General features: G+C 46.4%; 1 protein-coding gene and 2 pseudogenes across 1 annotated transcript; all 3 read right to left on the reverse strand.

The window, feature by feature from the left end:
- Nucleotides 1–5487: 5487 nt before the first annotated feature.
- On the reverse strand, nt 5488–7516 carry LOC127485597 (serine/threonine-protein kinase LMTK3-like; annotated as a pseudogene).
- LOC127489584 (potassium/sodium hyperpolarization-activated cyclic nucleotide-gated channel 2 pseudogene) lies at nt 7466–8454 on the reverse strand (annotated as a pseudogene).
- Nucleotides 8455–15019: 6565 nt separating this feature from the next.
- On the reverse strand, nt 15020–240786 carry LOC103347041 (trafficking protein particle complex subunit 9). Its single transcript, XM_070063804.1, has 21 exons — nt 240687–240786; nt 230116–230241; nt 223046–223131; nt 220418–220544; nt 218006–218138; nt 212815–212978; nt 192912–193064; nt 160734–160827; nt 152452–152634; nt 123074–123360; nt 119359–119490; nt 103334–103545; nt 98583–98894; nt 92315–92447; nt 81857–81989; nt 78058–78184; nt 67182–67429; nt 42515–43057; nt 40630–40739; nt 37429–37657; nt 15020–17041 (listed from the first exon to the last, which is right to left on the reverse strand). Exons 2-9 carry the CDS (start codon nt 230183–230185, stop codon nt 152496–152498), a joined length of 966 nt encoding a protein of 321 aa, XP_069919905.1. The 5' UTR covers nt 230186–230241; nt 240687–240786; the 3' UTR covers nt 15020–17041; nt 37429–37657; nt 40630–40739; nt 42515–43057; nt 67182–67429; nt 78058–78184; nt 81857–81989; nt 92315–92447; nt 98583–98894; nt 103334–103545; nt 119359–119490; nt 123074–123360; nt 152452–152495.
- Between the last annotated feature and the right edge of the window lie 19615 nt (nt 240787–260401).

Raw genomic sequence — 260401 nt, forward strand, 5'->3', positions numbered from 1 at the left:
TTTCATTTCTCTTCAATCTTACAGGAAAAGTTTCCCTGTCATGTATGGATTTAACTCATGAATTGGTTTCCCACATCATCACTCTCCTGAATTCCTTTTCAGGCATTTCATCAATCTCTTTGTCTTCACATTTTTATTTGAAGTGTTGTTGTGTTCTTTTGGGAAAGTCATACTGTCTTCCTTATTCTTGCTTCTTGTATTTCTGCATTATTTTCAGATTTATCAATATACTTGTTGTTTTTCTCCTCTGATGGACTTTATACTTGAACTATGTCTCTGTGACTAAGTTGAGTGTCTGTTCTTTAAGTGAATACCAGAGGCATCTGCTAGGTGTGGCCAGTGAACTCTGGTGAGAGCTCAAGGTATGGTGAGAATCCAGGATGACACCCAAGATGGGCATGTCAGCAGGGGAGATGGTGATCATGCCTGTTGGTGTAATCTCAGTCTCACCTCCTCTATTATTCCAAGGTGATCAATGACTTGGGTGATCCCACAATGGGTACAACACCCATCCATGCTGGCACATGAACTGCATAACGGATCTGTGTGGTACTCAGTGTAAGCAAGGAACCTTTGGCAGTGACCCAGCCCACGCCATCTGGGACCTCTGAGCCTCTGATGCCAGACACAGTGTTTGCCCAGAGACCCAGATACACCCTGTGCCCTATCATGCAGTCACAGTATTCCCGCAGTCACAGCTACGGGGTGCTGACCTGCATGTCTGTCCTGTCCAAAGAGAGAGCAAAGAGGTTCTCAGAGACAGCTGCTCATGGGTGCTCTGCCTTGGGATTCTGAGTCTTGGAACCTGTGATATGTGGACAGGAAGGGGACACCTCACAGTCCTATGTGGTTGCCTGGTCTCTAGTTTAACCCTTCAAGTGAAAGTCAGTGGGCAATGTGGCTTTTTCCCTAACAAAATCCCCTGCAAAAAAGCAAGCACCACCTCTACTGGTGTCAAGAGGGCACCTTCTGCCCACCAGTGCCAGGCACCTTTGTCAGGAGCTTGAAGAAATAAATGCCTTTTCTTTCACTGGATTAGGTGGATAAGATGCCCTCTGTTAGGGCTCCATTCCAGACTCAGTGTGGTCTGCAAAGCTCTTCCCCATACAAAATCACCAATGGCCTAGGCTGCGCAGTCTCTTCACACTGCGATTTCCGAAGCTGGCACCTCCTCCAGTCCCTGGCTGCGGGAGTCATGGGAGGTGTCCTCACTCATTGCTACAGGTCTGCACCTTCCCCACTACCTCTGTATCCCTCTTCCTTCTGTAGAGTTTTCACCGCAACTAGTCCCTGGGGATGCACTGCCTCTGCTTTTCTTCTGCTATTTTCCTGTAGTCAAAAGCAGCCATCTTTTCCCCATTCAGACATCTTGGAGTCTGCAATTATTTTCATTATGGAATTGGGCTTGTGTGCCATCACACATTTTATAAACACATATATGTGCTTTATTTAAATATAAAGAAATGAAAAAATGATAGTAGTAGGGATAATCAAATAAAACATGACTGGTATTCATCAAACAACTCCAATTATTTTCATTATTTTTATTACTGAGGAATTTGAACACTGGATTCATGAACAGTTTTTCATGTTTAATGACTATTTGTATTTTTTATAATATTCCAGTCCTATGTCTTCTCCTTCTCCTTCTTCTTTTTCAACAGGCAGAGTTAGACAGAGAGAGATAGAGACAGAGAAAGGTCTTCCTTCCATTGGTTCAGCCCCCCAAATGGCTGCAACAGCCGGCGCACTGCACCGATCTGAAGCCAGGAGCCAGGTGCTTCCTCCTGGTCTCCCATGCGGGTGCAGGGCCCAAGCACTTGGGCCATCCTCCATTGCCTTCCTGGGCTACAGCAGAAAGCTGGACTGGAAGAGGAGCAACCGGGACAGAACCAGTGCCCCAACCGGGACTAGAAACTGGAGTGCCGGCGCCGCAGGCAGAGGATTACCCTAGTGAGCCACGGCACCAGCCCTGCCTTTTTATTCTACCAAACTGTTTTTTTCTCATCAGTTATTAAGAAAATAACTTTCATTATTTTGCCATGGTTTTAACTGCCAATCCCTGTTATCCTAGAAGTATTTGAGGGGCTGGCACCATGGCTCACTTGGTTAATCCTCCACCTGCAGCACCAGCATCCCATATGAGCACCAGCTTCTAGTCCCAGCTGCTCCTTTTCCAGTCCAGCACTCTGCTGTGGCCTGGGAGGGCAGTGGAGGATGGCCCAAGTGCTTGGGCCCCTGCACCTGCATGGGAGACCAGGAGGAAGCACCTGGCTCCTGGCTTCAGATCAGCGCAGCGCCAGCCATCGTGGCCATTTGGGGAGTGAACCAATGGAAGGAAGACCTATCTCTTTGTCTCTCTCTCTCTCTCTCTCTCTGTCTATAGCTCTACCTGTAAAATAAATTTTTTTTAAAAAAAGTAGTATTTGAAAGCAAGTATGACATACTATATCATTTATTTTGTAGATGTTTCAGTATTTACTGCTAAAGGATGAAAAAAGTACAATAACCTCACTTGAAATTCAATCCCCTGCTTTCCAGGTTCCCCACCTGGTGGAAGAGGCAGAAGGTCAGGTCCCCATGGAAGGAGACCATCTTGCACTTCCCCACCAGAGCCCTGTCCTCGGGCTCATTGGCTGCACGCAGAGACTTGAGCAGCCCCTGCATTGGCAGGCCCTGTCCACAATGGCACTGCTCACCACCACAGGCACCAGGGCTGCCCACGATGTCCCAGGGCCATGCGGCCCTGCACCACACCCACTGTCACTGCCACTGTGTCCCCCTCCTAGTCCTTGTCCTCATCCTCCCTGTCCTCTGCTGGCCCTGAGGACCCCACCCCGCTGGCATCCCCGCAAGCTGCCCTGGCATTTGTGACCTGCCATGGGGGCTACCGCAGCCCAGGCCTGGGAACTGCATGAGCACAAGCGGTGGCAGTGCCAGTGAGAGCCGCAAGAGCTTGGCTGCTAGGGGACAGATACAGTGAGCCCTTTGAACCACAGAGACTGAGGCAGGCCCCCAGGTCTGGCTGTGTTCCAGTAAGCCCCCAGCCCCCACTCCCTAGCTACAGCTCCCAGCAGCAGCCAGCGCTCTGTCCAGGGGCCCTCAGTCTCTGTGTCCTGTACCTCTCTTTGGCCACAGGCGTCATCCCCCCATTCCTCTCACCTCTGAACCCATGCACCTGCCAGGAACTTGCTTTCCTAGGGCAAGCCCTGCTTCTCCACCAGCTGGGGGCTTTTGAAGCCCCCAGACCCTCTCATGGTGGCAGGGAGACAGAGATAGAGCTGAACTCCTGGGAGGGCTCAGTCAGTGCCTGTGAAGTTAATGGATGAGTGGTGCCCACAGTGACACTGGCTCTCAGATGCCAAAACTGGGCTGTCCAACGGTCTGTAGGCCCCTCCCCTGTCCTAGCAGCCCCTGGTCTCAGGTCCCCACAGGAGGAAACCCGGCTTCAAATCCCAAGCCCGCCCTACTCACTTGCCAAGTGTCCCTGGCCAATCAGATCCACCTGTGTCCTAACTGCCAATGAACAGGGCTACTCAGTCCTCCATCAGTGCATAAATGAACTGCGGGCCTGTGGGGGCAAGATGGGGACAAGATGAGGTTCCAGGTTGGGGGGGGAGCATGGATGCAGAGCAGGTCACTGTCCCCTCACTCCTGACCTTCTGCTCCTTGGCAGATGCACCTTGTTGGTGCCCAACTCAGTGCCCTTGACCCGACACCTGGACGCCCTCCCCTGGGTTGTGTATGGCTTCTGTCCACCTTTCCTGATGACCACCTCAGGGTGTTGGGGTCCTGGGGGTGCCATACAGGAGGAGCAACAGGGGCTTGGGGGACCCCAGAGAAAAGTTGGGGTGACGGCCCTTAGAAATCAGGAAGGCCTCCCAGGGAATGGAACTGTGGGTAAGGTCTCGGAGAATGCATAGGAGTTCACCCAGTAGGAAAAAATAGGCCAGCACCAGCCTCTGCCCACCCAGGTCTGCAGCTGCTCCAGCTTTTGACAACACAGCTGGCCCCATGCTGCCCACTGCGGCCTGGTGAAGGTGCAGAGGAGACGGAGGCCTGTGCCCAGCCCCTTCCTGGCTCTCACCCTCCAGCCACAGGCTCACCTGGAGAGGAGAGCCCAGGCGTCCCCAGGACAGACAGGAGCTGCCATCGCCTTCCAGGGATTCTGGGGGCCACCTCCCCCATGTTCACCTCTAGATGGGGGCCTCTGTCTCCTCTGACACAGTCCCCCAGGGGCGAAACACTCCTGCGTCCTTAGCACAACTGCCTTTCCAGGGAAGGCACTGCTGTGCCCCAGCTCACCAGGGCCGATGCAGCTGGCAGCTCGGTGCCTGGCACACTCCCCACTCCCACCTCGAGGCTGGCACAGTGGGCAGACACCTGAGCCCCCTACAGTTTCCCCCAGAGGCCCACAAGGCCCAGGATGTGCTGCCTCTGAGTTGGCTGCAGCCATGGGGAAAACAAACAGCACTCTGGCTTAAAAGGGGGAAAGAGCGGAGGTGGGCTTCCTGAGAAGGAGCAGCCCCTAGGGACTGGGTGGTTTCTCTGGAGCCGAGCTGGCCCCGTCCTTGTCCCTACGCTGTCTGGCCCCTGTGGGCAGCTGAGCTGCAGCCCCTGACATGTGGGAGTGGCAGTGGCTGAAGCAGGTGGGCTTTGCATGCTCTAGTTCATCTCCTTTAACCACAGCCCTGGGAGAGAGGCACTGTCCTGGCCATCTGTCCCAGCAGATGGAGAAACTGAGGCATGCAACAGGAAGAACATGGGCCCCAGGCGGCAGAGCTAGAGCAGGACTGAGCCAGGGTAGTTGTGGCTTTTGGGTCTGCCATGCCCGGCCTGCCCGGCCTCCAGGCTCTGCTCCCCCCCACCCACCCAAAACGAGGGCCACCACCTGAACTCCTCCAGGCCTCCTCATCTTTGATCTGCTGGCTGTTCCGCTGTGGGGGTCCCAAGTCCAAGTATCCATGCTTCCCCCTGCCGGACCATGGCATCCCGGGGCCCTTCCTCTGAGGCTTGGGAGGGGTCCCGTCTCCACTGGGTGCACTGTCCAGGCCTTGCTGTCTGGGATCCGGGCTCTCCCTCTGACACCACCTCTGGCCTGGCCTAGGGGGCGCTGGCTCCGGCCTCCTCAGCTGTGCTTCTGGGGACCGCGGCTGCTGCCGCTGCGGAGGCCTCCTGCTCTCTACCTACTCATCCGACCTTTGCGTCCACACCGTCCCCGTGCCCACTGGGGCCCGGCTCCCACTCTCGAGGTCCAGTCTCCCGGCCCCGGGAGCTCTCGGCGCCCCTCCCCCCAGTCTCGTGGGCTCTCCTCTAGGTCCCGGCTTCAGCGTCCCATTCCTGGTGGCTGGGCCAAGGGGGCCAGGGCCGTCCCCGCGCTGCTCTGGGGTGAAGCCGCCATGCCTGCTGTGGGGGCTCTCTCCAGCGAGTGCTCCGAATCTGGTCCCTATTCTCCATCTTCTCCCAGGTCCTGGGGCTCCCCGCGCCCTAGTCTCTGGTGGCTTCTTCGTTCCTGGGCAGTCTCGGGCCCCCATTCTCTGACGCGTTCTCCTCCCTCCTTGGGGGCGTCAGCTCCCTATTCTCCAGTGTTTTCTGTCTAGGGGAACCCTGGGTCCCCATTCGCCGCCGCCTCCTTCCCCTCGTCGGGGACTCTCTGTGCCCCGCTCTGCAGCGCTGTCGCCCCGTTCACGGGAAGCCTCAGGCTTGGGGCTCTCTTCCCGCTGCCCAGGGCTGGCAGGTCCATGTTCAGGCCCCGGGGCTTTCTCTCTGTTCCCGGGGCCTCTCCCAGCCTTCCTGGGTCCTGCCTCCCGTGGTGTCCGCCCCTTGTCCCCTAGCAGGTTCCTTGTCAAGTCCTCCCGCAAGGACATCAGCAGCTGCTCTGTGCTCACTTGAACTACGAAGGTCAGCTTCTTCTGGGACCCCACGAGCGGGAAGGGACCCGGGTCTGCGGGCGGCCGGGACGCTCCTGGGTCGGGTGGCTCGGGGGAGCCCATGGCAGAGGGGCCCCTTCCTCCTCCTCGGCCGCCCCTCACCTAGGAAGACTCCCCTCAGGGGGAGAAAAGGGTCTTGGTCTCGTAGCCTCTGTCCCCTGGCTTGGGAACCCGAGAGAACGGGCCTGAGCTGGGACTGGCCATGGGGGGGGGGGGGGGTTCGGGGGACGCAGCCAGGTCCACGGGTGCCTGGGAAGGTGGTAGCGGTGGCGGCGGGGGTGAGGGGTGGCCGAGGAGTGGGAGGTGGCCCCCGCTCGGGGTACTGGGGGCTGCTGCTTTCATGAGGAGGTCCAGAAACACAGAAGGGCTGGGGGAGGTCGGCCAGGGAGCGCTGTTCTGCCCGCAGGGAGGAGTCGTCCTCGGTAGGGGGTGGGGACAGCCAACTGCAGGGTGTCCCCTCCAACTGCCAACCGCCAAATGCCCACAACTTAATGAGGCTCCAGCGGCTGGCAGGAGCAGGCCCCGTTGCGGCTGCACAGGGTGCACGGCACCGGCCCTCGAGGCTGCGGGTGGTTGGCCAGGGAGCCCTGTTCTGCCCGCAGGGAGGAGTCGTCCTCGGTAGGGGGTGGGGACAGCCAACAGCAGGGTGTCCCCTCCAACTGCCAATGGCCAACCGCCCACAACTTAATGAGGCTCCAGCGGCAGGCAGGAGCAGGAGGCCCCCTTGTGGCTGCACAGGGGCACGGCAGGGGCCCTCGCGGCTGAGGCTTCCCCCCAAGGGTGCTGCTGTCCTCGCGGGAGAGCTGCCCTCCTCCTCCTCACTCCCCCAGCACTTCGGCAAGGTCTCCCGCCAGCGTCTCCCCCGCGCCCCAGCCCCTGGGAACTCAGCTGCTCAGCAGGAAGCTGCCTGATGCAGAGGACTGGGCCAGGAAGGGCCGAGGCACCGGAAGAAGGGGGAGGCCAAGTCTTGGACACTAGCTGGGGGACCACGGGAGAGGCCTGAGGGGCAGGCACGCCTGGGTCCAGAGGGTCCCAATCATTGGGGAAGAGGGACTCTGGGTGGGAGCCGCGCTCCTACAGGCGAATGTAGTACTCGCTGCTCACTGAGGGGCTGCGGGCACTGATGAAGGGCAGCACGCTGGGTGTGGACAGCGCCTTGTAGACGGGATCGGAAGGGTTGGCATGGGGGCCCGGGGGCGTGGACGCGGGCTGCCAGGTGGTGCTGCGCCGCCCCGCCCCAGCCCGCCCCCCGCCGGGCCATCTCCCACAGCACTGGAGGTTCAGGCCGCGGCTGCTCTCAGCGATCCTGAGCACCTCATTGGGATCAGTCCCGGGGAAGCCATCATCCCGAAGCAGGAAGTGGACGAGAGGTGCCGGGGCGCTGCAGGCCTCACATGCGGTCCCGCCCCGCCACCTCCCAGGCCACCCTGGTGCCCTTGACTCCCAGCCCTGCGAGGCATGGTGCGAGTGGGGTCCCTTTGGATCCAGGGCTGGAGGCGGGACTACAGGACGAGGGGACTGTCCCTGGTTCCCCTTCTAACCTCAGCTTCCCCAACACCCTGGCCCTGCCTCACCCTGGTCCTCATCAAGGTCAAGACCCTGGCTGGGGGCCCTCATGGCTCCATTCCTACAGCCAGAAGCCTGCCTCTGCAGCTGGGGCCACCACTGCCTCCTTCCCACCCCTGCCAGTGTGCCCCTCATAGCCCCTGCCTGATCAGAGCCCCACCCTCACCTCCTCCCACTGGTGTGTGCACAGGCCCCGCCCCCACCTCCCACTAGTGCGTGCATAGGCCCCGCCCCTCACCTCCTCACCTGGTGAGGGCACAGGCCCCGCCTTCACGAGGCTCCACCCAAGGCCCCTCCCCACACCTCCCACTGGTGCTGCACAGACCCTGCCGCAAACCTCTTTCCACTGGTTTGAGTACACGCCCCACCACCACGAGGCCCCGCCCAGCCCCTCCTCCCACTGGTGCTGCAAGGCCACGCCCCGAGGCCCCGCCCCGCACCTCCTCCCACTGGTGGATGTAGCCATGACAGCCACAGTAGGTGCAGCAGGCTGAGGATCTTGGTGAAGCTCATGATGCGCAGGGCGCACGCCATCTTGTAGACCTCAGAGTCGGTGCCCTTCTCCACGATGAGGAAGATGTAGTCCACGGGGATGGAGGACATGAAGACCATCAAGAACCACGTGCGCAGGTACCTGCGCTTGATCTTTTCAGGGTCCAGGATGATCTCCGTGTTGTCCTCCACCACGATGCCCATGCGGAAGTTGAGCACCAGGTCCAGTAGGAAGAAGGTGTCAGAGACCACACTGAAGATGATCCAGGGGGCAGTGGTCTCCTCCTGAAGAAGGTGATGCCCTGGGGATGTTGATCAGGTTGCCCACCATGAGCAGCAGCATGGTGAAGTCCCGTAGAACCTGCGGAGGAAGGCCCGGGCCTGCGTGCCTGGACAACCAAGGATGGGGAGTCCCCCGCCCCCGCAGTGCTGACCACGTCTGGACCTCACCAAGGCGGGGCCTCTGCTCCCCTGCCAGTGCTGACCACCCCAGCACAACATCAAGGGTGGGAGCTGAACCCCCCCCCCACCACCACCACCACAGCGCTAACCACCTCTGGACCTCACCAAGGCCAAGGGCACTCAGTGCACACAGAATATCACAAGGTCTGAAGGAGAGCTGCCCCCAGGAGTGGGGGTGGGGAGGGCCCTGGGCGCTGGCTCAGATGGCGCTGGTGCAGATGGACCCAGCCCGTCTGGAGCCAGGGCCAAGGGTGCCAGTCCTAGGTGTGGAGAGAGGTGAGAGGCTGAGGCCCATGGGACTTGGCAAGGTCTGGCATTGGCTCCGGCAGCCGCAGGGACAGGAACGATGGGCAGTGTTCCGACAGCCCAAGGTCAACCCCAGGACTCCACCTGGGGGCAGAAGAGGCCCCACCTCCCCGGGCAGATGGCAGGCTGGGAGAAAGCACCTGGCAGGGATGAGCACAGGCCTGTTGGCGAAGGGGAAAATACCATCAGTCCCCCAGGGAGGACACCAAGTGTCCTCCCAGAGCCGGGGCGGTCACTCTGCTGACAGCATCCTGGAGCACTGGGCACGGGGCCAGGACAGAAGCCTGCGTACCAGGGACGTGCTCACAAGGGACAGCACATGACAGGCTGCCTGGCTGGGAGAAGCTTCCCTCCGGCTGGTGGCTTGGGGTTCAGGGTTCAACCCCAGGGGCCCCAGTGTCTGCCAACAATACAGTGGACAGTGAGCATGGGAGGAGTGTGTGCCTGGCAGCCAGCCAGCCCCTCCTGGGTCCTGCCCCCCAGCATCATCTGCCTAAACTCCTCCTGGGGCTCCACCTCCACAGCTTTGGGTTTTCAGTTTCTGCACAGGTTCACGGGCCAGGTTCTGTTCACACGAGTGTCCTGCCCAGGTCAAGGAACCCACGGCTGTGTCACAGCCCCCATGTCTGCCATCCTGCTCTGCTCCAGTGCCTCACTGCACCCTGACCACGTCCTTCCCACTGGGGCCCCGAGTAATCAAGACAGGCCATGAAGGGGCTGGTGCTGTGGCATAGTGGGTAAAGCCACCGTCTGCAGTGCCAACATCCCATATGGACACCGGTTCGAATCCTGGCTGCTCCACTTCTGATCCAGCTCTCTGCTATGGCCTGGGATAGCAGTAGAAGATGGCCCAAGTCCTTGGGTCCCGGCACCCACATGGGAGACCTTGAAGAAGCTTCAGGTTCCTGGCTTTGGATTGAGACAGCTCTGGCCACTGTGGTCAACTGGGGAGTGAACCAGTGGATGGAAGACCTCTCTCTCTCTCTCTCTCTGCCTCTCTTTCTCTCTGTGTGTAACTTTCAAATAAATAAATCTTTAAAAAAAAAAATCCACGGGGCGGGCGTGTGGCACGGGGCTGGCTGTTGGGGGCATTTCAGGAGTGAACCAAGGGATGAGGTGGTCTCCCTTTCTCTGCCTTTCAAGTAAAGTGAAAATAGGTAAAACTTTTTAAAAAACAAAGCCTGAGAAATTAAAAAGAAAAAAGCTACCCGCTTCCAAACAGCAAGGAGACAGCGCTGCAAGAGGAGGAGGAGCACCATGGGTCTGAGCTCCACCTGCAGCCCAGGCTGCTCCTCTCCCACGCCTCTTGCTGGGGAGGCCATACGCTGAACACCCGCTGTCGGAGGCCAGCACACCTGGGCCTGCGGGAGCCCTTGCACGAAAGGCTTCACTTGCACAGGGAGACGTCTCCAGAGAACCATCTTGGCCCAGCGCCGGCCAGGCTGCCAGCCCTCTGTGCCGGCCCCCGCTCCCCCGCTGCAGCCTGCTGGCCTGGCCGCCTGGCCCCCTGCAAGCTCCCATGTCCGGCACCAAGGGACCCTCGCCTCCATCGCAACCGCCCCCTCCCGCCCAGCCCGTCTCAGTGTAGTTACAGCCCCACGGCTCTGGGCCAGTGTGCAGTGTCAGTCTTTCCCACATAAAAAGACGCCCACCGGGCACCCAGGAGGGCAGAAGGCTCCCAGCGTTCGAGGTCCAAGTCCTGCCGGTCTGGCTTCCCCCACTGGGCCCGAACGCCAGGAAGCCAAGGGACACACTCAGGTTAGGCCCCGCCCCAGCCCCACCCCAGCCCCACCCCTCCAAAGCCCGCCCCAGTGGCCCCACCTACTTCCAGGGCCCGCTCCCAGCGGCCCTGCCTTCCATGCCCTGCCCCAAACTGCTGGTCCTGTTGCGAGGAGCCTGGGACGCCCGCATCCTCCCTCTCTGCAGGTCCCAGCCTCTGGGGAACACCTGTCAGCCTCCCCGTTTAGGTCAAATAGTTTTTAAGTAAAGCAGACTAAGTTGGCAACCGAGTCGTTTTCAAACCACGCAGCGGTTTGCGGGCCTAGAACCGAGAGACAGAGGGTGTGAAGCTTCATGGGAACACTGGTGGTGGCGGATCAGGGACTCTCCGGGAGCACTGGTGGGGGGTCTGGGACTCTCCGGGAGCACTGGTGGTGGGGGTCAGGAACTCTCCGGGAGCACTGGTGGGGGGGTCAGGGACTCTCCGGGGGGGTGGAGAGGGTCAGGGGCTCCACACAGGATTTGGGGTTGGGGGAAGAAGGTCGGGGGCTTCATGGTAGCACTGATGGGGAGGCTGAGGAGCTTCATAGGAGCTTGGGGGTGGAGCAGAGTCCGCCCAGGTCAGCGGTCCCGTGGCTGAGCAGGCAACCATGAGAAGGGCTGGGCCTGAACCCACCGCCCTAGCTCAATGCAGGCAGAGGAAGCCCGGATGTTGTCCCGGGCAAGAGCTCCCGCAGGCCCCGCCCCTCCCCAACACGGCCCAAGTGGTGCCTGGCATCTACCTCGGGGTCGGATCCTGAGGAAATCATCCAAAAGAAAGAGAAAAACATTAAAAAGCAATTTACACCCAGGCATGCATAGCAGCTCTGTCCGCGAGAGCCAGAGGCTGGCCAGGGCCCAACTCAGGCTGGCCCGGGCTGGCCCACCAGTGACCTGGGCACTGTGGGGGTGGGGGCAGAGGCTTCTGGTCCCAGAGATAGGGCCATGGGGAAGCACCTGCGATGTTGGGAAGACCCAGCCCTCACTTCCACCCCCAATGTGCAGCCTGGACCAGCCACTTTCCTGCTCAGACCCCTGGGTCACCGTCTGGCCTTGGGAGCTCCCTGACCCCAAAGGTCATCTGGCCCCATGGCAGCTGGCTGATCAGACACCAGCTCGGGTGACGGAGGGGAAACTGAGGCGCATCAGGCCGTGAGGGGTCAGCTCGCAGCTCTGCTGCTCAGCCCCAGGGGTCCTCAGCTCCTGCTGAGACCCCAGCATGGAGACCAGGTCCACCCCGTGGGGTGTGAGGTTGGAATGGAGCAGGAGGCAGCCAGGAATCAGGGAGTAAATCCTGGAGGGATTAGAGGGATTAGGCTCTAAACTGGGGCTGCACAGCAGGTGTCACAGATTAAGAGACAGAGATGCCAGCTCCCCTGCCAGGGACGCTCACTGGCCAGAGAAGCCTAGGGCAGCAGCAGCGATGAGACCATCCTGGGGCACCACAGGCAGGGGTGGGGGGGCGCAGGGCTGCGGCTCAGGTGCCCTGGGATGGCTGGATGTGGGGTGAGGGTCAGAGGCTGGGCAGCAGGAAGCTGAGCAGGGACCCCTAGGTCAAAGTAGGGCAAGTTTCCCAAGCAGGGAGTTGGGGAAGAAACAGGGGAGGAGGGCCCCCAGCCACCCTGATCCCTCCTCCCACACTCCCTAGGAGAGGCTGGTGACTGACCCCTGCCATGGCCACCCAGCAGCCACCGTGGGGGACTGGAGGATGTGGCCCCCGCCCCCTGTCTTTCAGCAGCATGGCACATATGTGCTGTGGACTGGAAGAGGCCCACGCAGAGCTGCAGGGTGGGCAGAGCTGGGGCCAGGACCTTCCCCTACCCAGAAGGAGGCCCGCCAGAGGCCAGCAGGACCCTCAGAGTCAGCGCAGCTGCCACCATACCATCTAGCCCAAGCTCCCTTCTCCTCGAGTGTCCTCTGCCTGGGACCCCTCCTTCCACCTGCCCAACTCTGCCCGGGACCTCCTGCCCCTGGAACCAGAACAGCAGCATCCCCAGCTTGGCAAGCAGGGGTCCTCAAGGGTCCTAGGTGGGCTCAGGCCAGTTTATTGAAGAGGAATCGGGGGCAGGAAGCAAACTTCATGCTCGAGGAGGGGACAGCACCGGCCTGGGATGGGCCCCATGAGGAAGAAAGAACAACGTGAAGGGGACATGGAGAGGACCCTGGCCAGCACCCCACACAGACGGACACACAGACACAGAGGGACACATGAGACACAGACACATGCATGAGCACACACAGGTACTTGTCCAAGTCCATAGGAGAATGAACTTCAGTGTTTGCTTTGGTCCCACTCAGGTCCAGCAGCCCCTGGCACTCATGCTGTCCACTGCCTGTCCCTGGGTCTGTCCCATTCCCCACAGGCCTGGAGAGGGCCCCTGCCCTGCCGTGCACCTACCACACCACGGCAGAAGTCAATGTTCTGAATTAAGCCGGGTGCCCGCAGTGTGGCTGTGTCTCTCTGGGATCCCAGAGTCTGGGGGCACATGGTGACCACAGCAGGGCCTGAGGCCCCAGCGACTTTGCTGGGAAACTTTTAGGTCCCTTTTTAAAATGTGGCTAATCAGAGCCAGCGCCCCACATGAGCACTGGTTTGAGTCGCAGCTGCTCCACTTCTGATACAGCTCCCTGCTATGGCCTGGGAAAGCAGTGGAGGGTAGCCCAAGTGCTTGGGTCCCTGCATCCACATGGAGACCTGGAAGCAGCTCTTGTCTTCAACCTGATCCAGCCCCAGCTTTGGCCAACTAGGGAGTGAACCAGCAGATGGAAGACCTCTATCTCTGTAACTCTGCCTTTCAAATTAATTAATTGGTTAATCTTAAAAAAAATAATAAAATAATGTGGCCACTGGGTCTCATGTTGCCCCCCCCCCAGCCCCCAGGGACGATTCATTTGTCTGGCTGGCCCCTCACTTGGTCACAGCAGTTGAAGAGCCCTCGCCGCCCACAGCATCTCCCACCCACCCTGGGGACAGCTGCCCCCAGCAGCAGAAAGTCCAAGACCTCTTACTGCCCAAGGAAGGGACGACTGACTCAGTGCCCAGCCTCAGCCCTGTACCCACTCCCCGCCCATAGGCGTCCTGCTGGTGGTGGGGCGGTCATGCTGGAGGCAACTGGGCTGGAGGGGAGACGCAGCCCTGTGACCAGATGGCACTGGGCCTGGGCCAAGAGCAGGAAGCCCATGGCTCCTGACCGTCCTGCATCAAACACGGGACCACTGAGCCGACCCACCTGAGCTTTCCCAAGCTAGACAGGGGTTGGCAAGTTCAGGCTGCTGGCGGGGTCTGACTGCACCGCTGGGAACCGGACTTTGTTCCATGGCCCTGGACCCCAGAGTCTGCAGTTCTCAAGCACTGAGGGTGGGGATGGGTCAGGAACCAGAAGTTCTCAGACCCTGTTCTGCAGGCCTGGGTAGGGGGCCTCCGGGAGCAGGAGAATCTGGGCTCTGTGGGCCCAGGCTCGGGCAAGGACTGCCAGGGCAGAGGGCGCGGCGGGCCTGGGCGCTGTCCACGGTGCTTTAGTCTCCCACTCCCTGAGCGCAGGCCAGGAGGGCCCCAGAGGCGCCCCACTCACCCCGCCCGCGCACGCAGCCGGGACACACCCGGTGCATGCCTCCTGCACCACTGGGCCCGCGTTCCCCGGAGCCCCGCGCCCGAGGCCCAGCTCATGTTCATCTCGCTCCGGCGCCCGGGGAGAGAGGAGTCCACTCACAGCGGCCCGGCCCTGGACCCTGCCCAGTGCCTGGGCGCGCACGACCCGCTCACGCCTCGGTGGCTACATGCCCACCTTCACCCTGCACAGCTCCCGTGGCTCGCGGAGACGCCGAGCCCCGCCCCCTCTCAGGCTCGCGGGCCCCACTTAACCCCATCCCCGCCCGCCTGCCCTTCCTCCTCCTCGAAGGCCGGGTTGCCCTCCACTCCTCCTCAGCGCACAGCCCCGGGCTCTGCCGCCGTGTCCTGTGACAGGGGGAGAGGGTGCCCCCCGAGGACGGCCGGCGCGCTAGCTGAAGTCGCCGGGCTGGTGGATGATCCAGGCCCCCGCGGACTTCATGCGCTCTTGCTCGCACTCCACCGCCATCTGGCTGCTGAACATGCGCAGCGAGAACTTGTTGACGCCCGGCTGCAGGAGCGCGCCCAGTTGGCGCTACATGAAGCTGGCCAGGCTGCCGCGTGGTTCCCCGGCCGGCCCGCCTCCTCGCTGCCCGCCTCCGCCGCTGGCCCCGCGCCCGCGGTCGCCCCGCTGCACGAGAACACCACCTTGGGGCCGCGCGCCGGGCCCTAGGGCCCCGCGGGGCTGTACTGCGGGTCGCCGCGCCCGCACTAGCCTTGCGGGCTGCCCTTGGCCGCGCTAGCCACGCCGGGGGTGCCCGAGCCGTCGCACCAGCTGTCCCGGCTACAGAGCCGGGCGGGTGAGCCGCCTTCGTGCGCTGCCCTGGGGGCCGTGGTCCCGGGCCGGGCGGGCTCCGCTGGGGGTGCGGGGTCAAGCGGGCGGCGCGGGCAGCTGCTGCTTGGTGGGGGGGGGGGCGCTGGAGGCGGTGCAGGGGTCTCGCCCAGACTCTGGACTCTCCCCGGGCTGCCCGCCGCCCCCGCGCGCGTCCTTAGCGAGGCGGCGCAGGCAGGGAGCGGAGCAGCCGCCGTCACCGCTGGCCCGGGCCCGAGCCCGAGGGAGGGGCGCGGAGTCTCCATGGCGGGGCCGAGGTTGGGGGGGTCGCCCCGCCTCTGCCTGCACCCCCTGCCCGCTCCCTATGCTCTGGCGGAGGAAACTGAGGCTGCGGGGTCGGACGCCCAAGGTTACGCAGCCTTGGGCCCGCGGAGGCAGCCGAGGGGAAATTGAGGACCAGCACTGTGGCACAGCAGATTATTACCCTGGCCCGAAGTGCCGGCATCCCATATGGGCGCCGGTTCTAGTCCCAGCTGCTCCACTTCCAATCCAGCTCTCTGCTATGGCCTAGGAAAGCAGTAGAATATGGCCCAAGTCCTTGGGCCCCTGCACCAGTGTGGGAGACCTGGAGGAGACTCCTGGCTCCTGGCTTCAGATTGGCACAGTTCTGGCCATTGTGGCCAATTGGGGAGTGACCCAGCGGATGGAAGACACCCCCCCCCCCCGCCTACCCTATGTGTAACTCTCTCAAGTAAAAAATAAAAAAATCTTTTAAAAAAAGAGGATGATAGGGAACTTATGTGATCTTTCTTCTAGTAAGAACTTTTTAAAATTTATTTGAAATGCAGTTTGAGAGAGAGAGAGAGAAGGAGAGGGGGAGAGAGAGACAGATATTCAATGTACTCCCCAAATGGCTGCAATACCCAGGACTAGGCCAGGCCCCACTCGGGAGCCAGAAGCATCCTCTGGATGTCCCAAGGGGGTGCAGTGGAACAAGAACTTGTGCCATCTCCCACTGCTTTCCCAGGCCTTCAGCAGGGAGCTGGATCAGAAACAGTACAGTTGGGACTCAAACCAGAGCCCATATAGGGTTGCAGGCACTGCAGACAGCAGCTTAGCTCACTGTGCTACAGTGGCAGACCCCCCTTTCTACTGCTACACCACTGAACATTTTAGCAAAGGACAAATCCCTTTGTCTTATCCTTACAGAGAAGGCTCCATGTAAAATGACATGATCTTCAAACTCATGAAGGTCCTCAACTACAGATAATGCCTGATATTTGATATTTGGGAAAGCCAACTTAAGTCAGCATTAAGTCTATGATTCTGTAGGTTCTTTACATGAGAAAGCACCAACTCCAAGGATAAAAAGGATTAGGAAAAATATTAAGGACTCTATTGACAGGCTACTGTATCTGCATTATTTTAGTTTGGACGCTGTCTGTTTCCAAAAAAAATAATTGTCTTTCTTTTGGAATTGGGCTGCAGCCCACCAGTGGCCTCCAGTTACTAAACTTGTACACTTGATATGACTGACTTTTGTGCAGTGAAAATAGGTGCAGGGCAGGAGAACTGCTTCCCTTTCTAAAATCTCTTGCCTACTGAAAAGATAAGAGTATCCATGAATGTCTGTGCCTGGATTCTAGAAGATTCTGAGAGTTACAAAGTGTTCAGGGAGAAGAGAAGATATAAATATATGATCTGAGGTGGTTTTTCCCCTGCCCTTGAAGAGCAATGAGGCCCTAGGCAGGGAGAATTAAAGGATGCACTCAGAAAGTAACACACATGTATGTAACTCCATCATTCTATACCCACTCTGTAAGCCAAGCACTAGAAGGAGAATGAGTAAAAAGCCTCAGAATGCGATTCATTTCTGAGGTGGACACCATTTATACTTTACCTGTGTGTTTGCAGTAAAGCTAAGGTACAGAGGAGCCTGAGGATAAGTCCACACATATACTCTCCTTCTGAGATCTCGTCATGTCTCACTGGCCACTGCTGTCTTGCTAGCCAGGCACCAGGATTCATTTCCAATCTATGGTGCCTCTGGAGGACACACAATGTGCAGGGCTGGTGTAGTGGGAAGACTTGCTTCCAAACAGCTGCTTGGCAATCTAGCTATGAGGGCACGAGGGACAGTGCTGTTACCTGCACAGAAACAGAAGAGAAACAGGGCAGGATCAGCACAATGTGTGTAATTCCTAAGAACTGAGACTGGGGATGGGTGGGATGTCAGAGATCCCGCTCCAATGCAGGATTCTCGTTAGATGAAGACTCATAACCTAGACCCTATAACTGTCACACTTTATATTTCCTCACATGAGTAACCACAGAGCAGCAGAGTTATCAAGTACACAAAGGAAAAATGCAGTGACCTATTCCTTCTCCTACTGTAACTGTTCATGGGACAGACCATGTACAGTCCAGAAAGGACTGCCAAACATTGGGGTCAAGTGTGTGATGGGATACAATACTGAACACAGGGAGAGCATCCTGTGGATAGGGTGTCAAAAAATAGAGGTACATTTTCAACCCAGAACAGACAATTACTGTTAACTGACTTGCAGATGTAGCAAAATTCACCAAGCAAACAAGATGTTGTGGAGTAAGCAACTGACAAGGGGAAATGAAAACACACAGAAGAAAGGAGGAAGGTAACTTTGTAACTTAGGGGAGTCCAGGAGGACCCACAGAAATGAGCCAATAAGAAACCAGGGGAGGGACCTGTGTGCTGAGATATAAATCCTTGCTTTAACTGCTGGGGTATGCCTGTTCATCAGACACCTAATCTTGCATGACTGATCATAATGTCTTGCTTTCACTGCACATCCTGAGTGCAAGATCACCTCTTGAATGGACCAGTGAGGATTATTTCCCACAAGGGTTACTTACTTGTCTACAACTACTTGTCTTCTCCAGAAGCCAACCAGCCAAACTTTCCCTTTCCTCCTTGGGGTTTCAGAGGGGGAAACATGACATGAAGACCCCAGTTCCCCCACTGAAGAACTCTTTGCTGAGGCTGCAGAAGGTCCTATTTCAGAAAACTCAAGATCTGCATCCTATCCAATGTGAGTCATGAACTTCCAAATGTCATCACTCCAATACAAAGAATCACTGAATGCTGCCCTCAGGAGGGAGGGGGAGCTCTTCATTGAAAACCCTGATGCTTTCTTCCATCCTTCGAGTAGTAGAGTTTTCCTCTGACCCTACCATCTTGGTTTCTATGTAAAAATAATGCCAGTATAAGGGAGATAGTTAGGCCGGACCATAAATAGCAGGTCCTAGTGGTGTGGAACAGCAGTTTTATTGCAGAATACTTGTTGGTCATGGTACTTGATCACAGACACTCTTGTGTGAAATGAAGGCATTCCAAGCTGTGGCTTAACTGACTGCACAACAGTCACCCAGACAGCTTACATTTTAACCAAGAGTAGAGAAGGTTTCATGTTCATCAGCAACAATACTTAGCATTTCCATGTTTCAGTCTACACAGAGCACTAGCCTTCCCCAAGGCAAAGTAATCAAGCAATGGACTTACTGTGTGGCGTTGGCTGTAGACACGTTGAGCTGCTCAGAGCAGGCACAGAGACTGAACTATGACTTTTGTTTAAGTTGGGTTTTGTCAATGAGGAAGTGGAAGATGAAAATGACAATGGAATGGACATATCGCATGAGAGGAATTGTAATGACAAATCACAAAATCTGCTGAGAAACTAACAGAAGTAAAAAGGATGACTGAAAAATAATGCTAAGTCACTGAATGAGAATTCTTTAGGGCATCAAAGAAAATGAATGGAACAGACTGGAGATATGAATGGGCCACTCCAAATTAAATTTTCAGGGAGGGCGATTTATGTTCAAGTCTTTTGTAATAAAGACAGGGGAGAGAGGCATTACCAAATCTTGGTAATTTCACTTCCTAAGTATCTCTTTAATCCACCCATTGGCGTCTCTCAATACAAACCTGCTATATTGGAACATGTACAGAAATATCTGGTAGTTAACTACATCATTCATCATTTTAATATACAGTTGCAATAATTTTACTTCACAATTACTTGTACAGGACGGTTTTTCTACAATGTAGGAAACAATACAATGTAAATATGTCCTGAAGAAGCAAGAGATCCCAAAAGGAGAAGAAATTGAAAAAAGCTTTGAGAACCTACTAAATGAAATAATTATTGGCAATTACACAGGTCTTTCATGAGACGTGGACATCCTGATAGAAGAAGCTCAAGGAATCCCAAGCTGACTCATTCAAAAGAAGATCTTACCCAAGGCATCTTGTAGTCAAACTGTCAAAAGTAAAGGATAAGAAGAGAATGCTAAAAACAGTAAGAGAACAGCAACAGTTACACATAAGGGAAAATCAATTAGATTAACTTCAGACCTCCCTGCAGACATCCCACAGGTAGGAACAGAGTGAGACGATATATTCAAGATTATAAGGGAAAAAAAATACCAACCAAGATTATATCAGCCAAATTTTGTCCTTTAAAAGTGAAGGACAAAAATTGGTATTTTTCAGGTAAGCAAAAACTGCAAATCAGACCAGTCTTACAGGGAATTCTGCAGGAGGCCATACATTAGAAGTAAGCATCACGAAAGCACATGACACTGCCAACTTCAGGAAGTATAATCAGTATTCAGTATTACACAGAAGGAATAATCAGTATTCAATCCACCAAATGACAGGGTTAGCTCTCATCAGTCAGTAATAATTTTGAATATAAACAGATTAAATTCTCTAGCCAACGACTTAGGTAGGCTGTCCCAAAAGGAGAAACACCATATATGCTCACTGAGCTGTGGTTACTAATAGGGCACCTAATAGGCAATCCAGATAAAAGATTTTAAGATGGCAGAATAGAGAGGGAGCTCATTGCTCTAGTCTAGAAGATAGTTTTAAGAGGGGAAAAAAGTGGAGATTGCAATCTCAAGAAAGGGGAAAAACTTCAGAGGACACTCCATGCAAAGTAGAGGACACTGGATCTGTGTGGAGGGTGTGGACACACAGAACTCAGTAACCAAGTGGCCAAGAGCATCAACACCAGCTTTGGAGAGTGAGCTGAGATCACTGAAGTAGCCCAAGCCACTGGCGATAAAGCTGAGGGAACAGCCTGGAAGGAGTTTGGCTTGAAGCCCTGTGGGAGACAGTGTACCTGCCACCTAGAAGAAAAAAGGGGGGGCATATGTTTCTATCTCCCTGAGCCACCCTGCATCAGTATCCTGTAACTAGCTGAAGTATGGCGGGAACCATTTTGGACATACTTATCAGCTGTTCCAGCTTCTGTCCATGTACCCAGCAACCAGCTGAGATGAGACGCCTGAGTCTGGCTGGGAGAACTGACAGGGGTCTGGGCGGTTTTGACTGCGGGAGCCTTGTGTGCTGGGATTGTGAAAACACTGTGGCTGCATGGAAGGGTGCAGGGTGTGGCCGGGTCCCTGAGCAGTCATTCTGGGCTGCTCCACATGCTCAGGTTGCCCTGATTCTCTGGTGAGAGTCATTGCTGCAGGATCCAGGCTCACACTGTGAACTGCACTGATGCTTTGTGTGTTCTTGTGGCAGTGTGGACGAATACAACACTCACTGGGGCTAGAGCTCTGCAACTGGTCTCCTTGGAGCAGAGAAGGTGAGCATGAGAGTATGACAACAGAACTGATAAAACTCTCTCCTCTTACAAAAAAATAAGAGAGATTGGCCAGTGCCACGGCTCACTTGGTTAATCCTCCACCTGCGGCACCGGCACCTCAGGTTCTAGTCCCAGTTGGGGTGCCAGATTCTGTCCCGGTTGCTCCTCTTCCAGTCCAGCTCTCTGCTGTGGCCTGGGAAGGCAGTGGAGGATGGCCCAGGTCCTTGGGCCCTGCACCTTCATGGGACACCAGGAAGAAGCTCCTGGCTCCTCACTTTGGATCGGTGCAGCGCACCAGCCGTAGTGGCCATTTGGAGGGTGAACCAACAGAAAGGAAGACCTTCCTCTCTGTCTCTCTCTTATTGTCTAACTCTGCCTGTCCAAAAAAAAAAGAGATACCACCACCACCATGTTGATTGCAATACGGTTCACAGCAGCCACAAGGAATAAACATGGATTAAACCAAGATTTCCATCATCAGATGAATTACTAAGGAAAACATGGTATAGATTGACGATCAAATGTTATTCAGGACTTAAAAATAATGAAATTTTATCAAGTGCATCAAAATGGAGCTACTGGAGGACTTCATCTTAGAGAAATCAGCCAGAAAAAGAAAAATACCACATGTATTACCTTACATGTGAAAGTTAACTTTTTGAAAAATTCAAAACACAAAAACAAACAAAAAAAAATGCCAATGTGTATCACTATTGCTGCAAATATACTCCTAGAAAACACTGTTTGATAACCTGGGCAAACCAGTGGTTAAGAACGGAACACTGGGGCCGGAACTGTGGCATAGTGGGTTAAGCATCCATTGTGTTGCCGGCATCCCATATGGGCACCAGTTTAAGTCCAGCTGCTCCACTTCCAATCCTCTTCCTTGCTGATGGCCTGAGAAAGCAATGGAAGATGGCCCAAAGGCTTGGGCCCCTGCAACATAGTGGGAAAGATGGAAGAAACTCTTGGTTCCTGGCTTTGCACTGGGCCACCTCCAGACATTGTGGCCATCTGTGGAATGAACCCATATTTATGGGAGACCTCTAACTCTATGCCTCCCTCTCTCTGTAACAATACATCTCAAGAAAACTAATTTTTTTTTAATTTAATGTCCTAAAATAAAAGATCATCATACTTCTCTGGTGGAACTTTATTCTTTCTACCTTTTACCTATGAATATTATGGTTACCCTGAATATTACATGGATTATAATCATATCATGAAAAATAGATGAAAAGAGGAAAGGAAGGAGGGGAAAGGGGGAGAGAGGAAATTCTGGGTTTATTCTTAGAACTGTACTTACACAATGCATGAAATATGTTCTCTTTTCATTCATTTTAAAAATAATTGAAGGGGCAGGGGCTGCGTGGCAGTGTGTTAAAGCCCAGGCTTGAAAGGTGGGCATCCCACATGGGCACAGGATCTAGACTCCACTGCTCCTCTTCTGATCTAGCTCTCTGCTATGGACTGGGAAAGCAGTAGAAAATGGCCCAAGTCCTTGGGCCCCTGCACCCATGTGGGAGACCTGGAAGAGGCTCCTCGTTCATAACTTGCGACTCGCTCATTTCTAGCCATGTGGCAATTTGGGAAATGAACCAGCAGAGTGAAGACTTCTCCCTCTATCTCTACACCTCTTTCAGTAATTTTGTCTTTTAAGTAAGTAGAAGTAAATTTTAAAATTTAAATTTTAAAAAGAAAAAAGAATGTTACATTAGTATAGTTTTAATGATCTGTGATTACTTTAAATTTAGGGTGTATAAATAAAATGGTCATTTTTCCATTCAACTGATTATACTTGTTACTTATATTCCCTATAAACGAGGGTTTCTAATCTTTCCTTATTTTTAGAAGATCTATTTTGTTTTTTACAAAGACATTGTTACATACAGAGAGTGAGAAAGAAGGAGAGATCTTCCATCTGCTGGTTCACATTTCCAGATCCCCCACATGGGTGCAAAGTCACAAGCACTTGGGCTGCTCTCTCCTGCTTTGGTGCATTAGCATGGAGTTGGATCAGAAATGGAGTATAAACTGGTGCTGTGGCATCACGAGTAAGGGTGCCTTCTGCAGTGCCGGCATCCATATGGGTGCCGGTTTCAAGTCCCAGCTGGTCGACTTCTGATCCAGCTCTCTGCTATGGCCTGGGAAAGCAGTGGAAGATGGCCCAAGTCCTTGGGCCCCTACACCTGCACTAGAAGACCCTGAGGAAGCTCCTGGCTCCTGGCTTCGGATCAGTGCACCTCTGGCCATTTGGACCTTCCAGGGAGTTAACCAGTGGATTGAAACCTCTCACTCACTCTCTCTGCCTCTCTACAACACTGTCTTTCAAATAAATGAATACGTCTTGAAAAAAAAAAGAAGTGGATTAAATGGGACTTGAATAAGCACCCATAGGGGGATGCCAAACATTGCCCCCACCCCCATTTTTTAGTATCTGAACTTCTTACTTGGTAAAGAATTTAGCTTTTTTTACTAAAATGCAAATATAGAAACTGTCCAAAATGGATGAAAGTAAGGAAGGGAGGAACAAATGCAGAAAGAAAGGAAGAGACAGCGTTGGAAGGAGAGCAGAAAGAAGGGAATGTTGATTCATAATTGTTCTATAGAACATATTGAAGAATTTTGTTAACCAAAAAACAAATACATCTACTAGGATGTATTAATCCTTGATGGAGATTTACATAAAATAGGTAAGCACTCAAATTGCAGTAAAATTAAAAATGTAAAATGTGCATGTTCACAAAATTCTGTACAAGGAAAACATGACTTATAAAAATGTAAGTTTGGGGGCGGACCCAAGATGGCGGAATAGTGAGGGTGCGCACCGATAGTCCGGGAAAATTTAGTTTAATAAAAGGGGAGTTACAGTAGCCGCAGAAAAAAGAACCAGGAAAATATTGCAGGGGAAACCCTTCTGGATGAATCGGAGGACCTACTGGGAGAACAAGGTCGCCCACCGCGCGGAAGCCAAGTCGTGGGACCGAGCCATGGAAGCCCCAGGGTCTGCGCGCCAGTGCTCGAAGGGGAGTGCATGCCACACAGACAACAGCGGGGAGACTTGGGACGCTCAGGGCACCGAGTCCACACATCGGCGCTGGAAGGGGAGGTGAGCTCAATAACCCGAGACATTGGTGGGGAAACGGGGGTCAGAATCTAGAGGGGGGCCGGAAAGTGCAGCAAACTCACTACCGGAAAGAAGGAAAAAAAAAGCTTCGGGGTTTCTCTTCCCCCTAACCTTGCAAAGGTTACAAGGCTGCAAGGCTTGAAGAATTCCCAAGAGACAAAGAGCAGGCCTCCTCTCTGGATTTACATATCAATGGGGGAGAGCTAAGGAACTGAGTCACTACAATTCAGTAGCCTAGGCAACCCAGTGGGAGTCCAGAGGAGCCAAAGACTGGAAGCCAAATACCATCAATTCTGCCCTGCAGTGTTACTTACCCCCTGAATAAATAAAATACATAAATAAATAAAAAGAGAGAGATTTACCATGCATAACCTGAGGGTGTCACCTTTGCACACCCTTAACCAGGAAGAACCAGGCAGAGCTCTCAGGCCACACCCATCTCAAGCCTCCAAGGCTCCTCCAACAGCAGGCAGTCCACTTAACACGGACACAGTATAAAAAAAAAAAAAAGAAAAAAAAAACGCACAGTGACACAAGAAGAATTAACTATGCCGAGTAACAAACACAGAAATAGAGGGAGCAAGATCAACGATGACACTATGATGCCTCCAAATAAACAAAACACCCAAAGCCAAGATTATGAAGATGATGAGATAGAAGAAATGCAAGATACGGATTTCAAAAAATTTATGATAAGAACATTTAGAAGTTTTCAAAAGCAAATCCTTGAACTACAGAAATCCTTAATGGACAAGATTGAAAATCTCTCTCGTGAAAATGAAATTTTAAGGAAGAGTCAAAATGAAACTCAGAAACTAGTAGAACAGGAAAGTGTTATAGTGAAGAGAAATCAAAATGAAATGAAGAGCTCAATAGATCAAATGACAAACACATTAGAAAGCCTTAAAAACAGAATGGGTGAAGCAGAAGAGAGAATATCGGACTTAGAAGATAGAGCACAGGAAAACATACAGTCAAACCAAAGAAAAGAAGAGGAAATTAGAAATCTAAAAAATATTGTTGGGAACCTACAGGATACTATTAAAAAAACCAACATTCGAGTTCTAGGAGTTCCTGAAGGCATGGAGAGAGAGAAAGGATTGGAAGGCCTTTTTAGTGAGATACTAGCAGAGAACTTTCCAGGTTTGGAGAAGGACAGAGATATCCTAGTACAGGAAGCTCATAGAACCCCCAATAAACATGACCAAAAGAGATCCTCACCACGACACGTGGTAATTAAACTTACCACAGTGAAACATAAAGAAAAGATCCTAAAATGTGCAAGAGAGAAACGTCAGATTACTCTCAGAGGATCTCCAATCAGACTCACAGCTGACTTCTCATCAGAAACACTACAGGCTAGGAGGGAATGGCGAGACATAGCACAGGTGCTAAGAGAGAAAAATTGCCAGCCCAGAATATTATATCCTGCCAAGCTCTCATTTGTGAATGAAGGTGAAATAAAGACCTTTCATAGCAAACAGAAATTGAAAGACTTTGTGGCCACTCGTCCGGCCCTGCAAAAGATACTTAAAGATGTGTTACACTCAGAAACACAGAAACACAGCCATCAATATGAAAGAAGGGAAAGGAAGAACACCTACCAGTAAAAGAGCATGGGAAGCTCAAAGCATACACTAGAAAATATTTCCGGGAAAATGGCAGGGCAAAGTCACTACGTATCAACAGTCACATTGAACATGAATGGTCTGAATTCTTCAGTTAAAAGACACTGTTTGGCTGACTGGCTCACAGAACACAACCCAACTATTTGTTGCCTACAAGAAACACATCTCTCTAACAAAGAGGCATGCAGACTGAAAGTGAAAGGTTGGAAAAATATACTCCATGCCAACAGAAACCAAAAAAAAGCAGGTGTAGCCATATTAATATCAGACAAAATAAACTTTAATACAAAAACTGTTAAGAGAGACAAAGAGGGACACTATATAATGATTAAGGGTTCAATTCAACAGGAAGATGTAACTATTATAAATGTATATGCACCTAATTACAGGGCACCGGTCTATTTAAAAGATATGTTAAGGGACTTAAAGGGAGATTTAGATTCCAATACAATAGTACTGGGGGACTTCAATACTCCACTCTCAGAAATAGACAGATCATCCGGACAGAAGATCAACAAGGAAACAGCAGATTTAATTGACACTATTGCCCAAATGGATCTAACAGATATCTACAGAACTTTCAACCCTACATCTACAGACTTCACATTCTTCTCAGCAGTGCATGGAACATTCTCTAGGATTGATCACATACTAGGCCATAAAGCAAGTCTCAGCAAATTTAAAAGAATTAGAATCATACCATGCAGCTTCTCAGACCACAGTGGAATGAAGCTGGAAATTAGCAACTCAGGAAACCCCAGAAAGTATGCAAACACATGGAGACTGAACAACATGCTCCTGAATGAACACTGGGTCATTCAAGAAATCAAAAGAGAAATCAAAAACTTTCTGGAAGTAAATGAAGACAACAACACAACATATCAAAACTTATGGGATACAGCAAAAGCAGTATTGAGAGGCAAATTTATAGCAATAGGTGCCTATATCAAGAAATTGGAAAGGCACCAAATAAATGAGCTTTCAGCGCACCTCAAGGTCCTAGAAAAACTGCAGCAAACCAAACCCAAATCTAGTAGGAGAAGAGAAATAATTAAAACCAGAGAAGAAATTAACAGGATTGAATCCAAAAAAACATTACAAAAAAATCAGCCAAGCGAGAAGCTGGTTTTTTGAAAAAATAAACAAAATTGACACCCCATTGGCCCAACTAACTAAAAAAAGAAGAGAAAAGACCCAAATCAATAAAATCAGAGATGAAAAAGGAAACGTAACAACAGACACCACAGAAATAAAAAGAATCATCAGAAATTACTACAAGGACCTGTTTGCCAGCAAACAGGAAAACCTATCAGAAATGGATAGATTCCTGGACACATGCAATCTACCAAAATTGAACCATGAAGACATAGAAAACCTAAATAGACCCATAACTGAAACAGAAATTGAAACAGTAATAAAGGCCCTCCCAACAAAGAAAAGCCCAGGACCAGATGGATTCACTGCTGAATTCTACCAGACATTTAAAGAAGAACTAACTCCAATTCTTCTCAAACTATTCAGAACAATCGAAAAAGAGGGAATCCTCCCAAATTCTTTCTAGGAAGCCAGCATCACCTTAATCCCTAAGCCAGAGAAAGATGCAGCACTGAAAGAAAATTACAGACCAATATCCCTGATGAACATAGACGCAAAAATCCTCAATAAAATTCTGGCCAATAGAGTACAACAACACATCAGGAAAATCATCCACCCAGACCAAGTGGGATTCATCCCTGGTATGCAGGGATGGTTCAACATTCGCAAATCAATCAATGTGATTCACCACATTAACAGACTGCAAAAGAAAAACCATATGATTATCTCAATTGATGCAGAGAAAGCATTTGATAAAATTCAACACCCTTTCATGATGAAAACTCTAAGCAAATTGGGTATAGAAGGAACATTCCTCAATATAATCAAAGCAATTTATAAAAATCCCACAGCCAGCATCCTATTGAATGGGGAAAAGTTGGAAGCATTTCCACTGAAATCTGGCACCAGGCAGGGATGCCCACTCTCACCACTGCTATTTAACATAGTTCTGGAAGTTTTAGCCAGAGCCATCAGACAAGAAAAAGAAATCAAAGGAATACAAATCAAGAAGGAAGAAGTCAAACTATCCCTCTTTGCAGACGATATGATTCTGTACTTAGAGGATCCAAAGAACTCTACTAAGAGACTATTGGAACTCATAGAGGAGTTTGGCAAAGTGGCAGGATATAAAATCAATGCACAAAAATCAACAGCCTTTGTATACACAAGCAATGCCATGACTGAGAAAGAACTGCTAAGATCAATCCCATTCACAATAGCTACAAAAGCAATCAAATACCTTGGAATAAACTTAACCAAGGACGTTAAAGATCTCTACGATGAAAATTACAAAACCTTAAAGAAAGAAATAGAAGGGGATACCAAGAAATGGAAAAATCTTCCATGCTCATGGATTGGAAGAATCAACATCATTAAAATGTCCATTCTCCCAAAAGCAATTTATAGATTCAATGCAATCCCAATCAAGATACCAAAGACCTTCTTCTCAGATCTAGAAAAAATGATGCTGAAATTCATATGGAGGCACAAGAGACCTCGAATAGCTAAAGCAATCTTGTACAACAAAAACAAAGCTGGAGGCATCACAATACCAGATTTCAGGACATACTACAGGGCAGTTGTAATCAAAACAGCATGTTACTGATACAGAAACAGATGGATAGACCAATGGAACAGAATTGAAACACCAGAAATCAACCCAAACATCTACAGCCAACTTATATTTGATCAAGGATCTAAAACTAATTCCTGGAGCAAGGACAGTCTATTCAATAAATGGTGCTGGGAAAACTGGATTTCCACGTGCAGAAGCATGAAGCAAGACCCCTACCTTACACCTTACACAAAAATTCACTCAACGTGGATTAAAGACCTAAATCTACGTCCTGACACCATTAAGTTATTAGAGAACATTGGAGAAACCCTTCAAGATATTGGCACAGGCAAAGAATTTCTGGAAAAGACCCAGGAGGCACAGGCAGTCAAAGCCAAAATCAACTATTGGGATTGCATCAAATTGAGAAGTTTCTGTACTGCAAAAGTAACAGGAGAGTGAGGAGACAACCAGCAGCTGAACTTCAGTGTCAACTCAGTGTCCAGTTTCATATCCATGAAAATGTCTACAATAAAAATTAATAAACATTAAAGAAATGGAAGAAGACACACAAAAATGGAAAAATCTGCCATGTTCATTCATTGGTAAAATCGACAAAATGAAAATTTCCATTCTACCATAAGCAATTTAGAGACACAATGGGATCCCAACCAAAGGACAAATAACATTTTGCCCAGATGGAAAGAAAACAATGCTAAAATTCATATGAAAACATAGAACATCTGAATACTGAAAGCAACCTTATACAACATTGACAAAACTCAAAGTGTCACAATAACAGATTGTAAGACACAGAACAGGGCAGTTACGATCAAAACAGCTTGGTAGAGGCACAAAAAAAAATGACATATGGAAAAATGGAACAGAAAAGAAACACCTGAAATAACGCACACATCTACAACTACTCTGTCTACAACTAGCTCTGATCTGAGCTAAAGATCAATCCCAGGTGCAAAGGACAGTTTCTTCAAAAAATGGTCCTGAGAAAACTGGACCTCCACATGCAGAACGCTGAAAGAAGCCCGATACCTTACACCTTATACAAAAAGCAACTAAAAACACTTCAAGGAACAAAATCTAAAACTGAGTATCATCAAATTACTAGAGAACACTAGTCCACTATGGGTACAGGTTCACATCCGTGTGCTCCGTGGGATGAAGGGAGGCTGACACCAGCGTCTCGGCTTCCTCACAGTTGAGCTCCCAGCCACCCCCACTGCCTCCAAACCTGTGGATTTGGGGGAGAACACCACTGGGAAGCCCCGAATCCCGCATCCTTTGAGGCAGGCCCTGAGCATTTCACTGTCCATAAGCTCAAAAGCAGCAAATCCCTCCCGCACTCTCCAAGCCTCCCGTGCCACTGCCGCCAGTAACACCACCAGCCTACCACGACGCCACTCCCGCAGACATCTACTTCTTCCCCAGGCCTACTGCGCAAGTGCCATCCAACTAACACCTGCCCCTTCCTCCCAGAATACACAGCGTCAGTGGAAGAGGCCACACTGCCTTGATTAACCAGGGGCAGTGACCTGAGCCCCAGCCTGACATGCCCACCCTGTGCTCACCATGACCAAATGCCCTCCAAGGGCATCATTGCTCCCAATCCAGCCCATCAGAAGCTCAGGGCAGTGTGGAGCTCTCTAGACCTCCAGGCTGACACCCAGACACTCCTGCATGGTGCAGCGCTTTGCCAAACTGCCCGTGGTCAGGGTACTGAACGGCAGATACACGCCCAGCATCCTTGCCCTTGTCTGTCCCGGGGCTGCTGCCAGGAGTCAGACAACCAAGTTTACGATGTGTTGCGCTCCGGACAGAGAGGTAGGGTGGGGACAATCACTGTGTACCTAAATTGCATTTATGAATTGGATCTCTTAAATACAAAACATATCTTATGAGAACACCTGCACTGTCTTCACTTGGTCATTTCCTCGCCCCTCCCCTTATGTCACAATTGTAGGTGACTCAGTCGCTCATCACTGTGTCCCTGGGAACAGACTGCCTTGCTGGAAGTCCTAACTCAGAACATTTCATCCCACACTTGCAGAATGCACATTCTTCTCCTCAGTCCCTGGAACTTTCTCTAGGACACAACATATGATAGGCCATAAAACAAGCTTAGTAAACTCAGTAACTGAAATCATTTCACGCATCTTCTATGACCAAAATTCAAGGAAATGGGAAATCAACAACTCAAGAAACTCCAGAACATATGCAAACACATGGAGACCGAACGACATGCTCCTGAATGAATGGTGGGTCGTAGGAGAAATCAAAATGGAAATCAAGAAATTTCTGGAAATGATTGAAGATAACAGCACAACACAGCAAAACGTATGGGACACAGCAAATACAATGTTAAGAGGACACTTTATAACAACTTGTGCCTACCACAAGATATTGGAAAGGCATCAAACTCCAAATTAGTAGGATGAAAGAAATCATGGAAATTTGAGAAGAAATAAACAAAGTTGAAGCAAAAACATTACAAAAGATCACTGAAATGAAAATCTGATTAAAAAAATTTTTTTACAAACTTGTTGAAAATCTCCAAAACAAACAAACAAACAAAAAAACAGGAGTAAGACCCCAATGAGTAAAATCATAAACAAAAAACAAACTGTAATAACAGAAACCCAATAAATAAAAAAGACATCGGGAATTACTACAATGTACTGTTTGCCAATGAATTGGTCACTCAATAAGTCTGCCTTTCATTTAAATAAATATTAAAAACATATGATTATTTCAAATAGATGAAAACAGCTGGAAAAATGCAACATCCTTTCAGAAAGAAAACCTTAGGCAAACTGACTGTAGAAGAACATTCCTCAACACAATCAAGGCAATTTATGTCAAACAGCCTGATAGAATCTTACGAATGGGGACAAGCTGCAAGCATTCCCAACTACGATCTGGAATCAGACAAGGATGCACCCTCATTATTGCTATTCAAGATAGTTCTGGAAGTTTTAGACAGAGCCATTAGGCAAGAAAAAGAAATCAAATGGACACAAATTGGGAAGGAGGAAGTCAAAGTATCCCTCCTTCAGAATGACATGATTTTTTAAATGGGGGAACCAAGAAACTCCACTACGAGATTATTAGAACTCAGAGTTTGGAAAAGTGGCAGGATATAAAATCAACACACAAAAATCAACAGAATTTGTATACACACAATGTCATGGCTGAGAGTCTACTTCAAAAATCCATTCCATTCACAATAGCTACTAAAATTTAAATACCTTTGAGTAAAGGTAACCAAGGAGCTTGAAGATTTAAAAAGCAACTCCAATACTTTCCCAGCTATTTCAAAATATTGAGCTGGATGGAATAGGATTCAACTCTAACAAACACTTTTTGTGAGGCCAGAATTACTCTGACCACAAAAGATAGCTAAACACTGAATGTAAATAAAACTGCTGGGCTAGATCCTAAATGAAAGAGATGTAAACATTCTCAACAAAATTCTAGCCAAACAAAACCAAAATCACACGCAAAAGCTCATGTATAACCTTCAATTGGAATTCATCCCAAAAATGCCATGATGTTCCACATTTTCAAATTAATACACATGATAAATTATATCAAAATAATTGAAGAACAAAACCACATTGTCAGCCAGTGTCGCGGCTCACTAGGCTAATCCTCCATCTGTGGCACTGGCACATCGGGTTCTAGTCCTGGTCAGGGCGCCGGATTCTGTCTCGGTTGCCCCTCTTCCAGGCCAGCTCTCTGCTATGGCCCGGGAGTGCAGTGGAGGATGGCCCAAGTGCTTGGGCCCTGCACCCCCTGGGAGACCAGGAGAAGCACTTGGCTCCTGCCATCGGATCAGTGGGTGCGCCGGCCACAGCACGCCGGCCGTGGCGGTCATTGGAGGGTGAACCAACAGCAAAAGGAAGACCTTTCTCTCTCTCTCTCTCTCTCACTGTCCACTCTGCCTGTAAAAAAAAAAAAAGAAAAAAAAAAACAGATTGTCAGGGCCAGCACTGTATTGCAGTGGGTTAAGGCCACAACACACAATGCCTCCATTCATATGTATGCCATTTCGCGTCCAGGCTGCTCCTCTTCCAATCTAGCTCCCTTCTAATGTGCCTGGGAAAGTGGCAGAGGATGTCCCAATTAGTTGGGCCCTTTCAGCCACATGGGAGACTTGGAAGAAGGTTCTGGATCCTGACTTCATACTGGCTCAATCTGGCCATCGAGGTCATTTAGGGAATAAACTAGCAAATAGAAGACCCCTCTCCCTCTTTTCCTCCCTCCCTTTCTTTTGCTCTTGCTCTACCTCTATCAATCTATATCATTCTTGCAAACAGATGAAATAAATCTTTTGAAAAACCACATTATCATCTAATTAGATACAGAGATATCAATAGAATAAAAAAGGATTAAAAAACTACACAAAATAGATACAGAGGGAATACATATCGAAATCATAACGGCTATGTATGACATGCCAACAGCCAATGTCATGCTGGATGGGGAAAATTTGAAAGCATTTTTGTCAAACATGTAACAACACAAGGATGTCCCTTTTTACCACTCTTTCTGAATGTAGTACTGTAAATTTTCACAAAAACAATGAGGAAGAAGAAAGAAAGAATCAGTAAATAGGTGTGAAAATTGAACATCAAATTCTAAGGGCTTGTTGGTGACATGATATTGTAACAGAAATACTAACACAATAAACCCAAAACACTGCTAGGACTGGTGAAACAATTAAGTGAAGTTACAGGTTACAAATAAACATACTGTAGAAACAGCAGTGTTTAATACATTAAAGATGTATTAAAGCTCTATAATCAAAATTACCATATCTTGATAAAAGAAATCACCAAGAACAGAAATAATGAAATGATATTTCTTTTGATGGATTCGAAGAATGAGTATCATTAAAATGTCTACCTTGGCCGGCGCCACAGCTCAATAGGCTAATCCTCCGCCTGCAGAGCTGGCACACCGGGTTCTAGTCCCAGTCGGAGTGCCAGATTCTGTGGCGGTAGCTCCTCTTCCTGTCCAGCTCTCTGCTGTGGCCCGGGAAGTGCAGTGGAGGATGGCCCAAGTCCTTGGGCCCTGCACCCGCATGGAGACCAGAAAAAGCACCTGGCTCCTGGCTTTGGATCAGCATGGTGCACCGGTCACAGCATGCCGGCCGCAGCGGCCATTGGGGGTTGAACCAACGGTAAAAGGAAGACCTTTCTCTCTCTGTCTCTCTCTCTCTCACTGTCCACTCTGCCTGTCAAAAAAAATGTCGACCTTACCTAACGCAATCTAAAAATTCAATTAAATTGTTATCAAAATATCAGTAGCATTCTTTGTGGAAAAAACAAACAAAAAAAAAGCCTAAAATTCATACAAATCACAGAAGATCCAGAACAGCTCGGGGGTTCCTTACCAAAAAACAAAACAAAACAAAAGTACCTGATGCCTCACAACACCTGATTCAAAGCATACTACAAATCAACACTAATTAAAACATCACAGCAGTGGCATAAAATGTGACAGATTGACTAATGGAAAAAAACAATGCAAGTCCCAAAATCAATACCAATATGTAGAGACATCTGATTTTTGATAAAAGGTCTCAGACCATTGACTGCTCTAAGGAAAATCTCCTCAAAAACTGGTGTTGGCAAAACTGCATTTATGTACGAGATTGAAATTAGATCCATTACTCACAGAAAAGAAGAAAATCAACTCAAAATGGATCAAGGACTTAAATGTAAGACCAGGGACTATGAAGCTTTTGGAAACAAATGTAGAGTAAGTACTACAAGACACTTAAGTACAGATTGACTCTTAGAAAAGACCTTCAGGGCAAAGCAACAAAATCAAAACTAATCAAATGGGATTATATGAAAGTCAACAGCTTATGGACAGCAGGAAATCATCAATAAAGAGTCCTCCAACAGAATGAGCAAAAATATATGTGAGCTACCTACCTATCTGAAAAAGGATTAATGTCCAGAATACATCCGCAACTTAAAAAAAAATAAAATAAAACAATGAATCCAGATATGAAATGGCCAAAGGAGCTGAACAGAGTTCTCCAGAGAAATACAAATGGCCGCTGGTGCCGCGGCTCACTAGGCTAATCCTCCACCTGCGGCACCAGACACCAGGTTCTAGTCCTGGTCAGGGTGCCAGATTCTGTGGCAGTTGCTCCTCTTCCAGTCCAGCTCTCTGCTTTGGCCCGGGAGTGCAGTGGAGGATGGCCCAGGTCCTTGGGCCCTGCACCCGCATGGGAGACCAGGAGAAGCACTTGGCTCCTGGCATCGGATCAGCTCGGTGTGCCAACCACAGTGCACCGGCCACAGCAGCCATTGAGGGTGAACCAACGGCAAAGGAAAACCTTTCTCCCTCTCTCTCTCTCTCACTGTCCACTCTGTCAAAAAAAATTTAAAAAAAAAATACAAATGGCCAACAATTCTATGAAAAAAAATGCTCAATATCACAAGCCATCATGGAAATGCCATCCAAACCACAATGATATGAGCTAACCCTTTCAAAATGGTTAAGCTCCAAAGGACAGAGTCACAATGATAAGGTGGAAGTGGGAAAAGGGGAACACCTACACACTGCTGTTAAATATGTAAATTAGTGCAGCTGCTATGGAAAACTGTAGGAAGACGACGCCCTGGGGGCAGGAGGAACCTGAGAGAATGGCCTTTGGGGCCGGTGCGCCTGAGGCACCTGAAGCACCTGTGGAAGGGGCAGGTGGAGAGGGGAGGGAAGAAAGGTGGGGGACAGGGGAGGGTAGCATGGTGTGTGCAGGCTGGGCTGCAGACTCCCACTGGAAGGCAGGGCCTGGGGGAGGTCCTGGTCTCAATCTAGGTCCATGAGGACCCCAGGTCTTCATTTATAAACCTGCCAGCCATGCCTAACTCCACCACTCAGCCTGCACCTCTATCTCTACAGCTCCCTTCTGGGTCCTGCTCAGAAGAGGGGCACCCTCACCCATCTCCCACAGAGCTGCAAGTGACAGGGTGAGTGGCAGATGCCACCATGGGGGCCAGAACTCCCTTCCTACATCCCCCAACAGGCAATCCCTGGAGACCACTAGGAGGTGGCTGGTCAGGTACCCACCAGTGGGAGCTGCCACCCTGAAAACTAGAGCCAGACACAAAGCAGGCCTGGCTCGACACCTCCTCCTGTCAGTGGCCATGTGACCAGAGAGGCCCACACTGTTGCCCTCTCCTGTCCACTGAGCTGAACTCAGGTTGGGAAGGTGAGGTGAGGGATCAGTGCTGGCTGTGGTGGGTGGAGTGGCATCATCATAGGCACTTGTTCTAGTCCTGGCTGCCCCGTGAACACACCTGGGAAGGCAGGGGTCAGAGGATGCAAAAGCCCCACCCCTAAACCACTCTTCAGGGAATGTGGCCATGGCTGAGCCATGGTGGCCACAAAAGCAACAGACAGCAGCCATGTGGAAGCCAACGGTAAGAGCAGCTTCAGACCCCATGTTAAGGACCCAGAATCACCTGAGAGGCCCTAGAGATGCCAGGGACCAAGGACACAGCATTACTGGTGCTGACGAGGGGCAAGGGGGAGGTCCAGACGTGGACAGACCTGGGGCAGCCAGGAATCCCAAGTACCTGCACCACTCCACAGCCTCTCTCCCGGCTCACAAGCACCCAAGACAGGAGCTGGGAACAGCTGGGACTCAAGCTGGCACCCAAAGGCCATGCCAGTGTTGGCTGTAGGCCCAGCTGTGCCACCTCGCTGTCCCTGATTCCACCAAACATCAAGTGCCTGAGCTCCTAGAGCTCTGAAGGCGTCCCCAGTGCTGAAAATAGTGGGGTTTTAGGGTTTTAAGATTTTTTTAATTTAAGATGCAGATTTGCAGAGAGAGAGAGATCTTCCACCTGCTGGTTCATTCCCCAAATGGCTACAGCAACAAGAGCTGGGCCAGGATGAAGCCATTAACTATGTGCACACCACACAACTTGCACAGTACACATACACATGTGAACCTACATGCACACAGAACACACACATACACACACACACTAACATCACCGTCACGGTCCACACAGGTGATCTTACTCCAGGAAGGGGGTGGCCTGCCTGCTGTGGTCCACAGGGAAAACAGAAGCAGTAACCGCACCCAGGAGCCACCAGGGTGGGCATAACTCTGACGCTGGGGCTCTGAGCAGAGTCCAGGGGCAGCAATGTGCTCTGCCCCTCCCCGCCTTCAGGACATGGAGTCCTGGGGCCCTAAGGGGCAGCTGCGAGGACTGGGTTTCACATTGGTTTTTGTAGGAATGTGTGGAACCCCTTGGCACTGAGAACGTTCCTGGTCCCAGGTGGGTCTGGGCCAGGAGGAAGACTCCCTGACCAGGCCAGCTCTGACTCTTGCTCAGGACCTACATGGCTGCTTCTCCTCCAGTGCAAGACACAAACACATCCAGAGAGAGGGAACAAGAGGCCAGGGCCAGCGCACTGAGGACAGGCCTCTGCCTGGGACCATGGCCCGGCCCTTCAGGGTCTCCGACACTCACCAGGATGAAAGCAGCCATGGGGTGTGGGTGGAGACTTAGGGTCCTGGGTTCTCCAGTGCCGGTACCAGCATGGCCCTGCATCCTCTCCAAGGTGAGCATCACAAGGAGATTGGCGGGGGGAGGCAGCCCCTTAACCTGGGCCCTTTTGGACATCTGCAGTCACATGTGTCCACGACAGGTGCTGGTGTCCTTTGCGCTTTGCTGGGTCCCTTCTCAGGGTGCATTTCTGAGTGGAGACCATGGACCCCCGAGCCCACTGCCCCCTCCTCAGCATCCCTCCACTAGGGCCAGCGACCCGCCTGCTGCTCAGACTCACTGAGGGGGTCTGTCCCACACACCCCCCAGCCCATGCCAGTTGAAGCATGTGCAGGAAGGGCCTGTGGGCTGAAGTATGCATCCGGGCACAGCCCATTCAGAGTTCACTTCTGGACTGAGTGTGTGTGCGCTGCATATGTGTGACTGCAGAGCTCAGAGCCAGGCTACAACTGGCTGCATGTAAAACAAACTCAGGAGCTCCAGAGGGGACAGTGTTCCAGAAGCCGCATTCAAAACTCCATAGGGAATAGGAGGGACCTGGGCTCCTCTTCCTTTAAGCGTACTTCAGGGCACCCACGCTCAGCAGCTGCCCCCAGTGTCCACCAGCTCCTGAGGCCACCGCCTGTCCTCTGGCAGCTCCCAGCCTCTAGCGCCCAGCAGGTTCCTAAGGGTGGGGCCCACATGCTTGCAGGGTACATACCTATCAGCGAAGGAGCCAGTGATCTGAGGCCACAAATGCCAAACCAACTGTGAAACACTGTGGGCGAGGACAGGTTAGGGAGGCCCATGGCTACCTTAGCTGGCTCCTGGACACCAGTGACCACCTCTCTCCCTGCAGGGTTCTCACCCCCAACTCCACACCCCTGGACCCCCTCAGCCAAGGCTTCGACCAGCGTTCTTCATAGAAATGGTCCAGGCGGCTGTAGACACTTCACTGACCTTGCTGAGGATGGCCCACAGAAGTGCAAGTCCTGGGACACGGGGTGGTTTCTTCCCACTTGAAAAGCTGGAAATGCGGCCAGGGGTATGGCGGCCCATGGTCTGCAGGAGGCCAGGGTCAGCAGGATCGTCGGGCCACACAGAGCCTGGCTCTGAGTCCCACAGCTTCGTCGAGGATGAGGCCCCGCCATGAAAAAACTCCCCCAGCAGAGAACGGGAACAAACATTCCTGGGGAGAAACCAGGTTTTGCAGGGGCCAGCCAGGTCAGGGCAGGTGGGGCAGAGATACAGAGGCTACAGGGGTTGGGGCACAGTGTCAGCTTCTGTGGCTTCTGTCTCCCTCTAACTGTGCCCCTTCCCCCACTGTGGTTGTGGAAGCTCCCCAGGAGGGCCTGGCCTCGTTGACAGATGCACCAGGGACCCCAGCAGCCCAGATCCTGGAAGGCAACTTCCCACACCACAACACAGTCCCAGTTGCTGACTCTGGAGGTTTCAACGGGTGGGTGTGGGTGGCAGAACCTGCTGTCCCTCTTGGCACTGGGTCCGTGTATATGAGCCCCTCACCCAAAGTCACTGAGGGGCAGAGACCTTGGTGGGACCCCTTGGGGTGGGGAGGGAGAAATGGTTCCAAGAGGGTGGGGGTGTGTGGCCTGGCAGCTGGAGGTACTCTAGTGGCCGGGCACGGTGACTCTTGGGCAGGTGCCTGTCCATGGGCAGTTTGCTCCACTGCCCACTGCTCCAATTGTTCTAGGCCCTTCCCTTGGCACTGGGCCAGTGTGGAGCCGAGGCCAGCATTGATGTTCAATCTGCCTAGACTCTATAATTTGAAGATTTCATTTTCTAAGAATTTTTTCTTTATTTATTTAAGAAGGAGGGAGCGAGAGCGCATGCTCCTCCTAGGTGTCTGAAGTTGCTGGAGCCCCAGGATGAAGCTGGAAACCAGAGTGGAGCCTGGATGGAAACCCCAGGTCTCATCCTGGTGCTCTCACTGCTGGGCCCAAAGATTGCCCAAGCAGTTTACACACACTGCATCATGGGTCTACTCATGTGTATAAAAATAGGGAAGTAGAGTTTAGAATACCTTGGCAACTGAAACATCATACTGTCCTTAGCTAAGATCTTAGATAACATAAAAGATTTGGGCAAGGTTCATCTGCCAGTGTCCTTGTCCCACTGTGGTATGTTCAATTTGTCATCGTTTTCTGGTGACTGTCAATTGAGGGTAAAGCCCACAGCACTGACCTCTTACGCAGCCTGAGGAAGACCTGCGAGCAGAGAAGGGGCAGCTCTGTTGTGACTGATTTGAAGGAATGTTGTACACTTACTCATCCCTGCTCTGGGGTTAGTTTAAAACTAGGTTCCATTGGTCATGAGCCCTGTAAGAGCCCGTCTACACCTGCCACCCCGTGATGGGCTGGGAAGTGGACCGATGTGGAGAGAGTGGCCAGTGCACAAGAGCGAGTGTGCTCCACACGTGGCTCACAGTCCCACTGAGGGCAATGACCTCACCTGCACAGAATGTTGGCACAGGCCAGACTTCTGTGATGTCATCCTCCGTGGCAGTTATTAGGCCTTGCTGCCAGCACAGTGGCACAGGGACAGGCGCCGAGGGCAGGGACAGAGCAGGGAGAGCAGGTCTGTGGGGAGAGGGCCTGGGGAGCAAGGGAGTGGTGGACATGGGTGAGGGAAGGGAGAAGGCAGGATGGGGGTATGGGCACGGGAAGGGTAATGGAGGATGGGGACAAACAGAGTGGTTCAGGGGTGGGCCAGGGTGGGCCGAGGGAGGGCGAGGGAGGGCCGAGGGTGGGTGAGGGTGGGCCGAGGGAGGGCGAGGGTGGGCGAGGGTGGGCCGAGGGAGGGCGAGGGTGGGCCAGGGAGGGCCGAGGGTGGGCGAGGGTGGGCCGAGGGAGGGCGAGGGTGGGCCGAGGGTGGGCCGAGGGAGGGCGAGGGTGGGCCGAGGGAGGGCCGAGGGAGGGCCGAGGGAGGGCGAGGGTGGGCCGAGGGTGGGCCGAGGGAGGGCGAGGGAGGGCGAGGGTGGGCCGAGGGAGGGCGAGGGAGGGCCGAGGGTGGGCCGAGGGTGGGCCGAGGGAGGGCGAGGGAGGGCGAGGGTGGGCGAGGGTGGGCCGAGGGTGGGCCGAGGGAGGGCGAGGGTGGGCCGAGGGTGGGCCGAGGGAGGGCGAGGGAGGGCGAGGGTGGGCCGAGGGAGGGTGAGGGAGGGCCGAGGGTGGGCCGAGGGAGGGCGAGGGAGGGCGAGGGTGGGCGAGGGTGGGCCGAGGGTGGGCCGAGGGAGGGCGAGGGTGGGCCGAGGGTGGGCCGAGGGAGGGCGAGGGTGGGCCGAGGGTGGGCCGAGGGAGGCTGAGCATGGGCTTCTTGTGGAATTGGGAGGGAGAAGGGGAACACGGGGTGATGGTGGTGGCAGGCATGGAATGGGGCACTGGATCCAGGACAATGGGGAGAGCAGTGGAAGAGGAGACTGGGGGGGCAATGGGGGGCTCTCTGTAGCATTCATGCTGCACCATGGGTACGTGGGGAGAGTGTTGGGTATTTCTCAACCCAACCTGGCCTTCCCTCCCTTGTGAAATGGCAAGGGTTTGAATCCCTGGAACCAGATCCAACTCATTGCCTGTGTTTATAAATAAAGGTTCCACATTGATCTGAAAACTACCATGTGGTGTGTAATTTTTCCACAAAGATTTATGCATTGGAAACAGAAATGAGCAAAAGAGGTGGTGACAGAGAGGTCTTCCTTCCTCTGGTTCACTTCCCACAGGACCCCAACAGTCAGGTAGGGGCCAGGATGGAGCCTGGAGCAGGGAACTCCTACTACTCTCCTAAATGGGTGGTAGGGCCAAAGTACTTGGGCCTGGATCTGCTGTATTCCTAGGCACACAAGCAGAAGACTGGATGGGAAGTGGAGCAGCTGAGACTTGAAATAGTGCTCCAACGTGGGAGCTTAGCTGAGCAGAAGCTCCAAAAAGGTTGGCTCCCTTGTGAAGTGTCATTGAGTGTAAGAGTTTGCACACCCTAGGGATGGAAGGTGGTGTTCCATCTGCTAGTTCACATGCACACCACACTGGGTACTACTGCCTGAGACAGTGTTGGGACCCCCACAGGCATACATAAAATCTTTGGCACCTCCCCTTGCCAGCTGAGGGAGGCCTGGTTTTGAGTGGAGAGCTTCACTGAAGAGGGCCGACTCACCTCGTGGGACTAGAGATGGGAGGGGAGGTCCTGAGCCCAGCAGGATCCTAGGCTGTGTCCGGTGCTGAAGGAGGCTCATGTCTGGCTTTCCCCAGCAATGTGTCCGACAGCTATGAAACACGACAAAACCAACAACTTTTTAGGTCTCTGGGAATCCACCAAAAAAACCCCAAACCAACCAACCACAAAACAGACAGCACTGATTGATGGAGAATTGCTGACTGCCCAGGAAAGAAGAGTGGGAGAAGGTGGTGTGCTGGCCTGGAGCTGTGTCCCTTTCCTCCCCACCCTGAGCTTGTGGTGCTACCAGGGTGGGTAAAGGTGTCTGTCAAAACCAGCAGTTTGGTTTGTTGGACATGGTGCTGAGGGGACAGCAATGAACCCGTGCTCAAGTCCTCGCCAGTAAAAAGAGCAAACTTCACAGGACAGAATGCAGGAAAGCGGCAGTCCTGCTGGCCTGAGGTTGGACGCCCTTTGGGACAGGGGAAGACCAGTGTGCCAAACAATTTTTTATTTTTTTATGCTTAGGTATTTATTTGAAAGCCCAAGATACAGAGACTGTGACATAGAGAGATCTTCCATCCAACTGGTTTACTCCCCAGGTGGTTGCATCAACCACTGTGGGACCAGGCCAAAGCCAGGAGTCAGGAGTCAGGAGTCAAGACTTCCCGGTCTCCCGTGAGGGTGGCAGGGCCCCAAGCACTTGTTCCATCTGCCACTGCTTTCCCCAGGATATTCGGGAGAATCCTGATCAGAAGTGGAACAGCCTGGATACAAACCAGTGCCCATATGGGATGCTAGCATTACAGAAGGTGACTGAACCTACTATGCTACAACACTGGCCCCAAATTTTTTTATTGATTGGAAAGGCAGGGACACACAAAAGAGAAAAAGACAGACGTCCGTCCTTGTTTAGCCCTCCAAGTATACACAACATCCATGGATGGGCCAGGCAGAAGCCAGGACCCAGGCATTCAACCTGGGTCCATGTGAGTGGCAAGGACCCAACAACTTGAGCCACTACCTGTTGTCTCCCAGGGTGGGTATTACAGGAAACTGGAACTGCAAGTAGAGCTGGGACTTGAACTCAGGCCCTCTGTTATGGGATGGGAGCATCCCAACAGGTGGTGTCATCGCTGTGCCACACACCCTCCCCCAAAGAGAAGTTTACCAGGAGAATCCTGGATGCCATGGTTGGGCTAGACTGAACTCAGCAACCAGGAGCTTCATTCACATCTCCCACGTGGGAAAGCAGAGAAGATGGCCCATGTCTTTGGGCCTCTGAATCCAACTGGGATACCTGGGGGAACCTCTCTGAGCCATGGCGTGCAGAAGATCTGCTCCACCCATCCATGGAGAGAGAGCCATTTTCCCAGAACCAGCTCTCTGTGGCTGCTCCACCTTGGGTTTTGAGCCCCTGAGCCTCTGACATGTTGAGTGCCTGGGAGTACCTCACAGCCCTACCTGGGTGCACAGCCCCCATCAATCCTCCCAGCCAGACTCAAGGTCAGTGGGGAACAGGGACTTTGCTCTCTGGCAATATCCCTGGATCCCACATGTGCACCAAGAGTCACTCGCCACAGCCCCTCCTTGTTTCACAATGGCACCTTCTCCCCACCATCCTCCAGCTGAACTGCCAGCTGCTGGGCACATGCCCGAGACCTGCTCAGCTGCTACTTACACCCAAAATTCCACCTGCCCTCTCTCAGCCACCTGTTGGTGGGGAAACGGGGAGAGGGAAATGTGCCCCTTTGTCCCACTGGGTAAGTGGGTGCCCTGTTGCACTCAGGACTCTAGGCCGCATTCACAGACAGCGCAGTCGACCAGGCTCTCCCTCCAGCTAGATCACCAGTGTCACAGGTTTCTGCACTCTGATCTCACTCACTCTCCAAAGCTGATGCAGCTCCTGGGGTCATGTGCTGTGTCTGTGCTTGCTGCTTTGCGTCCACGTGGGCCTTCCACCATGATCCACGGTGTCCTTCTTCCTTCCTCAGCACTTCCTGTAGTTTGCTCTCCAAGTCTCCCCTAAGAATATACTTCATCCACTTTTTTTTTTTTTTGCTGTTTTCCCCTAGCCTAAAGCAGTACACCCCTTCCCCATTCTGCTCTTTTGGAATCTCCAAGATGCTTTACTTTAAAATGGCTATGCCTCATGAACGGGCATAGCAACACAGCAGAACACAATTTATTGTTTAGAGGTCTGGCATAAGCAAATTCAGTTCAGAATACTAATGTTAGATTTCGTGGCATTTATTCTCACTAGTTAATTTTCAGAAGTCTTACTAACAGTAAGGAATTCCTTTGGGAAATTTAGCAGTTTCCTTGCTGAAAACCACTGGGTTACATTGTTTTGGGAGTGGAACATTGTGCCCTCCTTAGAACATTAGTGAAGGCCTTGATAGTCACTCTTTGGCAAACAACTCTGCTGCTGAAAATACAAAGGGAGAGACAGGAGTGACATTTGCATTTTGATTTAGATAGTACTTTGTTCTCAACTATTTATGGTCTCCTTTGCTCTTCAGAGTGCACTTGTACACACACACACACACACACACACATTCCTCTGATATAAAGTATTCTGTACAGAGAATCGAGCCAATTAACTGAGACATGAGCAATGTAGAGAGTAGAGTATAAGGAGAGAAAAATTCACTGCTCTACAATTATATCAAACACGATGAAGATTCACTGCCGGTCTGATGTCTGTTTTAGGGGATCATATGATAACAGCTTTTCCCCTTCTGGTTTTTCATTTAGCTGTGCTTTCAGATTTTTTTTTTCATGTTTTTGGTAATCTTCCTTTAAATATCTGTACAAGAGTTAACATTGCAATGTGGCATTGCTACCAGTACTCTGCTATGTGATACTTATTTTAACACCTTTGATAGTCTGAGAAAATTTGATGGGTTAGTTTTTTCTGGAGCGATTCCTTTACTTCACTTATTTTAACCCACTGCTTTTGGTAATGCCGTTTATGAGGAGTTGCCTTCACTTCTTGCTCCTGGAATCACGACTATCATGAATATTCTGCTTTCTGACTCCTGGCAGCTCAGGTGAGATGACTCAGCCTTTTGAAAGCCTTACTCAGCAGTTGCACTCCCTAGAATATTTTCTGACTTCTTTCAAAATATTTTAACCAAAAAAGATTTTGAAGGCAAAATGAGAAAAGGTTGAAATTAAGTTATATACATATATTGCATATCTTATCTCTGTTTTTCAAATTTATTTCTGTAGTGGAATATAAGCACTCTAAGGGCTAAGCCATGCATATACTACAATAAACATTTATGGAATGTGGTATTTATTTTCAAAAGCCTCAACAAAAAGCAGCAGTAAAGCTGAAATATCATATGTTTGAGAATAATATAATAATACCAATATCCAAAATGTTAGAATGATGCAATTATTTGTTTCTGACTACAGATTTCCTGATATGATCATGGTATATAGTTTAGCATTAGACCAAGATTTATTGCCTCATAAAAACAACATTAAAATAATTTATTTTGTGTGAATTAGAATTCTAAGACATAAAAAATGAGAATTAAACCTTGATTCAAGAAATTTTTGAAAAGTGCACTGAAGGATCATAGGCAGCATACAAAAGAACCCCTGAAGAAGATAGTGAAGCACAACCAGGAGCAAGACACAAATAGAGTCCTCTGTGTGGCTGAGATTCTAAACTACAACTTGTCCCCAGATCTTGATCTTTCTGATTTGCTTACCGAAGGCTCCCACTGTCACTGATGCAGGCTTTTGGTGTCACTATCGTACCAGTGCAGGCACTGCTGCCTGTGAAAGCTCAGTGACCTTACAACTGCTGAAGTCACTGCCAGAAATGACAACTTAGCAGCTTCTTTCCAGCTGAGGGCAGCTGTCTGTGTTTGGCTACATTGACAGCATATGTCTACCCTAGGGGTAATACACACCAGGAAATCATGTATTTGGCATATTCTACTTCTTCTTGGCAACAATTCCAAAACTGGAAAACAACGTTGCACCCAATATAAAAGATGTTACACCCTCTGCACATTCACCCAGCATTCTGTAATATCATTTGTAAAAGTCTTTATTTTTTTGAAAGGCAGAGAAAGAGTGAGGGGGGGGGTCCCCTATCCACTGGTTCACTCCCCAGATGGCTGCAATGGTAGGAGCTGCGCTGATCCAAAGCCAAGAACAAGGAGCTTCCTCCAGGTCTCCCACGCTAGGGCAGAGGCTCAAGCACTTTGGCCATCTTCTGCTGCCTTCCCAGGCCATAGCAGAGGGCTGGATCAGAAGTGGAGCAGCCAGGACTCAAACCTGTGCCCATATGGGATGCTGGTACTCCAGGTGGCAGCTATACCTGTACATCACAGCGCCTGCCCCCAATATCTTCTGAACTCTAGTTGGCCCCATAATATATTCTTGACCAGTAAGGTGCACCTGGGAAATGAGCTGAACATGGTCCAAATACTTAAGTGCTACCACTCACATTATAAACTTGGATGGAGTTCCAGGCTCCTGACTCCATCAGGGATTACAGCCATTCTGTTAGTGAACCAGAGAAAGATCTCTTTTCCCACTATGTCTCTTTGTCTCCCCCTCTTTCTCTGTCACTCTGCCTTTTAAATAATAATAATAAAATGGCCAACAAACACTTGAAAAAATACTTGGGATCACTAATCATTAGGGAAATGAAAATCAAAACCACAATGAGGTTTCATGTCACTCCACACAGAATGGCACTCACACAGAAATCAACAAATAACAGAGGCTGGCGAGCATGCGATGAAAAAGGTACTCTGGTCCACTGTTGGTGGGAATGTAAACAGGGGCAGCCACTGTGGAAGACAGTATGGAGATACCTCTATAGACCTACCCTATGATTCAGCCACCCCACTGCTGCAAATTATCTTCAAACAGTACTTTATACGTTTTGTGTCTGTGTGGGTGCTTCGTGTCTGTATGGGTGCAAACTGTTGAAATCTTTACTTAGTATAGACTTGGTATTCTATCTAAAAATAATTAAAAATGAATCCTAATGAAGAATGGGATGGGAGGAGTATGATGTGGGACAGGAGTTGGGGTGGGAGGGTGGCTATGGGGGGGAAGAACCACTATATTCCTAAAGCTGTACCTATGAAATTTGTATTAATTAAATAAAAGCTAAAAAATTAAGAGTGGGAATGGAATAGGAAGAAGGGTTAGAGCATGGGTGGGAGGGAGGATAGGGTAGCAAGTATCACTGTGTTCCTAAATCTGTATATATGAAATACATGAAACTTGTATAGCTTAAATAAAATTAAAAAATAAGTGATCCCAAGATCTGCAAAAAGAAAAATTAAACAAATACAAGAAAGCAGAACACATTATAATCTTAGTGTCCCATTAACAGACAGTGTCAACTACCAGTCTTCTGAGTGAGCCCAAACACCAGTAGTCTCAACTGACATCATCATAACCCCCTGAAGGGTCACAGACAGGAACTGATCAACGGAGTCCAGAAAGCTCACTAAATCCACTAAGACATGAGAGTGCAAAACAAACTATTCCTGGAGACAACATTATGGCATTTCAGGTAAAGCTACCACCTGCAGGGCTGGCATCCCATACAAGCATCAGTTCAAGTCCCAGCTGCTCCCTGCTAATGTGCCTGGGAGAGCAGCAGATGAGCCAAGTCCTTGGGACCTTGCTACCTATGGTAAAGATCAGGATGAAGTTACAGGCTCCTGGCTTCAGAGTGGCCCAGCTCGAGCTCTTGTGACCATTTGGGGTATAAACCAGAGGGTATAAAATGTCTCTCTGGGGTCCAGTGCTGTGGGGTAGTGGGTAAAGCCACCACCTGCAGTGCAAGTGCCCAAGGTGCCAGTTTGTACCCTGGCTACCCCACTTCCAATCCGGCTTTCTGCTGTGGCCTGGGAAAGCAGTAAAAAAATGGCCCAGGTACTTCTACCCCTGCACCCGTGTGTAAGAACCAGAAGAACATCTTGGCTCCTGGCTTCAGATATGCCCAGCTCTGACCATTGAGGCCATTTGAGGAGTGAACCAGCAGCCAGAAGACCTTTCTACACCCCTCCCCTCTCCCTCTCTGATTCTCTGTAACTGTCAAATAAATCCAAAAGAAAGAAAAGTGGCCCTGATGAGGGATGCAAACATTTCTTAAAAAAATAAAGAAAATGTCTATCTTTCCCTCTCTCTGTAGCTTTGCCTTGCAAATAAATAAATAACCCTTTTAAAAGAATATTATTCAGGACGGTGCTGTGGCACAGCAGGTTAAGGCCCTACCCTGAAGTGCCAGCATCCCATATGGGCGCCAGTTCTAGCTCCACTTCCAATCCAGCTCTCTGCTATGGTCTGGGAAAGCAGAAGATGGCCCAAGTCTTTGAGCCCCTTGCACCCACATGGGAGACCCAGAAGAGGCTCCTAGCTCCTGATTTTGCATCAGCACAGCTCTGGCTGTTGCAGCCATTTGGGGAGTTAAGCAATGGATAGAAGGCCTCTCTCTCTCTGTCTCTACCTCTCTAGTCCAAATAAATAAAGATAAATCTGTAAGAAAATAATATATTATTAAGTCATCACATTTTGAAATAATGTTACATTAGATATAAGAAAAGAAAGTAATTTTGCAAATGCAGAAGTAGTGTGCCTATCTCCACAGAAAGAAGGTAGAGGAGGAGGAAGAGAAGAAAAAGGAGCCAAAATAAAAGATACAGGGTAACTACAGATTTAGGAATCAGAGGTAGACATTTGGCCTAGAGGTTAAATTGTTGGTTGGGTTGCCCATGTACCATACCTGAGTACTTGGTCTCAACTTCCATCTTTGCCCTAGATTCTAGTTTCCTGCCAATGCAGAACCTAGGAAGCAGTGGTAATGACTCAAATAATTTGGTCCTTGACATGCACTTTGGACAAAGAATAAACAGAAACAATTCTGCAAATTATAACTGGCCCTGTTTCCTTCAAACCACCAAAAGCAGACAAGATAGTAACTGAAAAATAGTACCATTTCTTGAGTGATAGGGACTCTGCTAGATGCCTCCTGTAAGAGTCTTTATTTTTCTTTACTGTTAATAAATCATTGATCACAATTTTAAGATATGCCACTTCTTGTTAGAAGGTTAAAAAAAAACACACAAGCTCAGAGAGGATAAGTAATTTTCCCATCATTACACAGCTTAGGGCTGCCACAGACCGGTTGTAGAGGTAAGTCTTTCTAAACCCAAAGGCAAATTTTAACTGGCAACACTTGGCAGTTTTTTTCCTGTTATTCAATAGCCTGAAGCTGGCTCGGCAGAAGCTGCGTGCTTATTTCAAAGGGAAAGATACAACATCAATCAGTTCAAAGCTGAGTGTTTAGAATCACCAGGTGATTTTGAGAAGACAATACTAACTCCTGGTGAGGTGTATTTCCACCTGTGTGTCTAGATTCATGAGCAACGCTAGAGCTGGAGCTCTCTACACCAAATTACTACCACTGTAATACAATTGACTCCTATCAATATATGCCTTCAGAACCATTCTGAAGACTTACAAACTACCCATTTGTCCATAGGGTATGTCTAACCACTCAAAGATAAAGGATAGCAGTTATTGGTGGAATAAATGTAGCAATGGGTAAAATTGCTCAAAAATCACTATTTATTTATAAAAAACAGAAGTAGTGTATGATCGTGGGGTCACCCACTGAGATTCTTACTAAACTAAGTTGGCTTTGTAATGAATACTTGCCCTGGCATCACTGCTAGCCAGTTGTAACAGGCAGCTGTAACAATGAATATATTCTGTGAAAGGATGATTGCAGATTGTGGGCTCAATGTGCAATGTCTACCAAGGCAAAAATTTTCTCTCCTTGTTGATTCAAAATTATGTAGTGCTGCTCTCAGTCAGTTCATCTCATGGATATTATTACCTCTATTCTACCACCTTGTATGGCACTCACAATGAAACCAATTCTATTGGAAGGCCCCTGGAGGCAGAGCTGTTTTTTCAACTTGGTGAAACGCATTCAGGTCCTCCTAGTTCTGTAAGACCAATCAAATCAAGTAGTTCTTTTTCCTATTTGGCATGGACAACCATCACAACAGGAGGGGCCTCCGTTGCTGAATGCTGAGGTATCTTGCACTGAATTAAACTTCATTCCATCTATGTGCAGTATTACGTAAAATTTCACTTTCTGAGCAGACCCCCAGTGATTTCTTTTTAAGTCATGCGCTACCCAGGCAGTACAACTGTTTACTTGTCTATCCCCATACTACAGGGGGCACTCAAGTACTGTGCAGGAGAATCTTTAGACCTTTCTGGTCCTCAATTTTTGGGAGGATGAGCGGCATCCATGACAGACAACAGCATTCATTACCATCTTCCTGTTATGCGACAAGAGCCTATGCATTTTTACTACTGGTATTCTCACCCACAGATAACCCAGGCTAAACTAGAGAAAGGGACACTAAGATATTTTTGACAGGACTGCTGTGTGATACCCCTATCTCCCCATAGCCCCATTAACTGGCACCATGTGTGACCCTCAGTTTGCTCAGGAAATAGCTGAGATGGGCCTGATTCATTTAGAATTCAGGTTTTTTCAACAGGCAGTGAGGGACAGGTTACAGAACTGGATTGGAAAAGCAGATAAACAACACAGAGGTCATTTCTTTTCTTTCTAAGCATAAAAACCATGATGGAATGACCTTCAACCCCAGATTCTGCTACATGGACCTCACTATCAACTTTGGAGTTACTTTACTTCTACTTACATAAATTATAATTTGATGATAAAATACTGAATTATAAAATTTTCATAAGATGGCTGATATACACTTTTTTTTTATATTGAGAGACAATCTTGAGGGCTGGATTCTACTTAACTTATAAAGGAGACAACAAATCCTATTTCATCAGTATGAAAAAGATGTCCTTCGATTTTTAATATTATCTTCATATTTCCCTGGCTGGCCAGGACATAATAGTTACAATTAACATTAGTTTCCTGGGCAATCTTGGCAGCATAAATTTCTGTGTGTCGAGAGAGTCAAAGTGATGGCAATACCCTGAGAGACTGACTCCTGCCCTAAGGCCCTGTCAAGTGTACAGTGCTCTCAGCACAGAGGCAGAAAACCCACTTCATTAAGGAGGACCCTGCACCATCCAAGGAAGGACAGTGAAATAGAATGTCACAGGGGCTGGCGCCTTGGCTGACTTGGTTAATCCTCTGCCTGCGGTGCCGGCATCCCATATGGGTGTGACGTTCTAGTCACGGTTGCTCCTCTTCCAGTCCAGCTCTCTGCTGTGGCCTGGGAAAACAGTGGAGGATGGCTCAAGTGCTTGGGCCCCTGCACCCACATGGGAGACCAGCAGGAAACACGTGGCTCCTGGCTTTGGACCAGAATAGCTCGGGCCGTGGCAGCCATTTGTGAGGTGAACCAACGAAAGGAAGACCTTTCTCTCTCTCTCTCCCTCCTCTCACTGTCTAACTCTGTCAAATAAAAAAATACAATGGCACAGAGGTTTCCTCTCCTCATCTTACTATCATGACCGCCAACATGCTTGTCTTACCCTGCCAGGCTCCAGTGTATCAGAAACATCACATTGTTAGCAAAACAACCTGTGATCTACCATTCATGGGCTTGAGTTTCTGAAGCGACACATTGACAGCTGAATCCCAAATATTTCTCACAGCTAAAAAGTACTGTGTGTAAAGTCTTTCTCAACTCAAAGCCTATTCTTAGTACCAACACGTCAGAGGAAGGGTCCCATTACCCTGATATACCTGACTTTAGGGAAGAACTATTCAATGTAAGAACAGACATACCCATCCCTTCCTCAAGTTCCACCTGCTCTCTCTAAGTCAACTCTCCTTGGAGGGCATCACCTGCAAGGACAGCCACAGAACTGAGGCTCCTGTGTCTGGTCAGAGCCTTAGGCTCACAGCCTCATCCTACAGGAGGCAGTGCATCCACTCCCTGTAAACCTAATCTGGGTCCATCAGAGCAGCTCCCTGGACAGGTACACACATCACTGTGGAATAAGTTCCTCTCCCAGTCCTTACTGCTCAACTCAGGATGCCCCTGGAGGAGTTGGATGGTGGATCAGGCATATGTGAGAGTCCCCTGAAGTTTCTGACTCGGCTTATCCCTATCCACACCCTCTTTGGGTGCCACTTGCTCTAATGTCACCTGGTGTTGCTTGGGCTAACTCCTGTCCCCCAAACATGCTTTCTCTGATGCACTCCCTCAGCTCTTGAGCTCAGAATGTAGACTAAGCCCAGGCTGCTGCAGCAGACACAGAGTAAAGACAAACATCAGGTCTCATCTTCAGTTCCCCAGGCGTGTTTTACGCACATCCCTGGTCCCCAGGAACTCAGAGAAATCTCGGAAGAAGGGACCCCAAAGAGGTACAAAGATCTTATCCTATTTCTTGACAAACTGAGGAAAATGATTGCCGTGAGAATTTTGCAAATTCCTGTGGCAACTGATTGGCAGCAGAATTCACACACAAGCCTTGCCCTCAAGGCTCCCTGTCCCAAGAATGTAACTCATCACCCAGAAACCACTATCTGTATTTCATCTTACTTTATTTAGATCAAACATAGCTACTTCCACTGTTCAAATATATGAGATGGGACTACTCTTTTATCAGAGCTCAGAAAGTCCTATTATTAATACTCAGCTGATTTTCAACCACTCTCTGACAGGCTGAGACTAAGGAACACACTAAATACTACTTAAGAAAACACATTCACTATGACTTTACTCCACCATTCTCCTTTAGGTTTTTCCGTTCTGCTCTATTAGATGGCTTGTTTCCTTAAATTATTCCCAATAGATATAATGAGATCTCTCCTCTGTTTATCTCAAAAGTAGGAAAAAGATCGATTGGATGAAGGCATAATCTAATAAAATTCAAATTTAATGATTCAAATTTGATGATACCTGTTTTCCAGATTTTTGATCTTTTCAACTGCAGCCATGGTGATCAATGAATGGGAAATGAATGACTACAAAGAGGATTCCCTGGTCTTTGGAAGGCATTAAAAATTTTCACAACAGAATGCTAGTGATGGTTGCACAATTACATGAATCTACTAACACCAAGGTGTTATACATCTGTAATTGGTGATTTTTCTTTTAAGTAATTTCAAAGGAAATTTTAAATTTCTGCTCCAAAATGTAAATAATGGAATAGTCACTTGTAAAGACAAGAAAATAGTACAACATACTTAACACCAATTCTCTTCTTCGATTAGCCCAAGAATTGAGGTCATAAGGAAAACAGCGTCCCTGAACATGAGAAATATAGGCCACTACAAGAAATACCAGCTTACCAGGAAGAGAGAAGCTGCTGAATGCAGCAAGTGGTAAGGATACTTCCATGGTAACTGTCCAACTGCTGGAGGCCTTGACAGTTAAAAACATTTTTGTGTGTGGGCATTTTGCCTTGTAGTTGGAACACCCATTGGACACCCACAATGCAGTGCCTCAGTTTGAATCCAGCTTTCTGCCAACGAAGACCCTGGGAGTCAGCAGATGACGACTCACAGAAATCTATCACTGCCATGCAAGTGGGAGACCTGGATTTAGTTCCCAGCTTCCATTTCTGGCATAGTTGGAATCACCCAGTGGATCACAGTTCAGTGGAAGTGAACAGTTATTAATCATTCTCTGTGAGTCTGCTTCTTAAATTGGGGTCAAGGTGGAGTTTTGGAAATAGTTTTGGAAATTTTACCACAAGAAACACAAACAGGTTCTCTTTAAGAGTAGAAAAATTGGCCGGCGCCACGGCTCAATAGGCTTATCCTCCACCTGCGGTGCTGGCACACTGGGTTCTAGTCCCGGTCAGGGCACCAGATTCTGTCCCGGTTGCCCCTCTTCCAGGCCAGCTCTCTGCTATGGCCCGGGAAGTGCAGTGGAGGATGGCCCAAGTGCTTGGGCCCTGCACCCGTATGGGAGACCAGGAGAAGCACCTGACTCCTGGCTTCGGATCAGCGCGATGCACCGGCCACAGCGTGCTGGCCGCGGCGGCCATTGGAGGGTGAACCAACTGCAAAAGGAAGATCTTTCTCTCTCTCTCTCTCTCACTGTCCACTCTGCCTGTAAATAAATAAATAAATAAAAGAGTAGAAAAATCATCCGTGCCCAGCGCCAGCACTACTCCTGTCACTTCTGCCCCTCTGGAGGTCCTGTGGCCTGCAAATCTCAGCCCCAAATACAATACAGCAGCTCCAGCCCCACCCTCTGGCAGTGACTAGGGGTCTGCTTGCCCCGTCTAATGGGCTTCACTGTGACTCCTGGGGCTCTGGCCCATCAGGCAATGGTCTCTAGCACTTCTTGTATCACATTTGGGTGATGGGTGGTGAGCCGTCACTGGGCCCACTCACAGAGCCAGCCACGTGTGCTTCCAGAAAGAATGTCATTTCTGCAACTCTGTTCCCTCACTCTAGTGGTGGCTGAGAGATTCCATACCATGGGGCCAAGCAACTCCAATGGACCCCACACCCTTGATGCTGCTGTAGTGAACTACAGCAAAATAAGCTATACGGAGAGGCCGCTATGGTATTTAACTTGAAATGGAGACAAAAACATGCTACATAGTCAATACCTAAAGACAGACATTCAGGAAAAATCCTTCAATCCTGGAAAACCATCCCTTAAAAATGATACAAAAAAACTGATCTATCAGATGTACAACAATCAACATAGGGACAGAAGAGTGAAAAGTAAAACAATATGCTACCCAAAAAGAATATAACCACACTACAGTACAAGAACACAAAGAAAAGGTGATGAGTAAAATGCCAGATAAAGAATTCAAGACAGGCTATAAGGATCTTCAGAGAGACACAAGAGAATATGGACAGTTAGCTGAATGTTATGCAAGTGATGCATGATATCAATGAATGAAAACTTCAACAGAGACAGAGACCTTGAAAAAGAACTAAAGTGAAATCTTAGAAAGCATGAAGTGATTCAGTCAAAAAAGTGAATCTCAAACACATCTCAACAACAGAGACTAGACTGAGCAAAAGAAAGAATACCTGAACTCAAAGACGAGTCTTTTTAAATATACCAGTCAGACAAAAGGAACAAAAGAGAAGATGGCCTCCTGAGACCAGTGGAACACAACATAAACAAGTATTCAAATTTCCGCAGTCACTAGGGAGAGAAGAAGAACCAGTGCAGTGAGGTAACAGCTGAAAACTTCCCCAGGCTGGAGAAATATATGGACAGTGATGTACAGGAGGCTTCAAAAGTCCTTGAGAGAAGTGACCAGGAAAAGTTCTGTCACCTTATGCTTGTACTCAAAAGAACACCACAAAAAAAGAAACAGAATTGAATCAGAAATGCACATGGTCCCTTTTAAGGGAAACCCCAATTAGATTATTAGCACATTTTCCCCACAAAGCTTAAAGGATTCATAAAATAGAAAATCCATTCATGATTAAAATCATGAACACATGCATATGGAAAAAAATTTCTCAACTTAATAAACCCATACATAACAAACCCACAGCCAATATCATATGAAATGGGGAATTCAAAAACATTCCTCTAGCCGGCGCCGCAGCTCACTAGGCTAATCCTCCGCCTTGCGGCGCCGGCACACCGGGTTCTAGTCCCGGTCAGGGCGCCGGATTCTCTCCCGGTTGCCCCTCTTCCAGGCCAGCTCTCTGCTGTGGCCAGGGAGTGCAGTGGAGGATGGCCCAAGTGCTTGGGCCCTGCACCCCAAGGGAGACCAGGAGAAGCACCTGGCTCCTGCCATCGGATCAGTGCGGCGCGCCGGCCACGGCGGCCATTGGAGGGTGAACCAACGGCAAAAGGAAGACCTTTCTCTCTCTCTCTCTCTCTCTCACTGTCCACTCTGCCTGGCAAAAAAAAAAAAAAAAAACATTCCTCTAACATCTTTGACAAGATAAGAATTAACAGTGGGCAGAAGGTACTCTTACTGGTCTGATTCAATATGAAACTAGATAGCTTGGCCGGTGCTGTGGCTCACTTGACTAATCCTCCGCCTGTGGTGCCAGCACCCTGGGTTCTAGTCCTGGTTGGGGCACCAGCTACTAGTCCTGCTTGCTCCTCTTCCAGTCCAGCTCTCTGTTGTGTCCCAGGATGGCAGCAGAGGATGGCCCAAGTGCTTGGGTCCCTGCACACGCATGGGGCGGGGGGGGTCTGGGAAGAAGCATCTGGCTCCTGGCTTCAGATTGCTGCAGCGCCAGCCATAGCAGCCGTTATATATATATATATATATAAAATCTGAGATGGTTTTTCTGCATTGAATTAATGCCATTTTCTGTGACCTTTCTGAGACTCCCTTGCATTAAATTGTTATAGAATTCAGATGTGAATGAGAAAAACCTGGGGCCAAAGTGATAACAAATGGAAAGCACAAAACAAAATGTGGACCCAACCTCCTAGGGCATTCAGAGTGTAAGATGCTCCTATGTCACCTGCCAGCCTGAGGACAAGCAAACTGGATTGGTCCATAGAGGATGAGGGTGGGGGCTCGCCAAACAACTGAGTTGTGCTGTGGCAGAAAAGCATATAATGCATAATAAATATTACTAATATAGCATTGTAAAAATCAGAGTGGCATTTAGTACATCCACAGTGTCACACAACTGTCATATCTGATCCTGGGACTTCTCCACCTCTGCCAAAGGAAACCCCATACCACTAACCAACATGCCTGGGGCCGGCACTGTGGTTTAGTGGGTAAAGCCACTGCCTGCAGTGCTGGCATCCCATATGGGCACTGGTTCGAGTCCCGGCTGCTCCACTCCCCATCCTGCTCTCTGCTATGGTCTGGGAAAGCAGTAGAAGATGGCCCAAGTCCTTGGGCCCCTACATCCATGTGGGAGAACTGGAAGAAGCTCCTGGGTTCAGATTGACACAGCTCCAGCTGTTGGGACCAATTTGGGAATGAACCAGCAGGTGGAAGTCCTCTCTCTCTCTCTCCTCTCTCTGTGTAACTCTTACTTTCAAGTAAATAAATAAATCTTAAAAAATGCCTTTGTTCAGAATGTTTTTCAGAATTCTGAATACAGGATGTTTATGAGATCATCGGCATTCCTGGCTAATGCTGATGTACTAAGTAACAAGCAATAAACACTCTCAAGTGCGGGTGGCATGTAAAACATCCTCAAGTATATTTTAATTATTTTACTGAGATGAAGTATGCTATTTTGCATGCATAATATTATCAATATTACATTAAATCTCTTCATTAATTAGCACTAATGCTACTTAGAAGAGCTGTTAATAAAATAATTCATTCTCATAACATAACCTGGATCAGGAGTACATGCTGGCTCCTATCTATTATGCTGAGCTAAGACAGGGCTTCTGTTATAACATCAATTTATGTTCTAAAAATGGCTCTGTGAACAAGTGCTTTCATGTGCTAGAGTTCCATCTCAATCACAGTATTTGAAGACAAGTGGGGATGGTAGATAACTGTTAAACAACCCCTTTGTGCTAATGCCCGTGACCTCATCCAAACACACCATTATCTGTGCAAATGCAGTACACATTTACATGCTGTGTATTAAATTTTTCATGAGATTTAAAGTGTTAGCTAAATACCATAACATACATTGACCACAAGGCCTTCTTCATAACTAGGTGATGAGGACACAGCCTGCAACTCCCTGTTAGAAGTCTGCTGTCTGGGGCGGGCATTTGGTGCAGCAGTTAGGACACCACGTAGGACACCAGCATCCCTCATCCCAGTGTCTGGGTGTGAGTCCCCACTCCACTCCTGAAGCTTCCTGCTCACGCACATCCTGGGAGGCAGTGGTGATGGCTCCAGTACTTGGGTCCCTGACACGCATGTGGGAGGAGATCCAGATTGGACTGTAAGCTCCTGGCTCAGCCCCAGCTGCTGTAGGCAATTGGGAAATCAATCAGCTGATGAGAAATTCTCTCTTTCTCTCTCTCCTCCCCACCACTACTAGACTCTCTGTCCTTCAAATACAAAAATAATTAAGTAAAGAATTGAATAAAATATAAAAAGAAAGCAAAAGTGTGTTGTCTTTGGCTATATGTAGTTTTTTCTTTTAAAGATTTTTTAATTTATTTGACCATTAAAGTTACACAAAGAGAGAAGGAGAGGCAGAGAGAGAGAGAGAGAGGTCTTCCATCTGTTGGTTCATTCCCCAGATGGTCCCAATGGCTGCTCCATTTCAGATTCAGCTCCCTGCTGATGGTCTGGGAAAACAGTAGATGATGGCCCAAATGCTTGGGCCCCTGGACCGGTGTAGGAGACCTGGAAGAAGCTCCTGGTATCAGCTCAGCTCCAGCCATTGCAGCCATTTTGGGGTGAGTGAACCAGCGGATGGAAGACCTCTCTCTCTGTCTCTCTCTCCATCTGTCTGTAACTCCATCTCTGAAATAAATAAAATCTTAAATAAATAAGATTTTCTCTTGGTCATAATCTCTGTAACTCTGACATAAATAAATAAATAAATAAATAAGGCCGGCGCTATGGCACAGTGGGTTAAAGCCCTGGGCTGAAGCACCATCATCCTGTATGGGTGCCAGTTCTAATCCCAGATGCTCCTCTTATGATCCAGCTCTCTGCTATGGCCTGGGAAAGCAGTAGAAGATAGCCAAAGTCCTTGGGGCCCTGCACCCACATGGGAGACCTGGAAGAAGCTGGAAGGCTGATCAAGGCTCATTTATTCTAAAGTCTCAGCAGCATTTATACATATCCAGCTGCAGAACAAAGAATCACAAAGAACCACAAAAAATAATAACATATGTAAGCAAGATTTTGGGGCCTGTGGCAGCAAAGATAATTTTTTTTAACTTTTATTTAATGAATATAAATTTCCAAAGTACGATTTATGGATTACAATGGCTTCCCCCACATACCGTCCCTCCCACCCACTACCCTCCCCTTTCCCACTCCCTCTCCCCTTCCATTCACATCAAGATTCATTTTCAATTATCTTAATATACAGAAGATCAGCTTAGTATACATTAAGTGAGGATTTCAACAGTTTGCTCACACAAAAACAAAAAGTGAAAAATAAGCCGGCGCCGTGGCTCAATAGGCTAATCCTCCACCTTGCGGCGCCGGCACACCGGGTTCTAGTCCCGGTTGGGGCGCCGGATTCTGTCCCGGTTGCCCCTCTTCCAGGCCAGCTCTCTGCTATGGCCAGGGAGTGCAGTGGAGGATGGCCCAGGTGCTTGGGCCCTGCACCCCATGGGAGACCAGGAAAAGCACCTGGCTCCTGGCTCCTGCCAGGATCAGCGCGGTGCGCCGGCTGCAGCGGCGGCCATTGGAGGGTGAACCAACGGCAAAGGAAGACCTTTCTCTCTCTGTCTCTCTCTCTCTCACTGTCACTCTGCCTGCCAAAAAAAAAAAAAAAAAAAAAAGTGAAAAATAATAGATGATTTTTTTAAAATGATGATGAAATCAGATCAGACCTATTGTCATGTTTAATCCCAGTGAGAGTCAAGTTGGGAGTTGACAATTTTTTTTTTTTTTTACAGAGGATCAGTTTAGTATACATTAGGTAAAGATTTCAACAGTTTGCACCCCCATAAAAACACAAAGTGAAATATATTGTTTGAGTACTCATTATAGCATTAAATCTCAATACACAGCACATTAAGGACAGAGATCCTACATGAGGAGTAAGTGCACAGTGACTCCTGTTGTTGACTTTACCAATTGACACTCCTGTCTATGGCATCAGTAGTCTCCCTATGCTCCGGTCATGAGTTTCCAAGGCTATGGAAGCCCTCTGAGTTCTCCAATTCTTATCTTGTTTAGACAAGCTCATAGTCAAAGTGGAGGTTCTCTCCTCCCTTCAGAGAAAGGTACCTCCTTCAGCAAAGATAATTTTAACAGGTGTTCTTTTTTTAATTTTTAATTTATTTATTTTTTTTTATTTTTTGACAGGCAGAGTGGACAGTGAGAGAGAGAGACAGAGAGAAAGGTCTTCCTTTGCCGTTGGTTCACCCTCCAATGGCCGCCGTGGCCAGCGCGCTGCGACCGGCGCACCGTGCTGATCCTATGGCAGGAGCCAGGAGCCAGGTGCTTTTCCTGGTCTCCCATGGGGTGCAGGGCCCAAGCACCTGGGCCATCCTCCACTGCACTCCCTGGCCACAGCAGAGAGCTGGCCTGGAAGAGGGGCAACCAGGACAGAATCCGGCGCCCCGACTGGGACTAGAACCTGGTGTGCCGGCGCCGCTAGGCGGAGGATTAGCCTAGTGAGCCGCGGCATTTATCCATATCCAGCTGCAGAACAAAGAATCACAAAAAATAGTAACATACGTAAGCAAGTTATTGGGGCATCCGGCAGCAAAGATAATTTTAACAGGGTGTTCTTGATTATCATCCTCCTTCAGGATGGGAGTATGTGACTTTCTTATCCTAGGAATTCCACAAGCCAAGATTGGCCCTGATTTGTCCAAAGGCTGCCTACATCTTCCCCTTTTTTATTTTATTGAGAATGGCCTCTGTCTTAGGTTGCCCTCAGTCATCTCTGCCCTTACCCGTCATTGGTAACTCTGGCAGCTTGGCCTAGAGCTCTTAGATTGGTACAGGATGCTGAGTGTCTTACCCATCTCTGAGGACTATTCCCACATCTCTGTCAAATGATGACTAGGTAAAGAAATTATGGGGGCAGGCACCATGGCAAAGTGGGATAAGTCTCAGTCTACTGCACCAGCACCCCATAGTGGCGCCGGTTTTAAGCCTGAATGTTCCCTGATGATGGCCTAGGAAATCAGTGGAAGATGGCCCAAGTCCTTGCACCCGTGTGGGAGACCCAGAAGAAGCTCCTGGCCCCTGGCTTCGGAACAGCCCAGTTCTTTTGTTTTGTTTTGTTTTTTTTTTTCTTTTGTTTTGGCAGGCAGAGTTAGGCAGTGAGAGAGAGAGACAGACAGAGAAAGGTCTTCCTTCCATTGGTTCACCCCAAAATGGCCGCTATGGCTGGTGCACTGTGCTGATCCGAAGCCAGGAGCCAGGTGCTTCTTCCTGGCCTCCCACATGGGTGCAGGGCCCAAGCACTTGGGCCATCCTCCACTGCATTCCTGGGCCACAGCAGAGAGCTGGACTGGAAGAGGAGCCACAGGGACACAACCAGCACTCCAACCAAGACTAGAACCTGGAGTGCCATTGCCAAAAGATAGAGGATTAGCACGGTGAGCCGGAGGGCCGGCCACAACAGCCCAGTTCTAGCCATTGCAGCCATTTAGGGAGTAACCAGATGGAAGACCTCTCATTCTCAGATAGAAGACCTCTCATTCTCTGTCTCTCCCTCTCTCTTACTCTGCCTCTAAAATAAATAACTCTTGAAAAGAAGTAATTGTGGTATACACACAATATGGGATACTATTTAGCAGGAAAAATGCAGTGCTGTCTCTTGCAACAAAATGGATGCAACTGGAAACCATTATACTTAGTGAAATAACCTAGTCGCAAAAAGAAAAATACCATATGTTGTCCCTGATCTGTGGTAACTAACAGAGTACTTAACACGTGTGTAGGAGTGAAATGGGCATTTTGAGATATGGTGCTTTTTTACAAGCCTTGTCTCACTTTGAGGAACAATTTATTTTCTTCAGACTATTTGTTGAACTTTTACTTAGTGTATAGTTAATATTATGAGTATAAAGTTAACTGAAAAATAGATTTCTGTAAGAATTAACAGTGCAAATTGGAGAGGGATGAGGAAGACGTATGGAAGCATGGGATATAGGAAATATTGGATGCGAAGAATCAATATGTTCCTGAATATGTATATAGCAAGTACATGAACTTTGTTTACTTTACATAACATTTTTAAAAAATAGATAATCTGCTAACAAGACTGACAAAGAAAAAAAGAGGAAAAACCCTCAAAACTTCAAGTAAATAAGATTAGATGAAAAAGTGGACATTATAACAAACACTACTGAAATACAAGGCTTCAAAAGGCATTTCCATTCAATACTATATGCTAATAAACTGGAAAACCTTGGAGAAGTGGAGAAGTTTGTAAATACAAATAACTTACCAAATTAAATCCAGAAGATAAACACAATCTGACAGACTCATAAAAAGTAATGGGATTGTAGCAGTAATCAAAATTCTTCCATCAATGAAAAGCCCAAGACTTGGTGGTTTTACTATCAAATTCCACAAAACATTTAAAGACAAACTCCAACACTTTTCAAAGTATTTGAAAACACTGAACAGGATGAAACGCTGCCAAACTCCTTTTAGGAGGCCAACATCACTTAGACACTAAAAACAAAGACACAAAAGGGAAAGAAGACTACAAGCCTATATCCTTGAAGGACACAGATGCAAAGATTCTCAACAAAGTGCTAGCCAAAAAATTCAAAACATCAAAAAGCTCATACATAACTATCAACTGGAATTTATCCAGAAAAAGCCACGGTGGTTCCACATTTGCAAACCAATCAACATCATAAATTAATCAATATAATGGAAGAATAAAAACCATACTCTCATTAGATGCAGAGAAAGCACTGGGTATGATTCATTACCTTTTGATGGTAGATATAGAAGGAATATGCCTCGGGGCCAGCGCCGTGGCTCACCTGATTAATCCGCCCCCTCCGGCGCCAACATCCCATATGGGTGTTGGGTTCTAGTCCCAGTTGCTCCTCTTCCAGACCAGCTCTCTGCTGTGGCCTGGGAGGGTGGTGGGGGATGGCCCAGGTGCTTGGGCCCCTACAACCACAAGGTAAACCTGGGGGAGGCTCCTAGCTCCTGGCTTTGGCTTGCACAGTTCAGGCCATGTCGGCCATTCGGGGAATGAACCGATGGAAGGAAGACCTTTCTCTCTCTCTCTTCCTCTCTCTCTCTCTCTCTCTCTCTCTCTCTCTCTCTCTGTAACTCTGCCTGTCAAATGAATAAAGAAAAGAAGGATTACTCCTGAAAATCATAAAGGTTATATTTGACAAACCAACAGCCAATTTTATGCTGAATGAGGAAAAGATGAAAGCATTTCATCAAAATCTGTAAAAACACATGGGTGTCCACTTTCACCACTCTGACTGAATATAGTATTGTAAATTTTGACAAGAGCAATTGGAGAGCAGAACAAAATAACACGCACTAAAATTAGAAAAGAACAAGTCAAATAATCAATGTTTGCAGAAAACATGATGTTAGGCCGGCGCCGTGGCTCACTAGGCTAATCCTCCGCCTAGCGGCGCCGGCACACCGGGTTCTAGTCCCAGTCGGGGTGCCGGATTCTGTCCCAGTTGCCCCTCTTCCAGGCCAGCTCTCTGCTGTGGCCAGGGAGTGCAGTGGAGGATGGCCCAGGTGCTTGGGCCCTGCACCCCATGGGAGACCAGGAAAAGCACCTGGCTCCTGGCTCCTGCCATCGGATCAGCACGGTGTGCCGGTCGCAGCGCGCTGGCCATGGCGGCCATTGGAGGGTGAACCAACGGCAAAGGAAGACCTTTCTCTCTGTCTCTCTCTCTCACTGTCCACTCTGCCTGTCAAAAAAAACAAAAACAAAAACAAAAACAACAACAACAAAAAAAACCATGATGTTGTTCCTGGAAGAACACAAACATTCCACCAAAATGCTGCTTCAACTGATAATCCAATTCAGTAAAGGTTACATACAAATAAATAGACAAAAATAGCTGCCTTTTTACATATTAATGATGGCCTCACTGACAAAGAGAGCAACAAAAATCCAATTCACAATAACCACAAAAATTAGCATATTTAGGAATAAATTTAATCAAATGAATGAAAGATCTTTATAATGAAAATTATAAAACACTGACCAAAGAATCATCAAGGACACAAAACTGGAAAGGTATTCCTTTTTTTGTGGATTGGAAGAATCTAAATCATTAAAATGTCTATCTCATAAAGAAATCTACAGAATACCAATGACATTCTTTACAGAATTAGAAAAAAAAACCTGAAATTCATACAGAACCACAGAAGATCCAGAATTGCTAAGGTGATCCTGAGTAAATAAAAATCAAGCTGGAGACATCACAATGCCTGACTTCACAGCATACTAAAAAGCTACACTAATTAAAACATCATGTGACTGGCAATAAAAAAAAATGAGACATAGACCCATGGAGCGAAACAGAGAATCCCAAAGTTAATGTAAATACATATGGCCACCTGATTTTTGACAAAAGGGTTCAGACCATTCATTGGTATAAGGATAATCTCTTCAACAAATGGTGCTGGCAAAGCTCGATATATTTGTGTAGAAGAATGGAATTAGATCCATATCTCTCATCATTTATAAAAATCAACTGAGATGGGGCAGCCGTGCACTTCTCAGAAGACTGTTCTTACAAGTATGGTCAAAAACAGTAAGGCCAGATACCAGTGCTGTGGTGTAGTGGGTAGGGCCACCAGTGGCGCAGGCATCCATTGATCAGACCAATTCCTGCCCTGGCTGCTCCACTTCTGATCCAGCACCCTTTTAGAGGCCTGGGGAACAGCTGTTGAGGATGGGTCGATTGTTTGGGCCTCTGTCACCCTTGTGGGGAGACAACATGGGGCCCCCGGCTCCTGGCTTCTTATAACCAGTGGATGAAAGATCTCTGTCTCTTAATACTATAATGAGTACTCAAACAGTATATTTCGCTTTGTGTTTCTATGGGGGTGCAAACTGTTGAAATCTTTACTTAATGTATACTAAACTGATCTTCTGTAAAAAAAAAAAAAAAAGAAGAAGAAATTATCAATTCCCAACTTGACTCTCACTGGGATTAAACATGACAATAGGTCTGATCTGATTTCATCATCATTTAAAAAATCATCTATTATTTTTCACTTTATGTTTGTGTGGGAGCAAACTGTTGAAATCTTTACTTAATGTATGCTAAACTGATCTTCTGTATATAAAGAGAATCGAAAATGAATCCTCATGTGAATGGAAGGGAAGAGGGAGTGGGAAAGGGGAGGGATGCGGGTGGGAGAGACGATATGGGGGGGGGAAGCCATTGTAATCCATAAGCCGTACTTTGGAAATTTATATTCATTAAATAAAAGTTAAAAAAAAAAATCTCTGTCTCTCCCTCCCACTCTGTAACTCTGACTTTGAAATAAACGAACAAATCCCCCAAACAAACCAAAAACTCTGTAGTGGTTTCTCATTAAGGGCAGTCCACCTGAGGCAGACAAACCATTCAATCAGATCTGTGTGAGACTCCCCATTCCGCAGTGTGTGAGACTCCTCATTCCCCAGTCTGCAATGAACATTTTCTCTTGGACTGCTGCTGAGCTGCCTTAGGTTTGCCAGGGCAAGGCAGGCAGACTATTTCCTTGGGAAGTCTGCAGTATTGTTATCTTGTTATCTTTCCTCCTACCTTGGTCATTTTCTTGAGGGAATTCACATCTAATTTTTTGCATGGAGAGCGGAAGTCTGACATTCAAATTCTTAAAATCTCAAATATATTATTTTGGCTGCAGCGTATTTTACCCACTAGTGTTGTAGACAATGAAACTGAATGGGTGGTTACATGGATGTATGAAATATATTTGCTTGAAAGAGACTGAAATCTAACGTTTCTGCTATAAATTGAATCTGGTCTTAATGCCTGTCTATTTCAGGTATTTCTATTTAGGAAACATGATCTACTAATAAAATTTAAGAAACAAAATATTTGGAAGTTCAACTAGTAAAACAAAATAAGAGGAATGTAAATTGGAAAGTTCTCTTGGCAGAAGTCATGTACTCTGATAACTATGTGTCTCCCTCTAAAATACATTAAATGCATGAAGTAGAGATTTTGAACATGCAATGAATTTTTGTAAAACTCCTTTATTCTTTACCAAAGTCACATTGCCTTTAGCAATGATAAAGTAACATCACAAGGGATTTTGTTATGGATGCATTTCCTACATGGTTGATGAAAATTATGTACAGCAATAAAACCAATTTTTATGAAATAGCAAAGTAGAATGATCTTGTATATATTTATTTGATGCATTCATCAAGCCACTTTCCTCTAAAAAATGTGCTGATGAGCATTAATTGATCAAGGGAAAGAATCTATTTATTTAATAAACAGAACAAAGATAGGTCAGAGACCAAAATTTAAGAACTGAGACTATGAAGCTTTTGGAAGCAACTGCAGAAGAAATGCTCCAAGACACTGGAGAGGGGATGACTTCTTAGACAAGACCCTCAAAGCACAGGCAACAAAATCAACACTAAACAAATGGCATTATATGCAAGTCAAAAGCTTCTGCACAGCAAAGGAAATCATCAACAGAATGAGGAAAAATATTTGTAAGCTAACTATCTGATAAAGAATTAATCATCAGAGTACATCAGCAACTTAAAAAAGAGAACAAGAACAACAAAAAAACCAACAACCAGTTAAAAATGGCCAAAGGAACTCAACAAACGGTTCTCTAAGGAAATACAAATGTCTAACAAATCTTGGAAAAAATGCTCTACACTGCTAGCCAACAGGGAAATACAAATCAAAACTGCAATGATAAATAACCGCCTTTTCTTAATTGTTAAAATCCATGATATAGAATAACAAATGATGAGAGGATATGAAAAAAGGGGAACTCTGGTACACCATCTGTGGGAATGTAATTCGTTCAAAGACCGTGGAAAATAGTACGGAGATTTCTTAAGAAACCAGAAGGAATTTGTCATATGATCCTGAAATCCCACTGGGTTTATACATATAAGGTATTAGCATCATGTATCAAAGAGATACCTCCACCACCATGTTTTTTGCAGCACTGTTCACAACAGACACAGCAAGATAATGCATAAGAAAAATATGGTATATATCTATAATGGAAGTTTTATTCAGGTATAAAACATAGCAACACTTGGTCGGTGCCAAGGCTCACTTGGCTAATCCTCCGCCTGTGGCGCCGGCACCCCATGTTCTAGTCCCAGTTGGGGCACCGGGTACTAGTGCCGGTTTCTTCTCTTCCATTCCAGCTCTCTGCTGAGGCCCAGGAGGGCAGCGGAGGATGGCCTAAGTGCTTGGGTCCCTGCACCCGCATGGAAGACAGGGAGGAAGCACGCAGGTTCCTGGCTTCAGATCGGCACAGCGCCGGCCGTAGCGGCCCTTAAGGGAGTGAACCAATGGAAGGAAGACCTTTCTCTCTCTCGCTCTCACTGTCTATAACTCTTTCTCTGTCTCTCTCTCTGTCTGACTCTGCCTTTCGAAAAAAAAAAATAACACACTGGATGCAACTGAGGACATCAGTTAGTGAAATCAGCCAGAGAAATACAAATATCACATGTCTTCTCTTATATGTGGAAGCTAACATTTTTAAAATCAAAACACAAAATCATAAAGAATGCTTTTGTATATCACTATTGCTCAAAACTTTGTTTTATAACCTTGTCAAACCTATGGTTAAGACAATTATACTACTCTTGTGGAACTGTGGTCTTCCTACCTTTCCTTGTTGAATACTATGGTTAGTGGTGAATTAAGACTGTGAATAATAAAGTGGATTAAAACTATACCTCATAAAAAATAATGAAAAGAAGAGAGACAAGGGAGGGAGAGGATGGGGGAGAGAAAAATGTGGCTGTCTTCCTGGAACAGCACCTATGAAATTCATGAGAATTTATTTCAAAAATAATTTAAAAATAAAGAACATTACACTAGTATAGTTTTAATGATCTGTGATTACTTTAAAATTTATGCTATATGGGTAAATGGTCATTTTCCATTGAGCTGTTCATACCTGTTGCTTATTTCCCACTAAACTAGGGTTTCTGTTTCTTTTACCCTTTTTTTAAAAAAAAAAGATTTACTTTATTTACTGTATTTACTTGAATGGAATAGTTACATACAGAGAGGGAGAGACAGAGGAAAAGAGATCTTCCATCTGCTCACTTCACTCCACAAATGGCCACAACAGCCAGGGTTCAGCCAGGGTTCAGCCAGGATGAAGCCAGGAGCCCCTTCCCCCTTCCCCCTTCCCCCTTCCCCCTTCCCCCTTCCCCCTTCCCCCTTCCCCCTCTCTCTCTCCCAAGCACTTGAGCTATCCTCTGCTACTATCCCACGTGCATTAGCAGGGAGATGGATCAGAGGTAGAACAGCCAGGATTCAAACCACAGCTTGTACGTGATACCACAGTGCCAGCCCCATATTTTACTTTTTAAACTTCTTACTTGATGAAGCATTTACCAAAGTCATGTCATCAACGATGTTTTTCATAAGGTTTATGTGTTCATTTGCCAGGCAGAGTGACAGAGCCACAAAGAGAGAGCCTCTACCTCATGACTGACTTACTCCACAAATGCCCCCAAAAGCCAGGACTGGGCCAGGCAGAAGCCAGGAGCCAGGAACTACATCTCAGTCTCCAATGTCGGTGGCAGGAACTATGCACTTGGGCCATTGTTTGTTGCCTCCCGAGGAATTACCAGGAAACTGAATTGGAAATGGAGGAGCTGGGACTCACAACAGGCAGGTTGATGTAGGATGCTGACAACCCAAATGCCAGTTTAACCTGCTGTGCCTCAATGCCCACCCATTTCTAAACTTTTCAGATTATTACTCCATCTTAGTCCATTTTGGATGCTGTAAGAAAACACATTACACTGGGAAGTTTATAAACAACAGGGATTTATTACTCACTCTTTCGGAGGCTGGTAAGTCCAAGGTCACAGTGTTAGGGGACTCCGTGTCTGGTGAAGCTTCGGTGGCTAATGTCCGTGCACCGTCATATGGCAGAATTGCAAAGGTATAAACAAGCTGCTCCATCAATCCATTCTTCAAATGGTGCTGTGGCATAGTGGGTAAGGCCACCTTCAGGCCTGGCATCCCACAATGGCACGGGTTTGAGTACCAGCTGCTCCACTTCTGATCCAACTCTCTGCTCTGGCCTAGGAAACCAGTCAAAGTTGACCCAAGTCCTTGGGCCCCTGCACCCACCTGGGAGACCTGGAATAAACTCCTGGCTCCTGGCTTCAGACTGATTCAGCTCTGGCCATTGTGGCCATTTGGGGAGTAAACCAGCAGAAGGAACACTTTCTCTCTGTTTCTCCCTCTCTCTCTCTGTAACTCTGCCTCTCAAATAAGGAAATAAAACCTTTTTAAAAAAATAAGGGCAGTGACAGCATTCTCAGATTTGCCCTCATGATCTAGTCAGCTCCCAGCATCTCTGCTCCTAAAAAACAACACACAGAGTATTACATTTCAACACATGCTCAAAAATTGGCTTTTTGAGAAGGTAAACAAAACATAATTCTCGGAGGGGGTTCCATACAGAGGAATAGGGAAAAGGAGGACTGCTATAGGCTAGGATAAAATAGGAAAAAAGGCAGAGAAAGTGCATTCCCAGGGGAGAGTGCAGATTCTGTAAGAGGAGGAGAGATGCTGTGGATCTGTGTGGAAGCTGCAACAAGCACTGATACAACACAAGACCCAGCAGCTGAGAGCTGGAGAAAGTGCCAGCTCTGAAGAACAAGGTGAGATCAGGCTGCAGTGGCCCATGCCAATGCTGAAATAGCTGCAGAGACAGCCTAGCAGACTGTCTTGTATGTGTCATGGACCCTGTGAGTAACAGGATATCCTCTACCCCAGCAGAAGAGACAATTCTCCCCATCCCCTCACAACAGACCCTGACTAGCAGCTCAGAGAGGGCAGGCACCATGTTGGATGTAAGTAGCTAGTAGCTGCAGCAGCTCTTGTGCAGGCTCCCAGCAACAGTCAGGGAAAAGGTGCCATCTTGTCTCAAGTAGCAACAGCCCAGGGGCACACACCCAGCAACAGGCAGGGAGAAGGAGCCATTCTGATATCATCACTAGCTCCAGAGACTCTTCTAAGTGTCCATAAACTGGCGGGGAGAAGGTATGATTGTGAAACAAGCAGTGCTGTGGCCAGTAGCTCTTGTGGACATGTATGACCAGGGACTTCACCACAGGGAAAAATCTGTCTTCCCCACTGACTTTCAGTCTGCCTGGAAAGACTGACAGGGGGCTGCAAATGCACCTATGACTATCACGAGCCCTTAGCCTCTCAACATAATGCAGGCTCTGGAGCTCAAACTGCCTAAGTGGAGCACCCCTAGGCAACTGGTTCTCAGCTTCTCCGTGGACAGAACAGGTTAGTGTGGTGGGGTGGGTCTTCTGCACCCTGTGTCTATGGGAGCTCTGGTACTGAGACTGTGGGAACCCAGGCATACAGGAGAGGGTGCAAGGTGTAGCTGCGTTTCTGGGAGATTACTGTGTGTAGCTCCACAAGCTCAGCACCCTGGCTGCCTGGGGTGGGTCACTGCAGCAGGATCTGTGCTCACACTGAAGACTGCACAGATCCTTTGTGCCATTCATGCAGAACCACAGAACAGAATAGTACCCACTGAGGGCTAACACCTGGGTTATTCTCACCTTGGAAAAGAGGAGTGAGGGTGTGATTATGCCAACAGCAGTGACCATATCCTCTTTTCTATTAACAAGAGGACAAGAGGAGATCTAACATGCCCAATATGGGTGTTACCCTGGACACTGGTCCCACCCTGGAGCAGTGACCAGAGCTGCCTAGTCACAAGCAGCACACACCTCTGGGTATTCATTGAAACAGCAGACACTCCACTAATTCACAGAGACACAGTCCAATGATAAAAGCCATCAGAGGGGAAAAAATTAAGTGTCTCCACAAATGCATAAATATAAAATGCAGAAATTCAAGAAACAAGAATAAAGAAAATAACATGATGCCCCTGGAAAAAAAAAAAACACAACACTGCAATATTGGAAGGTGAAGAAATTCATAAAATTCAGGGAATATATTTCAAAAAATTAACTGTAGGCTTACTCAGAAGTAATCAGAAGCAAAACTACAAATTAAATAAATCCGTAACTGATATGCATGAAAATTTTCCCATGAAATTGAGATTTGAAATAAAAATCAAAATTAAATATTAGAAATGAAGAGTACAATAGATCAAATTTAAAAAATGCGATGGAAAGCCTTAACAACAGACTCCATAAGACAAATCTCTGTAAAATTAACAGTCAAACACAAAGAAGAAGAAATTAGAAAAATGTAAAATAGGGTTGGAGATTTATGGGATACTATCAAATGACCAATATATAGAGTCTTAGGGGTTACTGAAGGCATGGAGAGGGAGAATGGATTAGAAGGCCTTTTAGTGAAATAATTACAGAAAACTTCCCGAATTTGAAGAAAGTGATGTCCAAGTACAGGAAACACAGAGCACTCTTTTTTTTTTTTTTTTTGGGTCAGGCAGAGTGGACAGTGAGAGAGAGAAAGACAGAGAGAAAGGTCTTCCTTCTTCCATTGGTTCACCCAATAATGGCCACTGCAGCCAGCGTGCTGCAGATGAGGCACCATGCTGATCTGAATCCAGGAGCCAGGTGTTTCCTCCTGCTCTCCCATGTGGGTGCAGGGCCCAAGCACTTGGGCCATCCTCCACTGCACTTCCGGGCCACAGCAGAGAGCTGGACTGGAAGAAGAGCAAATGGCACAGAATCCGGAGCACTGACCAGGACTAGAACACAGGGTGCCGGTGCCACAGGCGGAGGATTAGCCTACTGAGCCATGGCGCCAGCCATACAGCACTCCTAATACACATGACCAGAAAAGACCTTCTCCACAACATATTGTAGTCAAATGCTCCACAGTAAAGCATAAAGATTCTAAAATGTGCAAAAGAAAATTATCAGATTACTATTAGAGTGTCTCCAATTAGACTCACAGCTGACTTCTCATCAGGAATTACTACAAAGAGCTATAGCCCAACAAATCAGGAAACCTAGAAGTAAAACATTCCTGGACACACACAACCCACCAAAATTGACCCAGGAACACACAAAAAAGCAAACATACCAATAAACAAAAAAGAAATTGAATCAGTAATGAAGATACTCCCAACAAAGAAAAACCTAGGATTGGACAGTTCCACTGCTGAATTCTATTAGACATTCAAAGAAGAACTAAAACCAATTCTTCTCAAGCTATTCAAAACAACTGAAAGAGAGGGAAGCCTTCCAAACTCCTTCCATGAAGACAGCATCACCTTAATTCCAATCAGAAAAGGATACAAGAGAGAAATTACACACAAATGTCCCTGATAAGCACACAAAAAAACCATCATTAAAATACTAGCCAATTGAATACAATAACATGTAAGAAATGATCATTCATCTGGACAAAGGGGGTATTATCCCTGGTACACAGCGATTATAAACATTCACAAATCAATGTGATACACCACATTAACAAACTGAAGAACAAAAACCATATGATTATCTCATCATTAGCACGGAAAGCATTTGATAAAATACAACACCCTTTCATGATGAAAACCTGAAGCAAATCAGGTATAGAACGAGCTTTCCTCAACACAAGCAAGACAATTTATAACAAACCAATGGCCAGCATCTTACTGAATGGGAAAAGTTGTAACCATTCCCACTAAGATCTGGAACCAGAAAACGGTTGCTTCCCTCTCACATCACTGCTATTCAATACAGTCCTGTATGTTTGAGCAAGCGTCATTATGCAATAAAAGAAATCAAAGGGATAGAAATCAGGAAGAAGGAAGTCAAACTATCCCTATTTGCAGATGCCATGATTATGTATATAGAGGATCCAAAGACTCCACTCAGAGACTATTAGAACCCATAGGTGGTCCCAATATGGCAGAGCAGGGAGGAGTTTACTGCTGTAGCCCAGGAGATTATAGTTTAAAAAATGTGGAGAGGGTAATCTCAGGGAAGAGTTAGGGAGAAAACGGCAGAGAGACAGGGTGGACCTATGTGGCAGGCATGGACGCCCATGGCTCAGGACTCCAGCCTACTCAGCCAAGAGCCTATGGACAAGCACTGGCAAGTGAAGTGAGACCAGAACACAGCAGACCAGCCAATTGTGAAAAAGCTGCAGGAAGAGTCTAGAGGGAACCAAGCTTGGAGCCACATGGGAGATACTGTACTAGCCAAACTACAGGAAAAAAAGAAAAAGAATGGGATGGACACGTTTCTCTCTCCCCAATAACTTTACAACAGCGTCCTGTAACATGTCAGTAGAGGGGTGTGATTTTGGATATACATCACAGGTGTGCCAGCTCATGTCTTTACCCATCAATCAGCCAAGTGGAGACTCTTCATTCTGCTGGGGAGAACTAACAGCGGGCCGACAGCTTGTGACTGTGTGAGGCTTCTGTACTTGGACAGGGAAAAAAACTCAGGGTGTGTGGGAGGACTCACAGTGTGGCTAGGACTTTGAGCAGTTACAATGGGAGACTCCATATGCTCAGGGTTTCCTGGTTACCTGTTAGAGATACTGTTAGGGAAACTGATCTTACACTGAGGAATGCACAGATCCTTTGTGTGACCCTTGGGACAGAGCGAATAAATGTAACACAAACTTGCGCATGCCCTTATCCCTGGAGAACTGAACAGAGCTCTTTGGCCAAACCCACTATAAGCCTCTAGATTTTCACTGAAAAGTAGACTTTCCACTATCTTCACAGTCATAGTCCAAAGATAAAAGTTGCCACACCCCCCCCCCAAAAAAAAACCCAGAAAGTGGAAACCAACAAGTATCTCCACAAATGCCAAACAATATATGCACCAATTCTAGAAACAAGAATAGGAAGACAACATAATGTCACCAAAAGAATGTGACACTTTGGGGCCAGCACTGTGATACAGTGGGTAAAGCTGCATTTGCAGTACCAACATCCCATATGGGCACTGGTTCGAGTCCTGACTGTGCCGCTTCCAATCCAGCTCTCTGCTCTGGCCTGGAAAAGCAGTGCAATATGGTCAAAGTCCTTGGGCCCCTGCAGCCACATGGGAGATCCCCAGAAGAAGCTCCTGGCTCCAGGCTCCTGGCTCCTGGCTGCAGATCGGTGTAGCTCCGGCCATTGCAGACAACATGGTAGTGAGCAGCTGATAGAAGACCTCTCTCTCTCTCTGCCTCTCCTTCTCTCTTAGTAGTGCTGACTTTCAAATAAATAATAATCAAAGCTTAAAACAAAGAACATGACACTTCAATACTAGATTGTGAAGATGATGAGATAGAAGGATTGAAAGAAATGGAATTCAAAAAATTGATCATAACATTACAAAGAAGTAGTCTGGCACCGTGGCTCACTTGGCTAATCCTCCACCTGCAGCGCCGGCACCCTGGGTTCTAGTCCCAGTTGGGGTGCCGGGTACTAGTCCCGGTTGCTCCTCTTCCAGTCCAGCTCTCTACTGTGGCCCGAGAGGGCAGTGGAGGATGGCCCAAGTGCTTGGGAGACCGGGAGAAAAAAAACAGCTCCTGGGCCCAGTGCAGCCTTGGCTATTTCAGGTATCTCAGAATTCAATCAGTGGATGAGATTCTTTCTCTAATTCTCATCCTCTCAAATAAATGAATAAAAAATTTTAAAAATTTCAAATTTTCAAAAAATGTTGACTTTATCCCCAGCCCATACTTTGCTTTGCCTAAGTGTTGATGGCACGTATAAATATAAAGCTTTACTATTTCAGTTTACACTGGAAGAAGACACTACACAAAAGGAAAGGAGGGGCTGGCACTGTGGATAGCAGCCTAAACCTTCACCTGCAGCACAAGCACCCCACATATTCATCGGTTCAAGTCTCAACTGCCCCACTTCCAATTCAGCTCCCTGCTGATGGCCTGCATAAAGGAGTGGAGGATGGTCCAAGAGCTTGGACATCTGCATGCCCATGCAGAACCGTGGGTACATGGGTAGGGACTCCTGGCTCCCAAGTTTGGCCTGGCGCAGCTTGGGCCACTACAGCCATTTCAAGTGTGAACCAGCTGATGAAGGACCTTTCTATCTGTCTCTCCCTCTGTCTGTAACTCTGCCTCTCTAATAAACAGATCTTTAAAAAAACAGAAACAAACCAGCCATATGCTTCAGCAATCCCACCACTGGGTCTACACCAAAAAGAAATGAACATTATTCTATCAAAGAGATACCTCCACCACCATGTTGATTGCAATATGGTTCACAGCAATCACAAGGAATAAACATGGATTTATTTATAAAGATTAAACAAAGATTTCTATCATCAGATGAATGCATAAGGAAAACATGGTATAGATCTACAATGAAATGTATTTCAGGATTTAAAAATAATGAAATTTTATCAAGTGCATCAAAATGGAGTTACTGGAGGACTTCATCTTAGAGAAATCAGCCAGAAAAAAAAATACCCACATGTATTACCTTACATGTGAAAGTTAACTTTTTGAAAAAAATCAAAACACAAAAAAAGAAATATAAATGTGAATGTGTATCACTACTGCCGCAAATATACTCCTATAAAACTTTGTTTGAAAACTGGAAAAAACAATGGTTAAGAACAGAATACTGGGGCTGGAATTATGGCATAGTAGGTTAAGCATCCATTGTAGTGCCGGCATCCCATATGGGCACCAGTTCAAGTCCAGCTGCTCCACTTCCAATATACTTCCTTGCTGATGACCTGAGAAAACAGTGGAAGATGGCCCAAAGGCTTGGGTCCCTGCACCCTAGTGGGAAAGATGCAAAAAACTCTTGGTTGCTGCCTTTGGACTGGCCCACCTCCAGACATTGTGGCCATTTGTAGAATGAGCACATATGGATGGAAGACCTCTAACTCTATGTCTTCCTCTCTCTGTAACAATGCCTCTCAAGAAAACTGTTTTTTTTTTTTTAATTTAATGTCCTAAAATAAAAGATCATACTGCTCCAGTAGAACTTTATTCTTTGTACCTTTTTCCTATGAATATTATTGTTATCCTGAATATTACATGGATTATAATCATATCATGAAAAATAGATGAAAAGAGGAAAGGAAGGAGGGGAAAGGGGAAGAGAGGAAATTCTGGGTTTATTCTTAGAACTGTACCTACACAATTCATGAAATATGTTCTCTTTTCATTCACTTTAAAAACAATTGAAGGGGTAGGGGCTGTGTGGCAGTGTGTTAAATCCCAGGCTTGAAAGGTGAGCATCCCACATGGGCACAGGTTCTAGACCCCAATGCTCCTCTTCTGATCTAGCTCTCTGTTATGGCCTGGGAAAGCGGTAGAAGATGGCCCAAGTCCTGGGGCCCTGAACCCATGTGGGAGACCCGGAAGAAGCTCCTGGTTCATAACTTTGGATTGGCTCATTTATAGCCATTGTGGCCATTTGGGGAATGAACCAGCAGAGGGAAGACCACTCTCTCTACCTCTACACCTCTTTCAGTAATTCTGTCTTTTAAGTAAGTAAAAGTAAATCTTAAAAAAATTTTGAAAAGAAAAAAGAATGTAGCATTAGTATAGTTGTAATGATCTGTGATTACTTTAAATTTAGGGTATACGGGAAAAATGGTCATTTTTCCATTCCACTGATTATACTTGTTGCTTATATTCCCTATAAACTAGGGTTTCTGTTCTTCCCTTAATTTTATGAGATTTACTTTGTTTATTACAAAGACACTGTTACATACAGAGAGAGAGAAAGAGGGAGAGATCTTCCATCTGCTGGTTCACTTCTCAAATGGCCAAGACAGCCAGGACTGTACCACGATGATGACAGGAGCCAGGAGCTTTTTCCAGGTGTCCCACATGGCTCCTAAGTCACAAGCACTTGGGCTGTCCTCTGATGCTTTGGTGCTTTAGCATGGAGCTGGATCAGAAATGCAGTAGAGACCAGTGCTGTGGCATAATGAGTAAGGTCACCTCCTGCAGTGCCGGCATCCCATATGGGTGCCAGTTCAAGTCCAAGCTTTTCAACTTCTGATCCATCTCTCTGCTATAGCCTGGGAAAACAGTAGAAGATGGCCCAAGTCCTTGGGCCCCTACAACTGTGTAGGAAGACCCTGAGCAAGCTCCTGGCCCCTGACTTTGGATCAGTGCACCTCCGGTAGCTGTGGCCTTCCAGGGAGTGACCCAGAGGATGGAAGACCTCTTACTCGCTCTCTCTACCTCTGCCTCTCTGTAACACTGTCTTTGAAATAAATAAATAGATCTTGAAAAAAAAAGAAGTGGAGTAAATGAGATTTGAACCAGCACCTGTATGGGATGCCAAATATTGCCTCAACCCTACTTTTTGGTTACTGAACTTCTTATTTGGTAAAGCACTTAGCCTTTTACTAAAATGCAAATATAAAAACCATCCAAAAAATGGATGAAAGAAAGGAAGTAAGGAAGGGAGGAACAAAGGGAGAAAGAAAGGAAGAGGTACACTGGGAAAGACAGTGTTGAAAGGAGAGCAGAAAAGGGAATGTCAGCCGGCCTCGTGGTTCAACAGGCTAATCCTCCGCCTAGGGGAACCCGCACACTGGGTTCTAGTCCTGGTCGGGGTGCTGGATTCTGTCCCAGTTGCCCCTCTTCCAGGCCAGCTCTCTGCTATGGCCCAGGAGTGCAGTGGAGGATGGCCCAAGTGCTTGGACCTTGCAACCCATGGGAGACCAGGAGAAGCACCTGGCTCCTACCTTCGGATCAGTGCAATGTGCCAGCCGCAATGCACTGGATGTGGCGGCCACTAGAGGGTGAACCAGGCAAAGGAAGACCTTTCTCTCTGTCTCTGTCTCTGTCTCTGTCTCTCTCTCTCTCACTGTCCACTCTGTCAAAAAAAAAAAAAAGAATGTCGTTTATTCTTAGAATTGTTCTATAAAATATACCCAAGAATTATTTTAGCCTAAAAAACAAATACAGGCCAGCGCCGCGGCTCACTAGGCTAATCCTCCGCCTAGCGGGGCCGGCACACCGGGTTCTAGTTCTGGTTGGGGCGCCGGATTCTGTCCCGGTTGCCCCTCTTCCAGGCCAGCTCTCTGCTGTGGCCAGGGAGTGAAGTGGAGGATGGCCCAGGTGCTTGGGCCCTGCACCCCATGGGAGACCAGGAAAAGTACCTGGCTCCTGCCATCGGATCAGCGCGGTGCACCGGCCGGTTGCACCAGCTGTGGCGGCCATTGGAGGGTGAACCAACGGCAAAGGAAGACCTTTCTCTCTGTCTCTCTCTCTCACTGTCCACTCTGCCTGTCAAAAAATTAAAAAAAATTTAAAAAAAACAAAAAAAAACAAACAAAAAAAACAAATACAAGCCGTCGCCGTGATTCAATCGGCTAATCCTCCACCTTGAGGTGCCAGCACACCGGGTTCTTGTATTGGTTGGGTCGTCAGATTCTGTCCCAGCTGCCCCTGTTCCAGGCCAGTTCTCTGCTATGGCCCAGGAGTGAGTGGAGGATGGCCCAAGTCCTTGGGCCCTGCACCTCATGGGAGACCAGGAGAAGCACCTGGCTCCTGCCTTCGGAGCAGTGTCACGCCGGCCTCAGCACGCCAGCCACAGCGGCCATTGGAGGGTGAACCAACAGCAAAAGAAAGACCTTTCTCTCTGTCTCTCTCTCTCACTGTCCACTCTGCCTGTCAAAAATAAAAAAAATAAAAAAACCAAATACATCCACTGGAGACAACATCAATCTTTAATAGAAATTTATATAAAATAGGTAAGCACTCACATTTCAGGAAAATTAAATATATAAAATTTGCACATTCATAAAATTCTGTACATGGAAAATCCTGACTTTCATAAAAATGTAAGCTTGCAAATCTTTCTGTAGAAATAACCTAAAAAGTAAGAGTATAAAGGCTATATAATTCAGAATAAGTGTGACCCAAAAATAACACTGCATTGTAAAGAATGACACATCCTATAAAGTAAAACATAAGGAAGAGTTTGCATTCCTAAACAATGTGACAGTGTAAAACAAAAAGACATGGTTTGACAGATCATAAAAGCAAAGGAAATATCAGAGATGGAAAAAATCAAATGAGGAATAGGAAGTACTACAAAGCATACATTCCAACATAAGGGGAAGATATTTCAAGAACTCCTACCTGGTAAAGTCCAGGTAAACTCCACCAGTTCTACTAGTAGACCTACCAGCTCCTCCCTATTACAACTCTACTGAAAGTCACCTGACCTCCTCCATACAATCCTTCCATTTCCCTATCTATATCCAGGATGGTGATATACAGAAATTACCTGATTTCAGATCCCAACACCTTGCTTTGCCCCAGGTTCTTCCATGGCATCTAACAATCCAATCATACCACACAATTTACTTCCAATCCCATCATTCTTAGGCCCGGAATCTAAAACCCAAACTTTTATTAACACGTCTCTCCAAACCAGACTTCTTGGGTTTTGTACTCTGACTCAACAGCACACACTTGTCCTCCAGGTCTCCCTCCCATTTCCTGCATACCCAAGTATTCCCCTATTACCATGTTTTTTGGACCCTAATGCTCTGCAGAGCCCCGGGGAACTCATTCTCCAACATACTACCCACTCCTGTTTCCATGCTCTCACACTCTGCTGAAGCCCACCAGGCCCCTGCATTTCTCCCCATGCCTGTGGGGCTACCCCACATGACCCTCCCTGCCACAGGGTGGAAGTCTACATCGTGTCAGCCTGGGCCGCCCAACCCCTGGGAACAGGCTATCCCTTCCCTTCCCCTTGTGCACTCAGGACATGGACACAACTAAGGGGGCCACATATGCTCACCAGTTGATTCTCTCCCGGAAGAAGGTCCAGCTGGCATTGAGCAGGAAGCTGTGCAGTCTCCAGAACTGGAAGAACACCCGGCAGTTGCGCTTCACCGTCCGCTCTGGGTGAGTTTCACATCCGTGCCCTGTGGGAGGGAGCAGGGGAGGCAGACATCCACTTCTTGGCTTCCTCACAATAGATCTTCTGCACCCCCCGTGCCTCCAAACCTGCAGATTTGTGGGGAGAATGCTGCTGAGTAGATGCCCTGGGCATCTCTATCCCATAAGCTTAAATGCAGCAAATCCCTCCTGCACTCTCCAAGCCTACCATACTGCTGCAGCCTATAACACCTCTCTCTCTCTCACTCTCTCTCTTGCTCACCTGTTCTCACTATGTTTCTCTCTCTGTAATTCTTGCAAAAATGCAATAAAGCTTTTTTTTAAAAAAACACATTATCATCTCATTAGATACAGAAAAATAACCTGAAAAGATTCAATCCCATTCATTATTAAGAAAAAAAAAACACCACAAAGTAGGTATAAAAGGAATAGGTATCAAAATCATAAAGGCTATGTATCACAACTCAACAGCCAATGCCATGCTGGATGGGCAAAAAGTGAAAGCATTTTTGTCAAACATGTAACAACACAAGGATATCCCCTTTTAAAATTCCTACTGAATGCAGTACTGTAAATTTTCACAAGAGAAAGAAAGGAGAAGAAAGAAAGAAATAGCAGCTAGATTATAAAAGAGAAATTGAAATTCTAAATGCTTGCAGGTGACATGCTATGGTACGAGAAAAAACTAAAACAATCCACCAAACACGCTGCTAGAACTGGTGAAACAATTAAGTGAAGTCACAGGTTACAAATAAGCATACTGTGTAAGCTGCAGTGTTTATACATTAATGATGAACTCACTGACACAGCAATCAAAAAAATCCCAAAGATAATAACAACAGAAATCAAATGTTTAAGACTAAATGTAACCAAAGAAGCCAAAGAGCTCTATCATGAAAATCGCCATACACTGATGAAAGAAATCACCAAGGACACAAAAAATGGAAAGATATCCCTTTTGGTGGATTTGAAGAATCAGTATAATTAAAATCTCTACCCCACCTAAAGCTACCTAAAGATTCAATTAAATTTGTATCCAAACACCGATGACATTCTTTACAGAATTACATAAAACAAACCGAAAATTCATACAAAATCACACAAGATCCAGAATAGATAAGGTGTTCCTGAGAAAAAAGACAAAACAAAATTAGCCTAGATGCCTCACAACATCTGATTCAAAGTATTCTACAAATCTACACTAAACCAAATATCAAAGCACTTGCAGAAAAAGTGACACACAGACCAATGGAAGAAAACAAGGTGAGCTCCAATATTAATCCAAATATGTACAACACCAGATTTTTAGGATTCAGACCTATCCACTGGAGTAAGGAAAAACTCTTCAACAAATGCTGCTGGCAAAAATGGATGTATCTGTGTAGAACATCGAAATTAGATTCATAACTCCCATAAAATAGGAAAATCAACTCAAAACGTATCAGAGCCCTAAATCTATAACCCGAGACTATGAAGCTTTTTGAAGGTAATACAAATAAAAGCTCAAAGGCACTGGAATAGGCGATGACCCTTGCAAAAGACCCTCAAAGACCAGCAGCAAAATCAAAACTAAACAAATGGGATTAAATGAAATTAAAAGCTCTGCATAGCAAAGGAAGTCATCACAGATAGAAGAGACATACAACAGAATGAGCAGAAGATATCTGTCAGCTACCTATCTGACAAAGGATTAATATCAAGAATACATCTGCAACTTAGAAAAAATAGCAGCAAGAAAAAACACAACCAATCCAGATATGAAATGGCCAAAGGAACTCAACAGAAAGTTCCCCATAGATATACAGATGGCCAACAAATACAGGAAGAAATGCTCAACATCATAACCTATGAGGGAAATGCAAATCCAAACCACAATGGGATATCAGCTCACACGTACATACTGGCTAAAACCCAAAGGACGGAGAGTCACAATGAGGAGGAAGATGTGGGACAAGAAGAACACTTACACACTGGTGGTGGAAATGTAAATTGGTGCAGCTGCTGTGGAAAACGGTATGGAGATTCTTAAGAAACCAGAAATAGACTTGCCATATGATGGAGCAACCCATCAATTGGCTATAACCCAAAACACATGAACATACTGTATCAGAGAGATACGTCCACCACAATATTTATTGCAGTATGCTTCACGGCAGCGAAAAAAAAGAAATTTTCATCAGCTGAATGCGTAAGCATAATACTCTACATACACACACACACACACACACGCGTGCGCACTCTCACACAGTGAAACAACCTTACAAATCCCTCTTTACACAAACTTTTTCAAAAACCCTCATGATGCTCTCTGCATTACCATAAATAACTAGAACAAATGTGGGTACATCACAGAAACTCCTTTGAAAGCAAAAAAACAAACAAAAAAAACACATTTACCAAGAAAAAGTCCTCTGCTATAATTCTGACTTCTATAAGCTGACTACAAGCCACAAACTTCATTCCCAGGCGAAATCAGGTTCTCCATGTACCCAAGACCCCTATTAACCCTTATTTTATTTCAGATAAGATCTTCTCCAACTCTTGGTACTCTGTAGACTTTGGTTGAATTTCCTGATTAAATCAGCACACATTCCCCAGTCCCTCCTGCAAGTTCCCTCTACCCGCCTCCTGATACCCTTTCCCTCACTTTTCCTAAGGTTGCTCCCCAGGCCCTGTCCTGGGTCTAACATTCTGATGCTCCACTAGTTTTTTTTTTCTTTTTTTTGACAGGAAGAGTGGACAGTAAGAGAGACAGACAGAGAGAAATGTCTTCCTTTTCCTGTTGGTTAACCCTCCAATGGCCACTGTGGCTGGTGTGCTGTGGCCGGCGCACCGTGCTCATCCGAGGCAGGAGCCAGGTGCTTCTCCTGGTCTCCCATGAGGTGCAGGGCCCAAGCACTTGGGCCATCCTCCACTGCACTCCCAGGCCACAGCAGAGAGCTGGCCTGGAAGAGGGGCAACCAGGACAGAATCCGGCACCCCGACTAGGACTAGAACCCGGTGTGCCGGAGCCGCAAGGCGGAGGATTAGCATAGTGAGCCTCGGCGCCGGCCTTTACTAGACCTACCAGCTCCTCCCTATTACAATTCTCCTAAAAGTCGCCTGCCTTTCTCCATACAATCCTTCCATATTCCCTATCATAGGATAGTGACATACAGAAATAACCTGTTTTCAGCTCCCAAAACCTTGCATGCCCCAGGTTCTTCCATTTGCATCTAACCCTCTACTGCCACTGCATGAAGTACTTACAATCCCATCGTCCTTAGCTTGAAACTCTAAAACCCAAACAACTACTACCATGTCTCCCAAAACCATACATCTTATGTTTTGTACTCTGAGTCAACACATGCAGTTCTCCTTCCAGGTCTCCCTCCCACGGCTGGACAACCAGTCTTCCCTTCTTAGCATGTTCTATGGCCCTTAATAAACTACAAAGAACCAGGGAACTCATTCACCAACATCTTATTCACCTCTGTCTCTGTGGCCCCCACTCAATTCTAGGAATGCTAGGCCCCCACATTTCTGTCTCCACATGTATATAGGGGTCCCCGACTTGACCCTCCATCCCAAAGGTTGGAAGTCCACCTTGTTCTCAGCCTGGCCAGCCCAACTGCAGGGAACAGGGTTCCCTTCCCTTCCCTCCGCTCCCCTTTGGGCCCAAGGGCTGCCATCAACAGGACACAGCCACATGTACTAACCAGTTGCTCCTGTCCAGGGTGAAGGCACAGCTGGGTTTTACCAGGAAGCCAAGGAGGTTCCAGAAATGGAAGATTACCCAGCAGCTGAAATTCAGTGCCAACTCAGTGTCCAGTTTCATATCCATGAAAATGTCTGCAAAAAAGTTATAAAACATTAAAGAAATGGAAGATGACACACAAAAATGGAAAAATCTTCCATACTGATTCACTGGCAAAATCAACATAATGCAAATATCCATTCTACCATAAGCAACTTGCAGACACAATGGGATCCTAAGCAAAGGTCTAATAGCATTTTGCCCAGATGGAGAGAAAACAATGCTAAAATTCATATGAAAACGCAGAACATCTGAATAGAGAGAGCAACCTTATACAACATTGAAAAAACTCGAAACATCGCAATAACAGATTGCAAGACACAGAACAGGACAGTTACAATCAAAACAGCTTGGTATAGTAAAAAAAAAAACTGACATACAGAACAAAGGAACAGAAAAGAAACATCTGAAATAACACACACATATCTACAACTAATCTATCTTTCAAGAAGGAGCTGAAGATCAATCCCAGGTGCAAGGGACAGTTTCTTCAAAAAATGGTCCTGAGAAATCTGCACAGATATGCAGAACTCTGAAAGAAGACCCATACCTTACACCTATACAAAAAGCAACTAAATGGCTAGCGCTGTGGTTCAATAGGCTAATCCTCTACCTGCGGCACAGCACACCGGTTTCTAATCCTGGTCGGGGCACCGGATTCTGTCCCGGTTGCCCCTCTTCCAGGCCAGCTCTCTGCTGTGGCCAGGGAGTGCAGTGGAGGATGGCCCAGGTCCTTGGGCCATGCACTCGCATGGGAGACCAGGAGAAGCACCTGGCTCCTGGCTCCTGGTTTCAGATCAGTGCAGTGCGCTGGCCACAATGCGCCGACTGCAGTGGCCATTGGAGGGTGAACCAACGGAAAAGGAAGACCTTTCTATCTCTCTCATTGTCCACTCTGCCTGTCAAAAAAATAAAAGCAACTAAAAACACTTCAAGGAACGAAATCTAAAACTCAGTATCATCAAATTACTAGAGAACACTAGTCTACTCTGGGTTAATTTCACATGCGTGTCCTCTGGGAGGCAGGAGGGGAGGCAGGCATCTGCTTCTCGGTTTCCTCATGGCTGAGCCACCGCCCACCCCCACTGCCTCTGAACCTGCGGATTTGGGAGGAGAATGCCACTGGGAAGCCCCGTATCCCACATCCTTTGAGGCAGGCCCTGGGCATCTCTCTGTCCGTAAGCTTAAACACAGCAAATCCCTCATGCACTCTCCAAGCCTACCGTAACACTACCGCCAATGCCACTGCCAGCCGGCCTCAACCTCGACACCACTCCCGCAGACATCTACTTCTTCCCCAGGCCTACTGCGCAAGTGCCATCCAACTAACACCTGCCCCTTCCTCCAAGGATACACAGTGTCAGTGGAAGAGGCCACACTGCCTTGAAGAACCAGGGGCTGCAGCCTGAGCCCCAGCCTGACATGCCTTTCCTGTGCTCACCATCATCAGGAGCACTCCAAGGGCATCGTTGCTCCCAATCCAGCCCACCAGAAGCTCAGGGCAGTGTGGAGCTCTCTACACCTCCCAGGCTGACACCCAGCCACTCCCACATGGTGCACAGCTCTGCCAAACTGCCCGTGGTAAGGGCTACTGAATGGCAGATACCCACCCAGCATCCTGGCCTGGTCAGTTCCGGGGCTGCTGCCTGGAGTCAGACAACCAAGTGTACAATGTGTTGTGCCACAGACAGGGAGGGAGGGTTGGGACTATCACTGTGTACCTAAATTGCATTTATGAAATACATGGAATTTGGACCTCTTAACTAAAAAATGGTATCTTACAAGTTAATCTAAATACATATGGCCACCTGATTTTTGACAAAAGGGTTCAGACCTTTCATTGGTGTAAGGATAATCTCTTCAACAAATGGTGCTGGCAAAGCTCGATGTATTCATGTAGAAGAATGGAATTAGATGCATATCTCTCATCATTTATAAAAATCAACTGAGATGGGGCAGCCATGCACTTCTCAGAAGACTGTTCTTATAAGTATGGTCAAAAACAGTGAGGCCAGGTGCCAGTGCTGTGGTGTAGTGGGTAGGGCTGCCAGCGGCGCTGGAATCCATTGTGGGGAACAGTGCCTGCCCTGGCTGCTCCACTTCTGATCCAGCACCCTTTTAGAGGCCTGAGGAATGGCTGTTGTGGGTGGGTCGATTGTTTGGGCCTCTGTCACCCTTGTGGGGAGACAACGTGTTGCCCCTGGCTCCTGGCTTCTTATAGCCAGTGGATGAAAGATCTCTGTCTCTCCCTCCCTCTCTGTTACTCTTTCAAATAAACAAATAAATCCCCCAAACAAACCAAAAAATCTGTAGTGGTTTCTCATTAAGGGCTTGAAGTCTTGTGGAGGAAAGTTCATTATGCTAACTAGAGGAGAGAGGAAAAAAAAGGGGGGACCAGTATGGACACAAGTCTCTCTCCCCGCTCACCTCTAAAAAGTGAGCAAGACAAAGAGCAGGCGTCATTTTGGACACACTTAAAGCAGTGCCCGCCATCAGCCAACCAGAAAAACCTGACTCTGGGGGGGGGTTGAAATAACAGGAGGTTAGGACCTAGTGAATGCATGGAGCTAATGAACTGAGATTATGAAAAAAGAGATGGTGGGTGAGAGAACTCACAGAGTTCATGTGAGTACTTGCCAGAGACGCTACAATTTGGTAACCTTGGCAACCTGGTGGGAGACTGCAAGGGAATTTGAGCCCACAGTTGGGGCACCACAGAGTCTTGGTGTCTTCCTTGGGAAAGAGCAGATGAATGTTAAACCCACAGGAGCCAGAGATCAGAAGCTGACTGCCTAATATTCTGCTCAGCTGTGCGGAATTTCTTCCCTTCTGAACAAAAAAAAAAAAAAAGAAAGATAGAGAGAGACAGAGAGCAGAGAGAGAGAGAGATGTACCATGCCTAACCTGGGTGTGTCACCTTTGGCAGACCCTTAACCCTGAAGAACCAAACAGAGCACTCTGGCCACACCCATCTCAAGCCTCTAAGGCTCCATCAAAAGCAGACAGTCCACTTAATACAGTCATAGTATATAACAAGAAAAAACACCATAGCGAGGGAAGAAGAATCCAAAGAATATCTCCACAATGCCAAGCAACAAACACAGATACCGAGGAAACAAGAACAAGGAAGACATTGTGATGCCCCCAAATGAACAAGATACCCTAAGCCAAGATTATGAAGATGATGAGATAGAAGAAATGCAGGATACAGATTTCAAAAAAATTTATGATAAAAACATTTAGAATTTTTCAAAAACAAATTCTTGAACTACAGAAATCCTTACTGGACAGGATAGAAAATCTCTCTCGTGAAAATGAAATCTTAAGGAGGAATCAAAATGAAATGCAGAAATTAGTTGAACAGGAAAGTGTGATAGTGAAGAGAAATCTAATCTCCAATTAGACTCACAGCACCTACAGGCTAGGAGGGAATGGTGAGACATTGCCCAGATACTAAGAGAGAAAAAATGACAGCCCAGAATATTATATCCTGCAAAGTTCTCATTTGTGGATCAAGGTGAAGTAAAGACCTTTCAGAGCAAACAGAAAATGAAAGAATATGTCGCCACTCATCCAGCCCTGCAAAAGATGTTTAAAGATGTGTTAAACACAAAGATATAAACACGGGCATCAATATGAAAGAAAGTAAAGTAAGGAAACCTCACAGTAAAAAATCAGAGGAAGTTCAAAGCACATATTAGAAAATATCTTTGGGAAAATGGCAGGGCAAAGTTACTACTTATCAATAGTCACATTGAACGTTAATGGCCTCAACTCTAGATTTAAAAGACACAGATTGGCTGAATGGGTTAAGGAACAAAACCCATCTATTTGCTGCTTCCAAGAAACACACCTTTCCAACAAAGATGCATGCAGACGAAGTGAAAGGCTGGAAAAAGATATATCATGCCAACAGAGATGCAAAAAGAGTGGGTGTAGCCATCTTAATATCAGACAACATAAACTTTAACACAAAAACTGTGAAGAGAGACAAAGAGGGCCACTATATAATGATTAAGGGATCAATTCAACAGGAAGATATAACGATTATCAATATACATGCACCTAAATACAGGGCACTGGTTTAATTAAAAGATATGTTAAGGGACTTAAGGGGAGAGTTAGATTCCAATACAATAGTACTGGGGGACTTCAATACTCCATCTCAGAAATAGACAGATCAACCGGACAGAAGATCAAAAAGGAAACAGTAGATTTAAATGACACTATAGCCCCAATAGATATAACAGATATCTACAGAACTTTTCATTCTACATTTAAATAATTTACATTCTTCTCAGCAGTGCATGGAACCTACTCCAGGACTGACCACATACTAGGCCATAAGGCAAGTCTTAGCAAATTCAAAAGAACTAGAATCATACCATGCAGCTTCTCAGACTATAGGGGAATGAAGTTGGAAATTAGCAACTCAGGAATCCCTAGAGCATATGCAAACACATGGAGATTGAACAACATGCTCCTGAATGAACACTGGGTCATTCAAGAAATCAAAAGAGAAATCAAAAACTTTCTGGAAGTAAATGAGGATAACAGCACAACATATCAAAACTTATGCGACAAAGCCAAAGCTGTGTTAAGAGGAAAGTTTATATCAATAGGTGCCTACATCAAGAAATTGGAAAGGCACCAAATAAATGAGCTTTCAATTCATCTCAAGGACCTAGAAAAACTGCAGCAAACCAAACCCAAATCTAGCAGGAGAAGAGAAATAATTAAAATCAGAGAAGAAATCAATAGGATTGAATCCAAAACAACATTACAAAAAATCAGCCAAATGAAGAGCTGGTTTTTTGAAAAAATAAACAAAATTGACACCCCATTGGCCCAACTAACTAAAAAAAGATGACCCAAATCAATACAATCAGAGATGAAAAAGGAAATGTAACAAGACACAGCACAGAAATAAAAAGAATCATCAGAAATTACTACAAGGGCCTGTATGCCAGCGAACGCGGAAGTCTATCAGAAATGCACAGATTCCTGGACACATGCAATCTACCAAAATTGAACCATGAAGACATACAATACCTAAAAAGACCAATAACTGAGACAGAAATTGGAACAATAATAAAGGCCCTCCCAACAAGAAAAGCCCAGGACCAGATGGATTCACTGCTGAATACTCCCAGACATTTAAAGAAGAACTAACTCCAATTGTTCACAAACTATTCAGAACAATCAAAAAATTGGGAATCCTCCCAAATTCTTCCTAGGAAGCCAGCATCACCTGAATTCCTAAGCCGGAAAATGATGCAGCATTGAAAGAAAATTACAGACCAATATCCCTGATGAACATAGATGCAAAAATCCTCAATAAAATTCTCGCCAATAGAATGCAACAACACATGAGAAAGATCATCCACCCAGACCAAGTGGGATTTATCCCTGGTATGCAGGGATGGTTCAATGTCCACAAAACAATCAATGTGATATACCACATTAACAGACTGCAGAAGAAAAACCATATGATTATCTCAATATACGCCGAGAAAGCATTTGATAAAATACAACACCCTTTCATGATGAAAACTCTAAGCAAACCGGGTATAGAAGGAACATTCATCAATATAATCAAAGCAATTTACGAAAAACCCACAGCCAGCATCCTATTGAATGGGGAAAAGTTGGAAGCACTTCCACTGAGATCTGGGACCAGACAGGGATGCCCACTCTCACCACTGCTATTCAATATAGTTCTGGAAGTTCTAGCCAGAGGTATTAGGCACGAAAAAGAAATTAAAGGGATACGAATGGGGAAGGAAGAACTCAAACTATCCCTCTTTGCAGATGATATGATTCTTTATTTAGGGGATCCAAAGAACTCCACTAAGAGACTATTGGTTCTCATAGAAGAATTTGGCAAAGTAGCAGGATATAAAATCAATGCACAAAAATCAACAGCCTTTGTATGCACAGGCAATGCCACAGCTGAGAAAGAACTGCTAAGATCAATCCCGTTCACAATAGCCACAAAAACAATCAAATACCTTGGAATAAACTTAACCAAGGATGTTAAAGATCTCTACGATGAAAATTACAAAACCTTAAAGAAAGAAATAGAAGAGGATACCACAAAATGGAAAAATCTTCCATGCCCATGGATGGGAAGCATCAATATCTTCAAAATGTCCATTCTCCCAAAAGCAATTTATAGATTAAATGCAATACCAAACAAAATACCACTGACATTCTTCTCAGATCTGGAAAAAAAGGATGCTGAAATTCATATGGAGACACAGGAGACCTTGAATAGCTAAAGGCATCTTGTACAACAAAAACAAAGGAAGCAACACAATACCAGATTTCAGGACATACTACAGGGCAGTTGTTATCAAAACAGCATGGTACAAGGACAGAAATCAATGGATAGACCAACAGAACAGAGCAGAAACACCAGAAATCAACCCAAACATCTATAGCCAACTCATATTTGATCAAGGATCCAAAACCAATCCCTGGAGTAAGGACAGTCTATTCAATAGATGGTGCTGGGAAAATTGGATTTCCACATGCAGAATCATGAAGCAAGACCCCTACCTTTCACCTTAAACAAAAATTCAATCAACATGGATTAAAGAATTAAATCTATGACCTGACACCATCAAGTTATTAGAGAACATTGGAGAAACCCTGCAAGATATAAGTACCAGCAAAGACTTCTTGGAAAAGACCCCGGAAGCACAGGCAGTCAAAGCCAAAATCAACTATTGTGATTGCATCAAATTGAGAAGTTTCTGTACTGCAAAAGAAACAGTAAGGAAAGTGAAGAGGCAATGGACAGAATGGGAAAATATTTGCAAACTATGCAACAGATAAAGGGTTGATAACCAGAATCTACAAAGGAATCAAGAAACTACAAAACATCAAAACAAACAACCCACTTAAGAGATGGGCCAAGGACCTCAACAGACATTTTTCAAAAGAGGAAATCCAAATGGCCAACAGACACATGAAAAAATATTCAAGATCACAAGCAGTTTCACCTCACCCCAGTTAGAATGGCTCACATTCAGAAATCTACCAACAACAGATGCTGGTGAGGATGCGGGGAAAAGGGACACTAACCCACTGTTGGTGAGAATGTAGACTGGTAAAGCCACTATGGAAGTCAGTCTGGAGATTCAACAGAAACCTGAACATAACCCTACCATACAACCCAGCCATCCCACTCCTTGGAATTTACCCAAAGGAAATGAAATTGGCAAACAAACAAGCTGTCTGCACATTAATGTTTATTTCAGCTCAATTCACAATAGCTAAGACCTGGAATCACTCAAATGCCCATCAACAGTAGACTGGATAAAGAAATCATGGTAAATGCACTCTATAGAATACTATACAGCAGTCAAAAATAATGAAATCAGGTCATTTGCAACAAAGTGGAGGAATCTGGAAAACACCATGCTGAGTGAATTAATCCAGTCCCAAAGGGACAAATATATGTTCTCCCTGATCAGTGACAACTAACTGAGCACCAAAGGGGAAACTTGTTGAAGTGAAATGGACACTATGAGAAACAGTGACTTGATCAGCCCTTGTCATCACTGTTGATGTACAATTTAATACTTTATCCCTTTTAGTACTTTTTGTTCTAGTACTATTGGGTTGAACTCTGTAATTAACACACAGTTATTCTTAGGTGTTTAAATTTTAACTGAAAAGTGCTCCCTGTTAAATATAAGAGTGGGAATAAGAGAGGGAGTAGATGTACATTTTGAAATATGCTCATTTGAACTTGCCCCAAATGGTGGAGTTAGAAACCTGCCAGAGGATTCCAATTCAATCCCATCAAGACTGCATGTACCAATGCCATCTCACTAGTCCAAGTGATCAATTTCAGTTCACAACTGATCACACTGATAGGTCCAAGAATCACAGGGATCACAAAAACAAGATTAGTGTCTGCTAATACTAACTGATAGAATAAAAAAGGGAGAGAACGATCCAACATGGGAAGCGGGATACACAGCAGACTCATAAAATGGCAGATGTCCTAAATGGCACTCTGGCGTCAGAATCAGCTCTTAAGGCAGTCAGATCTGGCTGAAGACCCCATGAGAGTATTTTAGGCATGGAAGGCCAAGACACTCTGGGGAAAGAAAAAAAAAAAAAAAGAAGACCTAAGTGGAAGATCTCTGCGAGTGAGATCCCAGTGGAAGGAACGGGGCCATGAAAGAAGGAGGTACCTTTCTCTGAAGGGAGGAGAGAACTTCCACTTTGACTATGACCCTGTCGGAATAAGATCGAAGTTGGCGAACACAAAAGGCTTCCACAGCCTCGGCAACTCATGACTAGAGCCTAGGCAGATTATTGATGCCATAAACAAGAGTGCCAAATTGTTAAGTCAACAACAGGAGTCACTGTGTCCTTACTATTCATGTGGGATCTGTCCTTAAGGTGTTGTCCTATGTGAAGTAATGCTATAACTAGTACTGAAACAGTATTTTACACTTTGTGTTTCTGTGCAGGTGCAAACTGATGAAATATTTACTCAATATATACTAAATTGATCTTCTGTATATAAAGATAATTGAAAATAAATCTTGATGTGAATGGAATGGGAGAGGGAGCTGGAGATGGGAGAGGTGCGAGTGAGAGGGAAGTTATGGGGGGGAAGCCATTGTAATCCATAAACTGTACTTTGGAAATTTATATTTACTAAATAAAAGTTTAAAAAAAAGAAAGAAAGAAAGAAAAGAATATATTTGCAACTTAAAAAAAAAACAGCAAAAAAACCACCAATCAGGTTATGAAATGGCCAAAGGAACGCAACAGACAGTTCCCCATAGATACACAGATGGCCAACAAATATAGGAAAAAATGCTCAACATCACAAGCTATCAGGGAAATGCAAGTCCAAACCACAATGAGATATCAGCTCACACGTATATACTGGCTAAAACCGAAAGGACAGAGAGTCACAATGAGGAGGAGGATGTGGGAAAAGGGGAACACTTACACACTGGTGGTAAAAATTTAAATTAGTGCAACTACTGTGGAAAACGATATAAAGATTTCTTAAGAAAATAAAAACAGACTTGTCATATGATGGAACAATTCCTCTACTGATATAACCCAAAATACATGAACGTATTATATCAGAGAGATACGTTCACCACAATATTTATTGCAGTATGCTTCACGGCAGGGAAAACAAGAAATTCTCAAGGACTTCAAACATCATCAGTTGAATTGATAAGAATAATTCTCTATCTCTCTCTCTGTACACACACACACACAATGAAACAAACTTACAAATTCCTCTTTCCACAGACTTTTTCATGAACCCTCATGATGCTCTCTGCAGTACCTTAAATAACTAGAGCAAATGTGGGCACACAGCAGACACTCCTTTGAAAGCCAAGAAAAATATATTTACCTAGAGAAACTCCTCTGCCCATATTCTGACTTCCACAAGCCACAAACTTCATTCATAGGCTAAAACAGGTTCTCCCTGTTCCCAAGACACCTATCAACCCAGTTTTCTTTCAGATAACATCTTCTCCATCTCTTGGTAGTCTGCACACTCTGGTCAAATTTCCTGATTAACTCAGCACCCATTCCCCAGTCCCTCCTGAAAGTTCCCTCTGCCTGCCTCCTGATATCCGTTCCCTCACTTTTCGTAAGATTTCTCCCCAGGGCCTGTCCTGGATCTCACACTCTGATACTCCACTAGTTCTTACAGGCAGACCTATTACAGCTCCTCCCTATTACAACTCTCCTCAAAGTTGCCTGCCTTCCTCCCCACAATCCTTCCATTTTCCTTTTCTATCATAGGATGGTGACATACAGACACAAACTGTTTTCAGCTCCCAAAACCTTGCACGCCCCAGGTTCTTCCATGGCATCTAACCCTCCACTCCCACTGCATGAAGTACTTGCAATCCCATCATCCTTAATCTGAAAATCTAAAACCCAAACAACTATTACCACATCTCTCCAAACCCGACTCTTATGTTTTTCCTCTGATTAAACATTTGACAGTTTTCCTCCCAGATTCCCCTCCCACTGCCTGGACAACCATTCTTCCCTTCTTAGCATGTTCTTTGCCCCTCAATTCTCGGCAAAGCCCCAGGGAAATCATTCCCCAATATCTTATTCAACTCTGTCTCTGTGGTTCCTCTATTCTAGGAACGCTAGGTCCCCACATTTCTGTCTCCACATGTATATAGGGCTCCCACCACTTGACCTTCCTTCACAAAGGTTGGAAGTCCACTTTGCTGTCATCCTGGCAGCCCAACCCCAGGGCACAGGGTTGCCATCCCTTCCCTTCCCCTCTCTCCTCTTTGCGCCCAAGGGCTGCCATCAACAGGACACAGCCACATGTACTACTAACCAGTTGCTCCTGTCCAGGGTGAAGGCACAGCTGGGTTTTACCAGGAAGCAAAGCAGTCCCCAGAAATGGAAGATTACCCAGCAGCTGAACTTCCATGTCAACTCGGTGTCCAATTTCATATCCATGAAAATGTCTACAAATAAAGTTACAAAACATTAAGAAATGGAAGACGACACACAAAAATGGAAAAATCTTCCACGTTGACTCATTGGCAAAATCAACATAATGCAAATATCCACTCTACCATAAGCAATTTACAGACACAATGGGATCCTTAGCAAAGGTCAAATAGCATTTTGCCCAGATGGAGAGATAACAATGATAAAATTCATATGAAAACACAGAACATCTGAATAGAGAAGGAAACCTTATACAACATTGACAAAGCTTGAAGCATCACAATAACAGATTGCAAGACACAGCACAGGACAGTTACAATCAAAACAGCTTGCTATAGGCAAAAAAAAAATGACAACAATGGAACAGAAAAGAATAGAACAGAAAATATAACAATGGAACAGAAAAGAAACACCTGAAATAACGCACACATCTACAACTAATCTATCTTTCAAGAAGGAGCTAAAGATCAATCCCAGGTTCAAAGGACCATTTCTTTATAAAAAGGTCCTGAGAAAATTGGACCTCCACATGCAGAAGTATGAGAGAAGACCCATACTTTACACCTTATACAAAAAGCAACTAAACACGTCAAGGAACAAAATCTAAAACTCCATATCATCACATTATTAGAGAACATTGGGGAATACTGGAAAACATTGGCTTAAAGAAAGATTTCTGGGAAAAAATGCCAGTAGCACAATAAAAGCTGAAACAAACAAATGTGATTCCATCAAGCTGAGAAGCTTCTGCACTACAAAAGGAACACTCAGCACAGTAAAGAGGCAACCAAATGGACGGGAGAAACTATTTGCTAACTATGAAACTGATAAAAGATTAATATCCAGGCCAGCGCTGCCGCTCAATAGGCTAATCCTCCACCTGCAACGCTAGCAGTCTGGGTTCTAGTCCCGGTCAGGGCGCCAGATTCTGTCCCTGTTGCTCCTATTCCAGTTCAGCCCTCTGCTGTGGCCAGGAGTGCAACGGAGGATGACCCAAGTCCTTGAGCCCTGCACCCGCATGGGAGACCAGGAGAAGCACCTGGCTCCTGGCTTTGGAGCAGCGCGGTGTGTCAGCCGCAGCAGCCAATTGGGGGTGAACCAATGGAAAAAGGAAGACATTTCTCTCTGTTTCCCGCTCTCTCACTGTCTAACTCTGCCTGTCAAAAAATAAAGATTAATATCCAGAATCTTAAAGAGCAAAGTCAAGAGGCAACCAAATGAATAAGAGAAAATAATCTGCCAACTATAAAACTTATAAAAGATTAATAGCCACAAAGAGTTCAAGGAACTCAACAACAACAAAACAAAAATTCCATTTAAAAATAGGCAAAGGACTTGAACAGGCATGTTTCAAGAGAGGAACTTCATATGGCCAACAGACACATGCAAAAAGGCTCAGGATTGCTAGCCATCAGGTTTCACCACACCACAGTCAGAATGGCTCTCATACTAAAATCAACAAACTATAAATGCTGCTGAGGATCTGGCACTATGCTACCCTAATACACTGTTGGTAGAAATGTAACCTGGGGAAGCCACTGCCTAACACAGTATGGAGATACCTCAGAAAGCTGAAAATAAATCTACCATATGACTCAGCAATCCTTCTCCTAGTGATTTACCCCTAGGAAATGAAATCAGCAGATTTTAAAAGGTTATCTGTACCTCCAGGTTTACTGCAGCTCAGTTCACAATAGCTGAGATACGGAATAAAAACTGATGTCCATGAACTGATGACAGGAAGTGGAGAGTCTCCAGAAGAGCAAGATTGCCTGGCAGCTGAGGGTCAGTGTCCACTCTGTGTTAGTTTCACATCGGAGTCCTTCTTAGGGGGGGAGGCGAGGCAGACAGCTGCATCATGGCTTCTTCACACCTGAGCTCCTGCCCAGCCCCGCTGCCTCTGAACCAGTGGATTTGCAGGGAAAATACTGCTGGGAAGCACTGGGATCCCCCATCCTTTGAGGCAGGCCCTGGGCATCTCTATGTTCATAAACTTAAACACAACAAGTCCATCCTGCACTCTACAAGCCTACTGAACCGCTACAGCCAATGCCAGCCAGCAACGACACTGCCTTGGATACAGCCTACTTCTCCCCTAGGCCTACTGTGCAAGTATCACCCAACTAACACCCATCCCTTCCTCCCAGAAACAAAGCGTCAGCAGAACAGGACGCACTGCCTTGAAGAAACAGGGGCCACGGCCTGAGCCCCAGCCTGACATGCCTTTCATGTGCTCACCATGATCAGGAGCACTCCAAGGGCATCGTTGCTCCCAATCCAGCCCACCAGAAGCTCAGGGCAGTGTGGAGCTCTCTACACCTCCCGGGCTAACACCCAGCCACTCCCACATGGTGCACAGCTCTGCCAAACTGCCCATAGTCAGGGCTACTGAACAGCAGGTACCTGCCCAGCATCCTTGGCCTGGTCGGTGCCAGGGCTGCTGCCTGGAGTCAGACAACCAAGTGCACGACGTGTTGTGCTCCTGACAGGGAGGTAGGGTCGGGACTATCACTGTGTACCTGAATTGCATTTATGAAATGCATGGAGTTTGGATCTCTTAACTAAAAAAAAAGCATCTTACAAGAACACCTGAACTGTCTTCTCTTGGTCGTTTCCTAGCCCCTCCCCTATGTCAAAATTGTAGGTGACATAGTCACTCATCACTGTGTCCCTGGGAATAGACTGCCTTGCTGGAAGTCCTAACTCAGAACATTTCATCCCACAACTTGCAGAATACACATTCTTCTCATCAGTCCCTGGAACTTTCTCTAGGACACAACTTATGATAGGACATAAAGCAAGCCTAGAAAACTCAGTAACTGAAATCAGTTCATGCATCTTCTATGATCAAAATGAAAGGAAACGGGAAATCAACAACTCAGGAAACTCCAGAACATACGCAAACACATGGATTCCAAGCAACATGCTCCTGAATGAATGGCTGGTCTTAGGAGAAATCAAAATGAAAATCCAGAAATTTCTGGAAATGATTGAAGATAACAACAGTACAACATAGCAAAATGTATGGGACACAGCAAATGCAATGTTAACAGGAAACTTTATAACAACTTGTAACTACAACAAGATATTGGAAAGGAATCAAATAAATGAGCTTTTCATTGCATCACAAAATATAGAAAAACAACGTATCAAACTCCAAATTAGTAGGATGACAGAAATCATGGAAATTTGAGAAGAAATGAACAAAGCTGAAGAAAAACATTATAAAAGATCATTGAGGCCAGCACCATGGCTCAATAGGCTAATCCTCCACTTGCGGCACCGGCACACTGGATTCTAGTCATGGTCGGGGTGCCAGATTCTGTCCCGGTTGCACCTCTTCCTGTCCAGCTCTTTCCTGTGGCCCGGGAGTGCAGTGTAGGATGGCCCAAGTGCTTGGGCCCTACACCTTCATGGGTGATCTGGAGGAAGCACCTGGCTCCTGGCTTCAGATCGGCGCAGTGTACCAGTCATAGCAGACATTTAGAGAGTGAACCAATGAAAAGAAAGACTTTCTGTCTCTCTCTCTCACTGTCTAAATTTGCCTGTCCAAAAAAAAAGATCACTGATATGAAAATCTGGTTAAAAAATATTTTTTTAGAAAATTGCTGAAAATCTCCAAAACAACAACAATAGGAATAAGACCCCAATCTGTAAAACCAGAAATGAAAAACAATCTGTAATAATAGCAACCCAATAAATAAAAACAACCATCTGGAATTGCTACAATGTACTGTTTGCCAATGAATTGGACATTCTTGGGAAATCTCTCTCCCTCACTCCATAAATCTGCCTTTCAATTAAATAAATATTTTAAAAACATAATTATTTCAATAGATGAAAACAGCTGGAAAATATGCAAAAACCTTTCAGAAAGAAAACCTCAGGGAAACTGATGACAGAAAGAACATTCCTCTACACAATCAAGGCAATTTATGTCAAACCGACTGATAGCATGTTATGAATGGGGACAAGTTGGAAGCATTCCCAACTATGATCTGGATCAGACAAGGATGCACTCTCATTACTGCTATTCAATATAGTTCTGGAAGTTTTAGAGCCATTAGGCAAGAAAAAGAAATCAAATGGATACAAATTGGGAAGGAGGAAGTCAAACTATCCCTCTTTCAAAAGGACATGATTTTATAAATGGGGGAACCCAGAGACTCCACCACGAGACCATTAGAACTCATAACAGAGTTTGGAAAAGTGGCAGGATAGAAAATTAACACACAAAAATCAATAGAATTTGTATACACACAATATCAGGGCTGAGAAACAACTTTGAAGATCCATTCCATTCACAATAGCTACTAAAATTTAAATACCTTTGAATAAAGGTAACCAAGGAGCTTGAAGATTTAAAAAGCAACTCCAATACTTTTCCAACTATTTCAAAATAATAAACTGGAAGGAGTAGGATTCGACTCTAACAAACACTTTTTGAGAGGCCGGCATTACTTTAACCACAAAAGATAACAAAACATGAAATACAAAGAAAACTGAAGGCCTATATACATAATGAAAAAGATGAAAAGATTCTCAACAAAATTCTAGCCTAACAAAACCAAAACCACATGCTGAAGCTCACACAAAACCTTCAATTGGAATTTATATCAGAAATGCCATGATGTTCCACATTCGCAAATTAATACACATGATGAATTTTATCAAAATAATGGAAGAATAAAACCACATTGTCTGGGCTGGTGCTGTGTTACAGTGGGTTAAAACCACAACACACAACGCCGGCATCTCATATGGGTGCTATTTAGCATCCAGGCTGCTCCACTTTCAATCCTGCTCCCTCCTAACATGCCTGGGAAAATGTCACAGGATGTCCCAATTAGTTGGGGCCATGCAGCCACATGGGAGACTTGGAACAAGGTTCTGGATCCTGATGGCTCAGTTTGGCCTTCAAGGTCTTTTGGGGAATGAACTAGCAAACAGAAGACCTCTCTCCCTCCCTCCCTCTCTTTTGCTCTTGCTCTACCTCTATCTCTCTGTATAAATCTTGCAAACAAATGAAATAAATCTTTTGAAAACCACATCTTCTAATTACATACAGATATCAGAAGAATAAAAAATGATTAAAAAACTACACAAAATATACACAAAAGGAATACATATCACAATCATAAAGGCTATGTATGACAAACCAACCACCAATGTCATGCTGGATGGGGAGAATGTGAAATCATTTTGTCAAACATATAACAACACAAGGATGCCTCTTTTACCACTCTTACCAAATGCAGTCTCCAAATGGGAGACCTGGAAGAAGCTCCTGACTCCTAGCTTTGCATCAGCCCAGGAATGGGCCCTGTGGCCATTTCAGGAGCAAACCAGCAGATGGAAGACCTCTATCTCTGTGTTTCCCTATCTCTGCATCTCTGCCACTTAAGAATATATATTTTTTTGAAAAAAGATCACTACGCAGCTCACGTGGAACTTGCCCACCCTACCATTAACTGATGAAGAATTAAGAGTGGGAACAAGAGAAGGAGGAAGAAGAAGGATGGGAGTGTAGGCTTGAGAGATGGTAGCATGGGAAGAGGTATCAGTATGTTTTGAATTTGCATATATGAAATACATGAAATTTGCATACATGATATAAAATTTTAAAAAGCAGATAATCTTCTAACCAGACTAACAAAAATGATAAAAACTCCAGTAAATAAAATTACAGAAAAAAAGCAGAGATTATAATCAACATCACTGAAACACAAGGTTTCAGAGAAATTGCTATTCAGTACTATATGCTAATAAACTGGAAAACTAGAAGAAATGGAGAAATCCCTGGATAACAAATACATGTAACTGATAAGATTAAATCCAGAAGATAGAGACATCCTAAAAACAATCATAAAAATCAATGAAAACTAAAACACCCACGAAAAACACTGCTAGGACTGATGAAATAAGTAAGTTACAGGTTACAAATAAACATACCTTGTAACCCGCAGTCCTGTCCTCCAGCGCGAGCCCAGCCACCCGCTTCTCCACTTCCCACAGCTGAGCTGCCGCCCGCCCCCACGGCCACCCAGCCTGCGGACATGAGTGTCTACACTGCTTCGAGGAGCCACGACCCCCCCACACACACACACACGAGGTCCCAGGCCTCTCATTGTTTCATAAGAAAAACTCACCTTCACTCCCACACTCTCCGGGCCAGTACCGCTGCCAAAAACGCCGCCATCAGCAAACAATTCCAGCAGCCGACGACATGCCGCCACCACCAGATAATCTCGTCTTGCTCTCCACCAGGCTGATTGCGCAAGAGCCAGCATCTAGGACCCGCCTCTTCCTCCCAGTAAGCACAGCAGCACCGGAAGCGGCCAGGCAGCGTCAAAAACATGGGTGACAGCTGTCTTGGCTCCGGGCTAGGATAGCGGGGCTGTGTTGATCTCCGGTGTGCTCCAGGTAAGAAATGTTTTCCGGTACAAAAAAAAGAAAAAAACCTGTCATTTGCAAAAAGAAAAAAAATGGATGCAACTGTAAAACCTTACACTTTGTAAAATAAGCCTTTCCAAAAAAAGACAAATACCGTATATTCTCCCTGATCTGTGATAATGTGGTAACAGAGTACCTAAAAGGTGATCTATATTAGTGATATTGATACTTTGACATACAATGATTTAGACAACTTTTGTCTTGCAGATAGAATGATTTTAAACAAACCATGTCTTGCCTGTTCAGGAACAGATTTTTTTTAATTCTTTCAAACTGTTGAATACTTAGTGTAGGCTTTATATTATGAGTATAAAATAATTGAAAATAGATTTTTGTATAAAATAAGAATGGCAATAGTGGATAGAGGATGAAGAGGGATGGGAGATGGGGCCGGTGCTGTGGCAAAGTGGGTTAACACCCTGGCCTGGAGCACCAGCATTAAATATGTGCGCCAGTTTGAGACCGGCTTCTTCACTTGCGATCCAGCTATCTGCTATGGCCTGGGAAAGCAGTGGAGGATGGCCCAGGTCCTTGGGCCCCTGCACCCATGTGGGAGACGCAGAAGAAGCTCCTGGCTCCTGGCTCAGATCAGCACAGCTCTGACCATTGTGGCCAACTGAGGAGTGAACCATCGGATGGGAGACCTCTCTATGCCTTTCCTCTCTCTGTGTAACTCTGACTTTCAAATAAATACATAAATAAATCTTTAAAAAATGAAGAGGGATGGGAGCATGTTCAGGTGGGTGGGTAGGAGTGAGCGAGGGTATAGTGGGAATAATTAATGTTTCTAAATTTGTATATATGAAATACATCAAGTTTGAATACTTTAAATCAAGCTTCTAGGTAAAAAGAGAGGTAAAATTTTTAATAATTCATGATGAGTGAGATAGCAAGAGACAATTCTCGTCTACTGAGTCACTCCCCAAATGCCCTCAAGATGGGACTAAAGCTGAGAAGTGGGATCTTCATCCACGTCTCCCACATGGTTTGACAGGAACTAAGGCCTTGAGCCACCCTCCAGGATATACAATAAGGTAGGCCATAAGTCTCAGCTAATTCAAAAAATATGTAAATCATACCATGCATCTTCCATGACCACATGGAATGAAGGGGCAAATGACCACACCAAGAACCTCAAGAACATATACAACCACATGGAGACTGAACATGCTCCTGAAGGAACTGTGAGTCATAGAAAAAATTTAAAAAAGATGAAAACAAACAAAGATGACAGTATAACATATCAAAACTTATCAGATACTGGAAAGTTTAGAGAAATTGGTGCCTATATCAAGAAATTGGAAAAGCATCAAATAAGTGAGCCACCAATGTAGCACCCTTGGAAAAAAAATGAAATCAAATGCAAAATTATCAAGAGGAAAGAGATAATTAAAATTAGAGAAGAAATAAACAAAATTGAAATCAAAAAAAGAATATAAAAATGAGTGAAATGAAGAACTTGCTTAAAAAATTTATACACTCTTGGCCCAACTATCCTTAAAAAAAAGAAGACCCCAATCAGTAAAGTCAGAGATGAAAAATGAAAGGTAACAACAGATACCACAGATGATTAAAAGATTTACCCATCAGGAGCTAATACAAAGGACTGTATGCCAACCAATTAAAAAGTCTGTCTTTCCTACTCTGCCTATAATTCTGCCTCACAAATAAATAAATAAAACTTTCAAATAAACCATAGGCTTATTTCAATAGATGCAGAGAAAGCATTTGATGAAATACAACATCCTTTCATAATGAAAACCTTAAGGAAACTGAGTATAGTAAGAACATTGCTCAACATAATCAAGGCAATTTATGACAAACCTATAGACAGCAGCTTATGAATGGGGAAATGTTGGAAGCATCCCCGTGAAGAGCTGGAATCAGACAAGGATGACAACTTGTGCCCTTGCTATTCAATATAGACCTGGAAGTTTTAGCCAGACCTATTAGGCAAGAAAAAGAAATCAAAAGATACAAACTGGGAAGGAGGGAGTCAAATTACCCCTACTTGCGGGTGACAGGATTCTATATATAGGGGAAATAAAAGTCTCCACTAAGAGATACTGGAATTCATAAGACTTTGGTAAAGTTCCAGGGTATAAAATTAACACAAAAAATCAATAGTCTATGTGTAAAAAGCCATGGCTGGGAAAGAACTTCTAAGATTAATCCCATTCACAATTGCTACAAAAAATTAAATACCATGGAATAAATTTAATCAAGAATGCCAAAGATGTCTGCTATGAAAATTAGCAAACATTAGTGAAATAAACAAAAGCCACAGAAAATAGAAAAAGCTTTAATATTCAAGGACTAAAATAATCAATATAATCAAAATGTCCATAGTACCAAAAGCAATTTACAAATTCATGTGATCCCAATTAAAATGCCAATTACATTCTTTACAGATCTAGGGGAAAAAGATGCTAAAATTCAAATGGAAACACAAGAGACCAGAATAGCTAATGGAATCTTATATGTGAAAAACAAAGCCAGAAGCATCACAATACCAGAATTCAAGACATACTGCAGGACAGTTACAAACAAAACAGCCTGATACTGGTAAAGAATACACATGTGGACCAATGGAGCACAACAGAAACTCCAAAACTCAATCCACACATCTACAAATAATTTATCTTGGACAAGGGATCTAAAATCCAACCATGTGACAAAGTCAGTCTCTTCAAAAAATGTGCATAAAAGGTGGATCTCCCATGCAGAAGTATGAAAATAAAAACCTACCTTATTCTTACAAAAAAACCAACTCAAAAAAGGATCAAAGACCTAAATGTACAACCTAATACCATCAAATTCTTAGAGAACATGGTGGAAATGATGCAAGACATTGCCATGTGCAGACTTCTTGGAACCCAGAAGTACAGGCACTAAAAGCAAAAACACACTAATGGGATTACATCAAGCTGAGAAGCTTTTGTACTGTAAATGAAAACTCAGCAAACTGAAGGGCAACTGAGAGAATGAGAGAAAATATATGCAAACTATGACCTGATAAAGTGTTAATATCCAGAATGTATAAAGGGCTCAAGAAACTCAACAACAACAAAACAAACAATGCAGTTAAGAATGGGAAACAGACTTGAACAGGCATTCTTCAAGGAAGGAAATGCAAATGACCAACAGACACATGTGCTCAGGATCACTAGCCATTAGGGAAATGCAAAACGAAACCACAATGAAGTTTCACCTCACCACAGTTAGAATGGTTTGCATACAGAAATCAACAAACAACAAATGTTGGAAAGCATGTGGCGAAACAGTACACTAGTGGCCAGTGCCATGGTGCATGAGGTGAATCCTCCTCCTGCGGTGCTGGCATCCCATATGGGCACCGGGTCTAATCCCAGTTGCTCCTCTTCCAGTCCAGTTCTCTGCTGTGGCCCGGGAGTGCAGTGGAGGCTGGCCCAAGTCCTTGGGCCCTGCAACCACATAGGAGACCAGGAGGAAGCACCTGGCTCCTGGTTTCAGATTGGTGCAGCACGCTGGCCACAACACACAGGCTGTAGCGGCCACTTTGGTGGTGAACCAATGGAAAAGGAAGACCTTTCTCTCTCTCTCTCTCTCTCTCTCTCTCTCTCTATCTAACTCTGCCTGTCAAAAAAAAAAAAAAAAAAGATGGCCCAGGTCCTTAGTATTCCCGAGACCTTTGTCAAAGTTTCCTAATTAACCGTGCACCCATACCACAGTCCCTAAGAAAGACCACACTATACCCCTCACCATTTTCTTACCCTCACTTTTCCTACGGTTGTTGCTCAGGCCCTGTCCCAGGTCTAACACTTGGAGACTCCACCAGTTCTACTAGTAGACCTACAAGCTCCTCCCTATTACAACTCTACTGAAAGTCACCTGACCTCCTCCATACACTCCTTCCATTTCCCTGTCTATATCACAGAGTGGCAATATACAGAAATTACCAGATTTCAGCTCCCAACACCTTGCATGCCCCAGGCATCTAACAATCCAATCACCACCACGCTAAATACCTCCATCCCATCATTCTTAGGCCTGGAATCTAAACCCAAACTTTTATTAGCACATCTCTCCAAACCAGACTTCCTGGGTTTTGTACTCTGACTCAACAGCACACACTTGTCCTCCAGGTCTCCCTCCCATTTCCTGCATACCCAAGTATTCCCCTATTACCATGTTCTTTGGTCCCTAATGCTCTGCAGAGCCTGGGGGAACTCATTCCCCAACATCCTACCCACCCCTCTTTCCATGCTCTCACACTCTATTGAAGCCCACCAGGCCCCTACATTTCTCCCCATGCCTGTGGGGCTACCCACATGACCCTCCCTGCCATGGGAATGAAGTCCACATCTCTGTCTGCATGGGCCACCCAACTCCAGGGAACAGGCTGTCCCTTCCCTTCCCCTTGGGCACCCAGGCTACAGTCACCACTGGGGCAGCCACATCTGCTCACCTGTTGCTCCTCTCCAGGATGAAGCCCCACCTGGCATTGAGCAGGAAGCTGTGCAGTCTCTCCGGGAATGGGAGATTACTTGGCAGCTGAGCTTCAGCGTCCACTCTGGGTTAGTTTCACATCCAGGTCCTCTGGGAGGGAGGAGGGGAGGCAGACATCCGCTTCTCGGCTTCCTCATGGCTGAGACGCTGCCCACCCCCGCTGCTCTGAACCTGCGGATTTCGGGGGAGAACGCTGCTGGGAAGTCACGGGATCGCATCTCCTTTGAGGCAGCCCCTGGGCATCTCTGTCCTGTTAGCTTAAATGTGCAAGTGCCATCCAACTATCACCTCCCCCTTCTTCCCAGGAAACACAGTGTCAGTGGAGGCCGAGCTACCTTGATGAACCAGGGGAAGCAGCCTTAGCTCTAAAATGGCACTGCGGCCCTGTGCTCATAATGATCAGGAAAGCTCCAGGAACATCATCAATCCAGATCCAGCCGATCAGAAGAGCTCAGGGCAGTGGGGAGCTCTCTAGACCTCCGAGATAACACAGAGCCACTCCTGTTGGTGCAGCACTCTGCCAAACTACCCATGGTCAGGGTACTGAATGGAGGATATCTGCCCAGCATCCTTGGCCTGGTCAGTGGCCGGGGCTGCTGCCCGGAGTCAGACAAGCAGGGCTGGTGCTGTGTTACACCGCGTTAAAGCCACGGCATTCAGTGCTGTCTTTCCATGTCGGTGCCAGTGTGTGTTCTGGCTGCTCCACTTCTAATCCTAACATGCCTGGGGAAGTGGTGGAGGATGTCCCAATTCCTTGGGCCCCTGAAGCCACATGGGAGACCCAGAAGAAGGTCCTGGATCCTGACTTCATATTGGCTCAGTTTGGCCATCATGGTCATTCCGGAAGTGTACTGGCAAATGCAAGACCTCTCTCGCTCTCATACTCTCTCACTCTCTCAATCTCATTCACCTGCACTTGCTCTTTTTCTCTCTCTTTAATTCTTTTTTTATTTTATTGATTTTTTTTTGACAGGCAGAGTTAGACAGTGAGAGGGAGAGACAGAGACAAAGGTTTTCCTTCTGTTGGTTCACCTCCCAAATGGCCACTATGGCCAGCACTACACTGATGCAAAGCCAGGAGCCAGGTGCTGTCTCCTGGTCTCCCATGCAGGTGCAGGCGTCCAAGCACTTGCACCATCCTCCAGTGCCCTCCAGGGCCATGGCAGAGAGCTGGACTGGAAGAGGAGCAGCTGGGACTAGAACATGGTGCCCATATGGGATTCTGGCCCTGCAGGCGGAGGATTGGCAAGTGAGCCACAGCGCTGGCCTTCTCTCTCTTTAATTCTTAGAAACAAATGAAATAAATATTTTTATTAAAAAAGCCCCATTATCATCTCATTAGATAGAGAAATAACCTGAAAAGATTCAATCCCATTCATGATAAAAAAAAAAAAACTCCACAAAGTAGGTATAAAAGGAACAGGCATCAAAATCTTGAAGGCTATGTATCACAAATCAACAGCCAATGTCATGCTGGATGGGTAAAATGTGAAAGCATTTTTGTCAAACATGTAACAACACAAGTATGTCAAAACTCTTATTGAATGCAATACTGTAAATTTTCACAGGTGAAAGAAAAGAGAAGAAAGAATGAAATGCACCAACATTATAAAAGAGAAAGTGAAATTGTAAATCCTTACAGGTAACATGATACAGTACCAGAAAAAAACTAAAATACTCCACCAAAAACACTGCTAGAACTAGTGAAACAATTCAGCGAACTTTCAGGTTACAAATAAACATAGTGTGTAAGGAGCAGTTTTTATACATTTTTATACATTAATGATGAACTCACTGACAAAGAAATCAACAAATATCCCAGGGACAATAACCACATAAATAAAAAGTTTAGGAAAAAATTTAACCAAAGAAGTCAAAGAGCTCTAAATGAAAATCACCATACACTGATGAAAGAAATCACCAAGGACACAAAAGTGGAAAGATGTCTCTTTTGGTGGATTTGAAGAATCAATATAATTAAAATCTCTACGTAACACTACCTAAAGATTCAATTAAATTTTCATCTAAATGCCAATGATGTTCTTTACAGAATTACAGAAATAAACCTAAAATTCATACAAAATCAGACACGATCCAGAATAGATAAGGTGTTCCTGAGCAAAAAATGGAACAAAGTTAGCCCGGATGCCTCACAATACCGGATTCAAAGTATTCTACAAATCTACACTAAACAAAATATCAAAGCACTTGCATAAAAAGTGACACACTGACCAATGGAAGAAAACAAGGTGAGCTCCAATATTAATGCAAATATGTACAACACCCGATTTTTACAAAATTACTCAGACCATCCATTAGGGTAAGGAAAAACTCTTCAACAAATGCTGTTGGCAAAAAATGGATGTATTTGTAGAGAAGATTGGAATTAGATTCATGACTACCACAAAATATGAAAATCAACTCAAAATGGATGAGAGACCTAAATCTATAACCTGGGGCTATGAAGCTTTTTGAAGGAAATAGAAAGAAAAGCTCCAAGACACTGGAATAGGGGATGACTCTTAGACAAGACCTTCAAAGCCAAGGCAGCAAAATCAAAACCTAACAAATGGGATCAAATGAAATTAAAAGCTTTGCAAAGCAAAGAAAATCATCACAGAGTGAAGAGACATCCAAGAGAATGAGCAAAAGATACTTGTCAGCTACCTATACAAAAAGGATTAATAACATGAATACACCTGCAACTCAAAAAGAAACCTATAAAAACACAACCAATCCAGTTATGAAATGGCCAAAGGAACTCAACAGACAGTTCCCCGTAGATACACAGATGGCCAACAAATATAGGAAAAAATGCTCAACATCACAAGCTATCAGGGAAATGCAAATCCAAACCACAATGAGATATCAGCTCACACGTACATACTGGCTAAAACGCAAAGGACAGAGAATCACAATGAGGAGGAGGATGTGGGAAAAGGAGAACACTTACACAGTGGTGGTGGGAATGCAAATTAGTGCAGTCGCTGTGGAAAACAGTATGGAGATTTCTTAAAAAACCAGAAACAGACTTTCCATATGATTGAGCAAGCCCTCTACTGGCTATAACCCAGAATACATAAACATATTGTATCAGAGAGATATGCCCACAATATTTATTGTAGTATGGTTCATGGAAGCCACAACAAAAAATCGTCAAAGACTTCAAACAGCAGTTGAATGGATGATAATAATAATAATATACACACACAAAGAAACAAACTTACAAATCTCTCTTTCTACAAGATTTTTAAAGGACCCACATGATGCTCTCTGCATTACTTTAAAAAACCAGAACAAATGTGGGCACATAACAGACACTGCTTTGAAAGCCAAGAAAAACACATTTACCAAGAGAAATTCCTCTGCTCTAATTCTAACTTCAACAAGCTGACTTCAGCCACAAACATCATTCCCAGGCTAAATCAGGTTCTCCAGGTTCCTAAGCCCCCTATCAACCCACTTTTCTTTCAGATAACATCTTCCCCATCTCATGGTAGTCTGGAGACTTTGGTCGAATTTCCTGATTAACTCAGCACCCATTCCCCAGTCCCTCCTGAAAGGACCCTCTGCCTGCCTCCTGATATCTTTTCCCTCACTTTAATTAAGGTTGCTCCCCAGGCCCTGTCCCGAATCTCACACTCTGATGCTCCATTAGTTCTTTTTTTTTTTTGACAGGCAGAATGGACAGTGAGAGAGAGAGACAGAGAGAAAGGTCTTCCTTTGCCGTTGGTTCACCCTCCAATGGCCCCTGTGGCCTGCGCACTGTGGCCGGCACACTGCACTGATCCGATGGCAGGAGCCAGGTACTTCTCCTGGTCTCCCATGGGGTGCAGGGCCCAAGTACTTGGGCCATCCTCCACTGCACTCCCTGGCCACAGCAGAGAGATGGCCTGGAAGAGGGGCAACCGGGACCGAATCCAGCGCCCCGACCAGGACTAGAACCCGGTGTGCTAGAGCCGCAAGGCGGAGGATTAGCCTAGTGAGCCGCGGCGCCGGCCCGCTCCACTAGTTCTTACAAGTAGACACTAGTTCTTACAAGTTCTCTCTCTCTCTCTCTCTCTCTCCACACACACACACACACACATACACACACACACAAATGAAAATACCTTAAAATTCCTTTTTCCACAAACTTTTTCAAGGACTCTCTTGATGCTCTCTGCTTTATCTTAAAAAACCAGAACAAATGTGGGCACATCACAGACACTCCTTTGAAAGCCAAGAAAAGCATGTTTACAAAAAGAAAAGTCCTCTGCCAGAATTCTGACTTCTACAAACTGACTACAAGCCACAAACTTCATTCCCAGACAAAGACAGGGTCTCCATGTTCCCAAGCCCCCTACCAACCCACTTTTCTTTCAGATAACATCTTCTCCATCTCTTGGTAGTCTGTAGACTTTGGTCGAATTTCCTGATTAACTCAGCACACATTCTTCCAGTCCCTCCTGGAAGTTCTCTCTGCCCACCTCCTGATATCCGTTCCCTCACTTTTCCTAAGGTTGCTCCCCAGGCCCTGTCCTGGATCTCACACTCTGATACTCCACTAGTTCTTACAAGCAGATCTACCAGCTCCTCCCTATTACAACTCTCCTCATAGTGGCCTGCCTTCCTCCCCACAATCCTTCTATTTTCCCTTTCTATCATAGGATGGTGACATACAGAAATAACCTGTTTTCAGCTCCCAAAGCATTGCATGCCCCAGGTTCTTCCATTTGCATCTAACCCTCTACTGCCGCTGCATGAAGTACTTGCAATCCCATCGTCCTTAGCCTGAAATTCTAAAACATAACAACTACTACCACGTCTCCCCAAAGCAGACTTCTTACGTTTTGTACTCTGAGTCCATACATGCAGTTTTCCTCCCAGGTCTCCCTCCCACTGCCTGGAGACACAGTCTTCCCATATTAACATGTTCTTTGGCCCCTAATTCTCGGCAGAGCCCAAGAGAACTCATTCACCAATATCTTGTTCACCTCTGTCTCTGTGGCCAACACTCTATTCTAGGAACACTAGACCCCCACATTTCTGTCTCCATATGTCTATAGGGATCCCCAACTTGACCCTCCTTCCAAAAGCTTGGAAGTTCACCTTGCTCTCAGCCTGGCCAGCCCAACCGCAGGGAACAGGGTTCCCTTCCCTTCCCTTCCCTTCCCTTCCCTTCCCTTCCCTTCCCTTCCCTTCCCCTTGGGCCCAAGGGCTGCCATCAACAGGACACAGCCACATGTACTACTAATCAGTAGCTCCTGTCCAGGGTGAAGGCCCAGCTAGGTTTTACCAGGAAGCCAAGCAGGATCCACAAATGGAAGACTACCCAGCAGCTGAACTTCTGTGTCAACTTGGTGTCCAGTTTCGTATCCATGAAAATGTCTACAATGAAATTTATAAAACATTAAAGAAATGGAAAAAGACAAAATAATGGAAAAATCTTCCACGTTGACTCATTGGCAAAATCAACATAATAAAAAATATCCATTCTACCATAAGCAATTTACAGACACAATGGTATCCCAATCAAAGGTCAAATAACATTTTGCCTAGGTGGAGAGAAAACAATGAGAAATTTTACATGAAAACACAGAACATCTGAATAGTGAAAGCAATCTCAGACAACATAAAAAAAACTCGAAGGGCAGTTACAATCAAAACAGCTTGGTATATGCAAAAAATTAACTGAAATGTGATCCCTGTTGAACATGGGAGTGGGAATGGGAGAGGGAAGAGATGTATAATTTGGGACATGCTCAGGCTGACTTGCCCCAAGTGGTGGAGTTGGAAGCATACCAGGGGATTCCAATTCAATACCATCGAGGTGGCATGTACCAATGCCATCTCACTGTTCCAGGTGATCAATTTCAGTTCACAGTTGGTCATGGTGGAGGAACTGGGAGTCAAAGGGAGCACATAGACAAGTCTAGTACCTGCTAACGCTAACCGATGGAGTAAATAAAGGGGAGAGTGATCCAACATGGGAAGTGAGATACTCAGCAGACTCACAGAATGGCAGATGTCCTAAATAGCACTCTGGCCTCAGAATCAGCCCTAAAGGCATTCGGAGCTGGCTGAAAAGCTCATGAGAGTATTTCAGGCATGGAAAGCCAAAACACTCTGGCAAAAGATCTCTGTGAGTGAGATCCCAGTGGAAAGAACAGGTCTTCAAAGAAGGAGGTACCTTTCTCTGAAGGGAGGAGAGAACCTCCACTTTGACTATGACCTTGTCTAAACAAGATAAGAGTCAGAGAACTCAGAGGGCTTCCATAGCCTTGGAAACTCATGACTGGAGCATAGGGAGATTACTGATGCCATAGACAGGAGTGTCAATTGGTAAAGTCAACAACAGGAGTCACTGTGCACTTACTCCTCATGTGGGATCTCTATCCTTAATGTGCTGTACATTGAGATTTAATGCTATAACGAGTACTCAAACAATATATTTCACTTTGTGTTTCTATGGGGGTGCAAACTGTTGAAATCCTTACTTAATGCATACTAAACTGATCCTCTGTAAAAAAAAAAAAAAGAAATTATCAATTCCCAACTTGACTCTCACTGGGATTAAACATGACAATAGGTCTGATCTGATTTCATCATCATTTAAAAAAAATCATCTATTATTTTTCACTTTATGTTTCTGTGTGGGAGCAAACTGTTGAAATCCATACTTAATGTATACTAAGCTGATCTTCTGTATATTAAGATAATCGAAAATGAATCTTGATGTGAATGGAAGGGGAGAGGGAGTGGGAAAAGGGAGGGTTGTGGGTGGGAAGGACTGTATGGGGGGGAAGCCATTGTAATCCATAAGTCGTACTTTGGAAATTTATATTCATTAAATAAAAGTTTAAAAAAAAATAGAGAGAGAGAGAAAAATGGAAGAGAAAAGAATCACCTGAAATAATATACACATCTCAACTAATCTATCTTTGAAGAAGGAGCTAAAGATCAATCCCAGGTGCAAAGGACAGCTTTTTCAAAAAATGATCCTGAGAAAATTCTACATGCAGAACTATGAAAGAAGAACCATACCTTAATTATATACACGCCAAAGAACAAAATATAAAACTCAATATCAAACTACTAGAGAACATTGGGGAAAACTGAAAGACATTGGCATAGGCAAAGATTTCTGAGGAAAGATGCAAGTAGCACAAGTAATGAAAGCAGAAACAGACAAACGTGATTCCATGAAGCTGAGAAGCTTCTGTGCTGAAAAAGCAACACTCAGCCATGTGAAGAGGCAACAGAAAGAATGGGAGAAAATGGTCTGGACACTATGAAACTGATAAAAGATTCATATCCAGAATCTACAAAAAGCTCAAGGAACTCAACAACAAGAAAACAAAAAATCCAGTTAAGAATGGGCAAAGGACATGAACAGGCATGTTTCAAGAAAGGAAATTCATATGGCCACAGACACATGAAAAAAGGCTCAGGATCACTAGCCATCAAGGAAACACAAATCAAAACGACAATGAGGTTTCACCATACCACAGTCAGAATGGCTCTCATACTAAAATCAACAAACGATAAATGCTGCTGAGGATCTGGCACTATGCTACCCTAATACACTGTTGGTAGAAATGTAACCTGGGGAAGCCACTGCCTACCACAGTATGGGGATACCTCAGAAAGCTGAAAATAAATCTACCGTATGACCCAGAAATCTATCTCCTGGTGATTTAACCCTAGGAAATTGAAATTCGCAGATCTGAAAGGGTTATCTGTACCCCCACGTTTACTGCAGCATAGTTCACAACAGCTAAGATATGGAACCAAACCTGATGTCCATGAAATGAAGACAGGAAGCTATGGGTCTCCAGAACAGCAAGATTATCCAGCAGTTGAGGTTCAGCGTCCACTCTGGGTACAGGGTCACATCCGTGTCCTCCGTGGGGGGGAGGAGAGGCAGACACCTGCATCTAGGCTTCCTCACAGCTGAGCCCATGCCTATGCCCGCTGCCTACAAACCTACGGATTTGGGGGAAGAACACAGCTGGGAAGAGCCGGGATTCTGGCTCCTTTGAGGCAGGTCCTGGGCATTTCTCTGTCCATAAGCTTAAAAGCAGCAAATTCCTCCCACACTCGCCAAGCCTACCGTACTGCTGCCACCAATGCCACTGGCAGCAGACAATGACACCACTGCCGCAGACATATCCGACTTCTCCCCGAGGCCTACTGCACAAGCGCCACCCAATTAACACCCGCCCCTTCCTCCCAGCATACACAGTGGCAATGGAAGACGTCACGCTGCCTTGAAGAACCGAGGCCAGCTGCCTGAGCCACAGCCTGGCATGCTGAATGGCGCATACCCGCCCAGCATCCTTGGCCTGATTGGGGCTTGTGGCTACTGCCTGGATCAGACAAGCAAATGCAGTGTAGGGGTTGTTCCACGGAAAGGGAGGGCAGTAGTGTGGGGACAATCACTGTGTACTTTAATTTGCATTTATGAAATGCATGGATTTTTTGGATATCTTAAATAAAAAACAGTATCTTATGAGAACACCTGCTCTGTGTTCTCTTGGTCATTTCCTAGCCCCTCCCCTTATGTCACAATGGTAGGTGACTCTGTCATTCATCACTTTGTCCCTGGGAACAGGCTGCCTTGCTTAAAGTCCTAACACAGAACTATTCATCCCACACTTCCAGAATACACATTCTTCTCATCAGTCCCAGGAACTTCCTCTAGGATACACCATATGCTAGGCCATAAAGCAAGCCAAGCAAACTCAATAACTGAAATCATTTCATGCATCTTCTATGACAAAAATGCAAGGAAACTGGAAATCAACAATTCAAGAAACTCCAGAACATACGCAAACACGTGGAGACCGAACAACATGCTCCTGAATGAATGGTGGGTCGTAGGAGAAACCAAAATGGAAATCAAGAAATCTCTGGAAATGATCAAAGATAACAGTACAACATAGCAAATCGTATGGGACACAGCAAATACAATGTTCAGAGGGAACTTTATAACAATTTGTACCTACAACAAGATATTGGAAATGAATCAAATAAATGAGCTTTTCAAAGCATCACAAAACCTAGAAAACCAACATATCAAATTCCAAATTAGTAGGATGAAAGAAATCATGGAAATTTGAGAAGAAATAAACAAACTTGAAGCAAAAACATTACAAAAGATCATTGATATGAAAATCTGGTTACTGAATATTTTTTACAAAATTGCTGAAAATCTCCAAAACAAACAAACAAACAAAAAAAAAAACAGGAATAAGACCCCAATCACTAAAATCAGAAACAAAAAACAAACTGTAATAATAGAAACCCACCATAAGGAATTGCTACAATGTACTGCTTGCCAATGAATTGGACATTCTTGGAAAATCTCTCTCCCTCACTTCGTAACTCTGCCTTTCAATTAAATAAATATTTAAAAACATGTAATTATTTCAATAGATGAAAACAGCTGGAAAATATGCAAAAACCTTTCAGAAAGAAAACCTTAGGCAAACTGACAGTAGAAGAACATTCCTCTACACCATCAAGGCAATTTATGTCAAACCGACTGATAGCATCTTATGAATGGGGACAAGTTGCAAGCATTCCCAACTACGATCTGGAATCATACAAGGATGCACCCTCATTATTGCTATTCAAGATAGTTCTGGAAGTTTTAGAGCCATTAGGCAAGAAAAAGAAATCAAATGGATACAAATTGGGAAGGAGGAAGTCAAACTATCCCTCTTTCAAAAGGACATGATTTTATCAATGGGGGAACCAAGAGACTATTAGAACTCATAATAGAGTTTGGAAAAGTGGCAGGAAATAAAATCAACACAGAAAAATCAATAGAATTTGTATACACACAATGTCATGGCTAAGAAACAACTTTGAAAATCCATTCCATTCACAATAGCTACTAAAATTTAAATACCTTTGAATAAAGGTAACCAAGGAGCTTGAAGATTTAAAAAGCAACTCCAATACTTTTCCAACTATTTCAAAATAATGAACTGAATCAAATAAGATTCAACTCTAACAGACACTTTTTGTGAGGCCAGAATTACTCTGACCACACAAGATAGCTAAACACTGAATGCTAACAAAACTGCTGGCCTAGATCCTAAATGAAAAAGATGCAAACATTCTCAACAAAAATCTAGCCAAACAAAACCAAAACCACATGTCAAAGCTCATGCATAACCTTCAATTGGAATTTATCCCAGAAATGCAATGATGTTCCACATTTGCAAATTAATATACATGATAAATTATATCAAAAATGGAAGAATAAGACCACATTGTCAGCGCCAGCACTTTGTTACAGTGGGTTAAAGCTACAACACACAATGCCTCCATTCATATGGGTGCCGTTCCACATTCAGGCTGCTGCACTTCCAATTCTGCTCCCTCCTAACGTGCCTGAGAAAGCGGCGGAGGATGTCTCAGTTAGTTGGGCCCTTGCAGCCACATAGGAGACCTGGAAGAAGGTTCTGGATCCTGACTTAATATTGGCTCAGTTTGGCCATCGAGGTCATTTAGGGAGTGTACTAGCAAAGAGAAAATCTATCTCCCTCCCTACTTCCCTCCTTATATCACTTTTGCTCTTGCTCTACCTCTATCCCTCTACATAAATTCTTGCAAACAAGTGAAACAAATCTTTTGAAAAAACACATCATCATCTAATTAGATACAGAGATATCAATAGAATAAAAATGATTTAAAATACACAGAATAGATATAGAAGGAATAGATATCAAAATCATAAAGACTGTGTATGACATACAAACAATCAATATTATGCTGGATGGGGAAAATGTGAAAGCATTTGTCTCAAACATGTAACAACACAAGGATGTCCCTTATTACCACTCTTCCTGAATGTAGTACTGTAAATTTTCCCAAGAACAATGAGGGAGAATAAAGAAATAAGCAGCAAATAGGTTTGAAAATTGAACATCAAATTCTAAGGGCTTGCTGGTGACACGATATTGTAACAGAAATACTGAAACAATGAACCCAAAACACTGCTTGAACCCAAAACACTGCTAGAACTGGTGAAACAATTAAGTGAAGTTACAGCTTACAAATAAATATACAGTAGAAACAGCAGTTTTTAACATTAATGATGTATTAAAGCTATAATCACAATTAGCATATCTTGATAAAAGAAATCACCAAGGACACAAATAATGAAAAGATATTTCCTTTCATGGATTGGAAGAATCAGTATCATTAAAATGTCTACCTTATCTAATGCAATCTAAAGATTCAATTAAATTTTCATCAAAATATCAATGACATTCTTTGTGGAAAAACCAAAAAAAAATGCCTAAAATTCATACAAATCACAGAAGATCCAGAACAGTTCGGGGGTTCCTTACCAAAAAAACAAAACAAAACAAAAGTACCTGGATGCCTCACAACACCTGATTCAAAGCACACTACAAATAAACACTAATTAAAACATCACAGCACTGGCATAAAATATGACACACTGACCAATGGAAGAAAACAATGCAAGTCCCAAAATTAATAGCAATATGTACAGACATCTGATTTTTGATAAAAGGTCTCAGATCATTCACTGCTCTAAGGAAAATCTCTTCAACCAATAGTGTTGGCAAAACTGCATGTATTTATGTACGAGATTGAAATTAGATCCATTACTCTAAGAAAAGAAGAAAATCAACTCAAAATGGATCAGAGACTTAAATGTAAGACCAGGGACTAGGAAGCTGTTGGAAGCAAATGTAGAGTAAGTGCTGCTGGAAGACACTGAAGTACAGTATGACTCTTAGAAAAGACCTTCAAGGCAAAGGCAATAAAATCAAAACTAATCAAATGGGATTATATGAAAGTCAACAGCTTATGGACAGCAGGAAATCCTCAATAGAGTAAAGAGTCCTCCAACAGAATGAGCAAAAATATCTGTGAGCCACCTATCTGAAAAAGGATTACTCTCCAGAATACATCCGCAACTGAAAAAAAAATGAAACAATGAATGCAGATACAAAATGGCCAAAGGAGCTGAACAGACAGTTCTCCATAGAAATACAAATGGCCAACAATTCTATGAAAGAAATGCTTAATATCACAAGCCATCTGGGAAATGCAACTCAAACCACAATGAGATATCAGCTCACCTTCTCAAAACAGTTAAGCTCCAAAGGACAGAGAGTCACAATGACTAGGTGGAAGTGGGAAATGGGGAACACTTACATGATGGTGGTAAATGTGTAAATTAGTGCAGCTGCTGTGGAAAGTGGTATGGAGATTTCTTAAGAAACCAGAAACAGACTTGCCATATGATGGAGCAATCCCACGACTGGCTATAACCCAAAATACATGAACGTACCATATCAAAGAGATACCATCACCACAGTATTTCTAACAAAGAATCCACAAAGATTTTTAAACAAAAGTTGAATGGATGAGGAAAAAGAATAAATATACCAAAGGCATCAAATTGAATGCAACTGCAGGACATCATGTTTGAGAAATCAGCCAGAAAAAAAGTACCAAAGATAATACCTTATATGTGGAAGCTAATATATTTTATAAAATCAAAACACCAAAACAAGAAAATAAATGCCACTAGGTTTTCCCACTGCTGCAAATATATTCCTAAAACACTTTGCTTGACAGACCAATGGTTAAGAATATAATACTGGGCCTGGAGCTTAAGTTTAGTAGATTAAGCCACCACCTGTGGTGCTGGCATATCCTTTAGGTGCCAGTTTGAGTACAGCTGCCCCAGTTCCAATTCATGTCCCTGCTGATGTTCTGAGTAAGTAGTGGAAGATGACCCAAGCACTTGGACCCCTGCACCCATGTGGGAGACCTGGAAGAAACTCCTGGCTCTTAAGATTTGGATCAGCCCAGCGCTGGGCCCTGTGGCCATTTCAGGAGTAAACCAGTAGATGGAAGACCTCTCTCTCTGTGTCTCCCAATCTCTGGAACTCTGCCACTTAAGAAAATATATCTTTTGGCCGGTGCCGCGGCTCAATAGGCTAATCCTCCGCCTAGCGGCGCCGGCACACCGGGTTCTAGTCCCGGTCGGGGCGCCGGATTCTGTCCCGGTTGCCCCTCTTCCAGGCCAGCCCTCTGCTGTGGCCAGGGAGTGCAGTGGAGGATGGCCCAGGTGCTTGGGCCCTGCACCCCATGGGAGACCAGGAAAAGCACCTGGCTCCTGGCTCCTGCCATCGGATCAGCGCGGTGCGCCGGCCGCAGCGCGCCGGCCGCGGCAGCCATTGGAGGGTGAACCAACGGCAAAGGAAGACCTTTCTCTCTGTCTCTCTCTCTCACTATCCACTCTGCCTGTCAAAAAAAATAAATAAAAAAAAATAAAAAAAAAGAAAATATATCTTTTTGATAAAAGAACACTACACAGCACATGTGGAACTCTGTCCACTCTACCTTTTACCTGATGAATACTATGGTTAGTGGTTAAGTAAGCTTGTGAATATAACATGGACTAACATTATGCCTTGCAGAAATTGATGAAAAGAAGAGAAAACAGGGAGAGAGGTGGATGGGGAGGGAGAGAAAGAAAGAGAGATCTTCCATTTCCTGGTTCACCCCACAAATGGGCACAACAACCTGGGCTGGGCCAAGCAGAAGCCAGGAACCAGGAGCTTCTTCTGGGTATCACACATGAATGCAGAGAACCAAACATTTAGCCATTCTCTGCTGCTTTCCCAGGCATATCAACATGGAGCTGAATGAGAGGTGGAGTAGATGGGACTTGAACCAACCCCCCTGTGGGATGCCACAGCACCGGCACACCTGTTCTTATTTCTTAACTTCTTATTAGCCCTATTACTGTAATATAAATTGAAAATATATTATCTAAAAATAGAAGGAACAAAAAGGAAGGAAATGAGGAAAGAAACAAAGAGAGAAGGATAGAAGGTGGACTCTGGAAGAGACAGTGTTGGAAGGAAAGCAGAAAAAAGGGAATATGGATTTATTCTTAAATCAGTCTATAAATTATACTGAAGAATTTATTACCCCTAAACATATGCACATATCCACTGCACACAATATCAATGTTTAATGGAAACTTATAGAAAAAATAAGCACTTACACTACAGAGAAAACGAAAGACACAATGTGCACGTTAGTAAAACTGTGTACGTGGAAAATTCTAGGACTTTTATAAAAATGATATAAGAAAATGTTTCTGTAGAAATAATCTAAAAGTAAGAGTAAGCAATAGAGGTCGGCACTGTGGCACAGCAGGTTAAAGCCATGGCCTGAAGCACTGGCATCACGTATGTGCACTGTTTCTAGTCCCAGCTGCTCTTCTTCCGATCCAGCTCTCTACTATGGCCTGGGAAACAGTAGAAGATGGCCCAACTCCTTGGGTCTGTACATGAATGTGGGAGACCTGGAAGAAGCTCTTGGTTCCTGGCTTCAGATTGGCCCAGCTCCAGCTATTGCAGCCATTTTGGAGTAAACCAACAGATGGAAGACGTCTTTCTGTCTCTACCTCTCTCTGTAACTCTGTCTTTCAAGGAAATAAAATAAGTTTTTAAAAAAAGAGTAAGCTATATAATTATGAATATATGTTACTCAAAAATACCCATAACAACACTGTACTGTAGAGAATGACACATCATTTAAGTAACACTTAAGGAAGAATGCACCTTCCTAATAAATGTCACAGTCTGACACAGAGACAGTTTAGGGACTCTAAAAGAAACTAGAAATATATGAGTTGACAAAAAAAATTAATTGTAGAATAGGAAGTATCACGAAGTATGCATTCCAACAAATTACAAAGCTATTCCAAGAGCTCATAACCATATTCTTTCTGTTTAAGTCCTGCAGGACTCAAGCCAACCCTAGCCCCCAAAAATAATAAAAGCAAAAACACCATGAAAGCAGGAGCTTTCACGCACAGCTGCCTAGAAGGATATGAAAAACACCCATCACGACAAACACTCTCTTTCCAGAATCTTTTTCAAGGACCCTTAGGAAGCATGCAGTATAATCTTAAATAACTAGAATGAAGGTGAGCACATACAGACACACTCGAAAGCCAAGAAGCACACGTTTACCAAGAGAGAGTCCTCTGCCCGAATTCTGACTTCTACAAGCTGACTACAAGATACAAAAATCATTCCCAGCCTAAGACAGGGTCTCCATGTTTCCAAGCCCCTTATCAACCCAGTTTTCTTTCAGATAACATCTTCTCCATCTTGCAGTGTTCTGCAGATGCTATTTGAATTCCCTGATTAATTCAGCATCCATTCCACAGTCCCTTCTGGAAGTTCCCTCTACCCAGACACCCATCTTCCTTCCCTCACTTTTCCTAAGATTTCTCCCCTGACCACCTCCCGGGTCTACCACTCTGATACTCCACTAGTTCTTACAAGTTGACCTAACACCTCCTTCCTGTTACAATTCTGCTAAAAGTCACCTGACTTCCTCCATACCATCCTTCCATTTTCCCTACCTATCGTAGGATGATGACATATAGAAATTACCTGATTTCAGCTCCCAACTACCAAGTGTCATGCATGTCCCAGGTTCTTCTGTGACATCTAACCCTTAACAGCCCCCCTCCAGAGATTCCTTGTAATCTTGTCATTCTTAGCCATGAATTCTAAAACCCAACCTTTTATTTCCATGTCTCTCCAAACCAGACTTTTTGTGTTTTGTGCTCTGAGGCAACACCACACACTTCTCCTCCCAGGTCTCCCATTGCCTGGATGCCACAATATTTCCCCTCTTACCACATTCTGTGGCCCCTGATTCACTACAAAACTCAGGGTAACTCATTCTCCAACATCCTATATGTCCCTGTCCTCACAGCACCTAATTCCACTACCCCGCTGGCCCCTACATTTCTTTTACCCTAATCTGTGGGGTTACGCCACATGACCATCCAGTCATGGGATGAAAGTCAACGTCACTGTCAGCTTGGCTTGCTCAGCCTCGTGGTGTCCATTCCCTTCTCTTTCCCTTGGGCCCCAAGGCCAATGCAAACATGAGGTGGTCACGTCTGCTCACCAGTTGCTCCTCTCCAGGAAGAAGCCCCAAGTGTGTTTAGCAGGAAATCGAGCAGTCTCTAGAAATGGAAGATGACTCAGCAGCTGAACTTCAGCGTCAACTCTGCGTCCAGTTTCATATCCATGAAGATGTCTACAATGAAAATTAATAAACATTAAAGAAATGGAAGAAGATACTAAAAAGTGGAAAAATCTTCCAAGTTCATTCATTGGTATAATTTACGTAATGAAAATTTCAATTCTACCATAAGCAATTTAGAGACACAATGGGATCCCAAAGAAAGGTCAAATGACATTTTGTCCAGATGGAGAGAAGACAATGCTAAAATTCATATGGAAACACAGAACATCCGAAGAGTGAACACAATCTTATACAACATAAACAAAACTTGAATCATCACAATAACAGATTGCAAGACACAGAACAGGGCAGTTACAATCAAAACAACTGGTATAGTTAAAAAATTGACATATAGAACAATGGAACAAAGAAGAAACTCCAGAAATCATTGCACACATCTACAGTCAATTTATCTTGGAAGAACGAGCTAAAGGTTAATTCCAATTGCAAAGGACAGTTTCTTCAAAAAATGGTCCTCAGAAAACTGGACCTCTATATGCAGAACCATGAAAGAAGTTCCATACTATACACCTTATTAAAAAAGAAACTAAAAATAGTTCAGGGAACAAAATCTAAACCCAATCTCATCAAATTACTAGAGAATATTGGGGAAAACTGAAAGACACTGGCATAGGCAAAGATTTCTGGGAAAAGACAGCAGAAGCACAAGCAATAAAAGCAGAAACAGAAACAGACAAATGCGATTCCCTCAAGATGAAAAGCTTCTGTGCTGCAAAAGAAACACTCAGCAATGTGAAGAGGTAACTGAAAGAATGGGTGAAAATGGTCTGCACACTATGAAACTGATCAAAGATTAATATCCACAAACTACAAAGAGCTCAACAACAAACCAAAAAATCCAGTTAAGAATGGGCAAAGGACATGAACAGGCATGTTTCAAGAAAGGAAATCCATATTCTCCAGGGTGACTGTTTTATAATTCTTTATGTTCTACTCTGGCATGGATGCTTTCCCTGATGAGTTTTATTCAACAAACAAGCATGAAAAGCAACTAGTACTGGGTGACTATAATTTCACATAAAAGACTCCAACATAACACATTAAATGGAACATATTAACTATAAAAAAAGAAACGAAATCCATATGGCCAACAGACACATGAAAAAATGCTGAGGATCACTAGGCATCAAGGAAATGCAAAACAAAATGGCAATGAGGTTTCACCAGACCACAGTCAGAATGGCTCTCATACAGAAATCAAAAAATGATAACTGCTGCTGAAGATTTGGGGAATATTTTTTTTTTGACAGGCAGAGTGGACAGTGAGAGAGAGAGACAGAGAGAAAGGTCTTCCTTTGCCGTTGGTTCACCCTCCAATGGCTGCCGCGGCCGCACGTGCTGCGGCCAGCACACTGCGCTGATCCGATGGCAGGAGCCAGGTACTTTTCCTGGTCTCCCATGGGGTGCAGGGCCCAAGCACTTGGGCCATCCTCCACTGCACTCCCTGGCCATAGCAGAGAGCTGGCCTGGAAGAGGGGCAACCGGGACAGAATCCGGCACCCCAACCGGGACTAGAACCCGGCGTGCCAGCGCCACAGGTGGAGGATTAGCCTAGCGAGCCACAGTGCCGGCCTGGGGAATATGTTACCCTGATCCACTCACTGTTTGGTGGGAATGTAGATTGGTAAAGCCATTGCAGAAGACAGTATGGGAATACCTCAGAAAGCTGAAAATGTATCTACCATACGACTCAGCAATCCCTCCCCTTGGGATTTACCCCTAAGAAATGAACTCAGCAGATTTGAAAGGGTTATCAGTACCTCCACCTTTAGTGCAGCTCAGTTCACAACAGTTAAGATATGGAATCAAACCTGGTGTCCATGAACTGATGACTGCATAAGGAAATTATGGCATATATACACTATGGAATATCACCATTGGGGAACACAGAAATGCTGCCTTTAGCAACAAAACGGATGTAACTGGAAACCAGTATATTCAGTGAAATAAGCCAGTCCCAAAAGGACAAATAACGTATTTTTTCCCTAATTTGCGGTAACTAATAGAGTATCTAAATGTAATGTGTAGGAGACAAAATGACATTCTGCGATAAGATGGTTTCTTATAGTTCTTATCTCACTTTTAAAGAACAGTGCTTTTTTCTTCATACTCCGGTTGAATACAGTTACCATATCATATGTATATGCAGTTAACTGAAAATAGATAATTAGAAGAATTAAGAGTAGAAACAAGAGAAGGAGGAAGAAGAAGGCTAGGAGTGTAGGTTTGAGAGATGGTAGCATGAAAGAAGTACCAGTATGTATGTTCTGAATCTGTATATAAGAAATACATGAAATTTACATACCTAATATAAAATTTTTAAAAGTACATAATCCTGCCGGTGCCGCAGCTCACTATGCTAATCCTCTGCCTTGTGGCGCTGGCACACCGGGTTCTAGTCCCAGTCGGGGTGCCGCATTCTGTCCAGGTTACCATTCTTCCAGGCCAGCTCTCTGCTGTGGCCTGGGAGTGAAGTGGAGGATGGCCCAAGTGCTTGGGCCCTGTACCCCATGGGAGACCAGGGGAAGTACCTGGCTCCTGCCATCGGATCAGCGCGGTGTGCCGGCTGCAGCGCGCACGGCCGCAGTAGCCATTGGAGGGTGAACCAACGGCAAAGGAAGACCTTTCCCTCTGTTTCTCTCTCTCACTGTCCACTCTGCCTGTCAAAAAATTTTTTAAAAAAGTACATTATCTCAGCCGGCGCCGTGGCTCAATAGGCTAATCCTCCACCTTGCGGCACCGGCACACCGGGTTCTAGTCCCGGTTGGGGCGCCGGATTCTGTCCCGGTCGCCCCTCTTCCAGGCCAGCTCTCTGCTATGGCCAGGGAGTGCAGTGGAGGATGGCCCAGGTGCTTGGGCCCTGCACCCCATGGGAGACCAGGAAAAGCACCTGGCTCCTGGCTCCTGCCAGGATCAGCGCGGTGCGCCGGCTGCAGCGGCGGCCATTGGAGGGTGAACCAACGGCAAAAGGAAGACCTTTCTCTCTGTCTCTCTCTCTCACTGTCCACTCTGCCTGTCAAAAAAAAAAAAAAAAAAAAAAAAAAAAAAAAAAAAAAGTACATTATCTCGTAGCCAGACTAACAAAAACGATAAAAACTCCAGTAAATAAAATTACAGACAAAAAAGCAGACATCACAACCAACATCACTGAAACACAAGGTTTCAAAGAAATAGCTTTTCAGTACCATATGCTAACAAACTGGAAAACCAGGAAGACAGGCAGAAATTCCTGGATAACAAGTACACGTAACCTACTAAGATTAATTCCAGAAGATAGAGACATCCTAAAAACAATCATAGAAATCAATGAAAACTAAAACACCCACCAAAAACACTGCTAGAACTGATGAAATAAGTAAGTTACAGGTTACAAATAAACATACCTTGTAACCCGCAGTCTTGTCCTCCAGCGCAAGCCCAGCCACCCGCTTCTCCACTTCCCACAGCTGAGCCGCCGCCCGCCCCCACGACCGCCCAGCCTGAGGACCTGAGTGTCTACACTGCTCCGAGGAGCCAGGAACACACCCCGCCCTCGAGGTCCCAGGCCTCTCATTGTTTCATAAGAAAAACTCACCTTCACTCCTGCACTCTCCGGGCCTGTACCTCTGCTGAAAACGCCGCCATCAGCCGAAAACTCCTGCAGCCGACAACACGCCGCCACCGCCGGATACATCTTCTTGCTCTCCACCAGGCCGACTGCGCAAGCGCCAGCCATCTAGGACCCTCCTCTCCCTCCCAGCAAGCACAGCAGCACCAGAAGCGTCCAGGCAGCGTAAAAACGTGGGTGACAGCTGTCTTGTCTCCAGGCTAGAATAGCGGGCCTGTGTTGATCTCAAGTGTGCTCTAGGTAGGTAACCTATTCTGATACAAAAAAAAAAAAAAAAAAAAAAAAAAGGCCTGTTGTTTGTAAAAAAAAAAAAAAAATGGATGCAACTGTAAAACCTTACACTTTGTAAAATAAGCCTTTCCAAAAAAGACAAATACCGTATATTCTCCCTGATCTGTGGTAACAGAGTACCTAAAAAGGTGATCTATAGAAGTTATATTGACACTTTGACATATATTGATTTTAAGCAACTCGTCTTGCAGATATAATAATTTTAAACAAACCATGTCTTGCCTGTTTAGGAACGGATTTTTTTTTTTTTTCAATTCTTTTGACCGTTTGTTGAATTCTTTACTTAGTGTAGGGTTTATATTATGAGTATAAAATAATTGAAAATAGATTTCTCTATAAAATAAGAATGAGAATAGTGGATGGGGGATGAAGAGGGATAGGAGCTGAGGCTGGTGCTGTGGCGCAGCGGGTTAACGCCCTGGCCTGGAGCACCGGCATCCCATATGGGGGCCAGTTTGAGAACCAGATTCTCCGGTTGCGATCCAGCTCTCTGCTATGGCCTGGGAATGCACTGGAGGATGGCCCAGGTCCTTGGGCCCCTGCACCCATGTGGGAGACAAAGAGGAAGCTCCTGGCTCCTGGCTTCAGATCAGCACAGCTCTGGCCATTGTGGCCAACTGGGGAGTGAACCATCGGATGGGAGACCTCTCTCTCTGTCTCTGTCTCTCTCTGCCCCCCCACCTCTCCTCTCTCTGTGTAACTCTGACTTTCAAATAAATAACTCTTCAAAAAAATGAAGAGGGATGGGAGCATGTTTGGGTGGGTAGGTAGGAGGCAGGGAGGTTAGAGTGGGAATATTCAGTGCTTTTAAATTTGTATATATGAAATACATCAAGTTTGAATACTTTAAATCAAGTTTCTAGGTAAAAAGAGAGGTAAAATTTTTAATAATTCATGATGAGTGAGATAGCAAGAGACAATTCTCATCTACTGAGTCACTCCCCAAATGCCCTCAAGATGGGACTAAAGCTGAGAAGTGGGATCTTCATCCACGTCTCCCACATGGTTTGACAGGAACTAAGGCCTTGAGCCACCCTCCAGGATATACAATAAGGTAGGCCATAAGTCTCAGCTAATTCAAAAAATATGTAAATCATACCATGCATCTTCCACGACCACATGGAATGAAGGGGCAAATGACCACACCAAGAACATCAAGAACATATACAACCACATGGAGACTGAACATGCTCCTGAATGAACTGTGAGTTATAGAAAAAATTTAAAAAAGATGGAAACGATTAAAGATGACAGTAAAACATATCAAAACTTATGACATACGGAAAAAGAGTATTAAATGGAAAGTTTAGAGAAATTGGTGCCTATATCAAGAAATTGGAAAAGCATCAAATAAGTGAGCCACCAATGTAGTGCCCTTGAAAAACAAATGATATCCATTGCAAAATTATCAAGAGGAAAGACATAATTAAAATTAGAGGAGAAATAAACAAAATTGAAAGCAAAAAAGAATATGAAAATCAGTGAAATGAAGAACTTGCTTAAAAAATTTATACACTCTTGGCCCAAATATCTTTAAAAAAAAAGAAGACCCCAATCAGTAAAATCAGAGATGAAAAATGAAAGGTAACAACAGATACCACAGATGATTAAAAGATTTACCCATCAGGAGCTAATACAAAGGACTGTATGCCAACCAATTAAAAAGTCTGTCTCTCCTACTCTGCCTATAATTCTGCCTCACAAATAAATAAATAAAACTTTCAAATAAACCATAGGCTTATTTCAATAGATGCAGAGAAAGCATTTGATGAAATACAACATCCTTTCATAATGAAAACCTTAAGGAAACTGAGTATAGTAAGAACATTGCTCAACATAATCAAGGCAATTTATGACAATCCTATAGACAGCAGCTTATGAATGGGGAAATGTTGGAAGCATCCCCGTGAAGAGCTGGAATCAGACAAGGATGACAACTTGTGCCCTTGCTATTCAATATAGACCTGGAAGTTTTAGCCAGACCTATTAGGCAAGAAAAAGAAATCAAAGGATACAAACTGGGAAGGAGGGAGTCAAATTACCCTTACTTGCAGATGACAGGATTCTATACATAGGGGAAATAAAAGTCTCTACGGAGAGACTACTAGAATTCATAAAAAGAGTTTGGTGAAGTGGCAAGATATAAAAGTAACACAAAAATCAATAGTCTATATATAAAAAGCCATGGCTGGGAAAGAACTTCTAAGAGCAATCCCATTCACAATTGCTATAAAAAATTAAATACCATGGAATCAATTTTAACAAGGATGCCAAAGATATCTAATATGAAAATTAGCAAACATTAGTGAAAGGAACAAAAGCCACAGAAAATGGAAAAATCTTTAATGTTCAAGGACTAAAATAATCAATATTATCAAAATATCCATAGTACCAAAAGCAATTTACAGATTAACGTGATCCCAATTAAAATGCCAATTACATTCTTTACAGATCTAGGGGGAAAAGATGCTAAAATTCAAATGGAAACACAAGAGACCAGAATAGCTGATGGAAACTTCAAAGCCAGAAGCATCACAATACCAGAATTCAAGACATACTTCAGGACAGTTACAATCAAAACAGCCTGATACTGGCAAAAACTACACATGTGGACCAATGGAACACAATAGAAACTCCAAAACTCAATCCACACATCTACAAATAATAAAAATCCAAACATGTGACAAAGTCAGTCTCTTCAAAAAATGATGTATAAAAGGTGGATCTCCCATGCAGAAGTATGAAAATAAAAACTTACCTTATTCTGATACAAAAATCAACTCAAAAAGGATCAAGGACCCAAATGTACAACCCAATACCATCAAATTCTTAGAGAACATTGTGGAAATGATGCAAGACATTGCCATGTGCAGACTTCTTGGAACCCAGAAGCACAGACAACAAAAGCAAAAACACACAAATGGGATTACATGAAGCTGAGAAGCTTTTGCACTGTAAACAAAAACTTAGCAAAGTGAGAGAAAATCTTTGCAAACTATGTAACTGATAAAGTGTTAATTTCCAGCATGTATAAAGTACTCAAGAAACTCAACAACAACAAAACAAACAATGCAGTTAAGAATGGGCAACAGACTTGAACAGAAATTCTTCAAGGAAGGAAATTCAAATGGACAACAGACACATGAAAAAATGTTCAGGATCACTAGCCATTAGGGAAATGCAAAACAAAACCACAATGAAGTTTCACCTCACCACAGTCAGAATGGTTCACATACAGAAAATCAACAAACAAAAAATGCCGGAAAGGATGTGGCAAAACAGTACCCTAGGGACAGACCTGTGCTGTGGTGCACGTGGTGAATCCTCCTCCTACGGTGCTGGCATCCCATATGGGCACCGAGTCTAATCCCAGTTGCTCCTTTTCCAGTCCAGCTCTCTGCTGTGGCCCAGGAAGGCAGTGGAGGATGGCCCAAGTGCTTGGGCCTCTGCACCCATATGGGAGTCCAGGAAGAGGCACCTGGCTCCTGGCTTTGGATCAGTGCAGCTCTGGCCGTTGGGGGATTTGGAGGGTGAACCATTGGATGGAACACTTTTCTCTCTGTCTCTCACTCTCACTGTCTGTAACTCTTCCTCTCAATTATTAATATAATTATAATATTAATATTATTAATATTAATAACACATAATAATAATATAATAATAATACAGTACCCTAATCCATTGGGAATGTAATCTGGTGAAGCCATTGTGGAAGACAGTATGGAGACACCTCAAAAGGCTGAAAATAGATGAATCATATGAACCAGAAATGCCACTCATGGGAATTTACCTAAACAAATTGAAATCAGCAGATGAAAGAGTTATCTGTACCCACGTTTATGGCTGCTCAATTCACAACAGCTAAGATATGGAATCAACCCAGATGTCTATCAAATGACGATCAGATAAAGAAATTATGGAGGCCAGCACAAAGTGGGTTAAGCCTCCTACTTGATGCACCAGCATCCCATAGTTGTGCCTGTTCGAAGCCTGGATGCTCCCTGATGAAGGCCTAGGAAAACAGTAGAAGACGGCCCAAATCCTTGGGCCCTTGCACCTGTGTGGAAAACCCAGAAGAAGCTGCTGACTCCTGGCTTCACAGCAGCCCAGTTCTACCCATTGCATCCATTTAGAGAGTGAACCAGAAGGAAGACCTCTCATTCTCAGATGGAAGACCTCTCGTTCTCTATCTCTCCCTCTCTCAACTCTGCCTCTCAGAAAAATAAATCTTGAAAAAAAGTAACTGTGGTATATATACACTATGAAATGCTATTCAGCAGGAAAAAATGCAATGAAGTCTTTTGCAACAAAATGGATTTAACTAGAAAACATTATACTTACTGAAATAAGCTAGTCCCCAAAAGACAAATCCCACATGTTGTCCCTGATCTGCGGTGACTAAGAGAGTATTTAACAGGTAATAATGTGTAGGAATAAAATGAGTATTTTGAGATATGATGCTTTCTTTTACAAGCCTTGTCTCACTTTGAGGAACAATTTATTTTCTTCATACTATTTGTTGAACTTTTTACTTAGTGAATAGTGACTATTATGAGTATAAAGTTACCTGAAAATATTTTTCTATTAGAATTAACAGTGGAAACAGGAGAGGGAAGAGGAAGAAGTATGGAAGCATGGGCTAGAGGAAGCGTTGGGTGTGAAGAATCAATACGTTCCTGAATATGTATATGGCAAGTACATGAAATTTGTTTACCTCACATAAAATTTTTAAAAACTAAATCAGTCTCTAACAAGACTGACAAAGAAAAAAAGAGAAAAAAACCTCAAAGCCTCAAATAAATAAGATTAGATGAAAAAGCAGACAGTATAATCAACACTACTGAAATACAAGTCTTCAAAAGAAACTGCCATTCAATACTATATGCTAATAAACTGGAAAACTGAGGAAAATGGAGAAGTTTTTCAATACAAATAACTTACCAAATTTAATCCAGAAGATAAAGACAATCTAACAGACTCATAAAAAGTAATGGCATTGTAGCAGTAAGCAAAATTCTTCCATCAATAAAAAGCCCATGACTTGATGGCTTTACTATCCAATTCTACAAAACATTTAAAGATAAACTCCAACAATCTTCAGACTATTTGGAAACACTGAACAGGATGGAACACTGTCAAATACTTTTTAGGAGGCCAACATCCCTTTGATGCCAAAAACAAACCAAGACACAAAATGGAAAGAATACTACAGGCGTATATTCTTGAAGAACATAGATAAAAAGATTCTCAACAGAGTACTAAATAAACAATTGAAAACATCAAAAAACTCATACATAACTATCACTCGGAATTGATCCCAGAAATGCCATGGTGGTTCCATATTTGCAAAACAATAAATATCATAAATTAACATAATAAAAGAATAAAAACCTTACTCTCATTAGATGCACAGAAAGCATTTGATATGATTCATTACCCTTTCACGGCACAAAAAAAACCTCCACACATTAGGCATAGAAGGAACATGCCTCAAAAACATAAATGTGATACTTGACAAAGAATCAGCCAATATTATAGTGAATGAGGAGAAGATGAACGCATTTTGTCAAAATCTGTAACAACACAAGGACGTCCACTCTCACCACTCTAACTGAATACAGTACTATACATTTTCACATTTTTTAAAGATTTACTTCATTTTCTTGGAAGGCACAGTTACATACAGAGAGAAGGAGAGAGAGAAGGAAAGAGATCTTCCGTCTGCTCACTTCACTCCACAAATGGCTACAACAGCCAGGGTTCATCCACAATGAGACCAGGAGCCAAGAGCTTCTTCTGGGTCACCCACAAGGGTGCAGAGGCCCAAGCACTTGGGCCATCCTCTGCTACTATCCTAGATGCATTAGCAGGGAGCTGTATCAGAGGTAGAACAGCCAGGATTTGAACCAGAGCTTGTATGTGATACCACAGTGCCAGCCCCATGTTTTATTCTTAAACTTCTTACTTGATGAAGCATTTACCAAAGTCATGTCATCAATGTTTTTCATAAGGTTTATGTATTCATTTGCCAACAGAGTGAAAGAGGCACAAAGAGAGATCTTCTACCTGCTGACTTACTCCTCAAATGCCCCCAAAAGCCAGGACTGGGCCAGGCAGAAGCCAGGAGCCAGGAACTACATCTCTGTCTACAATGTCGGTGGCAGGAATGTTGGGCCATTATTTGTTGCCTCCCAGGTAAATTACCAGGAAACTGAATTGGACATGGAGGACCTGGGACTCATACCAGGCAGGTTGATGCAGGATGCTGACATCCCAAATGTCAGATTAACCTGCTGTGCCTCATGCCCACCCATTTCTAAACTTTTCTGATTATTTACTCCATTTAGTCGAGTTGGGATGCTGTAAGAAAACGCATTACACTGGGAAGTTTATAAGCAACAGGGAGTGAACCAGCAGATGGAAGTCTTTTCTCTCTGTTCCTTCTTCTCTCTGTCTGTAACTCTGCTTCTCAAATAAGTGAATAAAACCTTTTTTTAAAAAATAAGGGCAGTGATAGCATTCTCAGAAGATCTGCCCTCATGATCCAGTCACCTCCCAGCACACCTGCTCCTAAATAACAACACATTGAGTATTACGTTTCAACACATGCATATTGAGGGACACATCATTTAGCAATAGCTACCCCAAATCATTTCTTATGAACCCCCAATGAGTATTTAATTATAAAAACTCATTATAAAGCTTGTAAAATATGCCTTAAAATACTACAGATGATATGATTTTGTAAAGATAACTTATATTACTAATGTATTTTTACCTGGCAACCCCAAAAAGAATCTGAAACTATACAGATACTAATGGGAGAATTCTAAGATTGGCCATATGCACTGTGCAAAAAGACCACTGTTTCAGTCCTGTTCACTGGTCATGTGAATGATTTTGGTGAAAATTTACCAGTGGTTGCAGGGTTGATATTTTTTCAGTTCACAAATTATTGTCAAGAATCAGTTTAGGGGCCAGCGCTGTGGCATAGTGGATGAAGCCACCACCTGCAGTGCTGGCATCCCAAATGGGGCACAGGTTCGAGTCCCGGCTGCTCCACTTTCAATCCAGCTCTCTGCTATGGACTGGGAAAGCAGAAGATGGTCCAAGTCCTTGGGCCCCTGCACCAACAAAATGTGGAAGAGCTCTCTCTCTCCACACCCCCACCTCTGCATCTGCCTCTGTCTCTCTGTAACTCTGCCTTTCAAATAAATAAATAAATCTTTTAAAAAGGAATCAGTTTAAACCAAGGGTACATTTTTCAAGGTCTTTAATATAGAAATTGGATATCATCAATGAAGCATATCATAGTATGCTTTATATAGAAATTTGTAAAAAGAGATAAAATTGACATTGTATTCTGATAAAACTTTTGATTCCAAAAGAAGTCATAGCAATCATAAATATTTATGCACTGAATACAAGACCACCGGTTATATATAGAAAATACTATTAGACCTAAAGAAAGAGAGACACTCCTAGACAATAAAAGTGGGTGACTTCAACAATGCACTCTCATCAATGGACAGATCATCTAGATAGAAAATAAGTAAAGACACATCAGAGTTGAAACATAACATCAAACAAATGACCTAACAGACCAAAAGCTACATTCTATTCACCACATTGAACATTTTTTCAGGGTATACCACACATTAGGCTACAAATCAACTCTCATTTAATTTGAAAAGACTGAAATCCTATCAAGTAACTAGAAATAAACAAGAACAACAACATAACACTCAAAAAATATATGGAAATTAAACAAGATGCTCCTGAATGAACAATGGGACACTGAAGAAATTTAAAAGGAAATAAAATCTTTCTTGAAATAAATGAAAATGAAAACACAACATATTAACTCCTGTGAGTTACAGCAAAAGCATTATTAAGAGGTAAGTTTTTAGCATATAGTGATTATATTAAAAAAGAGAAATGTTTCAAATTAAACATCTAATGATGCATCTCAAAAACTTAGATAAATAAGATCACAACCTTTAACCAGAAGGAGGTGAGAAATAATATATGTCACAGCATGAATAAATGAAATTAAAAAAGATCAAGAAATCAAAAATTCATTTTGAGAAGATAAACAAAAGAGAAACTCCTCAGAGGGGATTCCAACATGGAGGAATAGGGAAATGGAGGACTGCTATAAGCTAGGATAAAATAGAAAAAAAGGCAAGAAAGTGCATTCTCAGGGGAGACTGGAGATTCTGTAAGAGGAGGAGAGATGCTGTGGGTCTGTGTGGAAGCTGCAGATGCTCAGCAACAAGCACTGATACTACACAAGTCCCAGCAGCCGAGAGCTGGAGAAAGTGCCGGCTCTGAAGAACAAGGTGAGATCAGGCTGCAGTGGCCCATGCCAATGCTGAAATAGCTGCAGAGAGAGCCCAGCAGACTACACTGTCTTGGGGTGTGACTTGGACCCTGAGGGTAACGAGTATCCCCTAACCCAGCAGAAAAGAGAGACAATTCTCCCCATCCTCTCACAACAGCCCCCGACAACCAGCTCAGAGAGGGCAGGCACCATTTTGGATATGCTAGTAGCTGCAGCAGCTCTCATGCAGGCTCCCAGCAACAGTCAGGGAAAAGGCACCATCTTGTCTCAAGTAGCAACAGCCCAGGTGCTGCACAGCAACAGGCAGGGAGAAGGAGCCATTCCGACATCATCACTAGCTGCAGGGACTCTTCTAAGTGTCCATAAACTGGCGGGGAGAAGCATGATTGTGAAAAAAGCAGTGCTGTGGCCAGTAGCTCTTGTGGACATGTATGACCAGGGATTTCACCACAGGGAAAAGTCTGTGTTCCCCACCGACTTTCAATCTGCATGGAAAGACTGACAGGGGGCTGGGAACACACCTATGATTATCATGAGCCCTTAGCCTCTCAACATAACGCAGGCTCTGGAGCTCAAACTGCCTAAGTGGAGCACCCATAGGCAGCTGGCTCTCAGAAGTTCTCAGCCTCTCCAAGGACAGAACAGGTTAGTGCGGTAGAGTGGGTCTTCTGCACCCTGTGTCTGTGGGAGCTCTGGTACTGAGACTGTGGGAACCCAGGCATGCAGGAGAGGGTGCACGGTGTAGCTGGTTTCTGGGAAAATACTTGGGTAGCTCCATAAGCTCAGCACCCTGGCTGCCTGGGGTGGGTCACTGCAGCAGGATCTGTGCTCACACTGAACACTGCACAGACCCTTTGTGGCAATCATGCAGAACCACAGAACCACAGAACCACAGATGAGAACAGCACCCACTGAGGGTTAACAACAGAATTCATGAGGCAAATCTCTGGAAAATTAACAAACAAAAAAATGAAGAAGAGCAAATTAAAAAAGTGAAAAATAGGTTGGAGATGTATGGGATACCACCAAATGACACAATATAGGGTCTTACGGGTTACTGAAGGCATGGAAAAAGAAAATGGATTAGAAGGCCTTTTAGTGAAATAATTACAGAAAACTTCCCGAATCTGGAGAAAGAAAGTATGTCCAAGTACTAGAAACACACAGCACTCTTAATATACATGACCAAAAAAGACCTTCACCATGACATATTGTAGTCAAATGCTCCACAGTAAAACATAGAGAAAAGATTCAAAGATATGCATAAAGGGAAATGTCAGATTACTTTCAGAGTATCTCCAATTAGACTCACAGCTGACTTCTCATCAGGAATTACTACAAAGAGCTGTAGCCAAACACATCAGGAAACCTAGAAGAAAAACATTCCTGGACACACACAACCCACCAAAATTGACCCAGGAACACACAAAAAAGCAAACATACCAATAAACAAAAAAGAAATTGAATCAGTAATGAAGATACTCCCAACAAAGAAAAACCTAGGATTGGACAGTTCCACTGCTGAATTCTATTAGACATTCAAAGAAGAACTAAAACCAATTCTTCTCAAGCTATTCAAAACAACTGAAAGAGAGGGAAGCCTTCCAAACTCCTTCCATGAAGACAGCATCACCTTAATTCCTAAATCAGAAAAGGATACAACAGAGAAAGTACACACAAATGTCCCTAATAAGCACACACAAAAATCATCATCAAAATACTAGCCAGTTGAATACAACAACATATAAGAAATGATCATTCATCTGGACAAAGGGGGTATTATCCCTGGTACACAGCGATTATAAACATTCACAAATCAATGTGATACACCACATTAACAAAGTGAAGAACAAAAATGATATGATTATCTCATTAATAGCAGGAAAAGCATTTCATAAAATACAACACCCTTTCATGATGAAAACCTGAAGTAAAAAAGGTATATAGAGGATCCAAAAGACTCTACTTGGAGATTATTAGAACTCATAGGTGGTCCCAATATGGCAGAGTAGGGAGTGAGCTTAACTCTTTGTTTCTAGCCCAGGAGATGATAGTTTAAAAAATGTGGAGAGAGTGTAATCTTAGGAAAGAATTAGTGAGTCAATGGCAGAGGAAACTCTACCGAAATTAGAGAGACAGGTGGACCTACATGGCAGGCATGGATGCACATTGCTCAGGACTCCAGCCTACCCAAACAAGAGCCTCTGGACCAGCACTGGAAAGTGAAGTGAGACAAGACCACAGCAGACCAAGCAGTGGCGAAAAAGCTGCAGAAAGAGTCTAGAGGGAACCAGGCTTGGAGCCCCATGAGAGATACTGTACTAGCCAAACTACAGGAAAAAAAGAAAAAGAATGGGGTGGACACATTTCTCTCTCCCAAATCAGTTTACAACAGCGTCCTATAACATGCCAGTAGAAGGGCGTGATTTTGGATATACATCACAGGTGCACCAGCTCGTATCTCTGCCCAGCAACCAGCCAAGTGGAGACTCCTGATTCTGGTGTGGAGAACTAACAGGTGGCCGATAGCTTGTGACTGTGTGAGGTGCCTGTATTTGGACAGGGGAAAAAACTGAGGGTGTGTGGGAAGACTCACAGTGTGGCTAGGACTTTGAGCAGTTACAGTGGGAGACTTCATATGCTCAGGGTTTCCTGGTTACCTGGTGAGAGATACTGCTAGGGAAACTGATCTTACACTGAGGAATGCACAGATCCTTTGTGTGGACCTTGGGACAGAGCGGATAAATATAATACAAACTTGGGCTAGCACTCTAGCCTGGGTCTCCATTGAGGAGAGGAGCTCAGCTGCACAGAATAAATTCCCTTTTGATAAGAGAGAGAGAGAGAGAGAGAGAGAGAGAGAGAGAGAGAGAGAGATTTGCCACAACAAACCTGGGTGTGTCACCTTGGGCATTCCCTTATCCCTGGAGAACTGAACAGAGCTCTCTGGCCACACCCACTACAAGCCTCTAGATATTCACTAAGAAAACCTTCCACTTATCTACACATAGTCCAAAGATAAAAGTTGCCACAGCAAAAAAAAAAAAAAAAAAAAAAAGAGAGACAGAGAAAGAGAAAAACAACAAATATCTCCACAAATGCCAAACAATAAATACACCAATTCAAGAAACAAGAATAGGAAGACAATATGATGCCCCCAAAAGAACAAGACATGTTGGAGCCAGAACTGTGGCATAGTGGGTAAAGCCGCCATCTGCCGTGCCAAGATCCCATATGGGTACTACTTCAAATTCTGGCTGAACGATTTCCAATCCAGCGCTCTGCTCTGGCCTGGAAAAGCAGTGTAATACGGTCGAAGTCCTTGGACCCCAGCACCCACATGGGAGATCTCCATAAACTCCTGGCTCCTGGCTGCAGACTGGTGTACAACAGCCATTGTGGCCAACTGGGTACTGACAAGCTGATGGAAGACTTCTCTCTCTCTCTCTTTCTCTCTGCCTTTTCATCTCTCTCTGTGTAGTGCTTTCAAATAAATAATAAATAAATCTTAAAAAAAAACATGAAACTTCAATACTAGATTGTGAAGATGATGAGATAGAAGAAATGAAGAAATGGAATTCAAAAATTGATTGTAATACACAGAAGTAATCAGAAGCAAATGCATGAACTACTGAAATCCATATTGGACATGAAAGAAAATTTGTCCCATGAAATTGAGATCTTGAAGAGAAATCTCAATGAAATGAAAAATGCAACAGAACAAACAAAAATGCAGTGGAGACCTTTAACAATAGAATTGATGAAGCATAAAAAAGATATCAGCATGGAAGACCAAGCACCAGAAACTATATAATCAAACAAAAGAAAAAAGAGGAATTTAGGAAACAAAAACAATTCCTTATTAGAATGCGAACATGAAGAGATTGATGCAATGCTGGATAGGGAATTCGAAAAACTGATTGTAGGTTACTTAGAAATCATCAGAAGTAAATCCCTGAATTAAAGAAATCCATAGATGACATGAATGAAAAATTTTTCCATGAAATTAAAATTTTAAATAGAAATGAAATAAAATGAAATGAAATGTTAGAAATCAAGAACTCAATAGCTCAAATAAAGTACATGGTGGAATATCTTAACAACAGACTCAGTGTGTCAGAAGAAAGAGTATCTAACTTAGAAGACAATTTTCTTGCAATTTTACAGTCAAATCAAAAAAAAATGAAGAAGAAGAAATCAGAAAACTTAAAAACAGTCTTGGAGATTTATGGGAAAATATCAAATGACCAAACATACAGGTCTTAGGCGTTTCTGAGAAAGACAGAATGGATTTCTGAGAAGGCCTTTTTAGTGAAGTAATTACACTGAACTTCCCTAATTTGGAGAATGAAAGGGACATCCAAGTACAAGAAGCACACAGATCTCCTAATAGACATGACCAGAAAAGATCCTCACTACAACATATTGTAGTCAAAAACTCCACTGTGAAACAGAGATTCTAAAATGTGCATAAGAGAAATGCCAGATAACTCTCAGAGGATCTCCAATTAGACTCACAGCTGACTTCTCATCAGAAACCCTACAGGCTAGTAGAGAATGGCACGATATATCCCAAGTCTTAAGAGAAAAAAAAGGTCAACCCAGAATACTGTACCCCACAAAGCACTCATTTATCAATGAAGGGGAAATGAAAACCTTCCAAAACTAAGAAAGTGAAAGAACTTGTCATCATTCGTCCAGCCTTACAAAAGGAAGTGCTTACTTAAGGAAGCACTACACACACGAATATACAAACATGGTCATCACTATGAAAGAAGGTGAAGGCAATTCCCCAATAAAACAACAAAGGAAATCCACAGGAAAAACAGGAATATTTATGGGAAAATGGTAGGGTCAAGTCACTATCAACAGTCACCTGGAATATAAATGGTCTCAACTCTCCAGTTAACACACAGACTAGCTTAATGGGTTGAAAACAAGACCCATCTATTTGTGCCTACAACAAACAAATGTCACCTACAAGGATTTGCACAGACTGAAAGTGAAATGATGGAAAAAATTATTCCACACTAACAGAAACCAAAAAAATAAAAAGCTGGTGTAACCAACCTAATATCAGAAAAAATAGACTTTAACACACAAACTGTTAAAAGAGACAAAGAAGGACACTGTATAACAACTGAGGGATTAATTTAACAGATGTGACTATAGTCAAGATATATGCACCCAATAATTACAGGGCATCTGACTACCTAAAATAAATGGTAATGGACCTAAAGGCAGTAATGCACTCCAACACAATACAAATGGGAACGTTCAATACCCCATGTTCAGCAATGGACAGACCAACCAGATGGAAAATTAGCAAAGAAACAACAGAGTTCATTGACATATAGACCAGATGCGCCTAATAGATATCTATAGAAATTTTCATTCTACAGTTGCAGAATACACAATCTTATTACCAGGGCATGAAGCTTTCTCTAGAATAGGGCACAGAATAGGCCATAAAGCATGTCTCAGGAAATTCAGAAAAATCAAAATCATACCATGCATCTTCTCTGACCACAATGGGGTGAAACTGGAAATCAAAAACTCAGGAAACTCCAGAACACATATTAACACGTGGAGTCCGAACAAAATGCTCTGAGTGAATAGTGGATCATAAAAGAAATCAAAAGATAAATCAAAAAATTTCTGTAAAACGAATGAAATGGCAATAGAAAATATCAAAGCTTATGGGATAAAGTAAAAGAAGTGTTAGGAGGAAAGTTTATACCAATTGGTGCCTGTATCAAGGTATTGGAAAGGCACCAAATAAGTGAGCTATCAATAGCTCTCAAGGATCTAGAAAAACACAGGAAATGAACCAAAAATTAGTAGCACAACAGAAATAATTAAAATTAGTGAAGATATTAACAAAACTGAAATACAAAACATAATACAAAAGATCAGTAAAAAAAGCTGCTTTTTTGGAAAAAAACAATATACCATCAGGCCAACTAAACAAAATGGGAGAATACGAAATTCAATAAAATTAGAGATGAAAAAGGTAGCACAACAACATATACCATAGAAATAAAAGGAATCATCAGAAATGATGACAAGAAACTGTATGCCAACAAATTGGAAAACCTAGAAGAAATGGATAGATTCTTGGACATATACAACATACCTAAACTGAGCCATGATGAAACAGAAAACCTAAACAGACCATTAACCAAGAAGGAAAGTGAATCAGTAAGACCTTCCCAATAAATAAAAGCCAAGGACTGGATGACTTCACTGCTGAATTCTATCAGACATTTAAAGGAGAACTCACTCCACAATTCTTCTCAAGCTATTCAAAACAAATTCATTGGTGGGAATCCTCCCAAACTCCTTCTATGAATCCGGCATGATTCAATTCCTAAATCAAAACAACATACAACAGAGAAAGAGAATTACAGAGCAATTTCACTGTTGAATATACACACAAAAATCCTCAGCAAATGCTACCTAATCAAAAACAACAACAGATCAGAAAGATCCTTCACCCAGACCAAGAAGAATTTATCCCTCGAATGCAGGGATGGTTCAACATTCGCAAATCAAACAATGTGATACACCACATTAACAAACTGCGGAACAAAAACTATATGATTATCTCACTCAGTGCAGAGAAACCATTTAACAAAATACAACACCGTTTCATGATGAAAACTCTAAGAAAACTGGGTAAAGAAGGAACATTCCTCACCACAATCAAGGCAATTTATGACAAACCCAGGGCAAGTATCCTACTGAATGGAAAAGTTAGATGCACTCCCACTAAGATGCAGAACCAGACAAGGATGCACACTTTCATCATTGCTAATCAACACAGTTCTGGAAGTTTTACCAGAGCCAACAGAAAAGAAAAATAAATTAAAAGGATAAAATTAGGAAGGAGGAAGTCAAATTATCTCTACTTGCAGATGACATGATTCTGTATGTAGTGCATCCAAAACACTCCAATAAGAAACTACTGGAACTTATAAAAGAGTTTGGTAAAGTACCAAGATATTTAACAAACCAGAAATTAATAGCCTCTGTAATACCCAGACAATGCCATGGCTGAGAAAGAACTTCTAAGCTCAATCCCATTCACAGCAGCTACAGAAAAATTAAATACCTTGGAATAAATTTAACCAAGGACAGCAACTAAATCTAATATGAGGATTACAAAACAATAAAGGAAGAAATAAAAGAAACAAAAATGGACAAATCGTCCATGTTTGTAGATTGGAAGAATCATTATCATCGAATGCCCACACTACCAAAAGCAATTAATAGGTTCAATGCGATATCAATCAGAATACAAATCTAGAAAAGAGATGCTTAAATTTATTTGGAAACACAGGAGACCCCAAAATGCTAAAGCAATCTTAACAACAAAAACAAAGCCAGAGGCATCACAATATCTGATTTCAAGGCATACTATAGGACAGTTGTACAGCCTGGTACTGGCACAAACAGATGGATAGACCAATGGAGCAGAACAGAAACTCCAAATATCAACCCATGCTTCTACAACCACCCTGTCTTTGACAAAGGAGCTAAAATCAATGCCCAGAGCAAGGAAAGTCTCTTTAACAAATAGTGCTGGGTAAACTGGATCTCCACATGCAGAAGTATGAAGCAAGACCTCTACCTTACAGCTTACACACAAATCCACTCAACATGGATTAAAGATTTAAATCGACAACCCAATACCATCAATTTATTACCTGACATTCAGGAAAACCGGCAAGACACTATCATAGGCAAAAGCTTCTTGGAAAAAACACCAGAGCACTGGCAATCAAAGACAGCATTTACAAATAGGATTACATAAAATTGAGAAGATTCTGCACTGTAAAAAACACTCAACAAAGTGAACATCCAACCAACAGAATGGAAGAAATTGTTTGCAAACTATGCAATTGGTAAAGGATTTATACCAGATATATAAAGAGCTCAAGAAACTCAACAACAAAACAATCTAGTTAAGAAATAAGTGAAGGAGATAAACAGACATTTTTCCAAAGAGGAAATCCAACAGACACATGCAAAAATGCTCAGGATCACTAACCTCAGGGAAACGCCACCCAAAACCATGGTAAGTTCTCACCTCACCTCCATTAGAATGGTTTTCATATAGATATCAACAAACAACTAATAGCTGGTGAGGATGTGTGGAAAAAGGTACCCTAATCCACTGTTGGTGGGAATGTAAACTGATACAGCCACTGTGGAAGATGGTATGGACATTCTTCAGAAACCTGAATATAGATTTACAATATGACCCAGCCATCTCATTATGGGGAATTTACCCAAGGGTAATGAAATCAGCCTATGAAAGACTGATATGTACCCCCATGTTTACTACAGGTGAATTCACAATGGCTAAGATGTGGAATCAACCCAGATGTGCTTTAACTGAAAAAAGATAATGAAATTTTGCAATATGTGCACCACAGAATACTACACAGTCCTAAAGAAAAAAAAAGAAATCCTGTCATTTGAAGCAACGTGGTTACAACCGGAAAACATTATACTTAGCAAAATAAGCCAGTCTCAAAAGGACAAATACAATATGTTCTCCACAAATTTCTGTTAATAATTAATAGTGTATCTATAATGTAATCCACAGAAGTTAAACTGCCAATTTCAGATGTGATTACTTTGAACAGCCATTATCTCAAATGCTGAGGAACAGGTTTTCTTTTTTCATACTATTCCTTGAACTCTTTACTTACTATAGAGGTAATCAAATGTGCATAAAGTTAATTGAAAATAGATCTTATGGGCCGGTGCCATGGCATAGCAGGTAAAGCTGCCACCTGCAGTGCCATCATCCCATACTGGGGTTGGTTCAAGTCCTGGCTGTTTCTCTTCTAATCCAGCTCTCTGCTATGGCCTGGGAAAGTTGTAGAAGATGGCCTGAGTCCTTGGGTGCCTGCACTTGTTGAGTGACCCAAAAGAAGCTCCTGGTCCTGGCTTCAGATTGGCACAGCTCCAGCAGTTGCAGCAAACTGGAGAGTAAACCCATGGAGGAAAGACTCTCTACCTCTCCTTCTCTCTCTGCGTAACCCTTTCATATAGACAAATACATAAATATTTAAAAAGAAAAGAAAATAGATCTTCACAAAAAATGAGAATGCGAATAGGAGACGGAGGAGGAAGAAAGGTGGGAGTACTGATAGGGTAGAAAATAATCACTATGTTCATAAGTTTATATTAATGAAATTTATGAAGTTTGTGGCCGGCACCGTGGCTCACTTGGTTAATCCTCTGCCTGGGGCACCAGCATCCAATAGGAGCGCCGGGCTCTAGTCCCAGTTGCACCTCTTCCAGTCCAGCTCTCTGCTGTGGCCCAGGAAGGCAGTGGAGGATGGCCCAAGTGCTTGGGCTCCAGCACCCACATGGGAGACCAGGAAGAAGCACCTGGCTCCTGGCTTCGGATTGGCGCAGCACCAATGCGGCCATTTGGGGAGTGAACCAATGGAAGGAAGACCTTTCTCTCTGTCTCCCTCCCTCTCTCTCTCACTGTCTATAGCTCTACCTTTCAAATAAAAAAAATTTCAAAAAAGAAATTTATGAAGTTTGTGTACCTTAGATAAAACATTTTGAGCAAAATATTTATAATAACAGTAAAAAATGGTAATCTATAAAAATAAAAATGACATTGAAATGCTATGGTTTGAACAGCCTTTGTCTCAACTGTTGAGGAGCAGTTTTATTTATTTCATACTATTTGCTGAGCTCTAATAAGTATATGCTTAATCTTGTGCATTTAAGGTTAACTAAAAATAAATCTTACTAAACAAATAAGAATGGGAATAGAGATGGAGGAGGAAGAAGGGTTAGAGTGCGGCTGGGAAGAAATACTATCTTTTTAAATTTGTATTTATGAAATGCACGAAATTTATATAACTTTAATTTTTAAAAAAGTCAAAAAAATCTCAAGAATAAAAGTTTGAACTAAATAAAAAAGGCCCTACTATATAATATCTATAAGAAACTCACTTCACAAGGACACACATACACTGAAAGTGGAGGGCTAGAAAAAGATATTCCACACAAACAGAAAATAAAAACGAGGAGAACTGGCTATCTTGATAACAAATGAAAAACTTGAAATCAAAAATTATACAAAGAGATAAAAAGGACATTGCATTGATTAAATTTGATTAGCAGAAGACATAACAATCATTAATATATAAGCAACCAACACAAGACCACCCAGATATACACAGAAAATACCATTAGACCGAAAGGCAGAGACATTCCTATACAACAATAGGGAGTAAGTTGAACAATGCACTCTCATCAATGGACAGATCATCCAAATACAATATAAATAATGACACATGCCAAAGCTAAAATATTACATCAAGTAAATGACTTCACAGAAATTTATAGGACATTTAACCTAAAAGCTACATTCTTCTCATCAGCACACTCAATTTTTTTTTTTGGATATATCATATATGGGTCCACAAATCAATTCTCAGCAAATCTGAAAAGACTGAAATCCTATTAGGTAACTACGAATAAACTATAAGAATAAAAATTGAACACTCATAAATATTTGGAAATTTAACTAGATGCTACTGAATGATGAGTGATCACTGAAGAAATTAAAAAGGAAATAAAACCTATCTTGAAATAAATGAAAAGTAAAACAAAACATGTGAAACACTGTTGATTACAGCAAAAACATTAAGAGGGAAGTTTATAGCATACAGTAGTCATATTTAAAATGAGAAATGCCTAAAATTCAAAATCAAGTGATACATCTCAAAAATTTAGATAAACAAGAAAAAACAAAACCCCAAACAAGCATGAGATGAGAAATAAAATGGATCAGAACATAAATCAATGAAATAAAAAATATACTAGATCAGCAAACCAAAACTTACCTTTTTAAGATGATAAAATAGATAATCTTCAGAGAGGATTCCATTTTAACAGAAGAGGAACATGAGGCTTGGAAACTCATCCTTCCACCAACAACTCCCCCAGCCACCAAACACTTAACCACCTGGAAATGTGGTGTGTTCCTCAGTTTCATGGCACAAGTTCAAGGACAGAAACAATCAACAAAGAAAAGCAATGTAAGTGCCCCGAGGTGGAAGAGAACTTGGCACCATCATGGAACTGAGAGGCCAGCATGGATGGGGCAGAGGAGGAAGCTGCATAAGGTCAGATTCAGAGAGGTCCCATGAGGACACTCCTGCTGGTGCCTTGGGACTCATTCTGCCCCATAAGCCTCACTTCTCTGCTCACAAGGACTCACTCCCTGATTATGCAACACAGGCAGCATCATGCTGTGTCACCAGGGGCAAGTCACTCAGCCTCTCTGAGCCCCAACTTCTGCATGTGAAAATGAGAATAACGTGTATGGAGCAAAAGCCCCACTATAAAAAAGTGACTGCCTGTGACATTCACCAAGGGGGAACCCAGAGAGGTAGACCTGCCCTTCATTTCCAAAATGAATTCCAAGACGACCATATCATGGAGAGGTGGGAGGGTTCACAAAGACAAATGTCAAATCAGAGAAAACAGTGGCTGTAACTCAGTGAGAGAAAGCAGTGAAGTAACATGGTGATGAACAAAGCACTTCTGCCTCCAGGTGCTGTGTGGGTTGGCCGAGGACTCCTCACTCACCCAGCACAGCCGTGACCCTGTGGCTGGTTAGTTAGCAATCACTATTTTCTCCTGTGCATGGTTCCAACTCTTCCCGCAGGGGCATGCCATCATGAGAAATGTCACCTCCCTGGGGTCTGTAAAGAACCCACTTTCCTAATCACCATCACCGCCACAAGATCAAGTGCGGCAGAGAAGCACCTGTGCCAGCCAGCACAGCCCAGGTGCCTATTGCACCTGCCCGCGTGCTGCACCGACACATGGGGCACTCAGCCCGTATCTCTGCTACTTTTTGCTCAGAGAAGGAACTGCAGGAACTGGCAAGAGTTGCCACATTCCTGCCTTCAGAGTCCCAACTCCAGATGGCCCAGTGGCGTTGGTGCCCAAACAGAAAACCGGGCAACCCTGAAAGGTGAGGCTTGGGCCTGACAGAGCCACACCTGCCCAGGTGCTCCAGGACCCTCCCCGTGCCCAGCACGCACTCACCGCTCATGTTCACCCACACTGTGTACCCCTGGAGTGGGAGTCTCTGCAGCTGCCACGTGGCCTGGGGGTCAAGTGCTACGGAGGAACCTCGCACCAACCTCGCGCCCAGCTCAGGCCAGTGGACACCTCCTCTCCAGCAGCCACAGCAATGTGCCTGGAGCTTGAAGTAAGTTTGAAAGAGTCAGGAATGGGGTAGAGGAGCCATGTCCCAGCCTGGCCCCGCATATGCAAAGTTTCCCATGGGAGCACACCCCCCCCCCAGCCAAGCTGCAGCTCTCTCACAGACATGCTCCTGTGTGGGTTTGTCTCCAAAAAAGTGGCCAACCAAGGATTGTGGGCACTTACAGGCCAGACAGCCAGGAGCTGCAGTCCCTTGGTCCCTCCCTCCTCACCTGGGGGCCACTGGGACTTGCACCCTTAGCTCACCACCTGTGGGAGGCCGGCTCCTTGACAGGCCCAGCCCCCATGCTCAATGACTGGAACCCTCCTGAGCTTCCCCAGGATGTCTGCATAGATCCCGCCTGGGGCCTAGCCCTATCCTTTCTAGAGCAATAGGAGACAAAACATGTCAGTTTCTTGAAAGAGGATGCTTGGCCTCCCCAGGTAAACAGTCCTGGCAACACTGTTTTGCAAAGCTGAAATACAAGTCTTACAAAATCCACTTTGGTAAAGAAACAAGTAAAGCAAGGGCCATGAGGGCTTCTTTCTACAAGACTCTGCAAAGCAAAAGCAAGGCTGCGGAAGCACTCAGAGTTGAGTTTCCCTGGTGAGCTCCCAAGCAGTAAATAAGAAGAGGAAAAAAGCCCTTCTCACTCATGCTGCAAAGCCCTGGGAACAGCAAATTCCATGTGCCTAACTGTCTTCCTAACCCTTTGCCAATCATTCATTCATTCATTCATTCATCCTTTTGTTGCGTATTCAACATTGATATGGGGGGGTCATTTGGCCCAGAAGTAAGATTTGTCTGGGGATGCTCCCAACCTAATGGGGGGTGCTTTGGTTCCAGTCCCAGCTCCCTTGTGGATTCCAGCAGCTTGCTAATGTGCACCCTGGGAGGCAGCAGTGCTTGGGTTCCTGCCATCACATGGGAAACTCTGAGTTCTGGCCTGCTGGGCCTGGTCCTGCTCCTGCTGTTGTGGACATTCTGGCAGTGAAAATACAGATAAGAGTTCTGTGTGTGTGTGTGTGTGTGTGTGTGCATGCGCGCATGCGCGTCTGTGCATGATGCCTTTCAAATAAAATACATTTAATGCAGTTTTTCAAATACACACATAGCGGTGAGTATTTTGGCTCAGCAGGTTCAGCAGCTGCTTGGGATGTGCATATCCCATAGTGGAGTGCCTAGTTGGTCCTGGCCACTCTACTTCTGATCCAGTTTTTGTGCTAATGCACCCGAGAGATGATATATGATGGCTCCAGTACTTGAGGACCAAGGTTCCTAGCTCCAGGCTTCTGGCTTCAGCCTGGCCCATCCGCAGCTGTTGCCAGCCTTTGGGGAGTGAATCAGCAGATGGAGGATCTGAAAATATCTCTTTTTCATCCCCACTCCTCATTTCAAATAAATGCTGCAAAACATGGAAACCACACACACTGATCATCAACCCCTATAAAGCCAGTAGGAATTTGATGGACAAAGGTGTGCAGAGTAAACTTACTGGGGTCGCAGGTGGCTTCCTCAGAGCCAGCCCTTGAGCTGAGACCTGGAGGATGAGGAGGAGTCACCACAATAGCAATCCCAGGGGAAATGAAGCCAGAGGGATGACTCTTCAAGGTCAACACTAGTTACTGCTGACCAGTAGGAACACAGACTTACTTCACCACATTCTGTAAGAACCAAAGCACAAAGCACAATACCTAAATATTTTGAAAGTTTTTGTTTTGTGAAACAGAGGGACAAAGAGGGATTGCATTTTGTCAACCCAAGTTTTAGAACCAATTATATGGCCACCTTTCTGCATACTGTGCAGAAACAACAGTCCCTGCCCACTCAGAACTAAACATGCTCTAAGAATATCAGAGTTAAAATAATTCCAGCATTTCAACATCTAATCAGTTTATCTAAAAGATTTATTAACAGACTTAAAGGGAGACTTAGACCCCAATACAGTAGTACTGGGGGACTTCAATACTCCACTCTCAGAAATAGACAGATCATCCGGTCAGAAGATCAACAAGGATACAGTAGATTTAAATGACACTATAGCCCAAATGGATCTAACAGATATATACAGAACTTTCAATCCTACAGCTAAAGATTTTACATTCTTCTCAGCAGTACATGGAACCTTCTCTAGGATTGACCACATACTAGGCCATAAAGCAAGTCTCAGCAAATTCAAAAGAATTAGAATCATACCATGCAGCTTCTCAGACCATAAAGGAATGAAGTTGGAAATTAGCAACTCAGGAATCCCTAGAGCATACGCAAACACATGGAGATTGAACAACATGCTCCTGAATGAACAATGGGTCATAGAAGAAATCAAAAGAGAAATCAAAAACTTTCTGGAAGTAAATGAGGATAACAGCACAACATACCAAAACTTATGGGACGCAGCAAAAGCAGTGTTAAGAGGAAAGTTTATATCAATAGGTGCCTACATCAAGAAATTGGAAAGACACCAAATAGATGAGCTTTCAATTCACCTCAAGGATCTAGAAAACCTACAGCAAACCAGACCCAAATCTAGTAGGAGAAGAGAAATAATTAAAATCAGAGAAGAAATCAACAGGATTGAATCCAAAACAACATTACAGAAAATCAGCCTAACGAAGAGCTGGTTTTTTGAAAAAATAAACAAAATTGACACCCCATTGGCCCAACTAACTAAAAAAAGAAGAGAAAAGACCCAAATCAATAAAATCAGAGATGAAAAAGGAAATGTAACAACAGACACCACAGAAATAAAAAGAATCATCAGAAATTACTACAAGGACTTGTATGCCAGCAAACAGGGAAACCTATCAGAAATGGATAGATTCCTGGACACATGCAACCTGCCTAAATTGAACCAGGAAGACATTGAAAACCTAAACAGACCCATAACTGAGACAGAAATTGAAACAGTAATAAAGGCCCTCCCAACAAAGAAAAGCCCAGGACCAGATGGATTCACTGCTGAATTCTACCAGACGTTTAAAGAAGAACTAACTCCAATCCTTCTCAAACTATTCAGAACAATCGAAGAAGAGGGAATCCTCCCAAATTCTTTCTATGAAGCCAGCATCACCTGAATTCCTAAGCCGGAAAAAGATGCAGCACTGAAAGAGAATTACAGACCAATATCCCTGATGAACATAGATGCAAAAATCCTCAATAAAATTCTTGCCAATAGAATGCAACAACACATCAGAAAGATCATCCACCCAGACCAAGTGGGGTTTATCCCTGGTATGCAGGGATGGTTTAATGTGTGCAAGACAATCAATGTGATACACCACATTAACAGACTGCAGAAGAAAAACCATATGATTATCTCAATAGATGCCGAGAAAGCATTTGATAAAATACAACACCCGTTCATGATGAAAACTCTAAGCAAACTGGGTTTGGAAGGAACATTCCTCAATACAATCAAAGCAATCTATGAAAAACCCACAGCCAACATCCTATTGAATGGGGAAAAGTTGGAAGCATTTCCACTGAGATCTGGTACCAGACAGGGATGCCCACTCTCACCACTGCTATTCAATATAGTTCTGGAGGTTCTAGCCAGAGCTATTAGGCAAGAAAAAGAAATTAAAGGGATACAAATTGGGAAGGAAGAACTCAAACTATCCCTCTTTGCAGATGACATGATTCTTTATTTAGGGGACCCAAAGAACTCTACTAAGAGACTATTGGAACTCATAGAAGAGTTTGGCAAAGTAGCAGGGTATAAAATCAATGCACAAAAATCAACAGCCTTTGTATACACAGACAATGCCATGGCTGAGGAAGAACTTCTAAGATCAATCCCATTCACAATAGCTACAAAAACAATCAAATACCTTGGAATCAACTTAACCAAAGACGTTAAAGATCTCTACAATGAAAATTACAAAACCTTAAAGAAAGAAATAGAAGAGGATACCAAGAAATGGAAAAATCTTCCATGCTGATGGATTAGAAGAATCAATATCATCAAAATGTCCATTCTCCCAAAAGCAATTTACAGATTCAATGCAATACCAATCAAGATACCGAAGACCTTCTTCTCAGATCTGGAAAAAATCGTGCTGAAATTTATATGCAGGCACAAGAGACCTCGAATAGCTAAAGCAATCTTGTACAACAAAAACAAAGCCGGAGGCATCACAATACCAGATTTCAGGACATACTACAGGGCAGTTGTAATCAAAACAGCATGGTACTGGTACAGAAACAGATGGATAGACCAATGGAACAGAATTGAAACACCAGAAATCAACCCAAACATCTACAGCCAACTTATATTTGATCAAGGATCTAAAACTAATTCCTGGAGCAAGGACAGTCTATTCAATAAATGGTGCTGGGAAAATTGGATTTCCACGTGCAGAATCATGAAGCAAGACCCCTACCTTACACCTTACACAAAAATCCACTCAACATGGATTAAAGACCTAAATCTACGACCTGACACCATCAAGTTACTAGAGAACATTGGAGAAACCCTTCAAGATATTGGCACAGGCAAAGAATTTCTGGAAAAGACCCGGGAGGCACAGGCAGTCAAAGCCAAAATCAACTATTGGGATTGCATCAAAGTGAGAAGTTTCTGTACTGCAAGGCAAACAGTCAGGAGAGTGAAGAGACAACCGACAGAATGGGAAAAAATATTTGCAAACTATGCAACAGATAAAGGGTTAATAACCAGAATCTACAAAGAGATCAAGAAACTCCACAAAAACAAAACCAACAACCCACTTAAGAGATGGCCAAGGACCTCAATAGACATTTTTCAAAAGAGGAAATCCAAATGGCCAACAGGCACATGAAAAAATGTTCAAAGTCATTAGCAATCAGGGAAATGCAAATCAAAACCACAATGAGGTTTTACCTCACCCCGGTTAGAATGGCTCACATGCAGAAATCTACCAACAACAGATGCTGGCGAGGATGTGGGGAAAAAGGGACACTAACCCACTGTTGGTGGGAATGCAAACTGGTCAAGCCACTATGGAAGTCAGTCTGGAGATTCCTCAGAAACCTGAAGATAACCCTACCGTTCGACCCAGCCATCCCACTCCTTGGAATTTACCCAAAGGAATTTAAATTGGCAAACAAAAAAGAGGTCTGCACCCTAATGTTTATTGCAGCTCAATTCACAATAGCTAAGACCTGGAACCAACCTAAATGCCCATCAATGATAGACTGGATAAAGAAATTATGGGATATGTACTCTTTAGAATACTATACCGCAGTAAGAAACAATGAAATCCAGTCATTTGCAACAAAATGGAGGAATCTGGAACACATCATGCTGAGTGAAGTAAGCCAGTCCCAAAGGGACAAATACCATATGTTCTCCCTGATCGGTGACAACTGACTGAACACCAAGAGGGAAACCTGTTGGAGTGAGGTGGACACTATGGGAAATGGTGGCTTGATCAGCATAGCCCTGACTGTTAATGAACAACTTAATACATTATCCCTCTTATTAGTTTTTTTATCTGTTCTACTTAATATGACTGGTTTAGTTCTGTAATTGATGCACAGTTATTATTAAGTGTTGAAAATTAACTGAAATGTGATCCCTGTTGAACATGGGAGTGGGAATGGGAGAGGGAAGAGATGTATAATTTGGGACATGCTCAGGCTGACTTGCCCCAAGTGGTGGAGTTGGAAGCATACCAGGGGATTCCAATTCAATACCATCGAGGTGGCATGTACCAATGCCATCTCACTGTTCCAGGTGATCAATTTCAGTTCACAGTTGGTCATGGTGGAGGAACTGGGAGTCAAAGGGAGCACATAGACAAGTCTAGTACCTGCTAACGCTAACCGATGGAGTAAATAAAGGGGAGAGTGATCCAACATAGGAAGTGAGATACTCAGCAGACTCATAGAATGGCAGATGTCCTAAATAGCACTCTGGCCTCAGAATCAGCCCTAAAGGCATTCGGAGCTGGCTGAAAAGCCCATGAGAGTATGGAAAGCCAAGACACTCTGGCAAAAGATCTCTGTGAGTGAGATCCCAGTGGAAAGAACAGGTCTTCAAAGAAGGAGGTACCTTTCTCTGAAGGGAGGAGAGAACCTCCACTTTGACTATGACCTTGTCTAAACAAGATAAGAGTCAGAGAACTCAGAGGGCTTCCATAGCCTTGGAAACTCATGACTGGAGCATAGGGAGATTACTGATGCCATAGACAGGAGTGTCAATTGGTAAAGTCAACAACAGGAGTCACTGTGCACTTACTCCTCATGTGGGATCTCTATCCTTAATGTGCTGTACATTGAGATTTAATGCTATAACGAGTACTCAAACAATATATTTCACTTTGTGTTTCTATGGGGGTGCAAACTGTTGAAAGCTTTACTTAATGCATACTAAACTGATCCTCTGTAAAAAAAAAAAAAAGAAATTATCAACTCCCAACTTGACTCTCACTGGGATTAAACATGACAATAGGTCTGCTCTGATTTCATCATCATTTAAAAAAAATGATCGATTATTTTTCACTTTATGTTTCTGTGTGGGAGCAAACTGTTGAAATCCTTACTTAATGTATACTAAGCTGATCTTCTGTATATTAAGATAATCGAAAATGAATCTTGATGTGAGTGGAAGGGGAGAGGGAGTGGGAAAGGGGAGTGTTGTGGGTGGGAAGGACGGTATGGGGGGGAAGCCATTGTAATCCATAAGTCGTACTTTGGAAATTTATATTCATTAAATAAAAGTTTAAAAAAAACACAATGTGAGCTTAAAAGAAGCAATTTGAGTTAAAAAAAAAACTTTTGCTCATACTCTGTGATGCCATTATTACTGTTATTAAGCAAAGAAAGCAAAATACAATACATTGTTCTGATATGTGTACCCATATGATCAAACTACTTTTAAAAGTGATAATATACTAATGAAAAAATTCATGCTATTGACCTCTATGGAGAAGAGGAAAGTGATAGGAGTGGGCAGAAGCACACAGGTGGCTTTAATGTAAAGGTGATTCAAGCTTTTGAGTGCTTTAAGTTCATCCTTTATGCTCATAAATGTTACAACTCTCTTTTATGTATCAAGTATTACATATTAAATTTTGTTTTTAATTAAGATATGCATTAGTTACTGGTGTGGAATGATGTCTAAGTCAGGCCACTAAGGTAGACAGCTTGGTTTGCATGGGATAGTCCTGATTTGTGCTTGTGGTCCTGGCACAATTGCTATTTGCACTATTTTTTCACCCTGGAATCAGAGGAATTGAAGTGATAAATTACATGTTTATGCCATTAAGTAAAAAGAGAAAAAAAACCCACAGGATGCACAATATGTTTGTATTACATTTGAGACTATTAATATGACCTATTCAGAAACATATACAGTTAAATTTAAAGAACAAAAGGTTAGTTATAGCTAACATTCTGCAGAAGAGGACGTGTGGGAAAAAGTACTTGGGAAACAAGGATAGTTTACACACTGATAACAGTGGCAGGAATCTGGTAGCTGGAAGACAGGGAATGGAGCTATTTTTATCTACAAATCCCTTTGAAATATACTTTTGTGCCTTGTGCATGTGTTATGTTTGGAAAAGCAATCAGAACTAATAAAATTCATTTTCAAAAAAAAAAAACATCTAATCTGGAAGTAAAAATAACCTGTACTGAGGTATCCAGGACCTTAGTTTCCTAAGTGCAACAAATAACCTCAGCAATTGATGCTTACTTCTTAAAATTCTAGAGCCATTCTCTGATCTAGTTGCCTCTGTTGAGCCCCATAGTCCCAATTAATGTAATAATATGACTGGGATACATACATTTTTACATGTTGTGTTTCCTCATATAACTACATTCACAAAGATAATGTAACAGAATACATTCCTCAGGAATTTTCACAAAATTAGGGAAACACTGGGTATCACAGAGGAGAATCAGAGTTCAGTGGGCAATGACACACACACAACTGTCTACTTGGGTTTCCCAGTCAATGCTATCACTGCTGTGCTGGAGAACCTTCAAGGCACACTGAGATAAACCATCTTAGCAAATCAGGAAAAACAGGAGTCAAAGCCTGCGAGCAGAAACTTCCTTTCTGGATGACCAGATCCATTTCTCAGTTCCTATCCACTAAGTACAACTATAAATCCAGAAAATAATACCAAAAAAACCTGGAAATTAACACAGTGGCTGGACGTCTTCATCGCCCACCTGGTGGTTCACCCATCCTGGCATCAGCATTCAGCCAGGCAGGTTCATTCCTTCTGGAACTATATGTGATACCTCTGAGCACATATACATTTTAAAGTATACTTATAACAACATACAATTTATGATATGTAACAAAAATAATTTATAATATAAAATACACTATTTAATTTGTAGCATACAATGTAATACACAATTTATTCTTCCTTCCATCTGGCTCCTGAAGGCCTGAGTGTCCCTGACCCATGTTCGGGGCCATCACATGATATGCACAAAGAGTTCAAAAAGACTCACCGGGCGAGGATGGATGAACCTGAGTCAGGGGCCCGGTGAATCCATTACCACTCCTCAGACACCAGCGGCCCAGCCTTCCTGCAGGTGTTGCTCATCATGGAGCTCACCTCCTTGTTCCAAGTCCAGCGCCGGGGCTCTACACAGCATCCGAGGAAGAATGCTGCAATGCTGGACACCAAGAAGCTAAAGGGAAATAGTAGAACTGAGCAACACTTTTATAAAATTGGTATTCAATGGCAAACTTCAGTTCTGATGGGAATACTTTCTGGTGCCAACCAATCTGAAAACAAAGACCCAGACTGTGTAGGCTGGCACAGGGAGCATGGCTTCAGGCAGCTCCTGATCTGGAGCTGTCAAAAGTAGGCAGCAAGGTGAGGTGAGCTCAGGGTAGTGGGGCCACAGGTCTTTCATTTGTTTCACTTTGTTCTTTGAAATTATACTGTGATTCATTTTAAAATTTGACAGAGTATTTTTCATTAGGCACCTCTCTAATAAATAAAAAGAAATAACATTATATTTATGTACATATAGTATATGTTTTTTTAACATTTGGAAATTGCCAGGAACCACATGAGATACCAAAACACAATGGTGACCAAGACACAAATTTGCCAAATTCTCTGTCTGTTGTGTGGGGAGCAACTGGGAGCAACTCGGACTAGACTAAGTTACTGGAATTAAGACTTATTCTGTGCATCTGCTCTCCCACAATATGGCGCTGGGAGAGGAGAAAACAGCTTCTACACAGCTGCCTCCAGTTCAACCAATAAACTGTAGGACCTGCTCCTGATTGGAGGAGAGCAGCGTACTCGGCGTGTGGGTAGCAGAGTTGGGATTGGTGGAAGAGGACTATAAGGGAGGAGAGAGACAACATGCACCAGGAACATCTAAGGGGAACATCTATCTGAAGGAACACCTGTGCAGCCCCCGAGAGAGCCGGCCGGCGGTGTGCCGCTCCCCTGCAGAAGTGGGGAAAAGTGGCAGGGGGAACCGCCCTTCCACGGAGGTGGAAGGGACGGTAGCCAACCCGGGAAGAACTAGCAGCAAACCCGGGGAGGGCCGAGCAGACAAAAGAACAGCGCAGGGTCCTGTGTCGTTCCTCCATGAAGAGGGGGAGCGACATAATGGTGCTGTGACTCGGATATGAAGCCTAGGCAGGGTTTAGTGTCGTTCCTCCATGAAGAGGGGGAGCGACATGTTGTACTCTATTTTACTCTATCCATCCCCAAACCCTTAAGGAGAAAGAGTCTCCAGTTGATATTTAAAAAATCAGATGAAATTAAACATCAGGAGAAGCCCGCAAATGAGAATACAAGTGCTGGGGAAAGTATGGTTGAGAGGCCGAGACCACCCTCCTTCAGGAAGCTGTGGAGCAACCTGCAGCACCTTACTCTGTAACAGAGCGCTGGGGCTCAAGGTGCATAAGTGCCCTCTGCTAGACACCTGGCCAGTACACAAGTACAAGTATGGCATATTCTACGAGATGATCCAACCAGAGCATGGGAGAAGTGTGTAAATCCCTGCCTCCCTCTCAGTAACTCTGCCTTTCGAATTAAAAAAAATACTATGTATTGGGTATGTGGCTGCACATGAGGGTACTTCAAAAGGTTCATGAGAAATGGAATTAAAATAGCTTGCAGGAGCAGGCATTTGGTTTGGCAGTTAAGATGACAGTTGGGAAGCACATGTCCCACACCAAAGTGTCTGGGTTCAGCTCCCAGTTCCATCTTCTCAATCCAGCTTCCTGCTATTGTGCACACTATGGTGCAGTGGGTTTTATACTCTCCCTCTCTCTCAAATAAACAAAATATTTAAAAATGCTTCAAGATCCTGCACAATCTCCACAAACTTGTTAGAGATCTGCACATGCTGAAACTTTAAGTACAAAACCATGTCCATTAATCTGCATGAACAGCAAATGCCTCCCAGTGTGTTCCCTCCAGGGACCAGGGGAGGAAGTTGGGACTGGGGTCTGAGCAGGACTTCTACATTATCATTAATGTTTTACCGCCTTTAAAATGTTGAAAGCAATGTGGCATGTCAGTCTTCCTTCTCCACGGTGAGTGCTGGGGTGGGCATTTTATCAGATTCTGCACTCTTGGTTTTTTTTTTTTTTTTTTTTTTGCTCAATATTGAGCAGAATTCTTGTTACTTGACTGTGTCCCTAGACATGCTTCCCCCATCTTCATGTCAGTGTATGGTCTCCAAGGACTGAAGTTATTCCCTAACGCCTCTGAACATGCCAGGGGCATGCATCAGGACTGCGCATGCAAGGAGGGATGATGGAGGGTGGAAACCCAGAGACCTCTACAAGCTTTGTTCTTGATGGGCTTCTTTGGGCTTGCTCTAGCTATGGCCAAGGGCACGTGGCCCACACCCTCCTGGGGTGAGTGTGGGAACATTGGGCTTGTTGGGGTTGAGGGGTTTAACAAAGATTCCTGTGCCCTTTCCCAACCTTACACCCTGTGTGAGTACCCTGGATCCTCCGTGGGTGCACAGATGCCTGGCTAAACTCCAGGCAGTGGATGACAACTTAAACTGCCCTTGATGTGTGTTTCTCTGGGGACTGAAATCACCGTTACAAACTTGCTGCATGTAAAGGCTTAACTTCTGGAAATGGCACAACAGAATTTTACAACGGCAGGATTTTCAAGAATGGGATCCAGGGTGGCCACTGGAAAGGGAACAGAATTTTTTGCCAACTCTCCCACCCAAATTTCTTCTCCTGTATATATTTCAACTGCCCTACAATTGAGTTACATTTCCATCGAGATTTCACATTTCTGAGTATTCCACCTGCAGGGCACCCCTCATAAAAGGAAGAACGAATTCATTAGCCCAGCTCTTGTCTCTGGGCTGGCAGCAATCACACTCTCTAAGAGGCTCGCGTGTCTCACACAGATTTACCTGAGGTTTTTCCTGGCATTTGGACAATTATTTAAAATGCTAAAAAGGGTGATGTAGAAACAGGATTATTGAGGTGAAGAGGAGAGGAAGGGAAGTTGTCACAGGACCATGACTTCCCAATTGAATAGTTCCTTTCTCAGGTCTGTGTTAATTGTAAAGAAGTATACTGCCTACCACACACACACACACACACACACACACACACACTGCTCAAGCCCCAGGACAGAGAGGAACTTGACCTCTATGCTAGAGGTTGATATTTTAGAGCGACCCTGTAATCTCCTGCCATAAACTCACATGATCTGCTGACTGTCATTAACGATGGCCAGAAACTTCATGCATTGCTCAAAAGTTATTACCTAATTACCACGGGCAACACAAGCATGGTGCTAAGCAGCATTGTTCATGCGTCACCTCAATTAATACTCACAATAGCTTCTCAAAACAAAATCCCCAGGAAGCAAGGTCAGCATCACCCAGGAAAATGCTAGAATCACAAATGCTTGTACTGCTGCTACTTGAGACATGCCAACATGCGGAGCCCAGTCTCTGATGTAACAAGCTCTCCCCAAAATTCTGATGTGTGCCAAAGTTGGGGAATGATCACTGAGAGAGTGGGGGCTGTTATAATTTCACAATGAACACCTCAGGCCCAGAAAGGTAAATTGATCATTCAAGGCACAGAGAAAGCAGAAGACACCATATTTGAAACCAGACAGGCTAACTCCAGAGCCCAGTCCCTCAATCACAGTGCTACAATGCTCATTATCCGAGGAATGAAGTATGGATTGAATCAGTGAGCATCAGACAAAAATATGCCAAATGAGTCTGCAGTGATAACTCCAAATCTCAACAGCTGAGCCAGTGATGGGTCACAGAACAATGAGACTTCTCAGAAACAGCAAATTGACTCTACATCTACCAAGTTGGTAACAGTCAAATAAATTAGGAGCTGTCCATTTGATGGAATCAATTCAGCTCTAAGTGTGATGGTTGCCAAGACATCCAATGGCCCATAAAAATACTTAGTGTATAAGGAGGCAGGAAATACTAAGTCTGAGACCAGAAGCACCAGTATGGGCAGTTTTTCCCCAACAGTCACAAGTGGCTGAGGACTTGGGAAACTGGGGGATTTAACAACCTGTGGGTGTGAATGGAAATTGGCAGTTACTCTGCACCAAAACTGGGTCATAGATATTTAAATTTAAAAATATGCATGACTTATGACCCCAAACCCCCACTTCTTAGAAGGAATCACATGTGCATAGTCAAGCTGGATGATTATCACTGCAGATCAACACTTCTAAGGGGGAAAATCTCACAAAACGAAACTGCAATCATTACGTGGATTGGATAAATAAATCAGGTTTCTTCTATATTGAAGAATGTGATCTGTACATTATAAGAAACCTAGATATCCCTGAGATACAGAGAGAGAGAGAGAGAGAGAGAGAGAGAGAGAGGGAGAGGGAGAGAGAGAGAGAGAGACTCTCTATACCATTTTTAAGTTTCTTGAATACACTGTTAGGAATAAAGTATAAAATTAATTATCTTAAAAGCAAAAGGATTTGAGATAAAGGGAGAGGAAAGCAGAGTGAAATTAAACACAACAGAAATCCCAAATGCACACACATCACATTATCTATTTTCAGTGCATATTTTCATCAACAAACATCTAAACAAGCGACCACTAAACTGCGATTTCACTTTAGAAGATAAGCAAAGAGCTCTCTCTTACTGGCAAAGAGTATGCAGTGGGGCCTCTGGCTTCTCGGTCTGCCCGTAGCAGCTAACCTTGTCCTCGAGGATGTAGGAGAACTTCTACAACACGGAAGACACGGCAGTGGTTAGGATGCTGAGACCGCCCCTCACTCTCACCTCCAGGCTGTAGTCTGAATCACTGTAGGAGACTGAAATGAGTCATGAGGGAAACTCTTTGGAGGTGTGAACTTTATGCTTATAGCAAATTGCAGCATGGTCCAGCCACACCTCTAGTGCTCAGTGGCCACATCTTATACAGTACAGGTCTCTACAGTCAAGATGATCTCTCAGCAGCTAGGTTCCATCAGTCTTTTTGGGATTTGTAGTTCTGAAGCATTTCTCCTGCTGAGTGTCACCTTCCTTATTCTGGCCATACTCGCTTCCATCACTTTCCAAAACATCTCTGCTTCTTGCCCTTCTCTTACATCCCTGATGACTTCTTATGGAAGCCTCTTCCTTCACTCACCTCCCACACCATCAGCACTCTTCCCAGGTTCTGTGTTACAGCCACTGTTCCTCTCTCAGTTTATCATTTTCTTGGATATTTTAGCCATTTTTAGAGTTAAACTAGAGATGATGATGGCTCCCAAATCCTATATCTAGCCCTAATAATTCCCGTATCAAAATAACTGGACATTCATTGTACCCCACCAACCAATTCAAATCAACAAACTCTAAAACTGACCTTACCATTTACCAACTCAAAACGCAGTGCATGATACTTGTCTACCAGCCACCCAGAATCTACAGGAATGGGTCCCACCAAGCAGAGGCTGGAGAATTTACCTGTCACAACTTGGGGGTGAGGTACAACCAACACTTAGTGTATAAACACCAGAGAGGATGCTAAAGTCTTTAATGAATAAAACTACTCCCCACGGCTACGAATACCCAAATGTCAAGAGACCCATTGCTGAAAATCAGCTTTTTTTTTTCTTCCTTTCTATTTATTTATTTTTAATATAAATTTTATAAATAAAACCTTAGGAATACAGTGAATTTTCCCACCATACCCATCCTCCCACCTACACTCCCACACCACTTCTTCCTCCCTCTCCCCTTCCCAGTCCCATTCTCCATTAAAATTCATTTTCAATTAATATTATACACAGAAGACAAATTCTATATTCAGTAAAGATTTCAGCAAGTTGCACACACACGCACTTACACACACATACACACACACACAGTTTGAGAACTAGTTTTTCGGCCACCGCCGTGGCTCACTAGGCTAATCCTCTGCCTTGCGGCGGCGGCACACCGGGTTCTAGTCCCGGTCGGGGCGCCGGATTCTGTCCCAGTTGCCCCTCTTCCAGGCCAGCTCTCTGCTATGGCCCGGGAGAGCAGTGGAGGATGGCCCAAGTGCGTGGGCCCTGCACCCCATGGGAGACCAGGATAAGTACCTGGCTCCTGCCATTGGGTCAGCACGGTGCGCCGGCCACAGCGCACTGGCCACGGCGGCCATTGGAGGGATAACCAATGGCAAAGGAAGACCTTTCTCTCTGTCTCTCTCACTGTCCACTCTGTCAAAAAATAAAAAAATAAAAAAGAGAACTAGTTTTACAGTTAACTCTCATAATGCAACTCATTGAGGACAGAGATCCTGCATAGGGAGTTAGAACACAGTGACTCCTGTTGTTAATTTAACAATCTCACATATGAGGTCAGTGAAACAGCTTTAAAGCCATAGCTGTACCTGTATGGTGTGGAGCCCAGTGGCTATGCTTATTCCTGTCCCTTTCACAGACTCTGCAGTGGGGCCCAGAGTCGGTGCTTTAACAAGCTCCCCAGTTGACTCTTAAGTGCACTAAATGGTTAAGAGTCACTGCTATGAGGTAGAGCCAACCTCAGCGTCAAAGAGATTCACGCATTCTTCTTCAATGACAAGCACTGGATCACTTGATACACAATAAGAAGCTGAAATTCAAAGTCTGAGTAATCCCCTAACTTCAGTCTTTAGGATCAACACCCTTGGCTTTCATGGGAGTTACTTTATTAGCACAATCCCAGAGAAACTGACCCATAAACTTCACAGTACAAAGTAAAGAGTGTTCACTGCACAATTCGCTTCTTCAGTCCTAAAGCTCACAACTTGTTTCTTGCCAAGTTGAAACTCGGAAATACAGAGGCATGTTTGGTGCTCTGCCCACTGGAGAGGCTGCAGCAAAGGCCGCTGCAGGAAAATCTTCAAACCTTTTCATTTTATTAAGCTTAGTATATATTGTGAAACACACGAAAGATACTGCTCTTGAGATACAAGGATAAAAATAGAAGATGGATGCAACAGCCGGAGCTAAGCAGATTTGAAGCCAAGAGCCAGGAGCTTCCTCCAGAACTCCCACACAGGTGCAGTGGCCCAGGGACTTGAGCCCTCTTCTACTACTTGGCCAGGCCACAGCAGAGCTGGGACGGAAGTGAAACTCCTGAGACTCGAACCAACACCCATATGGGATGTTGGTACTGCAGGCGGCGGCTTCATCCACTATGCCATGGCTCAGCCAACCCGCTGCCCCAAATACCTAGGCTGTTCCCACTTGTAATCCAGATTTCTGCTCATATCCCTAAGGAAAGCAGAGGAAGCAGCCCAAAGGCTTAGGCATCCAAACCCACACTGGAGTACTGGATAAAGTACCTGGCTTCTGGTCTGTCATGGCCCACCCTCGGGACACTGTAGCCACCTGGGGTAGGGACCCATACATTGAAGATCTCTCCTACACTGCCTCATCTATAACTCTGCCTTGCAAACCAATCTTTAAAAAGTAAAAAATACCCTAAAGGCATTCGGATCTGGCTGAAAAGCCCATGAGAGTATTTCAGGCATGGAAAACCAAGACACTCTGGCAAAAGATCTCTGCGAGTGAGATCCCAGTGGAAAGAACAGGTCTTCAAAGAAGGAGGTACCTTTCTCTGAAGGGAGGAGAGAACCTCCACTTTGACTATGACCTTGTCTAAACAAGATAAGAGTCAGAGAACTCAGAGGGCTTCCATAGCCTTGGAAACTCATGACTGGAGCATAGGGAGACTACTGATGCCATAGACAGGAGTGTCAATTGGTAAAGTCAACAACAGGAGTCACTGTGCACTTACTCCTCATGTAGGATCTCTGTCCTTAATGTGCTGTGTATTGAGATTTAATGCTATAACAAGTACTCAAACAATATATTTCACTTTGTGTTTCTGTGGGGGTGCAAACTGTTGAAAGCTTTACTTAATGCATACTAAACTGATCTTCTGTAAAAAAAAAAAAAAAGAAGAAGAAGAAGAAATTATCAATTCCCAACTTGACTCTCACTGGGATTAAACATGACAATAGGTCTGATCTGATTTCATCATCATTTAAAAAAAATCATCGATTATTTTTCACTTTATGTTTCTGTGTGGGAGCAAACTGTTGAAATCCTTACTTAATGTATACTAAGCTGATCTTCTGTATTTTAAGATAATCGAAAATGAATCTTGATGTGAATGGAAGGGGAGAGGGAGTGGGAAAGGGGAGGGTAGTGGGTGGGAGGGACGGTATGTGGGGGAAGCCATTGTAATCCATAAATCATACTTTGGAAATTTATATTCATTAAATAAAAGTTAAAAAAAAGTAAAAAATATCTAGTACTTACTATGAGGTGTCAGAACCTTGGACAGGCTGGAACAGAACACAGAGGGATTCTTGGTGTTTCTCTAAGCTTCTGCCTTCTCCTCCGTGTGTGCAGTCTGTGAAAATTCACTGGATTACATGCCAGTTAATTCGAGTGCCCCGTGCCCCCGTGCCCCCGTGCCCCTGCACACATACCTTACACTGCTGCACAACCCAGAGCAGAGAGGTCGTGAGTCAAGGCCTCTTCTCATGGACGTGGCCAAGGCTACATCTGGCCAGGCACAGGAAACCCCCAAAACAGTACCAGGACCATGGGAAAAATTCTTCCTCTCCCAACCACCCACCACACCCTCCAGGACTCCTGTCACACTCCCCCTCCCTTTCCTTTCTGCAACACGCCTTTCTTAGCTTCGTTTCACACCTCCCTACATTCATACCACCTTTTCATTCTCTCCCATTCCTCTCTGCTCCCGCCTCTCCCTTGACACTCTTCCTCCTCCTACTATCCCCTTAACCCCCTTGCATGCACAACCCAGCCCCCACCCACACCGTGACAGAAAGGCAAACACACCAAACTCAACACAGAAAGAGCATTTCTGTTCTTCTGGAACAGGAACTCAGTAAGAGGCATTCTCTTCTGGAAGGAGCCGAAGAAGAACACCGAGCCTAGTAATTTCCAGAAGCCCAAGATAACTGATGTGGCCACCTTGGGTCCAGCCTCTCCAGATCCAGGCCTGACCCTGGGGCTGCTGGGTCACCCTCATGCTCTGCCAGCAGGTTCAAGGATGGCTCTTCATTGCTTGAAAAGGCTCTCGGGTTGAGCCAATGCACTGCGGACTCCCACCTGAGCACATCGGGTCAAAAGGGGCTACACATGTGCACGCACTTCCAAGGAACAGTGCTGGACACGGGCGCAATCCCCATGGGCAGCTGCCATGGCACCAGGGGACGCACTGGCACGCTGCCGCATCCAGGGTCTGACACAGCAGGGCCACTTCCAGTCCCTCTGCTCCAGACTGTGACCCAGGGGGGCTGTGGCTGATGACCCAGGTAGTCTGGACCCTACCTCCAGGCCTTGTGGGAGTCCTGAATGGAGCTCCTGCCTCCTGGATTCTGCCTGGCCCAGCCCTGGCCATCAAAGCCATGTGGGGAGAGAAGCAGTGCAGGGGGCATCGCGAACAATATTTCTCTCTCTTAGTGATCATCCATATGGGGGTTCACTCCACAGATGGCCATAAAGGCTGACACTGGGACAGGCCAAAGCAGAAGCCAGGGACATTTTATCTGGTGCTCCATTCTGGGTTCAGGGGCCTAAGTCCTTGCGCCTTTTCCCTCTGCTTTCCCAAGCTACTTAGCAGACAGCTGGATCCCACGGGGAACGACCTGTAGGAGAGGCAGGCACTGTGGGGTCAGGTGAAGCCACTGACCACAGTGCCGGCATCCCATATGGGCACTGGTTTGAGTCCCAGCTGCTCCAGTTCCAATGCAGCTCTCTGCTGTGGTCTGGAAATGCAGTAGAAGTCCTTGTACCTCTGCACCCATGCAGGAGACCCCAGCGATTCTCCTGGCCCCTGCCTCCTGGCTCTGGATCCCCTCAGCTCTGTCCATTGTAGCCAATTAGGGAGTGGACCAGCATATGGAAGACACCTACTCTCTCTCTCTCTCTCTCTCTCTCTCTCTCTCTGTGTGTGTGTAACTCCTAATTTCAAGTAAAAAATATCTTTAAAAAGGCAAAATTCTTTTAAAAAAGGAAAACATAGCTCTAAATAAAATACTACGTCAAGGCCAACTACTAGAGTTTATCTAGAATTTGATACTATATGCACTACATGCCCTACTAACAAAGAATTTGAAAAAGAGTTTAACTCAGTCTTTTTTTTTTTTTTTTGACAGGCAGATTGGACAGTGAGAAAGAGGCAGAGAGAAAGGTCTTCTTTGCTGTTGGTTCACCCTCCAATGGCCACTGCAGCCGGTGCGCTGCGGCCCATGCACCGCGCTGATCCGATGGCAGGAGCCAGGTGCTTCTCCTGGTCTCCCATGGGGTGCAGGGCCCAAGCACTTGGGCCATCCTCCACTGCACTCCCTGGCCACAGCAGAGAGCTGGCCTGGAAGAGGGGCAACCGGGACAGAATCTGGCACCCTGACCGGGACTAGAACCTGGTGTGCTGGCGCCGCAAGGCAGAGGATTAGCCTAGTGAGCCGCGGCGCCGGCCTTAACTCAGTCTTAGAAAAGGTTTTGGTACCCATTCATTCTCTTCTTCCTTACAAAGATTCTGTGTGGTATTATTTCTGAATTATACATGAGGAAATCTTTGGAATTTATTTATGCAGACACTTATATACCCATTTGCACAAGGACTTGAAACACCCGTGATCTACACGGTTCTCCACGGAACACAGGTATGCTTCCCAATCTCCAATCTCCATAACTAGCCTTGCATTTAAAGTATGGATCATGTTTGAAATAGGACAAATCCTGTGTTCCACAAAGCAAGATAGAATATAAAGGTAGCATCTGAGGTCACTGTTGACATTTTCTACGTGCATGTTATCCTGTTGGTACTTTTTCTCTCATTTCTCAATGTCAGATACAAATGGGGATGGAGAAAGTTCAGCTACCCCTATGTGCAGATGACATGATTCTATATATAGGAAATCCAAAAGATTCCACTAAGAGACTCTCAAAACTCATAGTAAAGTTTGGTAACGTGGCAGGATAGAAAATCAACAGCCTTTGTATACACCAACAATGTCATGGCTGAGAAAGAACCTCCATGACCAAACCTGTTCAAGTAGCTACAAAGAAAATAAAGGACCTTGGAATAAATTTAACCAAGGAGGTCCAATATCTGAGAATCACAAAAAATTAAACAAAAGAATAGAAGAAAACAAAAAAATTGAGATGCTTCTGCACTACAAAAGAAACACTCAGTAAAATGAAAAGGCAAATAACAGAATAGGCAGAATTATCTTCAAAGTATGCAACTGATAAGGGATTAAGTCCCAAAAACTTTCAAGAAACTCAACAACAGCAAAACAAACCACCCATCAAGAAATATGCAAGGGACTTCAACAGGCATATTTCAAGAAAGGAAATCTAAATGGCCAACAAACACATGTAAACATGCTCAGGATCACTAGCCATCAGGGAAATGCAAATCAATACTACATTGGCCTTCAGGATGTGGGGGAAAGACACCGTAATCCACTGCTGGTAGGAATGTAAACTGGTATAGCCACTGTGGAAGACAGTATGGAGATACCTCAGAAATCTGAATATAGATGCACCATATGAGCCAACCACTCCAGCCCTGGGAATATACAAAAGGGAAATGAAATCAACATACAAACAGTTATCTCTGCCCTCATATTTACTACAGCTGATTACAAGAGCAAAATATGTAAGCAACCAAAATGCACATCACCTGAAGACTCAATAAAGACATTATGGGCTATGGACACCATACATACATACACAGAATGCACAGCCTGGCTATTGTGCATCCTGCTGCAATGAGCATAGGCCTGTGAAAACCTCTGCCTACATAATGATTCATTTCCTTCAATATGTTACCAGTACTGTGTACATCCATACAGTTTTCCATGTTGACAGGACTTGTTTCACATGAGAAATTGTATTGCCATATATATATATTAAGGAATACAGATACCAGATCAATAAACCCAATTTTACCTTCAAACACTAGAACAGCAAAGTAAATCTTAAGAAAGTGGAAGGAGGAAAAATATAGAAACTGATATAAATCCAACGGAATAGAAAATATCACAACAGAAATTCAGTGAGACCAGAATACTATTCTTGAACACTCAGTGGCATGGACAAAACGTTTATCCACAGGAAACAAGGGAAAAAAGGGAACAGACTCAAGTGACTTCACAACAGAAACGACAGAGAGGACATGATTACCTACCTTACCAAAATAATCATCAGAAAACACTATGGAAAAGCCAAGGCACAAGGATTTGGTCAATGTTGATACAGTGTATGGACTGATTGTTAGAAAGACACAAACCACTAAAACTGAATACAGTAAAACAAGAAACCCTAAATATACTCATAATTTGAAAAGAGACTGCAGTAGCAGGGAAACAAAAATAAACAAACAAAAAACATGAAGAAAAGTCCAGGACCAGATGGCTCTACTGGTGAGAACTCCCATTTAAAAGATAATTATAATCTGTTCTTTGCACACCCTTCCAAAAAGGAGATGAAGAGGAAAATCCTTCCATTTTATTCCATCAGACCAGCATTATCCCAACATCCAAAACAAGCACACATCATAAAGAAAATGGCACACAAATATCCGTCATGAATGTGTCACATACCTCAACAAAATATTACCAAATGCCATCCGGGAGCACAAACAAAGCTTAGCACACTGTGCACAACTTAGAGTTACTCCGGGAATGCAAGGACGGCTACCATACATAAGCAATTTATCCTAGAGCAGAACAAACATGGGAAAAGCCACAAAGTATCCCGATAGACACAGAAAACCTATTTCACAAAACCTTCATTACTTTTGCGGTATTAAAAACAAATCATCAAATTAGGACAGAAGGTACACCTCGGCCTGACAAGGCTCTTTCATGAAAAACCCACAGAGCGCTAACATCACACCCAATGCCAGGAACCCGAAACTGTCCTCCTAGACCAGGACACAGACACGCACTTTCGCTCTCGTTCCTCCCGACAACAGTCTCAGAGGTCTAGAGCAGGGTGGCTGGGCCCTCAAAAAGCAAACAGACAGGAACATGGCGCAGTTCCAGGAGATGGAGCCACCTCTGCTCTCGCACAGCTGCTCGCACCCTGGGGACCCTTCCAGACTGTCCGCACTGCATGACCGCGACTCCACCCGCGCCTTCGGGACCAAGAACAACAGGCACGCCAGCACCCAAGACCCCAGCGGGAAGCCGCAACAGCCACGCATCACTCACCTCCAAGGGGGCCCGGTCTGCTGGCGGGATAGAGGCCTGCCAAAGCCATTGCTTCCGGAAGGGGCTGAAGAAGAGAAACGCGCCTGGGAAATGGCTTGGCAGCCTCGGACATGCAGCCTCTCCTGATGCCGGCATGACCCTGGGGCTGATGGGTCAGGCTTAGGTTTGGCCACCAGCGTCGAGGAAAGCTCCTTACCTCATGGCCTGTGCAGACTCTCGGGCAGCAGCAGACGCAGGTGCTGACTCCTACCCATGCGCCAAGGTCAGAGGCGGCCATGTCAGAGGGTGCACTTCCGCGTCAAAGTGCAGGACGCAGGCGCAGTCCCCACTGGCCGTTGCCATGTCGCCACAGGACGCATCTTCGCACTGCAGCATACAGGGACAGAAGCCCCAGGGCCACTTCAGTCCCGCTGCTCCAGACTTTGACCCAGAGAGGCAACTGCTGATTGCCCAGGTTCTCTGGATCCTGCCTCCCTGCCGCTCGGAGTCCTGAATGGAGCCCCTGCCTCCTGGCTTCTGCCTGGCCCAGCGCTGGCCATCAAAGCCACGTGGGGAGAGAAGCAGTGCAGGGGCCATCGCAAGCACTGTTCTCTCTCTGAGTGATAGTTCATATGGGGGTTCACCCCTCAGGTGTCTACAAAGGCCAGCACTGGGACAGGCCGAAGCAGAAGCCAGGGACTTTTTATCTGGTGCTCCATTCTGGGTTCAGGGGCCTAAGTCTTTGGGCCGTCTCCCTCCGCTTTCCCAGGCGTGTTAGCAGACAGCTGGATCCCAGGGGGAACGGCTTCCGGGAAGGGCCGGCACTGTGGGGTAGTGGGTCAAGCCACCACCAGCAGTGCCGGCATCCCATGACGCCAGTTCGAGTCCTGGCTGTTCCACTTCCAATGCAGTTCTCTGCTGTGGTCTGGGAAGGCAGTAAAAAATGCCCCAAGTCCTAGTGCCTCTGCACCCATGAAGAGACCCCGGGGGAGGCTCCTGGCTCCTGGCTTCAGAAACTCTCAGCTCTGCCCATTGCAGCCAATTTGGTAGTAGACCAGCAGATGGAAGACTCCTTCCCTCTCTCTCTCTTTCCTCCCTCCACCTTCAACTTTCACAATAACTAAAGAAATATACTCAACCATCCAGTGATCTAATACCCAAGGAATGACAAATTAAAATGACAACCTGGAGAAAGAGTGCCTTGGATGACAGAATAGAGTCAGGTCCCCAAAGCACCAGACTACGCATTGTTTGTGGTCAGTGTTCATTTAAATATTTTTAAATTAAAGTAAGATTATTTCATCTGGAATCCCAATTTTAGGCTTTTTGCTGCTTTGTGCCTCTGACTTCCAGCAGGGTGAGTCTTCCCCATGGAAGGTACAGGAGCAGAAATCCATCTGCCGTCAGGGCTGTCCTGTTACTTTCCTCAACACATGCACTTGCCCACAGGTTAAGACAAACTGGCGCTAAAGAGAAAACAGAGTATCGGGCCACAGTTCCCCCCAGCTCCTCCCCACTATCACACCCTTTCCTGCACACACATCCACATTTTTAATAAGGACAAAGACTACTTAAAGAGAACGTTTGGTGTGCCAGGTACTACCGCAAGTACCTGAACTTATTTATCTTCACAACAAACGGATGAAGAAACCACGATTATCTCCATTTTGAGGAAGAGGCAGAGAAGGATGAAAGATGCCATATAACTCCCCTAGAAACAGGTCAAGCCACGGACTGACCTCAATTCAGACTTACATCAACTCAGGTCCTTTCCATAATGCCACAGGCCCTCTGCTCACTTCTGATCCAAACCAGAAACACATTAACCAGAGTGATGAGAAAAGTCCTCTAAGTAACCCTTGTCTCAACCAGAAGTGGGGATTGAGGATGTAATATACAGGTCCATTTTACCACTGCATCTCTCTGTCTGTGATGGGGGCTCGGGCAGGGGTTTAGAACTCCCTGAATATGCACTCTCTCTGCCCAACGATCTGAAATAGAAGTTTGAGGAAAACATGTAGAGAGGCATTGCTTCCCTATGCAACTGTGTTCTTAACGCTGCATTTTTTGCCTGTCTCCTTCTCATAAAGGCCTCGTGCAGGAGATATCCTGGCTGACAGTCTGTAAGGCAGGTTTTGGAAGACACAGTTTCCTTGTTCTAACAAGTAATCTGATGTTCCTAAGATGCTACTGTACCTATTAAAAAGAAAATGGGGGAAAAAAAGTAAATGAGTGGCATTTCTTAATGAGCACTATACTTCATGTGTTGTACTATGCGAATTAATGGTAAAACTAGTACTCAAACAGTACTTTATACTTTGTGTATCTGTGTGGGTGCAAACTGTTGATATCTTTACTTAGTATATATTAAGTTGATCTTCTGTATATAAAACTAATTGGAAATGAATCTTGATGAAGAATGGGATGGGAGAGGGGGTGGGAGATGGGATGGCTGTGGGTGGGAGGGAGGTTATGGGGGGAAAAGCCTCTATAATCCAAAAGTTGCACTTTTGAAATTTATATTTGTTAAATACAAATTTAAAACATATACATAAACAAAGCTCAAAGCATCGCAACGACAGACTGCAAGACACAGAACAGGGCAGTTACAATCAAAACAGCATGGTATAAGCAAAAAAATTGACATACAGACCAATGGAACAGAAAAGAAACTCCAGAAATCTGTGCACACATCTACAAATTCTACTGGACAAATGAGGTAAAGATCAATCCCAGGTGCAAAGGACAGTCTCTTCAAAAAATGGTCCTGGGAAAACTGGACCTCCACATGCAGAACTATGAAAGAAGACCCATGCCTTACACCTAATACAAAAAACAATTAAAAATACTTCAAGGAACAAAATCTAAGACCCAATCTCATCAAACTACTAGAGAACATTGGGGAAAACCGAAAGGTATTGGCATAGGCAAAGATTTCTAGGGAAAAAGATCCCAGAAGCACAAGCAATAAAAGCAGAGACAAATATGATTCCATCAAGCCGAGGAGCTTCTGCGCTACAAAAGAAACACTCAGCAAAGTGAAAGGGCAACTGAAAGTATGGGAGAAAATACTTGCAAACTATGAAACTGATAAAAGATTAATATCCAGAATCTATAAAGAGTTCAAGGAACTCAAAAACCACAAAACAAAAAATCCAGTTTAGAAATGGGAAAAGGACTTGAACATGCATTTTTTCAAGTGAGGACATTCATATGGCCAACAGACACTTGAAAAAATGCTCAAGATCACAAACCATCACAGAATTGCAAATCCAAATGACAATGAGGTTTCACTGCACAACAGTTAGAATGGCTCACATACAGAAATCAGCAAACAATAAATGCTACTGAGGATGTGACAACTATGGGAACGTAATCCACTGTTGGTGGGAACATAAACTGGTGAAGCCATTGTGGAAGCAAGTAGAGATACCTCAGAAAGCTGGAAATAAATCTACTATATGACTCAGCAATCCATCTCAAGGTGATTTAGCCCTAGGAAATGAAATCAGCAGATTTGAAAGGATTATTTGCACCTCCAAGTTTAGTACAGCTCAGTTCACAATAGCTAAGACATGGAATCAACCCTGATGTCCATGAACTGATGACTGGATAAAGAAATCATGGCCTATATACACTAGGTAACACAACCTGTTGGGGATTACAGAGATGCTGTCTTTAGCAACAAAATGGATATAATTGGAAACCAGTATATTTAGTGAAATAAGCCATTCTGAAAGGACAAATACCATATGTTACCCTGATTTGTGGTAACTAATAGAGACCTAAAGGGTAATGGGTAGGAGGGAAACTGACATTCTGTGATAGATGATTTTCTACAGTGTTTTTTTTTCTCCATACTTTTCTCTACTTATTATATGGTTAAACATATGAGCATATAGTTAACTGAAAATAGATAATTATTAATAATTAAGAGTGGTAACAAGGCCGGCGCTGTGGCTCAATAGGCTAATCCTCCGCCTTGCGGTGCTGGCACACTGGGTTCTAGTCCCGGTCGGGGTGCCGGATTCTGTCCCGGTTGCCCCTCTTCCAGGCCAGCTCTCTGCTGTGGCCCGGGAGTGCAGTGGAGGATGGCCCAAGTACTTGGGCCCTGCACCCACATGGGAGACCAGGAGAAGCACCTGGATCCTGGCTTCGGATCAGTGCAGTGTGCTGGCCGCAGTGTGCCGGCCGTGGCAGCCATTGGAGGGTGAACCAACGGCAAAGGAAGACCTTTCTCTCTGTCTCTCTCTCACTGTCCACTATGCCTGTCAAAAAAAAAAAAAAGAAAGAAAGAAAGAAAGAAATCCTTTAAGGAGAGACTTTTTAGGATGCTGGGGGATGACTGAGCACCATGGGTAAGAACACAGCTGGAGTCAGCCATACCTCTGGATGGCTTCAGCCGTGTTCTGCAACCTGCCCATAACTCAACTGTATCAACTGTAAATGGCAAACGCCCTCACCTCATATGGCTGTGAGAATTTAACGGATGTAAACTTAGTGCATCTCCAGACAATCATAAACATAAGCCCATTGCTAACGCTACAGCTATCACAACAGTGTGTTCTGTGTTATGTTTTGTAGTACAGATGCTGTTGTGATCAGTGACTTGCACTATGTGACAGGCGTGGGCATGTCCAGACCACAGCCTCCCTGGCACTCACTTGATTTTGATGAACTTCCGACACGGCACCATGTTCTGCACACAGGCCTCAGTCAGTGGATTGATGTCTTCCACGATGACGAAGGGGGCCTCCTCCAGGGTGACGATGCTCAGGTGGTTGTGATCCAGCTCACAGTCAGAGAAGGACTTGTACCAGGGCCACACCGTGGGCCTTGGGCTCAGGGTCTGGTTCTCCCACTTGCCCACCTGCAACACAAACACAGAGATACACCAGTGCTGCCTTGTGCCTCTGACTTCCGGCAGGGCAAGTCCTTCCCACGGAAGGCGTGGGAGCAGAAATCCATCTGCCGTAAGAGCTGTCCTCTTACTTTCCTAAACATGTGCTCTTGCTCACAGGTTAAGACAAACTGGGGCTAATGAGAAAACAGAGTATTGGGTCGCAGTTCCCCACAGCTCCTCCACAGAGGAACTGAACATGCATGTCTGGGAGTGGCACCAAAGCATGATGTCCTGCCAGAGCTCATTGTCACGGATGTGACGGAAAAAGCGTAGACTTCTGAAAAAATCAGCAAGGTCTATGTCCAGCCCTCCAAAAAGGATGCAGGTGTCCCAGGAAGTGACCTAACTGTTGCACCAAATGCCTGCTATGAAAAAATTGGTTTTGGTATAAAAAATTTTGACATGGATACCTACGTGAGAGGTCTTGAAAAAACTTCATGAAAACGTCTATTATTAAAAAAAAAAACCTACGTTGTGGAATTCAAACATTTTTGCAACAAAATCAAGTTATCTTTGAATTCCATTTTCTAGGAATTCATTGAAGTACCTTCATTCTAACTGAAATACTCTAGGCACACGCTTCATCACTGACAGCTTCGTTTTCCCAGCTGTAAAATGTACACAATACCAACTTCTTCCTAAGAACATCATGACAAATAAATAAGGCAGTGCTTAGCGTACATCAGGACCTGTCAAAACAGAATCAATTGTGCTCCCTCTGAGCTGCTTGAGCGTCTTGGTGAAAGTGAATTGAAGGCTGTGGGCTGTATTTTTATTTTCACAGGCAGATTTAGACAGTGAGAGAGAGAGAGACAGAGAGAGAGGCCATCCTTTTCCATTGGTTCACCCCCCAAGTGGCCACTACAGCTGGCATGCTGCGGCTGGTGCGCTGTGCCAATCTGAAGCCAGGAGCCAGGTGTTTCCTCCTGCTCTCCCATATGGGTGCAGGGCCCAAGGACTTGGGCCATCCTTCACTACGTTACCGGGACACAACAGGGAGCTGGACTGGAAGAGGAGCAACCAGGACAGAACAAGCGCCCCAATCAGGACTAGAACCCTGTGTGCCAGCACTGCAGGCAGAGGATTAGCCTAGTGAGCCATGGTGCCAGCGGCTGTATGTTTTAGACCATAATTTTTTTTTTGACAGCTTATTGGCACTGCTCACACACACCGAGAATAAGCTGCCCTGACCAGCGCTGGCTCCTTCCTCCTCCTGCTCCTGCTCCCACACGTGATCACTTGATACCGCAGGTCAGTGCTGTGTTTGTGACAGTAACCTCCGGGGAAGCACCTCGTCTGAAAAGCTAAGTGCCAAGTCCATGTTCAGCTGGGTGGCTGTGACCCCTCCCCACCCCTCCAGTAACATAAGCATCACATGAAATGAATGGTGGACAAGCAGGGCACCAGGAGTCTGAATCTGAAGGTGCTTTCCGATTCTGCAGGGTGCTTCTGTTAACTGAGCTACAGTAACTGTGTCATAGCCACAAAACCTGACCTGCCTGGCACACTAGGCTCCTAAATCCCCAAGGCAACATAAACTAAGGCAAACATAAACTAAGGTTGTGCTGCTGGCTGCACAACCTTTGGTGATGTCACTGACCACATTACACAGAGGACTTCACAGCAAAATTCCAGCCAAAGCTGGTCTGGGTCAGATCAGTGCAGCTCCAGCCATTGTAGCCAACTGGGGATTGACCCAGCAGATAGGAGCCACCCCCCCCCTCTATTTCTCTTTCTCTTTCTCTCTCTCTGCCTGTCCTTTTCTCTTTGCGTACCTCTGACTTTCAAAAAATAAATAAATAAATAAATTTTTAAAAAAAGCTAATATGGAGGGTGGCTATTTGGTGAATTGGTTGCGATATGGCTTGGGACACCCACATCCCATATCAGAATGCTTGGGTTCAATTTCCAGCCCAAGATCCCAATTCTAGCTTTCTGTCAATGCAGACCTTTGGAGGCAGCAGGTGATGGCTCAAGTACCTGGAACCTGATACCCATGTGGGAGACCTGGATCGAGGTCCCAGATCCTGTATTCACCTAGGTCAAAATCATAGCTCTATGGGGAGTTATCATTGTATATTCATTCAGTAAACATTATTAAGTGTCCACAGTATAACAAGTACTGGCCTACAAAGATATAATGGGTAAGGTCCCTGGAGTTCATCCTCATCCTCATCAACATCATCTTATTATTATCATGATCATTATTATTGATATAGAACCTAGAAAGAAAGAGGACTGGTGTAGTGGACCCAACACATATAATTCTAGAAGAAAGAAAATGTTTTCTCTTATCCTGTCTTTGCTATTAATTGGTGAAAAACTAACCCTGTGTGTTTGGGCTCAAATTCACCATCTATAATACAGCACAGAAAAGAAAATTGCACTTTTGATGTTGTAAGACTACTTAAAATAATGTATTAAAATTCACGTTATTTTTATAAATTTGAGTTGAATTTTCTGAATTAGCTACTTAAAAATATTTCAGAACAGAGTTACTGTCATCAGTCACTTGTATTCTAATATTTACCTGAATAGGAAAAAAAGTTATAATCACTGTTTAATACCCTAGGGACTATGATGATGACACATAAACACTCCTAGTCCTCTTCTGTACAAAAAAGAAAAATCTTTGAAAAATTATTGTCCTAACTGGTCTCTAGCATCTTTTTCTTCTCTGCCATCATGAAATTTAAATCCAAATGACAACACCAGTCTGTTAGATGAGAAAGATGACACATGGAACATTTCAGAATTTAACAAGATTATGGATCTTAATTCCCCAAATCTTGCTTTGGGTACTACTTTGACCATCAGATAAAAACAAGAAATGTAGCTTGCCTGGGAGGTATACCCACACCCATGTGGATACAGTGTTCCATTCTTTGTGTCAACAAACACTTCCTCTTTGCCCTCACACACGTGATCACTGTGGGGCCATCTCCTGACTATCCTGAGAAACAATGACACAGGCAGCCATACGCCCTATCTCTTAGCTAACTGAGGATGTCATCCCACGCCTGAGGGAAAAACAGCTTCCCCAAGAGCCTGGGGTTGCTGGTAGGAGATAACATAAAAAGTTGTCTTTTAGTCATTATTCTTTGACTCACAGGTTATTTAAAAGTGTTGTTTATTGTGGTAACAATGGAAAATTTTCCAGAAATCTTTGTCATTCAATTATAGATCTCATGTATTCCTTGAAGCACTAAGTAAATCCTTTTAAATTTATTAAAACTTCCTTTATGACCTAAAGAATTACATCCATATATATTTTCTGAGTGCTTTCAAAACATGTGTGTTCTGTTATTGATTTCAGTGTTCTACATATGTGTATTAAGTCAACTGGTTTGTGATATCTTTAAGACTGTTTCCATACCAACTTTTATCTGCTTGCTCTACTGATTACTGAGATAAGAATATTGAAATCTCCCATTCTAGTTATGGATTTTCAGATAAACCTTGCAGTTCTATCAACTTTTGCTTCAGCATCTTGAAGCTGTGTTACTAGGTCTATAAATACTTAGATTGATGTCTTACTGATGGATCAAATCATTTATCATCATGGATTGACTTTCTTTATCATTGAAAATATCCCATGATCCTAAAAATATTCCATGATCTGTGTTGCTAATGTAGCTAGTCCAGTTTTGTAGATGACTAATGTGTATCTCTTTCTCCATATTTCAATTTTCAAGCTATTATATTCAAACTGAATTTCATTTAGGGAGCCTATACTTGGGTCTTGCTTTTTGATTCAATGTTATAATCTCTCTGCCTTGTAACTGAGTTCCTTATACCATTTACATTTAATGTAATTAATGAAATAGCTGAGTTTAAATTAATCTCCTAGTTAGGTGTTTTCTATCTGTTCTATGTTCTGTTTTTCCTCTTTATCTGCCTACTTTTGGATCAGTTTCCTTTCCATGATTCCATTTTATTTCTTTTATGGGTTAATTATACCCCTACTTTTTTACCTTTAGTGACTTCTTTAGGTTTCATGGTATATATTTTAAATTTATCACATTTCTCTTCAAGTGATATTGTACCATGTCAAATGGTGTATTTCCATTTCACTCTCCCTACAGTTGTACTACACTTGCCACACATTTAACTTTAAAAAGCTATAAACTGTATGCTACATGTTTAGTATTTTTGCTGTAAAAAAGTCATTTATCTTTTAAAGTGACTAAACAGTTTAAAAATCTGTATACATTTAACCATGTAGCTTTCGATTCTCATGTTTTCATCTTTTGTGTTGATTCAAATACCCACTTAGTAACATTTTCTTTATCCCTAAAGGACTTTTTCTATATTTCTGGTAGTGTGGATCTGCTGGTGATGAGTTATTTCTGTGATTCTATGTCTGGAGTCTTTATTTCACTCTCACACTGGAAAGATACATTCACTGTGCAAAGAATTCTATGCTGACACTCTTTATCTTTCAGTACTTCAAAGAGTTTCTCCGTTCTCTTGTAGCATATGTTGTTTCTAATGATGAAACTACTGTCAATATTTTCTTTTAAAAGATTTATGCATTTCTTTGAAAGGCAGAGTTGCACAGATACAGAAGCAGGGAGGGGGGTCTTCCATCCACTAGTACACCTCCCAAAATTGACACAATGGCTGGAGCTGGGGCAATACAAAGCCAGGAGCCAGTAATTTTTCTGGGTCTCCCAAAGTGGGGATTTTACCTTAAAACACTAGAACAGCAAAGTAAATCTTAAGAAAGTGGAAGGAGGAAAAATATAGAAACTGATATAAATCCAACGGAATAGAAAATATCACAACAGAAATTCAGTGAGACCAGAATACTATTCTTGAACACTCAGTGGCATGGACAAAACATTTATCCACAGGAAACAAGGGAAAAAAGGGAACAGACTCAAGTGACTTCACAACAGAAACGACAGAGAGGACACGATTACCTACCTTACCAAAATAATAATCAGAAAACACTATGGAAAAGCAAGGCACAAGGATTTGGTCAATGTTGCTACAGTGTGGACTGATTGTCAGAAAGACACAAACCACTAGAACTGAATACAGTAAAACAAGAAACCCTAAATACACTTATACTTTGAAAAGAGACTGCAGTAGCGGGAAACAAATACACATGAAGAAAAGTCCAGGACCAGACGGCTCCACCGGTGAGAACTCCCATTTAAAAGATAATTAAAATCCGTTCTTTCCCTTCCAAAAGGGAGAGGAAGAGGAAAAACTTTCCTTTTTATTCCATCAGACCAGCGTTATCCCAACATCCAAAACAAGCACACATCATAAAGAAAATGGCACACAAATATCCATCATGAATGTGTCACATGCCTCAATAAAATATTACCAAATGCCATCCGGGAGCACAACCAAAGCTTAGCACACTGTGCACAACTTAGAGTTACTCCGGGAATGCAAGGACGGCTACCATACATAAGCAATTTATCCTAGAGCAGAACAAACATGGGAAAAGCCCACAAAGTATCCCGATAGACACAGAAAACCTATTTCACAAAACCTTCCTTACTTTCGCAGTATTAAAAAAATAAAATCATCAATCATCAAATTAAGAACAGATGGTACACCTGGGCCTGACAACGGTCTTTCATAAAAAACCCACAGAGCACTAACAGCACACCAAACGCGAGTAACCGGAAACTGTCCTCCTAGACCAGGACACAGACACACATTCTCGCTCTCCTTCCTCCCAACAACAGTCTCAGAGGTCTAGAGCAGGGTGGCTGGGCCCTCAAAAAGCAAACAGACGGGAACGTGGGGCAGTTCCGGGAGGAGACGGAGCCACTTCTGCTCTCGCACAGCTACTTGCACCCTGGGGACCCTTCCAGACCGTCCGCACAGCACGACCGCGACTTCGGCACCCAAAAGCAACAGGCACAACCCCAACGGGAAACCGCAACAGCCGCACGTCACTCACCTCGGTGGGGGGGGGGCGGTCTGCCAGCGGGACAGAGGTCCGCCAAGGCTGTTGCTTCCGGAAGGGGCCGAAGAAGAGAAACGTGCCTGGGAAACGGTGTGGTAGCCTCGGACACGAAGCCTCTCCTGATCCTGGCCTGACCCTGGGGCAGGTGGGTCTCCCTCAGTCTTGGCCATCAGCGTCAAGCACGGCTCCTCACAGCTTGTGCAGGCTCTCGGGCAGCAGCGGACGCGGTGCTGACTCCCACAAGAGTGCTGGCGGGGCAGTCGGGGTATGCATGCGTGTGTGTGCACTTCCGGGTCAAAGTGCAGGACGCAGGCGCAGTCCCCACTGGCCGTCGCCATGGTGCCATGGGACACATCTGCACTCTGCCACATCCAGCGTCCTTCTGATGCCCCAGGCCCGCTTCAGTCAGCTTCTTCTGCTCCGGGTGTGACTCAGCCAAGGTGGTGCTCGGCCAAAGCTAGAAGCCCAAAGCTCAAACCCGGTCTCCGCGTGGGTGGCAGGGACCCATGGAGCTCATTCACAGGAAGCTGGATCAGAAGAAGAGGAGCCTGAACTCAAACCAGAAACTCCAGTGAGGGATGCAGGCATCCCACTGTGCCGGATGGCTGCAATGTCCATCTGTTAACCAACGTCTCCCTCAACACACACTCATGTATCCATTTCTTTTTCTTTTTCTTTTTTTGACAGGCAGAGTGGACCGTGAGAGAGAGAGACAGAGAGAAAGGTCTTCCTTTGCCGTTGGTTCACCCTCCAATGGCCGACATGGCCGGCGTGCTGCGGCCGGCGCACCGCGCTGATCCGATGGCAGGAGCCAGGTACTTATACTGGTCTCCCATGGGGTGCAGGGCCCAAGCACTTGGGCCATCCTCCACTGCACTCCCGGGCCATAGCAGACAGCTGGCCTGGAAGAGGGGCAACCGGGACAGAATCCGGCGCCCCAACTGGGACTAGAACCCGGTGTGCCAGCGCCGCAAGGTGGAGGATTAGCCTATTGAGCCACAGCGCCAGCCACCTTATACCATATTTTACACCATCAACTTTCAGTTAGTTGGGTTCAATTGCTTTACCAGCTGCCCAACTAAGTCAAATGCCCTGACAGAGTGTCCCTGGAATTTACACCTCCTGCCCACCCCACACAGGGCAGAACCTCCAACAACACATCTCGATCAGATTCCACTGCAAGTGCAGGGATGAGCTGGATAGACTGGGAGAAATATGCATAAAATGAGAAAGCAGTAAAAGTGAGCCACCCTCCAGAAATGGGGGGAGGGAAGGGGCTTTTCATCAAAGCTGGACAGTCAGCACCTCCCCCTAAGCAGCCAAAGCCATGAGTCCTCTGTCCCCTTCTCCTGTGGTATGAACTTCTTTAAAAAAAAAGATCTATTTACTTATTTAAAAGTCAGAGTTACACAGAAAGAGAAGGAGAGACAGAGAGGGAGAGGTCTTCCATCCTCTGGTTCACTCCCCGGTTGGCCACAACAGTCAGAGCTGGGCTGTTCTGAAGCCAGAAGCCAGGAGCTTCTTCCAGGTTCCCCACACGGGTGCATATGCCCAAGGACTTGTGCCATCTTCTACTGCTTTCCCAGGCCATAGCAGAGAGCTGGGTCAGAAGTAGAGCAGCCAGGTCTCAGACCGGCACCCACATGGGATGCTGGCACTGCAGGCGGTGGCTTTACCCGCTGTGCCACAGTGCTGGCCCTGGTATGTACTTCTGATGACCATAAAACTTCCTTTCCAATTAGCACTCTGACAGCCAAGGCCAGGGTAACCAGCAATGACATTCATCAGTCTCGTCATCTGTTTGTTTTTTGTTTTTTTGTTTTTTTTGTTTTTTTAAGATTTATTTATTTGTTTGAAAGGCAGAGTGACAGAGAGGCAGAGGCAGAGAGAAAGGTCTTCCATCCACTGGTTCACTCCACAGATGGTCTCAATGGCTGAAGCTGCAGCAACCCGAAGCCAGAAGCCAGGAGCTTCTTCTTCCCGTGCAGGTGCAGGGGCCCAAGCACTTGGGCCATCTTCTACAGCTTTCCCAGGCCATAGCAGAGAGCCGGATCAGAAGTGGAGCAGCTGGGACTAGAACTGGAGCCTATATGGGATGCCGACACTGCAGGTAGCAACTTTACCTGCTACACCACAGAGCTGGCCCTAGTCATTTGTTTTCAAGAGCAACTTGAGGAATCCAACAGATGAGATTGTCCCAGGTCATCTCAGGGTAAACCTGAGGTTGAAAAACTAATATTAGGGGCAGGCACTTGGCACGGAGGTCAAGCCTCTGGTTGGAACAACTACATCCAAATCTCAGTGCCTGGGTTCAAGTCCCAGCTCCACTACTGATTCCAGTTTCCTGCTACCGTGTCCTGTGAGAGGAAGCAGGTGGTGGCCCATGTAGCTGGGCCCTTCCACTCACAGGGACACAGGACTGACTTCCTGGTTTCTGACTATGGCCCAACTCAGCCTCCCCAATCATTGTAGGACTTGGGGAGTAAATCAATGGATAGGAGTGTTGGTGTCTGTGTATCTTTTTCTCTGTCTGTGGCTATGTCTCTTTCAAACAAATAAAATAAATAAATATTTTTGAGTGAGAAGGGGTTTGTGGCAGGGAATTATTATCGGCTAAAAGGTCAAAGCGTATTCAACTTCAATGCCCTCATGATAGTAACTACGACACCAATTTTTTTTTTTTCTTTTTGAGATAGAGTTACAGACAGAAAATGGGAGAGAGAGAGAGAGAGGACTTCCATCCCTGGTTCACTCCCCAAATGGTCACAACAGCTGGAGCTGGGCCAGTCGGAAGCCAGGAGCCAGGAGCTTCATTTGGTCTCCACACAGGTGCAGGGGCCCAAGCACTTGGACAATCTGCTGCTGCTTTCCCAGGCCATAGCAGAGAGCTGGATTGGAAGTGGAACATCTGAGACTTGAACTGGCACCCATATGGGATGCCAGCACTACGGCAACTTTACCAGCTATGCCACAGCACCAGCCCCCACATGATTGATTTTTAAATGTTTCTTTCGTTTTAATCAATACAAAACCAAAAATCATAATTAGGGTCTAAAAGCAAAGTACAAATAGCTTTATAAAAATAAGTTATGAAGTGGTCAGCACTGTGGCTTAGCAGGTAAAGCCACCATCTGCATCCCATAAGGGTGCCAGTTCGAGTCCTGGCTGCTCTATTTCTGATCCAGCTCTCTGTGATGGACTGGAAGAGCAATAGAAGATGGCCCAAGTGGTTGGGCCCCTGCACCCATGTGGGAGACCCAGAAGAAGCTACTGGTTCCTGACTTCAGATGGGCCCAGTTCCAGCTGTTGCAGCCATTGAGGTAGTGAACCAGCAGATGGAAGCCCTCTCTTTCTCTTTCTCTGCCTTTTTGTAACTCGGCCTTTTGAATAAATAAATAAATCTTTTAAAAAAGCTATGAACATAATTGACAATTATACTTTAGAAGGACTTGCCTCAGGAGAATTTGGCTAACTACACATTGTTGGGGAGGTATTTCTGCTAGAAGTCAAATATCCCAACTCAAGGTCACGCAAAAGACAGGTAGCCAAAGACAGAAACTAGGTTTCGTGAAGGCACAACTTACAAGAACTCTTGGCTGGCGCCATGGCTCACTAAGCTAATCCTCCGCCTGCGGCGCCAGTACTCCGGGTTCTAGTCCTGGTTGGGGTGCCGGTTCTGCCCAGTTGCTCCTCTTCCAGTCAAGCTCTCTGCTGTAGCCCGGAAAGGCAGTGGAGGATGGCCCAAGTGCTTGGGCCCTGCACTCACATGGAAGACCAGGAGGAAGCACCTGGCTCCTGGCTTCGAATCGGCGCAGCGCGCCAGCCGTAAGGGCCATTTGGGGGGTGAACCAATGGAAGGAAGACCTTTCTCTCTGTCTCTCTCTCACTGTCCAACTCTGCCTGTCAAAAACAAAAAGAACTTTTGTGTTAGAGATAAAATATAGAGAAATACATAGTTAATTTTATATACTTAAATTCCAAAAGCAGGAAATGCAAAAATTAGTCCTGTTTTTCTTAAGGTTTATTTCATTTATTTCAAAGCCAGAGTGACAGAGAGAGGGAGAGACAAGGAGAGAGAGATCTTCCATTCATTGGTTCATTCTTCAGATGGCTGCAGCCTCCAGGGCTGATCCACGCCAAACCCAGGAGCCAGGAGCCTCCTCTGAGTTTCCTACATGGGTGCGGGGGCCCAAACACTTGGGCCATCTTCTGCTGCTTTCCCCAGGTCATCAGCAGGTAGCTGGATCAGAAATGGAGCAGCTGTGGCACAAACTGGCACCAACATGAGATGCTGGCATAGAAGGCAGCAGCTTTATCTGCTTTGTCAAAATGCCCACCCAAAAATTTACAGTTGTTATAATAATGCTAAAATACACACACCTTACACAAAGAATGTTAGAGCTCGAAGGGACTGCTACACAATAAATCAATTTAACAGTAAAAGAAGTAAAACTTTGGAAACTTAACTTTTGCATTTTGCCATTTGTGCTAATTCACAACCTACTATACTATAGTTAATTTTATTTTAAACATAAGAAAGAAGGAAACTGGGGTAGAAGGAAGGAAGAAAAGGAAAAAAAAGAGAAAACGGAAGGAAATGAACAAAGTACCCAAAATGCTTTTATCTCCTTGATATGAAGGCATCCTTCTCGGGTCCTCAGAATTAGCTTCCTGTGCCCACCATTTCCCTTAGTTTTCCTTCTGTCCTCTAGGGTCTTACACATGAGAGAGTGTGTATGTGTGTGAGCCTATGTGCCAGTGTGTGCCTATGTGTGCACATATGTGTGCCTCTGTGTACCATGCATGTGTATGCAAGTGTCAGTGCCTGTATGTATGCCAGTGTGTGTGTGCAGTGTCTTCCTCTGTAAATGCCATGTGCATATGTGTGCCTGTGTGTCCACATATGTGTCTGTGTGAGCATGCACTGTGTGCATGCCTATGTGAGCCTGCAAGTGTGCATGCCTGTTTGTGTCATGAATATGCCTGTGAGTGTGAGTGTGAGTGTGTGTCTCTCTATGTGCCATGTGCATGTGTGTGCCTGTGTCATGTGTGTCCACATATGTGGCTATGTGAGTACACACTGTGTGCATACCTGTGTGGTCATGTGTGTCCCTGTGAGTGTGCATGCCTGTGTACACCATGAGTACACCTGTGAGTGAGAGTGTGTGCGGTTTGTGCGAGTATGGGTTCACAGTGCTGGCTTCTCTCTCCAGCCCCCTTTTGAGCTTTTTGTCCACCTTGCTTCCATGCCTTCTTCCTGCTTCTCCTTCTTCCCTCAACCTGCCTCTGCTCCACAACTCCTCACAACACAAAAGGCGCCAACAAGAAATGCTAGAACTCAAAGTTCTTCACAATGTTACATATCTCTTATCTAACCTTTTCTATATGGAAGATTGACATTCTGAAAGGTTGCATACATAATTTGCCCAAAGTTGCAAAACTAACAAATGACACAATCAAAATAAAAATCCAAGGATCCCCATTAAAGCACCTAAGGAACGCACAGAAAGTTATTTTTAAATCCCAAGTGGGGAAGATCTTACTCAGAAACAAGAGGTAAAAATTTTTAAATACCGCCGGCAGCGTGGCTCACTAGGCTAATCCTCCGCCTAGCGGCACCGGCATCCCCTGAGGGTCCGAACTGCTCTGCAGCAGGAGAAGCAGACCTTAAATAACTTAACCAGTAAAGGCAGCTGTACAATAGCTTCGGAATCACGTGCCCCCTTTCCACCTAACCCTAGTGCCTTCCCTGGGTTCCAGTTTCTGGTCAGAAGAGAGAGGCAGGGGCCTGCGCTGTGGTGTAGTGGGTGACGCCATCACCTGCAGTGCCAGCATCCCATATGGACACCAATTCCAGTCCTGGCTGTTCCACTTCCCATCCAACTCTCTGCTGTGGACTGGGAAACAGTAGAAGATGGCTCAAGTCCTCGGGCCCACGCATCCGCATGGGAGACCAGGAGGAGGCTCCTGGCTCTGGATCAGCACAGCTCCGGCTATTGCAGCCATTTGGGGAGTGAACCAGTAGATGACCTCTCCCACTCTCTCTGCCTCTGCCTCTCTATAACTCTGCTTTGCAAATAAATGAATAAATCTAAAAGAAAGAAAGGAAGGAAGAAAGGAAAGGGAAGCAGTACTATGTTCCACTTCAAGACTAAGTCCCTAATGAATCCAAACACAACAATTTCCACCAGCTTTTGTCTCACAGGGTAATTATGGAATAAGCAGCTTGGCAAAAGCTTTCGCAAAACAGAGCCAATCATTTCTCAAAATGTGTTCTAAAATTTTTTCTTGACCTTTAGCTTATGGTAGCTTAGACAAGTATCTTAAAAGCATTTCTAGTCAGCCATTTGTGGTAAATTGTGAGCAAGATTACTTTAGCCAAAGAAGTTTATTTCCATCCCTCTCTCCTAACTCAGAAGTAGCATCTGAGCAGGTTTATTCAGTTCAAGCTTTCCAGAGTAACGTGTCTCTGGATAGTTTCTGAACATTAGAAGATCTCAGCTGCAAAGGAGAAGCTTTGTCCTTAAGGGGTATGAACGACCCAGCACGCTACTACACGGGAGGTGCAAGGGCTGATGCTGGCCTGCACACCGCCTTCCCCACCGCTCTATGGAAATAAAGCACTGAGTGCACACAGCATTTTTTGAAAACCTCTGACAGACAAAACATTGTTGAGAGCATTCCATGCTATGAAGGGCCAGGTATGTGCCCGCACAGTAGAAAGTGTTTCACACAGAGGTCGGCATTATGGTGTAGTGGTAAAAACTACTGCCTGTGACGCCAGCATCCTATATGGGCACCAGCTGGAGTCCTGGCTGCTCCACTTCCAATTTAATTCCCATCTAATGCACCTGGGAAAAACAGTGGACGATGGCCCAAGTACTTGGGCACTCACACACATGGAAGGAGACCTGGAAATGCTCCTGGCCCAGCCCCAGCCAATGTAGACATCTGGGGGAATGAACCAGCAGAAGGAAGATATATCTCTCTGTGTGTCTCTCTTTCTCTCTCCTCCCCTTGTCTCTCTGTAACTGACTTTAAAATGAATAAAGGAAGGAAGGAAGGGAGGGAGGAAGGAAGGGAGGGAGGGAGGGAGGGAGGGAAAGGAGTTTCACACAAATCCAAATACAATAAGAGAGAACACATGTCATAAGAGTTTCCATTCAGCCTCACATCGTGAGTGCAAATAGGGAGAGGGGCTCTTCTAGGATGAAGACAGCTGAGAAAAGGAAGAAAAGTGACTCTGGTGAACGGAAGGTACACCTCGGCCTGACAAGGCTCTTTCATGAAAAACCCACAGAGCGCTAACATCACACCCAATGCCAGGAACCTGAAATTGTCCTCCTAGACCAGGACACAGACATGCACTTTCGCTCTCATTCCTCCCGACAACACTCACAGGCCTAGAGCAGGGAGGCTGGGCCCTCGAAAAGCAAACAGACAAGAACACAAGGCCGTTCCGGGAGGAGACCCAGCCACCTCTGCTCTCACACAGCTGCACGCACCCTGGGGACCCTTCCAGACCGTCTGCACTGCAAGACCGCAACTCCACCCGCACCTTCATGACCCAAGAGCAACAGGCATGCCTGCAGCCAAGACCCCCAGCGGGACACTGCAACACCCGACTGTCACTCACCTCCAAGGGGGGGGGGTGTGCCGGCAAGACAGAGGTCCACAAGGCCGTTGCTTCCCGAAGGAGCAGAAGAATAGAAACGCGCCTGGGAAATGGCGCTGCAGCCTCAGACATGCAGCCTCTCCTGATGCCGGCCTGACCCGGGGGCCGCTGGGTCTCCCTCAGGCTCAGGCTCGGCCAGCAGCGTCGAAGAAGGCTCCTCTCCTCAGGGCTTGCACGGGCTCTCGGGCAGGAGTAGATGTGGCGCTGACTCCCAACGGAGCACTGCGGGGCAGTCGGCGCCAGGCGTGCCAGTGCACTTCCTGGTCACAGCGCCAGGCGCAGACGCACTCCCCACAGGCCATCACCATGCCACCCCAGGACGCATCCATCTGCACACTGCTGCATCCAGCGTCTGCAGCCCCAGGGCCGCTTCCAGTCCCGCCTCTCCAGGCGGTAACCCAGGGACACGGAACCTGAGAGCCCACGTTCTCTGGACCCCACCTCCATGTCTCATGGGAGTCCTAATTGGAGCTCCTGCCTCCTGACTCCTGCCTCCTGCCTCCTGCCTCCTGGCTTCTGCCTGGCCCAGCGCTGGCCATTCATTGGAGCCACTTGGGGAGAGAGGCAGTACAGGGGGCCTCGCCAGCACTCTCTCGCACTCTCTCTCTCTCTGAGTGATCGTCCATGTGGAGGTTCACCCCCGAGATGGCTACAAAGGCCGGGACTGGGACAGAAGCTAGTGTCTGAAGCAGAAGCCAGGGACTTCAGCCGCTGCTCCATTCTGGGTTCAGGGGCCTAAGTCCTAGGGTCGTCTCCTTCTGCTTTCCCAGGCCTGTTAGCAGACAGCTGGATCCCACGGTGAACGGCTTCCGGGAGGGTCAGCACTGTGAGGTAGCCAGCGGGTAAAGCCAAGGCCCGCAGTGACGCCACCCCATATGGGCGTGGGTTTGAGTACGGCTGCTCCACTTCTGATGCAGCTCTCTGCTGGGGTCTGGGAAGGCAGCAGAAGACACCCAAGTCCTTGTGCCTCTGCACCCATGAGGAGATCCCGGCGAGGCTCCTGGCTCCTGGCTTCAGATACTCTCAGCTCTGCCCATTGCAGCCAATTGGGTAGTGGACCAGCAGCTGGAAGACTTCTCTCCAAACACACACACACACTCCCTCCACCCCTCCCTCCCTCCCTCAAGTCCCCTCTGTGTGTAACTCTTATGTCAAATAAATAAATATGATCTGCAAGAAAAGTAAAAAAAAAATTAAAAAAGGAAACCATAGCTATAAATAGAAAACCACATCAAGGCCAACTCCTAGAGTTTCTTTTTGTTTTTAGAAATTGGTATTATTTACGTTACCTACCCTATTAACCCAGAATTTGAAAAAGGGTTTAACTGGGTCTTAGAAAAGATTTTGGTACCCAGTCATTCTCTTCTTCCTTACAAACATTCCGCGTGGCATTTTCTCTGACTTGCGCATGAGGAACTCTTTGGAATGTACTTATTCAGACACGCACGTACCCACGCACACAAGGACGTGAAACACCTGGGATCTACAGAGTTCTCCACGGGACACAGGCCTGCTTCCCAGTCACCGCCCTCCACAGTCTAGCCCTGCCTTTAAAGTATGGATCATGTTGGACACAGGCCAAATCGTGTCTCCCACAAAGCAAGAGAGAATACAGAAAGGTAGCACCGGAGGTCACTGCTGACATTTGCTCCGTGCACATTCATTATCATGTTGCTACTTTTTCTCTCATTCCTCAATGTTAGATACAAATTGGGAGGGAGGAAGTCCAACTATCCCTATTTGCAGATGACATGATTCTCTATATAGGAGATCCTAAAGACTCCACTGAGAGACTATCGAAACTCAGAGTAGGGTGTGGCAAAGTGGCAGGAGAGAAAATCAGCAGCCTATTTGTATACACAGACAATGTCATGGCTGAGAAAGGACTTCAAAGACCAATCCTGCTCACATAGCTACAAAGAAAATAAAAGAGCTTGGACTAAATTTAACCAAGGATGCTCAATATCTGAGAATCACAAAAGATTAAACAAGGAAATGGAAGAGGACACCAAACAACAGCAACAACAACAACAACAACATATTGAGAAGCTTCTGCACTGCCAAGGAGACACTCAGCAAAATGAAGAGGCAAACTAACGGCTGCAAAGCATGCAGCTGATAAAGAATCAACTACCAGAAACTTTCAAGAAGCTCGACAACAGCAAAACAATCCACCCACTCAAGAAATGGGCAAGGGACTTCAACAAGCAAACCATTTCAAGAAAGGGAATCTTCATGGCCAACAAACACATGCAAACATGCTCAGGATCACTAGCCATCAGGGAAATGCAAATCGATGTTACAATGGCCTTGAGGATGTGAGGGAAAAGGCAACCTAATCCACTGCTGGTGGGAATGTGAACTGGTATCACCACTGTGGAAGACAGTATGGAGATAAGTCAGAAATCTGGAAACAGACGTAGCGTATGAGCCAGCCACTCCAGCTCTGGGAATGTACCCAAGGGAAATGAAATCAGCATACAAAAAAGAGTTCTCTCTGCCCCCATATTTACTACAGCTCAATTCACAAGAGCAAAGATATGCCATCGGCCAAAATGCCGATCACCTCAAGACTGAATAAAGACATTATGGGCTATGGACACCATGCATGCGTCTGCAGACTGCAGAGCCTGGCTATTGTGCATCCTACTGCAATAAGCATAGGCCTGTGAAAGCCTCTCTGGCTACACAATGATTGCGTTTCCTTCAATATGTTCCCAGCAGTGGGTACACCCATTCAGTTTCTCATGTCGACAGGACCAATTTCACATGAGAAATTGTATTGCTCTACAGGTATATATTACAGAATACAGACATCGGATCCATAAACCCATTTTTGCCTTCAAACACTAGAACAGCAAAGTAAATCTTAAGAAACTGGAAGGAGGAAAATGATGCAAATGGAAAGCAACCCAACAGCATAGAAAATATCACAAAAGACATTCACTGAGACCAAAATACAGTTCTTGAAAACTCAGTGAAACTGACAAACGAGGAAACAGGGGGAAAAAGGAGAACAGACTCAAATGACTTGACAACAGAAATGGCAGAGAGGACATCACTACCAGCCTTGCCAAAATAATAAACCGAAAACACTAGGGAAAAACCAGGCACGGGGATTTGGTCAAGCTAGATAGAGTGGCTTGATTCTCAGACAGACGCAAACCACTAAAACTGAATACAGTAAAAAAAGAAACCCTGAATATACTTATAATTTGAAAAGAGACTGTAGTAGCAGGGAAACCGAAACAAACAAAAAACATGGAGAACATGACGGAAAGTCCAGGACCAGATGTCTACACAGGTGAGAACTCCCAAGGAAAAGATAATTAAAATCCGTGATTCACAAACCCTTCCAAATAGGAGATGAAGAGGAAAAGCCTTCCATTTGATTCCCTCATACCAGCATTATCCCAACATCCCAAACAAGCACATTATAAAGAAAATGGCATATATATATATATCCGTCGTGAATGTGTCATATGCCTCAACAAAATATGACTAGACGCCATCCAGAAGCACAACCAAAGCTTAGCACATTGTGCGCAACTGAGAGTTACTCTGGAAATGCAAGGATGCCTACCATACAAAATCAATCTGTCCCAGAACAGAAGTGCAGCATGGCCGAAGTCCTTGGGCCCCTGTACCCACCTGTGATACCAGGATGAAGCTCCTGGTTTCCTATCAGAGGACACCAAACAACAACAGCAACAACAACAACAACACCAAATTGAGAATCTTCTGCACTGCCAAAGAGACACTCAGCAAAATGTAGAGGTCAACTAACAGTTGCAAAGCATGCATCTTTGGCCGTGTGGCCATCTGGGGAGTGAACCAGTGGATGGATGATCTCTCTCTCTCTCTGTCTCTACCTCTCTCTGTAACTCTGACTTTCAAATAAATAAGATAAATCTTTTAAAAAAAAAGGACAGTGCATGGCACTGGATTGTCCTTTCTCTTCTATCTTTAAGCAAGAGCAGTCTTTCTAACTGTTTCTATCAAGCATTGACTGAAAACCTGTATCTACCTTACAGAGTTGGTGCGAGAGGGCACCTAACAACGTCCAGCACCAGGGACTCCCCCCATGCCTCCACAGCATCCAGCAGCCTGCTCTCTGCTGTACTTGTTGGTGGGACAGTGAACAGGAATCACAGGAAGAAAGAGCCCAGCACAACTTCCTACTGCAAAACAAACAGCAACACCTCATTCCAGAAGCCTGAGTTCGTGTGAGTCCTTGCCAAGGGGCAAACGGGGCCCACAGTTAAATGGAGTTAACTCCCCAGTTAAATGCTTCTGAGAGGGGCAGACTGAGAGCCACCGCAGGGTCAGCTCCCGCTTGCAGGAGGCCACAGATGACCCTCTGCCCCCGAGCCTGAAGCTTTCCCTAGACGAGGGCTTCACGGTGGCCTCGTGACTGCACAGGTGGAACTGCAAGTGATAATTCACAGCCTGCACCAAAATCCCCATGGTCCTTGGGTGTCCACCTTGCTCTCCCATGACCCTGGCCTGTTCTGCCTTTTTCTGTGCAAACATCAGCATTGCGCTTCTGTTAACCATGATCAGCAAGGGGGGCATCACACACACACACACACACACACACACACACACATGTCCTGTCCCACATAGGTGTGTGGCTCCCTCATTGCATTTACAAACCACAGGGTATCCAAAATGCTAGTTCTAATTTTCTTTTATTTCAAAAGCCAGAGGAAGGTGTTCCCACATGTGAGCCACAAACTGCCACTTCGTTCTCCACTTAGGATGGCAGAGGGAATGCCTGAGCCTCTCCCATGACAGACACCAAGGCAAGGACACCACCAAGCAGGTCAGTATCGAACACTGAAGGTGCCACCAAAACCCACAGAGCTCAGATGTCCACTGGAAGCTTGTATGCTGTTCCTAGGCAACGACATTACACGTGGTACTGCCCCCTGCTGCTCACAAATAAACCCCACTGGGAGTCTGACTGCTGAGCCTGCCCAGGACCCCGGCCCTGGGCACCACTCATTATGCCCAACTCCCTTCTGGGGGAGAACTCAGGATCTGTTTACCCACTGCCCACTGAGAGGAACACGCAGTGCAGAGGCACAGAGCACCGCACAAACCGAGAAAATCCACCGCATCTGATGCTTGAAGCCTGGTAAGACATCCCCTTGACTTTCTCCACTGCTAACGCACCCAGTGCTAAGCCTGCTTGTGAACAACATAAAGAAATTGTTTTCTTAAGCACCAGCACAAGCCGAAGGAACTTCCTGATGGTTCATCAAACACTGCAGAGAGACAGCAAATTCTATGCAGGCTGCCATGGACTGAACTGTCTGTCCCTCTAAAATCCAGGTGCTGAGGCCCTGGACCCCAAGGTGAGGGCATGAGGAGGCGAGGACTTTGGGAGGTGGCCGGGGTGGCTAAGCTCAGGAGGGTGGGGTCTCCCCCTGATAAGAAGAGGTAGAAACACCAGAGTTCCCCTCGGCCTCCTCCAAGTGAGGACACAGTGAGCGGGAAACACACTCTGCCAGCACCGTGGTCTCGGCCTTCCCAGTCTCCAGACATGAGAAAGCAATTTCTGCTGCCTGAGCCACTTGTCCTGTGGTGCTTTGCTCCAGCAGCCCCAGCCGCCCCAGCCGCCCAACACAGAGTAGCAGGAGAGAACCCAACAAGCTCCCTGTTACAGGAAAGCAAATGGAATGGCCGTGCAGGGAGCTGAGCCAGAGACGCGCGGATGAGAACTCTGAGATCTTCAACAACTCCCCAGAGAAGCTGGGGGGAATTCTGAGGGGGACATGCTCACAAGAAAGAACAGGAACACAACTTCAGAACCCACACACTCAGGGGAGAAGCAGGAGAAAGAGGACCTGTTCATGATCCACACCACAAGACACAAAGCCCTTTGCCTGTCACGGCCAAAACGCTGGGAACACAGGACAGAACGAGACAGGGTCCTTGTGCCACGCACCTTCTAAAGGATGGCATCTGGCCTAGTGCTTAGGACACCCATGTCACACATCAGGGCTCAGGCTCCTGACTCCAGCTTCCTGCCAGGGCAGACCCTGGGAAGCAGTGGTGATGGCTCGAATAACTGGGTTCTTGCCACCAATGTCAGATACCTGGATTTAGTTCCTAATTCCTAGTTTCAGCCCTGGGGCCATTTTGGGCACTGTAGGAGTGAACTAGAAAATGGGAGATCCCTCTGCTCTCTCCCTTTCTCTCCCTTTCCCCCCCCCTCTCTCTCTCTCAAACTCCTTTGCCTTTCAAATAAGATGAAAATAAATTAAAATTAAATGCCTGTGATAGTGGTTTGTGCTACAGACTTGATATCTATATATGTACACATTCACACATACATAAACACATATCCCAGTAAGTAAATAAATTCTTAACCATAAGACCCAAAACTCTAAAATGACTAGAGGAATGCAGAGGGAAAGGTCCATGGCATTGATCTGAGCAGTAATTTCTTGGATGTGACCCCAAAGGCATGGGCGGCAAAATCAAAAAATAGACATATGAGATTGCATACAAGAAAATCCTTCTCCAAGCAAAGGAAACAAGCAACAGAGTAGAGAACTGACACACACACTGAGAGAATATTTGAAATCATTTATCAGGTGAGGGGCTACTATCTTAATACAAAGAACTCCAATGAAGCAGTAACAAGAAAACATCCCCTGAATGGACACTTCTTGAAAGAAGACATACAAGTAACCATCTCCAATTATCAGAGAAATTAAATTTAATTTAGTTTAATTTTAATTTAATTAAATAATAATTTAAATTTAAATTTAAATAAATTTAATTTAATTAAAATCGCAGCAGAGAGGCCAGTGTTGTGACACTGTGGGTAAGCTGCCACCTGAGATGCTACATCCCACATGGGCACTGGTTTTTGTCCCACTCGCTTCCCTTCCGATCCAGCTCTCTGCTAATGAGCTGGGAAAAGCAGTGGAGGACGGCCCACGTGTTTGTGCCCCTGCATCCAGGAGCTCCTGGCTCCTGGCTTCGGCCTGGCACAGCTTGGCCATTGCGGCCATCTGGGGAGCAAACCACCAGATGAAAGAGCCCTCTCTCTGTCCCTCCCTCTCTCTTCCAACTCTAACTTTCAAATAAACACATAAATCTTTAAAATAGATAAATAAAAATAAAACCATATAAGACAGCAGGCCACTACATCAGACTGGCTATTACCAAAAGACCCAGGCCACAGGTGCAGAAAAAGGGATCTAGCACACTTCTCAGGGGAACGTCAGTCAGTACAGCATTTTGAAAACAAGCACGGAGGGTCCCTAAAAGCTAAAAACAACTCAAGCTCTCCCACAACCCCACCAGCCCACATCCGGATTTATGTACATGTGCATGTAAGGTGTATATGTGCATGTATGTAATGTGTGTATGTGCATGTGTGTGATATCTGTGTGTGACATGTATGTGTGTGATATGCATGTGTATATGTGTGTGATATATACAAGAATACATATATGTATATAGCAGAGCCATGTCTTCACTTACATGTCCACTGCAGCACTGCTCAAGACAGCCAAGACAATGGAAATGCATGAATGCCCCTTGGCAGGTGAACGGACAAGGAACAGCAGCTGCAACACACCCAGGAATACCCAGACCCAAAACACCCACAGGAGGGTCTGTCATTTACAGCATGTTCATGGAGATGAAAGTCACGCACTGTATACGAGGACTCTAAAGTCCTTAAAACACAGGATTGAAATGTTCTTACTGGGGCTGGTGTTACAGCACAGGTGGTTAAGTCACCGCCGGTGTCCCCAGCACCCCATGTGACCACCAGTTCATGTCTTGGCTACTCCACTTCTGATCCAGTTCTCTGCTAACATGCCTGGAAAAGGAGCAGGAGATGGCCCAAGCTTGGGCCCCTGACACACACACTGGAAACCTAGATGGTTTTCCAGGTTCCTGACTTCTGCCAGGCACAGTCCCAGCCATTGTGGCTACTTGGGGAGTGAACCAGCAGATGGAAAATCTTTCTTCTCTCCCTGTGTGTTTGTGTGTGTGTGTGTGCATGCACATGTGTCCCTGTGTGTCTCCCTCATCCCACACCCATAACTGCCCTTCAAGTAAACAAATAAATCTTAAAAAAATAAAAGGAAGGGGAAGAAATACCAGAGAGCTGATCTGTCTCCACCCCATGAGAACACAGCAAGAAGATGGCCTCCCTCACCAGGACCCAACCATGCTAGCACCTGGGTCAGACTTGCAATGCTGAGAACTGTCAGAAAATCAATGTCTGTGGTCAGGCCAGGCCAGGTGTGGGGTTTGTTACAGTAGCTTGAGCTGACTAACACACCCCCAAGGCCTCCAGAAAAGCATGTGACAACCTGACACAGCTAACCTGTGAACTCACGTCCCCACGCGGCCAGGCCTGGTGCTGCAGCAGATACAATTCCCATTGCACCCAGCTCCGTCTCCTTACTGGCATCACCAGATGGGAGAACTCCATCATCACCACTGTGTGTTCCACCAACACAGCAGGTACACTTGGGGGAAAAATCACAGCATTCCACTCCCTTAGGACAACCACCTAGCACATCAGGACAAGATGGTCAAGAGTGGGAATTGAGAAACTGTCTCTATAATGTGCCTGCAGTAAGCCACGCTGCTAACCAAGTGCAGGGGCAAGGTCTCGGTTGAGCGAGTCACATGACCGGTGGTGGGTGCCACAGAGAGCTGACTACAACACACACCTGGGAGCAGGTGAGCTCTCAGAAATCAGGGAGCCACTTACCATCACTCAGGTCCTGCAAGGGACCCTCCTGGCAGGAGAAGTCCAGGTTCACTTTGATGGTGACAGTGAAGGTGGCTGCTCGCCCAGGCTGCAGGGGGAACTGGGCAAGGGTTTCTTCCAGCTTCCAGCTCAGGAAGTTGCCATACAGTTTCTCTGCAATGATAACAACAATAGTGATGTTGATGGTGATGGCAGAGCAGAGGCACAATGAGACTGACACCAACCCGGCTGAGAAATTCTGGCACACGCCCAAAAACAAAGGTGAGAACCATTCAAGATGTCAGAGAGCAAAGTCCTAGGAAAAGCCCTGAATCACAAGAGGCCATAAGGCACAAAGAGGAGGGAGAATGCGTCACACCCAGGCACAGACCCAAGGCCAGGCCACCATCCCTCCTGGGGAGCCACGGGATCTGCAAACGAAATGAAGGCCTGTGGCTCTGGCAAGTGAAGCTAAGTGTCTCCACCATGAACATTTTCTGTATTGTACTGCTGTGAGGGAAACAGACCCATGTTAAGCAGGGACACTGCTTCAGAGAAAGGAATCCAGAATTAGAAACACACAGCTAAGAGCAGAGCCTCAGGCAGGGCCAGCGAGGAAGCGGCCTTGGGCCTGGAGCACCATGCAGAATGGTAAATCCTGAGCTGCGGTTTGTCTGCAGACAGCATGGGGGCGACGGCCACTGCATCGGGGGCTGGTGCAGAAGCTGTGCACGGTGACCTCTGCAGAGAACAGGGCGGGGGGCATCATCATTGCATCGGGGGCTGGTGCAGAGGTTGCACACGGTGACCTCTGCAGAGAATGGAGCGGAGTCATCATCACTCACAGCAAGGCACCCTATGGAAGGACAGGAAGAGACACAGGGGACACCCAGTGTGGCCTGGGAAGCGGCCATCCCTCCTTCATTAGTAACTGGGAGTGAGATGTGAGACATCCAACCAGGGCCCAGTATTCTCTGCAGCCAGCACACCTGGGAAAACTGACAACCTCCAATGGCTGTGCCACAAGGTCCGCTTCCAACTCTGCTCCACTGAGAAGCTCCCAGCCCCACTGCCCTCCTGCTCACAGGGGCAAGCACAGATGCCGCACAGCCCTGAGCAGTGAGGTCCAGTGTTCCGTCAGCCAGCAGAATGACACAGACACACTGAGCATATGCAGGGTGGGTCAGTCATGGCTCCTGGGCAGTGCACTGCAGAGCCTAGGGTCCAGGTATGCAGCACGAGAAAACCTTCCCAGAGAGACTTGAGGGGAGGAAGAGAAGCCAGCGATGGTTAGTAGGAGGAGGATTCTGGTCCTGTGCTGTGTCCAGCACGATCTTGGCATGTGGCACAGCTTAACAGATGTCACACTCAAAACCGCCTTCACACACTGGCTTTGTGGTCTGTCTCCTGTGTAGCCGCAGCACGTGGGGACTTCAGACATTCACAGCAGCTATCCTTGGTGGGCAAGGCACTGCCCTAGCCCACAAAGATCGTTGAAGCCTGTGTGTGTTCCTACTCTCCAGTCTGCACCGCAACCCTGAGGTCCAAACTACCCCGGGACACCTGCTCTGGGTGCCGTAGCAGCTCCAGACGGAAGTTATGCCATTCCTCCCGCACCACGGATGGGACCGAGACCCTCCAGCAACCCAGGAAGTCTATAAAGATATTACATGGATTTTAATGAACTCCACTTTTTTGTTTTTTAGCTCGGTCAATCCATTCAGGAATGGAATGGATAAGAGATGCCAGGTGACAGAGAGCCAAGTGGACCCTGCTTACTAGGGCCAGTTCCAAGGCCCCAAGAACACTGGAAATACAAGCTGACTGCCTCCATGGCCTGTGCATGAGCCACACCAGCAGCCACCCCCTTCCTAAGCACAGCCCATGTCAGACAAGACACCAAGGCCTTGCAAAACCTCACCTCCCAACATCCTCTCCAAGCTGTTTCTAGAGCACAGTCTGTAAATGGCAGCCACTGTGTCAGCTGCCCGGTTCACACAGCCAGGGATGGGCAGGAAGCATGGGCAGGCTCTGAGAGAGCGCTCCTGCAGCAGGAGGAGCGCACACACTGAGGGGCCTCGGGAGGGCACTCTGGCCCACATGCTGCCAGCTCTCCTCCACCAGCACAGCCTGCTGCCTCTGTGGAGAGGGCCAGGCCCACTGTCTCCACAGAGTTGTCCCACTTGTCCTCCACAGCCCCACTCATGGGCTGCGTTCCTGTGGGCCTTGTCCCCCACACACATACACACAACCCTTCCATGCCCTGACAAGTAGGATACTATATCCAAGGGACTCATTCTCCTACCAATCAATCAATCAATGGATGGCACCAGCACCCAACACTGAGACCCAGCACCTGCCTGGAGAGAGGCAGGCACCATGAGGGTTAGGAGCACCAGCTTCAGGACAGGGCATCTCTCCTCACCTGCCAGCCCTGGCTGCATGTCCTAAGTGAGCCACCAAACATCTGTGTCTGTCAGTTTAGCCATCTGTAAGATGGGCTGTAGTGCCAGGTCAACAAGGTAATAGAAGCCAAGTGCTTAGAACACAGCATGGGCCGGTGTCGCGGCTCACTAGGCTAATCCTCCGCCTAGCGGCGCCGGCACACCAGGTTCTAGTCCCGGTTGGGGCGCCGGATTCTGTCCCGGTTGCCCCTCTTCCAGGCCAGCTCTCTGATGTGGCCAGGGAGTGCAGTGGAGGATGGCCCAGGTGGTTGGGCCTGCACCCCATGGGAGACCAGGAAAAGCACCTGGCTCCTGGCTCCTGCCATCGGATCTGCGCAGTGCGCCGGCCGCAGCGCGCCGGCCGCAGCGGCCATTGGAGGGTGAACCAACGGCAAAGGAAGACCTTTCTCTCTGTCTCTCTCTCTCACTGTCCACTCTGCCTGTCAAAAAAAAGAAAAAAAAGAACACAGCATGGACTAGAACAGCACTTGGGCAGTGTTAATGATTCCTCCCATGCCTCAAAAACCCCTCCCTCCTTGTCCTAAGTGAGTAGTCCCTCCCCAGGGCCGTGTGAGGATGAGCTAGCCCTGCAGAGTGTGGGACCCCGGCCCAGCAGTCAGCAGGCGCACTCTAACACTAGCTGCCACCAGATTTCTGCCCCTCCAGCCATGAACAGGACCTGGCATGGGGAAGCAGACAAAAGTGACAATAGCGTGGGCCAAGTCACAGTGTTCGGTTTATAATTCGGTTTATAATTAGAACAGATGGAAACGAGTTACACGGAAAAAAAAAAAAAAAAACAGGATGCCAGACTGAACGTACAATGTAATTTCAAATGCATGAAAGTACTCAAGTAGAAAAAATGAAAACATATCTATACACTAATATTAGTTTGCTTGGAGTCATGGGATCAAGGGTAATTTCAAATGGTTTTGTATTTTTTAAATTTTCTGCAATGAGCTTTTATCATGCTTTTATAAAGAAATACACACAAGGATACTTCAAGAAGTTCACAGAAAATAGAATTAAAGGGTAAGTTTATTTTGATGCCAAAAAAGATTAAAATGCTTGCATATGAGGGACCTTCAAATCATTCATGAGAAATGTACATTATGAATAAAGCATGCATGGATTTCAAAAATGTTTGGCACCAAATAAATTACTTTTAGTTCTGTTCTTCCATGAGCTTTGGGAAGTCCCATTGAGCCTGCATACACACACACACACACACACACACACACACATATTTGTATAAATCTGTGCTAATAGCTCTCTAAGTCTAGGCCCCTGCCCCCCTAACCTGGTTTCATGCAGGGAGAAGCCTGTGGGTCCTGGCTGAACATCCACATGCAAGACCAACCACACCAAGGCCTGTGGCCCACCTGACAGAGAGGTGGGTTCTGAGCCAATGCACATGCCTTCATGGTGCCCCACGCTGTGGCAGGGCAGTAATGTTTCCTGATGACAGGGGCAGCAAATCACAGGGACTATGTGTCCCCAAGTCCCAGGCTCGTCTCAGCCAGCTGAATAAACTTCCCTGGGGCAGCGGATTAACTCTGTGGCAGCCATGTGCATTGGCAGGCAATCAGATGCCTACAAAGAATTTGGCCAGGCTAAGGAAAAACTAGCCCACCCACACTAATTAGGTGAGCTCTGCCTCTCCATGCCACTACTGTGCTCACTTGGCAAGGCAGGGACCATCCGGAGGGACCATCCAGCAGGAACAGCCCCAGGCAAGCAGGGCAGGAATTGGAGCAACTGCCTAGTTAGCAGCTTCCCAACAGAGATGCTCCATCCCAAGTCATAAAAGAACCGATTACAGCACAGAGATTTACAGCAATTTGCCCAAAGCCAAGCAGCTGGTAAGTCATGGAACCAGGAGTCAGCGCTTGCATGGCAATGGCCTCCTCCCACCTATCTGAGGCCCTGACCAGAGCCAGAGTGAACTCCAAAGTGGAGGTTTCGTACAAGGGAACTTCATGGAAGGCATGCAGAAAACAACACGGAACACCCGAGTATGGGAGCTCTGGCATCTGCCCACCTGAGTGTGAAGCCCAGCTTTGCCCTTCAGCAGCTCTCGGGACAGGTAGGGCTGCAAGTCCTCTGTCAGCCAAGATGACCTGTCCTCAGAGGAGGTGGTAGCAGAGTCAGCATGATGGTAACATGAAGCAATGCGAAGACTTAGCATAGCAACGTGGCACCCAGAAACTGCTGGGATGATGGATGAGAGAGCCCGAGCCCCAGTGAGGTTTGCTTCTCACATTCCACACTGCCCATTTCACTCGTGCAAGGAGCATTCATTGCACAGCCACTGAGGAGCCTCATGGCAAGCATGAGGCAAGGTTCTGAGGACAAAGAGACCAGGAAGATGTGACCCCTGCCCTCAAGAGGGGTCAGGGGAGAGGTCTCTGACTGCACAGCGGAAGCTGCCAACATACACCAGATGGAGATGAGGCTCCCATGAATCTGAGTAATGTGTAAATATCACCACCACTGCATCATAGAGAACGGGGACAGTAACTGCCTGCTGAATTCACTGCCCACATCTGGGGGCCCAGAACTAAAGGAAGACTCATTGCCCAGTGGCTTGAACTGCTGGGTCCCAGACTTGGCAGCTGCCCATCTAGCCTATCAGAAGTCCATAACTAGAGGGGCGGAGGGCTACATGTTACAACCAGCTACAGCACTCTCCTCGCCTGTCCAGAGGGCTTTTCCTTCCTCAAAAGTGCTTCACTGGAGAGATGAACTCTGGGACTGAGGCCACAGAGCCCTAGGGGCAGAGGGAATGAGAGGTGGTGGTGTATGGCGGAGAAGGGAGGTGCGAGGAACATAAACCCTGACTGTTGCTGACCTGCAGGAGGCACCTGCCAACCACAACCCCAAAGGAAGTGCAGGAGCAGGTGGCAAATGTGGGCTCAGTGCTAAGTGCTGTCACCAAAACACCAAGAGCCAGGCAGCTGGTGTCTGTGCGTGTTCCCCTGAGCAGGTACCTGCTAAGATCGGTGTATCTATTTTCTCCCTGACTTCTGCATGGGCTCTGCTCCCCATCCCATCTTAGGAAGGGCACCAAGTCCACATGGCATCTGGCACTCTGCTGTCCAACCCTGACCACAACCCTGTGAAACGATACCATTCTTTCAAGTGTAATTTTTTTTTTGACAGGCAGAGTGGACAGTGAGAGAGAGAGAGAGAGAAAGGTCTTCCTTTTACCGTTGGTTCACCCTCCAATGGCCGCTGCGGCAGGTGCACTGCACTGATCCGAAGCCAGGAGCCAGGTGCTTCTCCTGATGTCCCATGCAGGTGCAGGGCCCAAGGACTTGGGCCATCCTCCACTGCACTCCTGGGCCACAGCAGAGAGCTGACCTGGAAGAGGAGCAACCGGGACAGAATCTGGCGCCCTAACCAGGACTAGAACCCGGTGTGCCAGCGCCACTGGTGGAGGATTAGCCTATTGAGCTGCAGTGCCGGCCTGAAGTGTTATTCTTTACACGAGTGTGGTACACCGAGATCCCGGGATAACCGCCTGGGAATCTGGCAGCCAGTGGTCTCCGAGCTGCAGGGCCAGGCATCCTGCATTCTCCTGCCCTTCTGCCCTGCTCACTTAGGTCCCATCTGTACTCCCAACCAGCGGAACTTAGCAAGCCCCACAGTGTGCGCCTAAAGGCCTTCCACTTTCTTTTGAGATCAAACTTCTCCATCATGACCCTGGTAAGAAAGCCACTGCCATCTGGCACACAGTGGGCCAGCAGGATGGAGGGCTCTTAGTCACGCAGGAGTTTCCAGGTCCTTCTGGGAGGCATTCTCAGAAATCCACTCACTGTGGCAAGTGGTGCAGAGCAGGAAAACACAGAATGTATAACAAGAGCTCTATTCCATTAGGTGAGTGGATCTGACTCCTACACCCCACCACAAGACCCAGCAGTGTTTATGTGCTAAGCACATGCCTAGTGTGGCGACTGGCATGTAAACGTGGTGCACACATGTTCAACTGTTGCCAAGTGAGGTGAGCATCTCTGCAACAGAGGACAAGCAGAACATGTGAGGCTGCAGAGGTGGAATTCATTCCACTGGATGGGGAAGCTAAGCATTCGGGAGGGGACACGTGGCCTGGGCTGCAGAGAGGACAGAACTGGGCATGCACAGAGGACAGCCAGGAATGAGTGGAGCCCAGCAAGCATGAGTGCAGAGGCCATGGAGCCTAGTGGCACAGAGGTGGGTCCAACTCATCCTGCAGTCTCCAGGGCACAGGCATCACCAGCAGTGGGAGGCACTCACTGTGGGCTCACCCAGCAAAAGATGAACAGCTGATGGCAAAGGACAGACACCCAGACAGGCAGAGGCAGCAATGGCGGGGAAGGGGAGTGGAGCACCTAACCCCTCCCTGGACAGCCCCACCCTGTCTCTCTGCTTGCACAGGACATGCTTCACCCGCCCCTGTCCAGCTTTGGTACCACATCCTCAGCCCCATGAGGACACAGATCACAGTCCCTGAAGCACAGTGGGCACCAGGGGAGAACAGAGGGAGAAATGTGGGCAGGGAGCCTCTGAATGTAGGTTAAGAAACTGAGTAGAGGAAAACGATTTTAAAATGTTCAAGAAAGGTGGGGGCCGACACTGTGGCATGGCAGGTTAAGCCTCCACCAGTGACATCAGTATCTCATATGGGCACCTGTTCGAATCCCAGCTGTTCCACTTCTAATTCAGCTCCCTGCTGATGGACTGGCAAAGCAGCAAAGGATGGCCCAAGTGCTTAGGTCCCTGCCACCCATGTGGGAGACCCAGAAGAAGCAGCTGGCTCCTGGCTTCAGTTTGGTTCAGTTCTGGCCGTCGTGACCCTCTGGAGAGTGAACCAGCAGATGAAATATTTCTCTCTCTCTCTCTCTCTCTGTCTCTCTCAGTCTCTCTAACTCTGCCTTTCAAATAAATAAAATTAAATAAATATATTTAAAAGAGTTCAAGGGGCCGGCCCTGTGGCATAGTGGGTAAAGTTGTTGCCTGCAGTGCAGGCATCCCATATGGCCACCAGTTCAAGTCCTGGCTGCTCCTCTGCCAATCCAGCTCCCTGCTAATGCACCTGGGAAAGCAGCAGAGGATGGCCTACATGCTTGGGCCCCTGCACAACATTGGAAACCTGCATGGAGTTCCATATTCCTGGCTTCAACCTGGCCAAGCCCTGGCCATTACAGCCATTTGGGGAGTGAACCAGCATATGATCTCTTTCTTTGTCTTTCCCCTCTCTTTGAAACTCAGCCATTAAAGTAAATAAGTGAAATTCTTTGTAAGATAGATAGATGATAGATAGATAGATAGAAAGACAGATCAATCTGACCTGAATATCTCTGATGTCTCCCAGGCACCAGCAGACCAGGGCAGCAAACCTCAGCTCTTGTCCCCACTCACAGGGATGGTGACACAGCAGTCACTCTTCAGACACTCTGGGGAATTACTCATTCTGGAATTACTGCACGAGGGGAAGACTAGATCCCGGTGAGTATCCAGGAGGCACATTAAGCCCCCAGCAGTCAAATCGCTCAAGCCAAGTCAGGCAGCTGGTCACTAGCAGACAACCCAGCAACAGCAACATCCAGGAGAGGGAAAGCAAACCCTGAGGAATCTGAGGAGTGTAAGGGGCCGGGCCGTCCCCCATACACGTGCGGCAGGAGCAGAGCATGGGAAGAGGTGTGAAAACTGCTGGCACAAGGCCAGAATGTCAGTGACGCTCCAGGGCTCACACCTGGAGGCCAGCATGAGGACACTCAGACACCGAACACTCTGCTTATGTTGTAGGAAACTCTGTGCCTTAAGTGATGTGTGCAAGTCACAGACAGTGCCACACTCAGGGACCATCTAATGCCAAACAACCAAAGCCTTTATGGCCAAGACACAGCACACAGCAGTGGGCAGGGCCAGTGAGCTGTCTCTGTGGCTGCAGTATCACAGAAAGCTACACAGCTCAGACACCAGATTCAAGACCAGGCCCTGCCTCGCAGGCGGCCCTTCCTGTTTGTTTCTTCTCTGTATTTCTGTGCTATCAGACAGAATGAAGAAGGCAGCCTCTCAAAATCCCACAGAGGGACGTGCAGCCAGAGGAAAAAGGAGAAACAGAAGTCAACTGTGGGGCACTCGTCACTCATTCTCCCCCTGAAAAAAGTGGTGTCAGCATCTTAACACCGAGTAGCACTGGATGATGAGGCAGGGACCGCTCAGCTCTGCCTGTGGTTGCTGGCTTCTCCCTGCGCCTGGGCTGAGCTCCAGCATCCGTGGGAAAAGACACAGCCCAAGAAGCTCGGCCCAGTCAAAACCTGCATGAATCTTCAATCACGCTGGCATGGAGTCAGCACTTCTTGTTGAAGAAAAAAGACATCCAGGATTGTGTGTGGGTGTGGCTACATATGTGCATGTGTCTGCCTGTGTGCACACCCTCGCACACGTGGATGACAGGTCATTTGTTGGAAAGCTTAAACAAACAGTAGACTTTTCTGAATCTGGGACTATTTAAGCAAGAGTGAGTATTGACATCTTCCCAAGTCTACAAAGGATGACTTGTTGCTGGTGAATTATAAGTAAAGGGTTAAATCACTAGACAATCCTGGTCCTGAAACGCAGTGGAGTGTAACAGCTCATCTCCCTGGAAGGAATGTGTACATGCGAGGACAAAAGACTCCACTAAGACAGTATTGAAACTCAGAGTAGAGTGTGGTAAACTGGCAGCAGAGAACATCAGCAGCCTATTTGTATACACAGACAATGTCATGGCTGAGAAAGGACTTCAAAGACCAATCCCGTTCACATAGCTACAAAGAAAATAAAAGAGCTTGGAATCAACTTAACCAAGGATGTTCAATATCTGCGAATCACAAAAGATTAAAGAATGAAATAGAAGAGGACACCAAAAAAAAAAAAATGAGAAGCTTATGCACTGCCAAAGAGACACTCAGCAAAGTGAAGAGGCAAACTAATAGTTGCAAAGCACACAACTGATAAAGAATAAACTACCAGACACTTTCAAGAAACTCAACACCAGGAAAACAAAACATCAAGAAATGGGCAAAGGAATTCAACAGGTAAATATTTCAAGGAAGGAAATCTCAACGGCCAACAAACGCATGCAGAAATGCTCAGGATCACTAGCCATCAGGGAAATGCAAATTGATACTACAACAGCCTTGAGGATGTGGGGGAAGAGGCACCCTAATCCACTGCAGGTCAGATTATAAACTGGTATCGCCACTGTGGAAGACAGTATGGAGATAAGTCAGAAATTTGAATACAGACGTACCATATGAGCCAGCCATTCCACCTAAGGTATAAACGCAAGGGAAATGAAATCAGCATACAAAAAGTTATCTATGCCCCCATATTTACTACAGCTCAATCCACAAGAGCAAAGATATGCAATCAGTCAACACGCCCATCACCTGAAGACTGAATAAAGCCATTATGGGAATGGACACCATCCATGATTATACAGAGTGCATAGCCTGCCTATTGTGCATCCTACTGCAATCAGCACAGGCCTGGGAAAGCCTCTCTGTCTACACAATGACTTCTTTCCTTCAATATGTTCCCAGTAGTGGGCACATCCATATAGTTTTCCATGTTGACAGGACTAATCTCACGTGAGAAATTGTATTGCTATACAGGTATATATTACAGAATACAGACATCGGATCCATAAACCCAATTTTACCTACCTTAAAACACTAGAACATCAAAGTATATCTTAAGAAACTGGAAGGAGGAAAAAGATTCAAATGGAAATCAACCCAAAAGCACAGAAAATATCACAACAGACATTCGGTGAGACCAAACTAGAGTGCCTGAAAACTCAGTCAACTTGACAAAACGTTTATCCACAGGAAACAGAGGAAAAAGGAGAACAGACTCAAGTGACTTGACAACAGAAATAACAGAGAGGACATCGCTACCAACCTTGCAAAAATAATAATCCAAAACCACTAGGGAAAAACCAAGGCACGGGGATTTGGTCAACCTAGATAGAGTGGCTTGATTCTCAGAAAGACCCAAGCCACTAAAACTGAATACAGTAAAACAAGAAACCCTGAATACACTTATAATTTCCAAAGACACTGTAGTAGCAGGGAAGCTGAAACAAACAAACCAAACAGACATGAACAAAGTCCAGGACCAGATAGATGGCTCCATTGGTGAGAACTCCCAAGGAAAAGATAATTAAAATCCGTGATTCACAAACCCTTCCAAATAGGAGATGAAGAGGAAAAGCCTTCCATTTCATTCCATCAGAGCAGCATTTTCCCAACATCCCAAACAAGCACATATCATCAAGAAAATGGCACACACATATCCGTCGTGAATGTGTCACATGCCTCAACAAAATATGACCAGAAGCCACCCAGAAGCACAACCAAAGCTTAGCACACTGTGCATAACAGAGAGTTACTCCGGGAATGCAAGGACCACTACCATACAAAATCAATCAATCCCAGAACAGAATACACATGGGGAAAGCCCACAAAGTATGCCAATAGACACAGAAAACCTATTTCACAAAAACGTCCACGACTTTTGCGAAACTGAAAAACGAATCATGAAATTAGGAACAAAAGGTACACCTCGGCCTGACAAGGCTCTTTCATGAAAAACCCACAGAGCGCTAACATCACACCCAATGCCAGGAACCCGAAACTGTCCTCCTAGACCAGGACACAGACATGCACTTTCGCTCTCCTTCCTCCCGACAACACTCACAGGTCTAGAGCAGGGAGGCTGGGCCCTCCAAAAGCAGACAGACAAGAACACAAGGCCGTTCCGGGAGGAGACCCAGCCACCTCTGCTCTCGCACAGCTGCTCGCACCCTGGGGACCCTTCAGACCGTCCGCACTGCACGACCGCGACTCCACCCGCACCTTCAAGACCCAAGAGCAACAGGCACGCCTGCAGCCAGGACGCCCAGCAGGAAACCGCAACAGCTGCGCATCACTCACCTCCAAGGGGGCCCAGTCTGCTCGGGGCACAGAGGTCCGTGAGGGCCGTTGCTTCCCGAAGGGGCCAAAGAAGAGCAATGCACCTGGGAAACGGTGCGGCAGCCTCGCACATACAGCCTCTCTGATGCTGGCCTGACCCTGGGGTTGCTGGGTCTCCCTCAAGCTCAGCCAGCTGCGTCGAGGACGGCTCCTCTCCGTGTGGCTTGTGCAGGCTTCGGGCAGAAGCAGATGCGGCGCTGACTCCCAGCGGAGCACCGCGGGGCAGTCGGAGCCAAGCGTGTGGGTGCACTTCCGGGTCATAGCACCAGGCGCAGGCGCACTCCACATGGGCTGTCACCATGGCACCCCAGGACGCTTCTGCACACTGCTGCATCCAGCGTCCTAAGCCCCAGGGCCGCTTCCAGTCCCGCCTCTCCAGGCGGTGACCCAGGGACACAGATGCTGATGGCCCAGGTTCTCTGGACCCCACTTCCATGCCTTGTGGGAGTCCTCAATGGACCTCCTGCCTCCTGCCTCCTGCCTGGCCCAGCACTGGCCGTTCATTGCAGCCGCTTGGGGAGAGCAGTGCAGGGGGCATCGCCAGCTCGCGCGCTCTCTCTCTGAGTGATCGTCCATCTGGGGGTTCACCCCTGAGGTGGCTACAAAGGCCAGGACTAGGACAGAAGCCAGGGGCTGAAGCAGAAGCCAGGGAATTTACCCGGCGCTCCATTCTGGGTTCAGGGGCCTAAGTCCTTAGGCCGTCTCCCTGTCTCCCTCTGCTTTCCCAGGCCTGTTAGCAGACAGCTGAATCCCACGGCAAACGGCTTCCGGGAGGGTCGGCACTGTGAGGGAGCAGGTAAAGCACTGCCACAGTGCCGCCACCCCATAAGGGCGCCGGTTCGAGTACGGCTGCTCCACTTCCGATGCAGCTCTCTGCTGGGGTCTGGGAAGGCAGCAGAAGACACCCAAGTCCTTGTGCCTCTGCACCCATGCGGAGATCACGGCGAGGCTCCTGGTGCCTGGCTTCAGATACTCTCAGCTACGCCCATTGCAGCTAATTAGCTAATGGACCAGCCGAGGAAAGACTTTCTCTCTCTCTCTCTCTCTCTCTCTCACTCACTCTCGCTCTCTCTTTCTCTGCCTCCCTCCCTCCCTCTCATCTCCTCTGTGTGTTACTCTCAATGTCAAAGAAATAAATAAGATCTTCAAGAAAAGTAAAGCAATTAAAAAAGGAAGACATAGCTATAAATAAAATACCACATTAACGCCAACTACTAGAGTTTTTTTAGAATTGGTATTATATGCATTACCTACCCTATTAACCTAGAATTTGAAAGAGTTTAACTGGGTCTTAGAAAGGATTTTGGTACCCAGTCATTCTCTTCTTCCTTACAAACATTCCGCGTGGCATCATCTCTGACTTGCGCATGAGGAAATCTTCGGAATGTACTTATTCAGACACTTACGTACCCACGCACACAAGCACTTGAAACACCTGGGATTTACAGAGTTCTCCACAGAACACAGGTCTGCTTCCACTCACCGCCCTCCACAGTGTAGCCCTGCCTTTAAAGTATGGATCATGTTGGAAATAGACCAAATCGTGTGTTTCACAAAGAAAAATAGAATACTGAAAGATAGCGTTTGAGGTCCCCTGGCTTTTTTTTTTTTTTTTTTTTTTGACAGGCAGAGTGGAAAGTGAGAGAGAGAGAGATAGAGAGAAAAGTCTTCCTTTTCCGTTGGTTCACTCTGCTGATCTGAAGCCAGGAGCCAGGTGCTTCTCCTGCTCTTCCATGTGGGTGTAGTGCCCAAAGACTTGAGCCACCTTCCACTGCATTCCTGGGCCACAGCAGAGAGCTGGACTGGAAGAGCAGCAACCGGGACTGAATCCAGCACCCCAACTGGGACTAGAACCCAGGGTGCCGGCGCCACAGGCTAGGATTAGCCAAGCGAGCTGCGGCGCGGGTCGCAGTTAGTTACCTTCTAAAATACATGCAAATGCACTGTACGGGATCATTACTGAAGGTATAGTAATGTAAAATGTTTTTAAGTTAGTAAACCTCTATCCTGTCAAAAATAACTTCCTAATTCATTTGTCATCAATTTAACACATGATGAATTAAGTGTATTTCAAATAAACACTGACAAAATTAAATATTTTTGTTGCATTTTTCTCTTATATTAAATTGATGTAACTTTTCACTTTTTGTGAAAATCCGGCGCCCAGACTGGGAGTAGGACCCAGGGTGCCGGCGATGTAGGCCGAGGATTAGCCTAGTGAGCCATGGCGCCCGCCGGTCCCCTGGCTTTTAATGGGAGCCTAATTCACCATCTCCTCTGTTCAATTCTCTGTCATTTCCTCCTGAATTTGCTGTTTTGAGTCAAGGGTGCTACCATCTTCTTAGTCTTGGAAGTCTCTGCAAACTCTATGTGCCTGCTGTGTCCTGTGTCCATGTGAGTTGATCTCACCTTGGCCCCTCCTGCCTGGCGTGTCCTTTGTCCACAGGTGAGTTGATCTTACCTGGGCCCCAGGTGCATGGCATGTCCTATGTCCATATGAGCTGATCTCACCTGGGCCAGTTCTTCCCCTTCGCACTGTCATGGCCCTGGTGCAGATCTCAGGTCCCTCCTGCTCTGCAAGCTGCAGCACCCTCTCAATGTCATGCCCCGTCCCCTGGCTTGGCTCTTTCCAGCCTACTTGTCACAGGGTAGGGAGAGTTTGCGCCTTCTGCTTAGCTCGGGAACCTGTTGGCTGGCCTTGTGTACCCTGTGAAGTCTTGGCTTTATCTCAAGGAAACTCACAGTTTGCTTCAAGCCATCTTTTTAGCCTGGTTTCACACTTTCCCCATCTACATAATATATATTTGGTTTACTGGGCATTTTTGGTTCTTGGAGCCCATCATGCAGTTTGGTGCTGTTCCTGCCGGAGCAGAAGCTCTGTGCTACTCCTTTCCCCAGCTCCCCTGTTGTTAAGAAGTCAGGCGATTCTTCCTCCTCTCCTTTTGATTACCTGGCTGAGATCTCAATGAGATCATTTAGCTAGGCTCCTAGTGTCCCTTAGCTAGCTGATCTCTCCCTGTGTTGTGAACTCCTGGGGACAGGGATCCTGCTGTCTTTCTTTCCCTGTAAGTTGGGCAGTCTGTGTGGAGCTGAACAATTTCACATTGTCTTTTCTGAAGGTTTAGTAACCCAGGCAGAGTGAGATCCAGGAGTTAGAGGACTGATGTTTCTCTTCAAGAGATGGAATCTCGCTGAGTGGTGTCAGGGAGGGTCTTCCTCACAGGATGATGGCTGCTTAGGCAGTGTCTGCGTGCTGGGGGGAGAGGAGTGAAATCTGGGCACGTGGGGGAGGAGTGGCAGACCCCCGACGTGGGGTGAGTCTCTGAGCCCTGGCTTCCTAATCTGTGGAGAAGGGATGGCAGTGACTGTGTGTGTCCCGAGTTTGCACTGCCCAGGATACCTGTCGCTGCTGCCACGGTCATCTCAGGTCTAGCAATGTCCTGCATTCAAACCAAGGCACCTTGCAGCTTCTGTCCACCTCTGACCTTTTATGGTGCTGGGTTCTGTACCCAGAGGGAGGGTTGTAGCAGACCCCGAGTTTTCTTTGTTAAAGCTTTTTGAAAATTCAAGTTGAAGCATTTAAAAAATTTTGTTTATTTATATAAGAGGCTGAGTGACAAAAAAGAGAGAGAAATCTTCCATCCAGTGGTTTACTCCCCAAATGCCTGCAACAGCCAGGGCTGGGCCAGGCCAAAGTTAGGAGCCCAGAGTTCCTTGCAGGTGTCCCATGTGGGTGGCAGGGACACAAGCACTTGAGCCATCACCTGCTGCCTCCCATGGTGCTCGTGAGCAGGAAACTAGATCTGTAGCATGGAGCAACCAAGAATTGAACCAGACTCGCCAGTGTGGGATGTGGGTGTCCTAAGCTGCAGACTAACCTGCTGCACCTCAGTGCCTGCCACAGTTGAAAGCATTTCAGTGATAAATTTTAGCTTACAAATTTTGTATGTTCCTTTTAGAAATCTTGAAAAATATAAATGGATAGTAAAAAAATAATTCCTCATCCTGCATCCTAACTGTGCATAGACAGGCACACTTAACATTCTATGTGTTTATTTAGTACTGTTTATTCTTTTTAAAAATTGGATTGATTTTAAAAATGGAATTTATTGGCCGGCACCACAGCTCACGTGGATAATCTGCCTGCCTGCAGCAACGGCACCCCAGGTTCTAGTCATGTTTGGGGTGCCGGATTCTGTCCTGGTTGCACCTCTTCCAGTCCAGCTCTCTGCTGTGGCCCAGGAGGGCAATGGGGGATGGCCCAAGTGCTTGGGCCCTGCACCTGCATGGGAGACCAGGAGGAAGCATCTGGCTCCTGCCAGAGCAGCCGTAGCAGCCATTTAGGGGGTGAACTAATGGAAGCAAGACCTTTCTCTCTATCTCTCCCTCTCTCACTGTCTAATTCTGCCTGTTAAAAAAATAATAAAAAATTTTGCCGGTGCCACGGCTCACTAGGCTAATCCTCAACCTAGCGGCGCCAGCACACCGGGTTCTAGTCCCGGTCGGGGCGCCGGATTCTGTCCCGGTTGCCCCTCTTCCAGGCCAGCTCTCTGCTGTGGCCAGGGAGTGCAGTGGAGGATAGCCCAGGTGCTTGGGCCCTGCACCCCATGGGAGACCAGGAAAAGCACCTGGCTCCTGGCTCCTGCCATCGGATCAGCGTGGTGCGCCAGCTGCAGCGCGCTGGCCGCGGCGGCCATTGGAGGGTGAACCAATGGCAAAGGAAGACCTTTCTCTCTCTGTCTCTCTCTCTCACTGTCCACTCTGCCTGTCAAAAAAATAAATAAAAAAATAAAAATAAAAAAAAATAATAAAAAATTTTACAAAATTGAATTTATTTTATAAATCTGTATTTTGATTTTTGAAGTAGCATAAGACTTTTCCATATTATGAAGGTTTTCTGGGAGTCAACTAGAAAATGGGAGATCCCTCTCCTCTCTCTCTCTCTCTTTTTTTCCTCTCTCTCAGCCTCCTTTGCCTTTCAAATAAGATGAAAATAAATTAAAATTAAATGCCTGTGATAGTGGTTTGTGCTAGAGACTTGATATCTATATATGTACACATTCACACATACATAAACACATATCCCAGTAAGTAAATAAATTCTTAACCATAAGACCCAAAACTCTAAAACGACTAGAGGAAAGCAGAGGGAAAGGTCCTTGGCATTGATCTGAGCAGTAATTTCTTGGATGTGACCCCAAAGGCGTGGGCGGCAAAAGCAAAAAATAGACATATGAGATTGCATACAAGAAAATCCTTCTCCAAGCAAAGGAAACAAATGGGATCTCTCTGTCTCTCCTTCTCTGTCTGCCTTAACCTCTCTGTCTCTGACTTTCAAAAAAAATTAAACAATTTTTTTTGTAGTAAAATAGGTCAGGAAAGCAAGGAAGATGGAAGGGGGGATAACAGAACAGGATACTTTTCTTTCTCTGAGGTTGGTATCTGAAGAACGGGGGGTTATTCAGGGTGAGTGCAGATGCGTTAAGGGGCTGTGGGGGCCCTGCCGGGACCCTCGGTGCCTCCCAGCAGTCAGGCAGGAGCAAGAAAGGACACAGGGTGCCGGCAGGTTCAGCGGCATCAGGCACTGAGACCACAAACGCAGTCCTGTAGAGAGGAGGGTGCACCAAGCACCGCCACTACCAAAGCAAGCCTGGGTCCAGCACTTCGGTGCCTAGTACTGTCCCCCTGTGTCCTGCATCCTCAGGATGGCCCCAGGAGGGGAGAACCAGGGTTGACACTTGCGCAGCACCTGCTAAGTGACAAGCGCTGCTCTGGGTTCTCAGGCACGGGGGATGTCACAGTGAAATAAACATTACCAGAGCACCCACCCCGATAGCCCTCCTGTGGTGTCTGGGACAACTTCATATGGAGAAAGAATGTCAAGTGCCTCACACCTGGTGCATGAAATGAGCTCCAGGGTGGGAGCTCTTCCTAATTTAAGATAGAAAATAACTCTACCACCGGCACAAAGAAAGAAAACGTTGCAGGCACCAGAGAAGCATTCCATCCGCAGAGCAGGCATTCAGTAGGCTCAGTGGGCCCAAGGTGAAGCTGAGGCGAGAATGGAAATAGATGCTCTTTAATATCCACAGGCAACCTGCTGCTGTCACCATGGCCCCACACAGGAGCCTTGCACACGTTCCCAGTTTCTAGTGCTGGCGGTCATCTGTCACCACTGGGAGCCTTGACTTGTACAGCAAAAGCACCAGGAATTATTCCTTTTGTATATTCTGGAAGCATATGGTTTGTTTCCATTAATTTAATTCCACATGTAAATGTATGGCAGCTTGGGAGGAAACTAAGGAAAGAATGATGGCTTTAATTTTTCACTGGTAACTGTGTTGCTCTGAGATGGCTACACCGGGCAGTGTGTTACATGATTACAGTGCTTCTGCCTCCTAAGGGTGACTACACCAAAGCTGAGAATTAGGAGACTTTGGTCCTCCTGCTGGTTCCCCGCGCACCCGCTATGTGACCTTAGTTAGTCACCTCTTCTGCCTTTACTTCCCCTGTCCATAAAAAGGAGGAGAGTAACATAGACCCCAGCCATCCTAGGCCTAACTAGAGACAAGGGCCTTTGGCCCTTTGGGAGTTAAACAATCTATGGATCTTTCTCGCTCTGTCTGTCTTTCTGCCTTTGAGGCAAACGAAAGTAAATTTCTGGCCGGTGCCACGGCTCACTAGGCCAATCCTCCACCTGCAGCACCAGCACACCTGGTTCTAGTCCCGGTCGGGGCACCAGATTCTGTCTCAGTTGCTCCTCTTCCAGTCCAGCTCTCTGCTGTGGCCCGGGAGTGCAGTGGAGGATGGCCCAAGTGCTTGGGCCCTGCACCACATGGGAGACCAGGAGAAGCACCCGGCTCCTGGCTTCGGATCGGCGCAGTACACTGGCCCCAGCGCGCCAGCCGCAGCAGCCATTGGAGGGTGAACCAATGACAAAGCAAGACCTTTCTCTCTGTCTCTCTCTTTCTCACTGTCCACTCTGCATTAAGATTTATTTTATTTGAAAAGCAGAGTTACAGAGAGAAAGACACACAGAGAGAACTCTTCCATCTGCTGGTTCACTCCCCAAATGGCTCCAACTGTCAGAGCTGGACCAGGCTGGAGCCAGAAGCCAAAAGCTAGGAGCTTCCTCTAAGTCTCCTACAGGGACCCAAGCCCTTGGACCACCTTCCATTGCTTTCCCAGGCATACTAGCAGGGAGCTAGATCAGAAGTGGAGCAGCTGGGACACAAACCAACACCCACATGGGATATCAGTGCCACAGGCGGTGGCTCAACCAGCTACACGACAGTGCCAGCCCGAAAATAAATGTCTTTAAAGATTTTTAAGACCGACCAGGTGTGGGCAAGACCCAGTGGAAAATTAAACTCAGGGTAGGGAACAGAAGGTGACTGGGCTGCACGTCTGCCAATTGCCACCTGCCAGTTGCTATGCATGTCACCCACACCCTGCATCACCAGCAGTAAACACCCAGTGGGGCTGCCCAGCACACAGACGACAGACAAGAGTGTTTGCTCCCGGGGTTGCACTGGGACTTGCTGGGAAGAAAGCTGGGGAACTTTCTGGGGTGATGCAAATGTGCTGTATTATATCTTGATGAGGGCTTAGATTACACAATGACATGGGCCAGCATCTGTTGAAACTCATTGGATGAAACATGTTAGACCTGCACATTTCAGTGCATGTGCATTTTATCAAAAACATCGAGCACAGAAGCACTCACAGGTGCTTCTGAAATCCGGAACTTTAGACAAGATACTGGGCGGGGTGGGGGATGTAGGTAGGACGCCAGAGAGATGTGTTACAAGGCAAACGCAGCAAAATGCTAAGTATGGAAGCTACACAACAGGCACACAATTGTTTAGATAGGATTCCTGCAAGTCCGCAATGAATACTGTCCTGATAAAAGGCAGGAAAGAAAGGGATGGCTGACACGGGACTGAGTTCCAGAAAAGTTCAAAGGCACAGCAACAGCAAAGGAAACAGCAGCCCAGAAAGGTGGAAAAGCTACACCTTGGGCTTGGCACTGTGGTGCCGAGGGTTAAGCAGCCTCCTGCAATGCTGGCATCCTTCGGAGGTTTGCCCAAGTGCTTGGGCCCCAGCTATCCACATGGGAATCCTGGATGGAGTTCCTGGCTCCTGGCTTCAGCCTGGCCCAGCCCTCAAGTGCTGAATCAGGAGGCGGCCCTGGGCTGCAGGAACCATGGGATCGGCCTGTTCCTGTCTCCCAGTCTTCCACTCAGTAACCAGTCTGCTGAGGATCTGACCCCTGTTCAGATCCAGTAATGGGAACCAAGGGCACGAAGGGGTCAGCCTCATGCCTGTAGCATGTGGTGTTGGATCTCCACCCCCATCAGGACTGCACCAAACTAAAGCAAGCTTTGAGGTTTTCTGAACAGTAGCTGTGTAAAATATCACTTGTGCAAGGCAACAACGCAAACTTCCCAGGTCTGACACACTGACCACACCTACCCTTGGTGGGGAGCAGTTTGGAGGTGACCTGCAGTGTCTCCAGGGGTTCCAGGCCAATGTTTTCTAAGGTGACGGCGAGTTGATGAGTCTCCCCGTTGAACAGCTGCATAGACATGTTGGTAGATATCTCGTCACCAGAGGAAGGCTGCAATGAGTGTGCCGATCTAAACCAAAAGCAGGGAGAATAAACTGAAGGAAGAAACCAACGCTGTGCAGGAATGATTCACATCAGGGGCCGGTGCTGTGGTGTAGTGGGTAAAGCCACTGCCTGTAGCACCAGCATCCCATGAGTGCCAATTCAAATCCCAGCTGCTCCACTTCCAATCCAGCTCTCTGCTAATGTGCCTGGGAAAGCAGGGGAAAACGACCCAAGTGCTTGGGCCCCTGCACCCATGTGGGAGACCCAGAAGATGCTCCTGGTTCCTGGCTTTGTCTTGGTCCCAGCTCCAGTCATTTGGGGAGTGAACCAGCAAATGGAAGATCAATTTGCTTGCTCTCTCTCTCTCTCTCTCTCTCCCTGCCTTTCAAATACTAAATTAAAAAAAAAAAACTGATTCACATCAGGTAAAAGGACGACCACATTTTGGCATTTCAGAAATAGGAGCTAGAGAATCTTGGCTTTGAATGAGAAATTCGGGAGCCAACCATGCTGAGAACAAGTCAGGTTCTGTAAGCCAGGCATATGACGCGCCTCGGCTCCAGGCTCCTATCAGAGGCAATGTTTTTTCCCAAACCAAATCCTGAGAAAAAAACAGCACAACAGGTTGAGGCGATTTCCTATGTGCCATCTGTAACAGCGTTCCTCGCTCCTAGGTCAGGGAAGGAAAGCCGATGCACAACCTCCCTGCATGACCCCTGTGCAGCTTGCACATCAGTCCCTCCTGGGGGAAGGTTTCAGGAGGTAACAAAACTCAGCCAGGACTAATCACTGGCCATCTCGCACAGGAGGGTGTCCAGGCACTCTGTGCTGCAGGGGACAGGGGCAGAAGGAGGCACCCACAGTGCAGGAGCCCAGGAGCCATGAGGAATGGCGTCAGAGTGAGACTGCAGCTGGCACTGCTGCAAAGGCACACTCGGGACATGGCTCTGGGACCCAGCTCCCACCAGCAGCACTGTCCTCCTCAGCCCTGCGCTGGCCCCAGAGCCTTCCCAAGGCAGGAACGATGTTTCTGTCTGTTTGCTATCAGCTCCTAGCCATACACCTAGAGTCTAACAGGTACTCACTAAGAATGCACTGAACAGACTGATAAGCACCTCAACTCTGAACCTCCTGTGTGGCATATAAGAGCATTTCGTCAGTGTCTGCCCGAGCCCAGGACAGAGTGACCACTGTGTGTTCAGCGGCTGCTTGCTTGGTGCCTGGCCTGGTGCAGCATCTCTCAAGGTGCGGAATGCAGGGGCTGGTCTTGTGGTGTAGCAGGTGAAGTCTCTGCATGCAGCACTAGTATCTCTTAATGGGTGCCGGTTCAAGTCCCAGCTGCTCCACTTCCAATCCAGCTCCCTGCTAATACACCTGGATAAACAGTGGGAGATGGTCCAAGTATCTGAACTCCTGCCACCCACATAGGAGACCAAAATGAAGCTCCTGGTTCCTGGCTTCAACCTGGCCTTTGTGGCCATTTGAGGAGTGAACCCACAGATGAGACCTACCTCTCTCTCTCTCTCTCTCTCTCTCTCTCTTTCTCCAGGTGTGTGTGTGTGTGTGTGTGTGTGCGTGTTTCTCTGTAACTCTGCCTTTCAAATAAAAATAAATAAATCTTAAAAAAAGAGAGTGGAAGGAAGGCACAGCCCCATTGTGCCCACACACAAGCCATCAGGCCACGGGCCTAGCATCATTACTCCTGCCAGGCTCTGTGGCCCCCCAATGCCCACAGGGTTCTTCTCTTTTGCATGGCTGACCCACAGGGAGGCCTGTGTCCACTGTGCCATGCGCTGAACTCACTTCTGTCTCTGGGGAGCTGCCTCTCCAGGGCTCTGCATCTGTCCCATCCTGCTGTTCTCAGTCGTATTTCACTCCCTTCCTTACGGTCTGTGTTTGACCATGCTTTGTAAATCCCACACTTTCTATGGAGCCTTCCTGAACCCCACAAGAAAGGGTCAGCATCCCCTCCTCTGGTTCACATTACAGGAGCAGTCAGCAAATCCTAATGATCACACCAACCCCCTAAATCCCCCATACCCCCGACAGGGAGCTCTTCTAAAGGGTCATGGCCTAGGTCAGGGTCCTGGAGCACAAGGTGGTGTTCACAGATGCTGGTGAGTGCATTTCACCAGTCACAGGGACCTTTATAGCAGATTAGTTACAATCAACACCTAATTAATCAAGAGTCACTTGAAAAAAACATTCATTTATTTATTTATGTAAAAGGCAGAATTACAGAGAGAGAGAAAGCCCACTTCCATCCACTGGCTCACTTCCCAAATGGTTGCAAAGGCCAGGGCTGGGCCAGACCAAAGCCGGAGCCAGGAGCTTCTTCTGGGTCTCCCACGCAGGTGCAGGGGCCCAAGCACTTGGGTCATCTGCTGCTGCTTTCCCAGGCCATAGCAGGGAGCTAGATTAGAAGGAAAGCAGCCGGGACACAAATGAACACCCATATGGGATGCCAGTGTTGCAGGCAGCAGCTTTACCCACTACACCACAATGGCCAGCCCAGAGAAATAGGGGGCCTTTTGAAAAATATGTCTTATACCATTTTTCAGTAAGAGATAAAAGGCAGCCATCCTGGCCTTCAGTGCCCATGCTGAAGCATGTGTCAGGAGCATGCGTCAGTGCGTCTCCACTGCTCAGCTGCACCCCAGGTGTAAACGGGCCATATTTGGTTCCTATGTCAGGGCCCTGCTTGCCTGTCTTGCTCAGCGGCAGCCCAGGTACAAATGTGCCACATTTTGTTCAGCCACTTGCCAGGCAATGGGCATCCAAGTTCTGCCTGCTTTCTGGACTGTTACAAAAAATGCAGCTGTGAACATTCATATACAAGTTTCTGAGTCACTGTGTGCTTTCCTCGGCCTTGGGTAGACACCGAATTTCTGAGTCATATGGTCAATTTACGTTAGACATTTGTAGAAACATGGCAAGCGTGCAGGCTTCTCCAGCACCACACGTGGCTACCGCCTGTCTTCTGACGACAGCCACCCTGGCAGGTGTGAGCAGGAACCCCACACGGTACCAGATCCAGAAAGATTGATGATGCCACACACCTTTCCAGGTTGCTCGTTAGCTCCTGGGAAGTCTTTCATGGGGAGAGAGCTAGCCCATACTTCTGTCAACCTTTCTAATTTAGTTGTTTGCCTTCTTAGTTTGGGTGTTAAGTAGCAGATCCTTACCAGAGACATGATGTACAAATATTTCCTTCCAGCCTGTGAGTTGTCTGTTCATTTTCTTAGTGGTATTTCTGGAAGCACAGCAGTTTTTAATTTTGATGAAGCCCAATTTATCAGTGTTTTTTTCTTTGTGGATCTTGCTTTTGGTGACATGTCAAAGAACTCTTTGGCTAATACAAGGTCGTGAAAACTCTCACCAGCTTTCTTTTCAAAGGCTGGTGCTCTGAGCTCTCACAGTCAGGTCTGGGATCTGCTTTAGAATTCATGTTTCCTGCATTTCATTGCATTCCCCAATCACCCGATGCTTTCTCCACCTCTGACAAATGCTCCCAGCTGCCCACTGTGCATGGCTAATTCCTGCTCCCAGCCCCTCACGGCCACCAGTGGGGACCGGAGGGCAGTGGCCATGCTGGTTCTGCCTTCTCCCTCTCTCCTGCTGAACACAGCCTCCCTGAGCACCAGGCCCCAGAATGCTGGGCCCACGGTTTCAGCTCTGGCACCTGGCCCACTGCCTAGCAAGCAACAAGCATGTATCAGACACACAAACCAGTTAAAACCTTTTAGAAAATCTCAAACATCCTAAAAATAGCCAAAGGATGTCCAAGAAGTGTCACCCCTGAGGGCAACAACTGAGAACGGCCCAAATCCAACAGCAAGGAAAGGGCGGTTATGCAGTCCTGAGATATCCTCAGGCTGTCCTTTTTAAACGCAACTAAAACTAAAACCAGGTTTTTAAGACTCTGTGAAAGTGTGAGGAAAAGCTTATTAATGTGATTTCACAAAAACTCATCTATGACACCGTGTTCAGACAAGTGTTTTCTAAAGTGGCAGGAAGCACCTCCAAGCATTCACAGTGACTGGCTCCAGGCCTCCTGACAGCCACTTCCCTTTCTCCTTTATGCTTCCCTGTGATGCTGAAAATCTAAAACAAAAACAAAACAATCCCATATGGGTACCAGTTCGGGTTCTGTCTGCTCTTCTCCAATCAAGCTCCTGGCTAATGGCCTGCGAAAAGCAGCCCATGTGTTTGGATCCCATGCCCACATGGGAGACCCGGATGAAGCTCATGGTTCCTGACTTCAGCCTGGCCCAACGCTCCCCGCTGCGGCCATCTGGAGAGTGAACCAAAGGATGGAAGAGCTCTCACTCACTCTGTGTGTCTCTCCCTCTCTTTGTGACTCTTTCAAAGTAAATAAATATTTCTTTTAAAACTAAAATAAGGGCTGCCGCCGTGGCTCACTAGGCTAATCCTCTGTCTTGCGGCACTGGCACACTGGGTTCTAGTCCTGGTCAGGGCGCTGGATTCTGTCCCAGTTGCCCCTCTTCCAGGCCAGCCCTCTGCTGTGGCCAGGGAGTGCAGTGGAGGATGGCCCAAGTACTTGAGCCCTGCACCCCATGGGAGACCAGGATATGTACCTGGCTCCTGCCATCAGATCAGCATGGTGCGCTGGCTGCAGCACGCTGGCAGCACCGGCCATTGGAAGGTGAACCAACAACAAAAGGAAGACCTTTCTCTCTGTCGCTCTCTCACTGTCCACTCTGCCTGTCAAACAACAACAACAACAACAAAAAAAAAAACTAAAATAAAAGAATTCTGTCAAAGAGAAGAGTGATTTTTTTAGATGCCCTAAGATCCTGACTGTTTTTGGAAGAATAATTTCACATTTGGTCCTAGCCTTAGTATGGGAGATCTTGACTGCTCTAATTTGCTCTGGGCAAAACGGATGAACTACTGTGGACTCTCAAGGCCCCCTCCTGCAGATTCTGGGCCTGCAAATTCTGGACGCATGCAGAGCCTGTGCGCCTCACGAGGGAAGGCTCCCCAGGGCTGCTTCCTGCCCGTGGCTGGACACCTGTGCTCACCGGGTACCTGGGCAGGGAGGTGCTGATCTGCAGTCTTGGCAAAGCGGGGATGACTTCCACAGTAGAGCTGCTGGTCTTTATTCCCGGGAGGTGGTCCAGCAGGCAGTCACTGACAACACCAAAGACGGAGGTGTGGTAACCTGGGACACAGGAAAGTAGAGACCTCACAACTCCCAGCAAAGCTCCATGCCCCGTGTCCACCTTCCTGTCCACTGCTGAAGTCCCCAACCAGCAAGGGCAACCCTGCAGAAGACCTGGGTCCTGGTGCTGGCTCCGTTACCTGCCAGTCCCTGCCCACAGCCTCAACATCCCTCGGGCTCCTCCTTTGTGGTGGGGGTTACAATGGCCCCTGTACTCCCATCCCACCAGGCTGACTGGGCCCAAATGGGAAAGCTCCTGTAAGCCATCAATCTCTGCACAACCCGTAGTCAGCATCTCAGCCCGGGACTCACTTGCTTTTCAGATTTATCCATCTCCACAGTGAGGATGGCAGTTAATATTCCCTCCCGGGACATAATGTAATTTAATGAGTATTTGAAAAATGCTTCAGAACCTTCTGTTCAGAGGCGAAAGTTCAAGAGCCAATTATTATTATTGCAGCAGCTTTGTGATGGGGTGAACTGGCTGTGTGTGTGTGTGAGCACTGCCGTTTAAGATGAGCAAATTTCCCACTGGTGAGATAAGCACTTGAAACTATTCAAGCAAAGCTGTAGAACGGCTTTTGAAATTTACCTAATTATTGTCAACAGCATTTACTGTGCAACAAAATGAAACCATACCCAGTGGCTCGAGGCTCAGGTGACAACCTGCCTACACTGTGTGAGCCTGGGGTGTGCTCAATGGAGAAGCCAGCATGGCTTTCAAGGGCTCCCGGGGCCCCAGCAGCCTCCTCGGTCCTCCTGAGGTTCCTGCTGGCTGGGAGCTGCTCTCTCAACACCACTCCAGCTCACCCTCCCTCAGAGGGTGGGCTTGTCAAAACACCCCTGCAATGGGCAAAACACTATTCTCCCCACAAATCCATACCTGGAACCAGAGTTTCTCGCATTTGCCTTTCAACAGGAACCTGATATATGTTTTGCCTGCTGAGCAACCACTATTTTATAATTCCTAATTAGAATCAGGCCTTTCCTTACCATTGCTGAAAATGGCTGTCACATAATAGTCTGATGACAAAGACTTGGGGTCCACAATTACTGTGCACAGCAGTACAGGGTCAGCCGTCTAGCTTTGGGCACAAGACACACCAAAGAACAATGCCAACTGCTCTGCACAGAGATGCACAGCTCAGGGACCACTAAGTCCACACAGGTAGTGGAGGAAGTGGAAAAGGATAGGGCACTTGCAAGACAGCAAAGGTAGAGGAACAATGTGTAACCCAGCAGGAAGGCTCGGCAGAGGAGCACAGAGATGGACCACACAGGGCTGGGGAACTCGGCCTGATGACGAGGGAAAGTGACTCCCACTGGTTGACCAGGATGCCTTCAGAGGAGAGAGAAGGGTCTCAGAGGAGAGACCGCTTTGGGGAGGGGAGGCAGTACATTTGGGTTGGACATGTAGAACACGCATGTCCCACCCGCTGGACACCAGGGGGATAGCTGGGAAGTGCTGGGGCGCAGGCCAGAGAAGGGTACCTGACCCCAGTAGTGGTCAGCAGTCTATAGGGCTGTGAGGCAGAAAAACACTGTGGGGCTGGGGATACCCTCACCAGTGGTGATGTACAGAGGACAGAGAGGAGGACAAGAAACACAGAGTGAGGAGCACCTGTCAGAGGGCTGGGCTGCAAGGGGACACCTGCACGAGACCAGCAAGACTGCGGAAGAAGGGCCAAAGAGACCGCGGAAAATCTGGAGGGTGTGGTGTAACCAAGGCTGGAGGACACAGCTCTCCACATATGCAGGGTGGCAAATGAGCACTAAAGCTCCAAGCAAACCAAACCACTGGTCCCAGGTTTAGGTAGAAAAATGCCACTAGTGATGCCACAGACAGGTGTCCTGGTGAAGGGATAAGGGTTAAACTCAGGACGCGGAGCGGTGCAGGAACGTGGCACTGGTGGCAGAAGTGACTCAGTGTGCACAGCCAACTCTCCCAAGAGATCCAGCAGAAGACAGGGGCTTCCTGAGAGCACATGGGACATCGTGGCATCAGGAAAGGTCAGGATGCAGAGCTAGGAACTAAGCTGTTGGAAGACTGTCTGGAGGAGGAGGCAGACAGAGCACAGGAAGGGGCCCCACCCAGTGCAGCAGGAGCCTGGCAGGTGCCAATCACACTCCAACAACTTGCACCACATCCCAAGGAAAGGCAGTCTTTCCCCATCCCTTGATGGACGAGGACTAACGAGATGGGTGAGAGGCTCTGGACCCTGGTGTACGGAACAGCAGTGTGGCAGCCCCTCAACAGCAGCAATCAGAAAAGCCCTTACCGTTCATGGTGATCGTTCCAGTCGTCTGTGGGACCCCTACGAGTGTCACCAGGTACAGACCAGACTCGGCTGGAAGGGAGAGCGCTGCGGGGCGCGACTCGAATTCCACTCCACTGGTCAGCAGCCCCTGCAGCAAGGCACAGAGCAACGTGAGCAGGACCAGCCTGCACCACACACCTGGCAGCCCAGAACAAGGCAGTGGAAGGCTGCGGCTTCTTAGAACCCACAGAGAACTGCAGAGACCATGCACACGTGACGCACGGGGCAGTCAGATCAATAGCCGCTGTCCTTGATTTTGGTCCTCTCTTCCATGTTTCTGATGTTTGCTTTGCTTTCTTCTTGTACCAAATGGGAATATGAACACAAAGGAAAATTTTTATTTATCTTTTTTTGAAACACTTATATTTATTTGAAAACAAGAGGGAAACAGAGACAGAGAGATCTACTGTTTTACTCCACTAATGGCTGCAATGGCCGGGGCTGGGCCAGGCCAAAGCCAGGATCCAGAAGCTTCCTCCTGGTCTCCCACAATCTAAAAGACATCAACAATCACCAGTCAACTATTGGAAAATAAAATGTTTAAAAAAATTAACAAGACACCAAAAATTCCAACTATCTTGGAGCAAATCTAACGAATAATGTGCAAGATTTCATCACAGTTACAGAACCCTGCTGAGATAAATTAGAGAACTCAAGACACAGAGAGTCCTGCCCTGTTTGTGGGGTTCCGCTTTCCACAGTTTGCAGTCAAGGCAACCCTCAAACTCTCAGATCCAGGGCCGGCATTGGGGCATAGCAGGTAAAGCCTCTGCCTATAACACCAGCATCCCATATAGCTGCTGGTTTGCATCCTGGCTGCTCCACTTCTGATCCAGCTGCCTGCCCATGTGCCTGAGAATACAGCAGAAGATGGCCCAAGTGTTTGGGCCTCTGCCACCCATGTGGGAGATCCAGACAGAACTCCTGTCTTCAAGCCTGGCTCAGCCCTGGCTTGGGCGGACACTTGGGGAGTGAACCAGCAAATGGACTCTGTGACTCAACTTTCAAATAAATAAATAAATAAATAATCTTTAAAAAAAAAAAAAAACCTCTTTTATCTGTGGCAGGACAAGGCATGTAAGTGGGTATGCTGAGAGGAAGGTTGCAAACATGGAACGCAGGAAGGCAAGATGCCGGGCCTCGGTGTGAGTTCAGGATGTATGAAACCTGCATGCACAGATGTGTGCGTGGTGTAGACAGCTGGGTGTGTGGAATGCACATACACTGTGTCTAACTCTGTGCACAGGAGACGCCAGCAGCAGAGACACTCTGGGGGCAGTGAGCACGCCTGCCGCCCACATGTGAGGCAAACGCGTGAAGTGATCTGCGTGTGTGAGTGTGGAGGGGGTGTAGTGAGCAGGGCACACTCAGTGAAGCTGATCGCATGCCTTTCATCTCTAACAGACACACTGGCCTCTCTGTCTTCTTAGAACAATCAGGGCGGTGTGGCCACCGCTGCCTGCCTGAAATGCGGGTAGCGTGTGCACGTCTGAAGTGTTCCATAGTCAGCTTTTGACACAGCACCATGGTATGCTGGCTATATCCAAGTGGTGGTTTTCTCTTGTCTAAGTCTCTACCCTTCCTGATTTGTTAAAATATGTAATTTATTACTTTTAAACCAGGTAAAAATGCTACTTTTAAAATGAAAAAAAAAATGTATAAGAAACAGCAGCAATCATCTGACACTTTAACTACTTTGTGGTAAATTCCCCCCTTGGATTCCAAGAGCCAGACAGCCACAGCAGAGGCTGACCATGGCCATGTCCTGAGGCCAGTGAACCCTTGTGCAACAGTTGGGGGGACACCGGTGCTCAGTCAGTCTCAGGACTGCTGGCTTAACACAGGCTTGGGGAGCAGTCACATGCAGCAGGGCTGCCCAACAGTCCTGGCTTGCGGAAAACTGTGGCTCCACCAGGCAGTCTGGCCCAGTCAGCAGGGGCGTCTCTCCCAGGCAGGCGCCATGCATCCCCAACACAGCTCATTGTGTTCACACCAGGGATAAGGCCTATAGGCCTTTGTATCCCCCGGGTCCCACGCACCCTGTACCTGGCACAGGGCATGGCCCTCAGTGAGACACCAGCAGGAAGAGCCTGGTTCTCACCTGGAACACCAGTTATGAAACTGGTCGCAGTACAGAGAACCTTGGGAACGGATCCCATGGTAGTCTGAAGGCAGCACAAGTCCCCCAAACAAGCATGGACCAGGGCGTGAATCTTCCACACCCTACATGGTGCAGTAACACAGCACCTCTCTCTACAGCTCCCCCTGCACCTCAATCCCTGTGTCACCTCACAGCAGCACAACAATCTCCAGTAAGCCCCTGTGAACTCCAAAGTGCTGACTTCCAGTCTCATAGCCAATGGGCAAAGCTCAGTGCATGTACAAGCCCAAGGTTGCTCTGTGCTGTCTACTCGGCAGCAAGCATGAGACACGGTAATGACAAAACATGGACTTCACTCACCAAACGCTTACTATCTTGGGCAAAGCAGACATGTGTGCCAGAATTAGTGCCTCTAACAGTAAGCAAAGTTGCATTTTAGTGACATGCTGGGGTTCTCGGTCACAGAGGCCCCTGGCGGTGGTACATACCATGTTCTGCACTCGAAGCTCAAACAGCATGGGGTTGTACACCATCAGCTGGACTTCACACACGTCCCCTTGAACCCACTGGAAATCTAGACACACACACAAAAGAACCCTGGGGTTAGCAGGTAGTTTTGAACTTCTCATGGGGTTTCAGATCAGCCCACTGACGATTTTCTTCCCACAAAGGTGGTGGCCGCCATGCCCATTGTGAGGCGGGAAGTTCACAGCTTGGTGTGCCCTGCTTTCTCTGAAACCACGCAAAGCAAGGTATTGCCACTGTCCTGACGCTACACACAGGGTGCCTCCCCCGCCCTCTGCAGGCTGCGCTCCTGCTGGCACCCCAAGGCCACCTCACAAAGCTACAGCTGGACCTGGTGTGGTCCCTTACAGCACACAGCACCCCAAGGGCCCACAGGCTGTCAATTCAGGAAGAAGGCTGGGGTCATTGACAAGAGGTCCGGAGTGTGGGTCACCTGTGCCCCCCAAGACCACGACTTTTCCACCCAGCCCACCTCCTTGTCAGTTGTAACTCAGCAGCCGCTTGGGGAGACAGAACTCTGAAATAACCCCAAGACTCCAAGCAACCCCAAAACAACCCCAAGATGACCTGAGTGTGAACATGATGACCAAGCCACATGACAGAACACAGGTGAATGGTTCCTGTAGACTTAATAGAGGTCCCCAACCAGCTGACCAAGTTCATCAAAAGGGAGATTGCTCTAGATGGGATAGACATGATCAAGTGAGCCCATAAAGGGGTGAGACCCCTCCTGGAGGGGTGGCCCCTAGGAACTCAAGCCAGCAGCACAGGGAACTGAGGGAGGGGCTGGGGGCCAGCAGGGGTGAACAGGGACCTGAGGGAGGGGCTGGGGGCCAGCAGGAACAAGGACCTGAGGGAGGGGCTGGGGGCCAGCAGGGGTGAACAAGGACCTGAGGGAGGGGCTGGGGGCCAGGAGGGGAATGGGGACCTGAGGGAGGGGCTGGGGGCCAGCAGGGGAACGGGGACCTGAGGGAGGGGCTGGGGTCCAGGAGAGGAATGGGGACCTGAGGGAGGGGCTGGGGGCCAGGAGGGGAATGGGGACCTGAGGGAGGGGCTGGGGGCCAGCAGGGGAAGGGGACCTGAGGGAGGGGCTGGGGGCCAGCAGGGGAACAGGGACCTGGGGGAGGGGCTGGGGGCCAGCAGGGGTGAACAGGGTCCTGAGGGAGGGGCTGGGGGCCAGCAGGGTACGGGGACCTGAGGGAGGGGCTGGGGGCCAGCAGGGAAACAGGGACCTGAGGGAGGGGCTCGGGGCCAGGAGGGGTGAACAGGGTCCTGAGGGAGGGGCTGGGGGCCAGGAGGGGAATGGGGACCTGAGGGAGGGGCTGGGGGCCAGGAGGGGAATGGGGACCTGAGGGAGGGGCTGGGGGCCAGCAGGGGAACGGGGACCTGAGGGAGGGGCTGGGGGCCAGCAGGGGAACAGGGACCTGAGGGAGGGGCTGGGGGCCAGCAGGGGTGAACAGGGTCCTGAGGGAGGGGCTGGGGGCCAGCAGGGTACGGGGACCTGAGGGAGGGGCTGGGGGCCAGCAGGGTAAGGGGACCTGAGGGGGGCCACCTCAGGGAAATGGCTGAGGATACCATGAGGGGTATGGACACAGACCTCCCCTGGACAAGCCTGAGATGTGGACACAGCCTGGGCATAGGACTGCACTGGACGCCCTGATTTCACAGACAGTGAGGAAATCAATCTGTATTGCTCTAAACTGGGAAGTTGGTGATTTCTTACAAAGCAACGAGACACCAGCAGAGTACCCATGATGGGTGTCCAAGATATGCCAGCAGGCAGAGCCTGGCTCTCACCGGAACACCAGTTATGAAACTGGAAGGCAGAGAAGGAAAATCAGACCCCACGTGAGGCGTAAAGCCCTTCCACACGGCTGCCCCACTGCTGTTTGTAATCACCTCGGGGGAACAGCAGTGACCCCAGGGTCACAAGGCAGGCACTTGGGGTCTTAGCAGATGAGCAAACCTGCCTGGGAATACCACCGCCAGCATCTTGTGCCACAGGGACTCTGGCCCATGCCTGGGAACTCCAGGTGGGGCCTAGCAGAGATGTGGTGGCAGAAGGGGAAGCAGAAGCTTTTCCAGCATTTGCTGACCGGAATTCCTTGGCTTCACGGAGCCTTCAGCTTCTGCAAACACCTTGTGCCGGGGCAGCCTGCACAGGATCCAGGACCAGCTCCACCACACCTGTGATGATGACCGGGAGCTGGCATCTTGGATCCATTCACAAGATGATGGCACAGAGTAACACAGTGCAGGACCGACTGCCACCTGGTCAGAACCAGCACTTGTCTTATTTTACGAAGAGGGAAAACTCTTCCTGACAGGTGGGACAGCCTGCCCATCTTAGGCCCTGATAAATCATTGCTCAGACTCAAAACACAAGGCTGTCAGCTCTGGAACCCGTGCTCTTTCTCCCTCCACCAAGCTGCCCCTCGGTAGCTCCTGGGACTCAGGCTGCCCTCTCTCTGCAGGGGTCTGACGTCAGCCTCTGATAAGCTGCAGGGGCTTCTCCACAAAGGAGCCAGGGCAGCTGTGCTCATCCCACCTGCCCCCTCCACCCTTAGCAGCCTCCCTTGGCCTGCAAGGGACTGGCACCCCAGCCCACCCCCAACCAAAGATGAGGAACTCATTGTCTCTTAAACAGGTCCTTATGCCTGCTATCACAGATTCATTCTCTCTCGTGGTCAAAAAATGATCATTGTGCTTTCCAGGGTGCCAAAAAAAGTAATTTGTACTTTGACGGCCTTCATCCACTACAGGTAAGTCTAAAGTCAATCACTGAGTCTGTGAGAAGTGATTTTTGTCAGAAACAGACAATCCCCTGCCCGTGCCCCTGCCTCAACAGTCCCTCCCTGAAACAGCAAGAGAGCAGGAGTCAGCGGCGGTGAAACCAGCTGTCTCAGGTTTGGCCCATCCCCTGCGCCCGTTATCATCTGTGCAGACAGGTGCTTCTGTGGCCACATTTGCCTCTGCCTGTGGGAAGAAGCGCTCCTGATTGCCTGCTGCATCCCAGTACCGAGCCCCAGGCACACGAGTGCCAGTGCAACCATCATCTACAGGGACATCAGGAACTCTCTATTCTGACCCTCAGCACAGTGCCTCCATGAACTCCCAGTGTGCCCACAGCATGGAGGGCACACGTGCAGCCCAGGTGGCCCTGTCAGCTGTCCAAGGTCACATGGTGGGGAGTGGGGGTTATAGGGCTAGGCTGCAACCCAGGCTGCCACGTTCTGTCCAGGCCACCCTGCCTGGCAGCAGTGACCTCAGATTGAATCTGGGATACCACAAGGTCCTTTCACAAGAGGGAGGAATCTCTTCACCCCTCCAGGCCTTGCCTGGGACCTTGGTTGCCATCATCTCTGCTCAGAGCAGGGCCCAGACGAAGCCTGCACACAGGCACTCAGGCCAGGAATCAGTGCAGGCGGAGGGCAGGTGGTGTCAGCACTGGCCCTCAGGGTCTGCCTCACCTCCAGTGCCCAGTTAAAGATGGACTTACAGAGACTAGAATCTCAGGCAAAAGGGACACGAGTCTTCACACTATAGGCAGAAAATTGTCAAAAAGATATCAGAAGTCGTGGAACACAAAGTACATTCTCCTACCCATGAGTATTCAACAAATAATATGCATCTCAGCTGAACCTTCTGTTATAGATATTTCAGAAAAAACACAAAGCTTGACATTATCCACTGAATAGATGAGCAGGCACTTCTTACTATGATGCAAAACTGTATCACAGAGGCAAGGGTGGAGGGCGTGTGGCATGGCGGTTCAGACACCACTTGGGATGCCTGCATCCCGTATCAGAATGCCTGGGTTTCAGTCCCTGCTCCACCTCCAATTCCAGCTTCCTGCTAACGTGCACCCCGGGAGGCAGGAGGTGCAGTTCCAGCTTCCTGCTAACATGCACCCTGGGAGGCAGGAGGTGACAGCTTAGGTACTCAGGTCCTTGCCACCTGGATCATTGAGTTCTGGGCTCCCATCTTTGAACTGGCCCAGCCCTGGCTGTGGTAAGATTTGAAGAGTGAACTTGTGGATGGAAGATCTCTCTCCATGTCTCCCTCCCTCCCTTGCTCTCTCTCTGTCTCTCCCTTTCAAATAAAATGAAAAGCAAACAAACAAACTGCAGTCCCTGAGTGCCGAGTTCTAAGCCGAGGGAAGGAGACAGGGCCCGGCCATGCCCTGGCTGGCTGGCTCAGGGCAGGTGATGTGCACCCCTCAGTCTCCACCCTCTCCGTGAACAGGCACCTGCAGCATCAGCATCCCACCACGATGAGAACTCCTACCTGGTGTCGGCTTTGGGCCTCATTCACAAAAGGAAGCCTCATCAGTTGCTGAAGAACAAAGAACAGTAATGAGGCTGGATGCTGGGCACGAGCCACAAGGGCAGAGACTCCAAGCCAAGCTCGAAGGCCTTGAGTTTAAGGCTCTGATGTCGCTGTCTTTGAATCCTTAATAATGTTGTAACCAGGGGCTCCCCGATCCCCTGCTGTGCTGGGCCCTGTGAATCACACAGGTGGCCTCAAGAAGAGGAGCCTGGCCTCCAGCCCTTAAGCCCTCTATACAAGTCTGCTCTAGAGCCTCTCTGGCCCCGCCTCCCCAGTGCACAGTCTTTGCTCAGGCTCAAAGGGGAGGTACCCAGGAGCACCTCTGCCACCGACATCCTGTCTCCCTGTTTGACTTCCTATGCACTTGTCCAGCCTGCACGAACTGGGTGGGTAGGGGCAGGCTGCAACCCTCTGGCTTAGCTCAGTGCAGCCCAGTGTCAACATGCTTGGAACACTTACACTAGCCAGGAACTGGGCTCACATGATTTACTGAACACTGACAGCAAAGGACAGAATGGTGTATAGGTGGCTGCCACACCACCATGAAGCCATGACGCTGTACCTGAGCCCTTAGGAGCCAGGCATAATCTGCAGCTAACTGGGGCCCACACCAGGTGTGCATGCACATTAGAGCAAAACAGAGAGCACCCCTGCGAGCGGGACACTTGGTCTGGGGATGTGTGAGCCCAGCTCTTGGCTTTGCCACTAAGCAGCTAAGTAACCTGTAGGAAACCATCTCTCTGAGTCTGTGTTTTTCTGTCTATAAAAGGAGATAAAAATCAACTCCTCCAAAATTAATGCGACAACTAAAGGCACAAAAATATGAGCCAGCCTCTTCTCAAGCAGCATCTGAATGAAGAAGTGATCTCCAGGGACAGAAAGCACAGGTCTGTCTAGGACTCCCAACTTGGTCTTGCCCTGTAGCTGAGCAAAAACTTTACTTCCAAAGACGCACTGTTTTCAGGGAGTTCTGACAACATGCAACTTGTTGGTGATGTTTATGGTGAGGCCCTACTAGGAGCTGAGGCCAGCTGGTGCTGGAGTTACAGGAGGAACGCTATGATGATGATCTCCACACAGGGCTCCGGTGTCCCTTCTGCGGGGAACAACGCGGCACTGCGGACAGCACAGACTGAGCAGCGAGGCCACTTCTCCTGGCAGTGAGGTCCTGGACAAGCCCGGTCCACTCCAGTCTCTCTTTCATTGTGCTATGGGCATTGGGAACAGGACAGGGAGCAGCACAGAGCTCCCGGCCTCTTGCTACATTGTGGGAGGGAAGCCATAAAGAGGCAAATGTCTAATTGAGTTAAGGAAAGGCACTACCGAGGGGCAAGCTAGGGATGCTGAGGGCAGGGTGGCCTCCAGAGTGCTGGGAGCAGCAGATTCCCCCTCTGAGAAGATGATATTTGAACAGAGACCCAAGCAGCGTGACTGTGAGTGAGGCAGCGACAGCAATGGGACGAGGTCCATGCAGAGACCAAAGCTGTGGGACTGGGACAAGTCATGTGTTCAAGGACGAGAAAGGAGTCATGTGGCTGGATCTGAGAAGCAGAGGTGAGAGAGGTGGGGGGGTCAGGACAGGCAGGCAGCTGCGGTGGTATCGAGGCAGGGCCCCTAAGGAATGAAGGTGCCTTTTCCCTAAAAGGAGGCACAGCAATCAAAAACAGAAATAAAGAGGCAGCACAGAAAGTGCTCAGGATCAAAAACCGAGAGCAAGAGAGCTGCCAGCAGCCTTGGGCCTCCACACCAGGAGGGGACCAAGGGCAGTCGGCCTCTGGGCAGGGCCCGGCCTTCCCTAAGCTTGGGCTCCTTGTCTAGGAAATGCAGGCCCCTGCCCCTGTAGATCTGTCATGGGGACGCACAGGCCAACCAGCATGACAGGCAATCCCTGCCCCACATGCAAGTGGACCCTGGTGTCTGTCTCCAGGGCAGTGAGGGAGAGAGCTCGAGCCACGGCCAGGCCTTGCCAAGGACACCAGAACACAGGACAGGGAGGGCCTGGGGCACACTGTGCCCTGGGTCAGTGACAGGAGAGACATGAGTGGTTGCAGCCTGGGAAGGGGCAGGGAGCTTGGAGCCAGAAGGGCAGAGGTGAGGTCTTCAAGAGAACCAGGGTTCTGCTCCCCCTCTCCCCACGTTCACGGGGAAACGGCACCAGGGACACGGCCCAACCCCAGAGCAGAGCTTTCTCTGCTGGGTGGGAAGTCAGCACGGACCGTGTGAGATCACGCTTGTCTCCACTGCCACTCTGACGTCATCTGTGTTAAGTCTCAATAAACACAGCTCTTTCCAGTTCCTGGGACTTTCCTGAAAATGCCGTCAATGAAATACAGCTTTAAAACTCAGCTCCACGGGCAGCTGCCTGCCAAAGGCAGCAAACCAGACAAGCTTCCGTGGGAGGAAAGGCACACAGGTGGCCTCCCATTCCTGTGCTGCTGGGCCACGTGGCCCAAGGAAAAGGAGCTGACTGGAACCTTGTAAATAGGAGAGTGACAAGGTCAGACTAGTCTCAGTCACAGCCCAGGCAGACCTGGATCTGGACGTGGCTCTGCCATTGAACAGGCAAGTGCCTGGGGCCACTGTGGGACATCACAGGTCCAGTCTCTCGCGTCCACATATCCCAGGATGGCGGTCATCCAGGAAAACATGGAAGTTCTTCTCAAGATCTCTACACGTGGGGTGGGAGAAGCCCCGCCCACCTTACCTGACAATGGGGAGCTTGGTGAAGGGCACAGGGTCAGGGTGAGGCCATCTGGGAGAGTGATGAGCTCCATCGTCCCAGGACACTTGGAGGTGTAGTTCTCCAGGCTCTGAGTCACATCCTTCTTCTCTGAAGAGAACACAAACACAAGATAAAGGCTCATTAAACAGAACGGGCAGCTGCGGTATTTCCTGAGCACTCCGAGGCAGACAGGTATGGACCATGGAGGCGAGGGCTGTGCAGGGCGTCCCTCAGTGGATCCAGACATTCAGCAGCAGCTGCTCCATGTGAGGGCCTAAGGATGGAGGCAACATCAAGGCACTCTCCTCGACGAGGTTTCCATTGGCCCAGGAAACGTGTCTGCACCAAGTTCCAAGGCAGCCAGCAGGCAAGACGGGGGGAGGAGTGTGCCTGCGACCAAACAGCACTTTCCCAGCTGTTAGTTTTTTTAAAGGTTGAGAAGTAAAGATACAGCTTTTGGGACACAAACTCCTTAAAGGGAAGAAGACCTTGCCTTTACCAATACTTGCATTTTTCTGAGCACTCATGCAGGCCAAGTACCATGCTGTGTTCCTCAGACTACAAAATCTGGAAGGAGGGGCCGGCATTGTGGCATAGTGGGTAAAGCCATCACTAGCAATGCCAGTATCCCATTTGGGTACCGGTTGGAGTCCCAGCTGCTCCATTTCCAATTCAGCTCCCTGCCAATGTGCCTGAGAATGCGGCAGAGGCTAGCCCAAGTTTGTGGGCCTCTGTAGCAACATGAAAGACCCAAATGGAGCTCCAGGCTGCAGCATGGCCTAGCACTGGTCATTAAAGGTATTTGGGGAGTAAACCAGTGGATAGGAGATTGCTCTCTGTCTCTCCCTCTTTCTTTCTCTGTTATTCTGCCTTTTTTTTTTTTGACAGGCAGAGTGGACAGTGAGAGAGACAGAGAGAAAGGTCTTCCTTTGCCATTGGTTCACCCTCCATTGGCCGGCACGGCTAGCGCGCTGGTGCCGGGGCACCACGCTGATCCGATGGCAGGAGCCAGGTACTTATCCTGGTCTCCCATGGGGTGCAGGGCCCAAGGACCTGGGCCATCCTCCACTGCACTCCCAGGCCATAGCACAGAGCTGGCCTGGAAGAGGGGCAACCGGGACAGAATCCGGTGCCCTGACCGGGGCTAGAATGCGGTGTGCCGGCGCCGCAAGGTGGAGGATTAGCCTAGTGAGCTGTGGTGCCAGCCTGTTATTCTGCCTTTCAAATAAATAAAAACAAATCTTAAAAAAAAAAAAAAACCTTGAAGGCAAGAGATCTTGGTATATTTAAAGAACTTCAATACTTTTTATTCAAAATAGGTACATGATACTTTCCCTCAAAATTTCTATAAAAGAAGGGGTGAAGAGGGGGTCCAGTGCCATGGCACAGAAGGTGAAGCCTCCACTGGCAGTGCCAGCATCTCATATGGGTGCTGGTTCAAGTCCTGGCTGCTCCACTTCTGATCCAGCTCCCTGCTAATAGCCTGGGAGCACACTGGAAGATGGCCCAAGTGCTTGGCCCCTGCATCCACATGGGGGACTGGATGAAGCTCCTGACTCCTGGCTTCAGCCTGCTCTACCCCTGGCCACTGCAACCATTTGGGGAGTTTACCAGCGGAAGGAAGATCTCTCTGTCTCCACCTCTCTCTTGGGAATTCTGTCTTTCAAATAAATAAATCAATCTTTAAAAAAAATCTTCAATTATTATTGAAACAAAAAGAGGTGGGGGAGAGGCATTATTATCCCCTTTGAAACATGATAGACTAACTCAAGGATAATCTGGAAAATTTCATTATGCACTGGTTATAAATGCTACCAAAATCTAATTTTTTAAAAGACTTATGTTCAGCACCCATTTGGAATGCCAATGCCAGAGGCTTTGGCTTAACCCATTGCACCACAGTGCCAGTCCCTAAACATTAATTTTTAACTATGATATTAACATTGTGGTAATATATGAGCATGCCCATTTTTTAGAGGCTTACTAAAGTATGAAGATGTGAAATGACACAATGTGGCCAGGATTTTCTTTTAAATAACTCAAACAAAAAAAGCAACAGATGAAGTAAATGCACAAAAATCTTGGTAAGTATTAAATTTTGGTGGCTAATATTTGGAGATTCACATTACTATGCTTTGTACCTTTTTTTAAAGATTTTTTTCAACTGAGGAGGCTTTAAAAAGTTCATGAAGGGGCCAGCATTGTGGCATCATGGGTGAAGCTGGTGCCTGCGACACCAACACCCCATATGGCTGCTGGTTCAGATCCCAGCTATTCCACTTCTGTTCCAGCTCCCTGCTAATGGGAAAGCAACAGAAGCTGGCCAAGTGCTTGGGTCCCTGAATCTCCATGGGAGACCTGGAAGAAGCTCCTGGCTCCTGACTTCAGTCTGGCCCAGCCCTGGCCATTGTGGCCATTTGGGCAGAGGACCAGCAGATGGAACTCTATCTCTGTCTGTAACTTCACCTTTCAAATACATAAAATAAATCTTAAAAAAGTTCATGAAAAACGTGTATTATGGAAAATCTATTAATGAATATCAAAAATGTCTTTTACTGAAAAAAAATTTTCTTTTAATTCCATTTTCCTTGAACATTTTGAAGCATCCTGGAAGCTTAAGGGGCTTGGGGACAGGACATGATTTCTTCCAGGTCGTACATAGAAACGAGGTCAGCTTGCATCCTCCTGTTCCAACCTGCCCAGGCACCCATGTAACAAAGGGGAGCGAGCACAAGGCCCCACGCAGCGGCCACTGACATCTGCTCCACACACCCAGACTCTCACCCCAGACGCTCCAGTCAGCGGGAGGAGGGCACTCATTATTTCACTAAAATCCAATACATCCTGTCCATGTTGACCAGAGTACCTACCGCTAACTGTAGACAGAGCATCTAACGCCTTTGAAACTCAAATTTTCCACCCCAAGAAATTAAAGAATTCACACAGAAAAACCAGAGCATTCTTAATGAAAACGAGCTGTCACCTACTACAGAAGCAGAAAATCCGGCAACCAGAGCTTCAGACCATGAACGGCTTCCAGGCCATTTGCCATCCATGAGCTGACACCGGCAAGAAAACCAGCACGTCAGGATTTCACAGTTCACTCCTGCTTCTCCCCAGCAACAATGCGAGACAGCCACATAAGCACCCAGTTAGGTGTGGCTTTCTGAACAGGCGGAAGACAGGATGAGGACAAGCAAATGCACCCCCTTTTCCTGGAGGAAAGTGAAGACGGCAGAGGTGAAAGTACAGCTGAGGCTGGACCCCAGCTGAAACAATGTTTTCAGAATCTAGCCCTGGACTGTCAGCTACACAAACAGGGACCACACTAAGGCTTCAATTCTCATAAATGGAATTGTTGATCTGTGTGGGGAAGAGAGAATCCCAGCACACGGCTGGTGGGAATGTGGATGGGAAAACTCCATGGAGGCTCCCAAAGAAATTTAAAAGTAGACTTTCCAGTCCTTCCCTTAGCTACTGACCCAAAGAGGGAGAATTGCCTTGTGCAGATACGTGCACCCTCATGTTCACTGCAGCCAAGGCACAGAAACAACCAACATGCTCACTGGTGAGGGGGTGAATAAAGAACTTTGTGTGTTTGTGTGTGTGTGTGTGTGTGAGAGAGAGAGAGAGAGAGAGAGAGAGAGAGAGACAGAGAGAGAAAGAGACAGAGAGAGAAATGGGATACTAGTCAGCCTTAAAGAAGTAGGAGATCCTGCCATTTGCCACAGCACAGAGAGACCTGGAAGACTTGCTGTGTGAAATAAGTCGGACACAGGAAGAAAAACACTGCATGATTTCATTTACATGCGGAATGTTTAAAAAGAGCTCAAGGGGCTGGAGTTCTGGCACAGTGGGTTAAGCCACTTCTTGTGATGCCAGCATCCTACAACGGAGCACTGGTTCGGGTAAAAGCTTTTGTGCTTCCAGTCCAGTTCCCTGACAGTGCACATGGGAAAGCAGCAGAAGATGGCCCAAGTGCTTGGGCCCCTCACCCAGGTGGGAGACCCAAAAGAAGCTCCTGGTTCCCAACTTTGGCTTGGCCCAGCCCCAACCACTGCAGCCATTTAGGGAGTGACCCAGCAGATGGAATCTCTCTCTCTCTCTCTCTATCTCTATCTCTATCTCTAACACTGCCATTCAAATAAATAAATAAATCTTTAAAAAATATCAAATGCCCAAAGATATTCACTGCTTACATCAAGATGACACGTTAATCTACTCCACTCTACTAACCATTTTACTACCTATACAAAGAGTACTCAGAAAGCTTATGGATAAATTCACATTTTTACATATATGTATATATATATGCATTACATATGTATAGATTTCAAACATGTCCACATTAACACAAGCTTACCTCTTAATTCTATTTTTCCATGAACTTTCTGGAGTCCCCTCATATGTGAGTCATGAAACCATGTTGTAAGCCTCAAACAAACACAATGAACTTTATTTCAAATACATTTCTGTTAACAAAAACACAATGTGCTGGTACTTGTGACTTGTACCTAAGGCAGTACTGAAGGGAAATTTGCAGTTTTGGGTATTTATCCTAGGCAAGAAGGAAGACTGAAAACCAAGGATCTGTGTCTTCATTGTAAACGCTAGTAAAATTGTATAATTAAACCCAAAGTGCAAAAATCCATGTAACAGACAACACAAATTAATTTTTAAAATCAACAAAGTCAAAAATTGGTTCTTAGAAGAAAAATTAATAAAATTGATAATTCCCCTAGGAGAAAAACACAAATCATCTATATTGGGATAAAGGGGCACAGATCCTATGCTCATTAAAAGGATATTAAGGGAGTCGGCGCCGCGGCTCACTAGGCTAATCCTCCGCCTTGCGGTGCTGGCACACCGGGTTCTAGTCTCGGTCAGGGCGCTGGATTCTGTCCCAGTTGCCCCTCTTCCAGGCCAGCTCTCTGCTGTGGCCAGGGAGGGCAGTGGAGGATGGCCCAAGTGCTTGGGCCCTGCGCCCCATGGGAGACCAGGATAAGTACCTGTCTCCTGCCATTGGATCAGCGCCGTGCACCGGCCGCGGCGGCCATTGGAGGATGAACCAATGGCAAAGGAAGACCTTTCTCTCTCTCTTTCTTTCTCACTGTCCACTCTGCCTGTTAAAAAAAAAGAAGAAGAAGAAACGGATATTAAGGGGGCCAGCACTGTGGCACAGTGGGGTAATGCCCTGGCCTGAAGCACCGCCATTCCACATGGGTGCCTGGTTTGAGACCCGGCTGCTCCACTTCCAATCCAGCTCTCTGCTATGGCCTGGGAAAGCAGTAGAAGATGGCCCAAGTCCTTGGGCCTCTGCACCCACATGGGAAACCTGGAAGAACCTACTGACTCCTGGCTTTGGATCAGCGCAGCTCCAGATGTTGCAGCCAACTGGGGAGTGAACCATCGGATGGAAGACCTCTCTCTCACTCTCTCTCTCTCTCTCTCTCTGCCTTTCCTCTCTGTGTAACTTTGACTTTCAAATAAATAAATAAATATTTTTTGAAAAAAGGATATTAAGGAAATATTAATAGCCATATGCCAACAATTTTGACAACTTTGGTGAAACAGAAAAATTCCTCAAGGAAAAATGACAGAAGACAAACTGACAGTCTGAATAGCCCTGCATTTATTAAAGAATCTGAACCTGTAATCAAAACTCCCCAAAAAGAGCGTCCTGCCCCAGATGGCTTCACTCCGAAGTCCTATCACACATTCCAGGAGGGAGTGTTACCAAGCTCACTGCTTACACGAGTGCTCCAGAAGACAGAGAAGGAGGGAGTACTCCCCTCCATGCAAACCACTGACACCAAAGCCCAGGCAAGAACTGAAAGAACACAAATTCACTCAGCAAAAGCAGCTTGGCGTTTTTAGCAGTCTCACACAGCTGAAGAGACAAACGCCCAGCTCTCACAGGGACCCATCGTAGGACCATCACGGGGACCCTGGGCAAACCCCCAGAGCACTACACAGTGAGAGTAACCCAAGCCTCCACACAGGGCAACACATCAATGCTCAGACAGAAATCAAGGGAGTGTCTAAGAAGCAGGAGGTAATGCGGGACATGGGAAATACCTAGGTGTGAGTCCAGCCAAATATCTACACCATCAACTGTTGTCACACAGTGGGGCCGGTGCTGTGGTGTAGTGAGTAAAGCTGCCACCTGTGACACCAACATCCCATATTGGCACTGATTCAAATCCTAGATGTTCCACTTTGGATCAAGTTCCTTACTAATGGGTCTGGGAAAAGCAGTGGAGAGATGGTTCAAGTGCTCAGGCCCCTGCTAAAACCATGGGAGACCTGTTGAAGCTCCTGGCTCCTGGCTTGGCCTGGCCCAGCACTGGCTATTGTGGGCATATGGGGAATGAACCAGCAGATGGAATATCTCTTTCTGTCTTTGTCTCTCCCTCTCTCTATATAACTCAGACCTTCATAATAAATAAATAAATCTTAAAATGGTTGTGAGACAGTGGGTGCCAAGCACAGTACAAGGCTCTGGAGATCTGAGATGCACAGATCTAAGTAACTTCCTTATTACTAGGGAGTTACAGCAAAAAGGATTCAATGTTCAAATGGACACAGGAGCTGAAGACAAAGATGGAGACAGGGCTGACACTAAAGGAAACAGCTCTGGACTGGTAGGAGAAGTCCTGAGCAAGGCAGGAGTACAGAAGATGAAGGTCAAGGTGACCCCATCTGCAGACAGGGCCCTGGGGGACCACCTGGAGATGAAGAGCACCCAAAAGCTGTGGCACAGCCACCAGGAAAGTGCGCTGGGCACAGGGAGGACTTCCAAGCACCAGGAAGACCAGCAGAGAGAGCATTTCCTAAAGAAGGTGACAGAAGGAAAATGCAGGGCCCAAGGACAACACCTGGGAAACACAGAGGTCAAGGGCAGTGGGGAAATGAGGGTGAGAAGAACCCTATGGGATCAGGACTCAAGAAGGTAATGGGGGGCGGCAGCATTGTGGCAAAGCGGGCAAAGCCACTGCACACAGTGCCAGCATCCCACATGGGCACCAGTTCAAGTCCCGGCTTCTCCACTTCTAATCCAGCTCCCTGCTAATGTACCTGGAAAAGCAGTGGAAGACAGCCTGAGTGCATGGGCCCCTGCACCCATGTGGGAGACCCAGAAGAAATTCCTGGCTCCTGGCTTAAGCTCGGCCCTGCCCATTGCAGCCATTTGGGGGAATGATCAAGGTAATGGAAGACCTCTCTCTCTCTCCCACTCTCTCTTTCTCTCTCTCTCTCTCTAACTCTGTCTTTTAAATAAATAAGTCTTTAAAAAAGGCAACAGTCGGGGGGTTGTTCTCTGGCAAGAAGAGAAATGGGCATGAATGTGACAAAGGTGTACTGGTCATTTGTGATCTCCAAAGCAAACAGCAGGGGAAGGACTCCATGCAACAAGAAGAGTTGGGTGGGAGCAGGATGAGCAACAGCAAGGCTCCTTGGTCCTGAGCGCTGCTTAATGGGTACCTAGACAGGACCCCATAGGATGAGTATACTACCAGGGGCTTCCCCAGCACTGCCTCACACAGAATTGGCACTCACCCAATTACTACAAAATCATGCCCAGCCCCACACAAGGGACCATCCAACTAGGCCCTGAGACACCCCGTCCCTTTCCCAAGGTCACACTGCAAATGAGCAGAGTTGAGGTTCTAACCCAGCCCATCAAGCCCGTTCCAGTCCTAGCGCAGAGTGCATCCCTGGGGAATCACAGCGCCCATTTCACAGACCTGGAAAAGTGACATGGCTTTCACAGGGTTCTTGAGGTTCTTCAGACTCAGAGCCATGAGCTCCGTTGTTCATTTTGTCACACTGCCCACCCATGGTGCCCCAATTTGTAAAGTTATCCCAAAATAGCCAATCACCATGGCCAGCAAGTTCAGCACCTTACATGGGCAAGAAAAATCAACTAGGCTTTCCTGGACTCTGCACATACGTCCTTGTGACATGATGGTTCCACTACACAAAGTGAGGAAGATGCGTGTCACTACCATGAAGACAGGCCACGACACACCTGCATCCTCACAGAACACTGACAAACAGAGATGAACCCTGCCTTCCTCCCTCCCAGCAACAGCAGCTCCTGTCTGCTTGTCACTTCATTTACCTACGACAGGCTGGAGGCCCTGATAAGCAATCATTCAAGTAGATCAAGAGACTAAATATTTTCCTTGTTCCTTTCAAGTGCGTAAACATGGTCCACCAAAGGCAAGGCAATTATGTGAAGTTGTCAGCTTATTATGTAATCATCTGTGTGAAGCACTACCTAGAAAAATTTTAAGTATTTCTCTGGATCTTAACATAATATCCAGATGAAGAAATTACCTTAGTAACAAAGACTTGGGGCTGGCAGTGTGGCACAGTGAATTAAACCACTGCCTGCAATGCCAACATCCCACAGGAGCATGGTTGTAGTCCTGGCTGCTCCACTTCTGATCCAGCTCTCTGCTAATGCACCAGAAAAACAGTGAAAGATGGCCCAAGTACTTGGATCCCTGCCACACACAAGGGAGACCCAGATGCTTCAGGCTCTTGATTTCTGCCTGGCCTGGCTCTGGACATTGCAGCCATTCAGAGAGTGAATAAGCAGATGGAAGAGCTCTTTCTCTCTTTCTTCCTCTCTCTCTAACTCTGCCTTTCAAATAAATAAAGAAATCTCTTTTTTTAAGGTTTGTTCATTTACTTACTTGAAAATCAGAATTAGAGAGAGAGAGAGAGAGGGAGAAATAGATAGCTTCCACCTGCTTGTTCACTCCCCATATGGCCACAAAAGCCAGGGCTGGGCTGGTATGAAGCCAGAAGACAGGAGCTTCTTAGAGGTCTTCCATGTGGATCCATGGGCCCAAGCACCTCGGGCCATCTTCCCAGGCACATTAGCAGGGAACTAGATTGGAAGTGGAGCAGCTGGGACTCCAATGGATGCCCATATGGGATGGTGGCATTGCAGATGTGCCACTGTGTCACAGTGCAGGCCCCAATAAATAAATCTTTAATAAAAATAATTTTAGAATAGTGATAAATAATTAGAATCTATTGACTATGAACTAGTTGTTATAAAACCTATGGCACACAAACATTCCAAACAGATGCAGTGATTAAAAGTGACATTGAGGGGCAGGTTAAGTCTCCACTTACAGTGCTGTAATCCCATACGGGCACCAGTTCAAGTCCTGGCTATTCCACTTCCAATCCAGTTACCTGCTAATAGCCTAGGATAGCAATGGAGGATAGCCCTAGTGCTTGGGCCCCTGCATCCATGTGGGAAATCTGGAGGAAGCTCCTGGCTCCTGGATTTGGATTAACCTAGCTCCAGCTGTTGCAGCCATTTGGGGAATGAACCAGTGGATGAAAGACCTCTCTCTCTGTCTCTTCCACTCTAAATATGCCTCTCAAATAAATAAGCTTTAAAAAATAATAAAAGTGGCATTTATAAAAAAATCTTCATAATATGGAAAAGGCTTATGCTACTTCGAAAATCAGAATACAGATTTATAGAATAAATTTTTAAATTCAATCCAATTTTTAAAACGAATAAACAATACTAAATAGACACATAAAATGTTAAGTGTGCCTGTCTATGCACAGTTAAGATGCAGGATGAGGAATTATTTTTTCCTATCCATTTTTATTTTTCAAGATTTCTAAAAGGAAAATACATAATTTGTATTTGTGAACCACTGGATGGAAGATTGCTCTCTCTTTTTTCTGTCACTCATCCTCTTACATAAATAAACAAACATTTTTTTAAATGCTTCAACTTGAATTTTCAAAAAGCCAAAAAGCTTTTACAAAGAAAACTTGGGGTCTGCTACAATCCTCCATCCGGGTACAGAATCCAGCACCATAAAAAGTCAGAGGTGGACAGAAGCTGCAAGGTGCCTTGGTTTGAATGCCGGGCATTCCTAGACCTGAGATGACCGTGGCAGCAGCGACAGGTATCCTGGGCAGTGCAAACTCGGGACACACACAGTCACTGCCATCCCTTCTCCACAGATTAGGAAGCGAAGGCTCAGAGACTCACCCCACGTCGGGGGTCTGCCACTCCTCCCCCACGTGCCCAGATTTCACTGCACTCCCCCCAGCACGCAGACACTGCCTAAGCAGCCATCATCCTGTGAGGAAGACCCTCCCTGACACCACTCAGCGAGATTCCATCTCTTGAAGAGAAACATCAGTCCTCTAACTCCTGGCTGTCACCCTGCCTGGGTTACTAAACCTTCAGAAAAGACAATGTGAAGTCGTTCAGCTCCACACAGACTGCCCAACTTACAGGGAAAGAAAGACAGCAGGATCCCTGTCCCCAGGAGTTCACAACACAGGGAGAGATCAGCTAGCTAAGGGACACTAGGAGCCTAATGAAATGCTCTCATTGAAATCTCAGCCAGGTAATCAAAAGGAGAGGAGGAAGAATCCCCTGACTTCTTAATAGCAGGGGAGCTGGGGAAAGGAGCAGCCCAGAGCTTCTGCTCAGGCAGGAACAGCACCAACTACATGACCTACTCCAAGAACCAAAAATGCCCAGTAAGCCAAATACTCACTATGTAGATGAGGAAGACTGGAAGCGACCCTGGGGCTCCGGACGCTGGATGCCGCAGTGTGCAGATGCGTCCCTGGGCACCATGGCGACGGCCATTGGCGAGTGCGCCTGCGCCTGATGCTGTGACCCGGAAGTGCACCCGCACGCCTGACCCCAACTCCGCGGTGCTCAGGTGAGAGTCAGCGCCGCATCCTCTCCTGCCCGAGAACCTGTGAAAGCCAGGAGGAGAGGAGCTGTCCTCGACGCTGCTGGCCAAGCCTGAGCCTGAGGGAGAACCAGCGGCCCCAGGGTCAGGCGAGGGTGCGGGTTCGAGGCTATCGCGCCATTTCCCAGGCGCGGTTCTCTTCTTCGTCCCCTTCCGGAAGCAACGGCCTTCACGGACCTCAGTGCCGCCAAGCAGACCAGGTGCCCTTGGAGGTGAGTGACGCGCGGCTTTTGCGGTTTCCTTCTGGGGATCTTGGCTGCAGGCGTGCCTGTTGTTCTTGGGTCCCAAAGGTGCCGGTGGAGTCGCGGTTGTGCTGTGCGGATGGACTGGAAGGGTCCCCAGGGTGCGAGCAGCTGTACAAGAGCAGAGTTGGCTCGGTGTCCTCCCGGAATGGCCCTGCATTCCCGTCTGTTTGCTCTTTGAGGACCCAGCTACCCTGCTCTAGACCACTGAGAGTGTTGTCAGGAGGAAGGAGAGCAAAAGTGCGTGTCTGTGTCCTGGTTTAGGAGGACAGTTTGAAGGTAAAATTGGGTTTATGGATCCGATGTCTGTATTCTGTATTATATACCTGTAGAGCAATACAGTTTCTCGTGTGCAATGAGTCCTGTCAACATTGAAAACTGTATGGGTGTACCCACTACTGGGAACATATTGAAGGAAACGAAATCATTGTGTAGACAGAGAGGTTTTCACAGGCCTATGCTTATTGCAGTAGGATGCACAAAAGCCAGGCTATACAGTCTGCAGACGCATGTATGGTGTCCATAGCCCATAATGTCTTTATTCAGTCTTGAGGTGATCGGCATTTTGGCTGATGGCTTATCTTTGCTCTTGTGAATTGAGCTGTAGTAAATATGGGGGCAGAGAGAACTCTTTTTTTGTATGCCGATTTCATTTCCCTTGGGTATATACCCTGGGCTGGAATGGCTTGCTCCTATGGTACGTCTATATTCAGATTTCTCATGTATCTCCATTGTATCTTCCACAGTGGTGATTTCAGTTTATATTCCCACCAGCAGTGGATTAGGGTGCCTTTTTCCCCACATCCTCAAGGCCGTTGTCGTATCGATTTGCATTTCCCTGATGGCTAGTGATCCTGAGCATTTCTGCATGTGTTTGTTGGCCATTTAGATTTCCTTTCTAGAAATATGCCTGTTGAAGCTCCTTGCCCATTTCTTGAGTGGGTGGTTTGTTTTGCTGTTATTGAGTTTCTTGAAAGTTTCTGGTAGTTTATCTTTTATCAGTTGCATACTTTGCATATAATTTCTCCCATTCCGATAGTTTCCTCTTTACTTTGCTGAGTGTTTCTTTTGCAGAGCAGAAGCTTCTCAGTTTGTTTGTTTGTTTGTATGTTTTGGTGTCCTCATCTATTTCTTTGTTTAGTCTTTGTGATTCTCAGGTATTGAACCTCCTTCGTTAAAGTTATCCCAAAGTCCTTTATTTTCTTTGTAGCTATGTGACGGTACTGGTCTTAGAAGTGCTTTCTCAGCCATGACATTGTCTATGTATACAAATAGGATGTTGAGTTTCTATCCTGGCACTTTACCAAACTCTACTCTGAGTTTCAATAGTCTCTTAGAGTAGTCTTTTGGATCACCTATATATAGAGTCATGTGATCTGCAATTGGGGATAGTTGGACTTACTCTCTCAATTTTATCTAATATTGAGAAATGAGAGAAAATATACCAGCATGATAACATGCACATAGAAAATGGCAACAGTGACCTCAGATGCTACCTCTCTGTATTCGATCTTTCTTTGTGGAAGACTTGATTTGGCCTGTTTCCAACATGATCCATGCTTTAAATGCAGGGCTAGACTGTGCAAGGTGGTGACTAGGAAGTAGACCTGTGTTCTGTGGAGAACTCTGTAGATCACAGGTGTTTCAAGTCCTTGTGTGAGTGGGTACATAAGTGTCTGAAAAAAATATATTACTAAGATTACCTCATGCGCAAGTCAGAGATAATACCACACAGAATGTTTGTAAAGAAAAAGAGAATGAATGGGCACCAAAATTTTTTCTTCTAAGACCAAGTTAAACTTTTTTTCAAATTCTGTGTTAATAGGTTAGGTAATGCATATAAAATCAAATTCTAAATAAACTCTTGTAATGCCCTTGATGTATTATTTTATTTATTGGTATGTTTTCCTTTTTGAATAAAAAAATGCCTTTTTTAAAAGATATTTTTTTATTTATTTGAAATTAGGATTTACACACACAGAGAGAGAGAGAGAGAGGAGAGAGAGAGAGAGGGAGAGAGAGAGGTCTGCCATCTGCTGGTCCATGCTGCAGTTGGCTGCAAGGGACAGAGCTTATTGTATCCTGAGGCGGGACCCAGGGGTTGGGGGCCCTGAAAAGCATTTATAGGTCAATTTTTCACTGACTAATTTTTGCTCACTGTTTCCTATGATTTGTTATTTGTCTTTGTGAACCCCCCCACCTCCCTGTGACCTGATAATCTTGGAATTCATTTTGGAAATGAAAGGCGGGTCAACCTCTCTGGGTTCTACTTTGGTGAATGCCACAGGCAATCACTTTTTCACAGTGGGGCTTTTGCTCCATACACGTTATTCTCATTTTCACATGCAGAAGTTGGGGCTCAGAGAGGCTGAGTGACTTGCCCCTGGTGACACAGCATGATGCTGCCTGTGTTGCGTAATTGGGGAGTGAGTCCTTGTGAGCAGAGAAGTGAGGCTGGTGGGGCAGAATGAGTCCCAAGGCACCAGCAGGAGTGTCCTCATGGGACCTCTCTGAATCTGACCTTATGCAGCTTCCTCCTCTGCCCCATCCATGCTGGCCTCTCAGGTCCGTGATGGTGCCAAGTTCTCTTTCACTTCGGGGCACTTACATTGCTTTTCTTTCTTGATTGTTTCTGTCCTTGAACTTGTGCCATGAAACTGAGGAACACACCACATTTCCAGGTGGTTAAGAGTTTGGTATCTGCGGGAGATGTCGTGGAAAGATGAGTTTCCAAGCCTCATGTTCCTCTTCTGTTACAATGGGGCAATGATAGATTCTACCTCACAGGGTCATTGGAACGGATTCCAGGAGGGCTGATGCTCAGTAGGCGTTCAATACACAGGTGTTGAGCGCGCCCATGTTGGACTAATCCATTTACATAGTCCCCAGGCCCCATGGCTGCCCTGGAGTTGGGAAAGCACAGTTGTGCCCTTGTCCCTCCCGCCCATCCAGTGGCCATAGGTCTGCTTCTGTGGGGGCCTGGCAGCCCTGTGTCCTCTTCCAGCAGTCTTCCTTTGCCATTGGTTCACCCTCCAGTGGCCGCTGCGACCGGCACGCTGTGGCCGGCACACCGCGCTGATCTGATGGCAGGAGCCAGGTACTTATGCTGGTCTCCATTGGGGTGCAGGGCCCAAGCACTTGGGCCATCCTCCACTGCACTCCCTGGCCACAGCAGAGAGCTGGCCTGGAAGAGGGGCAACCAGGACAGAATCTGGCGCCCTGACCGGAACTAGAACCCAGTGTGCTGGCGCTGCAAGGCGGAGGATTAGCCTAGTGAGCCATGGCACCGGCTTCATTTATTCTTGATAGGGAGTGTGAATCCAGTTTATGCATTTCTTCAAGATTTCTAATTTGTTACAGTATACTTGGACAATTCACTTTCTTGCCAACATTTGTATTCCTGTGGCATCCGTTGTATTTTTTCTCCCTTTTGCTTTGTCAATTTTAAAGTTCTTATTTAATTTTTTAAACAATTTTTTGTATTCTTGTTTATTTTATACTTTCAAAAATTTGCAATTTGATTTACTTCTGCTCTTGTCCTTTTCATTTGCTTTTGAATTTCTTCAGTGACCCATGGGACATTTAGGAGTATGTTGTTCAATTTCCATATATTTGTATATTTTCTTTGATTTTTGTTGATTTCCAGTTTTTTTCCTGCCTTGTTAGAGAACAGTCATGGTATGATTTCAATTTTTAAACTTTATTGATACTAGATTTGTCTAATATATGGTCTGTCCTGGAAAGTGTTCCATGATTTGGTGAGAAGAATGTGCAGCTGTTTAATAGGATCATTAGGATCATTTGCTGTATGGTATGTTTTAACTCTTTTTGATCTTCATTGATGTTCTGCCAAGATATTCTGTCCATTGTTAACAGTTAAAGTCCCCCACTGTGCTGCAGTGGAGTCTGTTTCTTTTGTTAAAATAATATTTGCTTGATATATTTGGATGCTACTGTGTTAGGTGTATGTATTTTTAAGACTGTTTTGTCTTCTTGCTGAATTGGGTCTCTTGTCAATATATAATGTCCTTTGTATCTGTTTTACAGATACTGATGTAAAGTCTTTTGTCTGATATGAGTATAGCTATTACAGTTTGTGTTTTCTACTTGTATCTTAAATCTTTTTCTCATTACTCAGTTTCTGTCTTTGTGTAACTTTACCTGTGAAGTAAGTTTCTTGTAGGAATATAAAGTTGGGTCATACTTTTTATTTTTTTATTTTTATTTTTTTATTTTTTGACAGGCAGAGTGGACAGTGAGAGAAAGAGACAGAGAGAAAGGTCTTCCTTTGCAGTTGGTTCACCCTCCAATGGCCGCCGCGGCCAGCGCGCTGCAGCCAGTGCGCTGCAGCCTGCGTACTGCGCTGATCCGATGGCAGGAGCCAGGTACTCATCATGGTCTCCCATGGGGTGCAGGGCCCAAGCACTTGGGCCATCCTCCACTGTACTCCCTGGCCACAGCAGAGAGCTGGCCTGGAAGAGGGGCAACTGGGACAGAATCCGGCGCCCCGACCAGGACTAGAACCCAGTGTGCTGGCACCGCAAGGCGGAGGATTAGCCTAGTGAACCATGGCGCCCGCGGGTCATACTTTTTAAAAAGTTACTTGACCAAACTTTTTCTTTTGACTGGAGAATTTTAATCATTAATATCCAAGCTAAATATTGATAGATAAAAAGTAAGTCCTGGCCAGCGCCGCAGCTCAATAGGCTAATCCTCCGCCTGCAGCGCCATCACACTGGATTCTAGTCCCGGTCGGGGCGCTGGATTCCGTCCCGTTTGCCCCTCTTCCAGGCCAGCTCTCTGCTGTGGCCCGGGAGTGCAGTGGAGGATGGTCTAGGTGCTTGGGCCCAGCACCCGCATGGGAGACCAGGAGAGGCACCTGGCTCCTGGCTTTGGATCAGGGCGGTGCACTGGCTGCAGCGCGCCATCCGCAGCAGCCACTGGGGGGGGTGAACCAATGGTAAAGGAAGACCTTTCTCTCTGTCTCTCTCTCTCACTGTCCACTCTGCCTGTCCAAATAAATGTTTAAAAAAAAAGTCCTGCCATTTTGTCAATTGATTAGTGATTGCTTTATTTCTCAATCTCTGCCTCTATTATTTTTATTATTTAGTATATTGGTAGTCTTGTTTTATAAGGTTGAATCCTCTTTTTCTTATTTTGTATATCTATTAGTGAATTTAGTTCTCTTGTATATTTTCATGATGGTTATTTCTAATGTAGGAGTCCATTTAGGATTTCTTGTAGTACTGGTCCAGTGGTGAATTTTTTCAGGGTTTTCTCCTCTGGGAAAAACTTTCTCTTTCACTTCCAAGGCATTGTTTCACTGGATGTAATAGACCTGGTTGGAAATATTTTCTTTCAAGTATTTGATTTTTTTTTCATCTTTTTCTCTTCTGGTCTCTATGACATCTGCTGAGACATCTGCTGTGTGTCCAATGGTTTTCTTGTGTGTGTAACTTGAGACTTTTCTCTGCTTATGGATACTCTCCTTATCCTTAAGTTGACAATTTCATCATAATATATTTCTCAACAGTTTTTTTTTAAGATTTATGTATGTATTTGTTTTTAGTTAGTTAAGTTAGTTATTTGACAGATAGAGTTAGACAGTGAGAGAGAGATACAAGAAGAAAATCTTCCTTCTGTTGGTTCACCCCCCAAATGGCCACCATGGATGGTGCTACGCCGATCCAAAGCCAGGAGCCAGGTGCCTCCTCCTGGTCTCACATGTGGGTTCAGGGGCCCAAGCACCTGAGCCATCCTCCACTGCCTTCCCAGGCCACGGCAGAGAGCTGGACTGGAAGAGGAGAAACTGGGACTAGAACCTGGTGCCCATATGGGATACTGTCACCACAGGTGGAGGATTAACCAAGTGAGCCACGGCGCCAGCCCCTTATGTATGTGCTTGAATGTCAGAGTTACAGAGAGGCAGAGGCAAAGGGAGGGGGGAGAGGTGTGTGTCACCTTTAATCTCTTGGTTCACTCTCCAAAAACAGCCAAGGCTGGGCCCCTCCAATCCAGAAGCCAGGAGCTTCCTCCGTGGATGCAGGGGTCCATCTTCTAGTGCTTTCCCAGGCCATAGCAGAGAGCTGGATTGGAAGTGGAGCAGTCAGAACTCGAGCTGGCACCCAGATGGGTGCCCCTTTCCTACTTTTCTTTCGGGTATTACTGTAACATGAATATTTTCTCAATTAGTAGTTTTCTGGATAGGAAGTAGGGCCGCTGGGAAGCAAACTTGCACCCATATGTGATTCCAGCATTACAAGCAACAACTTTACTCACTCCGCCACAATGCCAGCCCCCAGTGATTTCTTCATTTGTGTTGTTTTTCTTATTCACAATGTGCATTGTTTTTCTCATTTATTTTAACTGTCAATGTGCTCTTGCATCTCACTGAGTTTCCTTAGGATCACTGTTTTGAATTGTTTTTCAGGTACTTCATAGATTCTCTTCAAATCATGATCTATTTCTGGAAAACTATTGTGTGCTTACACTGTGACCATCCTCCACTGTCCCCCTCCTTGCTCCACAATGCTTGTTCTCCCACTGGCCTTTATCCGGCAGCCTGGCCATGGTCCTGTCCACGGCCTCTAGGAAGAAGCATGTTTGTGTTACAGTACTGTTCACACTGCCTATTTCTAAAACAGAATCAAAAGTTAGAGAAATACATATCTGCTGTGTCTGCTGGCTTCTGGTGTTTTCTCTTCTGGTATGTTTGATTTTTAAATAAAATTGCTGGGGCTGGCCATTTGTGGCACAGCATGGGTTTAAGCTGCTTCTTGCATCTCTGGCATCTCCTATGTGAGGGCCAGTGCCAGTCTCAGCAGCTCCACTTCCTCTATGATTTATCAACAAATTTGTTATTGGCATTAGTCTGTTGGTAGAGTTTCTAGGTCTTTCTATAGACAGAAACATGTCATCTGCAAACAGGGAAATTTTGAATTATTTCTTTGCTACTAATACAGTCTTTTAACTCTTTTTTTATTTTTTCCTAATTTCTCTGGCTAAGATTTCCACTACATTTATAAGAGCAATGAGAGTATATATTCTTCTTTTGTGCTAGATAGTTAAAAAAGATACCTTCAGCCGGCGCCGTGGCTCAATAGGCTAATCCTCTGCCTTGCGGCGCCAGCACACCGGGTTCTAGTCCCGGTTGGGGCGCCGGATTCTGTCCCGGTTGCCCCTCTTCCAGGCCAGCTCTCTGCTATGGCCAGGGAGTGCAGTGGAGGATGGCCCAGGTGCTTGGGCCCTGCACCCCATGGGAGACCAGGAAAAGCACCTGGATCCTGGCTCCTGCCATCGGATCAGCGCGGTGCGCCGGCTGCAGCGGCAGCCATTGGAGGGTGATCCAACGGCAAAGGAAGACCTTTCTCTCTGTCTCTCTCTCTCACTGTCCACTCTGCCTGTCAAAAAAAAAAAAAAAAGATACCTTCAATGTATTCCAATTTAGCATGATATCTATTGTGGTATGTCAAGACTTGTTTAGCATTTATTATATTGATCTATGATCCTCTCATGCTTAATTTCTTTGAGATTTGGATAATGAATGGGGTAGAATACTATCAGATGCTTTTTCTGCATCCATTGAAATGATTATAAAAGATTTTCATTTTTCATTCTTTTATTGTGATGCATTACACTTACTGAATTTAATATGTTGAATAATCTTTGCATTACTTGGAAAAATTTTCCATGATCATGGTGGATGAGAATTTAATGTGCTGTTGTACTCTATTTGCTAATATCTTGTTTAGATTTCTGCACGTTGGTTTATAGTTTTCTTTTTGGTGGTTGTTTCCCTATCTGGTTTTGGTATTAGGGTAACATTACCTCTTCAGATGGATTTAGGGGGATTCTTGCTTTTTGGAAAAGTTTGAGAAGACGATTCACTAAAATTTTAGTGGAATTCAGCAGCAAAACCATCTAGTCCTAGGTTTTTATTCATTGAGAAATTTCATTTACTGATTCAATTTTATTACTAGTCATTGGTGCACTCCAGTATTCCATTTGTTCATGGTACAATTTTGATATATGTATAATATATGTATATATACATATATGTATATATATCACATATATATATGTATATATAATATATAATATTATATATAATATATATAAATAAATGTATTTATTTATCTTAGGTTTTCCATGTTCTATAGTTATTTATGGTAGTTCCTAGTAATCCTTTGTTTTTCTGTGGTATCAGTTTTACGAGATACTTTTGTATCTCTGATATTATTTTTTTGCATTCTTTTTTTTTCAGAGAAGGGGTTTATTTTAGCACAGTCTGGGGGTCTGTGGAAAAACCGAACAGAAAGAGCACTCCTTGTGTCTCTTCCTCCTCTGTGCCAGCATCAGTCAGTGAGGCAGTCCCGGGGTCACACAGGTCGCCCTGGCACTGGGCGTTCTGTGGGCCCGGACAGAAACCATGCGTGGCCACCCTGTGGCATCACATGCTGCAGTCGCCCTCGGCCCTCAGCCCTCGGCCCGCTGCCCCACCTCCTTGGCCTCAGAGTTGCTGCCTTCTGGGGATGGCAGGCAGCCGGAAGCCCCCGGAGCCATAGGCATTCATGGGGCTGAGCTGTTAACACTCAGGGAGGCCAGGAGACCCCCAGGCTTCAGGAAGACTGGGCATCAACAGCCCATTCCCAGCTGGGGTCTCCAGGGCAGAGCAGGTCACGAGGAGAGGGTCAGGGGAGCCTCACCTGCTCCGGGTTTCCAGGACCACCCTGGATCAGGCCCTCCCACTGTGGTGAACATAGGAGCAGCTGGCCACTGGTCAGCCATGAGTGGGCGGTGGTCTCGGGCTGTGCTGTGCTATCCTTCCCTCGCCCCAGGCTCTCCTGTGCTTGGCCACTCCATTGAGGGCCCAGGGGTTCCTGGAGGTGGCGTCAGCACTTGGGCTCTCTGTCCCCCAGGCAGGCACAGAGGCGACCCCCGGCTGGAAGGAAGCTCCAAGGGGTCTGGGCAGGTTGTGCTGTGGAGGGCAAGGACCACGGGGCAGGAGAGACCGCGTCAGAGGAGAGGCAGGCAAGGCCGTGGGGCAGAGGCGGGCATGGTCATGGAGTGAAGGACTTTTGGCTTGGAGCTGAGCTGGGGGAAGGGCAGGGCTAGGGTTAAGGGGTCACTAAGGGCTTCAAGCCCAGCTGGGAGACCCAAGGCCGGGTAGGGGTCAGAAGTCCAGGGAAAGTAAGGCAGACAGTGGCAGACCAGGAGGCCCAGAGGATCCTGGGTAGGACCCTTGGGCCAGCTGTGGGCATGAAGAACTCCTGAGAGGCCACTCAGGGTGGGACCAGGGGGCTCCATCAGCTCAGGACGTGGGAGTGGCAGCCACCACTCCACCTCCCACCGGGCCTGAGCCAGCAGCAGGAGGAGCCACAAGACAGGGGAGCGCCAGGCCTAGGTCATGTTCAAGGTTGCCTGTGGGGGCACCAGGGGATGGGGTTGCCACAGGGGATTCTGTGACCTTCAGGAGAGCCTGCTGACATGTGCCAGCCTCCACGTATGTGGGAAGGGGCTTGGAACCCTGCATTTGTTTCCCAGAAAACAAGACACAGTGCAACAGGCCCAGAGGAAGCCAAGAACATTCCTCATTCCCCTGATGGCCAGGTCTCTGCTCCCCCGCTGTGGCCAAGTTCCTGGGCCTTCCAGGAGGGGTTGGCTGGGCTCAGCCAGGCATGTCCTAGGCCCTCATCTCCCCACCTCTGTCTCTGCCAAGCCCACTGATTTCACAGCTTCCTCAGGGTCCATCCAGACCTGTAAACCCTCACCCCGTCCAGGCCCCATGGGAGCAGTCCCGAGGTCTCAGGGCCGCAGTCATTCCCCTGCCCCCTGCCCTTGCTGTCCCTGGGCCCTGACCAAGAGGAGCTGGGCTGGGGGCTGCACTCGTCTCTGATTTCCTCCAGCAGGGCACAGGGTGAGGCCATGCCCAGCCAGCTGTCTGCTCTCCTGGTTTGAAACCAAAGGCCTCTGGGCAGCCGAGCACCTGCCCCACATGTGGCCAGGTGATGGGCGCCCCCTCCAGGGCAGGGCCTGGAAAGAGTGGGGCCCATAGCAGAGGCAGCTGCTACCCCTCAACACACCCCAGCCTCAGCTACACTGAGTCAGCCCTGGACCCTGGCCACGCCAGCCACCAACCTGGCCGCAGCACGAACCACCATGCTCTGTGACTCACGTGGCTTCCCGCCTCCACCTCGACTTCCAGCGTCCAGAAAGAGCTCCCTAAAGCAGGTGTCAGACACCACTGCCACCCCAACTAGCAGCTCTCGACAGCCGCCCCCTCACCTGGTCACCAGACCCCAGGAACGGCCCTCCCAGCCCAGCTCCTCCATACCCACCTCAGTCTGCTGGGAGTCGCATCCCCCCACCCCCTCCCCCATCCTGGCCTCCCCCTCAGCACTTGGCATCTGACCCGCGAAGGCAGGGGCTGTGATGGCCTTGGTGACTGACCCCAGGGAGCTCCAGGAAAGGATGGACGAATGATCAAATGAAGGAATGAAGGGACCCATACCCAGCCGCTTCCTCCCCATCCTGCTGGGGAGCCCTCGCCTGGGTCTTGTCCTCTCTCTCCCGCTGGCAGGCCCCATTTGTGGGTTGGATGAGGCTCAGAGAAGGTGTCAGAGTGGGTCAGGAAGGCGGGGGCACAGCCTGGCATTGAGCAGGCCCAGACCCCACCCCATGCTGCAGGGTTCATCTCCACCAGGCCCACAGTCCCAGACACCCCATGCCCGCGCTGGCCTGCATTCTTCTTTTCTTATCTTGGTCATTCCAGCCACAAGTTTGTTGTGTTTCTTGATATTTGCAAGAAAACAATTCTTCATTTCACTGGACATTTGTATTTTTTAGACTATTTCATTTGTTACTTTTCTATCATGGATATTTCTGTTCTTTTACCAATTTTGGTTTTGTTCTTTTCAGGATTTTTGAGATGCTTTGTTAGGTTGTTTATTTGAAAATTTTGCCTTTAAAAATCTAGTTGCTTCTTACTATACATTTGTTATTATTGCTTTTGCTGTGTTTCTAAGATTTGAGATTTTGTGTCTCCAATATTGTTTGTTTCAAGATAGTTTTAGACTTAACTTCTGATTTCTTCAAGATCTGTTGTCCATTTCACAGTGTGTTGGTTACAGGCCATGTTTTTTGTGGAATTATCCAAACAGAAGAATCTTATTCCTTTGTGGTCAGACATGAATCACTGTTGCTGCTCTGCCACCGTCCCCGTGGTCTGCACTTATTTCTGGCTCTCGCAGCAGAAGCCACCACCGTCACCCTGGAATCACACTGGCTTCACTTCCTCCCCCTCTTCTTCCTCTTCTTGCTGAGCCACTTGCTTCCTAGCACTCTGACCTTTGTCTCTGTCCAGCAGCGGGAGCCCTTCATCCCGGGTGGCCTGGTTGCGCCACTTGGCTTTTCTGCTAGCGGTTACTCCAGGACCCTCCTGATGGTGACCACAGCTCCGCCGCCTTTACCCTGGATCCCGGACTCCCGGGTGCTGTCCCCGACCCTCTTCCTCCCTCACTTCCTAGGGAGAGACAGCTCCTGTGTGATCCCCAAACCTCGCGCTCCAGTAGCTCTGCCTAACTGCAGCCCTGCAATGGGGGAGGCACCTTCACCCCATGATGGGGGAGGCATCCTTCAGGCAGTGCAGAAGAAGTGGTGAAACAAGGTATGGGTCAGCCTAGCTGGTCAGCTGTCCGGCCGCTTCCACCAGTATCGCAGCACCGACAGAGGCTGGAGGGTGGCCCAGCTGGGTGGCAGAACAGAGCAGGGCGCAGGAGGTCCCAGGCAGGGCCACTGTCTTGTGCCTGACGCCTGGGACGGCAAGCCAACTGAGGGAGCGAACCTGGTCCCTGGGCCACTGTGACCCGCAGCACCTGGCCAACTGCTGCTCAGAAAAGAGGTTTTAAAATCAAAGATGGGGCCGGCGCTGCAGCTCAATAGGCTAATCCTCCGCCTTGCAGCGCTGGCACACAGCGTTCTAGTCCCGGTCAGGGTGCCGGATTCTGTCCCGGTTGCCCCTCTTCCAGGCCAGCTCTCTGCTGCCCAGGGAGTGCAGTGGAGGAAAGCCCAAGTGCTTGGGCCCTGCACCCCATGGGAGACCAGGAATAGTACCTGGCTCCTGCCATCGGATCAGCACAGTGCACCGGCCGCAGCGCGCCGGCCGTGGCGGCCATTGGAGGGTGAACCAACGGCAAAGGAAGACCTTTCTCTCTGTCTCTCTCTCTCACTGTCCACTCTGCCTGTCAAAAAAAAAATCAAAGATGGGAAAATCAGAGAAAGTTACCCTTTCCCACTGCCAGCTTGTTAATGGTATACACGTGAGTGAACAACCAAAAATAAACAGAAAAGCAAACCTAAGTTGCCAGTAACCAAGATCACTCCTACAAAAACAGAAATGAAAGTAACTTACATCAGGACTCTGTTTCATCTGATAGAATTCAGAAGCAGGAAAAAAAGCCTTTTAAAAATACAGAGAATATTAAAAACATGCATTTGAAGAAATCAGCATTTCTAACTGAAGTGAGCCAAAAAGTAGAATTATGCTGGCATGAAATTTAGTAACCCACCATCTCCTACTGTTCTTCCAGAGCCTCCTAGTCACTGGATGGGAAGCTCTGTTGAAAATTCCAACCAAAATGGGGAGCTGATGGCTGTGCACTTGAAAACACTGCTGAAATTCAAACTTAAGATTTCAGATTTCAATACATATGTAAAACATAGTTTTTCCCAACGCCCTGGACTCTTGGAAGTTGGTGCAGATCTGGAAAGCTGCCTTGTTGCAGTGTAAGAGTACAAAAGATGAGTTTAAAAAGCTATATATAAACAGCTTGCATTATATTTTGTATTTTGTAAATACTGTATACCATATATTATGTATATATTATTCATACTTGAGAAGTACATTATAGTTCTGTTATGAAAGTATGTATTTTGCCCTGCCCACATGGCAGGTCATTGTGTATATATATGCACATATATAATATTATATGTTATAATATATATTTTCTATAGATAATGGAAAAATTTTAAGGGTGCTAAAGCACATGGAAGACCAGTTTATTTGCCCAAGGTACTGAGAGTTTACCAAGAAGCAGCTGTCAGATCTCAAGGTGAAGATCTAAACGTGAATAGTTTACCAATGCACTACTGAAGATTAAGTCTGTGGCACAATCATTGTAAACAATGGAGTCTGTCTTTATTTAAATTGATTTCAACCTTCCAATCTATAATTACTGGAAAAACTCCTCTCCCTATTTCTACCAAATTTAATTTCTTGTTTTTGGTACATATGCATTATTCAAATTTAAGATGCCTCTAATTTTAATGCCAACAAAATTGGTTATAATTAAAATTTTTTTTTATTTTTTGACAGGCAGAGTGGACAGTGAGAGAGAGAGACAGAGAGAAAGGTCTTCCTTTGCCGTTGGTTCACCCTCCAATGGCCGCCACGGCCAGCGTGCTGCGGCTGGCGCACCGCGCTGATCTGATGGCAGGAGCCAGGTACTTATCCTGGTCTCCCATGGGGTGCAGAGGCCAAGCACTTGGGCCATCCTCCACTGCACTCCCTGGCCACAGCAGAGAGCTGGCCTGGAAGAGGGGCAACCGGGACAGAATCCGGCGCCCCGACCGGGACTAGAACCCGGTGTGCCGGCGCCGCAAGGCGGAGGATTAGCCTAGTGAGCCACGGCGCTGGCCATATAATTAAATTTTAAAGTAATAATAATTTGCCTTTCCCCCTTTAAACTAGTCTTGACTTTTTGTGTCTGACTGTTCTGTGTGTGACCATGAGATGATTTTGCACGACTGCATTTTTAACTTCCCATTTGATGGCTCTGTCTTTGATCTTGTACTAATGATCCTTCCTCTACAAAATTTAGAGCAACAATTTAATATTTCTACATCTCCGAGGAGGAATTGCCCATCTCACAAGTGGAAATGGTAGGCCGGCGCCGTGGCTCACTAGGCTAATCCTCCGCCTAGCGGCGCCGGCACACCGGGTTCTAGTCCCGGTCGGGGCGCCGGATTCTGTCTCAGTTGCCCCTCTTCCAGGCCAGCTCTCTGCTGTGGCCAGGGAGTGCAGTGGAGGATGGCCCAAGTGCTTGGGCCCTGCACCCCATGGGAGACCAGGAGAAGCACCTGGCTCCTGCCATCGGATCAGTGCGGTGCGCTGGCCGCAGCGCGCCAGCCATGGCGGCCATTGGAGGGTGAACCAACGGCAAAGGAAGACCTTTCTCTCTCTCTCTCTCTCTCTCTCTCTCACTGTCCACTCTGCCTGTCAAAAAAAAAAAAAAAAACAAGTGGAAATGGTAGTGTAAAGAAAAACTGGTTAGTTTATGACTGAGTATATTTTTGTTTTTTTTTTTTGTTTGTTTTTTTGTTTGTTTTTTTTTTTTTTTTTTTTTGACAGGCAGAGTGGACAGTGAGAGAGAGAGACAGAGAGAAAGGTCTTCCTTTGCCGTTGGTTCACCCTCCAATGGCCGCCGCGGCTGGCGCGCTGCGGCCGGCGCACCGCGCTGACCCGATGGCAGGAGCCAGGAGCCAGGTGCTTTTCCTGGTCTCCCATGGGGTGCAGGGCCCAAGCACCTGGGCCATCCTCCACTGCACTCCCTGGCCACAGCAGAGGGCTGGCCTGGAAGAGGGGCAACCGGGACAGAATCCGGCGCCCCGACCGGGACTAGAACCCGGTGTGCCGGCGCCGCTAGGCGGAGGATTAGCCTAGTGAGCCGCGGCGCCGGCCCGACTGAGTATATTTTTATATGTAAACTTTTTCATGAAGTATTATTTGAATTAATAATTCATGCAGTTTTCAGTAGAAGGCAATGATACCTACTTTGTTTTATTACATTAATCTTGAATGGTGGTACTTACACTAAAAAAAGTATAGCTGATGCCGAAACAGTGGGTGGAGATTTTAGAGGCTTGCTTGAAGATCAGCATGGCAGTTCAAACTTCATTCTCAGTATGTTTCCAACTCAGAAATTCTAAAATATACTTTCTATAAGGTTTCACTTATGCAAACCAAAAGTTTGTCTCAAAGTGGAAAACCTTTCTGAGTAATTGGGCAATATTTAGATATTAAAAAAAAAATAATTCTTAAATGGGTACATACTTGCACATGATTCTTCAGGTCAAATTCATGAGAAAGGTGCTACTGGAGGTATTTTAGGTCTTAACTGGCTCCCACAAGGAGAGTGAAGACTTTTAACTTTTTGTGTGGTAGGCAGTATGGGCAGAAAGTTAGAATTGCTATTTACTTGATGAGCAGTGCCAAGAGGGTAGGATGACTTACATTATGTAGATGTACCACAAATTTGTGTAAGCAATGCATGCTATCTTGTATTCATAGCTCAAGCCTGAAAACCAGTTCTTTGTCCCTGGGTATAACATGCTTGTTCTTATAGAGAGAAATTAAGCTGTACTTTAATATTATATATTAAATGATTAAGAGGTTATATTCCAATATGACAGTATCCACATCCAAGAATGCCTTACTTGTAGGAGTCATGCTGCTTTCAAGTGTGCACATGGTGATTCTTTTGTGCAGACTTCAGAGGAGGTCCCAGCACCTGGGCAGCATGAGTCTCCTCTGCCCAGCAGCCTTCCCAGAGTAAAAGGCCACCCAGACCATCCTGCTGCTGGTGAGTGCCTTTGTGGTCACCTACCACCTTAACCTCATCATCCTGTCTATCTCAGTCCATGTGTGGTGGACATACAACAAAGTCTGAGTATCTGGAAGTTAGTATTTAATGCTTGTGCTACAGTTAGTCCTGTGGTGCTGCTCAGTTCTGATAAAAGAATAATCAGTATTCTGAAAAGCACACAATGTAAGAGCCATTAATGTTTACTAATATTGTGATGGGATATTTTTCTTGAAAATATGTTCTAATGCAGTTAAATTATTCAGTAGCATAAGATTTTTTTTTATTTCTGTAAGAGGAACATTTCATTATTTCATATGTACAGTTTTAAGAGTAAAATGATACTTTATCAGATTAAAATAAAGTGCAATTATTTGATAATTCTTTACTTCAATGTAAATCATAGTTTGATGCATATCATGTATCATCTTATTTCATTTTCTTTACTGTAGAAAAACATTTATTCTTGACATGTAGGTTTAGAAAGCTCCTGTTGGTAATCAAATCTCTGTGTTTATTTTTGATTATGTTTTATTCATCTTGGTCCATTAACTAGATTTTACCTAAGGATCCAACTCTAGCTCAGATAATTGCTTTTGGCATGATTGATTTTATGTCTGTTTTACAGCACCATACCAGTTGTTAAAAGGACTATTTTAGTCACCTCTGTGAATGATCTCTGTTTTCCTCTTACTGTTTCTAATTTTTTTCTCCCCTGATGTTATGAAGTCTGATTATGTATACTTTTGTGTCTTTTTGACACACTGCATTTGTAAGCATAGAGTCTTTTAAATCATCCAGGTTTGATAATTGCCTTTGTGTGTTTTTCTTTTTTTTCCAATATTTATCACATAATATTCTTTTTTTATTTTTTATTTAATGAGCATAAATTTCCAAAGTACAGCTTAAGGATCACAATAGCCTCCTCCCCACCGTATCTTCCCTCCCACCCACAACGCTCCCCTCTCCCACTCCCTCTACCCTTCCCCTTCACATCATGATTAATTTTCAATTATCTTTATATACAGAAGATCAATTTAGCGTATGTTAAGTAAAGATTTCCACATTTTGCTCCCACACAGAAACACAAAGTGTAAAATACTATTTGAGTACTAGTTATAGCATTAATTAAGCACCTAAGAGTGATTGTGTATTAATTACAGAGTTCAACCAATAGTTTTAAGTAGAATATAAAATGCATCTTTTGTATTGTTGAGGCTTCCCCCCTGACCTCCCTCCCTCCCGTGGCCCTCCCCTCTCCCACTCCCTCTCCCATCCCGCCCTTCATCACATTTCATTTTCAATTACCTTCATATGTTGAAGATCAACTTAGTATATACTAAGCAGGGATTTCAACAGGTTGCACTCACACAACCGAACCAGGTATAGGGTATTGTTCGACTAGTAGTGTTGTGTTTGAGTTTCATAGTTAAACATATTAAGGACAGAGATCCTGTGTGGGGAGCATGAACCCAGTGACTCCCGTTGTTGATTTAACAATTGGCACTCTTATTTATGATGTCAGCAATCACCCGAGACTCTTGCTATGAGCTGTCTAGGCTATGGAAGCCCCTTGAGTTCAGCAACTCTGAATTTGTTTAGTCAAGGCCATATCACAGTGGAGGTTCCTTCCTCCCTTCAGAGAAAGGCGCCTCTCTCCTTGATGGCCTGATCCTTCTGCTGGGGTGTTGTTCACCAGGATCCTTCATTTAGATTGTTTTTTGCCACCATGTCATGGCTTTCCATGCCCTCACCATGACTGCAGGGGCTGGGGACCCAGGCAGGGGGCTGGGTCATGTCTGCCCAGGGCGGATCCCTCGTTATGCCTGGGGTTCCTCGCCATGCTTGTAGGTGCTGGGTCCTGGACACGGGGCGGGTTCCATATGGGGTGCCCAGGGAGGGCTCTCACAGGGCCTGCAGGGGCTGTGGATCCCGGCGGGGTTGCGTCTGGGGTGTGGGGCCCAAGCTGTGACTTAGGGGCTAGGGACTTGGGTGGGCGGGGCGGGGTCCCATCTGGGGTGCCCAAGGAGGGCTCTTTCTGTGCCTGCACAGGCTGGGAATCTGGGTGGGAGGCGTGGTCATGTCTGGAATGCCCTGGGCGCATCCCTCGCTGTGCCTGAGGGTCCCTCACCATGCCTGTAGGGCCTGGGGACCTGGGTAAGAAGCGGGATCCCGTCTAGGGTGGCCAGGGCGGTATTCTCACCATTCTTTCAGGGGCTTGGCACCCGGGTGGTGGGGAGGTAGTGTCTGGGGTGACCAGTACTGGGCCTTCAGCCTGCCTGTAGGGGTCAGGACCCGCATAGGAGGTGGGGTCCCATCTGTCCTGGCCAAGGTAGGGCTGTCGCCATTCCTGCAGGGGCTTGGCACTTGGGCGGAGGAGGTAGCGAGTGTCTGGGGGGCCCAGGGAGGGGCTCTCGCATGCCTGCAGGGGCTGGAGATCCGGGCGGGGGGGAAATAGCCTCTGGAATGCCCAGGGTGGGGCCCTTGCTATACCTGAGAGTCCTGGCCAAGCCTGTAGGGACTGGGGTCCTGGGAACGGGGCGGGGTTGCGTCTGGGTGCCCACGGTGGGGCCTTCGCCCTGCCTGCAGGTGTGGGGACCCGGGTAGGAGGCGGGGTCCCTTCAGGGGTGGCCAGGGCGGGGTCTCTGCATTCCTGCAGTGACTTGGGACCCAGGCCAGTGGTGGTCGAGTCTGGGGTACTCGGGACGGGTTTTGCCTTGCCTGCAGGGTGGGGGATCCGTACGGGGGACGTGGTTGCGTGTGGGGTGCCCAGGGCGGAGCTATCACAGTGCCTGAGCATCCCTTGCTGTGCCTATAGGGGCTGGGACCCCGGGGGGGTGCGTGGTCACATCTTGGGTGCCCAGGTGGGGACCCAGCTGCTCCCGCCCTTGCTTTACCCGTGGGGCCCTCGCCCTGCCTCCTGCAGCGGTGGCCCGGGCAGGTGGAAGGGTCACCTCCGGGGTGCCCAGGGCGGGGCTCTCCCTGTACCTGTATTGGCTGGAATTAGATCAGGGGCGTGGTCGGATCTGGGGTGCTTCAGGGTAGGGCCCTTGCTACAACTGCCCTCACTGTGCCTGTAGAGCCCTCCGACTGCCTGCAGGGGTGGAGAACGGGGTAGGGTGTGGGTCACCACTGGGGTGCCCAGAGCGGGAATTATGCTGTGCCTGCAGGGGCAGGGATGCGGGTAGGGGGCGTGATCGCATCTGGTTGCATCTGGGTTGCTCAGGACGGGGCCCTCGCTGTGGCTGCAGGCCCTCCTGTGCTGCAAAGGCTGTAGCTCCGGGAGGGGGACACGGCCTCGTCTGGGGTGCCAGCAGGGGCTTGTGAACCAGGCAGGTGGTGGGGTCCCAACTGTGGTGCCCACTGCAGGGCACTTACAGTGCTTGCAAGGCGTGGAGCCCCAGGCGCGGGGGAGCCGGGTTGCATCTGGGGTGCCCAGGTGGGGTTCTCGCCCTGCCTGCAGCAGCTGGGGACCCGGGCAAGGGACAGGGTCGCATCTAGGGTGCCCGGGGCAGGGCCCTCGCTTTGCCTCAGGGACTGGGGCGGGGTCGTGTCTTGGATTCCCAAGGTGGGTCCCTCCCTGTGCCTTAGGGCCTGGGGACCCGGGCGGACGGGGCGGGGTCCCGTCTGG

Source organism: Oryctolagus cuniculus, chromosome 19, assembly GCF_964237555.1.
Source record: "Oryctolagus cuniculus chromosome 19, mOryCun1.1, whole genome shotgun sequence".
NCBI classification, from domain to species: domain Eukaryota; kingdom Metazoa; phylum Chordata; class Mammalia; order Lagomorpha; family Leporidae; genus Oryctolagus; species Oryctolagus cuniculus.

Coding starts and splice junctions, on each gene's coding strand:
- LOC103347041 (XM_070063804.1), bottom strand. CDS start 230,185: ATGGAGCTCATCACTCTCCCAGATGGCCTCACCCTGACCCTGTGCCCT. Junction 223,132..230,115: donor ACCAAGCTCCCCATTGTCAG/GTAAGGTGGGCG, acceptor GTGTGTGTCTAG/ATTTCCAGTGGGTTCAAGGG. Junction 193,065..212,814: donor CAAACTGCTCCCCACCAAGG/GTAGGTGTGGTC, acceptor TTATCATTGCAG/AGAAACTGTATGGCAACTTC.